We start from the raw sequence: 285,708 nt of genomic DNA on the forward strand, positions 1-285,708 counted from the left end.
CAGGCCCAGCACCTGAAACTGCAGATTCTGCTGGGAAGGGAGGCTCCGGGAGGCAGAGGGCAGCCGCCCAGTCCAGCGGCCTCGCCTCTTATTCCCCTACATTATGGGATCCATCTGTCCCCGCCACAGGAAGGCCTAGGAGAGTGCCCGCAGTCAAGTCTTGATGACCCTGTGGTCACAGGGGAGCTGCCCACCTACTTGTGTTATGAACTAAAATAGTTCAAAGGAGGTGTGCACGGGGTGTGCTCGGTTGGTTGCCTGTGCAGGTCTGGGTGCTCGGCTGGGCCCCCTGCGAAGGGAGCTGATGAAGGAGGTCTTCCAGCCGTGGGCCGAGCTACTGGCCTTGCAGTCAGCGGCCCCACATAGCCCACTGCCACCAGGGTCTCTGTGGCTCGTGGTGGAACTAGGATCAATACTGGCTAGGCCGAATGTTTGAACCCTAAAAATTATAGTTAGGCCCACCTGGGGGGCAGCTCCTGGGTTTGGAGGCCTGGTGGGAGGTCACCACAGAGGTTCCCCAAGCTGCCCACACAATCCTTCCTTCTCAGGAATGCGCGTGGACAAATGGTGTTTCGTTCCTCACGTCTTCTTGTAAACGGGGAACCCGAGTCCTTGAAGAAGGATTTTCCCAAGTTCACTGTGCCTCGGCCATGGGTGGGGTGTGGATGCCTCCGAGGGCCTCAGTTTGGTCCATCTTCAAGTGCAGCCCCCAAAGGAGAGAGGGATGTCCTAACCCCTCTATTGGTAAGCGACCCTGTCAGGACAGGGTCACTAAGTTGAAGAGCCCTGCTGGCCCAATGGGTTATACTCTGGGCATCTCACCACACAAGATCAGCAGTTCAAGACCTTGAGTCTCGGCTTTCCATTCCTGTAAACAGGTAAGGTCTTGGAAACCTTGCCCTGTTGGATTGCTAAGCGTCGGAACCAACTTGATGGCAGTGGGTTTACCATCAGGTTAGCGTGAGGTCCTGCCGGAGTGGCTGGGTCTTCGTAAAGGAAGAGGGGATTCTGGAGACAGGCTGCAAGCATGCTCTGATGCTGCAGCAGCAACTGTGGGTCCCATGGGTCCACCAGTGCAGGGAGGGGGGTGGGGACAGTGTCCCAGAGCACAGCAGCCTCCAAGCCACCAGGCTGCAAATTGCTGCCCTTATGAGCCACCCCAGTTTGGGGATATTGTGGCAACAGCCCCTGGACATGCCCATTCTCATCAACAGCAAATTTTGAACCACACAAAAAGAAACCTGGCCACACCCCCCACCCCCAGAAGCAGCCACCCCGCGTTTCCTGCTGTCCTAGGTGTGTCTCCGTGCTTAGCATGTGAGACCTGCAATGTGTAGTACTGCCTTGTGTCATTTCACGAGCACGTCGCTTGGCACCACACGCTCTTTATAAGTCACGCCCATTGGCTGCTGTGTCCCGCGCCTTCCCCGTCCCTCACATTGAGACAGCTGGGATCAGAGCAGGCCGTGGGAGCTCCCCCAGGGGATGCCCTGTTCCCAGGTGCTGTTCCTCAACATCTCAACAGGCTCAAGTCTTTCACATTAACCATAAAGACTTCTCTGACACCCCAGCCCTTGCTCCTCTCCTTCCAATGGCTCATCCATCCACTCACAGCCACCATGTCCCCAACTCCTCACCCGAGGCTGGCCTCACAGAGCTTAGTCCTGCCCTCTGTGGCCGATGCATCTAAGTCATGGGATAGCTGTGTGAGCATTTGATGCATGCCCCTGCCAGCTGCCAGCTTCCCGGCCTCAGAGGTGGGTGTCAGTTCACCCTGTGCCCCAGGCTAACACAGCCTGGACCTAGGAGCACCAAAGCCAGGGGTCTTGGAAATGGGCCTGAAGGCAGGGCACCCTGGGAATAGGGAAGGATCCCACATGATAAGCGCGTGGACATGCTGTCTATTGCAGCCTGCCTGACCAGCTGACTCTGTCCACAGCTGTCCACCAGGAAGCCCACTCACAAAGGCCATCCATCACCTCTGTGTGGCTAAGGCAGGTAGCTGGGTGAGGGCCAGATGACCCAGTAAGCAAGGTAAGCATATGCCCAGGGCATTCATAATACAAGGCACCAGGGGTCCAAAGCGGAGACCCAAAGACGTCAAGAACAAGGAGGAGCCAGCGTCACACAGGGAAAGAGCTAGTAGGAGCTCAATGACAGACACCAGCTGCAGTGGAGTGAGATTCACACAGGGTCACAGGCGCCCACAGGGTGCACACTGTGAGGGTCCTGCCTCTCCAACATCTGCCTCCCACTGTCCCCTCCCTTATCATTGAGACTCCTGATTGGGGTGGACTTCTTGGTCATAATCTGGTTTGGGGTCATAACAAATGAGAGTAGAGTACGGGCAATGGAACTCTTGCTACACTGGATTCAGCAGATGGGTTGTTGGACGCAATTTGGCCCCCACAACCTCGTTTTCAATTGTCTTCAGCTTCAACTTGAGCTTGCATATGCGCAATCGAGGCATGTGGTGGGTGGTGGTCTGTTCCCTAGTCTGCACCAGCCTGGTTTCGGCTGCTGATGCTGAGCTCCTCCACCATTAGTTTGATTCCTGGGTAGTCCACCTGGGGAGGTCCGTGTGACTGGTCGCCACCCGCAATGAAGTCATTCACGTGCTGCCATCGAGTCGATTCTGACTCACATTCACGCCATAGCAAAGGGCAGAACTGTCCCCGTGTGTTTCTGAGACGGTAACCATTCATGGGAGTAGAAAGTCCTGTCTTTCTCCAGCTGACAGACTAATGGCTTTGAACTGCTGGTCTTGCGGTTAGCAGCCCAGCGCATAACCACTGCACCACTGGGGTTCCCGAAGAAGCTGTTGGCCTTTGCAGAGTCTACCATGGGATCCCCAGCTCTGTTTCTCTGTGGTCAGCGATGGAAAGACCTCAAGTGGTTCCCAGGGCCTGTTCCCTCCACACCAGAGTCCACTCCCCAGTTTCCACTGACTGAGGGACTTAAGTGCTTCCTGCGTGGATGGGTGTGGACAGAGCCAGCCAGCCAGCCACGCGGTGACAGTGACAGACAGCCCCTCTGCATGCCCCGCTGAGCTGCTTTTGACCCTCGAGTGCTCTTCCCCCTGCTCTTTCTGGTCAACCACCACTAATTTTTGTAGCTCAGCTTAAAAGTCCCTTCTAGGAAGCCTTCCCAGCACATCGGCTCTGGGGTGCAGTTATCCTGTGTGTCCACACTGCCCTGGACATCACCGTACACACTGAGTTACGAGGGTCAGCTTACGAGCTCACAGGAGGATGGCCATAGCTCCCTGTGTGAATGTACTGCAAGGCTGGTGTAACAGCTGCCATAAGCTGGGGAGGGGGTGTTGATGGGGTTACTCCATAAACTGGGGGTCACCGTTTTGGAGTCTGGAAGTCCAAAGTCAGGGTATCAGCCTTGCTGCTCCCTTCCAAGGGCCCCGAAGAAGGGTGTCCCAGGTCTCTCCCAGCTGCTGGGATGGACACCAACGTTCGGGTTTCCTTGGTCCATGAAGGTATTGACTCAATCCCGGCCGCCTTCTACACATGATCGACCTTCCCTGTGTCTGTGTGCCTCTCCTGTCTTCTCGGGCAGGATCCAGGCCACCCTGTGCCAGCCACACTGGTGTCACCCGCAGAGACCCTCTCTCTGAAGTGGGGGGTCACAGGTACAGGGGGTCAGGACTTCAATGGGCCGTGGTGACAACAGCTCCATTCACAGCACTTCGTGAAGCAGACACTCTGACCTCGGCGTCTGCCTCCAGGGCAGTGCTGGGGCTCACAGGTTGTCACAGCATTGGAGCGTGTGTGTGTGTGTGTGTGTGTGTGTGTGTGTGTGTGTTTGAGCTTGTTAGGTACCTGATTATTGCTCTTAAAACCCATTGTTGTTGAGTTGATTCTGACTCAGAGTGACCCTATAGTGCAGGGTGGAACGGCCCCATTGGCTCTCCAAGGCTCTGAGCTTTATGGAATCAGATGGCTGCTGATCTTTCAGTTCGCAGACTAGCACTGAACTGGGCACCACCAAGGCTCTGCTTGGCCCCTCGCCCTGCGGGCCTCACATCTAGTGTTTCCGTAATGCAGATGACCCTCTGCTGCTCATCGATCGTTGTGCTCTGAGTTTCCTCCAAGGTCAATAGCTTTCTGCAGGGAGCGGCTGGTTCAGAGGGCAGGGACATCTTTCTGTGCCCTGGCAGATTCTGCCGGGACCAGACCCAGAGTGGCACTAGCAATTTGGCAGACTGCTGCTATTTTAGCAAACGAATCCTTCCTCCCTTTCTAAGTCTCTTCCTGTCGGAAGCCACACAAAAAGCTATTTTTACCACGGAGCTGTAAACCTCGCCATTCTCCGAGGGGAAAGTCGGGTGTCTGTGGGGAACTGTCTGTCAGCCCCACTCTCTTGCCTCATTCTGGGTCACCCAGAGAAGCAATTTCACATCAGGTCCCAAATGAAGCCGTGGGTTCATGAGAAGGAGGGTGCGCACACACACGCACATGCATGTACACACCCCTCCCTCCATTTGGTGGCTGGCTCAGCTTTCCAGCACGGCTAAAACAGGAATGTCACAGGGTGGCTTTCGTAAACAGGAAGGTCTTCTCTCTGAATCCAGGGGCCCTGCGCTTAGGAAAGGCTTTTTCTCACTGTCAGCCCTCGGTGGGAAGGTCCTTGTGTCCTCTCGACATCTTGTGCTTGGCAGTCCTTGGAGACCTCCAGGTGCCTTGGCGTCCATCTTTGCCTGGGTCTAGGGGGTTCTCGGCACAGGGACCCCAGATCCAACGGACATGATCTGCTGCTGACTCTTCTTTCTCGGCGATAGTCAAGGCCCCATCCTTTTGGCTCTCTTCTCTCTCCTATCACCTTTGTAAGGGAAACAGCGCCGCAGGCCACAGCCCAGGGAAAGCGTCCCGTACATCCCATCGGTGCCGTGACCTGAGTGAGCGTGTTGCATCTACCCTGGTGCTGTGCCATCAGCATCGCACACATCACCTGTCTTCTTTTCTCATAGTTGTTAGGTGCCACCGAGTCAGTTCAACCCATAGCGACCCCATGCACAACAGAATGAAACATCGTATGGTCCTGCGCCATCTTCACAATCGTTCCTATGCCTGAGCCCGGTGTTGCAGCCAGAGTGTCCATCCATCTCGTTTAAGGACCTTCCTGTTTCCACTGCCCCTCCACTCTACCAAGCATGTCCTTCTCCAGGGACTGGTCTGTCCTGATACTATACCAAAGTATATGTCTTGCCATCCTTGCCTCTAAGGAGCACTCTGGCTATACTTTTTTTTTTCCGTGCCTCTTCTTTCTTTTTTTTATTTAATCATTTTATTGGGGGCTCATACAACTCTTATCACAATCCATACATTCATTCTGTCGAGCACATTTGTGCATTTGTTGCCCTCATCAGTCTCAAAACATTTGCTTTCTACTTGAGCCCTTGGTATCAGCTCCTCATTTTTACCCCTCCCTCCCCGCTCCCCCTTCCCTTATGAACCCTTGATAATTTATAAATTATTATTTTATCATATCTTACACTGTCCAATGTCTCTCTTCACCCACTTTTCTGTTGTCTATCCCCCAGAGAAGAGGTTATATGTAGATCCTTGTAATCAGTTCCCCCTTTCTAGCCCACCTTCTCTCCACCCTCCTGGTATCACCACTCTCACCACTGGTCCTGAAGGGATAATCTGCCCTGGATTCCCTGTTTCCAGTTCCTAACTGTACCAGTGTACATTCTCCGGTCTAGCCAGATTCATAAGGTAGAATTGGGATCATGATAGAGGGGTGGAGGAGGCATTTAGGAACTAGAGAAAAGTTATATGCCTCATCATTGCTACCCTGCACCCTGACTGGCTCATCTCTTCCCCGCGACCCTTCTGTAAGAGGCTGTCCAAGTCTGGCAATACTTCTAAGACAGATCAGTTTGTCCTTTTGGCAGTTGATGTGTGTTAGTCCCGGTTGAATAGAGAAACAAATTCATTGGCACTCAAGAGAGAACTTTATATCAAAGAGCAATTGTATATTAAGCAAACATCCCAACCCAGTCCAGATCAAGTCCATAAGTCCGATATCAGCCCATATGTCTGATACCAATCTATAAATTCCTCTCCAGACTCATGCAACACATGCAATGGTGCCAAATGCAGGAAAATAACAGGCCAGTGGGTGGAAAATCTTGTGGATCCAGCAGCGGTGGAAGCATCTCCATACTGGCATGGGTCTCCACATGGCTCCTCCAACTCCAGGGCTCTGGCTCCATCAGCACAGCTCCATGTGGCTTGTCAGCAGGAAGATGAAGCAGAGAGAGTGTGTGTGTCCCACCTCCAGGAAGGAAGACAGGAGTTCCCAGAATCCTCAGGAGAAGGTGATGCCCACAGGGAGACCACATTGGCTATGACCTGATTGGCAGGCTAAACTCCAGCCCTGTGTTCAAGTTGACAGGAGAGGATGTAACTGCCACACCATGGTACTCTCAGTATTCTTCTGCAGCATCATAATTCAAATGCATCGACTCTGCTCCAGTCTTGCTTGTTCAGTGTCCAACTTTCACAGGTGCAGGAGGCCGTGGAGAACGCCAGGGCTCGGGCCAGGCACACCTCACTCCTCACAGCATCATCCTTGCTCTTCGGCATTCTACAGGGGTCTTGGGCAGCAGACTGACCTCATGCAACATACCCTGTGGTCTCGATTGCTGCTTCCATGAGCATTAATTGTGATCCAAGCAAGACAAAACCCTTGACAACGTCAACCTTTTCTACATTTATCATGAGGGAATGCCAGTCCTCTTTCACATACCCCAATCCTATGGCAAGACTTGACTCCTCACGTACTTTGGACATGTTGTCAGGTGGGACCAGTCCCTGGAGAAGGACATCATGCTTGGTGGTGTGGAGGGATGGTGAAAAGGATCAAGGAGATGGGTGGACATAGTGGCTGCCTCGATGGGCTCAGACATAAGAACAATTGTGAGCATGGCGCACGACTGGGGGCGTTTCCTTCTGTTGTGCACGGGGTCACCATGCGTCTGAACGACTCGAAAGACCTCACAGCAACAAGGACAACAGGCTAGATCCGTTTTGGAGCCCATGACCTAGGCCATGGTCCTGCCCTGCAGACACTGGATGTTAGCCAGCTCTCTGATTCTGAGTGGCGGCCACCTGGCTGGGACTTCAGGTCTATCTTCCAGGCCCGTGGGGAGGGCACCTCTGCTCCCTTAGCTTTGGATGGCTCCGCACTCCTAGCCCAAGTGAGTGGGGACCCCATTCTGTTGGCCCAGCAGGCTCTTTTTTTCAGTCCCTGGGACCCGGCAGCCCGTGAGCCACAGACTAGGGCCGAGGACTAGGCCCCGTGCCCCTGGAACCCGGGAGTCAAGTTGATGAAGGTCTGACTCTGGAACTTCCAAGGTTGTGGCCCTTGAGATGCAGTTCTTACTATGACCTTTCTAACCGTTATCCTTGTATGTGGTGTATGCTAATGTCTGGCCTCTATGCCTGTGGTTTGGGGCGGTTCTACCCTAGGTCTCACAGGGTCGCTAGGTATTGCCATTGACTCAGTGGCAATGAGGTTGGAGTTTTTGTTTACTTGTTTGCTTGCTTCGGGTTACAATGCCATTTATGGAGGGAATTCTCTTGGAGGGATTAAGGTGGGGTGTATCCTGGGTCGCCTCCATACTACAGGATGGGACTTAAGTCACCACCCTTGTGCCCCTTGGGGGTATGGCCTGCTGAAAGACCCAAACCACACCTCCCTCAAAGCCACTCCTCTGTGTCTAAGAGCCTCCTGGGACACACAGAGCCCCCAGACTCTGAGAAGAAGAACTGCTGGTAGAGCTGAGGGAGTGAGGCCGAGACCAGAGGCACCCGAGCCTGCAACCCGGAGACCATGAGACAGAGCAAAGGTGCAGCTCCGAGACTCAGAGACTAAATGACCTTCACCCACTTTCAAGTTTTAAACTTGGAGACACCAGATCGTTATTAAGGCAGAAGCAATGGCCTTGGGCAGGTGACTGCTACCTGAAATGACCTGGGGGGTGTGCTTTAGCAGCAAATCCTTTCTTCGGATCAGATCTTACAGAAAAGCCCGCGCTAAAGCAGCGGGTGTCAGAAGGAGCCCACCCTGCCCCGGAGCCTTCTCCCTGGTGCCACCCCAGGGCACCTCCAGCTGTCCCAGCAGCTTTCTGGATTCAGTGTGGCCCCCACACCTGAATCCAACACTGGGGGAACCCAAAGCGAGAGCAGAGCTCTGGCCAAGTCCGCCAGTGAGTGTGGGCTCCCAGCGCATCTGCCCCGAGTCTCCATTGCCCAGAGTCTCACCCAGCCCTGAGCCCAGCAGTTCTCAGGGAGGGCTCAGCACGGCCAACAGTGGAAGCTGGGGTGGGGGCGCACCCTGCCATCAGTGTGGTCTTAGGGTTCAATCCAATTGAAACGCAGTGCCATCGAGTCAGTTCTAATGCACAGCAACCCCATAGGCCAGAGTGGAGCTGCCACTGTGGGTTTGGAGACTGTTTACGGGAGTAGAAAGCCTCGTCTTTCTCCCACAGAGCGGCTGCATCAGAAGATGGAATGGATAAACAGAGTCACAGGAGCGCAAAGAACAAGTTGGCACCCCACCATTTCAAGCGGCAGTAGTAGATGATCAAGAACCAACGGTAGTGAAAGAAGTAATCCGAGCCACCCGGAGCCAAAGCAAAACCAAATCTCAGATGGATTCTGGCTCCTCGCGACCCCTCAGGGCAGGGCAGACCTGCCTCTGTGGGTTTCTAAAGCTAACCCTTTATAGGAGTGGAAAGTCTCATCTCTCCCCCATAGAGCAGCTGGTGGTTTTGAACCGCTGGCCTGGCTCCCCTGTCACCAGCGTTTCTGCTCACTGCTGGCGAGTGGGTTCCAGCTCTTCGAACCCCTGCAGGATGGAGTACCACGGCTCCATACTTCCTCCAGGGCGCAGACCGCCTCGTCATTCGCCCTTGGTGTGGCTGATGGCTTTGAACTTCTGACCTCAGCAGAGTGCTTTCTCAGCGGGCCACCTGGGCTCCTTGCAGCAGTGCTGCCTCGTCGTCGTTGTCTTAGACAGTCAGCCATGCTGTCATGGTCCTGAACTGAAACGAGACCGCGACCATCTTATTTATAGTTGTCCCGTCACCCTGCAATTACCGCGCTGGCATCGCTGTCTGAGCCTGGGGGTTCCGCTCCCCTCATTGTACGAGGTCTGTGGGACTGCCATTCCATGCAGGTTTTCACTCCCCGCCCCCGCCCCCCCCCCCCGCCCCCCCTAGCAGTATGTCTTAAAGCTTCGTTATTTTGTTTCTCACTTTTATTCCTCAGCATTTCTTTCTTTTGTCCTGCGGTGCTTTTTTGGCTGACTTGAATGCCTCATTCGTTGATTTGCATTCCTTGCTACAAATCGGGTCGGGGGGTGGGGCAAACAGGTGCTGGACTGTCAGCCTAAAGGGGCACCATTTGAACCCCCTAGAGGTGACTCAGAAGAACCACCTGGGAACCGAACTCCGAAAGGTCCAGACAAGAATACCCCCCACCCCACCCCACCCCCCGAGAGATGGGAGTTCTACTCGGCAGCCCGTGAGGTCGCCCAGAGTCAGAACTGCAGACGGAACTGCCTTCCTGTTTCATATACAAACATTCAAAATTGGTAAGGGAAGAAATGCAGCCAGATTGTTCCTGAGACGTGAGGATGGCGACACTTTACCTCACCTACTTTGGACATGTCGTCAGGAGACACCAGCCCCTGGAGCAGGACATCTTGCTTGGTAAAGCGGAGGGGCAGCCAAGAAGAGGAAGACTCGGACAAGACGGCTGACCCAGCGACGGCACCGGTGGGCTCCGAAGTAAGGCATACTGTGAGGGTGGCATGGGACTGGGTAGTGGTTCCTTCTGATGTGCACCGGGTTGGAACTGACTAGCTGGCACCTAACCACACGACAGCAGCGTGATTTGAGAAGACCTCTTGTGTACCGACTCAACAGTGGGTGGGGATTTCCATCTCTCCGTTCCTTGGCTGTTACAAAGAACGCTGCCAAGAACACCCATCAATGTGTTTGAGCATGGATGCATGTTTTCACTACATGTGTTTTCTTGTGTGTATACAGACAAAGGGTCCCTGGTGGTGCTGTGGGTTACATGTGGGGTCACTAACTGAAAGGCTGGGAGGAAAGATGAGCCTGGAAAGATTTACAGGCTGAGAGACTCTGCAGGGTCCGTGGGAGTTGGAATCAACAGCAATGTATGAGGATTCCAATTTCTCCGCGTTCTTGTCAGCACTTGATATTAGCTGCCTTTTTTTCTCACAGTCATTCTAGGGTGAGATGGAATCTCATGGTGGCTCTGATTTGCCTTTCCCTCCAAGGCTAGCGGTGTTGAGATCTCTTTCTGGGCCATTTGTAGAGCTTAGGTGGAGAAATGTTATGTTGGGCTGGGTTCTCTGAAGAAGCACAAACAGTAATGCTTCTATATGAATATATGCAGATAGATCAAGGAAATGACTCACAGTTGGTTGTTGACATGGGCAAGTTCCAAGCCCATGGGTCAGATATCAGGCTGGAGGATTCTCCTGATTATCAGGGGCTCTTACGCCCAAGACCCCAGTCAAACGGCAGGCTTCTGGCTGCAAAGGCAAGTGAATAAAAGGTCAATAGGTGAGATGGCAGGCAAGGACAACTCCCAGGATTGGCAGGGATACTACAGATCACTGACTCAAGTCCAAAGAACCAGACATCAGGTGATAAACCAGATGCAGGTTCCAGATACAGCAAAGAACACGCAAGCTTTCCCACAGTGTCCACTTATATTGAAAGCAGGCCACACCCCCGAGGAAATTTTGTTTTCAATTGATTGGCTGCTCATAGTAGAATCTCATCATGGAGATTGTGGTAGTTACATAATTTCATGTCCTGATAAATAAGTCTAGGGGTGGAGTCTATCCTGTCAGTCAGGTCCCTGCCTGATGATGCCTCCTTGTGGCATGGCCTTCTCATGAGGATTCTGGGAATGTCCTGTCCGTCTGTCTTCATCTTTCTGTGACAAGCCATGTGGAGACTTGCTGAGCCCTGTGGGAGCCACTCTCTCTCTGCTTCACCTTCCTATTGAAGAGCCACACTCAGAGAGCTGGAGAAGCCAGCACTGAGATGTTTCCACACCGACATTGGATCCACAAGACTTTCCACCCACTGGCCTGTGATCTTCCTACATTTGACATCATTGCATGTATTTAAAGAGGAATTTATGGACTAGTATCAGACATAGGGGCTAATATTGGACTTACGGACTTCACTGGGCTGGGATGTTTTCTCAATATATAATTGATCTTTGATATAGACCTCTCTCTTACACGCATATGAGTGTCTCTGTCAACCCGGACTAGTCAACCCGGACTAACACAGAAGTAATTATATTAGACACCATCAGGGGGGATCACTCCCTCTTCACCGCCCAAGGCAGCCAAGTTGACACAAAACCTTAGCAATCTCAAATGTCTATTCATAGCCTTTGCCCATTGCTTATTGAGATTGTGTAGCGTCCTCTCACTGAACTATAAGAGATATCTCGGATACAAGTGTCTCATCCAATATACAGCTTGTGACTATTTTCTCTCATTCCGTGGGGTTTCCTTCCACTTTCTTGCTGGCACGGTTTGCAGCCCACAAGTTTAAATGTTGCTGGCCCCCAGTTTATTGATGTTTAACATTTTGTCCCTTTGCCATGTCTAAGGAGACTTTGTTGAACTTCACATCAGGAAGATTTGCTCCTGTGTCTGAGTGGTTAATGTGTTCAGCTGCTGACTGAAAGATCGGAGGTTGGAGTTGGCCCCAAGTTGCCTTAGGACCAAGTCTGGCAATTCCCTTCTTGTTGTTGTTAGGTGCCATTGAGTCGGTTCTGACCCATTGCGACCTTATGGCCCTACGCACGGCAGAACGAAACACTGCCTGGCCCTACGGCATCATCACAGTTGTCCCTGTGCTTGAGTCCCTGGTCGCAGCCACTGTGCCTATTCATCTCGTCCAGGCCCTTCCTCTTTCACCGCCCCTCTATTTTACCAAGCAGGATGTCCTTCTTTAGGGACTCGTCTCTCCTGACAATGTGTCCAAACAATGTAAGATGAAGTCTCACCATCCTTGCTTCTGCGTAGCACTCTGGCCATACTTCTTCCAAGACAGATTGTTTGTCCGTTTAGCAGTTCATGGCACTTTCAATATTCTCCAGCAGTACAACCCAAATTCATCCATTTTTCCTCAGTCTTCTTTATTCAATGTCCAACTTTCACATATATATGAGGCCCTTGAAAAAAATCAGGGCCTGGGTCAGGAGCACCTTAGTCCTCAAAGTAACAACCTTGTTTTTCATCGCTCTACTGGAGGTGCTAAGTGGCAAATTAGCACAATACAACTCATCTTTAGATTTCTTGACTGCTGCTTCCATGAGCATTGACTGTGGATCCAAGAAAGACAAAGTCTTTGAAAACGTCAGCCTTTTCTCCAGGTATCATGATGTTCCCTATCGGTCCAGTCGTGAGGTTTGGGGTCTTCTTTACATTAGTCATGATCTGTGCTGAAGGCTGCATCCTTGCTCTTCATCGGCAAGTGCTTCAAGTCCTCCTCACTTTCAGCAGCAAGGTTGCTTGCTTAGCGTAGGCTAAGCATAGCGTAGGCTGTAAATAAGCCTTCCTCCAATCCCGATGCCATATTCTTCAACATATAATCCAGCTTCTCTGATTTTCTGCCCAGCGTAAAAAGTGAATTAGTATGGTGAGAGGGTACAACCCGGAGGCACCCCTTCCTGATCTTAGACCACGCAGTGTCCCCTTGTTCTGTTCACACAGCTGCCCCCTGATCCACACACAAGTCCCTCATGAGCACAGCCTAGGGTCCTGGAATTCCCTTTCTTCTCGGGTGCATCCCTGGTGTGTTATGATCCACACAGTCGAACGCCTTTGTGCAGTCTATAAAACAAACGTAAACCTCTTTCTGGTATTCTCTGATCTTCAGTCAAGGTCCATCTGACATCAGCAATGATATCGCCCATTCCACATCCTCTTCTGAATCCGGCCTGCGCCTCCGAAGCTCCCTGTCACTGTACTGCTAGGACCGTTGTTGGATGATCCACAGTAAACAGCGACTCGCACGTGATATCGATGATATTGTTCTATAACGTGAGCATCCTGCTGGATCGCCTTTCTTTGGAATGGGCACAAATATGAGTGTCTTCCCGCCGGTTGAGTTTTTCAGTTTCAGGTATGTTGAGTGTATGATGTGCTTTGGGTTTTCTAATTTTAGGTCTTTTGCACATTTCATTATAATATTTGACTTTGTATTCGTGAACTGCCCTTTGAAGTTTTCTACTCAGCTCTTTGACTTCATCACTTCATCACTTCCATTTGCCTTAGCTACTCTATGATTAAGAGCAAGTTCTGACATCCACTTTGATTTTTTTTTCTTTCCACTTTTTAATGAACTTTTGCTTTCTTCATGAATGATGTGGTTTGTTGTTTTTTTAAATAATGTTCCTGATGTCCTCCCATAGTTCAGTAAGTTTTGTCATTAGTTTTCAATGCATCAAATCTATTCTTGAGATGTTCTCAAAATTCAGGTGGGAAAGACTTACGACTGTATTTTCACTCTCATCCACCTGTTTTAATTTTCTTCAGCTTTATCCTTAACTTACATATGAGCACTTGATGGTCTGATCCACAGTCAGGCCCTGACCTGCTTTTAGCTGCTCATATCAAGCTTCTCCATCATCTTTTCCCAGGGTACAATTCTCACTCTCCACGGGAGACCCCAGTTCCAGTCCCGGCCAGGAACCTCACGTGCCTAGTCTCTCAGTGCAGGCTTGCATGCTGCTTCGTTGCTGAACAACTTTAACATCTCCATTGCTTATTATTCCCTTTAGACCCAACCCCCAAACCCACCATCACGTTGAGCCAATTCAGATTCTTAATCACTGCCACCAACTCACAGTGACCCTGGAGGGCAGAGTAGAGTGCCCCTTGTAGGTTTCTGAGAGGTAACTCTTCATGGATACAGAAAACCCTGTCTTTAGGGGGAGGCGGGGGAAAGGAAGTGGGTGTTAACAAACCCAGGAACAAGGGAACAACAAGTGATCCAAAATCAGTGGCAAGGAGGGTGTAGGAGGTCTGGCAGGGCTGGATCAAGGACAATGTAACCGAGAGGAATTCCTGAAACCCAAATGAAGGCTGAACATGATAGTGGGACAAGAGGAAAGTACAAAGAAATAGAGGAAAGAAATAGGAGGCAACGGGAAATTATAGAGAGCTAAATGCAGACATATTCAGATGTAAATCTATTTATATACAATGAGGGGGAAATGGATCTATGTACATATATTTATAGGCTTAATAGTAAGGAAACAGATGGACGGTGGGCCCCTAATCAAGTACTCCCTCAACACAAGAACACTTTGTTCTAACAATTTGGCAGTCTGAGATGCTCACCTTCCTGGAACGATCACTGAAGACAACGGGTGCAAAGCAAATGTAGTGAAGAAAGCTGATGGTGCCCGGCTATCAAAAGATATAGTGTCTGGGGTCTTAAAGGCTTGAAGATAAACAGGTGGCCATCTAGCAGAGAAACAACAAAGCCCCATGGAAGAAACACACCAGCCTATGAGATCACGAGGTGTCAAAGGGATCAGGCATCAAAGACCAAAAAAGTCATAGCATTGTGAATGAAAGGGAGTGTGGAGTGTGGACCCAGGGCCCATCTGTGGGCAATTGGACATCCACTAGCAGAAGGGCCGCAGGGAGGAGACGTGCCAGTCAGGGTGCAATGTAGCAATGATGAAACACACAACTTTTCTCTAGTTCTTTAATGCTTCCTCCTCCCACCCCCCTGCATGATCCCAATTCTACCTTACAAATCCAGCTGGACCAGAGGATGTACACTGGCACTGATAGGAACTGGAAACACAGGGAATCCAGGACAGATGAACCCCTCAGGACCAGTGGTGAGAGTGGCGATACGGAGAGGGTGGAGAGAAGGTGAGGGAGAAAGGGGGAACAGATTACAAGGATCTATATATAACCCCCTCCCTGGGTGATGGACAGCAGAGAAGTGGATGAAGGGAGACTTCGGACAGTGTAAGATATGTCAAAATAATAATAATTTATAAATTATAAAGTGTTCATGGGGTGGAGGGAACGGGGAGGGAGGGGGAAAATGGGGAGCTGATACCAAGAGCTCAAATAGAAAGCAAATGTTTTGAGAATGATGAGGGCAACAAATGTGCTCGACACAATGGATGTATGTATGGATTGTGATAAGAGTTGTATGAGCCCCAATAAAATTACTTTTTTTAAAAAAAAGAAAAGAAACCCCTTTCTCCCATGGAGTAACTGGTGATTTTGAACTTCTGACCCTGCAGTTAGCAACCCAATGTGAACGCCTGGGGTTCCTATTCTGATTCATAGCTTTCTGAGAACGTAAATCTTCACCAGAGCAGACAGCCTCCCCTTTCTTCTGTAGAGCAGCTGGTGGGTTTGAACCACCACCCTTATGGTTAGCAACCCCACAGCACTACAAGGGCCCCTTTCTCTTGACGTGATTCACCTGTTTGCATGACAGAGGCAGAGCGTCTGTGGTGACTGAGAAAGCTTACGGAACAGGACCTGGTGTGTCCTTAATTAAGGGGTGTGAGATGACGGCGGGTGTCGGGGGTTTCCAGCCAGCATTGAGGCTCGCGGAGATTTAGGGAGCGTGGGGATTTTAAGAGGAAATCTGGACGACCTGCTTTGTGCTACGTGATGGCACTGTGATTGATTGCCGGCAGGGGAGGGGCCACATGCCACAGGGCTCTCCAGAGGCGATACCTGGTCCCAGTTCTGCTTGCTCCAAAAGACCAGGGTCAGGCCTCGGTGACCTCGGCCTAAAGGATGCCAGGAGCGCTTGTGCCCAAGGGCCCGAGCCAGGTAAGAGTCCTCTTCGGGCCACTGCACACCTGTGGGTGCTCCCTCTGCGGTCTTGTGTTGCTGGAGGGAGCGGAATGCTCCAATGGCTCCCGGCGCCCCGCCCACCAATGCCACGCCCCAGCGAGCCTACCCTTCTCCTCAGGCCCCGCCTCTCGGGGCCCCGCCCACCGACCCGGACCCCACCCCTCGCGATCCCCCGCTCAGCCCCGCGCCTTTTGTGTGGAGCTTCGCCGCTGCGCGCTCACGCACCCCTCAGCGCGTGCGCGCAGGTTTGGGGGGCGGGGCCCGCGCTCGGACACGTGCGCGCGCGCTCGCCCGCCGTCCCCGGCGCGTGGGCTGAGGTCCGCCCGCGCGCCCTCCGCGGACCCCGCGAACGCCCCTCCTCCCGCGGCGGGGCCGGCACGCGCGCACTCCGCCCGGGCACGCGCGCCCCCCAAGATGGCAGGGGCCGGGGCCCGGCTGTCAGGCGCCGCCGCTGCAGCCCGGCCCCGCGGCTAGCAGCCCGGACGCCGCCCGAGAAGATGCGCCCCCGCTGCCGCCCGCAGCCCAGCGACACGCGGAGCCGCCGCGCCCGGGCCCGGCTGCCCCACTAACGCCCGCGCCCGCCTCCCGCCCGGCCGCGACCATGAGGTGAGCCCCGCCGCCGGCGCGCCCGGCCCGCCCGGCCCAGTCAGGCCGACGGCCTCGTGGGGCGCATGGGGGTGCTGGGGGACGCGGCCTGGCAGCTCGCGTGGCGCGCTCTCCGCCAGGGCGGATGCGCATGGACAGGGGACCCTCCCCCCACCTTTCCGCAGGTGTGGCCGCGCCAGGGCGGGAGTCTGGGACCCGCCGGCCCGAAGCCCCCACCCCAGCCCTCGCTCTGGGGGTGTTGAGCGCCTCCTCTTCGGTTCAGAAGGTGCCCCATTTCGGCCTTCCCCGGAAGGAGGCTCTGGCGAGCACCACCTCCCCACTGCTCACCCCTCCTCCCGCTTTCCGGGCTCCTTATCCTTTCTTCTGGCACCTTGGTCAAAAGCACAGCCCCCAGCTCAGACAAGGTCCCCCTGAATGTCTGATCCAGCCAGACAGCACTGCCTGTGGGGGTATCCGGCCTGGGGGGAGGGATACCCGTGCCAGCCCCCAGCGCCCCCATCCTCATCTCTGCGCCCTGTGCTGACAACCCCTCCCGAGTTCTGCAGTCACCCCCACCCCTGGGCTCGCTGGTTTCGGTGTAATTTTACCTTCTGCGTCGCATGTCCTGAAAAGGACCGTGTTTACTGGTTCTTTCTGCCTGCCTGGGAACTTTACGCAGAAGAATGGGAGCTAGACTGGGATTCCTTTGTGTCTGGCTTCGTCCCTTCAAGATGTCTTTCACATCTCTTGCATTCTTCTGTAAGGGTGGTTTGTGGGTTTTCTCGATGGTGGCCTATTGTTTGACTGCAGCAGTATCCTGTTCTTGTCTTGGCAGACTTTTGGGGTGTCTCTAGCTTTGGGCTATTAAAAACAGTTAGGAATGGTCTCTGATGCCTCCTGATGCCTGCCTTTCCGTTCTGTGTTAATCCAGCAGTGGACTGTCTGGATCAGAAGGTATGCCTTATCTTCAGCTCTAGTTAAAATAACACCCAGTTTGCAAAGAGGTTGTACCTCCTTTGCGGGCCATGGGCAAGTGCCCGAGTGGTCCTGTTCCTCCACGTCCTCATCAACACCTGATGCTGTCGGCCTCCTTCATGTCAGCCCCTCTGGTGCCTGTGGAGAGGTATCTACCTGCCTGTGACCAATCCTGTTGTGGTTTCAGGGTGCAGTTTCCTGTTGCCTAATGAAGAGGTGTATCTTTTCTTGTTTGTTTGCTTTGTTTTATGAGGTGCCTGTGCAAACTTCTTGCCTCGTTTTCTCTGGGGGCTTACCTGCTTTTTTATTTTCTCCCTGTTTTTGTTTTTGCACTCATTTGTGGAAATTCTAACCTGAAGTCAAGAAGATGGTTTCCCGTTCCTGTAGCATTTTCTATAAAAGTCCTCATTTGGACGTTCACACGAGGATTGACAACCCACGTGGAACTGATTTCTGTGGAAGGTGTAAGCTCAGAGTCAAAGTTCAGGACTCAGCTGGCTAACCCACCACTCAGCCAGCGGGCCAGCCAGCGCACCATGGTGGCTTCCATGTCACTGTCAGGCTGGAAGCTGTGCCATCAGTATTTCAACTACCAGCAGAGTCACCAGGGGCGGGCTGGTTTCAGGAGAGCGTCCAGACTCCCATGGGCTAGGAACAAGGAAGAGGCAGCCCTCATCTGAGGGCCTAAGCGCTAAAGCCTAATGGACAGCAGCACAGCACTGCCTGATCGTGCTGTTGCCCGTCTGCCAATCAGTTCTGACTCGCAGCCCCCAGCGTTCATGAGGGTTTCAGTGTCTGACAAAGTGTGGATGCTCTCCATAAGGCTTTTGGTGTTAATTCCTCTGAAGTGGACAACCTGTTCCTTCTTTGTAGTCCGTTCTTAAATCTACAAGGTTCACTGAAACCCGTCCACTCCGGGTGGCCCCGCTGACATTAGAAAACACAGCGGCACAGCGTCCAGCATCCCAGCAAGACACATGGCACCGCAGTCCCACACACTGCCGGGCAAGTGGTGGTGTCTGGTAACAGCGCCGGAAAAGGAGCCCCTCAGATCAGCAGGCTCAAGGTCAGACACGTGGCAGGCTGGTGCCACGCTTGGCTGTTTCGTCTGTTGAACATTGGGTTGCTCCTAACCACACAACACAGGGATATCCGGGAGGTCCAGCACCATTTACTGAAAGAGTGTCATGTCCACAGAGGTCACAGTGTCACACCTGCGGCTCTTCCTCTGGACCTGAACAACACTCCCTGGTTCCCTTTCTTGCAGGTCTGTGCTTGACCTTTTGTTGCTTGACCCTTAGTTTGCCTGTATGTTTCTGAAGAACAGCTTTACTGAGCTACAGTTCGTGTAATATAAAATTCACTCTTGTGAAATGTACAAGTCGGTGGTCTTTGCCGTGTTCAGAGTTGGACAGTTCTTGCCCCATCTAACCTTTGCACATTTTCAACCTTCAGTAGTTACAGAATTCTTGGTTTGCTCCCCGCCCCCTAGTATTTGTGGCCTGTAACTCATACAGAGAAAAGCAGATACCTGGAGATGTATAGCTCATCTCATTAGAATTAGAATTCTTGGTTTGCATTTCTCTCTCTTCTTTTTTTTTTTTTATCCCAGTCCTTCAAACATACCTCATTATCTTCTGACCTAGATTGTTTCGGTTAAGAAGTCACCTGCCGATCTGTTGTTCCTTTGAAAATAACTGCATTGTTTTCTGGGGTTTTCAACATGTCTTCCTTGAAACCAAGCATACTGGTCAGATAGAAGAGGCTGGGGGAACTCCCAAGACTGTCCCATAGTCGCCTTTCAGGCCTGGAGCTGAATTCACCCTGTGTCAGAATGACCAGCCGTTTAAGATCAGAAGGGCAGTGTTCATGCCAGGACAGAGTACAGAGGGCTAGGAAAGAAGAATGGGAACAGGAGCCATGGGAAGGAAGTGGGGTAAGTGAGGGCGCATTGTGGGGATTGCGATGGACGAGTTGAAATGAAATGGGATGAATTATTAGATGTAAGACTGATGGTCTGCAAACCTTCACCCAATTCGCAGTAAAAAAGTTTTTATTTTTAATGTTCTCTCTCTGGTTTCCAGTCATTTTTCTATGCTGCCCGGTATTTCTGTTTATTTATTTACCAGGATTGGACCTGTGGCTCCCTGTCTTTCATTAGTTTGGGATGCTCTCCGTCTTCAGTGCTGCAAATATTGTTCTGGTCCAACCTCGCTCACGTTTACCTCTGGGACTGCGTTCCTATGTGCCAGCTCTTCTCAGTCTGTCTCTGTGTCTTCTAACCATTCTGTTGTTTTCCATCTTTTTATCCTTCTGGTTTTTTTGTTTTTGTTGTATTTTTAATCCTGTGCATGTGCTCCTCGTTTGTCTTCCAGTCTATTAATTAATTCTTCCCCACCTGTGGCCCAGGTTTGGTGTAGCGGGTTATTCGTTGCGCTGCTGACCACAAGGAGGTTCCAAACCACCAGCTGATCCATGAAAGAAAGATGCGAATGTCTGTTCCTGTACAGATTCCCAGTCTGGGGAAACCTACAGGGACCGTTCTGCTTTGTCCTGTGGGGTTGCTATGAATTGGAATGAAGTTGATGGCAGTGAGTTATTTGTATGTTTTTGGATCTTTTAACTCCCACTTAGTTCTCTCTTTTTTCTTTTTAGTATTTCTGCTAACGTGATCAGTCTTGCCTTTGTCTCCTTTGAGGTGTTAAGCACAATTATCTTCAGGCCCGACCCTGGCAGTGTCTGAATTGCCCCTATGCAGCCCCCAGTACCTGTCTGCTCCTGCTGAGTGCCATTCACGTCAGTCTGCCTCCTTACATGCCTGGTGACTCATTTAATTGTGTGGTGGACACCATATCTCCCAGACTGTTTGTAGGAATTGTCTGAGACCTGAGATGATGCTCCCTCTGGCAGAGGGCCCACTCAGCGTGCTTCTGCTGGGCAAATAAAGTAAAACCCAAACCACTGCCATGGGGTTAGTACGGACCCTAACAGTCCTCCAGGACAGGGTAGAACTGCCCCGGTGTGCATCTCTGAGACTGTAGCTGTTTACGGGAGCCAAAAGCCCCATCTTTCTTCCACAGAATGGCCGGCCTATCAGATCGCAGCCCAACCCAGGGCTCCTGCCATCAGGGCGCCTGCCAGGCAAATGGGGGCATTTTAATCTGGGGCCCTTTCAGTCTGCTCTCGGGACTGAGAAGTTCCCACCGTGAGCTGCCTCCTCGAGAGCTCGTGCCTATTCAGGTCCACTTTATTCCGAGGGCTCAGGTTATTGCCCGCCCCTTCACCCCGACCCTAACCCCAAGCCACTGTGTGTCCCTTTGTACAGTGGGGAGAGTCCCCTTCATACAGAACTGGCGAGTAATCCACTTAGAAATCCACTTAAGGAGCCACCCACTGCCAGCCAGTCAATTCTGACCTATAGCGACCAATTCGGATAGAGCAGGCGCGGTGGGCTTCAGCTTGTAAACCCTTACAGGGCGCAGAAAGCCTCCTCTCTGCCCCGGCGAGTGCCCGGTGGTTGCCAACAGTGGAACTCCCTGTGCCCATTTAGGGAAATGGCGCCAAGCCCAGAGCTCTCCTCCAGGCCTCCCCCAGGTGCCTTTGGCTGGAGGGTGGTTCTGGTTGGTTTAGTCTGTGATAGCCGGGCAGTTAGGCCACCAGGTTATGGGCACCGGAAAGAACAGTAAGGCCTCATTTCCCAGGAGGCTTCAAAGAGTTCCTGGGAAAATTCTACTCTGTGCCCGCTCCTCTGGCCAGGAACTCTCTGAACCCCCTCCTGCTGTGTTCTTTTGATGGCTTTGATCAAGTTCATTGTAGAAGGACCTGGTGGATTCCTTTTACTAGGTGACTGATTTGCCCCAGTGGACATTGAGGGGGAGGGATGCAGAGATCAGAGGCAGGGAGGGTGGAGGGAATGGGGGAGGGCAGGGAGGTGCCGCTCTCATTTTTATGTTTATCTCTTCCTCCTGGCTTCTCGCCCTTCACTGGACTTGAAGAAGTACTATCCTCTGAAACGGAACCTTTAATATTTCAAAAAAAACAATGGCATCACTGCACAGTCAGTTCACACTCTTTGGAGTCAGAAAACGGGGGACCCGGGGCTGTGGAAACGCAGGCGCTAAAACAGTCCCCACAAACGAGTCACGCAGGGCTTCCTTTTGTTGGTTGCTCCGTTTTTTAATGCAGTTGTTTGTTTTTTTAAGCCTTACGGACAGTTTAGCACAGCTCTGTGGTGCAGACTGTTGATAGTTAAACATTATATTGACATGTGCTTCCAGCCCTCAGCTTTCCCAAATGGTCTTAACTGCGTTCAGGGGATCTGTAAGCGGCGAGCGTGTCTTCCTGCCTCTTTGTCATCTTGGTACAATTTGGATATTGATGGACGGTTTGGCTTCTTCCACCCTCTCTGTCATCCCGGTGCAATCTGGGTATTGAAGGACAGTTTGCTTCAATGATGAAAGGGCTGGGGCTGCTGGGTTTGTGGGGGTTTTTATTCTGCATTTTAGAATGAGCATAGCATATCATTCCTCAGGTAGATCATCTGCACAGTATAGAGATGCAGCCCCTGTCGGAAGTCTAAACTGTCCCCTCCACGCCGCTGCCCCATCTAGTGGGCCCCAGAAAAGCAAACAAACTGGCAAGCTGGAGAAACATTCGGTAAGCCAAACTGAAGACCTGACTGAGGCACACCGTGCCCACATGTTTGGGCAAGGACACACAGGCAGCCCTGTCACCCACGGTCTGCACCAGCTGCCACTGTGGGGCCACATCATTGCTAAATCTGGTGAATGAGGGAGGGGGGGGGAAGACATTCCTCCACATGTCCTAGGACGGCCTGCAAAAGAAATAGATCCGTGATCACCTTTTCACGAAGATGGTGCCGAAGGCAAAGAAGGAAGCTCCTGCCCCTCCCAAAACGGAAGCCAAAGCAAAGGCTTTAAAAGCCAAGAAGGCCGTGCTGAAAGGCGTCCACAGTCACAAAAAAAAGAAGATCCGCACGTCACCCACCTTCCGGCGGCCCAAGACCTTGAGACTAAGATGGCAGCCCAAATACCCTCGGAAGAGCGCCCCCAGGAGAAATAAGCTGGACCATTATGCCATCATCAAGTTCCCCTTGACTACAGAGTCTGCCATGAAGAAGAGCGAAGATAACAACACACTTGTGTTCATTGTGGATGTCAAAGCCAACAAACACCAGATCAAACAGGCTGTGAAGAAGCTCTATGACATTGACGTAGCCAAGGTCAACACCTTGATCAGGCCTGACGGGGAGAAGAAGGCATATGTTCGACTGGCTCCTGACTATGATGCTTTAGATGTTGCCAACAAAATTGGAACCATCTAAAGTGAGCCCAGCTGGCTAATGCTAAATATAAACTTTTTCAATATATACTCTTCTTGTCTTTGTCTTGTGTTCCGAGTGGGCTCCGGAGGAGCCTTGTAACAGCACACCTAGCTGCAGGGCTTGGGGGTGACTGTCATCCTTATTGCAGGGGTTGGCAAACTGTATTGCATGAGCCATGTGGCTCTGAGGGAAAATGGAAAAAAATAAAATTGAAAATTTTCTATTAAAGTTACTGACATAATGATTTAAAAAAAAATAGATCCGTGATCAGGAGTGGGAGGGTGTCTCGTGTGTGCGTGTGCATACGTGCGTGTGCATGTGCGTGCCTGAGCGCTCCAGGCTCCCTCTGCCCTGTGCGCGGCACACCAGGCTTGCCTCGGGGACGGCGTTCACCAGAACACCATCCCTCTTCAGGTCGTTTGCACTTTTACTGGTTTTGTGGTTTTGTTTGTATTAAGTTTCCAGTTTGTTTTACTTATTAATTCTTACATCACCGTAAGAAATTAAAACTGAGTTTTACCTTTGTACTTGTATAAACTCCCTGAAACCAAACCCACTTGATGGTGTGTGTGTGTGTGTACATTTGCATATATATGTATATATACATGTATATGAAATCAACATTGGTTCACACACATACACACCCACCACACAATTCCCTTGAAAAGGAATCTGTTTTATAAGTTGGCTGCTAGCCTCAAGGTCGGCAGTTCAAAACCACCAGCCACTCCAAGGGAGAAGGATGAGGCTTTCTACATCCATAAAGAACCACAGTCTCAGGATCTACAGGGGCAGTTCTGCCCTGTCCTAGAGGGTCACTGTGAGTCAGCCACCACTCAGTGGCAGTGAGTTTGCTTGTTGGTGTTTTACGACAGTTGGAGAAAGCTTGCAGTAGAATAAATATAAGTTTGATGAAGAGGCAGCTTACAATTTAGCAAATCCAGAATGAGGTTAAGTTAGAGAAACACTCTTCAAGCTGAGGTGAAAGCAGGCCTGAGAAGGGAACTGGCAGCAGTAAAGAGAGAATGCTTTGCCCACACAGAGAGAGCCCTGGTGGCATAGTGGTTACTCATTGGGCTGCTAACCCCGGGGTCAGCAGTTCAAACCCACCAGCCACTCCTTGGGAGAAAGATGAGACTCTCTACTCCCATCAAGAGTTACAGGGCACACAGGGCAGTTCTACTTTGTCCTATAGGGTCACTATGAGCTTCAGTCAACTCGATAGCAATGAGTTTGGTTTGGTTTTGTTAATATTAATAAACATAGTGTTCCCCCCCCAAAAAAAAAGAGTTACAGGGCAGTTCTAGAGGGTCGCTAGGGGTTGGGGTTCTAATCCTCCAGCCGCTCCTTGGGAGAAAGATAGGCCATCTACTTCTGCAAAGATGACAGCCTCCGGGACCCTGGAGCAGTTCCACCTCGTCCTGTAGGGCCCTGGGGACAGCACGCAGCAGCAGTATTTCAGTCTTCAGCATCTCGTGGTTGTAAACAGTGCCGATAAATAGCTCTGCACCGACATCTTCAGGTGCATCTTTGATAACTTCTTTGTCACGATTCAGCAGAAGGGTTTCCGTATTGCCAGAGCCATAACTATCAATCAGCTGCCAGAATGTCCATTTTCAACCGAGAAAAAGAAAAAAGACAAAGCTAATAAAAGGAAGTTTAATACTTGTCTTAACTTTAACCCCCTTCCAACAAAATGTAAAAGAGGGCCTAAAAGAAATTGAAACAGTGAAGTAAGGGAGGGTGACACACACACACACACACACACACACACACACTCCTTATTCATTCAGTGTCCGGCGTTCACATACAGAGAAGGCGAATATGACATTGAGAAAGGATGATAGGAGAAGAATTGATGCATTTGAATTACAGTGCTGGTGAGGAACGTCGGAAGTACCATGGACTGCCCAGAGCCCCCCACCAATCTGTCTTACAATAAGTACAGCCAGAATGTTCCTTAGAAGCAAGTATGGAGAAACTGTGTCTCATCTACTTTGGACATGTTTATCCAGAGAGACCAGCTCCTGAAAAAGGACATTGTGCTTGGTAAAGTGGAGGGACAGAGAAAAAGAGGAAGACCTTCTACAAGGACCAAATGGTGCTTTGGACAGGGGATCTCTCTGTAACTTGGAACGGACTCAACAGGACCTAACAACAACAACCAAATTAAACACACACCCCTGCTGGGGCTAACTCCTGGACTACTAACTCAAAGTCAGTGGTTCACACTCACCCGCCACACTGCAGGAGAAACATGAGATTGTCTTTTCCTGTAAAGAGAAACAACCGTGAAAACCTTGCACAGGGTCAGATGCACCAGGTTTGGGGAGGGAGGGGAGCTAAGAGTGGTGTAGTTCCACCAGATCACCAGTGGAGGGAGCCATGTTCCTGCGTCATCTACTGGTGTGTGAAGGTGCTTTGTCTTCAGGACTGGAGGAGCGGCGTCCCTCTACCGTGATGTTTGAAGTTAAAATGACCTTGTTAACTTTCTGAGTCTGGCTGCAGCTTGAGCTTTAGGGCCAGGCCGCCAGTATCCGGCCCTTTTAGCAACTAAACGACGCTGAGGAGTTGACCCCCTCTTTGTGAGCCTTCATTTTCCTCCAGGATCCATGGGGTTAACCCCGCCCCCTGTGTGGGGGTGAAATGGGACTGTATGCAAGTTCTCAGCTTGTGATGTTCCATGGAAGTTGACCCTGTGGGTTAAGCATGGCGAGGTCGGCCATCAGCTCAATCATGCTCGACAGTCTTGGAAGGGCTATGGGGCAGATCTGCTCTGTCCTACAGGGTCGCTGTGACTGGGAACCGATTTGGCACCAGTAGGGATTTCAGTAGGTGCCCTCTTCATACCCAGCAGCTTCCCTATGGGAGAAATAGGAGACTGCCTGCCCCCGTACAGATTGACAGAGACAAAGAAGACCCATGATGAGATGGACTGGCACAGTGGCTGTGGCTGAGGCCCAGACGTGGCAAGGATTGTGAGGATGGTGCAGGGTTGGATGGTGCAGGACCGGGCAGTGTTTCTGGTGAACCGATGTGATGACCCCTCACCACAATGACCAGTCTGGCTGAGGACCCTTCCATCGTTTCCCTCCTGTGATTCTGCTTCATGATAAGTGTTCTTGTCAACCTTATAAAGACAGGGACTCTCTCTGTTCATCTCTGTTAGATTCCTAGAGCCCAGCTTGGGGCCACAAGAAAGCCTGCGGCCCCTGATCTTCCACAGCCAAGACGCCAAGCCCTCCTCTCCTTCAGCAAGCAAGAGCTTGTCCTGTGCACATCGTGGGCGGTTTATGAGCCTTCCCCCAATCCCCATGATGCACTTTCCCACGGAGTCCAGTCCCTCAGACTGCTTGCTGAGCACACCGATTGAACAAGCATGGGGAAGTGGGGCGTGAGAGGTTGAACGCACCCAGCACACACCCTACCTGATTGAAACCCCCGCTATCCCTGGCTCTATTCAAATGACTGTCTCCTGGGCCATGCAGGCGACCAAACCTTCTGGCTTCCCCACTCTTGGCAATGTTTCCGTGGTTGTTAGGAACCGCACCGTTGAGCCCCTTCCACAGTCAACGGAGCACAAGCTGACAGCCTTCTGGGCTCCCCTGCGTCTAGCCCAGGTCCACCCGGCAGCAGCAAACGATCTGTCCAAAGTGTCCAAGATCAAAGGTGTCCGTTTGAGGACAGGTGTGATAGCAAGGGATTAGGTTAACTGGGCACTCTCGGGCCAGGGCAGGGGCAGAGCTTAACCTGTTACTTGCATTGAAGCCTGGTGAGACCTCCTGGTGCATCAATCTTGCATCCTTTTTGGCTCTTCACCTTCTGCTAGAGCTGGGCCTTGCGTCTGGTCCTATGACCTCCTGTCTTGTCCCGGGAGCTGTCAGTGGACCACAGCTGGTGGATTTGCTCGGCTGATGTCACACCTCAGTCTGTGCCCTCCACTGACTCCGATTCGTCCTCCTGCTACATCTTCCATCAGCGTCCATGTTAGGAGAAGCCCGATTGGAACAAAATTGGACTTAACCTACTTGTACAACTGTGTGCACCATAGCAGTCTCTTTCTTTAGACACACATGTAAGCATCAGTGGTCTTGCTTCTCAAGGGAACCTAACACAGCTGGGGTACAAGTGACCCGAGCCCTGGTGGCCCAGGCACTTCGGGCGCACAGGTGATGGCTGACCAGTTCATGGGGAAGACCAGAGAAGAATGTATGCACTTGAACTATGGTGCTGGGGAAGAATATTGAAATTACCATGCACTGTCAGAAGCACCAACAAATCTTGTCTCAGAAGAAGTTCAGCCACAGTCTCCTTGAAAACGAGGATGGTGAGACTCTGTCTCATGTACTTTGGACCTGTTCTAAGAGGGTCGCTCTCTGGCACAGCACACCATGCTTGGTAAAGTGGAGGGACGACAAAAGAAGAGGAGGACACTCAAGGAGATGGGTGGACGCAGTGACGGTGGCCATTAGGAGGCCGAACCCACTCCGTGGTGCCTGACTACAGGCTGTGCTTGTCCCTTGGTAGATGCTTAGTGAACATTGGCGTCAGCATCGTACCTATCATGGAGGCTGCCCCGTGGCCTTCAGTCGAGCTGTGCCTTAGCCCTTCTAAGTACAGCCCTCAGGCAGCCACCCCAAGGGATAGACGCTGACTTCCAAGGTGAATGCGGTTCCAGTGTGTCCTTACTGAATTAACCTATCGCCAGGGCAATGGCGCTTTAGTCCTTAGTCCAGGCTCCACCGAGAGATGACCTGCTGGATGCCGTGTGGGATCCATGTTCCCCTGTTCTTGGCAAGGCCATCGTCTGTCTAACTCCCATAGTCCCTTGTGTGGCGGTTACATATCTGTTAACTTGAGCGAAGGAGTGGAGTCTAGCCTGTCAATCAGGTCATCGCCAATGAGGCCTCTGTGTGGGCACAGCCTTCTCCTGAGGATTCTGGGGACTCCCGTCTTCCTCCCTGGAGACGGGACACACATTCTCCCTGCGAGGCATTCCTGTTGACAAGCCACATGAAGCTACACTGATGGGAGGAGCCATGTGGAGACCCCTGCCAGCTCTGAGATGCTTCCACTGCCACTGGATCCACAAGACTTTCTACCCACTGGCCTGTGATCTTCCTGCCTTCAGCATCATTGTATGTTGTGTGAGTCTGACAAGGAATTTATAAACTGGTATCAAACATGGGCTAACATGGGACATACGGACTTGATCTGGAGTGAACTGAGATGTTTACCTATTATACAATTACTCTTTGATAAAAAGATCTTATACACATTGGATTCCCAAACTTTCATGGGTGTAGCTACCACTGAGCGAGGGAAGGGCTGTGTGCGTGTGTGTGCGTGTCTGTATGTGTGTGTGTGAGAGAGAGAGAGAGGAATGCAGGCCTCAGGCCCCATGAAATCTACCACACGGGGTGATGGCTGCCCCAAACCCCTTGGACGCAGGCCACTCTCGGGCAGTGTGACTTCCCAGGACAGGATCCCTCTTGCACTGGAGAGCAAAGAGAAAACATGACAGTGCAAATAGACATCGCAGAACACACCCCGTCTTCATCACTTCTTCACGTACCACTCAGTGATGCCGTGACTGTCTTCATTCTCCCACTGCCCTCCTCATTTTGGGGGTTCTTCGGCCCGGAAGAAACATCCCCTTGCAAGACCCTTGAGTGTCCACAGGAAACCCAGCCGATGCACCTGAGCACAGAGGTTCAGCGCCCTCACAGTGCCAGCAGCCTGGAAGTCCATCCTCTCCCCTGAGGGCCAGGTTTCGGGTCAGTGGATCTGGGGCAAGGTGTGGTTGGCTGACTGGTTGGTTTTAATCTGCATGTTGTTTCACTGTGCATCCAGGGATGGAAAATACTGAGTTGGCCCTGAGGTCCTGAACCACACCTGGAAGCAGTAAATCATGGTGGGCCAGCCCTTCCAAGGGGAGGGGCTTTGTTCAGGGTGTGGGTGGATCAGGCATAAGCCAGCTGCAAGGTAACTGCAGTCATGTTGGGATCATCTCAGGCCCTGGCTAGATTAAGGGGCCTAGGGCTGCATGTAGAGGAACCCTGGTGGTGTAGTGGTTTAAGTTGGCCTGCTAACCACAAGGTCAGCGGTTCGAAACCACCAGCCACTCCTAGGGAAAACAAGGAGGCTTTCTACTCCTGTAAACAGTTCCAGCCTGGGAAACTCATAGGCACAGTTCTACTGTATGCTATGGGGTCTCTGTCAGTCAAAATTGAATTGGTGGCAATGAGTTCTTGAGTTTGGGGGTTGCATGTGCCTCAGACTGACCTGCTTGCCAGACGCATCTCCCAAAGCCCCACAGTTACCAGTCGAGTTTTATACACAGTGACTGGCACTCAATTCAGTCTCCAGGAATATGGGAACAAACACAAGACTGGACCAAAACCCAGGAGCACCCAAACACGACAGGTACCAACTGAAAACCAAGCCCACCACCATCGAGTCAATTCTGACCCATAGCGACCTCACTGGATGGGGTAGTAGGGCCCCTCGGGGTTCCCCAGGCTGTGAGTCTCAGTGGGAGCAGACTGCCACATCCTCCTCTCATGGAATGAATAGAGGGTTTGAACCACCGACCTTTTGGTTTGCAGCCCAGAGGTGCCGGGGTACTGAAGTCACCAGACTTGGAACGTAAAGAAACGTGGTGTGTGCTCACCACGCTGTGTTGTGTTGTGCCCGTGCTCGCCAGGAACCCTGGTGGTCACATGGGTTAAGAACCCGGCTGCTAACTACAAGTTTGGGGGTTCAAACCCCTTAGCTGCTCTGTGGGTGAAAGCTGAATCTGTCTAAAGAATCACAGCCTTGAACCCCCATGGGGCAATTCTGCTTGGACAAGAGTGTCCCTGTGAGCCGAGGGCAGTGAGTGAGTGATGGCCATCTCTCCTTAGAGAATGCCTCAGACAAGGACTGCTGACTGCCACTTGGCCTGGTGTGTGTAATGCCACTTGCCACGGGTGCAGTGTCTTTGTTAAGTCCCTGTGTTAGTCCGGGTAGACTAGAGAAACAAATTCATGGCTTGCATTTGTGTGTAAAACAGTTTTATATCTAAGAGTAATTGTACATTAAGAAAACATCCCAGCCCAGTCCAGATCAAGTCCATAATTCTGATATTAGTCCATACGTCCGATACCAATCTCTAAAGTCCTCTTTAGACTCACAAAACACATGCAGTGATGCAGAATGCAGGAAGATCACAGGCGAGTGGGTGAAAAGTCTTGTGGATCCAGTGGCGTTGTAGCATCTCAACGCTGGCAGGGGTTTCCACGTGGCTTCTTCAGCTCCCAGGACTCTGGTTGCGTCAGGGTAGGTCCATGTGGCTTCTCCTCAGAGATGTCTCACAGGGAGTCAGCAAGGAGAGTGTCTCCTACCTCCAAGGAGGAATTATAGGAGTTCCCAGAATCCTCAGGAGAAGGCCATGCCCACCCAGAGGCCTCATTGGCTATGCAATGATTGACAGGCTAGACTCTAGCCCTTCACTCCCAATCATCTCAAATTGACAAACGATTATATAGCCAGCATAGTCACCTTGAGACATTACCAAACTCACTGTCACGAGTTGATTCCAATTCATGGAGACCTTGGTGGGAGAGAGATTAGGCTCTCTACTCCCATCACGAGTTACAGTCTCAGAAACCAACAGGGACAGTTCTGCCCTGTCCTAGAGGGTTGCCATAGCAATCATGGCTTTTAGAATTTAGAGCTGGAAGAACCCCCCTTCCTCCCCTGGAGATCAATATTTGACCTCACACTTTTTATCAAAAAAGAATTTTATTCGCATATAATTCACATAAGATACAATTCATACTCAACAACTCTGCTCACTGCCATCGAGTCAATGCTGACTCATAGCAACCCCCTGTGGGTTCCCAATACTGCAGCTGTTGACGGCAGTGGAAAGCCTTGTCTTTCACCTGCAGAACTGCTGGTGGTTTTGAACTGCTGACCATGCGGATCACGGCCCAACTCGTAACCACTACTCCACAATTCAATGGTTCAACACAGTAAGAAGAGTTGTCCTGTTATCACGACAATCACTGCTAGAGCATGTTCTTTCTTGTGCTCGTTGTTTGCTTCCAGTTTTCCTCCAACCTCCCCTGCCGTGTCCCTAGGTACATATTAACCCAGTTATTCTCTCTTTAGAGTTACCTATCCTGGGTTTCATATGCAGAAACAACACCAACAGTGACAAAATAAAACAGAAAAGCCTCCATAGAAGAAGAGAGAGCAGAAACTATTAAAAACTAGAACAAATCTACGATGGGTCAAAGGGAGGTCGAATGATAAGGTGCTGCCTGTTAACCTCCCTGCACCTGCCATAATCAACTACAGTGCACCCTGCCGGACGGCAAGGCTCTCCACAGCCCTGGACTATCAGAGGAGATTAACCAGAGGCGTAATCCACATGGGAACCCTGCACATTGATTTTGGGCTTCCACTGTCATCCATAGCCTTCTGCAAAACGGGTGTACACAATTTAATTTCTGACACCCTTCCCTCCTCTGGATTTGGATCTTGAAGAGAAATGTCTACTGGTGATGGTTTAGCTAAGCACAGGTGAATCTTACTTACACAGAAGCACCAAGCTCAATTCTGCCAACACAGTTTCAGTAGATGCAAATGATTTATTCAAAGCACAGACCCCTTTCGTACTATGAATGCGTGCCTGTTGGTGTGGGTGCCTTCAGGTGCCATCCTCGGGCTTGACTCAGAGTGACCCTGCATGCAATACGGCGAAGACTGCCCAGCCCTGTGCCCAGCCCTGTGCCATGCTCACAGTTGGCTGTGTGCGTGACCATTGTTGCAGTCACCACCAGTGCATCTCCTTGAGGGGCTCCTGTTTATTGTTGCTGTTCTTGTTGACCCTCGACTTTACCAGACATGATGTCCTTTCTCTAGGGACTCGTCCCTCCTCAGGACCTGTCCCCAGCACGTGAGACCAAGTCAGGCGCGTCCACTGGCACTCTTCCCTTGTACCAGCTGAGATGTCTAACTGAGCAGCGCAGGGTCCTGCTTATAAGACTCCCTTTCCTTGGAGAGAGGAAAACGCTCTTTTAATTTGTGTCACTGTGCAAAATAGAACTGTAAGCAACAGACTGAGTCAGATAGAGAGGTGGCGTCCCAAGGGGGAGGAGTGGCTCTCGAGAGGAAACCAGCTGGTCCCAGCATGAGAGAAAAGAGGGGTATGCGTCACTGTCCAAGTCCACGGGCAATGAGGCAGCGTGACTGTGAGTGGCACAGATAGGTGGTAATTCACCCCGTGTTTACTGAGTTCATATACTGATTCCTGGGCCAGTAGAAGGCATGGTTTTGTGTGCATGTAGATCACTCTCGAGGAGAACAGGGAACAGCTACCCCAAGCTCAGCTTATCTAACGTGGTCATTGATTTTCCAACAAAGATGCCAAGACCATTCAATGGGAGAAGACCAGTCTTTTCAACAGATGCACTGAGGCAACTGTGTACCAGAGTGTGAACTTGGTTCCCTACCTCATCCCATCTACAAAAGCTAACTCAGGATGGATCTGAACCCTGAGTGTAGCGCTAACACTAGAAAACTTTGAGTGGGGAGTATCAGTGTAAATATTTGTGACCTTGGTGCCTTAGAAATGTCACTCAAAGCAGAAGCCCCCAAAGGGGGGGAAATTGAACTTCATTAAAATGTGGAACCCTTGTGCTACAAGCAATGCCCTCAATAAAGTGACAAGACAACCTAGAGAATGGGGGGGGGGGGGAGTACTTGCAAAGCGTCGTTCTGCACGTGATTGGATCTAGCGTATAGAGGGACTTTTAAACAGGCACATAATTCCAATTCCCTGGCCATTCAACTCACGACCATGGCGGTGATGCCGACTCACAGGAACCTTGTAGGTCAGGCCAGAACTGCCCCTGCGGGTTTCCAAGACTAACTCTGCAGGCGTAGAGAGCCTTGTTGCTCTCCCTTGGTGTGGCTGGTGGGGTTCAAACTGCTTGCCTTTTGGTTAGCAGCCCAATGTGTAGCTACTTCATCACTAGACCTGCTTCCACCGGTCGTTAGAAAGAAGTAGTAGGTGAAGGCCCCTGTGAGCTGGTGCGTCTTCACACCCACTAGGATGGCCATGCTTAATGAAAGGACTGGTGATGGTGTTGAGAGATTGTCAGGCTCAGGCATCACTGCTGAGGAAGGAAAATGGAGCCGTGGCTTTGAACATCAGCTTGGCAGTTCCTCTGAATGTCCAGCAGAGAATTTTCTTGGGACCCAATCCTGGCCCTCCGAGCATTTACCTGAGAGAAAGGAAGACATCCACCCGCACCCAGATGTGTCCGGGGACTGTCACAGCAGCAGTATGCATCGTGGCTGACTCCTGGGGACAGCCTTAATGGCTGCCAACAGAGAAGGTGGAGAGACCAAGGGTGCGCTATATGGCATGATGGTGAAACGGAGCAGGGGGGACGAGGGAGGGGAAAAAAAGAGGAACTGATAGTTTTGAAAATAACGGTGGTACTGGACACGTCCCCTTACAGAGGGATCTTGGGGAGGAGACGAGCCAGTCAGGATGCAGTGTAGCAACGATGAAACCTACAACTTTCCTCTAGTTCCTAAATGCTTCCTCCTGCCCCCCCCCCTCACACACACTATCATGATCCCAATTCTACCTTACAAATCTGACTAGACCAGAGGATGTACACTGGTACACATAGGAACTGGAAGCCCAGGGAATCCAGGGAAGATGATCCCTTCAGGACCAGGGAAGTGAGTGGCGATACTGGGAGGGTGGAGGGAGGGTAGGTTGGAAAGGAGGAACAAACAAGGATCTACATGTGACCTCCTCCCTGGGGAATGGACAACAGAAAAGTGGGTGAAGGGAGATGTCGGACAAGGCAAGAGATGACAAAATAATAATTTGTAAATTATCAAGGGTTCATGAGACGGGGGAGCTGGGAGAGAAGAAAAATGAGGAGCTGATGCCAGGGGCTTAGGTGGAGAGCAAATGTTTTGAGAATGATGAGGGCAATGAGTGTACAAATGTGCTTTACACAATTGATGTATGTATGGATCGTGGTAAGAGTTGTATGAACCCCTAATAAAAACGATTTTAAAAAGAAAAGAATGGTGGCAACATGCATGGGAATGTGCTTGATACAATTGATGTGTGGATTGTTATAAGAGCTATAGGAGCCCCCAATAAAACGATTTCTAAAAAAACAAGAAGTTGCAACTGTTGCAATCAAACAAAATGAAACACAAGGTTTGGGGAAGGAAACAAGGAAAGGGAAAGGAGCCAGGTGTGATTCTGCAGTGGTGGCTCTTCTCGGTCTTAACAGAAAAGTGGGCGAACAGAGACATCGGGCAATGTAAGAGATGAAAAAATAATAATCTATAAATTATCAGGGATTCGTGAGGGAGGGAGGAAGGGGAAAAAATGAGCTGATCTGATACCAAGGGCTCGAGTAGAAAGCAAATGTTTTGAGAATGAGGATGGCAACAATGTACAAATGTGCTTGACACCATAAATGGTTGGATAGATGGTGATGAGTTGTAGGAGCCCCCAATAAAATGATTTTTAAAAAAAGAAGTCACTTAACCTTGTCTTCGAACAAGCAGTCATCTAAGCAAGGCGTCCACATGGAAGCAGCACACCGGCAGTGGGATCCAGGGATCGGATATCATCCAAATCTGAAGGTGAGGATGGCCTCAGCTCTGCATTTGTGAGCATCTGGTTTGCAGAAAGCTGTGGTGTCGGCAGAAACCCCAAATCCATGTGCAAGATTAAGCCTCCGGTGGATGCCCTCTGACCAGAGTCCAGGGAGGCGAACAGCCTTGTATCAGACAGAGGGCACTGGATAGGGGGGGATGGCAGATGCAGTTAAGTTAAAATATGACCCTGACCATTCGATCACCCTGTTGACCTCTACTAAAGTGGTTTCTGGTCTTAATATTTGCTGCTTTCTTTCTGATTGAGATCTTTCTGTGTTTTGTCTGGCCGTTGTTTTTGTTTGCTTGCTTCCTGTTAGTGTTTTGTATGCGACGCTGAATATGAAATCCAGGTAGTTCTATACAGAGAGTCACCTGATTGGTAACTGCCTAGGGGCATTACAGGGGAGGGTGGAGGGAAAGGGGGAGCACATATCAAGCATGAGAAGAAAATGTTCTGAAATGGATTGTGGTGATGACTGTACCCCTCTTCTTCATAGGACTGAGCGATTTTGTTGCACAAGGTGTGAGGCATATGCCAAGGACACTAATAAAATATGGAAATAAGAGAAGCCCACCCAGAAGGCCTCGCCTGTGTGAGTCCATGTCCAGGAAGTAGACAGGCTCACAGTGGGCAGATGCAGATTGGTGGTTGCTCAGGCCCGGTGGGGACCGGGCAGGCAGGGGGCACAGTGGTGGTGGGAGACAGGGTGATGAAATGTTCTGAAGGTAGATGGTGGAATGATCGCACAACACTGGGGAAATAGGAAGAACCAGGTCTGACCACAGCCTCATAGACCGCGGGATGAAACAACACCCCACCCCCGCTGTCACTATTAAGTGGTAACCCGTTGTTACAGTCACCGCATCAGTCAGTCCACCTCCTAAAGTATCCTCATTCCACTGTGCATTGTTTCTACCCCTTAAATATTGCTACATGGTTCAGCCTCTAATATGAGTTCCTGCTCTCTTCCTAAACTTCCGGGGTAAGTGGCACCCTGGGTAAAGTACCTGCCCGCCGTGTCTGTGCGGGTCTGGCTCGCCTGTTTTTCTCACCCTGGGAAGCCCCTTCTCTCGTGCACTTTTTCACCTGCGACGTTGCGCACGTTGGATGCGGCAGTTGCGGGGTGCTTTCCAGTTGGTTCCGACAATGAAGGCCCACTGTGCCCTGTGCCCCCTCATAGTCGTTGCTATGCTGGAGCCCATGGGTGCCGTCCCCTGGCCAGCTCAGGCGCTCTGCCTCACACAGCACGGTCTGCTTCCGATGTTTCCTTGCAGTGGCCACACAGAACTCACTGACAAATATCTGTGACTAAGGGGTTTATTAAGGAGTTAGGAGGTTCCAGTGCAGGTGGACATGCTCAGGATAGAGTTGTGCAACCGGTGCCTGTTACAGTGATCTCTCAGGACTGCTAATGCATGCCCTAAGGACACGCCACGGAGCTGTAAGCCTCAGCACAAAGACATTCAGCTCAAGTTCTATGGGTCAGCATGAGCTCCTACAATTAAGTGCCCAGAGGCACCCTACTCCACAAGCCAGCCTCCTGCTCCAAAGCACTCAGCTTTACTTGCTCTGTGGCCTGGGAAGTCCACTGCTCTGTCTCATGCTCTGGCTCTTGTTCTGCTGCTGTGCCTCTGGGCGGGAACCTCAGAGTCCAGAGGACTCCACTCCTGGCTCTTACTGGTAGTGAGATCCCACCCCTTCCTTCCCGCAGAATCCTTTCAGGGTCTTCTCCCACCCATAACCACCAGGAAAAGGTCATTTGGTGGGAGTTATACATTCAGTAACTCACTGCCCCCCGAGAACTCCGTCTCATGAGAGTCTTCCTCTCTTGCTGACCCTCCGCTTTTCCCAGCATGTTGGGACACCTCCCGGTTGCCATCTCCCTCCCACTTTCCTGCCCGGCTCTGCTTCACCTTCTGTCCTGGGACCCTGTGTGGCACACCCACAGGTGTGCACTGAGGGCTGCTGTAGGGCTGCGCCTGGTCTGTGCCTGTCTGTGACCCCCGACCCTCGCCCAAGGCTTATTCCCTTGTGGGTTCTCGGTAGACGTCGATGGATGTAAGCACAGCCACAGGAAGAGTGAGAGGGTGGCATGAGGCAGACTGATGAAGCCTGGAGCCAAGTTCAGATGCCACAGAGCAAAGCATCCTGGAAGATCCCCCCACCCCCCACAGGATGTCGTGCTGGGGGAGGCTGAGTCACAAAGGATTGACTAGAAGGCGCACACACAGTATCTCTACTAGGAGTTACAAAGTATCACTACTTAGGGTTACAGTTTATACACATGTGAAACCCTGTCTGTGACCAGGGGAAGATGTCAGACAAGTTCTCTCGGAAATACACCTTTATCATTAGGGTGCTTTCAGAGAGTGAAAGAGGAAAAAGGGTCCTATTCAAACAATGGGTTTTGAGGGGCAGTTCTACCCTGTCCTGTAGGGCTGCCATGAGTCGGCATCGACTGGATGAGTCTGGACAGAAACTGATGACCGCTCCCTCCCCGGTGGCAGGGGGATACAAACCACCAAGCTCTTCATTAGCAGCTACTGCTCAGCCACTGGGCCACCAGGGCCTTGTGTACATAGACCGCCATTCCCATTTTATAGTTCAGGAACTCGGAGCTCAGAGAACAAGAGAGCTGAGCCCTGGACAGCGGAAGCATTGTTTGGGTTCCAATAGTGCCCTCGTCCAAACAAGCTCCTGAGCATATCTTTATCCCGGTTTTCCAGCCACTAGAGGCCTCAGTGAGCCCATCAGGAGCCCTGATGGTGTAGCGACTTATGTGTTGGGCTGCCAACCACAAGGCCAGCAGTTTGAGGCCATCAGTTATCCACTCCTCAAGAGAAAGGCTTCTGCCCCCTAAAGAGTTACAGTCTGGGAAACCCACCAGGGCAGTTTTACCCTATAGAGTTACTCTGAGTCGGCATTGACTTGATGGCAGTGAATTCGCTTTGGAACAATTCCATTCATCTAGTCAAGTTGGAAAGGCCTGACGCTCTACCCTGTGTGGACTTTTGGGTTATAACAACAAATAGCGCTTTTCATATCATAAAGCCTACTCCTGACCCCGCACCTCTCTCTACACACACACACACACACACACACACACACACACACACACCCCACCTCCGTCTGAGGCCATCTGTCTTCAGTGGCGCAGACAGCCTGCTCTTTCTCCAGAGGGCCAGCTGGTGGGCTTGACCTGCCAACCTTGTACTTAGCAGCCCAGTCTTTTCCCTACAGCACCAGCAGGCCTCGCCTCTTGCTCTGTGTGTCTGATGTGTCCTCCACGGTGTTGTTGCTTCCTGTGTTGCTGATGCCTGGCTAAGCATCAGCTAAAGACCCACTCTATTTATCGAACAACCAGCTGCTGGCTGCAGTGGCTGGCAAAACATTCTTCTCTCTTGGCCAGCAGGCTCTAGTTTGTCAGTTTGTCAGGCCAACGCCACTTGTAGGACCACACATGTATCACATTGCTTCCTGGCACCTCCTGCTCAGCTCATGCCACGGGGTTTCTGCATCCAGCAACTGGCCTGGTGCCTGGCCCAGTGAGTCTGTGGGGAATGAGTTAATGACTTTTCCAGCTTCTTTGCAAGGGGAGCGAACCCTTCATCTGGAATATTTTCTGCCGTCGAGCTTGGGGTCAAGTGAGTCTGGATCCCCCTGGACTCCAGCCCTTCACTGTAGTTCCTGAACCACTCTCTCCCTCTCTCATTTGAAGTCATACACAGTGTACACTTCATCACCGAGTAAGACTTTTAAGAGTAGGAAGACGCAAGAAAAATGGACAACGTGCTCCCTCCCATAACATCCAGAGATTAAATAAGAAGAAAGCAAACCAAACCCAACCCATGGTGGCCCCGTCGATTCCACCTCATGGTAACCCTCCCTGAGGGCAGAGTGGAGTGGAACTGCTCGGCTGGCTTCCCTCTGGATCCCAACGGCCTCCAGCTGGCAGGTGGGTCCGCAGCACTGTGCTTGACCTGCTGGTCACCGGACTCTTTCATCAGCGATGGTGGCTGTGCACTTGCTGTAACACCCCCTAGCATCCCTCTGCATGTGTGCTTCTTACATACTTGGTAGTAACCTGGAGCTTGCCCGTAAACATCAGGGTTACTAGCACATGTGTTGTGACACAGTCTTCCACAGTAATCCCTCTATCCCCATCCCCACCCCCAGAGATTTGTGTGGAAATCTTCACACTCAGGAAATGATCCCGTCAATTCCCATGTACCTGCGGTGATGCCCTGGGCTGACTCTGGCCTCTCTCCATCCAGCAAGCCATCTTATTGCTGCTGTTGTTGGCAGCTCTCTAATAATAGTTTACTCGCGGAGGAAGCACACCAACCTGTGTGATGATGAGGTGTTGATGGGATCAGGTATCAGGCACCAGAAAACCCCAAACAAACAACCATTTCTATGAGAACAAAGGGTCGGAGTGGAGACCCAAAGCCCATCTGTAGGCAATTGGACATCCCCTCAGAGAAGGGTCACAAGGAAGGGACAAGCCAGCCAGGGTGCAGTATGTCACCGACAAAGCATACAGTATTCCTCTAGTTCTTTAATGCTTCCTCCCCCGCACCTCACCCCCACGATCATGTCCCCAGTTCAGCCTTACAAATCTGGCTAGACCAGATCATGTTCACTGGTACATATGAGAGCTCTGGACACACAGAATCCAGGACAGATAAACCCAGCAGGAATAATAATGGGAGTAGCAATATCATAAGGGTAGGGGGAAGGTGGGGGGAGAAAAGGGGAACCAATCCCAATGATCGACATATAATCACACACCCCCTGAGATAAACAATAGAAATGTGGGTGAAGGGAGGCAGCATATAGTATAAATATGAAAATTACAATAATTTATAAATTATCGAGAATTCGTGTGGGTGTGGGGGAGGGAGGGGCAAAAAACAGGATCTGATACCAAGGGCTCAAGTAGAAAGAAAATGTTTTGGAAATGATGTTGGCAACACATGTACACCTGTGCTTGATATAATTGCTGTGTGGATTGTTATAAGAGCTGTAAGACACCCCCCCAGTTAAATGATTTATTAAAATTAAAAATAATAATATTTTACTGAGTGGATGTATGTAGATGACTAAGCCTGTCCTCATTCTTAGGCATGTAGATGATTTTCCATTTGTGGGCCACACTGATAATACACATTCCTATCAATGTATATAATTGTTTCTTTACATTTCTAGAAGTAAATTTGGTAAGAGAAACTAAAAACAATAATAACAAGGGAAAAAATAAAAACCCCACCTCACTGCCATTGAGCCGATGCTGACCCTCTAGGACCCCTGTGGGTTTCTGAGACTGTCACTCTGCAGGAGCAGAAAACCCCGTCTTTCTTCCTCAGAGTGGCTGCTGGTGGTTCTGAACTGCTGCCTTTGCATTTCGCAGCCCCATTCAGAACCACGACACCAGTTCAAAAGCTCCCGTTGGCTAACAGAGCGTAGTCCCTGCAGCAGCTTCCCACATGCCCCACGTGTGTGCACAGAGGTGGCGCTGCCAGGCTATCATGGTGTGCACTGCACACACGGGGGTGAGTCAAGACATATCGCCACCATTCCCAGCACGCCTGATCAAACAAAGGTGCCACAGTGTGAAGCCGTTGTTTCTCCACATCGCCTCCATCGAGGTCCCACACTTCTCAGGGGGGCGTGTCCCTCCCCTGAGGACTCTGAGCGCCTCAGTTGCCATCCATCAGAACGGCTGTTTGGGCATCCTCAGGGGTCTCAAATTGTGCTCCTTTCACAGTCTTCTTAGTTTGGGGGACAAGCAGATCAGGAGGGGCCAGACCAGGGCTGTCGGGTGGCTGGGGGGGGGGGGTTTACCAGCGGGATTCTGCTGCCCTTGAAGGAGGGGCGTGAGCTGAACTCCTCTTTGCTTCAGCTGTTTCTCACCGAGGTTTTCCATTTCCTTAAAACTTCCTCGTGAGTCCTTGTGGCTGTCCTTTATCCTTCAAGAAAGTCTATCAAGGTGATTCCTTTGGAGTATCCAACAAGTAGCCCCCTATCTTTCTGAGCTGCCCCTCCCTGCTTTGAAGCTCAGTTGGCTCAGTGGGTCCCCTCAAAGCTACTGTTTCCATAGCCCCCCCCCCTTTTGTGGGAAGCTTCACCATTGTGTTACCAGAGTTTTAGGATATCTCATTTCCAAACCACCCTCCCCCCCACCTGCATATTCCCAAGATTAAGTGATTATCAAAACCATCTCCAAATGAACATTGTCAGAGCATATCAAGTCTTCCCAAAGGGGACATTCCAGAAAAACCGTCTCCTTCCTTGGTTCATGTTCCCCTTTTTCTGTAAAGGAGCCCTGGTGGAGTCGTGGTTACACATTGTGCTGAGATCCGCATGGTCGGCAGGTCAAAGCCACCAGCAGCTTTGAGGGAGAAAGACTGGGCTTTCTGCTCCTGTAAACAGTTACAGTCTCGGAAACCCACAGGGGCGCCGTGAGTCCACCACACTGACTCTATGGCAGCAAGAAGCCAGCACTAACAGTCTGTCCTGGAAGTAGATGTAGGGGCTTAGGGAGGGCAACCACCAGCAAGCAGTAGGTGTTGACAGCACGAAATAAGGCCAGAGACAAACATGAAAGGACAAGGGCAGGCCAGCAGACTGACAAACAAGCCTGGACCGGCTTGGGAATGCCTCTTCCTTCCACTCAGGCTAGAAACCCCACTGCCCAGTGCCTAGGCGCTGGCGAGGGAAGCCAGTGCATCAGAGAGCCAGAGAGACACGCTGAGCCATCAGGCCTGTGGAAACCCCTAGGCTGCCCTCTTCTTGATCGGTGGTTACTGTGGAGTCGCAGCGTTTCTCTGCCAGGGAATTGTCCCATGGGTCTCTGCGTGAGCCTGGGAGGAGGGCAATCTCCTTGTGAACTCCGTCAAAGGAAGACGATGGGGCGTCTTTCTGGACAGTTCCAGAACGTACCTCCTCAGGCTTCTCAGGTAATGCTGTAATAATTCACCACGGACCACATTTCCCCGGACACCGGTGCCCAGTTGAAGGTGCTAAGCCTGTGTGCATCTCCCCATTGCCTGTGGTGTGTGGTGCATGACAAAAGGGGGCGCCGGGAAGCTGACAGGCTTGCCTCCCAGACAGTGCTTCTGGAGGAAGAGGAAGAGGCTCATACTCCACCTGGACGAGCACCTTCGCCTCCATGAGGGGCTGGGACAGGATGGTGAGACGAGCCCAGGAGCTTCTGCCTGGCCGGGGGGTTGGGGGCGTCCTCCCTGTTGGCGCTTGTGAGTGGACCTTCAAGAGTTTTTTATTTTTCAATTTCTTTCCTAAATGTTTATTTTTAGTAGGTTACTGTTTTTGTGCTGTAGTTGCAAGCAATCATCTGAAGGTCACGCTCACTTTCTGTGCTGGCGGGCGGGGAGGGGGCCGATTTAATTCCTATGTGAACTCTGTGAAAAAGGGATTCCATGTGGATGTTGAGTTCAGAAGTCCAGCGTGGCAGGAAGGCGGAGCGGCATGCTCACAGGCTGTCAGTGGTAAGGGAAAGGACAGCAGCAGCAGTAGGGGCTTGGTTGAGCGGGTCTTACTTGCCGGGTGCTATCCCAAACGCTCACCAGCCATGAGCATGAACGCACTTCATCTTGACAGCGAGTCAACAGTCAAGCGTGCTAGTACTCCTCCTGTCTCAGGTGAGGAGCCTGAAGCCAGGCACCTCAGGGACCCCACAGATCCAAAACTGGGAGCCATCACCCTGGGCCCACCAGGAATCCCCAGGTTAGACCCTCCCGTTACTCTGCATTCAGGTCTCTGAGACGCAGACCTCCTCTGTGCACCTGCTAGACCTCCCCAGGTCAGTTCTCTCCCGACGTCTCTTTAAAAAGTCACCTGCCAGGATTTGTCTGGGCTGAAGGTAGGGCTCTTTGGGTGCTTCTCTGTGACCGACTGAAAAATCCGGCCGCCCATGGAGAATCCCAAGTGTGGAGGGCGTTCCGAAGCCTGAAGGACAGGGTCTTGTGAAGCGGAGTCATCGCAATTCACTTCCTGTGGCTCAGCTGCTATTCCTGGAGGTGCGGCTCCAGGGGGGAGAGCCGGGGGTTGAGGTTTCACGGACACAGCCGGGCGTAGATGGTCGTTGGTGCTCAGGACCCGTGGCCAGGATGCTAGGCTCCGGTCCTGGGAGAGGAATGCATTGGGGCCGGGAGGGCCTGGGGAGAGGGTGAGGACAAGGACAGGACGAGTTTGGGGAGGCAGGTAGGGATTAGGACAGGTGCTTACTCTTTTACTGGAAGAACAACTCTGGTCAGACAAAGAAAACGGCTTCCCTTATCACATTCGAGTGGGTAGGGAGTATTCAAGGGCTCCCTGGGGGCCTGAGGGATTCTGGGAGTTTCCGCTGGAGCATGCTCTGTCTCCACAAGATGGCATCTCATGGCAGAGGCCACAAGATGGTGCTGCATCTCAGGATCTGAGGCAGCATCTGTGTGTGAAAGTCTTGCGACACTACAGCAGGCCTGGCTCCAGGAGCTTTTTTGCCTGAACTCTGGTCCCACTCAAAGTCGATCGTTTAAGGGAATTACTGTCTCCTGATCCTCCGGTCGAACCGCCTCTATCTGAGCTCCCCTTACCCTGGCTCAGTGGCCTCTTGTGAGGATGACAGTCACCCATTAAATAAAGAAGACTGAAGCAGAATCGGTGCATTTAAATTCTTGCACCGGCCAAGACTATTGAAAACACCACCGACTGCCAAAAGGACAAACAAATCTGCCTCGGAAGAAGTACAGCCAGAGCGCGCCTGAGAGGCAAGGATGGCGAGACTGTCTCACATGCTTTGGGCATGTTGTCAGGAGGGACCAATCCCTGGAGGAGGCCATCATGTTTGGTAAAGAAGAGGCAGACCCTCGGGTGATGGATGGACGCGGTGGCTGCCACAATGGGCCCGGCATAGGGACACTTGCGTGGCTGGCACAGGTCAGGAACTACACGGTGGCATCTAACAGCCTGGCTCAGTAGTAGAGTCTAGGGAAGGTGAAGGGTGGGGTTAGGATCAGAAGGCCCTGGGGAAAGGGCTGGGAATGGGGTGGCAGATCCGTTACCCGGAGGCAGGTAACGAATCCATCGAAGGAGCTGTGCTAGTGTGGCAGCGAAGTCCTTGCTGCAAACTGAGAAGCAGCTGATTGCAGCTTCACTTGCAGGCATACAGGGACTTCATCTCTTCCTGGCAACACTCCTAAGGTTCAATAAATTATTTTCTCTCTCTCACCCTCCCCCCCAGTAGGTTTATTAACTAATACAGGTTGAATGGTGGTGGTCCGATTCTAAAGACCATCTCAGTTTAGTTGATTCGAGCCAAGAGGCTAGGAAAGAAACTAGTCCATAAACAAACAAACAAGCAAACGACACCTCCACCGTGCACGGGAGCTCTGACGACATAAGCATCACTGCTTCCCAGGGCCAGGATGGTTGGTAGGTGCCATCCAGTTGGGTCTGCCTAATAGCAGCCCAGTGTACCACAGAAGGAAACGAGGTGCTCGGTCCTGTGCCAGCCTCCCCTTGCTCGGATGTGTGAGCCCATGGTGGCAGCCGCTGCGCCAGTCCATCTCGCAGAAAGGTTTCCTGTTCCTCGACAAGGAAACCGAGGTTCAGAGAAGTAACTTTCCCACTGCCTCCCATTTGTCAGTGCCCACCAGAGGCTGGATTTCTCCCTGGTGTTTTCAGCGCAGCCTGGACTTCCTGCAATACCATCCGCTGGAGCAGGGAAAACTGGCATGGTGCCAATGGAAAAAACTAGCCTTTATCAAATGTCTGCCAACTTATTCTCTCACATAGCCCACGTGTGGCCTTCTAGGAGCCCCGCAGGCGCAGCAGTTAAGCACAGTGCCAACAGCCGAAGCGTCCGTGGCTGAAAAATGCCAGCCTTCATGCAGGTGAAGGGTGTGGCAGTTGGCTTTTACAAAGATGACACCCTTGGGACCCTGTAGGAGAAAGTTCGTGTGTCAGTTCAGGTGGATTAGAGAAACAAATTCATAGAGACACTTACATGTGTTTAAGAAAGAGCTTTATATACAAGAGCAGTTGACTACTGAGAAAACATCCCAGCCCAGTCCAGATCAAGTCCTTAAGTCTGATATTATGTCCAATATGTCCGATACCAATCATAAAGGCCTCTTCAGACTCACAAAACACATGCAATGACGCCGAATGCAGGAAGATCACGGGCCAGTGGGTAGGTGACTTGTGGATCTGGTAGCATTGTAAGCATCTCAGCGCTGGCAGGCATCTTCACGTGGCTTCTCCAGCTCCCAGGGTTCTGGCTGTATCAGGGTAGCTTCATGTGGCTTCTTGTCTGAAATGTCTCACAGGGAGTGAGCAGAGAGAGTGTGTCTCCCGCCCCCAAGGAGGAAATACAAGAGTTCCCAGAATCCTCTGGGAGAAGGCCATGCCCACCCAGAGGCCTCATTGGCTATATCCTGATTGACAGGCTAGACTCCACCCCTACACTCTTACTCCTCAAATTAATACAGAGTATGTAACTAGCAGCCCAGTTCTGCTCTGTGCTCTAGGGCTGCGTGGAGTTGGAATGGTCTCGGTGACAGGTTTGGAATCTTGTAGTCTTAAGAAGCTGGAAACATCAAAAGAATGCCCAGAATCACTTTGCCAACCAGAATTGGTCAGTGTCCAATTGGTCAGCTTCAGGAGGTAACATAATAAGGAGCTGATGGTATTGAAGGCAGAAGTCCAGGCTTCTCTGAAAACGGGAAAACCAAGCCTCCAGGCATTGAGATGTCACGGCAATGTTTGTTAAACCAAATGGGTGCGACGCTGGAAGAGCTCACCTGTTTATTAGTCCAAGAAATCTGCAAGGTAACTGCTTAGCCAGCCGCCCAGCAGAGATCCATAGCTGCGTCTGTTCCAAAGACGGTGACCCGGCAGAATGTGGAAATTATCCAACAGGATCATTCAGATTACCCACCAATAAGAATGATCGAAGTTGATTCAACAACGATTGTAGCAATCCATCGACAGAGCTGCCAGGAATTCAAGCTGGCTTCAGAAGAGGGCGTCGTGGAATGAGGGATGTCATTGGCGATGCCAGCTGGATCTTGGCCCACAGCAGAGAATAGCAGAAAGCTGTTGACTAGTGTTTCATTGACTGTGTTAAGGCATTCCACTGTGTGCATCCTCACAAACTGTGGATACCTTGAGAAGAACGGGAATTCCAGAACACTTCTTTGTACTCATGGGGAATGTATACATAGACCAAGAGGCAGTTGTTCAAACAGAACAAGGGGACCCTGCCTGGTTGAAGATTGGGGAAGGTGTGTGTTAGGGCTGCATCTTTCTGCCAGGCTTTTTAAGGCTGCGTGCTGAGTAGACAATTCGAGAAGCCAGACTAAACGGAGAAGGATGGCATCAGGGCTGGAGGGAGGCTTATTCATAAACCTTGGAACACAGATGACACGACGTGCCTGCTCAAAGTGGGGAGGACTTGAAGCTCTTGCTGATGAAGATCCAAACTCAGAGCCTTCAGTATGGATCACTCCTCCATACAAAGAACACAAAGATCCTCCTCACCCTGGATGAGAGGCATCGTGATAAATGGAAAGAAGATTAAGGTGTCACATACTTCCTTTTCTTTAGATCCACAGTGGCGTGGTAGGGAAGCACCAGTCGAGAGCTCACACCCACACTGCCTTAGGCAGATCTGCTGCACAAGACCTCTTACAACAGCGTCACTCTGAAGGTATGCCTGACCCAAGCCATGGCATTCTCGATCTCATGCGTGGGAAAGCTAGATAATGAATAGGGATGGCCAGAGGAGAATGAATGCCTTTGACTTCGGTGCTGGGGACGGATACTGAATGTACTGTGGACCGCCAGGAGAACAAACAGCCGTTGGAGGAAGAAGTGCAGCAACACTGTTCTTTAGAAAGGAGCTGGTGAGACTTTCTCACGGGTTTTGGAGTGTTATCAGGGTGGACCAGTACCAGCTGTCAAGCGGGGTCAAATAAAACCCCAAACCCACCCCACGGCCCTCCGCTGATTTTGATGGGTAGCGATCATAGGTTTTCTGAGGCATTGAATCTCCACGGCAGCAGACAGACTCGTTTTCCAATCTCGTGACCAGCAGTCCCAGGATGACGTGCCTGGGCCACTAGGGCTAAACACCAGAGGGTCTGTGCAGAGGAGCCAGACCCTCCACACCAGGATGGACACCGGGCCTGAAACGGTGGGCGCAAACAGCAATGATGGTGAGGCTGGCGCAGGCCTGAGCAGAGTTCTGTCCTGCTGTGCACAGTCGCTAAGCACAGAACTGAGTAGACGGCCCCCAAGGACCACAACAGTATGAAGTCGGTTTGAACCAATTTTAGAGATGAGGAAACAGGTCAGGCATTCAGCGTAAGTTGCTGAGAGTTGGCATCTAGGTAGTGAGCATGCTGATCATGAAATCTAGCTCCAGTTGGCACCAACGCTCAGAGGACAGCACTGGGCGCCCCTCTCTCCCTCGCTCCACCAGGTTTGAATTGCTGAGCAAGCTCCAGGTCTTGGTTCTGCCCGTGGGTCTGACACTTGGGATCCTACCTGCCATGTGATGTGGGTGCTGTTGGAATCCAAGAAGGTATTTGTGCTGTACAGGTGTTATATCCGTGTGCTGGGAGGATCCCTGGATAGGGTGTAAAAATCTTACTGATGGATTGTAAAAATTCAGCAATGGAAAGAAATACAAATCACCCAGTGTTTCCTCGAGATGAGCATACTGTATCCGGAAGGCCTGAGAGTCTGCACCTTCTTGGACCTCCATCTACTCCCAGGTGTGCACCCGGACAGCTGCTTAGTACCGGACTGAATGCATGAATTTGTTGTCCACGCCTTCAGCCCCGTAGTCCTCGCTCTGTCCCTGGAAGGGCTTTCTTGGCAGTGGCCCACCTGGCAGGGTGACACTGGAGCAGCTGCACCGTCCCTGCAGAAAGAGCGTTGTCGGCCCCATTCCTGGCATGTTCGCTTGCACTGGGAAGAATTCTGCCGACATAACCCAATTTCATCTTTTTTTTTTTAATCATTTCTCGTACAACTCTTATCACAGTCCATACATACATCCATTGTGTGTCAAATACATTTGTACATTTGTTGCCCTCATCATTCTCAAAACATTTGCTAGTTGAGCCCTTGGTATCAGCTCCTCGTTTCCATCCCCCTCCGTCACTGTTCCCCCTCTCCCTCATGAGCCCTTGATAATTTATAAATTATTACTCTGTCATATCTTCCACTGTCCGATGTCTCCCTTCACCCACTTTTCTGTTATCTGTCCCCCAGGGAGGAGGTTATATGTAGATCCTTATAATCGGTTCCCCGTTTCTATCCCACCTTCCCTCCACTCTCCAGTATTGCCACTCTCACCGCTGGTCCTGAAGGGATCATCTACCCTGAATTCCCTGTGTTTCTGGTTCCTATCTGTACTAGTGTACATCCTCTGGTCTAGCCAGATTTGTAAGGTAGAATTGAGATCATGATAGGTTGGGGGTGGGGGGCAGGAAGCATTTAAGAACTAGAGGAAAGTTGTATGTTTCATCGTTGCTACATCACACCCTGACTGGCTCATCTCCTCCCCACGACCCTTCTGTAAGGGGATGTCCAGTTGTCTACAGATGAGCCTTGGGTCCCCAATCTATCTTTTTTTTTCCCCAGGCTATCTTTTCTAGATAGAACTGCAGAGATAATAATATGCACCCAAAAAACCAAGACAGAGCAAAACAAAGTGACAAAAGAAAACAAAACGACAACAAAAAACCAATGATAAATAAATAAAACTTTTTAAAAAAAGAAAAACCTGTAAATCGTTCAAGGTCTGTTTGTTGACCTCTAGGAGTGTCCTCCAGTCGAGTCTGATGGGGTGCTTTGCCCTGACCCCAAAGGGCACTCCCTCGGTGCCTCTCTGCTCTGCTCCCCCTGCTGCTCTGCCGCATGACCTTGGTGTTTTGCCATGGTGAATTTCATCTTCTTATGAGGTCTCTATGCAGCCACAGACTCATTGAGCCCACAAGCATCCACTGGCTGGTTCTCCAGACCAGACCCTGAGAGAGGGGCAAGGAGGGGGCAATGCCCTGCTCTCTGGAGTCGTGCACTTCTTGGGATGGCTCTCAGTCCTTGGGTTAGGAGCTTTCCCGGCTTTGCTCTCTGTCGTTGGTCATCAGAGAACCAGAACAGATGAGTTGTGAGAAAGGTAGTCTCCCAAACCATCCCCAGTCCATCTGCTTGTCTAATTTTCTTTCCCTCCATCTTACTGACTTATGATTCCCAGACCATACATAATAGGTGGTTTAGACAAATTAAAAGGAGTTACGCAGTCATCACCACAATTTTAGAATCTTTCCTTCATTCTTATACCCATTATTAACTTCTTACCTCCCCACAACCTCCCCTTCCACAACCCCTAGACACTACTAATCCATGTATTCTCTCTGTAGATTTACCTATCCTGCATTCCATATAGAGAATCACATAGAAACCACTCTCCGGCAACAAGTACACAATAAAACACAGAAAGACTTTGATCCAAGAGGAAGTGGAAGTAATAAAAACCAGAACAAATTTAAGATGAGTAAAAAGGCAGAACAAATTATAAGATGTTAAATTATAACCCAACTTCTTCAGTCTTAGGTTAAGCCCTGCTTCTTAGAGGCAAAGATGGCTAGACTTAGTCTCATGTGCTTTAGACATGTTGTCGGGAGAGACCAGCCCCTGGAGAAGGGCATCATGCTAGGTAAAGTAGAGAGCGTTTCCCAAAACAGGAAGGGCCTTGACAATTTGGATCGACACAGTGGCAGCCACAACGTACTCAGACATGTTTAAACCATTGTGGGAGGGTGCAGGATCGGACAGTGTTTCGCTCTGCGGTACTCTGGGTTGCTACGAGCTGGAAGCAACCTGATTGCACCTAACAACAACGATTTCAGCCTTAATGTACTTTGATGCACTTGGTCTGATAGCAAGGTTATCCATATCACTGTCCAAGGTCAAAGGGGGTTCTCCCAAGGCTTCATCCACCTGAGATTGCTGCCACTGAATGTGGGGCTTTCGCTTTCATCCATAGCCTCTGCACACCAGGTGCTTAGAATTTAAGGTCCAGTACCATTCTCTCCTCCAGTCTTGGCTTTTATTAATACAATCCTTGGCTCACACAGACTGGCGTGCTTCTTCCATGTGAACTTAGCTGTCACCTCAGTTACATGGCTGCTTGTTTGACGGCAAGCATTTAGGACCCCAGATGCTATTCTTCCCATCAGTTTCTATCTTGCCCACTCCTACCAGCTGAGCCCAAACCCCATCGTCTCTTACCTGGATCACCTAGCTTCTGATGCAGTGCTTCTCAACCTTCCTAATGCCGTGACCCTTTCATATAGCTCCTCATGTTGTGGTGACCCCCCAACCATAAAATTATTTTCATTGCTACTTCATCAGTGTAATTTTGCTACTGTTATAAATCGGGTAGTCCCTGTGAAAGGGTCATTCCATCCCCAAAGAGGTCATGACCCACAGGCTGAGAACCGCTCTTCTCATGGGTCTCCCGCTTCCATGTTCTCTCTCGCTCTCATTTTTCTGAGCTATTCTTAATCATTAACTACTGGACATGATTCCAAAAAACTTTTTCCCCTAAATTATGGCTACATACTCTCTGTCTCTTTTTGGGGAAGGGGGTAATAGCCTGATGGAGACATCATTACAGATTACACAGCTCATCCCTTTAAAATATATACTAGTTCGTTGTCTTTGTTCACTCACGGGGTTTTGCGTGGATGGTCACCGACCAGTTTGGCACCCTCTCTTTACCTCCATAAGAAGCCAGTGTCCCAAGAGAAGCAGCCACCTCCCGGGGTCCCATTCCCCGCCCTGCAGCTCCAGCCACCTGTAACTTACTTTCCGTCGACTGATTAGTCTTTTCTGGACATTCTATATGCATGGAGCCACGCTGTTGAACCATCGTGTCTGGGCTTGCTTGGTTCATGTCGTTAACATGCTGTTTTCAGGTTTATCATGTCAGAACACACACCAGCACTACATGCCTATCAAAAGCTTGTTTGTTTGTTTGAATTTGGAGCTGACATTAGAACAGTAGAAATTTCCCAGAAGAGCACACGGGGCTTGCCTGAGGCGAACAGTCAGTCGAGGCGAGGAGAGCAATCCAGCCAGCAGGTGAAGTCGGCTCCAGCAGGCTCCGGCCCCACTGTGCACCAGGCCTGGGTGTACGCCAGTGTCAATGGGCAAAATCGCAGTCAGATGCATCCAACACAGCCTCTGCCTTTCCCGCCATCTCACATACCCAGCCCAGCAACCGTAATCATGGCCTCATGTTGGGGGGCCACTGCCACCCTCGCTTCTGAGGCTTTCCTTCATCGGTGACAGTCTCGCACCTCCGAGCGATGGTACCCCCTTTCCTTCGCCTTCCTGTGCCTGGGAACTACTGGTAACGGCCTCTCTGCACCTGCCTCTTACAGCGGTTCCTGATAGTAGAAACCATACCCTACCGGTCCTTTTTTGACCCTTTCACCATTTTCTCTGCCGCCCCCACAAGCTTGTGATAGTAAATTAAGTGGGTGTACACCTCAGATCATGGTTTTCACATTTAACCATGTAAACACGTATCCCACCGTCCACTGACTTGCCCTGCCTGCCCTCCCTTTTGGTCCCATTCCCCCCTTGTAGAAATTATCTTCCCCATCCCCCAAGTTGACCCCCATCTACTGCTTCCCCTTCCTCACCCTTGCCCTCCCACCCCAGGTAATCATCAAACCCTGTCTCTTTCAACAGGAAAAACTCTGATGGATGTATTTTTCACGACAGTGGTCTGATAGGATGCCTGCCCTTTGGGAATTGACTGTCGTCCCGTAGCGTCATGTCCTCCGTGTCATGAGGCCTTGCCCAGTTTCATCACCATTCATTAACCATGTGCAGTGACTCCTTGTGTGCACAGGTCGCAGTGTATGGACCCAGGCTTCCGCTGCCAGGCCTCTCCGTGGTTTCCATGGTGCTGCGGTGAACACGGGTGTTCACGCTGTGCCCTGTATACCTGTATCACCCCATCCTTCTAACAGCGCCTCGTTCCTTTACCAGTGAAACTCTCCAGTGGCCCCTGGTGCAGTCCTCTGCTCCCTCCTTTCCTTCTCTGCTCCAACCACTCCTATCCCCCCCCCCCCCCACCGTGGGTCTTTGACTTTATCATCGCCTCAACCTGCAATGACGGATTGATCTCCAGTGTCACCTCATGGTACTACTTCATGCCAGTCACACCTCCAAGTTAATGTTTCCTCCTGAGCAAGGGCCTTTCCTATTTGGGTTGAACTGCCGACCCTCCGAGTAACAAGTGGGTCCTTGACCAGGCACTCCTAGGGCTCCTTCATTCTGAGCTTCCTGTTGTGGGACGGACGCCCGACTTACCCAGAACTGCTTGGCCTTCTACTCCCATCAAGAGATAGGGTCTTGAAAACCCAGATAGGCAGCTCTCCCCTGTCCTGTAGGGTCACTGAGAGATGCCATCGACTCATAGACAGTGAGTTTGGTTTGGTTTGGTTTGGTTTGGTTTGGTTTGGTTTGGTTTGGTTTGGTTTGGGGAGTGTGAGAGATGAGTGGTCGGGCTGGTCCATCTTCAGCAAACAGGAGCAAAGAGTCAGGTGGTTACTAAGTGGTAAGGGACAGGACAGTCACGGGTGCTCAGGCACCCGGGGCATGCGACGTGGGGACCAGGTGAATGACGAAGGATGGGGACAAGCTGCTGGAGGGCAGAAAACTCCTGGGCAGTGTTCGAGAAAGAGAGTTAACCCAATTGCACTCGGTCAATAGGAACCCGGAGAGAGGGGATAAAATGCTTGCAGAAGGGCTGGGAGGCCCCATGTACCCTAATTGTCTCGAGGCTTGGGCACCTGATTTCGCAAAATCAAACAATAAAGGCCTCTCTCGCTAAAGCGAGTACAGACTGCATTTCTTGAGCGTCTGTCCTTCAAAATCCTGTGATGGTTCATTAAAAACTCATGGGATGAGGCCTTCTGCCTCAGACCCCTCTCTTGAGACCCATGGGGTCCGGCCCAGGTCAGGGGTGTATATTGATCTGCTAGTTACCAAGGGGAAGGGTTTCGATGGCGTTTCTCACAGTAGCGCTCACATTTGACATTTCCTATCAATCCAACAGGATACTTTGTTTTGTTTTAGTGAGTGGGATGGTTCATTCAACTCCAATAGAAGAACATTCTGTAGACTGAATTCTTCTCCCCCAAGACCTGAGCTGCGCCTAAGACTGTGCTGTGCTTCCCAGGCTTAGAATGCAGGGTCCCTGCCAGTGACACCATTTCCAGATGGAACTTGGAGATGCGGTGGTGGTGGTGGTGGTGGTGGTGGTGGTGGTGGTGGTGGTGGTGGTGGTGGTGGTGGTGGTGGTTTGGCAGTGTCGAGTCAGCCCAAACGCCTGACAGCCCTGCAAACAACAGAACGAAACTGCCTGGTCCTGCGCAGTCTTCACAATGGTTATGTCTGAGCCCATTGTTGCAGCCTCTGTGTCCCTCTGTCTTGGTGAGGACCTTCCTCTTTTCCCCACCCTTCTGCCTCACTAGCATGATGTCCTTCTTCAGGGACTGGCCTCTCCTGAGAGCAATGTCCCAAATACATAAGGTGACAGACGTCTTCCCTTCCTGGCCTCTAAGGAGCGTTCTGCCTGTACGTCTTCTAAGACAGATCTGCTTAATTCTTCCTGTCATCCGCGGGACTTTCACTCTCCTTTGCCGGCAGCGTAATTCACACGCGTCCGTCTCTCTGGCATCTTCCTCATTCCTTGCCCTGCACGTGCATGTAAGGCCATTGAAAAGACCAAGGCTCAAGACCCCTAGGTGGCTCGACCTGCCAGCTCTAAGGTTGAGTGCCTGGCTGAAGGGCTGGGGGCTGGCACCCCACCTGCGGCTTTGGGGGAATAGGACCTGCACACCTTCTGTAGAAAGCATAGTTCCAAAAACCCGTGGTGCAATCCTGTGCTGTCACAGGGGTCGCTGTGAGTTGAAAATGGTCTGGTTGGCACACAACCACGGGTTTGCCCTGGGCCACTCTCCTAAAGGTCATCGTTTGACACTTCCCAGGGTCCTGGAACTGCACAGCGCTGGACATATGAGGAGCCTGGATTTGCGTAGCTAGCTTGCTGTTGTCACTCACCTGGGCCAGTCAGTATTACTTCTGGGGTTCCAGGTCATATCTCCTCGGGTTCATTCCAAACCAAACATGCTCAAACCTGTCTCTGTGATCAGCGGGTGGCCGCAGGGAAGTTCTCTCGGCAGTACGCTCATCTTAGTTTTGGGGGATCCCAGAGGTGTTGTTATAGATTTTCCTCTAAGATCACAGGGTGATTGATTGTGTGGGCTGCTTATTTTATTTTCAAAGTCGTTTGTTCTGTTTTCTTCTTTCCTTGTGGGACCAGGTGCTCTCCATGGTTTCTTCAGCGACCATGTATGAACTGTATTTGGGGGGGGGGGGGCGGCGGGGGTTTCCCCTACACCCACGTGACCGCATTTCTGCCATTGAACTTCCCCTCCTGCCCCTGATCACCCTCCAAGACTGCACGTTTGGTGTGAAGAGCAGTGCTTGACTTTCTGTGATAGTGGCCCCCACACAACCTGTGTCCCTTTGTAACTCACTCCAGCAGCATGGTGTCCTCCAGGTTCACTCGGATCGCGTGTTTCGCAGATTCCTCGCCCTCCATCCTGAGGGCGCCCAGTGTTGCACTGTGTACATGCATCCACCCTTCCAGGCATCCACAGCGGAGCGAAGATGGTTTGCACCCTTTTGCTTTTGCGCGCCTTGCTGTGATGAGCACAGCCCCTCCGTTCCCATCACAGCTCCGAGGCTTATGTCCCGGTTAGAGGGACTGCCTCATCTTGGGGCATCTCTAACTTTCTGAGAAAGCGCCCTGCCACTTCCCCCTGGGTTGCAACAGCTGGTAGCCCTGCCAGCAGGGTGTAAGAGGTCCCTGGTCTCCACGCCCTCACACTCTCACCAGCATGTGTTTTGCTGTTGGTTTGTTTGGGGACTTGGCTCCGTGCTGGGTGAAATGGTCTCTTCCTGTTTGAGTCCCGTCCCTGGAACTGCTAACAACCTGCTGCACATCTTCATTCATGTGTTGGCCGTCCTTGTCGTTAAGGTTGTTCTCTGTATGTTCAACAGATACATTCCTTGGCATGCATACGTCATCTAGCCTGTGCTGGTTTCTTTTTACACTTCCGATGCATGCCAGGACAAGTGTGTAATTTTTAGGGGGTTCTGGGAATGAAGTCTGCCTTCTGCGGTGTGTCCTCTCAGCTTTGTGTGATGGTTGTTTCATGCCGTGTTTCAACCCCAAAACCAAACCACCTAAACTCACTGCCAGGGGGCCTCTTCCGCCTCCAGGGTTCTCACGACACTGGATCTTTGCGGGAGCAGATGGCCACCTCTTCTTCCTGTGGAACGGCGGCCTGGTGGGATCAGTCCAGCACCTCACCCACAGTGCCTCGAGGGCTCCTGGCACCCAGTGTGACAAACCAAAAACTCCCTGCCAGCGAGGCAGTCCCGACTCATAGGGACCTGAGGATTTCCCAGGCAGTGTGTCTTTTCAAAGAGCAGACTACCTCATCTTTCTTTCTGGGAGCATCGGGTGGGTTTGAACAGCCAACCTTGCAATGTTGTTGTTAGGTGCACTGAGTTCTAACGCATGGTGACCCTGTGGGCCACAAAACAAAACGCTGCACAGCCCTGCCCCCTCCTCACACCGGTGCAGCTACTGTGCCAGCCCATCTTGCTGAGGGCTTGCCTTTTCCCACCGCCCCTCTCCTTGACCAGGCCTGATGTCTTTGCAACAGCAGCCACAAATGTAGTAAAAATTAAGTAAAAAACCAAACCACTGCCACGGAATCCATTCCAAGTCTGAGCGGCACTGGATTGGGTTTTGGAAACGGCACATCTGTACAGGACCAGGCAGCCTTATCGTTCTCCTGCGGGATGGCTGGCAGATTTGAACTGCTGGCCTTGTGGTTAGCGGCCCAGTGCCTAGCCCACAGTGCCACCAGAGCTCCTGTGCCATGGGTGGTGGTTGCTGTTAGGTACGGTAGGGTCATTTCCAGCGCATGGCAATCCTAAGTACAGCACAAGGAAACTGTGCCTGGCCCCATGCTGGCCCCAACATTGTTGCCATGTCCAGTCCCATCCTCAAGGATCTTGCTCTTTTGTGCTGCCCCTCTACCTTACTAAGCATGATACCCTTCTCCAGGGGCTGGTCTCTTAGCAAACATGCCCAACGTCTGTAAGGCAGAGTTTCACCACCCTTGCTTCTAAGGAGCACTCTGGCTCGACTTCTTCCATGAGAGATTTGTCTTTTTGGTAGCTCTTGGTACTTTCAATATTCTTCTCCGGCACCACCATAATTCAAGCACATCTTTCTTGTTAGAATGGGAAATGGAGACCCAGGATAGGAACAGGTTCTTTTGTCGGTCATTGGAGAGAGTCGGTGTGCTTCACTGGGCCTTGTTCCTCCATGGTTACAGATGCTGGAAAGGTGGGTGGTTGGCTAGGTGGATGGGTAAACAGGTAGGTGGATGGATAGATGGCTAGTTAGGTGCATGGATAGCTACGTGGAAGGATGGATAGGTGGTTGATGGACAGGTTGATCGATGGATAGGTGGATTGATGGGCAGGGTAATGGATGGGCAGGGAGATGGATAGCTAGTTAGGTGGATGGATGGCTAAGTGGGTGAATGGACAGATGCATGTATAGCTAGGTGGTAGATGGACAGGACAAGGAACCGCAGGGCACAAGTACTCTGTTTCCCTAGAGAATGGAAGTGGTTCCCCTGGAGTAGGCAGGCACTTTGGGGTGGGGCGGAGGGTGGTGGGGGCAGGACTCACAGGATAGGATAGCAGCCCAGTGAGGAGCTGTCCCATGAGAGAGTTGAGAGGGTGAGTGAGAGCCCCGTGCTCAGAGAACTGAAGGAGCCAGTTGCAGCCTGGGGTTTGTAAGATGCGACTCTTTGCGCCCGGGGGGACTTCACCAGTTCCAAGCCTCGGCGCTTGCTGCCCTGTCAGGGTTCTTCCCAGACCCTGCCAGCACGGTCTAGACGGGTGCTAACAGGGGTGGGGCATTCCTGCACCAGCGTGGACAATGATGCCCCCCTTGTCTCCATGACTTTGCCGTGAAAAGGCCCATCTGCCCAGAAGCACCTTTGTGTGGGCCCCTTGGCAACCACCCCTTCCTCTGGGATGTGGAACAAGGACAAAGAGGGCCTCCTACAAACCTTCTAGAGCAACCCTGCATTGCCGGGCTCTGTTCCAGAGAACCCCTGCCATCCCCGCCCTCCAGCATCCTAGGATATGTGGGGGAGGCAGAGGGGATGTTACCTGTGCCCCTGGCAGCGTCCTACCCTGTGGACAGGTCTGGGTGGGAGCAGGCCAAGGACAGTGGGAGGGACTGGGGTTAGTGAGCAAGGAAAACCTGGCCCAGGTGGGCTGCACATCTGAGGATCCGTGTGTATCTGGCTGGATGTTGGGGCTGTGAGAATTTTGGAGAAAGGGAGAGTCAGAGGATTAGGTTGTGACCTCCTTCTGTGGACATCAAACTAACCAGGTCTCAAATCAGAGGGAAGGTGGTCAGGGATTGGGGGCTGGTAGAAAAACTGCTTTGGCAGAATTTTCCAGAGGGGACTGAAGAAGGGAGACAGGACAGACTGAGGCCGTGGGGGCCAGACAGAAGGACCTTTGAGAGACCCTGGGGATGAGGGGCAGTCAGGTGCATGCGGGGGAGACAAAGAAGCAAGGGGACTCAGGGGTTCACACCTGAGATCTGCCCCTTGGAGTCACCAAGATCCGCAGCCCAAATACCAAGAGATCCCCCAGCCAGCCCGGCCCACAGGCCTTCCTCACAGGTCAGAAGTCTCGCTCCTACTCCCTTCTCTGGACTACTGACCTGCAATGACCAGGGTTGTGGTCCTTCGAGGAGCTGAGGGGCACTCAGTAAAGGAGTCACCACATACAGGAGGTACGGGCCAGGAGACATGCAAGGCCACGCCATTGGTGGCCATCTGTGTGTGTACAGTGTGTGCATGTCCAAGGTCATGGTATTCGTGAGTGTGTGTGTGACTAAGGTCCCGCTGTTCATGTCTGCACGTGCGCGACCAAGGTCATAGTGTTCATGGGTGTGTGTGTGTGTGTTCGAGGTCTTGGTATTCATAGTTGGGTATGTGTGTATGGGTATGTCCAGGGTCATGCTATTCATGTGTGTGTGCATTCAAGGTCGTGCTAGTCATGCTTGTATGTCCAAGGTCATAGTACTTGTGGTGGGGTGGGGGTGGGGTGTTGGAGCACATGCACAAACGGTGGCACCAGGACTGCAAAGCCACTGGCAACAATGGAGGGGGGCGGGGTCGGAGTGACTGTAAGACCCCAAGTCAGATCCACTTCCCCCCCTTGTCCAGTGGCCCTGCCTGGTCATTCCCAGCCGCGGGCAGATGAGGTAATGAGGCAGACACAATGGCACAGGTTGCCTCCTGCCTTTCAGCCTTCCGGAAACCTTCCCCTGCCCCCCAGCCCACAGAGTCCTGGTGAGGGGGGGGGGTGGAGGTGGGCGTGTGGCCCCGTGGCCCCGCGCTGAAGTGCCGGCCCCCCTCGCACACATCATCCACCGCGCGGGGTGATCACATGGTCTCCTCCCTGCCTCCGCGCGTCAGCAGCTGGCGGAGCTGGAGCCGCAGGCCGGTCCGTCCGCAGGAAACCAACCACTTCGCAATCTTGGGGCGGGGGGAGCCCCGCCTCTTCTCCGCACCTCGCACCCGCCAAAGGACGAGCTCAATGGTTGTCCTGCGCACCCCAAAGGCTGCCTCCCCACACGAGCAGCCTGCCCCTCGCTAGGTCATGTTTGCATTTGAAGAATTCAGGTAGGTCGGGGGCTGTACAGCCCCAGCGTTTTGTTCTCTCTGGGTTCTTTTTTTTTCTCTTTCTTTTTTTCTGCTGTGTAATGACAGCCCAGGCCTTGGCTGCCTGGCACTGCAGTGGGGGTACTCCCTCGCCTTTGGTGTGGCCATTCCCGGTGGTGGGAGGGGGGCAGGGGCCCCAGCTGTAGGGTGCTGAAGGCATGGGCCATTGCTTTGCTCCTGGGCAGATGCCGGGAGGGGTGGGGGGTGCCCACCTGTGCGGTGTGCAGCCCGGGATCCAGGGCACCGACTTGTTCAGCCAGGAGGTTTCTCCTGCAGTCCTTTGTTTTTCTTCCTTTGTCATCAAACTCACGGAGCCCACTGCCCTTTGTAAAATAAGGTCATCATCCTGAGAGTGCCCGTCACTGCTGTGGCCGCGAGGGATCCCGCAGGGCTCTCTGCAGTGTCAGGCCCGTGCCCCTGGCCAGCTTTCTGCAGGGCTGTGTGCCGGGGAGAGTCCTGCGGGCGTGTTTCGTGAGCCGGCAAGCTCTCCAGCTGCTGCAATTGTTAACGCTCCAAGTGAGGAGAGCCTTTTGTGCATCCCAGTCCTTGCCATTCTTCCTTGGCTTCTCCAGGCATCTGTCCCTGGGGGTGCATTCAGGGAGGGGTGGGCCCACAGAGAGTTTCTGGGAAAGGAGGCAGTGGGAGGCTGCTAGGATTGTTCTCACCCTGATTGCCACCCCAATGCAATGCACGTGAGTGTGATGCGCGCGCGCGTGTGTGTGTGTGTGTGTGGTGTGTGTTCCTGACCTCTGACGGCATCTCATTTTTCAAATGGAGTTTCTCTGTATTCTTGAGCTGAGCTGAACCCTCACACCCACAGGCTTGTGCGACACCTCGTGCCTCCCTTTCTCTCCCCTCCACATGCTAGCTCCGTAGGTGTGATGGTTGTAATGCAGTAACCACCCTTTCTGATCTCTGGGCAGACTTGGGGCCCTGACCAGCTATCAGGGCAGGGGAGGACACCACAGGGCGATGGTGGAGTGCCGTTGGTCCCCGCCCTCACCTGGGGGAACCGCCCTTTGTTCCCAGGCCTCCACGTGGCCTCTAAGTGAGCAAGCCTGTGAGAGACAGCTTCTTCCCATGTGGCAGCCTGGCCCAGTAAATCAGGGCCCATGCCCTCCCGTAGTGACCGTCCGGGGAGGCAATGAACAGTAATTGGTTTATTGGCTAATGCAGTAGACAGGCCCCTCGGGAATGAATCAGGGGGCCTGGGTTCTAATCCCAGAAAAGCTTCTGTCAGTGTTGGATGGGACTATGTACAGGTGGGAGTTCCACGTGGGATGGTTAGCGTTTATTCCAGAGCAAATCCACCTTCACTGTACCCCCTCAGAGGGCTCGTGGAGAGTCGAGGAGGGAGCATATGCATGAGGAGGGCTTCAGAACATTTTTGGGGTAATTCCATGATCTTTCAGACTGCTGTTCCACAGTCTCTTAGAAGCCCCTTCATGTGCACAAGCTCAACCCCATTGCAAGAGCCGAGAGTCGGGGCTGTGGGGGATAGAGGCCATTGACCAAGTCAACGGGAAGAGGCCCGTGATGGTGGCTGGTGGCAGAGATGTGTTTCACGTCAGCTCTTGGGTTCTGCTTCAGCTGGCTGGAGGGGTGATGCTGAGACTGGCTGGGTTTGAGGCTGTAGCTTGGTACCAGGTACATACTTCCTTCCCTGTATGCATGGTGACCCAGGGTGAGGCAGGTAGGGGCCATGTTGGCAGCAGCCCTGCACCAAGAGCTCCTGGGAGGAAGCTGGCTAACACTTGCATCCCTGGGCTGCCCTCCTGGGCTTCGTGAGGCAGTGCACCTGGGGGAGAGCCTGAGAATCTGCATTTCTCACAAGCTCCCAGGTGATCCTGATGCTGCAGGCCTGAGGACCAGGCTCTGTGAAGCATGGGCTTCACAAAGCTCCGCACAATTTGGCCACCATTGAGGCAGGACATGAAAGGCCAAGGCAGGATGGAGATACAGGATCAGGAATAAGCAGTTCAAGGTGCAGGCCAGGCAGGCAGGGGCCAGAGCCAGGTAAGCTGGAACCTTGGGAGAGGTAGTCAGATGCTGCAGCAATGCCTCCTCCCCCTCCTCCTCCGCTTGGGAATATCTGACCGCAGGCTCCAAGCCCTGAAGTTCATGCCATCGAGCCAGGTCTGACTCATAGCAAGCCTATAGGCCAGGGTAGAACAGCCCCTGTGGGTTTCTGAGAGCATAGCTCTTGATGGGAGTGGAAGCAAAACTCATCTTTCTCTGAGGAGTGGCTGGTGGTTTGCCACTGTGCCTCCCAGGCTTGTGACTGAGCCGGAGAAAGGAGGGTTGGGAAGAGAATCCAAGGATTTGCATTGTAAACCCAGGCTCCTAGGGCGCTTGCTCTTTCTCTGGCTGCCTGGGAGAATGGATTCCTGGTGCCTGCCACGGAAATCTGCACAGCTGTCCAAGAAGGGAGGTCGTGGGCATGGCATTGGCTCTCTGGAGCATGGCTCAAATTCACGGCCATCAAGTCAGTGCTGACTCATAGCGACCCTTGAAGGGGGAGGGGGTGTGTCCCCCAGACTCTAACTGTTCTCCTGAAGGGCTACTGGTAGTTTCGAACTGCCAACCACGTGAATGGTAGCCCAACACATCACCACTGCACCGCCGTGGCTCCATAGAATCCCTCTCATGACTCACCCGTGTGTGTGGACCTCTTCCGTCTTGGTGGGTCGGCCCTCCTGCCAATGCACCCTGACCCTGAAGTACTCGGGCCACACTCCCTGCAGAGAGGACTCCAGATTGACACAGAGGTGTCTGTCCACACGGCTTTCCTCCCTACAGACTCTGCATCTCTGGAGCGCTTTCCTGACCCGGTTCTTGTGGTCACTGCGTGTCCACAGTTCCTAACTGAGACTGCCGTCAGGTCGTTGTGGGCGGGAACAGACTCGATGGCACCAAGCCAGCACCAACGAAGGCCTAAAGGAGCCGTGCACGCTACCCACCTGACCAGGATCCAACAGGGCAGAAAAGCGCTCGGCTGAGAAGCCACCTGGACCACTGGTTTTGAGGCTGAAAAAGCGGACAGCTGGTCTCCTGAGAAAACTGGAAGGTCCTCCACCTGTGTGCCTGCGTGCAGGAGACCTATCCCATTTTATAAGAACCCAGGGCCCGCACTCCCTACATCAGTGGTTCTCAACCTTCCTAATGCCACGACCCTGTAATACATTTCCTCATGTGGTGGTGACCCCCAACCATAAAATTATTTTTGTTGCTAATTTATAACTCAGATTTTGCTACTGTTGTGAGTCAGGTGACCACTGTGAAGGGTCATTCAACCCCCCAAATGGGTCGGAACCCACCGGTTGAGAGCAGCTGCTCCAGATGGGCATGATGAGCGGGGCTTGGGTGACAGGAGCCAGAGAGCCTGGGCCAGCCCCTGCCAGCAGGCTAGGGGATGTGTTAGCTGCTGTTGGTGCCAGGACTATTGTTCAAACACTAGGCAAGCTGTCGCCGAAGGCTGTTGTGTAGACAGACACACATCACTTGGGTCTCTGCTCCCTTGGACAGAATGTGTGCTGAGGGTCTGTGGACTCAGTAGACATGTTTCCGCTCCTTCAGGCGCCAACTAGCACCTCCTCTGTGTGGATTCAAATTTATATACCCTATCTTAGGAAATGTTATGAGTTTACTGCTGTTTTTAAAAAACAACAACCAGAAAAACAGTGGTGTTTGGGGTGGGGTGCCTTGACATTTAGACCCATGAAGAGCCAAACCAAGTATCGGGACCATGTCTTTCTTATTTCTGGGGCTCTGCAACTCCTTGGAGAAGGACCTTTTTAGGTACATCTGGGTGTCACGCTAGGAGTCCTGGTGGTATAGGGGTTACTTGTTGAGCTGCTATTCAGAAGGTCAGCAGTTCAAAACCACCAGCCACTCTGAGGGAGAAAGATGGGGCTTTCGTCTGCTGTGAAGAGTTACAGTCTGTCCTGCAGGGCTTCTGTGAGCTGGCATGGACTTGACTGCAGTGAATTTTGGGTTTGGTGTGTCACATGTCGGGAGGAAGTAGGTCTCAGGTGAGCAGGAGAGGGAGCCTGGGCAGGAAGGCCCGGCGATCGGAGCATGGACTCCCCACAATGGACTAGACACTGCTGGCTGCTTGGATTCGGATAACTTTAGCTCAAGGAGCCCCGTGGTTAAGTACGTGTCTACTAACCCAATGGTTGGCAGTTTGAACCTCGCCTCCATCAGTGGGAGTGTGAGAAATGCCTAGTGATCTGCTTCTGTAAAGATTACAGCCTCAAAGAATGTACAGATGGGCTTTACACGATTGATGTATGTATGGATTGTGATAAGAGTTGAATGAGCCCCTAATAAAATGCTAAAAAAAAAAATCACAGCCTTGGGACCCTGTGGGGCCCTTCCGCTCCGCTGGTGTGAGGTGGAATGGACTCAAGGCAGCAAGGTCACTTTAACTCACGTACAAAAAAAAAGAAAGAACAGAAACCAAACCCACTGCCATCAAGTTGATTCTGACTTATGGTGACTCAATGTAGGGTTTTCAAGACTATACATCTTCATGGGAGCCTGCAGCCTCATCTTTCTCCCGAGGAGCGGCTGATAGGTTTGAACCATCAACCTGGGGTTAGCAGCCCAGTGCTCTCACAGCACCACCAGGACTCCTTTTAAGCCACACCTCACAGCTGTTGAGTCAGTTCCGACTCACAGCGACCCTACAGAACAGGATCGAACTGTTCTGAGACAGTAACTCTTTACGGGAATAGGAAGCCTCGTCTTTTTCCCAAGGAGCAGCTGGTGGTTTCAGATTTGCCAACCCTGTGGTTATTGGCCCAACTGGTAACCACAGAGGCTCAGAGCACATGGGTTTGGGGCTTTCGCTGTCACCCAGAGCCGCCTGCAAACGGAGTGTACCGTCTATTATTCTTAAAAATACTTTTATCCATGGCTGTGTCCCCAGGGAGGAGCCCGGTGGCATTAGACAGCGACCCTCAAGGTCGGCAGTTCAAACCCACCAGCCACTCCTGGAGAATGATGAGGCTCCCTGCTTCCATATAGAGTAACAGCCCATATGTCAGGGTTAGCGGGCAGGGGCAGGAATGGAGGGTGGGGTCAGGACTGGACGGTGGGGTCAAGACAGTAAAAATAAAAATATAATATATATATATATATTTTTTTTTTTTTTTAAGATTCCCAGCCCTGGTGAGCCTGTGTCGAGTTAGTTACTGTGCGTCGGAGTTGACTTGCTAGAGATGGGTTTTGCTCTCTGTTGTGTTTGAGGTTTGTGTTTTGTCTTGTGCACGAAGGTGTCTTGCTTCTCTCGAGCAGCTGTGACAGAGATCCCGCACGGGGTGGCTTGACGTGGGTTTGTTCACAGTGGAGAAGGTCATAAGTCCGAATGAGCGCTGCCTGTTCTAGGGAAGGCTTTCTCTCCCCCGTCTCTTGAGCATATGCATCCTGGGTCCGTGGGGAGCACCAGGTGTCTGGGTGTCTGCTTTCCTCCACAACTGCTCTGCTTCTTGGTTTAACCTCTTTCATCTCTCAAAGACTGACTCAAGATACACCCTACTCTAATGCTGCCTCATTTGCATAATAAAGACCACCCATTCCCAAATCCCATTATAACCCCACTGCCCCCTGAGTTAAATCCAACTCATAACCACCCTTTCTGAGGCTGTACATGTTCCCTGGAGCAGACAGCGTCACCTCGCTTCCAGAGTGGCTGGTGGGTTTGAACTGCTGACCATGCAGTGAGCAGCCCAGCACCTAATCTCCTGAGCCACCAGGCTATCTTAACCACAGACATAGAGGTAAAGATTCACAGTACATACCTACAAAACCAACAAACTAAACTCACTGCCGTTGAGTTCTGCCCCCAACCCATGGCTTTCTGACTGAAACTCTGCAGGAGCAGAGAGCCTTGTCTTTCTCCTGTGGAGTTGCTGGTGGTTTCGGACTGCTGGCCTTGTGCTTAGCAGCCCAGTGCGGCATATGTTCGGTCCATAACAGTGAGCATCTAACAAATAATTACCTGTTAGGCGGATGAAGGAACGGAGAGCAGGGGCTTGGCAAGGTTAAGACGCTTGCCTGAGATCACCCAGCTGTTAGGAGAGGGTTTCGGTCTGTCAGTCTCCCTTCCCTGCCATCTTGGGAACTGATGTCATGCCCTGGAGGCAGCACAACTCTCTGCGCCTGTCCTGTGAGCCCAGGTTGTCCCCAGAGCCCAGCACGTGGTGCACACCCTGTGTTTGTTGGGGGGCGGGAGAGAATGGGCAGAGGGTCCTCCAAGGTAGAAGGGACCGAGTCATCCCGGGTTCCCGGGTCATCCCAGGTAGGACTCAGGGCACTGTGATGGCACTGTGCGGGTGCCCCCACCCCCTCTCTGAGGTCACCTTTTCACTGTGTCAGCGCTAGGAGGCTTATTCGATGTCTGATTACATTCCCCTGAACTGAAGAAGTCATATCCCTCACTGTGAGGATCAGCACGGGGACTAGCTTTCACTCCAGCCAGCTCAGATCCTGGACTGTCCCTGGGCATTCCTGGGAGGTGAGCCCATCTGCCCAGCCCTCTGTCCACATCAGCACAAGTCCAGAAGGGAGACAAGGCCACTCAGGGTCACAGTAGGCCCAGATGCCCAAGCCTGTGTAGTGACTAGGTGACCATGGGGCACCTGGCTGGGGAGAATGGGCGGGATGGGGAGCCATGAGAGAAGACAGACAGATGTCCCTGACTTGATAGCTTCCCCTGATGCCATCAGACTCGCCACACACACGCAGGGCTATTTTGGGAAACATCGTCTGGAAGTTAGGATGGTACTCTAACACATGACCCAGTGCGTGCTGCAGGCACTCCGAGGCCCTGGCTCAGAACCCAGTGCTGCCTTGGTTCTGTTTTCACAGGATACATTTATGCGCCCTGCAAGTTGCTTTCCTACCCTGGGCGTTGGCCCCTGGCTTCCAGTGCTGCCAGGGTGTGGGGGGCTTGCCCCCTGAAAGCAGTACCTCCCTGTGCCCGGTGCTCTGTGCTCCTGACGAGGAGGCCAGGGGAGAGGAGCCAGTGAGGTGCTACTCTTAACCACGGTCCTTGGAGCCCAGCAAGGCTTGGAGGGCAGGGGATGCACTGCAAGGCCACGGGCCAGGCTGTCGCTGAAAGAGAAGGGAGGGATCTACAGGAGGGAGAAGTGAAATCGAGGCGCGGGGGAAGGGTGCGCTGTTGGAGGGGGTGATGAGTGCTGTCCACCGTGGACTGCACAGTTGATGAGCTGAAATGTTACCTCCCCCCATTTACAATGACAAAATTCATTACAACAAACTGTACTTGCTTTGCTCCTTGTGGGCCCAGTGGTCTCGCGTATTGACGATGAAGCAACACGAACAAAAGGAAGAGGGGAGACTTCAAGTGGACACATCCATTGTCTCCAGGACTGGGGCCCAAATCCAGGGCCATCAAGTCCATTCTGACGCGTCCCCAAGAAGAGCCCAGGTGCCTCATCCTTCTTATGCACCAAGATCCAGTGCTTGCTGGATGCTTGCGGCTGCCATGTCGAGCTGAGCCCCATCCGCAAATGAAGGTGCTGAAGGCTTTCCTCCCCCTCTGTCCTGATGGCCGAGGAGGCTCTTCCTCGATCACATTTTGAGTGCCTTCCAGCCCGAGGGGCTCCTTGTCTCTGACAGTGTCTTGCTTCTGTCCCCATCAGGATGGATGATGTTTTGATGCTCTCTATAAGGCTTACCGTGGCTGATTCGTCTGAAGTGGACAGCCGATTGCCTCCTTCATAGATTGTTCTTAGCCTGGAAGCTCTGCTGAAAACTGTCCACTTTGGGTGGCCCTGCTGGCATATGCAAACTGGTGACATAGCTTCCAGCATCACAGCAACACACAAGCCACCACAGGATGGCCAATGGACAGACAAGGGGTGGGGCTCCCACTGGCTCTCATGGACAGTGTTGCTTTGACTCTTGGTTTACAAATAGTTGTGTGAATCACTGCCGAAATATTGTCCCCAGCAGCAGCCCGGTTGGCATTCTCACCTGCAGTATTCGAGGGTCCCCATTGCTCTAAAGCCCCTCAAATTCATGCTCATTTTCCATTGTCATCAGTATCCCGGTCATGTTGTTAGGTGCCATTACGTCTCAGGCCCGTGCCAGCTTCACAACTGTTCTTGAGCCTGAGCCCATTGTTGCTGCCACGGTGTCAGTCCATCTTATTGAGGGCCTGGCTCTCCTTCACTGCCCTCAGCTTCACTGAGCACAATGTCCTTCTCCAGAGACTGGTCTCTCCTGACAGCATGTCCAAAGTCTGTAAGAAGAAATCTCTCAACTTGCCCCTAAGGAGCACTCTGGGTGTACTTCTTCCAAGACAGCTTGGTCTGGCCTTTTAGCAATACTTCCGGCATGCTCCAGCTGCATCATTCACATGCATCGATTCGTGTTCCGACTTCCCGATTCAATGCCCACCTTTCATAAACAGATGAGGCAATTATGGTCATCTGCATCTCATCTTGATTTGATTGGCGGTTCCCTAATGACTGATGAGGTTGAGCATTTCCATATGTGTACCCCAATCCTCTGTTTCTGACACAGAGTTGTCAGCCTGTTTCCTGAGACAGGTCTGCCACACGCTGATTCAGCAACTTCTGCAGCAGCACCCAGAGTTGGGGTGTGAACCCACGACCTGCTGACGCTGGAATCTGTGCCTTTGGAGAACCTGCCCATAGAAGAAGCTTCAGTGGTGACCAAGTCCTGTGGGCAGTTGTTTGAGAAAAATCGTGGCCACTCACCCGCAGACTTGGGGCGTGACAAAACCTCGTTGCTCTGAGCAGTCTTGTGGGGCTATCCCTGCGTACCCTGGTGCAGCTCATGAAATAGCCTTTTGTCTCCCAAGATTTTGCTCTCGGTTAAAGAGCCCTGATGGCAAAGTGGGTTAGGCATTGGGCTGCTACCCACAAAGTCAGCAGTTCGAAGCCACCAGCAGGAGAAAGATGAGGCTTTCTATTCCCATAAACAGTTACAGCCTCGGACACCCTCCGGGGCAGTTCTACCCTGTCCTGCAGGGTCACTGGATGTTGGCATCGACTCACTGGTAGTGAGTCTGAACATTTAGTTTGTGCCCTAGCCAACGCTGCGGTGGCCAGAGGAGAGTTCAGACTGGGGGTTAGGGGAGAAGGTCTAATGGTTGCCTGATTTCTTTCCAACCTCCTCCAGGCATGGGGAGGGACAACTCCCTGTCCGTAAGCTAGCAACCTCACATTACTAAGAAGACTGGTTCAACAGAAGAGAAGCTCAGACAGTGTGAAGGTGAAGAGAGTCCATTTCCCCCACCCCTACCAGCCAGGAGATGGATACCAGATGGTGGCAGTGGCCCATAGGACACCCACACACACCCTCGCACAGAAGGGGTCACACTGACCTACAGGGTGCTAAGGACAATGCTGTAGGACAGCCGGTCTCAACCAGGGGGTCAAACGCCCCTTTCACAGGGGTCGCAAGACCATATTTCCAATGGTCTTAGGACCGAGACACAGCTCCTCTATCCATCTCCAGGCAGGTCCGCCCACATGCAGATACGCCCACGCACGGGGTCACCACCACATGAGGAACTGTATTAAAGGGTCGCAACATTAGGAAGTTGGAGAACCACTGCTGTTGGAGAACTTGGCCTTGGCTGAGTGAAGGGGGCAAGTGTAGCCCTTGTCAACCTTGAGAACACTGCCTTATGGTGATTTTTTAAAAACATTTTATTAGGGACTCATACAACTCTTATCACAATCCATACATATACATCAATTGTATAAAGCACATCTGTACATTTTTTTGCCCTAATCATTTTCTTTTTTTTCTTTTCTTTTTTTATATTTTATTAGGGGCTCATACAACTCTTATCACAATCCACACATATACATACATCAATTGTATAAAGCACATCTGTACATTCTTTGCCCTAATCACTCTCAAAGCATTTGCTCTCCACTTAAGCCCTCTGCATCAGGTCCTCTTTTTTTTTTTTCCCTCCCTTCCCGCTTCCCCCTCCCTCATGAGCCCTTGGTAATCCACAGATTGTTATTTTGTCATATCTTGTCCTATCCGGAGTCTCCCTCACCCCTTTTTCTGCCGTCCATCTCCCAGGGAGGAGGTCATATGTGGATCCTTATAATCAGTTCCCCCTTTTCAACCCACTCACCCTCCACTCTCCCAGCATCGCCCCTCACACCCTTGGTCCTGAATATGGTGATTTTTTTTTATGCCTCTTTCCCCTACACATCAGTGAATTGCATCTCCTTCCCAGAGAGCCGTGAGTTCATGAGCCTCTGTGCCAACGATCCTTAGAATTGTCCTTGGAGAGAAGCGCTGGCCTGGCCCCTGTGTGGGAAGAGGTGCAGCCAGAGTGCCCCTGAGAGGTGAGAGATGGTGAGACTTCATCTCACCCACTTTGGAGAGACCAGTCCCTGGAGAAGGACCTCCTGCTTGGTAAAGCAGAGGGGCAGCAAAAGAGAGGAAGGCCCCGGACAAGATGGAGGGACACAGCGCCTCCCACCGTGGGGTCACCCAGAGCAACCACTGGGACGCTGGCCGGGACCGGGCTCGGTTTCCTTCTGCTGCGCGTGGGGTTACGGGAGTCGGAACTGACTTGAAGGCACCGAAGAACAGCTGGTAACCCTGCTGGCCCCTCGTGTTTCTCTGACAAGCGCGTGTCCTGCCTTCCAAAGCTCTCTTCCTAATAGGGAGAAAGACGAGGCTTTCTGCTCCCATAAAGAGCTATGGTCTCGAGAAGCCCGAGGGGCCGTGAGTCAGAAGGTGCCACTCTCCAGAGTTGCTTGCCTGGCTGCAGGAGAGCGTTTGTACAGAGAGGGGACCCGTCTGCTTGAGCTGATGATTGGCTGAGTTGCTTATTTGTTGAGCGTCTGAAGCAGAGTTGGTGTTTCGTACTAAAGATACTTCGCCTTGCATGTTTTGGACAGGACTTCCGGCGAGCCCAGTCCTTGGTAAGAGGCCGCCATGCTGGTGACGTAGCAGGCAGATGAATAAGAGGAAGCTTCTCAGCGAGGTGGATTGCCCCTGGCTGCCCCCTGGGCTCGTGTGGTGAGGCTGGCGCAGGACCCGCACGTCGCGTTCTGTCCGCCTGAGAGTCCCTGTGGTTGGCAGCTGACCGCGGACACCTCACCACCACCGGGTAGCATGCAGTCCCTGAGCCTCGCACTGGATGGCACGTGGGTGACATGGGCTCTCCTCAGAGTCACAGCTGCACTGAGACAGCACCCCTCAGTCCACAGGCAAGGGCCAGAAGACTGGAAGGAACCCCAGAACAAGTTCAGTCCCCCACCGGACTCCCCACTAGCGCTTGCTCCACACTTCCACCACACCGTCTGTACGGGTCGCGGGCTGGCCCCTCAGTGGCTACCTCAGCCCACATCCTTGAGAGCTGACGTGGCCCCAGCTCAGAGGTAGGCCCGCACAGCATCGAGGGCCGCCCTGCTAGCATGGAACAGAGTTGGGCCAAGTTATTGCGCGCACTGTGTGTGTGTGAGTGTGTGTGAAGCATTCAGTTTTTTAAAACGGATTCATTCACAGTCACTGCAGTTCCCCTGAGCCCAGCCTAAGGGAGCAGACTCAGCCAGCTGCCTCCCTCATAGCAGTCTGTGCTGGGCACACTCAGAGTCGCCTGCCTGGCTGCAGGAGAGTGTTTGTACGTAGAGAGGAACCATCTGCTTGAGCGCTCTCTCTACTCGAGGGGCAGTGGTGCCCAGAGAGGGCCGGTGATGAGAGGACACTCCCCGACTGCAGCACGCACCCCCAATGGACTGCCCGAGGTCAGGGTGTCCCAGGTTCTGCTGGCCCTTCCCCCGTTCCCCAGCATCGTTCCCATCCACACGGAAATGCCCTTTCAGTAGAAACGACTGTTCTGCCTCTAGGAGCTAAAGGGGATTTGAGGAGCAAATCATTAAGTCCTGCCTCTGGTAACCAGCTTTGTCATCCTGGGGGACACTCCTCCCCACCTTTGTTTGTTGTTGTTGTTGTTGTTTGATGCCCTTGGCTCCATCTCATAATAACCCCATACACTACAGGACCAAGCCCTGCTTGGTCCTCACAGCCGCTCCACTGGAGAAAGATGAGGCTTTCTGCTCCCATAGATTTAGAGCCTCAGAAACACACAGGGCAGTTCTATGCCCTGGCAGTTACTATGAGTCAGAATCAACTCGATGGTTGGGAGCTTGGTTTTGTTTTTGTCCTGTTTGTGTTTATGCTGTTGAGCTGGTTTTGACTCACAGGACTCTGTGTGCAGCACTGCCTGGTCCTGTGCTGTCCTTGGAATTGTGATGTTCAAGCCTCTTGTGGTAGCCCCTGTGCCAAGCTCTCCTATTGAGGGCTTCCTCTTGTTTTTAACCGACGTTCCACGTTACCAAGCATGACGTCCTTTTCCGGGGACGGGTCTCATAGAAAACAAGCCCCAAGTAAGCGAAATGAAGTCTCTCCATCCTCGCTTCTCAGGAGCCTATGGGCTGAGCCAGTGGTGTTTGTTTTCCGTGTGTGTGTGTGTGTGTGTGTGTGTGTGTGTGGTGGTTGGTTGAGAAGCTGATGAATCCTTGGGGTGCTCTGAGGCCATTACGGGTACCTGTGACCTTTAGTCATTCTGACAGTTACTACCACCTCACCACACCCATCTGATGCTCAGGAAAGCCAGGCTCCCGTGGGTCACCCAGAACTGCTCAGAGCAGAAGCAGAAGCCTTAGAAGAGGCATGTTTTGCTGGCTTGGATTTCTTTCCCATCTTGTGTTGAAATGTCATACTCTAGCGTTCCTTTTCTGTTAGCGACTTCAGGCACAATGACCCGCAAAGACAGAGAACCCACTAGGGAAAGCAGAAAACCCATGGGGGTAGACGATGGGCACAAGAAAGAGGTCCTGGGATAGTTATGCTTCACTGGGCACAAGGTTGAACGTTGCCAAGCAATAGAAATCCTGGCCTAAGTTGCAAACCCACTGCCCACAAGTCCACTCGGACGCATCTCAGTGCTGTGGGGCCACCCTAACAGCCATGCAAAGGGAGGATCGCAGGGAGGCATTCCACCCAGTCTCCTACCTGAAGCAGATGCCCATTTACAGGTCCGATGGGCTGGGTGGCCTGTGGCCACCAAAACCATTGTCCCCGTAGCGCCCTCAACTGGCAGAAGCTTGCCTCCTGCATCTCTGCGCCGCCGGCGTCACCCAGAGCCTGGGTCTCTCTTTGCAGTGAGTTTGCCCTCCCTGACCTCTGCAGCCAGACCAGCCCGTTTCCCTCCACCAGCCTCGTAGGCGATGGTCTCTATATGCCTCGTCCTCTTAGCCCCGCCTCAGAATGCTTCCAGCTATCTTGTGCCGCCCAGGGCCATTCTCGTGATTTCCTGTGTGGACCACTCCGCTGTGGGGTAGAGACTCCATGGCCTGTATCACAGTGTAAGGAAGGACACCATGTGTCTAGTGCAGGGCCTCTGAAGTCGCTCTATCAGACATGCCTTGTATGTGGGCCAGATGACGCGAGGAGAGCTTGGACACTTGGGGAGGAGGAGACCATTCATGAGTAGAGCTTTCTTGGGTCGCTTCCCCCAAGGCATTCTCTGAGTAGGCTTCTGTTTTGTCCCGACCTTGTCGCCCTCTCTCCTGAACCACGTCCTCACTGTCACTCCGTAGTGGTCTTGCCGCCTCCAGACACCTGAAGTTCCTGGAAGAGGAATGCGCCGGGCTGTCCTCTGTCCCTCCACTCACTCGTGCTAGTGAGTCTGGGTGTAGAAGGTGCACATGGAATCTTTTGCCTCCAACTTGCTGATAGTGCTCGTGGGCCAGAGTCTCCGCCATCTGCTGAGAGGCCCCTCCTCACTGGGTTATGACGGAAACGAATTCCGAGATAGAATGTGCTTAGGCTGGAGCTTGCAGCTTAATAAATGTCAGCTGTTGTTATTTTGCAGCAAGTGCTTATTGAATACTTCCTGTGGGCTGGGTTCTCTGTGGGAATACAATGATGAGTAATTCGCACTCCCCCTGGGCAGAGATGAGATCAAGGACTTACTGCTAATATTATGAGCTATGATAACGACCTGGGGATTGTGTGTTCCTGAAGTCCGGAATGAAACATCCGTGGTTAGGCGAGGGGGATATTTGGGAAGTGCTTGAAAATGCTCCAGGAAGGGAAGAAGGAGGGAGTACGGCAGCATCTCATCTGGGGAGGGGGCTGTGATGGGTGTGTTCAAGTCTCCCCTGGTGGGAGCCCTAGTTCTGGGAAAGTAGAGTAAGCCCACTCCCCAGTCTCACCCACTGGAAGCGGCTACAAGACCTGCACGCCACGCAGGGGACTCCGGCGGAGATTTCTGCAGTCAGTGGTAGCAGATGTTTACCTTCCCCTCTCGGATTGTTTGCATAGTTGTTGGTGGTGGTAGGGGGCTCTGGCTCACAGAGACCCTGTGCCCCGCAGAAGGAAACACAGCCCAGCCCTACAGCATCCTCACAATTGCTGTTGTGTCGGACCCTATCATTGCGGCCACTGGGTCATCCGTCTCCTTGAAAGTCGTCTTCTTTATCACTGGTTCTCCATTTGATGAAGCGTGATGTCCTTCTCCAGGGACCGCTCTCTTCTGCTCAGACCGAGCTTTCTATTCCAGTAAGAGTTCCAGTCTCAGAAACCCACGGGGTCGCTCAGCGCATCAACCCGATGGCAGGGAGGCTTTTTGGTCCCTTCTGACAACATGTCCGAAGTACGGGAGCCGAAGTCTCACCACCCTCTCTTCTAAGAAGCATATTCTGGATGTACTTCTCCAAAGATAGATTTGCTTTGTAGGTTCCATATTCTTAACCAACTCTGCAATTCATTTGCGTGTCTTCTTCCTTTGAAGCTCTACGGGTGTGAAGCACACACAGTTATGCACTGACACAGTCTTGCTGTGCTTTAACTTAAAATAATAGTAGAATCCATAGCACTTTTGCAGTGTTTCACTTTTTAATTTTATTAGGAACTCCACATTAATTCATGATGCACCAAATATGAAGTGTTGATGTTGGCTTTCTTGTGCATGGCTAATGTTGGTTTCCAAATTGCACTCTTCTACAAAGCCTGACGCGAATAATAGAATAAGGGGCCAACCAGCCATCCAAATAAACAAAGACTTCTGAGGAACACAGAACTTCAATAATTTGAACGATGGAAAATAGTTGCTCATTATGACGTTCCTTGGATTTCTAGCAAGCCAGCAATGTGACCCGCTTCTGTGAATGCTTTTTGAGAAATATTGGATGGGGCTAGACCCTTCAGAAGCCTTCAAAGAGTCAACATACAGCTCGAGGAATGACAACTCCTATGTCAAGTCCATGGGCTCTAGGATATGACTTGATGCCAAATAGTCTGTTGCAACGCCCGTGTTCTGTCTTCAGAGGCCTCTTTAGGCCGGCGTGTGTCTGCTTCACTGATCTCTCTGTACGCTCTAGCAATCTGGAATAACCTGAGGACCGCCGCCCGGATGAGAGCCTTCCTGCATGGTGTTTCTGACTAATGCAATGGCTTTCTTCCATAATCTCAAAATCCCACTGCCAGCCCCTAACCACTTGCTTGAGCACATCTGGTTCGAAAATGTTTTATATTTCCCGTCTGCACCGGGAGGCCCTTTGCTTTCTTCTTCTCTTTTTCAAGAACAGCTGTGTGGAGATAAAATTCACGTACCATACGACTCAGCCATTCGATGGCCACACATCGGTGGTTTTCAGAACATTCACCGAATTGTACGGCCATAGTCCATTTTAGGACTTTTCACCGGCCCCAAATTAACCCTTGTGCCCATTAGCAGTCACTCCTCTTGTCACCACCCCCCTCCACCCCCTGCCCCTCTTCCACAGTCCCAAGCAAACACTAATCTACTCCTGCACCTGCCAGGTGAATGGACTTGGGGAATGTTTGACCTCTTTCTCCTAGGGGACGCTCATCCACCTGCAACAAGGACATTCAGTTGCCCATCTTTTCTTCCCTCTCTTCCAGGCATGGCTGGTTTTAATCCACTTCCACCCACAAGGGACACCCAATTGCTGGACAGAAAAATTGTACATTTCCCCCAGTTGGAACACTGCCTTATCTTTGGAGAGAAGAGCTCAGACGAGAGGGGAGGGGCTTGAACTTACCTTCTGTCGGAATTTTCCAACTTGAAACATGTGTAATGGATTGTGGTGACAGCTGTCCAACTGTGCATGTACTGAGGGCGGATTTGTATCGACAGGACATTGAAGCCACAGGCTCCCAAATCTATTTGGCTTTTTGGTGGGTGCAGTCAAGTTGGCTTGAGCTCACACTGCGGCCCTCTGTGCAACATCCTCACAATTGATAGGATGTTTGAGCCCATTGTTGGAGCCACTGTGTCAGCTCATCTTGTCAAGGGCCTTCCTCCTTTTCGCTGACCCTTTGCAGTACCAAGCATGACGTCCTTCTCCAGGGACTGGTCTCTCCTGACAACACATCCAAAGTACGTGAGATGAAGTCTCCCGGAGATCCTTGCCTATGAGGAGCATTCTGACTGTACTTCTTCCAAGACAGATCCGTTTGTTCTTTTGCGAGTTCATGGTGCTTTCAGTGTTCTTCGCCAGCATCACAATCCAAATGCAGCAGTTCTGCTGCCATCTTCTTTATTCCGTGGCCAACGTTCACAGCATATAAGGCAACTGACAGTGGCTGGGGTCAGGAAGGAGTCCCTTAGTCCTCAAAGTAACGTCCTTGCTTTTCAACACTGTAAAGAGGTCTTGGGCAGCGGATTGACCCTTCCTTTGATCACTTGACCGCTCATTGGACCAGTTGTGAGGATTTCTTATTTTCTTGACATTGGATTGCAATCCATACTGAAGGCTTCAATCCTTGATCTTTATCAACAAGTGCTTCAAGTCTTCAGCAGGCAAGGCGTGTCACCTGTTATGTCTCAGATTGTTAATAAGCCTTCCTGCTGTACTGATGTCGTGTCCTTCTTCATAAAATCTAGCTTCTCTGATTATTTGCTCAGCATACAAGTTGAACTAGTGAGAGGATACACAGCCTGAGGCGCACCTGTCTTCATTTTTAACTATGCATCACTCCCTTGTGCTCTTCACACAACTGCCTCTTGGTCCCTGCACAGGTTCCGCATGAGCACAATGAGTGTTCTGGAATTCCCAGGCTTCTCAAGGTTATCCGTAGTCCATCCTGGTCCACACAGTCGAATGCGTTTACATAGTCAACAAAACATAAGGAAATGTCTTTCTGGTGCTCTCTGTTTGAGCCAATATCCACCTGACATCAGCAGTGATATCCCATGTTCCATGTCCTTTTCTGAATCCGACCTGAACCTGTGGCAGTTTCCTGTCACTGCTGCAACCGTTGTTGAATGAGCATCAGTAAAGCGTTACTTGCATCTCATATAAGCGATACTGCGCTATAAGCTGCACATTCTGCTGGGTCACCTGCCTTTGCAATGGGTACAGATATGGATCTCTTGCAGTCAGCTGACAAGTAGCTGCCTTCCAAGTTTTCTGGCATTGAAGAATGAGTGCTCCCAGTACTTCACCAGCTTGTCGAAGTTTTCCGTTGGTATTCCTTCCATTCCTGCAGCCTGTTTCTGGCTCTTGCCTTCAGTGCAGCTGTGGCTTCTTTCCTCAGTGTGTTGGTTCCTGCTTATATGCTACCTCTTGAAGTGGTTGAATGTAGACTAGTTCTTTTTGATACCGTGGTTGTGTCTTCTTTCCATAGAATCTTCCAGTACTGCAACTTGAGGCCTGTTTTGTTTTTGTTTTTAGTTATTTCAATTTAAGATATGCTGGGTGTTTTCGTCATTTTTGGTTTTCTAAGTCTTTGCCTATTTTGTCCTAGTATTTTACTTTGTCTTTTTGAGCTGGCTTTTGAAATTTTCTGTTCAGCTTTTGAGCAGAATATCTTCCATTTGTCTTAGCTACACAAGGATATGAGCAAGTTTCACATGGTTTCTGTCATCGGTGTTCAGTGCTGTGAGTCTGTTCTAGCGGCGTTCTCATCAGTCAGGTGGAACATACACATGGCCACATTTTTGCTCTCATAGACTTGTAATTTTCTTCAGCTTTGACCTTAACTTACATATGTGGTCTGTTCCACAGTTGACCCTGGCGTCTCCGTCTGCTCTTCTCACTTTTAGCAACTCCAATTTGCCTAGATTCGTGCTCATACATTCCAAGTTCCAATCATTAATAGATATTTGCGGATGTTTCTTCCTATTTTGTGTTGTGCCCCATCAGCCAATGAAGGACCCACAGGCTTTCCTCCATCCACGTCCACTCTACTCTGAGGAGGCAGCTCTTCCTCAGTTGTATTTTAAGTGTCTTCTGACACAAGGGGCTCGTCTCTGGCACGATTGTTATACAAGCATTATTATTTCGGCATTTCCTAGTCAAAGACCTTTTTTATCCCTAAACATCTCGCCAAAGAAGGCCCAGTTGTTTTGTAGTCCCTAAAGATGTAGTGCCCTGGCTTTCTTAGGTCACACAGAGAGTTCTGCTGCTCCGTCTCTTCGGAAGAGTGAGTCTCTTTTAGACCGTGTAGCTCCCGGATTGTTTTTTCACCCAGTCTGCTGTCTGTCGGTCGAGGTCCAGGCACAAGAAAACGCCTCTTTCAGTTCATGTCAAAGCTGCTGTTCTTTTTTTTTTTCTTTTAAAAAAACATTTTATTGGGGGCTCATACAATTCTTACCACAATACATGCATACATACATGCATTGTGTCAAGCACATTTGTACATTTGTTGCCATCATCATTCTTAAAACATTTGCTTTCTACTTGAGCCCTTGGTATCAGCTCCTCCTCTTTTTTCCCCTCCCCAACCTTCCCACCCTCGTGAACCTTTGATGATTTATAAATTATTTTTGTTTTCATATTTTACACCCTCCGCTCTTTCCCTTCACCCATGTTCCTGTTGTTCATCCCTTCGTGGGGAGGGGGTGGTGTACGTCAGTCGTTGTGATCAGTTCCCCCTTTCTTCCCCCACCTTCCCCCTACCTTCATGGTATCGCTACTCTCAGTATTGTTCCTGAGAGGTTTATCTGTGTGCCGAGAGCTCTATCTGTAGCAGCGTACGTACATGCTCCAGTCTAACCAGATTTGTAAGCTAGAACTGGGGTCATCATAGGGATGGGGAGGAAGCACTAAAGGACTAGAGGAATTTTGTGTGTTTTGTTGGTGCTACACTGCACCCTGGCCGGCTCCTCCCTTCCTTGTGACCCTTCTGTGAGGGGATGTCCAATTGTCTACAGATGGGCTTTGGGTCTCCACTCCAACACCCTTCGTTTGCATCAAAATGGTTGTTTGTTTGGGGTCTTCTGAGAACTGACCCCTTTGACACCTTGTGATCACACGGGTTGGTGTGCTTCTTCCATGTGGGCTTTTTTGCTTCCCTGCTATATGGTTGCTTGTTTAACTTCAAGCCTTTAAGTCCCCAGACACTATATCTTGTAATATCCGGGCACCGTCCTCCTCACTAAATTGCCTCTCAGGTGCCAACAGATACCAGTCTGCTTTTCTAACCTTTTCTGTTGCCCCAGTCTGATGGACAAGGGGCCCTGTGCATAGTGGTTAAAGCAGCCAGCTGCTGACAGTTCAAGCCCACCAGTCACTTCCTGACAGAATGCTGCGACCGTCTGCCCCTGTGAACATTTACCGCCTAGGAAGCTCTACAAGGTCACCATGAGTCAGAATCTACTCCACTCCAACAGCTTTCTGCTAGGTTGACCATGATTGATGGAGAGGTCAGTAACGCGCTCGCAGCCCAGGCTTATTAGTAGTAAGGGCAGTCTGATTGGACAGACCAGGAAGCCAGGCCCAACAGGGGAGAAGTGAATGCCCAAGGAGATAAGCCAGAGCCCATGTCATGGAGATGATTCTGACCCACAGTGACCTACAGCACAAAGGAGAACTGTGCCCTCCACACTCTATAGGAACAGACCGCCTCCACTTTCGCCCTCGGTGTGACTGGTGGGTTCAAGCACTGGCCTTGGGGTTGGCCGCTCCATGCACAGCCCACTGTGCCACCCGAGTTTTTCCAAGGATGTGCAGCATATCAGTAAAGCAAAGGCTGCAATGCATGTCTCATGCCACCTTGGCTAGGCATCTTCTCACCTGTCTGGTTCCTTCGCATGATGTGACGTGTCTTCTTAAAGTTCAGTGTTGTGGCTGAAAGAATAAGAATACGCCAAAGGTTCAGCCTTCTCTTGTTACTCATCTTTAGTGAAGCCAGTTTTTAAAAGGGGGCGCAGTAACATTTGTGAAAGAGAGGAAATTAGATGAAAGATACTGTCTTCTAATAAAAGAGGTTTACACTCCGGCTACCATCTTCAGGAAGTGCCCAGAAAATGAGCAAGTGCCCTTGGAGACTTAATCAACTTCATCAGCTCCTTCTCTGGCTGGGACAAAGGCATTGGTCGTGTACGGATTCTGCTGACACAAACAACTAGGAAACCGAGCAACATATATGCAGCAATTGTTTTCAAACACTAGCTAGGCCGCATAGGACTGGTCCTTGAGAGAACACACACACAGAAAACACACACAGAGAGAGAAAATATACACACACATGGGTAAACCACACATGGCTCTGCCTGCTGTCACATGGTCTGCACAGAGAGAGGGAGTGTAAGGGAGAGGTGAGGAAGTAGAGTCTGCAGCTACCAGCAGCTGGAACAGCTGGACGCGAGGACGGGGAACCAGAGAAAGGGCAAGGGCAGCAGAGGCCTGAGCAGGGATGGATTCGGTGTGGGTTGTTGGTGGAGGACTAAGCGAGTGTGTTTGGGGTCAGACTCTCCATGAGGGCTGGCTGAGGTTGCCTGCTGTGTGGCTGAGCTAAACCATGATTCTGCTCACGTCCATTCCGACAGGGCTTCCGGGACTGTACCTCTTTCCTGGATCAGACAGCCTCCTGTTTCATCCTCACAGGTCATTGTGCCCTCGCTCTGCTGCACTGAGAGGGCTTGAAGAAAGAGGCTGTACTGAGCACCTCGGTTACTCATTTGGGACCCAGAATGGCTGTGCCTTAGGAGTAAGGGTCATGTCTTTGACCAAGGGCTGTACTGCAGGATCCGGACAGCACCCACAAAACTGGCCTATCTTTTAGAATAAGTGGAATATTCTGAAAGGGAGAAAACATAATCCAGTCTCTCTATAAAATATCCTTCACAATGCCAGACATATAATCGTAAGAGTAAAAAGGCGTGACTCTTGACTTGAGTCAAGAGTCAGAAAATGCAGCCTCTGCTTAAGAATAAAAGCAAGCAGCAGACCCTTCGATGACCCTGAAGTTCAAATTGCCAGGCAAGTATTTTAAAGCAACGATTACAACTATATAAATATGTTCAAGGGTTTGAAGGGGAGAAAAATGGATCACATGAACAAACAGATAGAGGACCTCAACAGATAAATGGCCAATTTTTTAACCAAATGAAAATTCTAATGCAAGAAATGAAATTTAGAAAATCACTAAATGAGTTGGTTTGAAAGTGGATTGGTGTGTTAGTGTGGATTGACTAGAGAAAAAAATTCATAGACACTCGTGTATAAGAAAGAGCTTTATATAAAAGAGCAATTGTAGCTTGAGAAAACATCCCAACCCAGTCCAGATCAAGTGCATAAGTCCGGCATTAGCCCATATGTCCGATACCAGTCTATAAATTCCTCTTCAGACTCACGCAACACATGCAATGACACCGAATGAAAGAAGATCACTGGCCAGTGGGTGGGAAATATTGTGGATCCAGTGGCGTTGGAAGCGTCTCAGCACTGGCGTGGGTCTCTGTGGCTCCTCCAGCTCTGGGGCACTGGCTCCATCAGCGTAGCTCCATGTGGCTTGTCAACAGGATCGTTTCACAGGGAGAGTGTGTGTCCTGTCTCCGGGGAGGAAGACAGGAGTTCCCAGAAGCCTCAGGAGAAGGCCTAATTGACAGGCTGGACTCTACCCTTTTGTTTAAGTTGACAGGGGATGATGTAAATGCCACAATCAGAGATGGCAGAAAAGGGATTATGGACTTGGAGGCAGTTGAAGACAGCCGTGGGGTAAATGAAGAGGGTGGCCTTATTTGTCACTGGAGACTCAGAAAGTGACTTCAAGAGTGATGTCAAAATAGAGACAATTTTTAGATAAAAGGAAATGTGTTGGCAAAAGGACCGCTATACAAGAAGTACTTTTTTCTCTTTAAGCTGAAAAAGAAAGAAAGAAAGAAACGCTATCCAGAAACGTGAATCTTCATGAAGGAATAGAGAGTACTGGGAAGGATAGGTATATGGATGAATTTCAAAGCTTTTGCTTCATCTCTGCTACACACACACACACACACACACACACAACACCATGGCTTTTAAAAACAAACATTATAACATTACATTATGGATTTATAGTTAGGGGCATACCGTAATTGAGGAGCCCTGGTGGTGCCTTGCTTACAGTGCTTGACTACAAACCAAAAGGTTCAGCCCCCCCCCCCCACCACCACCCCCACCCACCCCCTAAGCACTTTTGGGAAGAAAGCTGCAGTCCTCTGCTTCTGTGAAGATGCAGCTTTGGAAACACTCTAAGACAGTTCTAGAATATCCTGTACCGACCGATGAGTCACACCTGACTCCACCACAGTGGGTGTGTAAAGTTCTTATATTTCCCATAGTGCAAGAGTTTAATTATCTTGTAGAAAGTTGAAAATATATGTTGTGATCTCCAGAGAAATCTTCCCAAAAATGAAGCGTTATGGCTGCAAAAAGCAATGGATAAAATTGAATTCCAGAAAGTATATTTAGTTCATCGAAAAGAAGGCAGGAAACGAGGAAAGAACAACCAGAGACAGGTGGGACAAACAGGAAACAAATCTTAACATGGCGGGCCAATAGCCACCTGTGTGTTAGGCTAGAGAAACAAATCCAGAGACACTCATATTGGTGTGAGAGTTTTATATCCAAGAGTAATTGTATATTAAGAATATTCCTGGCCTAGTCCAGATCAAGTTTGCCATTAACCCATATACTGGATACAAGCCCATAAATTCTTCTACAGACTCACACAGCACATGCAATGATGCCAAAAGCAGAAAGATCACAGGCCAGTGGGTGAAAAGTCTTGTGGAAGCATCTCAGCACTGGCGTGGCTCTCCATGTGGCTCCTCCAGCTCCGGGGCTCCAGCTGCCATCAACGTGGCTCCATGTGGCTTGTCAACAGGAATGTGAAGCAGAGAGAGGGTGTATCCTGCCTCCAGGGAGGAAGACAGGAGTTCCCAGAAAACTCAGAAGGCCATACCACACAGAGGCCTCATTGGCTGTGACCTGATTGACAGGCTAGACTCCACCCTTCCTTCATGTTGACAGGAGATGATGTAACTGCCACATCACCCATATCAATAATTACATTAAATGTATATGAATGAATTATTCCAATTTAAAGGTCAGACTGGATGAAAAACAGCAAACTTCAGCCATTTCCTATCTACAGAAGACCAATGACGCAGGTAAGTTGAAAGTGAAAGAACATGAAATGGGCCCCTTCAAGGACACCCAGTTGCTCCAGGTGCCTGTGACCGTCGGACAATGATTCAGGAAGACTGAAGAGGAATTGATGTGTTTGAATGGCGGTGTTGGAGAAGAAGAGTCAAAGTACCGTGGACTGCCTGAAGAACCAACTAGTCCACCTTGGAAGAAGTACAGCCAGAGTGCTCCTTAGAAGCAAGAATGGTGAGACTTGGTCTCCCTTCCTTTGGACGTGTTCTCAGGAGAAACCAGTCCCTGGAGAACATCATACTGGGTAAAGTAACGGGACAGCGAAAAAGGAATGCCTTTGGCAAGATGGATTGATACAGTGAGCGCAACAATAGGAACAATTGTGAGGCTGGTGCAGGACTAGGCGGTGTCTCATTGTGTGGTGCATGGGGGCTCTATGGGTTGGGACTGTCTCGATGGCATCTAACGACAACAAGGACATCACAACTCAAGTCCCTGGGCCCTAGAAATATGTTACCTTACATGCCAAAAGAGGCTTTGCAGGTGCAATTAAAGTGATAGACCTTGAAATGAGGCGGTTATCTTGGATGATCCAGGTCGAATCACATGAGCCCTTAAAAATGGAGAGCACTTTCCATCTTTGGTGGAAAAGAGATGACAGAACAGAAGTAGGGTCAGAGCGATCCATGTTGCTAGCTTCGAAGATGGAAGAAGAGGGCCACAAGCCAAGGAGCCTGAGTGGCCCGCTAGAATTAATGGGAAACCAGTAGAGGATGGGATATAGTAGACTCTGTCAAGAGATGACGACGTTTCACACTGATAAAAGGTTGCACTGATCAGGAAGATACAAGAGGCCTTCACGCGGTCCATGGAAACAGAGACAGTGGGATTCCCCCCCGCCCCCACGCACACTTTTTGAAGCCCCCACCCTTGTAGCAGCCATGATTTGCATACACCTCACAAGAGCTATAAAAAAAATGAAGTTAAAATGGACAGAAGAGAAGTAGACAAATCCACCATCACAGTGGAAGATTCTGAGCCCTTTCCGCCCCCCTGCAGAGGACAATTGAATAAGAAACCAACAGAGAACTCTGTGCAGACCTGGGCAAGCGGAGCATCACTTTCACCCACCTGGGTCTCACTGGTGTCTTGAGAGCACTCCGCCCAGCGTGGGTTCTTCTTCTGTCCCCTTGCGTCCCGGCCAGTCACCGCCATAGAGCGTATGTTGCACCATAAAACATGCGTCATTTCCCTTAACACGTGTGGGATCTTACTGGAACAACAAAAGAAAAATCCTAAGCGCATTCCCCAAGCACAGCAGGATGTGATTGGAAGGCAACTAATGCTGAGATACATAGGCAAACACCAAATGTTCGGAACTGCAAGAAAACTGCTTGTTAAATCCTCTCTGGGTGGAAGGAGACATGGCAGAGAAATGGAAAACATTTTGAACGAAACCCACAGCCTATCAGAATATCCGGTTGGCGCCTAAAACCAGCTATCGCTTCAGAGGGCTTTCTTTTGAAAGGTGTTTTCATCAAGCAACATGCTTCTAGCTCTTCAGTTAGCTCTGGTTTCTGTCTGCCTCGTGCTCTGTGCAGTTCTTTCTCGCTGCACCAACAAGAAAGTTCCAATACACCTCTCCTGAAAGTGTTAAAGAACAAAGACGGCGCTCTGAGGACTAAGGTGGATCTGGCCCAGGCCACGATAGTCTGAGTCACCTCATATGCATGGGAGAGCTGGACGGCACATCCAGAAACCTGGAGAAGCATGGATGCATTTGAAAAGGAGCACTGACGATGGATAGTGAACATAACATGGGCCGGAAGAATGAACAGATCTGTCTTGAAAGAAATGTAGACAGACTTCATCTCACATACTTGGGGTATGTCATTAGGAGGAACCAGTCCCCAGAGAAGGACATCATGCTTGATAAAGTAGAGGGTCAGCAAAGAGAGAGAGAGACCCTCGATGAGATCGATTGACACAGTGGTTGCAACAATGGGATCAAACGCAGCAATGATTCTGAAGACGGCGCAGGACCAAGCAGTGTTTTATTCGCTTGTCTGTAGGATCGCTATGGTTTGCGATGAGACTGATGGCCCCCACAACACCACAGACCGCTAACAGCTTGGTGTCCCTCTTCCTAATCTGCAAACTCCCTCCAGGCCTATACCTGCCACTCTTCTCTTTTCTGCCTCAGGTGTCTAGCACTGAGCTTGACCCTCAGTGGGATCTCAGTAAACTGAATGCAAGGTGAGGGATGATCTGATCTCCATGAGAACCCAGTGGAAAGAGGCAAAAATGAGGCTCATTGCCCCCATTTCGTAGCTGAGAAAACCTCAGGCTCACTTGACAAGTAAGTGACCCGTGCCAGGTCTCTGGGGCCACCCTGACCTCCTCCTTCTTGGGCCTCCTTGGCTGACCGAAATGTCCTCGTGCAAGAAAAGTGTCTCCCCAGCAGAAGTGCAGGTTTTCTACCCGAGTCAAATAACAAGTCGCTTGGCGACCCCGTGCCATTCTTGGCCAGCAGCACACTGTCACACAGGCTTGTTTTCTCTGGAGGGCCCCCAAAGGCACTCTCCTATTCGTGAAGCGTTTCAGCCTGGACAGGGCTGTACAGCGAGGTAATGGTGCAGCCGGGGTCACCACCTGGCTGGTTGCAGGAAGCTGCCTGGGCTTGAGGCTTGAGGTTTTTCAGCCATGGAGGGTCCAGGCCTGCGTAGTGGCGCGCAGCCTCCCACGCTGCAGGGGGCCCCTGCACCCTCAGCTTCTTGTTTCTCTATTTTCTACCTAGGTTTCGGTTTTTGACTCGGATCTGTTTCCCGTTTGTCTCTGGTTCGGCTTCCTTTTCCTGTTTGGTTTGCAGAGGAGTCTGACACCCCCTCTCACCCCTCTTGTGCTGTCTTCAGAGGGTCTGCTACCTCTGAGCCACTTGGCCTCTGTGCAAGAGCAGGATTCACTTTCCAGGCACCCTGGGCTGACGCCTTCCCGCCAGACCATGGGGTGAGTGCTGGGCCTGGGAGAGGGGACAGAGGGATGTCCAGGGGAAGCCCATGTCTCCATGGCTGATAGAGGTGAAACACCCTACCCTATGATTCTCCTGGGAAAATCAAGGATGGGCAAGGGATCTAACCTCGACCACATGGCATGGCTGCACCCTCTCACGAGCCTGTGTTCTGGCTCCGGGTGCACTTGACCTGGCCCCCTCTTGATGAGTCCACAACAGCCTGGGGTAGGTTGCTTTCTGTCCTTGGGGCATGGGAGGTAGAGAGGGGAGAGGGGGTTCCCACTTGCAATAGTAACTTCATGGGTGACAGTAGTGGGAACCCTGGATTTTTTACGGGAGACACTCGTGGCCTCGGGCTGCCGGTCCTGTTGAGCACGTCTGTAACCACCTGCAGATCCAGAATCCACCCTCCTGACTTCTGGGACCCCTTCTCAAGGTGAGGTGGCCCTGGACATGACTGTCCCCTGGAAGTGGAAGTGGTCGGACAGGGACCTGTCCTCGATTCACTGCAGATGGCTGTGTGTCCTAGCACACAAAGATGACCCCTCATCTTCCGAATCACTACCCCCATTCCCTTATTTAGCTCTTTGACTAGCCCTGCAGTGAGGTGGGGGAGGAGCCCAGCGGGGAGCTGAGGATAAGGAGGGTAGAGGGGACCTTGCCCCAAGGTCACGAGGGCAAGAGCTGGGCCTAGAGCCCACCCAGAGCAGCCCCTGCAGGGGAAGCCTCCGACTGCACATGATCTGTGTATGTGAACACTGCTTTTCCCGGCTCTATCTGGACGGGAGGAGCCCCAGGGGAGTAGTGGTTGCACATTGGGCAGCTAACCACAAGGTCACCGATTCAGAACCGCGACCCACTCTGTAGGAGAAAGACGAGGCTGTCCATTCCCACAAAGACCTGCAGTTGGTTCAGAAGCCCCCAGGGGCAGCTGCCGTGCCCCATAGATCGCTATGAGTCGGCATCGACTCGGTGGCAGGAGTTTTCGTTTCCTTATCGGTAGGGGACCCAAGTGCCCACAGCAACTCAAAAGGTTCCATAGGAATGCTTGGAGGTGGGGGGGGGGAGAGTCGGTGAGGTGGGGAGGGGGCAATCTGAAATGAGAGTGAGGCCGGCCGTGCAGCCAGTGGATTGTTTCAGTGTGTGTTTGGCACCATGTATTCTCAGTCACAACCAAATGGACGTTTGTGTTTCACTCCTGTGGCAGTGGGTAAAAGGTGGCCAGTGTGCCTTCTGCCCAGCAGGCCCAGCCTCCCCACAGAGCTGGTGGGTTCCTTCGGTCTGGACGCCACGGCCCAACCCGGCTAGGAAGGCAGTGCTGGTCTTGACTCCTGCTCCCCCACATCCGGTCCCACGGCTTTCTGCACCTCTCCTTGAGCTTTCCGTGGTCTGTGGGTTTCCATGTGGCTTGACACAGGGCAGGGCCCAGAGGACCAGTCCCCAGCCACACAAAGCACAATGCCAACAGACAATGGGTGGAGTGGGGTGGGGGAGCAAGGCCATTTCATAAGGCCTTCTGAAATCACAGACACCTTGACAGGGCCCCCCAAGGCCACCCACAGGAGATCGTGCGTGTCGGTGAAGCTCCAGCTGTCACACCTCAGCATCTGTCCCCTGTGTTTTCCTCAGGCTGACAGAGGAAGGAAAGGTGCTTGGTGGCGGTGATGATGAAAACTGGATCATCTAGACTAGCCCCACCCGGAAGCAGGGCCAGACATGCCAAAATGTGTGAATCTGAGGACCGACCCAGGGAAGCTCAAATTCCCGGGCCCCTCCCCTCCCTATGAGTCGATCTCAGCCCACAGTGACCCTAGAGGACAGAGTAGAACCACCTCCTCGTAAGGTTTCCAAGACGGAAATCTTTTTGTATTTTTTAAAATCATTTTATTGGGGGCTCGTACAACTTTTCTCTCAATCCATTGTGTCGAGCAATCCATCCATTGTGTCGAGCACATCTGTACATCTGTATATCTGTTGCCATCATCATTCTCAAAATATTTTCGTTCTACTTGAGCCCTTGGTATCAGCTCCTAATATTCCCCCTCCTATAAATTATTATTATTTTTCATGTCTTAACAATGTCTCCCTTCACCCACTTTCCTGTTGTCCTTCCCCCAGGGAGGGGCTTGTAAGTAGATCACTGTGGTTGGTTGCCCCTTTCTCCCCCACCTTCCCTTCCCCTCCTGGTATGGCTACTCTCAATATTGGTACTGAGGGGTTTAATCTGTCCTGGAGTCCCTGTGTCCAGCTCTTATCTGTACCAGTGTACATCCTCTGGTCTGACTGGATTTTTATGGTAGAATTGGGGTCATGATAGTGGGGGGAGGGGGGCGGGGAAGCATTCAAGAACTAGAGGAAAGTTGTATGTTTCATCAGTGCTGCATCGCACCCTGACTGGCTTGTCTCCTCCCCATGACCTTCTGTAAGAGGATGTCCAGCTGCAAGGCGGAAATCCTTATGCAGGCAGACAGCCTCGTCTTTCTCCTGTAGAGCAGCCGGTGGGTTTAAACCACTGACTTTTCTGTTCGCAGCCAAGTTCTGGAGCACCAGGCCGTGAGGGCTCTTACGGTTTCCTGTTGTCCTGCCAAACTCAGAAACCAAACTCCTTGCCATCGAGTCGGTATCAGCTCGTCATGACTTGAAAGGACAGCGTAGATCTGCCCAAAGCTGTCTTTACGGAAGTCAAAAGCCTCATCATTCTCCTGTGTTGTCTTACAGCAGCCATAGAATCTGTAGCGTTGGAGCAGTGGTGGCGAGGGGGTTACGCTTTGGGTTGCTAACCACAAGGTCAGCAGTTCAAAGCCACCAGCTGTTCTTATGGGAGAAAGACAAGGCTTTCTACTCTCATAAACAGCTATTTAAACCATCTTGGAAATGCTGTTTGACTCTGCCCTATAGGGTCACTGTGAGTCAGACTTGAAGGCAGTGAGCTTGGTCTTTTGGGGGCACGTGCCGGGATGTGACACCTTGGCTTCTGTGGAACCTGGGTATCTATGTATGGCAAGGGTGCCAAGGGTCTTCCAATCCACCCGTCAGGGGACATTTGCTGAGCACTTTCTATGGGGGCACCAGAGCCCATGACCGTGCACAGCGCTGTCACTGTCTGCTTCGTTCGACCCTCACCAGTCCTGAAGGGAAGCCGGTGTGGGTGGTGCAGGGTCCATTTCAGAGAGGACAGAAACGGAGGCAGAGGGGAGTCTGGACGTGGCCAGATGCAGAGCCAGGCAGCGGTGTGTCCAAGGTCTGAAGGCATGTCTCTGAGCGCAGACATTGCCCTCAGGGGCGTGGAGTGGAAGACAGCGCTCCTCCATGAAATGGGGTGGGGGGGGGGTAATGTGCTGGAAAGTGTTGCAGCAGCGGGCTTATATGGGAAGGGCAGCCGAGCTGAGAGGTTGTCGTGGTCAGGGGCCTGGAGGCTGGTGCACTGGACAGGTCTCAGTGGAGTTTATAGATGAAGATAAACCAGGAAGAACAGTCTGGTGCTCTGTTTTCAAAAACCAGCCCCCGAAATCCCCATGCATCCATCCAGCAATCTGCAGCCCATCCTAGGAAGCACCCAGGACTGGGCGGCGTTTCATGCTACTGCGACTCACTGCGCCACTGGGCTCCTTCCTGGCAACAGAGAGGGGAAAGAGAGCAGCTTTCCTATGTGGAATGTGTGTGCCCGGCACTAGGCCCTGCACATGAGATGCCTTATCCTCATCCTCTTAGGTGCGAAGATGGGCCCATTTCACAGGTAGGAAAGCAAAGGTTCAGTAGACATTTGGTGACTTGTTTCAGTTTGCACCAGTGTTGCTTGGCAGCCAGGTTGAAGCCAGGTGTCTCCTACCTTTAAAAATGGAGTCCTTATTGGTCTCTGGGGAAAAAGAGAAAGGAGGCAACTGAGAGAAGGTGCTTGATGACAGGCCTCACTGTGTTCTCAAAGCACAGCCTCATCCACATTGAGACCCCAAGAACTAGATGGTGCCCGGCTACCACTGCTCACCATTCTGGGCAGACCGTGATCCAATGGGTGGGAAATTATGAAACAGGACCTTAAGTTCCTTTTTTTTCCCCAAAGGAAACTAGAGTTAACTACGCCTGTTGAGATTGGAGGACATCTTGAGATGATCACCCCGGGTTACTATTTAAACCTGGAACAGAAACTGTCCCAAGTTCACCCTTTCCCAAAGTAGCAAGACTGGCTTACCAAATAAAGACTCTCACCCAGGAGTACCACTCTGCTTTCAAGATTCATAGACCCTGAGACCAAATGATCGACCATGGCCATGAAGCGCTAAGGAGCAGTTGAGGGACCAAGGAAAGTTATTGTTCGGTGCCATTGACTCAGTCCCTACTTAGAGCAACTGAACGCACAGCTGAACCAAGCATTGCCTGGCTCTGCAGCATCCTCTCTGTCATGTCTGCACCCATTGTTGCAGCCACAATTGTAGCACATCTTCCTGACAGTCTTCCTCTTATTTGTAGGCCTGCTTCACCCAAGGTGACGTCCTTATCCAGAGACAGGTCTCTCCTGATAGTACCTCCAAAGTACACGAGACAAAGTCTCCCCAGCCTCATTTCTAAGGAGTTGTCTGGGTGTGCTTTGTCCAAGACAGATTCACTTGCCCCTTCTGACTGTCCCCAGTACCTCTGGTCGTCTTGGCCAGCACCGTCACACAAATGCATCGATTCCTCTGCAAGCTTCCTTAGTCATTGTCCAACTTCCACTTAGGCCTTTGAGGGGATTGAAAACACCCTGGCTCAGGTCAGGCGTGCCTCAGGTTTCCAAGGGACAGCCGTGTTCTTCAACCCTTTAAAGAGCTCTTGGGCAGTAGCTTTGTCCGGTGCAATACATAGTCCAATTTATTGATGGCTGCTTCCATGAGTGTGGACAGTGGATCCAAGAAAAATGAAAGCCTTGAAAACTTTTATTTTTTCCTCCATTTATAATGATGGTATCAAGTAGTCTGGTTGTGAGGATTTGGGTCTTCTTGACATTGAGTTATAATCCAGAGTGAAGGCGGCAGTCCTTGATCTTCATCAGCAAGCGCTTCGGGATGCCCTTCCATTCCGCATATTGCATCATTTAGTAGTTCTCTCATATCCAAAAAAATCTTAATTCACTGCCATCGAGTCAAGTTTGACTCCTAGCGACCCTAGAGGGCAGGGTAGAATTGTGAGTTTCTGAGACTGTTACTCGTGTGTGTAGGATTCATTGGGACACAACCCACACATACAATTCAATAGTTCAGTCACATCCATAAGTGTTGCACAGTGATAACCCCAATCAGTTTTAGAACAGTTCTTCCTTCATGTACCCCTTGTTGTTAGACCCTCATTTTCCCCCAGGTTCCCCTGCTGTACCCCAAAGAGCCCTTAATCCAATGACTATCTCTATAAATTCACCCACCCTGGATTTCATAGACCGAAAAACATAGAAAAATACAAAACAAAGAGTCAAAAGCTACCAGCAATAACCAAACAGGGAAAAAACCCCAGTTGGGAAGAAGAAAACATTAAGAAAATATTTAAAACTAGAGCAAGCTTAAAAATGGGTCAAAAGGGAAATCAAACAAGAAGGTACTAGATTTTAACCAAGTTACCTCTGTCGCCATCCACGTCTAATGAGTGAGTGGATAGCAAAGTTATTCCCATCCCTGGTCTCTGTCCAGAGAGAACTTGCTGAACTTCGTCCACATGAATTTCCCTATACTTTTATTATTGTTATTATTATAACAGCTAGTACTTTTAGCTGTGTTGAAATGGTGATCAAGTCATGTTATGTTTTAGCCGTTCAAATCAGTTGTCACATGTTAATGTCTCATTGACCTGATTATCGGCACACACTCACGTAGTCAGGATCGAAGTATGACATCTGCAACTTACTTTGAGACAGTTCTGGGGTCACGGAGCATGGGGCAATCTGGAGGCAGATCTGTGTGGGGGTGGAAATTCTCCAAAGCAGACATTGGAGGGCAAAGAACTTCAGAGGAGTTGGCGGTTTTCAGCTTGGCTCAGAAAGCCTTGCAGTCAAGTTTCAGGTTCTGCCATGCGGCAGCTGGGGGACACTGGGCGGGTCACTTTCCTTCTCCAGACCTAGTGCGCCATCTGGAAGGGCCTTTCAGTATGTGTTTCACTTCTGACAAGGCTGTGGCTCCAGCCCCGGAGTGACAGGATGCATGGTGACATCGTGGTGTGGCTCCTGAATTTCCCTTGGATGCGTGTGGTGACGTGGACAGAACCGCTCCACCTACACTCCCACCACCGGGCAGAGCTCACTCCCTCCTCAGGATGCCTCGCTTCTTCATGGGCACATACCTTGATCCCTGTGGGCAGACTAACAGTGCTTTCCTCCTGCACCCACGGTGCCTTGCTCGCCCCCGCACTAGTTAGGGACACAGATGTGCATGCACACGGGCTGTCCATGTGAAGATGGGGCATGTCTCCAGGCTGGAAGGCCGAGGCTCTTCCAGTACGTGTTGTTAGGTGCCGCGGACCTATTCCGGCTCAAAGGGGCCTGTGTGCACTGCCCTGCGTGCCCTACCCTGCGCCCCCGCTCACAACTGGTATGTCTGAGCCCCTTGTTGCAGCCACTGCGCCAGTCCATGTTATCGAGGGCCTCCCTGTTTTCCACTGCCCCTCCACGATGCCCTTCTCCTGTCTCGCCATCCTACCTAAGGAGCATTCTGGCTGTCGTCTCCCAAGGCAGATGTGCTTGTTCTTTGGGGAGCTCGCAGCACCTTTGTTACTCTTCTCCGGCACTGTCAGCCAGTGGTCGGCACTGGGAGAAGCGAGGGTTTGCTTCCGGGAGGCAGTGAACGAGGAAGCCCAGGTGGCCAAGTGAGTGACGGCCCCTGACTTTGCCCACACGCACAAACGCCGCACCCTTCCAAAACCCCCAGGAGACGCAGGAACCTGGTGCCAGTCAAACAAGGCAAACGCAAAAGCAAGCTCTTACGTCCTGAGCAGTCGTTCCAGTTCCCAGAATGTTTGTTTGTTTGTTTGTTCGTTCATTCGGCCAGTGAAACAGCCCCCTGGCCCCTTGGTTCTAGTGAGTGTAGAAAAGCCAGTGACCTGGAAGACGAAAGCCAGCTTGGTGACCAGCGCCCCAGGTGGAGGTGAGGGCCACAGGAGGCATTCCTTTTAGGGAAAGGTCTGGACAGGAGGCCTGTGTCAAGTTGGGTCCTTCCAGATGGGCACACTGCAGCCTGAAGACAGCCCCCTCTCTAGCCCCGCCCCCACCTGGTCAGGCCCCTTCCTGTTCTCCGGACTCCGTCTGTGGACCTGGGGCCTTGTTGGCTTTCTCCGTGTGAAGAAATGACAGTGGCCCAGGAGCCCGCATGGCCCAGAGGCCGTGTCATACTGACTGACCTGACTCTTCCCTCGTCCAAGGTGCCCTCTTCTGGGTGCTGCTTCTCCTGAGGGTCTTGGCTGGTCTTCCACAGACTTCAAAGACAGCCCAGAAACACCAGTGCCCTCATTTTGCAGCGCGGTCACTTGACTAGTGGAGCTCTGAGCCTCCTCAGGGTCCTCCTCATGCCCCACGCTGGCTCAGTGATGACCCTGGGTGGGCCTGGCTCTCTGGAACACCTCTGGCCCCTAGCTGGTACCAGCCGGCCACCCTGTCTCTTTCATGACACATGGGGAGGCAAGTGGCCAGGAAGGGACGATATAAGTGAGAGCCCTGTCACCAAGCTTAGGAGGTTCGATGGATGAGCGGTTGGGTCCATCTGTGGGATCGGGTGATCCGAGGGCCTTGATGCCTGTGGGGACAGCTTGAGTGGAGGGTGGTGAGAGCTCTGAGTCACAGGAAGAGAGAAGGAGCCGAGTGTCGAGGGAATGGGACACTGGCCTGGCGGTGTCCCTGGTGTGGATGGAGTGGCCCTTCGTGCCCCGTCCACAGAGATGGAGGGAGAACTGTAGGGTGAGTGGATGAGAGGGATGCTGTGGGGAGACACAGATGTTGAGGAGACAGCCCTGGTGCTGGACATGCCCCTCACCCAGCTCAGGAACCTGACCTCCGCGGGACTTTGGAGCACGAAGGACTGTTTGGTGGTGAACACAGGATGCACTAGGAGGGCCCAGCGAAGGCCTGCCGAGCCCAGTGCAGCCTTGGAGAAAGGCTTCCTGCAGGAGGCCAGCGGGGTACTGGGAGAACTGTGTGGGAAAAGCATTCTAGGCAGAGGGAACCACATGAGCTACAGCAGAGAGACCTGCCCACCCAACCCCCCAAAAGCAGAATCTGTCAAGGGACCCAGAAGTCTAGGGGTGCTGAGTCAGCTCTGGGCATGTGGGCAAGGAAGAGATGCCAGGGCCCAACCCTTCCATGAAGCGCATTCACGTTTTCAGCACGGTTGGTACTGTGGACCAAGCGCTCTCGCGGTCACCCTAGGGGGAGGCACAAGGACCACCCATTTCACTGGGAAGGACACAGAGGAACAGGGAAGGGAAGTCCTTTGTGAATAGTCATGTGCCAAGGAAGCAGCAGGCTTCCCAGCGGGAGAGGAGGCGCCACCTCTGGGAGAGCCAGGGGACGCAGCCTCTGCCCACAGGAGCCAGTCCCTCTGGCCAGTCCCTGAGGGCCACCTTCAGAAGTACCAGATAGTCTGGACATCAGCCCCATGCACGGCAGCCCCATGCCACCCCCCACCCCCCGGAGCAGGAGGTCCCCTCACTGCCTGGCTTTTGTGAGACAGACTGGGAAGCTCTACAGCCATTTTGCCCACGAGAAGAAAGGGAGCCGGGTTGTCATGGGGTACCCCCACCCCTAGGCACCCACCTGTGGCTACAACCTGCACTGGGCACAGCAGGCCCTGCCTTCAGAGGGCTCCTGCACTCCTGTGGGGCAGGCTGTGGCCGGGAGGAAACAGCTAGCTGCTCAGGACCGGGCAGGGATGGGCTCGGGTTGTGCGGTCCGAGTGGGAGATTTTGCCACATTTTGGGGTCCTGCTTTCATCTCCACTGAACCTCCCGAGGGCAGCCCTGCGACACACATACACCACCCCCATTTGCTGTGGGCCTGCTGTGTGTACATCACCCATGGGTGTTGTAAGGCCCTAGGAAGCATCCTGGCAGGCATGACAGGGTAGAGAGGGCTCCCAGGTGGGAAGGCCAAGGTGGTTGCCTGCGCCAGGCCCCAAGTAAGCCTGGTGGGGTGAGCCCAAGCCACCTGCTCACTCTCCTGCTGCCTGGGGTCTGCCCCGCAGAACCTCTTCTGTGTGTTTCCACCTCCAACCACATTGTTGATTTTGACCTCCGGTCCAGGAGGAGCCATGCCAGGTCCCAGGGTGTGAGCTCTTGGCCTCCCTCCCAGTGGCACATGAGAGATGGATCCCCGACACAGCTGTGCCCCAGGGCCAGGCGCATTGGTGCCTTTTCCAGGGAGAGATTTCCACAGCTATTCAGAGGCCGTCAGGAGGCTCTGGTATAAAGCTGCTGAACCCAATCCCAGACATTTCCCTCCTCCCCCATTCCCCCGCTCCGACTTGTCTGAGGGGACTTGGAGATCACATCAGCCTGTCTCCAGGCAAGGAGGGGATGGGGCCAGGCGGCCTTGCTCCTCAGAACTCGTCCCGACGAGAGCCCAGCCTGAATCTAGGTCACCGGTTCTTTCCCACACACCCCCTGGAAGAGAATCACAGACTAAGACCGCTTCCAAGACCCACAGATACCTGTACAAGGGCCAAAGCACGGCACACATTGGAATGTTTTTTCTAGATACGCCTTCTCCTGGGAGGAACCTGGATGTACCCACTGCTCAGAGCAGCCAGGAAAGTCCTGGCACCACCTGGAGCAACCAAACAGCAGGTTAGGGCTGATTGTATACACACACACACACACACACCTGGTTGTTCTGATGCTCTGGAAGAGTGTTACCAGGAGGAGGGGCAGGAGGAAGTTCCTATTTGGAAAGGGGTGAGTGTTTGGTGATGATACTTGGCGACAGTGACGGGAGACGGTTGTTGGTTTGATCCCCCTTGAGGCAGCTTGGAAGGCAAGACAGGGAGCTGAATGGACTCGACGCTAACTGACAAGGACAAAGTTGGCCACATGAAAAATGCTGACTTGTCAAATGTTGCTTCGTAAGCTTCCCGCAACACCACACAACACAACGCCTGCACACATACTGCCGTACTCACACAACATAACACAAACCCAACACACACCCAACCCAACACACAGCATACACGCAACACCTACACATACGCAACACCTACACATACCCAACCCCACAAACTACCCAGCATGCACAACACAACAGAAACACAATACACACAATAAACCCACTGAAAACAGCACACAAGGGAACGCCTACACACAACACACACAAGATAGCGCAAGCACAATACAACAAACCCACAGCACACAACACAAACACCACAATGCATACACACAAATGCCCACACACAACACTACCACACACCACACATGCATGCGCTCGCACACCTGCAGCCTGTGAGAGGGCAGGTCTTTTTGCCCCCCCTCACTGTGGCCTGGCTGCCCCTGCAGCACTACACCAGTAAGACCTGATGCATGGCCTGCTAGAGAGGAGGGAGGAAGCTGTGTTTTGGTTCAAAGTTTTCAAATTCAGTAGCAACAAGAATTTTGTGTCTTCTCCCCCACTGCCCCCGACCCCGCACAAATCATTCACACTGAGAACGCGTCTTCCGATCTACAAGGATCACTGTCGGTCTGTGCCAATGAGAACGGGCACAGCGGGACGTGTTCGGGCCTGGTGCCATGGGAAGCGACTGAGAGGGCAGTGGCGTTCAGAGGCAGGCCTGGGCTGGAGAGCAGTTTGAGATTATTGGAAACAAAACAGAGCCCAGATGGGTGAACATATATCTAAAGTCAGAGAGATGCAAGTTTGCTTCCTCTGCATCGGGGACTGCGGCACTGGCAGGGGATACGCAGGGGCAGCAAGTAGTTGTTCACAGGAAACAACAATGCCCAGTGGTTTTCTGCCAACCACAGTCTGGTTTGAACCTGGGGTGCTAACGGCAGCAGCGCGGGAAACTGTGGCGTAACCATGATAAGAGCCAGTGATAGGTAGGCGGGCATCTTCGAGGGGCAGGCCCTGGGAAAGCCAGGGCTGGTGGATGGGGAGGCCGAGCTCCACGCTGGACCCAGCAGGCCAACCCAAGCGCTGCTGCCATCTCCTGTCCTCAACTGCTAGAGAGCCAGGGAGAAGTAGCCTTTGTGTACATGAGGCCCGCAGGACCACTGGTCAGCAAGTGTGGTCAGTGCCCTCCCACCCACTATCTTCGCAATTGTGCCCACCCCCGGGAGCTGGGCTCAGCTCCCTCAGGCTGAATAACGGGCCTGTCTCCTCAATGGTCCATATGGAGTGCCTGGCTCTCTCCCTGCCCCGACAGCATCTGGCACATCCCTGCTGTCCCCAGGTGACCTGTGGTACGAGGAAGGGGCCAAATGAACCCTGTAACTCTACCTTTGGTCAGTTTGCATTGCGATAGAATGATGGTAAGACCAAAGGTCCGCTTGATGTGAGAGCCTCGTGAATTTACATTTGACTTCCCAAGACCAGGGCCCCACTAGTGAAGAAGGGAGGGAGGGAGGGAGTAAATTCTGCACAGTATTCTCTTTGAAGATACATTGTTTCCGCTCTCAAACGCAGCAGCAGGAAGGAAGGGCAGCGCCTCTCCTTAAACGTCTGCTTTCTCCTCCATGCCTGTTTCCCTCGCCATTGATTTCCCTTTCAGTAGCTCTTGAGCAATTGGTGAATGACAAAATAAGACAATGTATCCTTCTAAAAAAAACCCAGCGCCCTGTGAATTTGCCCTGGTGCTCGTGCCTGCAAACCTTCCCAGAGCCCTCAATGCCAGACCTGCACGTAACCCAGGCCGCTGAACTCCCCCCGCCCCAAGCAGAGATCAGCACAAGATTGAGACCCACACTGGATGGCCATGTTAGGCTCTGACTCAGGGTGGCCCTGTACACAACAGAACAGGACACTGCCCGGTCCTGCACAATCCTCACAGTTGTTAGGGTTGAGCCCACTCCACTGCCTCATCCCCACTCCTTTTACCAAGCCTGGTAATCCTCCCCAGGGGACTGGTCCCTCCGGATAACAAGTCCACAGACCGTGAGACGAGGTCTCGCCACCCTGGTTTCTAAGGAGTATTCTGATTGGGTGTTTTCCAAGACAGGTTCGCTTATTCCTCAGGTGGTTCATGATATTTTCCAGACCCGTCGCCAGCACCGTAACACGCGCATGCCCAGCCTTCTGCAGTCCTCCTTGTTCTCGTCAAGCTCTGCCACGCAGACATGGGTAGGAATTCCCTCAGCGTGAAATGAGGACGATGTGCACAGAACAACTGTCAGGTGCTAACAGGGGTGGCCCCCTCATCCGGGACGTCCTCCGGTTGAGACGAGCCCCACTTGGCACCATCCCGTTGTTCTCGTGTTTTGATTGTGTCGCTGGGTCATCGGTGCTGTGTGTTCCAACAGGGACTGCAGACGTGCTGATGTCTCCACATCTGTGTGTTTTCATGTCACGCCCCTAACCGCCAAAACAGCGAAGGGCCCTGACTAGGCAACCGTTGTAAAAACCGGCGCATAGTCACTGGAACAGAACCCCGTCTGTCATGAGCCAGGGACTGCCACGGTCTGCACTCTGGCTCATCCATGTCTCCAAGTAACTCAGGCTTCAGCGTCTGCAACCCGCCAGCTTGGAAGTTACCAAGGACCTCCGTTTTACATCCCAGCAAGAGGGGCCAGTGCAGGGCAGAGATAAGGGGTCCTTTGCAAATATTTTGTCTCCCTGTTTTCTTAAAACAGGTATAAACCAAAATCCCAGAGCAATCCAGTCGATTCCAACTGCCCCCATCCCCCGACCCATGTAGGGGACCCGAGGCTGCCAGCCTTCTCGGGAGCAGACAGTCTCGACTTTCTCCCAGAGTGCGGCTTCTGGGTTCAAACCGCCGGCCTTTCTGGGAGCAGCCTTACATGATAGAGTCAGCTGAACACAATGCCTTTCTCCTAGCTCCTCAGTCCCATCAGGGTGATTATCCATACGCTACAATCATGACTCCTGGACCTAAAAGGCTCCCCAGTGGCACAGTGGTGATGCACTGGGCTACGATCCCCGAGGTCTGCAGCTTGAAGCCACCAGCCGCTGCACAGGAGAGAGAGGGGCTTTCTGTTCCCGAACGCAGTCACCCTGTTGGAAATTCTCAGGGGCATGCTCCTTAGAGCGTGAGCTTCCAAAACTGCAGCTTTCGATGGGAGTAGAAAACACCGCCTTTCTGCCGAGGAGAGAGGCTGATGGTTTTGAACCGCTGACGTGTCCAATGTGAATGCCACCCAATATGCCACCAGGGCTCCTCCCACTGGAGACTGAGGGAGGGGCAAAGGTTGGGGATTGTTCGATGGGCCTGTAACTAGCCGGTGATCTCCACTGGGCTGCCCTGCATGGGCTCTGTTTGTCTGTCCTCCTCTGAGCCGGCGAGCTTGCTGGGTTAAGGCCTCCACAAAGCCCACAGGCCTGCCACCTTCATCCTGATCTCTGTGATGTGATTGCTGGCGTGCTGTTCTTAGAAGGCCACCTACCCAGGTTTGCTGTGCGTTTTCGTGGGGCGGAAGGGTCTTCCTGCCACACGGGGCTGTGGCCCTCTGCTCACGTCATCCGTGGAGCCCTCTGAGGGGGGTGTTAGCAAGATGAGCCCCGTCACTCCTCTGGAATCAAACAGAACCGGCACCGATGCCCAGGCTGCTGACTGGGCCTCCTGTGGGCCCTTGTCTGGCTCTACTCAAGTTTCTGCCACGCGGTTCTCGACCAACAGAGCCCTGGCGGTGGCGTGTTTATGAGCTGGGATGCAATCCCCAAGGTCCAAAGTTCAGAACCACCATCTGTTCCCCAAGGAGAAAGGTGGGACTGGAACAGTTAGGTACAGTCTCGAAAACCCACGGGGGCAGTGAGTTCTACCGTGTCCCAAAGGGGGGCTTTAAGTCGGTGTCACCCCGATGGCAGGGAGTCTGGGTCTGATTCCCAACAACAAAATGGGCAGAGTGACTCCTTCATCAGATGGGAAACAGGGATGCTGTGCGTTGTCTTACTGGACACGGTGCCCAGACGTTGCAGACGGTGGACTAGGAGTCCCACCCCACCCCCGTCTTTGCCCCGAGAGCGAAGCTGAGTTACCCCAAGCTGCAGAAGCTCTGCTCCTTCTCCAGGCCCTGGGGCGTGAGCACACACCGCCCACAGGGCAGCCCTGCCAGCGGCCTCCCAGGAATCAGCCTTGTAAGCCCTGCCCCTATCGCTGGGGTCCCACTGGGAATCGGGATGTATTTGTCATGTGGTGCGGCCGTGAGCGGTGCCCATGGACAGTACGAGGTTTTTAAAAAAGCCGTTTGAAACCACGAGTCGCTCCAAGGGAGCAGGACGAGGGAGGAAGTTGTGGAGCCGGGCGCGGGGGAAGGTGGGAAACTCACAGGTGTCCTCTGGTCAGTCGCAGCTGGCCTGCGTGAGAAACCTGGCGGGCGGCCATGCCCCGAGCTGAGGCTCATGTTTCCTCTTTCCTCTCCTGCTTGCTCCGCAGTGAACAGAGTATCTGCCAAGCTCGGGCCTCTGTGATGGTCTACGATGACAGCAGTAAGAAATGGGTGCCCATCAAACCCGGCCAGCAGGGCTTCAGCCGCATCAACATCTACCACAACACTGCCAGCAACACCTTCAGAGTCGTGGGCGTCAAGCTACAGGATCAGCAGGTGCGTGCCGGGGCTTCGGAGGGAACTCAGGCGGGCTGCACTCACGTACCCGCACACACTGCCCTCGAGTCCATGCTGACTCACGGCGACCCTATAGGACACGGTAGAACTAACTGCCCCTGTGCGTTCCCGAGACTGGGGCTCTTTGCGGGAATAGCAAGCCCGGCCTGCTCCCTTGGAGCGACTGGTGGTTTCAAACTGCTCACCTGGTGGTTAGCAGTCCAACATGGCACCACAACGCCCCCAGGGCTCCTCCTGCACACAGAGCGAAAAGAGATCAGAAACAAGCAGGCATCCAGATGTGGATGGAGTCAGAGGATCTGAGTTCGAATCCTGATGAGAGCCCTGAGTAGGAATGAGACTTCTGGTCTGCAGCTTCCCCTAGAGCAGCAAGCACGCCCTGCTGCCTCACGGGGTTGTCGTCAGAATAGAGCAAGAGCTGCGGGAACAGTTTCCAAACAACTTAGTGTGCTGGTCTCAGTCTACACCTCCAAATCCCCAGGTGATGGCCCTGGGGAGAATGTTGGTCCATCTGCCCATGGGCCCTCTGGAAGGACTGTCAAACTGGACATGAGGACTTCTAGGCTGCGGACTTCCCTGATAGTACACCCTGAAAAAAGCAGATGAGACATCTGGCCCACACCTGTGAGACTAGGAGACAACAGCTGCGCCCAATTCTGCCAGGCATAGACGTCCACACACAACTGAGGCAGAATCGTGTGGTATGACCAGAAGAAGGGGTTGTCTGGCTGAGCCACAGTGACCTCGGGAAGCCCTTTAGGGAGTGTCTCGGCGAATGGCAAGGACCCTTTTTAACCATAAGTTTAGCGGGCATGTGGTTTCAGACCTCCTCAAACGGTAGCTTCTGGGCCCTGTGCTGGTCAAGCCTGGGCTCCTTGGAGACGCAGCACCAGGGGCCGCTATTGCTGCGCGAATCCGCGTGTTAGCAATTAGAAAAGAGGAGTGGGACTCCAGGCTCTGCTGTCCACGGAGCGGTGCTGGTGGAATGGGTTGCTGCTCTGCGAAAATGACCCCTACTGGGCTTCAGACTCTTGTGGCAAATAAGGGATGTCTCATCAGGACCCTGGACGGAGCGCGTGGTCTGAACACCAACCCCCGGCGCCTCCAAAGACAAGCGGGCACAGGTTTCCTTCCCAGTCGGCGTGGACTACAAGGGCAAACATTGGGAGAGAGACCATGTGTTGGTGTCTTTCCCTTGTAAGCAAGCCCTGACGGGAGGAAGGGGTTTCTAGAAGCCCCTAGAAGCTGGCTTCCCGGTCTCCCAAGGCACTGGTTCTAGACCTGCCTTTCAGAAAAACTGGCTGCACCTTGCAGAATACGCCATCTCCTGAGAGTCCTGGTGGCATAGTGGTGAAGCCGTGGGGTGCCCACCAGCAGGTCAGCAGATGGAAACCAGCGGCCCCTCTAAGGGAGAAAGACGAGGCTTCCTACTCCCGTAGAGAGTAACAGCCCAGGAGACCCACAGGGGCAGGTCTGCACTGCCCTGTAGAGTGGCTATGAGTCGGAGTAGACTCAATGGAAGTGAGTATGGCTAGGGATTTTGGTTTTAGCCCCAATGACAATCAACCAGAGCCACCTCGTGGATGTCCAGAATGCCGCAGGGGTGACCATACCTGCGCCAGGATAAACCTGCACTTTGCCTGAGGGACCCTCGCCACCCACCGCCTCCTTTAAAGGAAGCCACCTTTTGAGCCATAATAAATCCATGTGGATTCTGATGGAGAGGTCTTCTTGAGTCGGCTGAAGAATTGAGACCACAGCCTCCCAGCAGGGACTGCATATTCAAGAGACAGGATACATGTATTTTATCTCTCCTCTCATGCCCCTCACACACACATGCGCACACACACACACACACGCACACACACACATAAACACAACCCCTCAGATGGGTGGGGATATGAGCTGGGAGCATAAAAGAGAATTTACATTAGGGAGGAAGGGTGGCAGAACATCTGGTCTGTAATGACCTACACGGGTCTGTTTCCATCTCAGGAGACCTTGGTGGCAAAGTGGGAACCCGTTGGGCTGTGATCTGCAAGGTCAGCAGTTTGAAACCAGCAGACGCACCATGGGGGAAAGGGAGAGAGGTGGGGCCTTCTACTCTCATAAAGAGTTACAGCCTCGGAAACTCACAGGGGTGGTCTGCCCTGTCCTATGGGGCTCTGTGAGCCGGCATCGGCTCGATGGCAGTGAATGGAGTTTTCCAGTGTGGTGCTGTTGGGTAAGCATTGGACTCTGAACCAACCACACGGTCAGCAGTTCAAAGCCGCTCCATGGGAGAAAAATGAGGCTGCCTGCTCCCATGAAGATCTACAGCCTCAGAAAGTCTACAGGGTGACTTTTGAGTTGGATCCGACTGGGTGACATGGATAAACTACACAGTCCAACATTTTAAGGCCAAAATTATTGACTTTGCAGCCGAGAGGGGATGGTTCATTGCACATGGGGGTTGTATAATGTACCTGAAAGTTTCTGGAGGACCCTACTGTCTCTTTCAGTCTCCCAGTAATCCCTCACCGACGGGACTGTAGGGATGACCATCTTCCTAATGACTGACAGATACTTCTACAGCCAGGTGATCCTTGTGAAGAAAAAAAAATGACAGACGAGATGTTATCATGAGCCAAAGTCTAGCCTGAGTCTCTGAGGCGTCCTGGTGGTGTGGCTGGTTACGAGTGGGGTTGCTAACCTCAAGATCACCAGGTCTAGCCCCCCGGTCCGTCCAAGGGAGAAAGAGCAGGCCATCTACTCCCAGAAAGAGTTACAGCCTCAGAAACCTTGGGGAGCAGCGCTGCTCTGCCCTCCAGGGCCATTGTGAGTCGGCCTCAACTCTGTGACAGTGAGTTTTGAGGGGCTTGACCTGTATCTCTAAAACAAGTAAAGGTATCACTTGGGTGACTAAGGTGTGCCGAACTCAAGCAGCGGTCTCTGGAAATAATTTCATATGCAAATGAAAGCTGATCCTTTTATTTCTAAGAAAACCGACAAAGGATTGTTGTATGTGAATGGTGTTGTTGGCAACGCACAGTGACTTCTGTGGAGTGTTGGAAGCATAAGGGGCCCTGGTGGAGGAGTGGGGTACACGGTGGGCTGCTCACAACAAGATCAGCAGTTTGAGCCCACCCACCACACTGAAGGAGAAAGAGGTGGTGGTCTACTCCCATAAAGATCTACAGCCTCAGAAACCACCCACCCCCCAGGATTGCTTTGAGCTAGAATTAACTAATGGCAATGGTGTTTGTTGTTGTTTATTTGGCCAGAAGGAAGAACAAATCAGTCTTAGGAAAAAATCCAATCAAAACATTCCTTAGAAGCAAGGATAGCAAGACTTCACTCATGTTGCTGATTTGGGCGAGACCAATCTCTACAGGGAAGACATCCTGTTGGGTTAAGGAAGGGGTCAGTGGAAATGGAAGGAAACCTCCCCACCCCACCCCCGGGACAGACCCAGCAAGCTCTGCAATGGACTCAACACAGACCAGCGTTCAAGAAGATATTACCGTGAGTCCGAGCCAGCAAAAACCCGAATCGCCCCTAGAGGACAAAACCATGCAGAGATTTTTAGTTGAGAGTGAGTTGTAGCCCCGAGAACTGGCAGTAAGTTCTCAGGCTGGCTGAGCAGCACTCCAGTGTGTAGAAGGAGGAAGGGCCGAGCCTGAATGCCAGTAACCAGGATGTCTAAGGAGAAGAACGGCTACCAGTCTGGAAGCACGTGCATCTGTGGACAACCAACTAAGAGACGTTTCCCGGACAGGAGGACTATAGGAGGCCGACCTGGGCACATCTCTGAAGGGCTGGCAGGTGGGCGAGAACAGAGTGAGGAAACCCGTCGGCAGTGCAGTTACTCACCATGGTTCTTCTGGCCGTAGTCTGCAACTCCCTCCAAAGGACTGGGTGGGAGCTTGTAAATGAGGTATGAAGGGCTTTCGAGGGGAGAGTGGCCATTGGCTGGTCCACTGGTATAAAGGGAACCACCTCGGAAGCAGGAACAGAGAGCCTCATGAGCATGGTGGGCGGGGCATTTAAAAAGAAAGGCACAATCTTAACCGTCAACGCATCACACATCTTCAAAACTGATAAAGCAAGAACACACATTCCAAAAAAGAAAAACAGGCAAATTCAGAAGCACATTTGGAAGATCAACTTTACTCCTAAATAGTTACTGACAAAACAAAGAGAAAGTGGCAAAGCCAGTCCTCTCAGGGGCACATGGGACATTGACCACATCAAATGACATGCAGGGCCATAAACCAAGCCTTCGAGGATCAAAACAGGTCAGAATCATAACAGAACATGTTCTTTGGCCAACAACTTAAAAACTGAACACACTGCCATCAAGTCCGTTCCACCTCATAGGGACTCGATAGGACAGAGCAGAACAGCACCCGGGGGGTTCCGAAACTAACTCGTGATGGGAGTGGAAAGCCTCATCTTTCTCCCTCAGGGCTGCTGGTAGTTTCAAAGTGATGATCTTGCGGGTTTTTTTGTAGGCCACGATGTCCCCAGGGCTCCTTTGAGAGCTTAAATCGGTAACATAAAGATAACTGAAAATTTCCAATATAACTGAAAATTTCCAACCACTTGACAATTAAGCTGTGTGTTACTAAAGAAGACATGGGCAAAATAAAATCACAACTGCAAGCTAGCAAAGATGTTGACATGAGCAATAGTGGGAATACAACATAGCAAAACGGGTGGGATGTAGCTGAGACAGACGATAAGAGGCAATGTGCTTCTGTCAGTGCATATGTTTGAAAAATGAATGACTGCGAGCCCGAGCTCGAATTCTTTTCTCAAGGAACCAGACAGAACAGGAGCAAATTAAATTCAATCAAAGGAGGAGGGAGAAAATATAAACAAGAACAAAATCCAGTAAAATCGAAAGCAGATTACTCAATAAAGAAAAGCAGCAAAGCCAAGCAGGGATCCTTTGGAAACTCCAATGACTCAACATCAACTCCTAGTAAGAATGGCCAAAGGTGGTCTGGGTGGTGCAAACAATTGTACACTCAATTTCCAGCCAAAAGGTTGACAGTGAAGTTACCCAGTGACACCTTGGGGGGTCTGTGTGTGTGTGTGTGTCTGGGGCGGGGGGGGGGGGTGCCTGGAGATCTGCTTCCAAAAAGTGGCAACTTTGAAAGCCCTTCAGAGCTATTCTACTCTCTACACGTGTGATGGCCATGAGTCAGAAGCAAGTCACAACAAACCATCATACGGACAAGAATGATCAAGCCACACCAATGACCAGTGTCAGGAATGAGAATGAGCGCATCGCTACTGATCCTATAGAGACAGTAGCGGGGGACCTGAGGACAGTGCATTTGGTGACTTGGATGAAATCGACAATTTCTTTCAAAAGTGACACAGAAAAAATAGAAACTCTTGAGTAGTACTATTAGGGGGCTTCAAAAAGTTCATGAGGAAAAAAAAATCCATCAATCTCAATTCCCTTTTCCTACAAACTTTTGGAAAGCTCCTCTTTTATCTATTAAAAAAAGCAAATCCATAATTATAAGCCTTTTTACAAAGGAAACTCTAGGCCCAGATTGCTTTACTAGTGAATTCTTCGTAAAAGTTAAGGGTGAAACAATAGCCACCTTACACAAACCCTTTGCAAAGACTACAGAAATGAGAGCGACATGAACTGAGACTTGTTTCTATTGAACAATGGTGTAGTCATTTAATACCCAAAATTAACTGATTAAAACTATGGATATATTGTAAGGAAAATTCTGACTAGAGAGATTTATTTCAGGAATGTAAAGTTGTTTTAACAGAATATAGGCCAGATATATATATTTGTATTTCCCCACCCCCACCCCGACACACACACACACACACACACAGGGGCCCTGGTAGCATAGTGGTTACACTTTGGGCTGTTACCCAAAAGGTCAGCCGTTTGAAACCACCTGCTGCTCCACAAAGAAAGATGGGGCTTTCTACTACCACAAAGAGTGTTAGAAACTCACAGGACCAGTTCTATCTAACCTGTCCTCTAGGGTCACAATGCATTGGCATCGCCTTGAAGGCAGTGAGTTTGCATTGGTTTACACACACACACACACACACACACACACACACACACGGAAATGGTATTTGGTAAAATACAGTGCCTCTCCATGATTAAAAGCTGAGCGGAAACTCGAAATAAGAAGTAATTACCCTATTGAGGTCAAGGATATCCACAGACAAATAGCAAAAGTAAAACCAAAGCTAATGTCATGCTTCCTCCACTGAGCTTGGAACAAGACACACATTCAACGTTACTGCTTTGATTTACAATTTAGAAAGAGCGAAGTCATCTTTAATCCACTTGTAACTTGATCAAAGTGTATCTAGAAAATCTGGAAGAACGACAAATGGTGAGAAAGTCTACGTGAATGTGGCACAGCCACTGGAAACAACGTCAACTGACAACAAGCACACACACTGTTTCTGTGCCAAGACCCCTGGAAGACAGCGACCAGACCACCGACAAGAAGAGATCCTTATCGGTGCCCATTCCCAGGGAAGATTGCCCATCAGAGTGTAGTAACTACCGAGCAACGGCACGCACATTACGTACAAGACAAAATTTTGCCAGCGATCATTTAAAAACAGTTGCAGCAGTACACCAAGGAGCTGCCATCTACTGGAGCTGGATGCTGAAGAGGACAGCATCACCACGTCACGTATCTTGACTGAAAGCAGAGAGGACCAGGAAGATGCTTGCTTGTATGTTATGAGACAAAGGTGTTTGTGGAGATAATTTTTTCTAAATGATGGACAATACGGTGAAGAATGAGACTTCCGGAAAGCATTATTTTGCTCATGCACAATGCAAGAGACAGACCAAGATGCCATTGTTGGAAAATGAACAAGGGACCACTGCCTGGTTCAGAATCAGGAAGATGTGCCCCAGCGTTATAGCCTTCGACAGAACGTAAGTGTGTGTGCTGAGCCAGCAGAAGATGAACTAAAAGGAAGAACATGACATTAGGATTGAAGGAAGACAAATGAGCAGCATATGGTAAGCAGATGACACGACCTTGCTCGCTGAAAGCAAGGAGGACCTGCAGCATGGACCGCTGACTGCCAAAGACTCCGGCCTTCAATATGGGTTACGCCCCATCATAATTACAACAAAAATCCTCACGATTGGACTGATATCAACATCACAGTCCACAGACAAAAGATTGAAATAGTCAAGGATTTTGTTTTTCCTTGGGTCCATAGTTAGCACCCATGGAGACAGCAGTCAGGAAATCAAGTGACGTGTTGCAACAAAGCAGCTGTCAAAGGCCTAACGTGTCAGAGAGAGAAGAGGTGTTACGTGCCCCGGACCCACTTTCAATCACTCGTGTGCATGCTAAGGCTGGACAGCGGATCAGGCATAAAGAAGACGAGAAGAACTAGTGCTTTTGCATTTGGATGTGGGAGAAGAGTATTGAATGTACAACAAGAGGGGCTTCATAAAATTCATGGAAACTTTTCCAGTATCTTTAAATTCAATTTTTTGGTGAACTTTTTGAAGTCACCTGTGTTAGGCTTGTTGCTCTAGAGCAGCAAAAATAGTGACACTTCTATGTGTGTAGACAGAAGGAAATGTATATCAAGAAAATGGTTCACACAGTTCTAGGAGCAGGTAAACCCAGTCCAGTTTTAAGTGTGGGGGTCAGATGTTAATCTGGAAGCCAGCTGCAGGAGCAGAGGAATGCAGGATCAGACGGGAGCGGTGGGCAAGTCTAAGGCCAGCAGACCAGGCTTGAGACTAGGAAATGACTAACTCCCATGTTAGAAGTTCAGATTGCAGGCTACTGACTACTGATGACTCCCAGACTCACCGGGCAATATGGCACGGTGTGTTAGTCCAGGTAGACTAGAGAAATCCAGAGACACTCATATATGTAGAATAGAGAACTATATTAAGACAATATCCCAGTCTAGACCAGATCAAGTCCATAAGACCAATATTGACCCATATGTCCGATACCTGTCTATACATTCCTCTTTAGATTCACAAAACACATGCAATGATACCGAATGCAGGAAGATCACAGACTAGTGGGTGGAAAGTCTTGTGGATCCAGTGGCAGTGGAAGCATCTCGGCACTGGAGTGGGTCTCCATGTGGCTCCTCCAGCTCCAGGGCTCTGGTTCCATCAGCAAAGCTCCATCTGACCTGATATCAGGAATATCTTGGAGCAGTGTGTGTCCTACCTCCAGGGAGGAAGACAGGAGTTCCCAGAATCCTCAGGAGAAGGCCATGCCCACACAGAGGCCTCATTGACTGACCCAATTGACAGGCTAGACTCCCCTTCACAAGTTGACAGATGATATAACTACCACACGGGGTGCTGGCCCAAGTCCAAAGAGCTTGGAGGTGGACCAGCCAGTTGCAGGACCTGGACCCAGCAAGAATCAAGCAAACTTTCCATCGCTTCTCTTTCTCTTAGAAGTAAGCCACACACACCCCTCCCCCCAAGGCAACATGAAAGATAGAATGTGAACACAGCTCTCCTGGTAAGGATTTACGAGGCCAAACCGTGACTCTTACCTCCTTCCTTCCTTTCAGTCTCTATGCCCCTCCTAGTCAAAGGAGCCCTGGTGGTTCTGGCAGATAAGTGTTGGACTGCTAACTGGGTCGGGAGTTCAAGGCCACCACTGCTGCATGGGAGGCAGCTCCACTGTCTGCTCCCCTCTGTCTCCTGGCTTTGTCCCTGCCAGTCTGCGACTGTTTGCTGGTGAATTCATCGTTAAGATCGGTGCATTTGTGGGGGCCACCTCCCGAGGGCTATGGGGACATAACTAACTGAGCTGGAAGAGCTAGCAGTCTAGGTAGCATACGTGTGCTCCAGTGAGCCGTAGTCACCCCAGGAGGTCTGTAAGGCCATGATTTGGGCCCCTATTTTGTCATTGGGGCAACTGAGCCTTGGAAGGTGGACTGATAGCCACTGAGACTCAGGGCTGGGCCAGGACCTGGGGACCGGACTCCAGCTTGGGGCTTCTCGTGGGACCAGTGTAGGCAAGGTGCACGGACTGGTTTTCAGACCCTCTCTGTCCAACAAAGCTGCCAGGTCCCGTGTTCTACTTCTGCTCATTGGGCCTGAACCCTTGGCCCCGGGGGTTGGGGGTGTGTGCAGCCCCCTTGTCCCAGCATACTTCTTCACCGCTGTATCTCTTTACGTGCCTTCCCCCACTCCCAGGTTGTGATCAATTATTCAATCGTGAAAGGACTGAAGTACAACCAGGCCACACCAACCTTCCACCAGTGGCGAGACGCCCGCCAGGTCTACGGCTTAAACTTTGCGAGCAAGGAGGAGGCCACCACGTTCTCCAACGCCATGCTCTTCGCTCTGAATGTCATGAACTCCCAGGAAGGAGGTGAGCTGGGCCTGGCACAGGACGTCCCAGGTGCTGCTGCCCTGCGCCGTGTCACTCGGGCCCCCAGACAGTCCTGCTGCCTGACTCCCTAGCTGTAAAGAGAGGTTGGTGGTTTTCAGCGGGGGGAGGGGGGGGTGTTTCTGGCCTCTCGTGGAGCCACACATTGAGATTTGGCAGAGGTGGGAGCTGGAGCAAGCAACGATTGACTTTAACCTGTGCTGAGTACTAGCTGAGTGCCAGGAACCAGCCGCCTAGCTAGATGGAGCCCATTAGGGAGTGAATTATAGGCCTTCCCCGCAGGCAGACCATAAATAACTGACTGTGATGGGGCCAGGTGCAGTCTCTAACCAGGCTGGTAGGGGCTGTAGGAGGCCCTTCCGGATACACAGAGAAATAAAGAACTGCCCAGCTGCCAAGGACGCCCTCAGCGCCAGCGGGGACATTGGAGATAGTCTACAGCGGGTGAGGCAACCACATGGAAGAGGCCAGGTGGGCATCCCAGGCATGGAGGTACATGCTAGGCACATTGGCAGAAGGGCGCGTGGCAGCACGTGCCATGTTCTGGGGTGGCATGTGCCAGGGGCACCTCCTCTTACGGAGTGGGTGGAAATGAATGCAGAAGTGTCCTAGAGCTGGAGGCGGCTCTTAGCAACCTTGATCTATGGCAGTGGTAGGGTCTAGCCAGCACTTTATGAGCAAGACCATTAAGGCCAAGAAACAGGATCCAGAAGACTTCTGGAGGGAATTCACAGCAGCTCCTGGAGGTGGGGCAGCTTTGGCTTTCCAGGTGGGAGCATCCTGACTGCCTAGCTCGGTCCTGCCTCACTGCCTCCCTGCCTTGGGGATGCGGTAGTGGGTGTGGGTACTCAGCAGAGAGCCAGACTTGGGGACACCACAGGCGGGCATCCTGGGCCAATGGCCTTCCATCTCGGAATTCTTGGGCACATGCTCTTGTTTTCTGTCTGCTAATCTGAGAGCAAGGCTGTAAAACATTCCTGGGACCCCTGGCAGCAGCCAATAATCAATAAGCGTGTTTGTTAATGGGCATGGCCTCCGCCAATGCTGGGGGGTGGCAGGGTGCCGGGACACTGTGGCTGTGACTTGTCTGTTGGGCTAGAGAATGAGTTCTCAGTACGTCTGCCTCTCCTGCCCCTCAAAGGCCCCTGTTTTGTGGGCTTCGTGTGAAGCCTGGCAGGCCAGCCCTACAAAGCTTCCTTACCATGTTCTATGGTGTGACCACAAGTCCTGCCCACACTGCACAGGCACCTGCAGCGTTAGACCGTGTTTTCCCACCAAGAGCTGTGGGCTTCATGTTAAAGCAAGCTGAGCCTGGAGCTCCTGACCTTCACTTACCTCCTCTGCACCCAGGATGTGAAGGGTTAATTCATCCCGACCACCAACTTTTGCAGATCAACTGCTGAGATCCCACTGGGTTAATCCCACCTCATACTGACCCTATAGGACAGAGTAGAATTGCCCTTGTGAGACTGTAGCGCTACAGAAACAGAAAGCCCCGTCTTTCTCCCAAGGGCCAGCTGATGGTTTCAAACTGCTGACCTTGTGGTTAGCAGTCCGTTGTGTAACCAGGATGCCACAAGGGCTCCAATAATCGCTACCGATTCTTGCTGTTACCTTCCGCTGCAGAATCACAAGTTGGTCTGTGGACCCCACAGCCTGGTTTTCAGGTTACACCACTGTGGCCCATTTTGAGGGGAAACCTATCTGCCTCCAGAGGCTCGGGCAGATTCATCCCACCCCCAGGACCCCTAAGGGTTGCGTGGATGTATCTTTTCCTTACAGGGTGGGATGTCACCCAATGGTCTAGGGGCTAGAGGCCGGATTTGGAGCTTCCACCGAGTGGGACTCGCTCCCCGCCTGCTTCCACAAGGTGTGACCTGGGAGTGGGTGAAAGTGGGTGCGCAGCTATGAACACCACAGCCTGCAGCCTGGTGTTGTCCCGTGGTGTCCTGAGCACCTGTGCCCCAGGACAGCTTCCATTACGGTGTGAATCCAGCCCTACCGGGGGCCGTGGGTGGCTGCGTCTCTCAAGCTGCACTCTTGGAGAGCTACGACCATAGGATTGTGTGCAGGCAGGCAGGTGAGTTTCCTCCTCAATGCCGCCCTGTCCCACTGTGAACGCCCTGATGTGTGCTGGCCCAGCCTGCTGCCCACGGGGCCACAAAGCCCTTGGACCTTGTCCAGGACCCAGGTGCCCCTCTCACACTTACCTTTGTCTGCCTACAGCCACATGGGCCAACTGGCCACCAGGTGTAGAGTTGTTTTCTATCACATCCCCTGGGCCTCTGGGAAGTAAGACAGCAGATGAGGTGCAGAAGCACCTACTGGGAAGCAGCTAGATCTTCACTCTGCGCCCATGTGACCTTGGAACAATAAACCCTACTTTATAGGGTTGTTAAGGAGCCCCAGTGGTGTAGCGGTTACCTGTTGGTCTGCTAACCACAAGTTCAGCTGTTCAAAACCACCAGCCACTCCTCGGGAGAAAGACGGAGCTTTCTATTCCTGCAAACAGTTACAGTTCTTAGAAACTCACCGGGGCAGTTTTACCCGTCCTTTAGGGTCGCTAGGAGTCTGCATAACTCAATGGCAGTGGGTTGGGTCATAGGGTCATTAAGAAAATGCGATTGGAAAGGTTTGTCTTCATGATAAGAGCCCAGGTGATACTGACTCATCTTTCCCTTTGTGTCTTGTTTAGTTTGGCTGTCTTGTCAGCACTTCAGATTCTGTTTATAAAATTGGAATCTCAATACCCCGCCCCTTTTTTTGAGAGAGAGAATCGGAGGGTGCCTGGAAGCCAAATCTTCATGTCCTACCCAACAGCGTGTTGTGTCCCGTGGTAGACTGCTGGTTCGTGAGACTCCCCTGGGCCTGCTCGGCTGATGCCTTCAGATGAGCCTGTGTGTCAAGGGGTCTTGCTTAGAATCTGCACCCCCACCCCCGCCCCTTGTGTACAAACGGGCCAGAGATGAACTCTTAACAAGGGTCTTCTAGACCTGGCAGAACCGAGCTGTTTGGACACCAGATCAGATGGCAGAGTGGGTTACTTAGGCCTTGGGCTGCTAACCACAAGGGTAGCAGTTCAAAACCACTAGCAGCTCTGCAGGAGAAAGATGAGGCTTTCCACTCCCACAAAGAGTCATTGCCTTAGAGACCCACAAGGACAATTCCCTTCTGCCCACTAGAGTGGCAGTGAATTTGAAGTGTTGTCATGATTGTTCATACAAGGAGACCTGGTGGCTCCGTGACTCAGGGCTTGGCTGCTCCCTGAAAGGTCTGTGCCTGGCACCCCCAACCGCTCCACAGGAGAAATATCTGACCGTCTGTGACTGATCCAGCCTTGGGATCCACACGGGGCTGGTCTGCCCTATCCAGCAGGAGTTCGCTTCCCTCTGAAGCATGTTCCCATGCCAGGCCTTGCTACATTCTCACCGCTCCCAGTCAACGCCCATGTCCAGGAGAGGAAGACTCCAACCATTGGGGCCCTGGGTGGCACTCACCCCTCTAGCCTGTGCAGTGGTGGTGGGGAACAGACTGGGGACCTGTTTCTGTGTCCTTTCCTTCCTGCCCGTTGACCCAGCACAGCCCCAGCCAGCCTGGCCGCCCAGCCTGGTGTTCACTGCCTGTCCACTAGCCAGGGAAGTGCTGTAGGCCCCTGATAGGCTGCTCCTGGCCTCGGCCCCCAACTCACACAGCCTCTTTCTTCTGGCGGCAGCAATGCGCTCAGAACGCTCCACTTTCAACTTCAGGCCTTGCCTAGGAAAGCGAGAGCCAGCACGTCAGACCTTAAAGAAAAGATATAAAATGTCAAGTCCTCATGGAACCAGTGCTCTTGATTTCCTGAGGGGAGGGAGAGGGGAAATCAAAGCCAGCTGACGGGGAGAGGGTGCAGAGTCAGCTGGGGGGCTAGTGAGCCCGTTTAAGGCTCAGTTCAGGAATGGCTTTTGTGGTGGGGACCAACCACTGGGTCCCTGGGTCACTGGGACTTGTTTTCACAGAAACCAACACCTGGTCCTTGTGCCTTGGGCCCCTCCTGCCAGGTTTTCCCTAGGAGAGGGGAAGTTTCAGGGGCTGAGGGGACTCTGTCAGCCTCTGTGGTAGATCCTGGCTGTGAGGGGCTCTCTGTGTGCTCTGCTGGTCCCTGGGGCTCACAGAGCTCAGCTAGGCCATTTCTGGGTGCTGTGTCTGCATAACAATGATACATAGGTATTCAGGCCATTTCTGGGTGCTGTGTCTGCATAACAATGATACATAGGTGGTCAGTCCATTTCTGGGTGCTGTGTCTGCATAACAATGATACATAGGTATTCAGGCCATTTCTGGGTGCTGTGTCTGCATAACAATGATACATAGGTGGTCAGTCCATTTCTGGGTGCTGTGTCTGCATAACAATGATACATAGGTGGTCAGTCCATTTCTGGGTGCTGTGTCTGCATAACAATGATACATAGGTGGCCAGGCCATTTCTGGGTGCTGTGTTTGCATAACAATGATACATAGGTATTCAGGCCATTTCTGGGTGCTGTGTCTCAATAGCAGTGATACATAGGTGGCCAGGCCATTTCTGGGTGCTGTGTCTCAATAACAATGATACATAGGTGACCAGGCCATTTCTGGGTGCTGTGTCTCAATAACAATGATACATAGGTGGCCAGGCCATTTCTGGGTGCTGTGTCTCAATAACAATGATACATAGATGTTCTTTTCAAAGACTATTATTGTTGCAGCTTAGTGCTTCCTAGTTGACTTCTACCCATAATGACCTGTTGCACAAGGGAATGGAACACTACCCAGCCCTGTGCTGTCACCACTGGGTTTGGGTGTAGCCACCGAGTCAGCCCGTCTCCTTGTGAGTCTTCCTCTTCTGCACTGGCTCCCTGCTGGACCTCCTGACGTCATCCCCAAGGCAGAGATGCAGGCCCAGCAGCCTTGTCTCACGTGCTGAATGCCCTGCACCACACTGCCCTCCCAACAGTCCGTGGGCCCAGCGCTCTCGGACAGCACGTCTTCTTGCAGTCTTCCGTACTCCCTGCTCAGGGTCACGTGCACGTGCGGCGAAGGAAGACCCCATGGTTGGGTCTAGTGCACGTGGATCCTCAGGGTGACATCCCGGCTTTTGGGGAGTGAAGGGAAGAGGGGTCATTTTTGCTTTTGCTTCTGGGGAAAGGTGGGTGTTTTTCCACACAGTGGTGGGCGATGCCGTCTTTTTGGAATAGTTCCATTTGGAGTGGTGTAAAGTCTCCACCCGTTCACCCGTGTCTGCGCATCCGCCCACCCCGCCCCCACCCAGGTATGTCCCTTTGACCAAAACAACAGAAGGAAGCAACAAACCCACTGCCACGGGGTCAGTTGACAGCTAATGGCCACCCCACACAGGGGTTCCGACTGTACACCTCTGAAGAAGCAGAGAGCCTCAGCTCCTTCCTTAGGATCAGCTGTGGGGGGAGTTGAAGGGCGGCCTTTAGGTTAGCAGTCCAGCGTGTCCCCAATAACTCCCCCGGGGCTCCTTGGCAGCAAAGGGGTCTCCCCTTTATTTCCAAGCTGATGTCACAGAGTAAGGTCCCCACTTTCTAAAGAAAGAGTCCCTGCCATCGAGTTAATGCCGACTCGCCGCGACCCCATAGGGCAGGGTAGGCTGCCCCTGGGGGTTCCCAAGACTGCAACTCTTTACGGGAGCAGAAAGCCTCATCTTTTGCCTCACAGCAGCTGGGGTCTGACCTGCTGCCCTTGTGGTTAGCCACCCAACACATAAGCACGACGCCACCAGGGCTGCCACGTGTGCCCATCCACATGGCCACAGAACACCAGCCCCATTCTTCCCACATTCCCTGTGCTGTCCTCGCCGTGCCTGAACTACGCTGGCCGATGGTCCCCAAGCACAGCCAGGGTGGCCACGGGGCACCATGTCGTGGGTCGAGTGCACAGCCACACATGGCGCACCGCCAGGAAGGAGTTAGAGGAGCAGAGCACCTGTGGGTGGCTGAGTCAGAAGGGGCCTGGTGGCCATGGGTCTGAGCATCTCTCCCAGCTGGCCACCTTCCACCACATCTGCAACGCCTCTGGCTTTCGTGTGAACCATCTGGGCAGCGTGCCTCCTACTCAGAGCAGCAGCTGCACCCCAGCTTCAGGTCTCGGAGTCTCCTGTCACCTCTTAACGGGGCAACCACCCCAGGGAAAGTGAATTGTTCGTTTGCTGTAAGGAAAATGGTACAGGTCCCCCCCTCCCCCGCCGATCCTGTCCTACGAAGCTGCCATGGCCTCCTTGTCCCCTCCGTGTCCGAATCTGTGCGCAGCCTGTTGTCCTATTCTCATGCCACCTACCCAGGCCCTTCCCCCACCCCTCCCCCTGTTGCCCAGCTCCTGCTCACCCCTGGGGCAGGGCCTGTCCAGCCCCCTGAGGGGCAACTCCCTGCATGCCAATGGGCTTTGATGCTGCCTCCCACATACCAGGGGTTGCCAGTATTGTGCACAGGCCAGTGGGAATTCAGAGAGCGGCCACTTTCTTGGGGCCCCCAAAGCCAGTTCAGGGTCAACTGGGTTCAGGATGCTTCACCCAGGAGACCTGGGTGAAGCCAGCCCACGGGCTATGAGGAGTGCAGTGACACAGGGCAGGACCTCGGGGTCCCTGGCCCCCAACTCACTGTCTCTCTCAGAGAGGTGTGGCTGGGTCCTGCTCGCTCCCCCTGCCCAGCTCCACTCCCTGCTGGTGTTTGGGCCTCTTTACTCCTTGTGCTCCCGCCACGCTGTACCCCGTTTGTGCCCACCTGTCAGTGCACCGGGCCCACAGGCCTCCCTACACACACACACACACACACACACACAAGCAGACATACACGTACACACAGCACATACACACATAATATACATCAACATACAACCTGCAAACAGCACATGTCACGCACACACTACACACTGCGCACATACTATGCATGTACATACCTGTGCACACACACTTTCGAGCACACGTTATGCACACTACACAACACATACACATGCACACACTATACCCACAACACACATACTACACATGCACACACACAACAATACATGAATACACATACACACACAGCACACACTCTGCCTGTGCCTGATGTTCTGGTCTAGACTGTGAGCTCCTTGAGGGCAGACCCCGGGGATTCGCCTCCATCTCCATGCCCGGGACAGCCTTCCTGCCCGCCACCCACCAGCCACCGGAGACCGACACCTCTCCAGCCGGCAACCTGGGCTCAAGGTGAGGGGTGCTGTCTGTGATTGAGGGACATGGTACATGGAACTGTCTCACACAGAAATCGCACCCGTCTCCTTGGCCTGCCTAGCAACACCCCGGCACTGGAGCACGCCTTCCCCGGGCGCAGCAACCACCAGGAGCTCCGGACGTCCTGCCGGGCAGACTCAGCCGCTTCACCTGGATGCCAGGGTCAGCCTCTGTCAAACGGGTTCCGATACCCACCTCCCAGGGTTGTCGTGAAGTTAGCCTGGGGGCGGGGGGGTCGTCCTCGACTGCTTTGGAGAGGAGTGACAACACCCACCTCCTGTGCGGTGCCAGGGAGCCCTGGTGGCGGCGTGCGTGGGTTGTGCATTGGGCTGCCAACCACAAGGTCAGCAGTTCGAAACCACCAGTCCCAATGCAGAAGAAAGATAAGGCTTTCTACTCCTGTAAAGAGTCACCTCCTCAGAAACCCATTCTCTTCTGCCCTGTGGGGTCGCTGTGCGTCGGCATGGACTCACTGGCCATGAGTTTGGGCTTTGATTTTCTGAGTGGTGATGCCGGTAGCCACATCTGGGGCCAGGCTGCTTGGGTTGGGGGTGGCCTACAAGGTGGGGGAAGGTGGGATGAGTGTAAGGAGCAGTAGGGTGGTGGCCTGCAGTGCTTGGGGGGGCCCCAGGTAAGGCTCTGCCTGGCCTTTGAGCTCCCGCTGACCAGGACCAGGGCCCCAGCACTCTCCAGCGAGGTCTAGAACAAGGTGCTGTCTTGCTTATACAGCGCAGTCCAAGGAAAGGCCCGCCCGGCCCAGCCCCCAGCTCTATGAGGAGAAATCTGTGGACTCTTAGCTTTGCACACGCAGGCTCCCTCAGGGCTCCCCACCTCCCCCTTTTCAATCTCTTTCACTCCTTATTGTGACTACTCTGCAGAGCATGGGGCCTCTTCATTCTAGTCTACGCATGCTTAGCTCTTAGTCGTACTCCCGCTCCCCCACCAGCAGAGGCGCTCGCTGATCCCGCCTCCTCCCTGAGATCCCTATCTCTCCAGTCTCCCTTCTGGGCCCTCTCCTGAGACAACTGCTGCCCTTTGGACTGGGGGGGGGGGGGTGAGCTGTTCAAAGGAAGGTGCCCCTCCCTGGTGGTGGTGGTGAAGTTGTATGTACCCTGTGTGCTGGTTAACTGAAAGTGGGCCATGGGGGCAAGTTCCACTCCAGTCGTGAAGGGTATCGAAAGGGCCTCACCAGTCTCTATCTGACTACATCAGTGGTGCTCAACCTGTGGGTCGAGACCCCTTTGGGGGTCAAATGACCCTTTCACAGGGGTCACCTAAGCCCATCAGAAAACACATATTTCCCATGGTCTTAGGAACTGAGACACTGCTCCTCTATCCGTCTCCAGGCGGGTCCGCCCACATGCAGATATGCCCACACACGAGTACCCGGCGTGAAGACCGTTACCCATGCTACACCATGCTTCAAGTCAAAATTTCATTTATCTGTCGTTAGAAAGAAATATTTCACAAGATATACCATATATACTCGAATATAAGATAACCCAAGGATAAGCCGAGGTACCTAATTATTACCTGGGAAACCAGAAAAACTGATTGACTCGAGTATAAGCCTAGGGTGGAAAATACAGACGCTATTGGTGAGTTTCAATAATCACAGCAAATGAAAACAAAATTACTAACAATTGAGATATCAGTGGGGTAATGTATTTAAATATTTATTTTAAATAAAAAACAAATAAAAGGACAAGTCATTTAACATTAGTAAACCAGCACAGTAAGTGGAAAATAGGTTCAACAAACAATAAGGTATCAACAATGATACCTTAAGAGTACTATTCCCTGAGCTCAATCAGCAACCAAGCTAAGATGTAAAAAGTTAAAATCCTTCAAAACTGGATTCATCATCATCATCCGTATCCCAATGCAGAGCTTCAGCTGGTGTGAGGTCATCATAGATGCTGTACTCACTGAGATCGCCGTCATCACCATCACTGCTGTCATTTTCATACAAAGTGCAGTCTTCACTGCCATCCACAGCATTACTAATACTACATTTCTGGAAGGCACGTCACACCATGTCTTCTGTAATGTCTCCCATGCATCTCGAACCCACTTTGCTATGAACTCTATGTCAGGCTTCATGAGATTTCCTCCTTTTCTTAGTCGGGCTTGACCAGATGACATCCATTCATGCTACATCCTTCACACACGGTCTTTAAAAGGCTTATTCAAAGATACATCCAGAGGCTGCAGTACAGATGTAAGGCCACCTGGAAAAACGGCTAAAGTAACTGTACTAGATTTTGCCATTTTTTTTTTATGGCATCCGATAGGTGGGTTCTGAATATATCCCAAACAAGTAACGATGGCTTTTTCTTTAAGGCTGTTCCAAATTTCTTCCAGCCATTTTTTTGTTCTGTCTTCATCCATCCAGCCTTTAACATGTGCACACTCAGTAATTCTTGGTGGGAAACTGATCTTTTTAGGCAAGGTCTTTCTTTTAAAAATAATGACAGGACGCAGCTTACTTCCATTAGCCAAATATGATAAAACAACTGTAAAGTTGTTTTTTTTTTTTCATTTCCTGTGGTTTTGAGGAAAAAAATTTTTTCTCCCAGTTCTGCCAAAAGTCGTGGCAGTTTCATCCATATTCCCAATATCTTCCAGGTCATAATTATAAATCCTTCTTTGTTTTATTATAAATGACTGGAATGCCATAATTTTTTCTTCAAGGTCTTGTGGCAATTTCTGGGAAATCTTTGTTCTTTGTCTCATAGTAGGCCAAACCTATTCATGGAGCGAGTGCACCATCCTGCTGACGCAGCAAATTTTTCAATACCTGGTGCTTTATATTTGTCATCCTTAGCCATTTGTAGAGCACATATGCAGATTCCCATGCGTGTTACGCAGTAACCATTTTGACGCCACTCCATAATCCGTTTATGCAATTCACTCTCTAGAGCCCCATAAAAAGACTTTAAACCACGATGATCTTTTTTAGCCTTTGGAATCTGTTCCAAGTTAGCTTTCATTTTCCACCACTCCCTCACTTCCTTTTTGTCAACACAGAATTCCCTACTTGCAATACTGTTATTGCTCTCTTTTGCTCTTGACACAACCTTCATTTTGAAACCAGCCTCACATGACCCGCGTTTTTGTTTTGATTCAAGAGTATCCATTTCTAATAGGATAAAATAACAACGACTTTGAAAAAGAACTTTTATGGTAATGCCCCCCACACACACACACAAAGTGTTAGCCGGGAGGAGGTTGGGAGTCCGTGCAGGCAGGGGATGCAGGATGTGAATTAACACAGAGACCAGAGGGGAGAGACGGAGCGCAGCCACAGACAACATCCTTACCAGTTCAGCTGCCAGAGTAAGTGAATCACTACGGGTGCTTCTGCGAATTGGAGCCGTCCACGTCATAGGATGGCTCTAATTGGTTAGATGTGAGTAAATAAACATTCAAAGCCCTGCAGTGTCAGTGGAGCTTTGAATGAACAGCAGAGAAATGCTCTGACTGTTCTGCTGTAGTGACCATAGCCTTCCTGCCCCGCAGCCTCCCCAGAGCATGGGGCTCTGCTTTGGGTCACCAGGGTGTGGCTGACCGAGCTATGCAGCCAGCCCTGGCCTCAGTCCAGCATAGTACCACTCAGATGGGTGACTGCCACCTCTGGAATGGGGGTTGTGGACCAGTAATGACAGTTGCTTGACTTGGGTGACGTGCAGGGTGCCGCCCCCGGCCAATGAGACAGGCGAGGCCCACACAGCTTGGGCCAGGCAGTGGGACAGAGGGCAGTCACAGGTGCAGATGGGTCCCTGTGATGATGCCTGGATAGGCTTCAGTGAGGGGTCTCCGCAGCCGGGACAGGGCGTGTGTGTGTGTCTGCACGTGCCTGAGTCATAGGCCGGAGGGACCTCAGGCACAGAGGCAGAAGAGAAGGGGCAGCACCCCGCTGAAAGGATGCTGCAGCTCAGTTGGGGGCCAGGCCTCAGAGAGTCGGTACCCACCAGATGCCATCCCTCCCGAAGCCTGGGCTTCAAGGTCACCTAGAGACTGCTCCGTCATCCCCTGATGGCATGGCAGCCTTTGTCGCTCTGCCAGCATCCACACAGGTGTGTGTTCTGCACCTGGGCTGGGCACACCTGTGGGGGCGTCAGGAGAGGACATTGTGATGCCCCACACCCAAGAGACACCAGTGCCTCACTTGCCACTTCACAGACCCCACCCTCCCCCAGAGCCCCTGTGGCAGTGAGCTTCTCGCCCCACATAGGGCACCCAATTCAGGGTTCACAGTAAAGAGTAGAGTAGGGCAGGACTGAACCTGGCACGAAGGCAGGCAGGCCCCCCAGCAGTGTCATCCCTCTGTTGCTCCCCTCCATCTGAGCAGAGCTCTGGAGACAAATGCTTGCTGAAGAACCGAGGGGTTTCCAGTCTCTGTCTGAAGGGCCCAGGTCTGAGCTGGGGTGTGGGGTTGGGGTAGCTAGCCCCCACAATTAATCATGGGTTCAGTAAGCTCTATTGTACAGTTGAAATTGTATGTATAGGTTATAGTAAAGTCATAGGGAATAAGAAGAGAGTAACATGAAGGAGTCAGACACATTTCATAGTAGCATGCTCACCTCCTGGATGGCCATGATCTTAGCAGCCATTTTCCGCACACAGCGCAGGCCAAGAGGGCAGGAGACAGAGTGATTTATTGCTAACCAAGGGTTATATATCTTTAGGGGTATGCGTGCCTCCTAATTACAGGTAAAGACATACGTCACAGGAAGGGGTTGTACAATAGGCAATACGAGCAGTAGGAGGGGGATATGCAATGGGCTAGGGGGTGTACATGTAATAGGAAGGGGAGGGACTAGGGGTATACATGGGACAAGATGGGCGGGTCCTAGACTCATGATGGCAGCCTAACCTTGGTCACCCTTGAGTGGGCTTGACCTCCCTGGGCTCCTTCAGGGAAACAATCTACTACTATCATTATCAGAAGGGAGTGGGCCATACTTAGGGTGGGACAGACTGTACAGTCTAATTGCTCTAGATGGCTGATCGTGCTTAGGAAGAATGACCTCCCAAGTGTAGTCATTTACCATGTGTAGCAAGCAGCTAGATTTGGCATATATTTGGGGGAAACAACTTGGGAGAAATCACTCCATTTCCCACAGTGTGGCAGCACCTGGAGAAGGTGCTTTGCTGGGGCTTCTGTCTCACCGGTCTTCCTGAGGTGGGAGTGATGGGAGACCCCCCCAAGTTCAAAGAGCACTGACCATGGGGTGTCAAACCTCCCTCCCAGAGGACTGGTTACAGTTTCACTGTAAGTTTTTTCCCCAAACCCCACGAAACCCACAACCCCTGCCGTCGGATCACTTCCTACTGCTAACGACCCTGTAGAGGGTGTCTGAAGCTGTGAATCTTTATGGGAGCAGACAGCCTCATCTTTCTCCCAAAGAGAAGCTGGTGGGTTTGAACCACTGACCTTGTGGTAAGTAGCCCAGTGCCTAACTCATACCGCTACCAGGCCCGACTCTCCCCACATACACTGCTTTTGGACAAAGCAGCAGCCCATTTCCAGCTGATCGCCCAGTTCAGGATTGAGCCAGATCTCTGGACAGCATGTTAGATCTCTCTGGGCATAGCTATACCTTGGTCCTTGGCTCCGCGCGAGAAAGAATTCATGCCGAAGCCTGGTTTCTGATCCAAGTGAGTTTTATGAATGTTGGAAGCAGTTTCAGGTTTACACAGGGATCCTCCCAAACGTGCAGCCTCCCTGGAAGCTGCTCGCAGCGTCATGCAAAGTCCCCCGGTCAACTCCGGGCTCCTGCCTTTTCAATGATTCTGCGGAGAAGTGTGGTGGACGACCCCTGGTCGACCCCATTGGCTGAATTGAGTTCACCTGGCCTAGGTGGGCCAATCCAGGTACAGCGTCCACCCATGTGTACCTGGCAGGAAACCTGAACCTCTAAGCATGTGCAATATGCCACCCCTTTGTTTCCGTTGCTGTCCTCCGGCAGCCCCAAGACTTGAAGGCACTGCGCACTCAGGATACCTGGAGTGACGGGGCCCTGGTACATTTTGGGCACTCGGGATGCAGTGCCTGCCCCTGTTACCACCATCATCATTGTCATGAGCCCCTCTCCCCAATCTGGTTCAGCTCCTGCTAGTAGAAAGGCCAAGTCCAAGAGGGGGAAATGATGGGATCAAGCCACAAAGCCCATGGGGCTCAGGAACTTGCCTTTGGTGGAGCATGTGAGCAGGGGGAGAGTACAGCCTGTGCAAGGGGAAGGGATGCAGGTGCTGGGCCCAGGCCTCTGCAGTCAGTCTCAGGTGTTCCCATAAAAAGGCATGTTGTGCAGGTTAACACTCTGCTCCAGGGACTTGTGCCTGGGGAGCTGGTAGGCTGGTCGTGGAGGGCAGGGTATATACAGCTCTGGACCATGAGGCAGGGCTGCCCATGGGCAGGGAGGTGGGCTGATCCTGCAGGCAGGCAAGCAGAGAGAGGGGCAGGGCAGGGGTGAGCTGTGTGGATGGGAATGGAGCAGCCAAGTGCACACCAGAGAAGGCCTGGAGAGGCCAGTTCAGGTGAACAGCCAGCCAACCCCTGCCCCACTCACTCACTCAGCCACAGGGCTGAGGACCACTAGGGGGGAGGCCTCTGAGGGTGGCCCAAGCAGGCAAGGCCCTCTGGGGGTCCTCCTCCCAGGAAGCGCACCTGCTGGAGTCAGGTAGACGGGAGTCCTGATAGGTCAGCGGGAAGCTCATGAAAGATTAAGCGGCACAGCCCCTTTGACGGCTGGGCAGCATATCAGTTTCCCACTGCAGGAGCTGGGCAGCCCAGGGGGAAGAGGTAAGTGGCCAGGATGCGGGAGGCACGGCCCCCAGAGCCTGCCGAGGGAGCCGGGCCCGTAATGGTCAGCAGGGAGTGGACCTTCCACTGTTTCTGCTTCTGCCACTGTGACTGCACCGTGCTTTGCAGAGTCAACTGTAGGTGACAGCCCTTCCCCCTCTGCTTCCTGAGACCCCACCCTCACCCCACCCCAGGCCTCCCCTTCCCCTCCAACTGCTCCTGAGGACAGGAGTCCTGAACCTACCCTGGAGGTCTCAAAGAGGTGGTGAGGTAGAAGACTCGGCAGGGGTGGTTGGTGGGGGGTGGGGAGGAGTGTCACCAGGAGACTGAAGCGCCCCAGTCCCAGGTGTACACGGCTTCCAAGACCCCCAGCTCTCCGTCTGCGCAGCAGGCTACCGGACCGTGGGTATCCAGGCAGATGCATCCCCCAAAATGCAGCGGCTTCCTCAGTGGTTCGGGTGGGGGAGCAGTCTGACAGCACAGCATCTGCTGGAAATGCTGGTCCCGGCCCAGGTCCTAAATGAGTTCCCAACTGGAGGAGAAAAAGGCTGCATGAGGAGCTGGCTGGTTGAGGGCCGGTGTGTGTGTGGGGGGGGGGGGCGGGGGGTGAGGGGCTCTGTCCTGGAAGGAGGGGAGGCCACAGTTCCCACCTGACTGTGGGAATATCGCTGCCCTTCCTCCCAGGGTCTGGGTTCCCGCTATGCAGGGAGAGTACCCGGGGTACAGAAAGCCAACGCTCACCCAATCCAGGCCTCCTGCTGGCTGGGCCCGGGGCAGAAAGGGGTCTCCAGATGGTGCTGGATGGCGCTGGGCACTCCGAGCTTCCCACCATGTGGCCTGGGGCCATTATTACCCACCCCTTGCCTGTCAGCCCCCACTTTATCCCAGGGAGGATGTGGGGGCACTCAGGAGCCCTGGTAGCCTAGTGGTTACAAGTTGGGCTGCTAACCACAAGGTCAGCATTGTGAAATCACCAGTCACTCCAAGGGAGAGAGACAGGCTATGAAGAGGGAGTTACAGTCTCAGAAATCCACGGGAGCCGTTCTCTTCTGTCCTATGGGGCCACTGTGAACTTGAATGGACTTGATGGCAGAGAGAGAGAGGGGGGTGGCTGGGGGCCTGTTGTAGGGCTTAGTTAGTGATATGCCCCTGCACCTGATGTGAGTACGATGAGGCAGAACCAACTCCCAGGAGCCTAACTCCACCATGAAGGCCAGACTCCTGGCAGCCAGTTAGCCTAGGGAAGGAAGGGTCAGCCCATCCATCACCCAGCAAGCAGGGGTGCAGTTAGGAATGAGCCCAAAGCCCAGAGGGGTGTGCTGTGGCAGGCAGAGCCATGTCCCCCAGACCACCGTCCCGCCTGGGGGCCCAGCCCTGCCACCAGCCCCAGGTGCCTTTGGCGAGGTGGCCACAGCAGGGCCTCACCAGATGAGAGGCACGCCCAGGCGGACAGGAAGAGGTACACTGGGAAAGCTGCCCCCATCATTCCTGAATGGAGGCGCTTTCCAGAAGAAAGAGTAGAGAGGTGGCTGGGGGGGGGCAAAGGGGGAGGGGATGTGGACGAGCTTGGGACCGTGCCCGGCGGGGACCAGGTGGCTGTCATCTGCCAGCCAGAAATCCCATCAAGCGTCACCAAGCGGGCACTGGATCCTTTGTCACCAGCTCCTCGGGCTCTCGGGTTTCATCTTCTCAGGAGGACCTGCCTGGACGCCCAGCCAGAGCTGGCCCAGCCCCTACGCCAAGCATGACCCCCAACTCCCACACCAACATTAATGGTGGGCTGGAGGCCTTTCTCAGGAGGGGGTGTTGCTGGAGTGCTGTCTGCCCCCCACCCCACTAAGCCCACCAAGGTGGGTACATGTAGCCCTGGGCTGCTGGCTGCTTGCTCCTGTGGACAGTGGAAGGCCACAGAGAGGGTGAATAGAGCCAGGGTCTCCCTCAGCTAGAGTTAGCTGGTCCCTTCGGCCACAAGCAGAGCCAGCTCCAGTTGTGGCTCCATCCTCACCCAGCAGGGAGGGGCTCCCCAAAGCACTGGTCACTGAAAGGCAGAGCTCCAGCTAGGGCCCAGGCTGCCTGTCACACAGGCCATCTATAAGGACTTACCGATGGCCAGTCCCTTTGCAGCAGACTGGAGACCATGGAGGAGCAGGACAGCCGGGGCGGGGTGCCCTGGAAGACGGTGCCAAAGGGAGTGTGTCCATGGCTCTCAGACACCCAGAGACCACGGGCATCACTTGACAGACCACCCTGCAGGTGTCTCCGGGGGAAGTGCCCAAGGCATGAACCCTGAAATCCAGCTCCTTGTCTTGGGCAAGGGTCCCTCGTGAGCACACATGGATGACCCTCTGCCGGGCAGTGGGTGCTGAAAGAACTCAGCCAGGGTCCTCCCTCAGGCCTTCTCCCCTTCCTGCCCTGTGGGGTCTGGGGTTAGCTTCTGCCCCCTCCACAGACTCTCCTCCCCAGAGGTGAAGGTCATGATTGCATAACTACAGCTGGGATTGCCTCCAGGGCCCTCCGCTCCTGGCCTTCGCCTGCCAGGGAACCCTGCTGCCACAGAAGTTAGCCCTCGGCTGCCAGCCCCCAGCAGCCACTGTACAGGAGAAAACACCTGGACGCCAATGCTCATAAGATGGCAGACCCTCCACCTTGGCCTCCAGACGGGCTATAGGTCACCCAGCTTCAGTGCTCCCCTGCCACGTGGCTGTCCGTGGTGGTTATGTTGTCCAGCCTCCGCTCACACTCCAGCTCCCATGTGGCCCCTGCAACAGCGAGAGGACGATGTAACTTAGGCAGTCAGTGTCTGCAGGGGGCACCATACAGGCACCTGGCTGCCGCACAGCGGGCTTCCAGCTCACGGCACTCCTGCCCTCTGTGCCTGGAGGACCTGCCCAGACCAGGTCCCAGCACTGACCACAGGGCCCCCATCAGCTGGCTCAGCTTCAGCAAGTGTGTGCTGCGTGTCCGCCGTGTGGTGGACAAGGGTTTCTCCAGGGATGGGCCGCAGCGCACCAAGGGCTTGTGGCCAGCAGAGGCCCGGGAGGTACTCAGGGCAGTTCCTGCAGACTCCCCTCAGTCAGTGGTTCTGAATGACTGTGGCCCCCTACCACGTGCATCTGCAGGAGTAGGGCCATCAGCAGCTCTGGCAGCTCCTCCTGTCTCTTGAGAAGGTTGTATCGTGCATGTGCTTCAGTGTAAGCACACTCCTCTCTGGAGCATCTACTCGGCTCCTTGTCTCCCGAGGAAAAGCTGCTCTCGTGGCCCCTCCCGGAAGCACCCTAGGCCGCTCCCGGCCTCCTCGGCCACCCTCCTCCTCCCTGGTGTGCTCTCAGCCAGGCTTATGGTGGGGGCCTGACCCCACTGGGCTCTCCCCCCACCACCCCCAAGGGTAAATAAAAGCCCTGCCTTGGTGCTCCTGGGTGCTGCATGGAACTTAGCAGTCCAGCTGGGGGAGAGGTATCTGGGGACCAGGGACCCTCAGCACTTCCCCAGGAAGCTCACAGACCAGACACCCGGGGGCCCCAGGGTGTCCCAGGAGACCCACCCTTCCCCCAGCCTGCTCGAAGCATACTGCCCTGCAGACCTATAACCAACCACCTGCTCCCAGCCGGGAATGAGACATGCGCCTGGAGTTCCCAGTATGTGACCCCTTGCTCTGCTGGGCATGAGGTCCATGGTTCAAACCCACCCGCTGCTTCCTGGGGGAAAGACGAGGCTACCTGCTCCCGTAAAGATGTACAGCCTTGGACCCCCTGAGAGCAGGTGCAGTCTGCCCTGCAGGGACACTGTGATCAGAGTGGACTTGACGGCAGGGGAGTGGGTTACGTAGGGGATGGGGGCAGTGATCAGCCAGGGTGCTCTGTCACAGCAGTTCTCTCGCCCCCACTCCCTGGTCATGGGGACAGTGCAAGGTACAGGCCGACGGGGGACAGACTTCATTTTGACCTCAGCGGGACTTGTCTGAGGAGAGCGGGAGCAGCTTAGGGTCCCCCAGTGGTGGTCCAGGCTCCGCCTCTGGGCAAGAGCAACTGCCAGACTGGACAAACGTGCTGACCCCGAGGCCCACATCAGAGCCAAAGCCCACCAGCATCTGCGAGGCCCCTACCACTTGCCTGGCACACCTCACAGGTCATAGTGCCTGTGTGCTAGGGTGTGAGGGGGCAAGCTGAGGACGGCAGAGAGCAGAGCCCAAACCCCAAGCCAGTATCCACTCCCAGCCACCCCGCTGACAGAGTAGGACACTTCCCCCACCCCCCCACCCCCGCAGAGGGTCTCCAGGGCGGAAGTCTTTACAGAGTCAGATGGCCTCTTTACAGAGTCAGATGGCCACATCTTTCTCCCAGGTTTGAACCATTGACCTCTCAGCTGCCGAGCACTTGATCACTACACCACCAGGGGTCCCTGCGGAGGAGAAGGGACCCCATAAAGTGGACAGGGAGGTACATTTTTATGAGCACAGCCCAGGTCGTCATGGCCCCTGTCTTCATGTCTGCCGCACACCATGCAATCAGGGACTGGGACTCGGCCAGCTCCACTCAGAGCCCATGTCCTGCCCAAAGTCCATGCCCCAGTCTGGCTCCATCGCACCCACCCTTCACCAAACATGTGTCCTGTCCATCCTGGCCATTGTGAGACCTCCATCCTCTTGATGTCTCCTGTGAGCCAGACCCAGCCCCGGGTGGAGGGTGAGGCCGAGACGTCCAGTGCCTGCCAGGCAGCCAAGAGTTCCAGGGGTGTGGGTGGAGAAGGAGGGCAGGCTTCTTGGAAGAGGTGGCCCAGGGGAGGGTGGCACAAATGTGTGAAGGCAAGCGGGTGCCAAGGGGTCACTGCCAAGGCCTGAGACCCACTGGAGGCACTGTTGCTGGGTGTGTTGGGGGGGGGGGTTGGGGTAGAAGTGGACAGTCAGGGGTCTGATGGTGGGCTGGGTGTGGCTGGCCAGGACGTAAAGTAGAGATAAACAGCAGAGGGAGTGGGGTGGGCTGCATGTGGACAGAGAAAGTGGGTCAAGGTTGATGGTGGAAGGGGTAGAGGTAGCCTATGTGTGGCCAGTGGGAGGGCAGGGATGGGCTGAGTGTGGACAGTGGGAGTTAGTGGAAATAAGGAGGGGTGGGGAAGAGAGATGAGCTGGGGGAGTGGTGGACAAGAGCCATGGTCAGGAGCAGGTGTTGCCACCATGCCACGGGAATGGAGAGGTCTGGCTGCATTCTTGGCAGGAGCAGGTGACTAGGTGGGAGGGGGGGCCGCCGGGCATCTGATTATTCAGGGTTCAGGGAAGCTGCCTGCCTAGGGAAGGCCACCGGCAATGAAGTTCCCCACAAGGGCTGTCCCGCTTCCCCCCAGGACTGGATAAGCCCCCAACCAGGGAGATAGGAGGAACCCCTAACCTTCCTGGCCCCCGTCTGCTCTGAGACAAAGGGTGGGACCCTGTAACGGCGATGTTGTCCGGGTTGGTCACTTTAAGAAGGGTGGAAGGCCTCTCACCCCAGCTGCCAGGCCAAAGTGCTATGAGGTGACCCCCACGCTCAGGAGGAATGAAACAACCATGGACATGGGGCATGGACTGTGTGCCCTGAGCTGGCTGCCATGGAATGGGGGTGGCTAGTGGAGGGTGGCAACAGTGGCAGTGACCCAGGCAAGGGCAGCCCAGCAGATGCACACTTCCCAGCCGCCACAGGCCTCAGGAACCCTCAGGCCAGAGGGAGGGGACTGGCCAGAATCCTCTGCTAAGGTGCTGGGCCAGGTCAGGGCAAGGGGCATGGCGAGGTCAGAATCCAAGGTTTAGAGCAGGGGTGGGTAAGTTTCTTCTGCCAAGGGCCATTTGATATTTATAACAGCATTCTCAGTCAAGCATTTAATGCGAGCTCTCCCCTCATGGGATGGCCGGAACCACTTCTCTTTGGTGAGGCATGTGCTGTTAGCTGATGTGGGTGATTTCTTCAGTGTTTATGCATTAGGTTACTGCTGATCACAAAGTCAGCAGTTCGAAGCCACCAGCTGCTCCACGGGAGGAAGGGGCAGTTCTACCCTGTCCTATAGGGTCACTGAGTCAGAATTGACTCAATAGCAGATATATGCCCGGGGGTAGCCAAAAACAACAGGATTTTTTTTTTCAACTCTACGTATTTAAATCTATTATTTATTTATTTATTTTGACAAAACAACCCAATCACCTTCAAAGTACTGTCCATTAGACTTACTGCCCATTACACTTAATACATTTGTCAAATCTGCGATTCCATTCATGGATACATCTTTCAAGCTCATCTGCTGGGATGGCTGACAGCACCTCCCTCATTTTATTCCTTCGCCTCGTCCACGTTGTCAAATCGCTGTCCTCTCATGTCCCTCTTCATAACAGAAACAGAGAAGTCACATGGAGTGAGGTCAGGTGAGTAAGGTGTGTGGGGCAAGAGAAGCATGTTTTTTCTTGCCAAAAACTACTGCACTGAGATGGCTGCGTGAGCACATGCATTGTCGTGGTGGCAGAGCCAGTCCTCCATGTGCCACAGATCAGGCCTTTTTGTCACACACTTTTATGCAATCTTTTCAGAACCTCTAAATTGAAAGCTGTTTAAAACAGTCTGACCTGATGGAACGAACTCCAAATGCGCGATCCCCCAGCACATCAAAAGAACAAATGAACATCATCTTGATTTTGATTTTGATTTCACAGAGCTTTGGGGGATGGCGGGGCGGGGCAGGGTGACAATGGCCTCTTCCACTGGCTTGATTGATGTTTGCTTTCGGAGTCATAAGAATAGTGCCATGTCTCCTCACCAGTAATGACCTTGAAAAAAAAGTCTAGGTAGCCTCGGAGCTGTTATTTCAAAGAACGGCATATTTCCACTCGACGGTCTTTTTCATGGTCTTCAGAACCTGAGGCACAAATTTCTCAGCCACTCTTCTCAGTCCCAAATCTTCCGTTAAAATTCGCTAAACCGAGCTCCAGGATAGTCCAGATAACTTCCCCATCTCTTCAATGGTCTGTCTTCTGTCTTTGAGCACAAGTGCATGGATTTTGTCGACATTTTCATCCATTCAGGAAGCTAACAGACATCCAGAGCAAGATTTGTCATCAATCAACATCTCACCTTTTTTGAAACAAGAAAACCACTCGTACACCTGAGTTGTTCCCACAGCGCTGTCCTTGGAAGCTGTGTTCCACATCACAGCAGTTTCTGCAGCATTTTCCCCTGAGCAGGAAACAAAATTTCACAGCCACATTCTGTTCTCTTAAATCAGCCATCACAAAAAAACGAGGTTCAAGCGAAACTGCCTTTATGAATAAATTCACTGTGACCAGAAAGAACCTTCCCAGGCGATGCCACGGGGTGCGCTACCTCAGAGCGAGTTGCTCAATGCTCACCTATTGGGAAAAAATGCATGCTATGGAAGCTCCGCTGGGAGCTTTGGGTCGGGGGGAGGTGTTACCCCCTCGTATGTGTATATATTTACATCTACCCACAGGCCTGATGTTCCCCATACCTGGTTTAGAGGGTTGAAGGCAGCCCAAATGAGGGGGCCAGGAAGCAGGTGGGGGTTGGGGAGGAAAGATCCAGAGGGCTGGTTTCTAAGCTGTGAGGATGTGGTCGTGAGCGTGGGTCCAGGGGGAGAGCCAGGAGCAGGACGAGACCAAGAGGTGTGCATGGGAGAGATGACGGCACCGTTACAGGGCATCTGTCCGTGTCCCGGCACTCCTCTGCTGACCTCTGTGCCCCTCTGTCCACAGGCCCCTCCACCCAGCGGCCGGTGCAGAATGGCCCCTCTCCGGATGAGATGGATATCCCCAGAAGGTAACACACCTGGCTGGTCAGCCCATGGCCAGGGTCCCTTGGCAAGCAGGATACCCAGCAGCCAAGGTGCAAAGGGCTGGGGCTGTGGGGGAGGTGCGGGAGAGTGGGGGCAGAACCAGAAAAATGGGAGCAAACACGCCCTCTGCCGGAAGTCGGGACCAGGAAGGACTGAGAGAGAGAGAGAGAGAGAGAGAGAATGTGTGTGTGCACGCACGCGCGCAGGGGGGTGTTAGGGGGCAGCTCGCAGCGTTGCATCCTGTGGTTACCCAGCAGGCACCCGAGGACTACAGAGAGGTGCTTTCATTCACACAACCCGACCCTTGTGCATCCATCCCCCGAGGGTCTGTCCTGAGCCCGGGCCCACCTGCTCCGAGCCTGGAGCAGCTTTCTCCTCCATCCTGTCCCTAGTGTACTGGGCAGGTGGCATGGCCGTTCACGTCTCAGCTGAGGACACTCTGGGACCTGCAGCTCCTCTCGTGGCAGTGCCATCATCACCGTGGGCCAGCCCGTGAGCAGCTGTCCCCTGGGACATGGGTGAAGGACCCGGGGCTGTGGCCTTGCAGGGACAGAGGAAGCAAGCAGTGGTGGGGCTGTAGGGCCGGGGGAGGTGGAGGCCATACAAGGCCACATCGCCAGAAAGTGGACACCAGAAATCAAGCCGCTTGCTATCTGCAGGACAGCTCCCTACCCCTTCTAGGGAGACTGGCATTGCCAGTCTTTTCTGACCCCTATTCTAGAAAGGGGGAACGTGGCTTCAGTGTTCTGTGGATCTGAAGACACTGTCTCCTGCCTGCAGCCCTGCTCTGGTGACATCTCTCCAGACTAGCTCTCCCCTCCGGCTTCACTCCCAACAACCCAGAACCTGAAGGCCTCAGTTTCCCCATCCCCCCTGATGAGCTCACAGATGGAGCTCTACTTTTTCCAGAGGCTGCAGCTTCCAGGGGTCCACTCTGATCACCCACACTTGTGTGCTGGTTCCTAGGCATCCTGAGAGTTGCACAGAGGACGAGGCTCTGCTATGTCTTGTCTCAGCCTCTGTCCCTCTCCCTAAACCCCCTGCCATAGGGCAGTTCCAACTCACAGCGACCCTGCAGGACAGACTAGAACTGCCCCCTAGGATTTCTGAGGCTGTAAACCTCCACAGTAGCAGACAGCCTCCTCTTTCTCCCTCCGAGCAGCTGTTGGGGTTTGAACTGGCTACCTTCTAGTTAGCAATCCAATGCTTAGCCCAGTGTTTCCCTTCTCTAACCCTTCAAGGTTGTACTACTGTCGGTGCCTCAGGTGAGCCCATTGGGGCTCTTCACAGCAGCCAGGGAATTATAAGCAGGCCCAGGACTGGCCTTGCCAGGCCTCAGGCCACCTCAGCCCAGAGCAGGGCACCCACTGAGCTGAGCTGCAAGTGTCCAGTGTCAGACGGGAGTCTCTCAGCTGGCCCAGCAACCACCCTAACTCAGTCACAGGGCCCTCCTGTCCCCAGTAGCTTGCAGGCTGCCCACTGACAGGCTCCTGGTGGTCAGGCTGTGAACTGCAAGCATTCCTAGTTGAGAAGGCAGGGGTGGCCCCAGGGCAGCAATGGGCAGTGTGTGGTTGTCCCCAGAACCTGGGGAGCTGGGACTGCCTCAGGGCTCACACAGAGTGAGTGAGCGAGTGACTGCCGGCATGGAGCTCCCCCTGTCACACAGACAGTGTCACCAGTCTGATCCAACATTGGCATCAGCTAGGGTGACCAGAGCATGGGGTGCCAAGTCAGCTTGCTCCCCAGAGCCGCGGAAACAGAGCATGGACCCCAAATCTACAATGGCCCCCTATGCCTTGGTGGTCCCAGGAGTCACTGAGCATACATATACTGCAGACATCCGAGAAACAGCAACCATCCACAGCAGTCATCTCTGTTGCCCCCAGCACCCTCTCCCCCAAGGCTCAGAGTGGCCCCACCAGCTGACACCCGCATCATCCCTGAGCAGGGCAGCTGCTTCCCCTCTTGCTCCTGCACCCCAGCCCCCAGACTCCGTGGGCTTCTTTGCAGGTGAGGTCCCGAAGCCCTTAGTGTCAGCCGAGGTGTGGCTGGCTTTGCACTCGGTGAACCACGAGACACTGCAGGCATGGGGCCTGGCATCCCTCTCCTGCTCCAGCACTAGCCAGCTGCCTGTGGCCATGACCTTGGCCAGGTATACTGAGAACCCGTGTGCCTGGGGCCAGGTCTGCTGAGGCCACGGCCCTACAAAGCCTGGCGCCCGAGAGGCCTGGGAAAGTTTGGTCACATTCGCAAGTGAAATCAAGCCGGGCTTCTGGCGTTCAGCGCCTGCTCTGAGAGCCAGATGAGCACCAGGGATGCTGCTGGCACTCAGCTGAACACCTTGCACGGGTCACACCCCCTCTTCCCTCCTCACGGGGCCGTAGGGGGTCCCCTAACCCCACCAGCCGAAGTGGGCCGAACAGGCCGCTTCAGGGTCACCCTGGCTGGGTGTGCAGGGGGGCTCACAGACTGAAACCCGACTCTGCGCTGGGCTGGGAACAGAGCGGCATTGTGCACGGCCCGGGAAGTCTGACAAGCCCGGCTGCTGTTCTTCACAGACAAGTGATGGAGCAGCAGCAGCAGCGTCAGGAGTCTCTGGAGAGACGGGCCTCTGCCCCAGGTGAGCACCCCGGGCCCCTCCCCCACTGACCACCCCCCCCCGGGCCAGCACTCCTGCCCAGTGCATGTGCCGTGCTAGGGGCTCGAGATGGACAAGACAGACCACTCGCCCTGCCCCCCAAGGAGCTAAGTGTCCTGTGAAGAAGACAGAGGGAACTGACACCCGCCCTGTCACAGAGTACACTGTGACGCAGCCACGTGCAGGGCACCCAAGGCCCGTGGGAGGGTGGACTTCACAGAGGGCTTGGCCAGGCTCCTTGGCACCACTTGGGGAGCACAGCCCGGGTCAGCGGGAAGAGGGCTCGGGAAACAAGAGGCCCTGGATACCAAGCTTTCTAACAGACCTGGGCCCACCTCCCACCCTCTCCCCTAATCCTCTCACGCGCCTGTGAAATGAACAGGTAACTTATCCTACTTCACGGAGGAGGAAGCTGAGCCACAGCGGGCGCAGGTGCCTAGCGTGAGAATGCTCACCTCAGCACCAAGCCCCCTCGGCACACCTGCCCCACCGTACCCCTCAGCCATCACTGCCAGCTCCTGCGGTGCCTCACACCCCTGCTGACCTCCCCCCACCTGTGCTGCCCAGGCTCCTCTGCTCCCCTCACACATGCTCGGCCCACCCCAGGAAGCCTTCCAGGTGGCACCCCATGCCAGCTCTCATCAGCACTTATAACCGTCACCTTTTTGCAGCCACTGTGGGAGGAGCCCTGGTGGTGCAGGGGTGACATGTTGGACTACTAACCTCAAGGTCAGAGATTCAAACCCACCAGCCGCTCCAAGGGAGCAAGACAAGGCTTTCAGCCCGGAAGCCCACCGCAGGCGTTGCACCCTGCACTGGGGAGTCGCTGTGCATAGGCATCGACTCGATGGCAGCAGCTGGCCAGCACCTGGCCACATGGGAGCTCTGTCCCTGATGGGCAAGTGGACAGTGGACGTGTCCCCTTTGTGGTCCCAGCGCCTAGCCACATGGCTCTGTCCCTTACGGAAGGAGGGTAACTAACTGAACAAGAGATGAAGGAAGACCGGATCCGCCACCCTCCAGGGGCCCTGCCCCTCAGCTCCCTGGCATGTGCCATGGCCCAGTGAACACGTGGCTCGTAGTTGCCTACTACAGCCCCCAAGGTCAGCCCTGGTTCACGGGGACAGGGTGACCGTGCCTTTGGCGATGAGGCACCGTCTGCGTCACCAGAGCTGGTGAGAAGCCGCTGAGTCAAGCACCCCCACCAAGGGGTGGCTGCACACACACCCCCTCCTCCCCCCACTTACACATGTGCGCCAGGGTGGCCTTGCCCAGGGACCCCACACATAGCCAGGTGGGGTCCTGGCCAGGCCCAGAGCTGACCTGCCCCCTATTCTTCCAGGGCCCATCCTCCCACCGGGGCACCCCTCATCGGCAACCAGCGCACCCCTCTCCTGTAGCGGGCCTCCACCCCCGCCTCCACCACCTGTCCCTCCCCCACCCACGGGGACCACCCCTCCGCCCCCGCCCCCACTGCCAGCAGGAGGCGCCCAGGGGGCCAGTCACGACGAGAGCTCCGTGTCTGGACTGGCCGCCGCCCTGGCCGGGGCCAAGCTGCGGAGAGTCCCGAGGGTAAGCAGGCCGGGTGGGGTTGGCATAGGGTCAAACCCTCCCCCCATCTGGGACCAGCTCTGTGAGGCAGCCTGGCCACTCTGTGGTGCCCAGGAGGGCACATGCTGCCTTAGGTGGAGGTGGCTGTGGACCCTCAGGTCCCTCCAGCGGGTGGGCCAGTGGGGGGTGCGGGAAGGGCGAGTGCAGAGCCATCTCAGGTCTCCTACAAGTCCCTCCTCTCAACCGTGTCCTGGAGACTGTCCCCTAAGCCAGGGTCCTTCCCGAACCCTGGGCCCCACCTCAGCCTGATGTCCCTTCCCCAACACTGCCACAGCCAGTCCTTCTGCCAGCTGCTGACCTTGTCTTCTGGACGCTGGTCTTCATGCCTGTGAACCCGGAAATTTGACTCAACAACCCCACCCAGTCCTTTCCCCTGGCTGCTAATTTAGATTCAGATCCACATACACACTCATGGATGTACATGCACACACGTGCGTACATGTGCACATTCTGTATACATGTACTTGCCACATACGTACACCCACGTACATGCTCATGTGTGTCCACACATTTCAGGTGCACATACTCATGGATACACATGCACACGTGTGCATGCATGTGTATTGCTGTGTACATGTACCTGCCACATACAGCCGTGTACATGCTCATGCGTGTACACAGATTCACACAGAGATGGACACCCGTTCACACACGTGTCAGGTGCATGTACTCACTCATGGACACACATCTACACTCAGATTCACACAACCTTCCTCTCCACCACACACTCCCTGCACCCCCTGTCCTCCCCAAAGTCCCGAGGCTAAAACAGCACCTCCTTTCCCTTCAGCCAGAAGATGCGTCTGGAGGCTCCAGTCCCAGCGGGACCTCCAAGACAGACCCCAACCGGGCAAGCAGTGGGGGTGGCGGAGGAGGCCTCATGGAGGAGATGAACAAGCTGCTGGCCAAGAGGTGGGTGTCCCCTGCCCTCATCCTGGGGCTCCTTCCTGGTCCCCTGACTTCAGCCACAAAGACACTGATCCTTACGCATGCCCCCTACTTGAGGGGGTTGGGGTCAGGCATGAAAGACAGCAACAACCCCCCGCCCCCAGCCTCTGTTGAGTAAGCAGTGTCTTGGGCGTGAGGCAGGGTTGCTGCATGACCAGGTCCTGATTGAGGGGACTGGGTCCCAGCGCTGGGGCTCCCCACAAGCTCTGCGGTCAGTCTGTGATGAAGGGAACCAGCCCTGTGGGTCATCCGGGGAACACAGGGAAAGCTTTCTGACACAGGAGGCCCCCTGAGGAGACAGCCCCATCCAAGTCCCAGGTGGCCTCTGGGGCTCTGGCTGTGTCTCCGCCCACATGGGGGCATGCCCACAGTGGCTCCTGCTGGGTCCTCCCCTCACGAGCTATATAACTTTCTGTTGGCCCCAGGAAACCTGAGCAGGTGGATCAGGCACACTACCTTTCCTGCAAAGCCTGGGCCTTGTCTTTTGTTGTGGCCTGGCAACAGGAAGCAGCAGTGTCTGATTACCTGGCCCAAGTAGCCAGGAGCCTCACCCTGCCTAGCACACCCCACCAGCCCCATTGACCCTCCCCAGCCTACTCTCACCCCGCCCCCTCCCCAAGACCCTCTGCTGCCTGGGCTTTATCCCCTTCCATCCAGGCAGCAAGAGGGGCCCCAGGGTGGGAGGCTCGTCCTTCTGAGCCCCCCAAGGGGGTGCATAGAAAGCTGTGAGGAGCAAGGACGTTTGTCACCGCCCCACCCTCTCCTGCAGCCTGCACTGGACCAGGACAGCAGGCCAGTGCCTGAGCCTCTATTGCCAGGCAGCCCCCGGGGCCACGCAGAGGTGGACAGCTCCATGTGCTTGGCCGGGGGGGGGTGGGGGGGGTGAGGAGGCGGGGAAACTCTGGGCTGAGGAGGAGGAGGGTGTCCCTGCAGAGTGAAAGCACAGGGTGAGTGAGGTGGGCAGCAGGTGAGGTGTCCCTTGTGTTGACAGCAGGGGATGCTGGGAGAAGGAACAAGTGAGGTTGTAAGAGCCCTTGTGCACACAGAGGCCTTCAGCCCCGTCGCAGAGCACCTCAGTGACTCGGGGGATCCCGTGGCACAGGAATCTCCTAGAGCTCACCAACCCCCCGCCAGTGAGTTCCCAGTAACAGCCCTGCCTGGGACGGCTCAGCAGCCAAGGGCATTTGTTTCTCTCTGAGAGAACGGGAAGAGGAGACGCCCCAGGGCAGGAGGACAAGCCGCCAACCGCAAGCCACACTTGGATGAGGTTTTACGGAGGATTAGCTCTGGAAGGGGGGGCCGGCAGGGTGTCCCCGAGAGGCGCTCTGCCAGCTGTCAATCAGCGGCGAGTCCAAGAGGGTTGGTAATGGCCCTGAGAAAGCAGCGTCCCAGACCTTGCCACCAGTGCACCCCTCGTTAGTGTCCACGGAGCAGCATGGCCTGGTCAGGGTTGGGTGTTTCCGACATGAGCTGGCTGCTGGCGGGGCTGCACGGAGCTGGGAGAAGAGGCCTGGGGGTAGCCTGTTGGGACACTGGCTGTCTAGGAAGAGATAATGACATCTAGTCCACTGGCCTTGGAAATCCACCTCCCGACCCCACCCACACCAAAAAAAACACCCCAGAGAAATCTCCCTGCCAGCGAGTCAATGCTGGCTCATGGTGAACCCTACAGGACAGGGTGGAACTGCCCCTGTGGGCTTCTAAGACGGTCTCTCTTTATGGGAGTAGAAAGGCGGGTGCTGGTGCTGGTGACTTTAAACTGCTGACCATGTGGATCACAGCCCAAAGCAACCCTGCCCCACCAGGGCTCCTCCAGAAGCACAGAGAGGAGAAAGAAGTCCGTTGTGAGATGAAAGGTGGCCGTGGCCGTGGCCGTGACTCGGGAGCTGGAAGGAGGGGGGAAGCTTAGCTAGGCCTCCGGAGTTAGGGAGGACTTGTGGGTGTTGAGAATGACCCCAACCTTCCAGGAGGAGCAAGTAAGTCATCCCGCTCTGGAGGTGGGAAGGCTGAGAGAGGAGGCCCTTGGTGGGGGCCCTGTGGCTTATGCCCTCACCACACAGCAGGCTGTTACGCCCCCACTGGGCAGCACACTCCAGAAGTTTGCAAGAGCATGCACTGCGGGGGTCTCACAGAGCTTAAAGCCTCCCCCATAAAACAGGCTTGTGTCAGGATGGGGCGTGGGGCAATACAGAAGTTCTGTTTGCATAGATTTGGGAATTACCAGGGCTTCGGCCATGGGGGGCGAGGGGGTGCCCTTGCGGTGTTCCCTCCCTGCTGTTGAGGCGGCTCCAGCCATCCTGACCCAGTGACCACCCAGAAAGAGTCACGCCTGTGGCCGCTGTGTCGGCCTCCTCGCTGAGGGTCTTCCTGCTGTCGCTGACCCTCCCCTTGACCGAGCAGAGACCAGTCCCTCCAGAGACAGCCTGTGTACGTCCGTGAGACCCGGCCCCACCACCCTGGCTCCCAGACGGGCAGCCAACTTTCCCTTGGTGTGTTTTCAGGGCAGGGCGAGGAGGGTGTCCTCCTGGTTGACTGCCTGACTGCCGAGCGTCCGTCGGGGCAGTTGGGAGCTGCCCTTCTCTGGGAGTTTCCCGGTTCTTGTGGCGTTGGGGTCAGGCATTGGGCTGCTCACCACAAGGTCGGCAGTTTGAGACCAGCCGTTCCTGGGGAGATCGGGGAGGCTTTCTACTCCAGAAGCGAGGCCCTGTCTCAGAAACCCACAGGGGCAGTTCCACCCTCCCTGCAGGGTCACTGTGAGGCGGCATCGACTCCAGGGTGGGGGTTGTTTGGTTTGGGGTGTTGCAGAGTGCGAGGTCACAGAGGAAGCGTTCCTTCCCAGCCCACAAGGCCGGTGGGAGCTGCTCCCCACCCCCTCCACCAGCCAGGCTGTGGACGGACAACTCCCTTCACAGACGTCACCCAGAGAGGCCCCACCCTGGCCCTCACTGCCTGGCCGTGGGCATCCTTGAAGCCAAGGGACTCTTTGGCCAGGCCTGGGGCGCACACTCTGTGTGGGTGCAGAGGCCTGTCCAGTGGGACCCTGGACAAGGTGCCTTCTTACTGTGAGAAAAGGGACCCTGGTGCCTACCCACGTCACAGTGTCCCCTGAGGGCCTGCGGGCTGGCATGGGGTTGGCTTCCTGCCTCGTTCTGAAACCTCACCGTACGGCCACTCTCCTCTACCACTCCCCATGTGCAGGAGGAAAGCAGCTTCCCAGACAGACAAGCCGGCTGACAGAAAGGAAGACGAGAGCCAAACAGTAAGGCACCCCCCCACACCCCATGACTCCCCGCTGAGGTGCTCCTGCTTGGCCTGGGCTAGGGGTTGGGGGGGAGATACCCATCCCAAAGGCACCTTCCCGGGCAGGGGGTGAGGGCATTTTCCCAAGGGGGGCCTGACTGGGCAGCGGGGACGAGCTGGGAGACCAACCCCCACCTTTTCCTTTCCTTTCCAAATGGTTTTTTTCCCAAAGATCTGGTCCTCCTGAGCTACAGGGGGCAGGCAGGTGGCCTAGGTGGCAGACAAAGGACAGTACTCCTGGGCAGCCCTGCTGACCTCCTCTGTGGGTCCCCCACTGGGCTGCGTGGTGCCCACGCCCAAACCTTGAAATGGCAGCTCCATCTGCCTGGAGCCCCCATGAGCCCAGCTAACCCCCCTGGAGACCAGGGCTCCTCTGCCAGGCCCCACTCCCTAAGGAGGCAGGCGCCCGGGAACCCGTCTCCTTCTCTGAGCTCCCTCTGTAGCCACACCTGAGTCCAGGAGGGCAGGCCCTGGCTCCCCATTGCCCAGAGTCCTCCCGCTCCCCTGCCATGCTTTTTGGAATGGCAGAGGCTGGCACAGCAGGTGGCTACACAGTCCTGGCACTGTGGCCTGGTGTCTGCCAGCGGCCCTGGGCCCTGCTGGATCTCAGCTTCTCAGCCCAGCACTGACCCCACACAGCCAGCTCTGCCTAGAGGAAGACGAGAGCATGTCCACCCTTGGGGCTTCAGGAAGAGAGGCTGCTGACCCCACAGCAGAGGGGGCTGGGGTGGGGGGGGGGTGCTGTTCTCTCTTCATCTTAGCACTATCCCTAGCTACATGACCAGCCAGGAGTCCCCATCCATACCCACAGCTGGCCTCTGAGGAGGGCAGGCCTGCTCCGACAGCCTCATGAGCATTGAGGGTGCTGGCTGCGGGTGACCCGAGGGAGCAGCTCAGGGTGCTCAGGGCGGCGGCCAGGTTATGCTTCCATGAGCCACTTCTGTCCAAACAGGTGGGGGACAGGAAGACCATGGGCATCAGAATAGCCTCCTTGACAGCTTCCCTAGCAGGCATGCCCACCCTCCGCCCCCATGGCAGTCCATGAGAGGGGCCACTGCACACCCCACTCACATTGCCAGGATATGGGCTCAGGAGCCGCACCCACTGGGCCAACCCCCTTGCATGTCGCCCACGCCAGCCCCACATAGCCTTGATGCGGGAGCAGGGCAGGGGCGCAAGGCCCCCCAGTCTGGGCGTGAGGAGGGCGACAGGCCCTGGGGGTTCCCAGTGAGTGCTGCTCACTGTAACACTGCCCAGTAGGGGAGGAGTGGGGTCTAAGGACACCAGGTCTCCCCGCCCTCCCATCTGCCCATAGGTGGCATCAGGCCCCACGGAGAGACGCTGCTTCTCTGACACTCACTGACTCGCCAGTGTGGAAACCCCAGGCTGGTCCCAAGTCCCAGCCTTGCTGCGCTGACAGTGGAAGAGCCATCTGTGTTAGTCCAGGCTGACAAGAGACACAATTCATAGACACTCGTGTGTGTGTCGTAGAGAACTTCATATCCAAGAGCAGCTGAATCTTGAGAATGCATCCCAGCCCAGTCCAAATCAAGTCCACAAGTCCAGTAATAGCCCATATGCCCAATACCCATCCATAAAGTCTTCCAAAGACTCATAAAACACGTGCAATGATGCCTTGTCCAGGAAGAGCACAGGCCGGAGGGTGGAAAGTCTTGCGGATTCGGTGGCGGCGGAAGCATCTCAGCACTGGCGTGTGTGGGTCTCCACGTGACTCCTCCAGCTCCCGGGCTCTGGCTGCATCAGCACAGCTCCATGTGGCTTCTTAGCAGGAATGTCTCTTAGGGAGTGTGTCTCTGCCCCGCCTCCAGCAAGCTATTTAGCTAAGGAGCTAGCACCGCCAAATGAGATCATCAAACTGCGACCTGACTGACAGGCTAGACTCCACCCCTTCACTCTTAAGTCTCAAGCGGACACCCGATCATGTAACTACCACACCCTCTTTCTTCCCTTTCCAGGAAGACCCCAGCCCCTCGCCGTCCCCAGGCACCCGCACAGCTGGCCAGCCCTCGAATGCCTCAGGTAAAGGGTTCGGCCTGCTTTGACAGGCAGCAGAGAGCCCTGGGAGGATGGCGGGGCTCTCCACACCCATGGCGGGAAGTGCTAGAGCAGTGGTTCTCCACCTGTGGGTCTCGACCCACCTTGGGGGTCGAATGACCCTCTCACAGGGGTCGCCTAAGACCATCGGAAAACACACATTTCACAATATATAATTGCATATTGTTTTGTAATTAATCACTATGCTTTTATTATGTTCAATCTGTAACAATGAAAAGACATCCTGCCTATCAGATATTTACATGACGATTCCTAACAGTAGCAAAATGACAGTGATGAAGTAGCAACAAAAATAATTTTATGGTTGGGGGGTCACCACCACATGAGGAACCGTATTAAAGGGTCGCAGCATTAGGAAGGTTGAGAAGCACTGCTCTAGAGAGAACTAGGTCCTGTGTCCCCCAGGGGGCTGCCGCTGCTCCACAGCTTGCCAGACAGATTCCCTGGCCCAGCCCCAGGTCTGGCCTGGCATCACTTATCCAGTAGCAGACAATGACGAAGGCCAGGGCTCTCACCAGGAATGCCAGCTGCTGGCTGGTTACACAGCTGGCTGGTCAGTCTCCCACCATCAGAAACCGCCCCACACCTGCTCAGGTTCCTCCCTGGCCATTGGGGACAGGGTTGGGGACAGTGATCCACTGAGTCAGAGCTGTGGGTTGGAACTCTAACTGCTGATGGGAGTACAAAGCCCAGTCTTTCTCCCACGGAGCTGCTGGTGGTTTTGCACTGCCGACTGTGGAGATCCCAGCCCGGCACTTAACCACTACACCTCAGGCTCTGGCTCCAGGGTCCCTTTTGCATGATAGAGGGAGGCTGGCTGGCCGTCTGCTCCTGCCAGACCTCGTGCCCGAGCTAGCTCCATTGCTGGAGGTCCAGGTGTTTTCTTTCCTGCTCAGGAAAGGGGCTCTATGTGGTCACGGCTCGGCTCAAGGTCACACCCTGGAGCCTGGAGGCCAAACCTCGGCCCAGAGCGTGGTGCGAATCACCTGGCCCTGCCGAGGTCAGAGTCTCAGGCTGGGCCCAGGGTTTTCAGCTTTTCCTCAGCCGCCACGGACTGTCACCTGCCTCTCCACTCGTCCTGCAAGGTCTGCCAATTCCATCCAGTTCAACAACTCTGTTATTGTCGGTGTTGGGTCTGACTCATAGGGACCCAGTGCCAGCCTTACAGTCCTGTGTTTGGACCCATTGTTGCAGCCCCTGGGTCAACCCATCTCCTCGAGAGCCTCCCTCTCTGTCGCTGCCCTCCACTTGACCAAGCATGATGTCCTTCTCCAGGGACTCTTCTCTCCCGACGACACGTGCAAAGTACCACCCAGTCTCGCCATCTTCACTTCTTTGTTTCTTTGAGTTTTTTTTAAATAGATCTTTTTATTGGGGGCTCTAACAACTCTTAGAGTAATCCACACATCCATTGTGTCCAGTACATATGTTGCCATCATCCTTTTTGAACCATTTCTTTCTACCTGAGCCCTTGGTATCGGCTCCCTTTCACCCCTCCCCTCCTCGTGACCCTTCGGCAAATGATAATTATATTTCCATGTCTGACACCCTCCGCTGGCTCCATCGTCACTTCGAAGGAATATGCTGGCTGTGCTTTTTCCGAGGCAGACCTGTTGGTGCTTTGGGCAGCCCTTAGTACTTTCAGCATTCTCCACCGCTCCATCTCTCAGGTGCTTCCCTTCTTCCACCTGCCCTCGTCACCATCCAGCTCCGTGCGTGGGTGCCACTGAAACCGCCATGGAGTGGGTGCAGCACCCCTTTGTCCTCAGAGCAGCCCTGTGCCCTTTCACTAAGGACTTGCCCCATGCACAACACCATCAGGTACCCTGGCCGCCGCTTCCAAGGACGCTGGCTGCGTATCCAAGTCAAACGAAGTCCTTCCGACTTCTAACATCTCTTTCCGTCTGTTGTGACAGCGTCTGTTAATCCAGAGGTGAGCGTCCTTGCTTGCCTGACACCGAGGTTGACGCCCATGACAGATGCTGCCGTCTTGTGTCTCCATCAGGAAGAGCGTCCAGTCCCCTTTGCTTTCAGCAAATGAGGCGGTGTCCACCGCATCGCATGGGCTGTCAGGGAGCCTTCCTCCAGCCCTGAGGGGCCCCCTTCCTCACACTGTCCTGCTTCCCGGGTGATTGGCTCAGCGTATACCCTGAGTGTCCACTGGGCAGTCGTCCCTTGTTCTGTTCGTGTGACTGCCCTGTGGTCCGTGTTCCTCGGGGACACAGTGATGTGTTTTTGAAATGTGCGCCTGACACCAGCAAGGGCACCCCTTGTTCCACGTCCTCTTCGGGATCCGGCCTGGACCTCCGGCAGCTCGCTCCCTTTCCGTGCACTGCTGCAACTGCCTCTGGGGGGCCTTCGGCGGAATTTCACTTACTTGCCGGGGGCATCGGAGATGGCGTTCTGTAATTTGGGCATTAGAGCATTGCCTTGCTTCGGGATGGGTACAAACAGGGCTCTCTTCCAGTCAGTCAGCCAAGTAGCTGCCTTCCCTATTGTCCGGCACAGACGAGCGGGTCTGTGTGCTCTTGTCAGCCTGTTGAAAGGCATCCGTTGGGATTCCGTGGACTCGTAGAGCCTGGCGTGTGGCTGACGCCGCCAGTGCTGCTTGGACTTCTTCCTTCAACCCCTTTGGGTCTCGATCACGCGCTGCCTCTTGAGACGACTGAACACCAGCCGGTGCATTTGGCACAGCGGCTCGGCATGCCCTCCATCCATCTCCTTTGGAAGCAACCTGCATCCTCTAGTGTGTTACCCAGAGGCCCGCTGGTCTCGCCACTCGGGGCTGGGACGGCTCCTCCTCAGCAGGTGTGCTGAGCATGCGCTCCCTCCTGGCGCTCTGACTCAGGGCTGCACGGTTCATGAACACGCACTCCTTGGTCTTCTTCTCAAATTGTCTTGTGCAATTTCAACACATCCACTGACTCCACGGCCACTTGCGCCCCGTCCTGCCGACAACCAGCAGCACTGGTTAAACAGAAGGCAAACAAGGAAGCCAGCATGAGGCCCCGGCAGACAAAGGGCTAGCTGACCATGTCTGGGGCTGACATATGGCCAGCAGCAGCAGGCCCACAGGGAGCCCGGGGTCCCAAAGAAAATGGGGTGCAGACTGTCCTGAGTGTCAGCTGGGGTGCTTCTCACTCTCCTCCGTGAGAGGGCCTCTTGCCACCGGCAGAAGCCACACTCATGAGGGCCCTGGACCATCAGGCTCATGTTCTGAGGGAGTGGAACCAGAGGGTGGGTCCTGCCCAGTCGGGGCGAGCAAACGTGGAAGCAGGAGTGAGCTCAGCACAATGCCATCCTGCCTGACGGTGTTGGGGTCCGGGCTGCCCCTTCGCCCTGACAGAGGCTGGCCGGAAGCCCTGGGAGCGCAGCAACTCTGTGGAGAAGCCGGTATCTTCGTTGCTGTCCAGGTGAGCCGCCTGGGAACCAGGTGGGCCCAGCGGGCAGGTGGGCGCTACCCCGACTCACCTGTCTGCTTCGTTCCCTTGCCCTAGAACCCCGTCCGTGGCCAAGAGCCCCGAAGCTAAGGGCCCCCTCCAGTCACAGCCTCACCCTAGGTACTGACAACCCTCTGCCCATGTGTCCCCTACCCACCCAGGGCGCCTTTATTCCTCGCCCCACTACTAACATCCCCTTGTCCTGCCCCCCCCCCCCCGGTCTCGTCATTAACAAAGTGCTGAAGAGGGGTATGTCCTCTCCTATCTCTGGGGGGCAGGAGCCAGGAGCACTCTGCAGTCACGTGGCCTAGCTCTTGGGGCCAGGGGCAGGGTGGCCAGCGGCCTGGGAGCAGAGAGAGATGGGAGGCTTTCCAAGCCTTCACGTCCCGGTCACCACCTGTCCTCTGGGTCAGGTAAGGACAGGTTTGCCTCCTCAGGAAGCCTGCCCTGCCTGCAGACATACCAGCCATGCTACCTACACTTGGACGTGGGTGACAACAGGGTAAAGTGTTTGGAATTGAAGTTGTCCCCACATCCAAGACAAATAGCCACACATGTCCATCAGCCAAGTATTGTCTTGAGCCTGTCAAGAACTGACACAGAGCAGGTGACCTTTGACCCTGGCCCCAGGACTGACAGGACGGGAGGTGGGAGGTGAAGCTTAGGCCTGCAGGTTCAGGGACACAGGAGGGGCCCCGGCCACCAGGCCACCACCACATAGACAGACAGCCAAGGGCTGCCTCCTGGGTGATGTGCGAAGAAGACCTGGAGCCGACGGGAAGGTGGGTAGCACTGGCTTGGGACTTAGCCCACAGAGCAGCCGACCGACCGGGCTGGAAGTGGCAGGGGTGAGGATGTTGTTTGGAGAGGGGTGGGGGGAGTTTGGATTCTGTATATGAGGAGCCACCATGAGCTTGAGGACAGGGTTCTGGAAGGAGGCTGGCAAGGCCTCGCTTGCTGCCCCTGCCCCTTCAAACTAGAGATGAGGCTGTCTGTCTCCTCCCCAGAGGATGCTTGGGAGACAGTGGAACAGCCCTTCCCCACAGCATATTTGTAGGGCTTGCATGTACAAGTGGGGAAACTGAGGCCCAGGGAGGGTAAGGTGTGGGGCTGCTGCCACAACACGTCCGCTGGCCCTGGTCCCTCCAGACTCAGCCAGAACCAAGCAGGCCATCTGGTGAACTAACTCATCCAGTGGGGAAGATGCACGTGGGCAGGACAGAACAGGGGCCTGCCCTCTGAAGTCAGCCTGCCAGGCTCGGGAGTTGCTCAGGTCCGGGAAGTTGAGCCATGGAGCATCTGCAGGGCACTGGCTGAGCTGCTGCCAACACAAGGGAGGTGTGCAGTGTTCTCACAGTGCCCAACCCCCAAGTTCTGGGGGGCATTGGAATCCCAGCCTGGTGGAGATTGGCAGTGGAGGCCAGTAGAAAAGTGAGCATATCCGTGGCTGAGAGGACCTTCAGAAAGCCACAGAGGGGGGCAGTGAGACCGGGTGCACCAGCACCCCCGACCCCAGCCATCAATCCTCAGCAAGGGGCACCACCCACCGTACCGGCCTCCCCACAGGATGAAGCCAGCCGGGAGCGTGAATGACATGGCCCTGGATGCCTTCGACTTCGACCGGATGAAGCAGGTGGGTGGTGCCCCTCATCTTCCCGGGGCCAGTGTGGCCACCAAGGAGCTGGAGTGGAGCCTGCCCCTTGGCTCCCAGGCATCGTCCTCCTTCCCCCAGCTCAGGGAGGGAAGCCTCCAAGGGCCCCGGGGCTGCCTGAGGGTGAGCTCCAGGCCCATCATGCCCCGTCACTGCCTTGGTGGCTCTGTCCTCCCTCAGGAGATCCTGGAAGAGGTGGTCAGAGAGCTGCACAGAGTGAAGGAGGAGATCATCGAGGGTGAGTGGGGGCAAGGGAGGAGGAGGTGATGGAGGGGGTGGGGGCAGTCACCAGGGTGGGCACAGGATGGGGTCAGAAGAGGCAGATGGCTGGGCCACCAGAGAAGGGGCACCTGTCCCTTGGGCTGCAGGATACAGGACAGAGCCAGGGGGCAGTGGGGGGAAAGTGGAGGCTGTGTCTTGTGACTGCATTCTTTGTCGCCCCTCCTCCATGTGCTAGTTGGGGAAACTGAGGCTCTGTGGGTTTCAGGGTGCATGGGCGCCAGGACCCAAACCCATAAAAACCAGACTACAGCCAGCCACTTCCGACTTCCCGGCCGCCGCCCCACCTTCCCCACAGAAGCATCCCGCCAAGCCTCTCCCCCTTGGAGCGGCCGGTTCCACAGTGGCTGTGACTGCGAAAGCACCACCCTTTGCCCTGGGAGGGGCAAACACTCCTCATGGCGGGGACGCTGAGGAATTCCATCTGAAAAGTCTGGGGGAGTCTGGGGAGCCGTGGGCTAGCACATGTCCCGTAGCCGTGCCCGGCAGGTGCAGTGGGCCCATCGTTGTGAGCAGTTGTGGTGGCTGAGCGACCTGCTTGGCTCCCAGCGGGACCAGAGGCTTCACCACCAAGCTCCCCATAAAGCGCCCCTGAATGACCTCAGCAGAGTCAGTACCGAGCCCCTGCCAGGGCCTTCTTGTCCCAGGCACGCCCATCCTTCCGTCCGAGCCCTGGTGCAGGTGCTCAGATCTGGAGCCAGAGGAAGGGGAAGGACCACCCCTCGGGCCGCCAGCATCACCCAGGCAGAGTCAGGGACCTGCCCAGCTGTCCCGGGGCGGGACAGTCACAGCCTGCCCAAGCTCCTGTCCACCCAGTTGCTTTGGAAGGCTGGGAGATAGGGAATTTATGGGTAAAACTGGGAGCCCCAGGCCGACTATGGGGAGTTCTGCCTCCTGGCTGACACCCACCCAGGGGGCCTCTCTTCTGACCTCCGGGACCAAGCCTTCTGCAGTGGGGATGGCAGGGGGAGGGGGCGGTGCTGGAACAGACAGCTGCTGTGGGGGAAAGCTGGGCCCACCGCTCAGCTCAGAACCTGTGCCAGGCCTATAGCTTGCCAGTAAAGGGGATCACAGAGGGCCCCGACCAGGCAGGGCTCCTGGCAGGAAAAACCTGGGAGAGGAAGGGGCACCTATTGGACCACACCTACATTAAGGTTCCCCATCGGAACACACAACTCACGTGTCTTTGACCTCAGGCAAGATGTCATCTGTCCCCGCCCGGCAGGGTCTGTTGGGGGCACAGGAAGCAGGTGGGAACCGCCCCTGCCCTGTCCTGCTCCTGAGGCCCCTCTTGTCCTGTCCTGCCCGCAGCCATCAGGCAAGAGCTGAGTGGAATCAGCACCACCTAGCCAGCCCGCCGCCACCGGAACAGGAGCAGCCCCTCCTGAGAGTGGTCCACAGCGAGGGCCAGTGCGATTCCTGGGTTTGGTTTGGTTTGGTTTTCCTTTTTTTAGATTCTACCTGACAGCACCCACCGGCCTCCTCATCTCTTTTGTATTTTATATTTGCTTATTTAAATGTCCGTTTGTCCGGCCCCTCCAGCGAAGCCCCCTGTCATTCGCCATCAGATGGCAGCCCCTCGAAGGCGCTCCGCCCGGGTGCCGCCCTTCCCCTGCAGGAGCATCCCTGCGGGTGTCTGTGTCCACATGGGTAATAAACTGTCCACTGCCCACTGGCCGCTGCTGCTCATGTTCCTCCACACTACACTGGCGCCGGGGGCCTGGGCGGGGGGGCCCGAAGCAGCCTCAGAGGTGGGACTCCAGGCAGAAGGGGACTGGTGGGCTGTCTGCCTGGATAGGCTCCCACTGTGCCCCTCCACCTGCCGGGACCCGCCCCCCTCCTGCCACCCGAGACCACGCAGTGGCCAGCGTCAGCTGTGGGAGGCCTTGGGACCATCTCTTCACGGCCACTGAACCTGTTCCCAGTCCAGGCTGATGTCCTCCGACACCTAAGGTGGGGGTGTCAGGGTCAAGTTCACTCCATGACTACGCTTACCGGTAGGGCAGCACTTTGGCCCCGAAGCCCCAGCCTGACCTACCTGCTGTGTGCACAAGGAGGGACTGGGCTCAAAGTCCTCCGGAAGTTGCCAGTCAGTCCTACAGGCCCAGCGGGCTAAACCACCTCGGGACAGCAGTACCTGGCACTGGGAGGCACCTGGCACTTGACTGGGAAGCAGCACCTGGCTTAGCAACCTCACACCCACCCCTAGGTCCCCTGACGCCGCCTCAGGCCAGGGCCCTTGGGCTCCCCGCTGTCGCCTCACATGTTCATCCACCGGACCTGTGGTACCTGTGCCATGAGAAGCCTATCACAACCGCACCACGGCGGGGTCTGAGCTGCTGGACCCCAGCCATAAGTCTTCCGTCCATCCGTCCACTGAGGTCAGGGACAGCCAGGCTGGGAATGAGGGGTGCCCTGCTTTCCACTCGGGCTCATATTCAAAACTTGGGGCGAGCATGCACATGCAAGCCTGTGAGCAGCGATCCCTACCCCCAAGGCAGAAGCAGAGGACACCAGTATGTGGAGCAGATGCAAAGACACACGTTTGGGGACCTGAGAGCCAGGCCACGCCATAGCACAGTCCCAAGGCTGTGAGAGCAAGCACTGAATTTAATGTAAGACACTGAACAGAGGCCTGGGAGCCTGTGGGGCCGGGACCCCAAGGAAAAAGTCCAGCAGGTCATGGAAATGGCAATGGTCAGCCAAGCATGGGGGGCCAGCCTCATCCTGGACAGCAGGGTCACACACTGCCCCTGGACAAGAGACTGGAGCATCAGCCAAAAGTACTGGGACAAAATGCAGCCAGACCAGTTCTGAGGTGCTAGGCACAGGTGGGGCCTGCTGACCCCGTGGCTGCACCATCACAGGCCGCTGTCTGCCAGCTTGTACACCCGCTTCACCCTGGCGTAGGGTCCCAGCGAGTCCTCAAACACGAAGTCCCAGAGGACCTTCACCCAGGAGTGGTGCTGCGGCAGGTGGTCGTAGTACTCGGGGGCTATCTTCCGCACCTGCAGCAGAGCGGGCAACCGTCAGTGGTTCTTCCGGGTCTGGCCCCCTTGGCCTCCCACCCAGTGCTCCTCAGCTCTGGTGGAGGAGACTTGGGCCTGCTGATCCCAGGGTCACGGGAGGGCACCAATAGTTCTCCCCAGCCTGCCCAAGAGGTTGGTGGGGTCCCACAACTGAGGTGCCACTGACGAGCCCTTTGGGCCCCTGCAGAGCAGAGGACAGGCTTGGTGCCTGCCACGCCGAGGCCGAGCCGGGAAATCTCTGCTGGCAGTTAGCTACATGTACACATAGGGCACATTCACCAACATGCTAATGCATATACACATGGTAAACTCACGTGCAAGCAGGTGTCAGTCACCTGCATATATGCACATGGACACACCAACATGTGTACATGTGACTAACGTGTTAGCACATGGGCAGACAAGCGAATGCCTGTAAAACATGTGCATGTGGGGCACACTCAGACATGCTAATATGTACGAACATTAGTGCACATGTGCATACACACTTGCATGCATGTGCAAAGTGTACACACATGGATATACTCACTACCATGCTAACACTTGCAAGCAGGTGGGCACATCAAGTACCTACATGTACATATGGGGCATGCCAATATATTAGTGCATGCATGCACAAGCCATGAGCATATGGGTATCTGTGCACACACACAAATTGTGTGCACAGGGTATATTCACAGACATGCTAACATGCACACAATAGTACATGCATGGGCAAACATGAACAACAGCATGTGTGTATACATGTGTATGAATGGGGCATGCCAACTCTTGCATGCATAGTACACATGCAAGCAGATGAACACAGGCAGCTACACCTGTGCACACAAAATGAGTGCACATGGGGTATACTCACCAACATGCTAGCACATCAATGTGAACATGTTCACACACATGTGCCTCACACACTTGAGCAGGGCCAGGCATAGCCCCATACTGCATGTCCATACTCCTGGGGGCCCTCCCTGCCTCACACACCCATCCCTATCCCCTACATAGCAGCCACCATGGCCTCTTAACTGGCTGGACACTGGCAAACTGACAAGTCTGGATGCCTGGGCCCCTCCCGCTTCCTCTGCAGAAATTCTACAGCCCCCTCCCCAGGAGCTTGGGTCTGCCCTGTCCTCAGCCACCTCAAACAGCTCTGCAGCCAGTGTTGGCTAAGGCCACCTCCACACCTGGCCTGACAAGATGGGGCTGAACACAGGGCACTCTGCTCACCTAGGACACAGTAAGCATTGAGCAGGGACCCAGCCCCCGAGTGGCCAGGCGTCCCCCCACCTCGGCCTCAGAGCCCAGAGTCATCCCAGAGCCACCCCATAAGCCCCCGGTGGTGCCCACCCTGGCACGTACCAGAGGCAGGTTGCAGCCAGGGATGCTGGGGAAGTCGTGGTGCTCCATGTGGTAGCCCACGTTGAAGGCGATGCAGTTGAGCGGCCCGTAGTAGGAGTAGGTCTCGTAGCCCTTGTAAAACATGTAGTGCTCGGCCACAAAGTGGCCCGAGATGGGGTGCAGGCCCAGGCCCAGCAGTGTGCTGGCCAGCAGGTAGACCATGGGCTTGAGCCCCCAGAGGGAGAAGATGGCAGCGTTGGTGATCAGCTGCACCAGGGCATTGAGCACCTCCATGCCGGTTATGGCCTTGGGGTTCACGCAGAGTGGCCGCAGCGAATAAAACAGTGGCTGTAGGGCCAGCCAGAGCAGCTTGCCTGCCGGGTGGCTGAAGAGCCAGCCCTCCAGGCGGGTGGGCACGTCCACGTCGAGCCCGTCACCACCCAGGTAGCGGTGGTGGTCTACGTGGTACTTCTTGAAGGAGGCCGAGTAGGGCATGCCGATGGGCAGGTTGGCAAAGATGGCAAACCAGCGGTTGTAGGCTGGGTGGCTGGTGCCGAAGGCGGTGTTGTGGGAGATGTCGTGGATGGCCAGTGTCAGTGAGTGGTTCACGCAGCCGCCAATGACGTAGGCCCAGAAGAAGAGCCAGCGCCAGGCCAGGCCCTGCACCAGGTAGCAGGCCAGCAGCTGTGCCAGCACCAGACCAGTCACCTTCCATTTGATGTGTGGGTCCGGCCGCATCAGCGTCTTGATGGCTGGGTACTTGGCTGTGGGTGAGAGCAGAGGGAAAGAGTGAGTGGGCGCCAGCCCCCAGCTGGATGCTGTGACCCCTCTCCTTCCAGCTTCTGTTTCCTCGACTCTGCTTCCTTCCCTCCCCATCCTTCCTTCCTCCCAGGACTCCTCCAAGCCCCCAAGCAATGACAGGGACTGGAATTGCCCCCGCCCCACCTCCACCACCCTGCTCCCAGCAGCCCCACTTGTCCCAAGAAATACAGCCCCTTAGAAGTGAGGACCTGGTCAGGAGGGACTGACCAGTACCTGGAGAAGGACATTGTGCTTGGTTGGTGGCAAAAATGAGGAAGACCTTCAACTAGAGGGGTCAGTGTTTCCCACAGTGGGTGGGAATGGCCCTCCCCGGGGGCTGCAGAAGCAGAGACCCACCCGTTGTCCTGGGTAGAGGGCAGAGCTAAAGTACACAGTCTCTCCTTGCCACGGGGCCCTGGGTTGCTTTCTGTTTCTGATTTTCTGAAGAAGCTCGTAGGTCAAGTGAGTCTGGGGCCTGTGAGATGGGGCGTGCAGTGGACGCAGCAATGAGCCCGGACCTGGCAGTGAGCACTGCTCCTGCCCCACCGTCGAGGCTTCAGGGGCTCACCAGTGCTCACAGCTGAGGAGCAGTGTATGGTGTGTGTGTGTGTGTGTGTGTGTGTGTGTGTGTGTGTGTGTGTGTGTGTGATACCAGGTACTGGCAGAGACCATGTGTGTGTGTGTGTGAGAGAGAGATACCAGGTACTGGCAGAGACCGTGTGTGTGTGCACGTGTGTGTGTGTGTGTGTGTGAGAGAGAGAGAGATACCAGGTACTGGCAGAGACCGTGTGTGTGTGTAAGAGATAACCAGATACTGGCAGAGACTGTGTGTGTGTGTGTGTGTGTGTGTGTGTGTGTGTGTGTGTGTGTGTGTGTGTGTGAGATACCAGATACTGGCAGAGACTGTGTGTGTGTGAGAGAGAGAGATACCAGGTACTGGCAGAGACTCTGTGTGTGTGTGTGTGTGTGTGTGTGTGTGACATACCAGGTACTGGCAGAGACCGTGTGTGTGTGTGTGTGTGTGTGTGTGTGTGTGTGTGTGTGTGTGAGAGAGAGAGAGAGAGAGAGAGAGAGATATACCAGGTACTGGCAGAGACAAAGTGTGTGTGTATGTGTGTGTACTAGGTACTGGCAGAGACCAAGTGCAGACCCTGGCAGGACTCCGAGGGTGGGGGACCGCCAGGAGGGCTCTCGCTTTGTTGCAAGTGTCCCGGTTCTGCAGAGAGCCGCGGTCTGCAGGAGCACGGTGAGACCGTGACGGCTGCAGGAAACTGTGCTTTCTGAATTTTGTTTCGCAGCAAAGGGACAAGCCAGGAAGGAGTGGCTTCCTGGGCTGAGAGACGACCCTCCCTGCAGGGAGGAGGCCTGGGTAGGATGGGCAGGGCAGGGCCACTGGGCGCTGGGACCACAGGACACTGGCAGGGATAGGCAGTGGTCCTTTTTAGAACCCTCTGTGGCTACTTGGTGGGAAGAGACGAAGGTGGCAGCAGGTTTGGGCTGGTGGGCGAGGTGGGGGTGGGGCGTGGTCTCAGATCTCAGGATAAGAGCCCACAGCCCTCCAGAGAAGGAGCCAGCACCATCATGTACAGCTAAGGACACTGAGGCCAGGGCACCCTGGTTGGTCAGCACTGGTGGCCAGGGTCAGCAGCTTCCCTGTTCTGCCTGCCAAGCCCCTCTCCAGTGCCACCAGGGAAGGGGTCAGCCAGACAGAGGTGGGGTCAGCTCAGGTTCCTTGGCAGAGACACGGGGGGCAGAGGAGGGAGTAGCCAGCCGGAGGCCCCCACTAGCCAAACCCTTCACCACCTCTTTGCCCCAGGCTCCACAAGTGGGAAGACGGAGGCGCGGGGCAGGCCTGCCCAGGACAAAGGTGGCTGGCCTGGCCTGCAGGTGCATCCCAACCTCTCCAGGGATGTCCTTGGCTGGGGGAGGCCCTACCCTCTGCCAAGATACCAATGACGCCTCTCCAGAGATGCCCTGCCTGCCTGTCCACCCATTTCTGCACACGCCCTGCCTGGCTCCAGGGCTCACTTAGGGGACCTTGCTGGAAAGCAGGTGGTGACTCGAGTGTCCCACAGAGGACCCGGCTCGTTGAAGATGGTCGTCTGCAGGTATGGGAAGAGAAGGGAGCAAATGGAGATGCTGCCCCAAGAATGGCTGACTCCAACGTGGACCTTCCTGCCCAGCTTCCCAGTACAAGCAGGGCCTCAGGCCAGCTGGCCCCGCCTGGGATCTGGGCCAGGGCTCTGATAGCCCCTTTCTGAGCCTCAGTTTCTCCAGCGGGCATGGCATCTCTTGCCTCACGGAGTATTCGTCCCCAGAAGTGACACAGCCCATGACTGGTGAGAGAGACAGGTCCCTTATCCTGCAAAGGCCCCAGCGACCCCTCCACCTCAGGTCCAGGGTGTGAATCCCAGCTGTTCCACACCCCACACTACCCCGAGGTCAGGGCTGAGTGCCCACGTACCACCCTCCAGCAGGTGGCAGATCTGGGGCACCCACAGTCCGGTGTGTGCAAGGGCACCTGCAGCTGGGCGCAGCCACCGCCACCAGGTCCTACACACACTCTCCGCCCGAGCCTCAGACCCCAAAGTCCTGTCCCAGGACTCAAGCCAAGGACATCCCCAGAGAGGCAGGCAGGGAACTCTTGGAGAAGCAGAACATCAGAGAGCTGTGGGCCCACCCGCAGACCCTCAGGGGCCTGGAGTCTGGAAAAGAGGCATTCGGGTGCGAGCTAGGGTGCAGGGTTCCGATCCTGACTCCAGCTCGGTTCAGCACTGTGGACGGGACCCCGGGAGGCTTAGAGAGAGGGCCTGGAGCCATGATCCCTGAGCAGGCGCCCCAGGGGCGTAGCCAGTGGAGACCAGGTCTAAGGGAGCTGCAGCGTGCTGTGTCAACTGCTCCCCAGGGCGAGGTGTTAGAACCATGACGGTGGACAGGAAGGCGGGTAATCAGGGTGATTAATTGTTATCCTCCCGGCCCTGCCCTTGTTGCCTAAAGAACCACCCTGGAGCTGGAAGGAGACCTGGGGACTCCGGGCCGCTCTCGGAGGGCAGGATGGCGGATAGGCACTATAAGCCATGAGAGAGGGCCCTTTTCACGATGGCCAATGGTGGTTACCATGGCAGAAGGACTCCCACAGATGCCAGGTGTCTCCACGGTGGCAGCTTGCCTGCTACTGCGATGGTGGAATCTAGGCCCACCGGAACTCAAATCCCAGTAGGGTGACCCAGGCGCGGGCAGGTTTCTGGCAAAGAGTAGGAAGCAAGGCCTAGTGCTCTTCTGAACGATCCGCCCTGTGGGTCCTATGGGATCAAACTGATCACAGCAGGTTGAAATGCTGGCGAGGGACCCAGAGGGGGCCACCAGCGGATGGTTCTGGCAAGGGGCGGGGGAAGCAATGAGAGAAGGGGGCGAGGGGAACTCCCAGCTCAATGAACCCCACCCATGTCGCTCGACTGCCTGTGGAGAGGTTGATGGGTTGGTCCGGCCCCCACCACAACAACTGAACAAGACTGAAAGCATGCTTCTACAGGTCTGTGACTGTCGTCTGAGCCCAGCTGACCGACAGGGTGATCCTTCCAAAGTGACTTAGCGGGCCCTCACCTCAGTTTCCCCTTCTGAGAAAAATGGCGTTTGGGCGAGGTCATCTCTGTCTTCCGGCTCAAGCAAGCAGTTAAAAAAGTCACCCCTCCCCCCTGTCACAGCAGAACAGGTGGGGCCTCCCCTTGGGTGGGGTCGGGGGCACAGACGATAGGACTGCGGTCACCGTGGAGCCCCGAACACGGGGCACTCAGAAATGGCCCGGGACCGGGCACCATGCTGCTCTGTGGGCACGAAAATCAAGCCAGAAAGCTCGCTGCCATCGGGGGGATTCGACTGCCGTGTACAGGACCGCGCAGAGCTGCCCTCTGAGGGTTAGGATTGAGGCTGCAAACCTTCACAGGGGCAGACAGCCTCAGCCTTCTCGCCAGAGTAGCTATTAGGTTTGAACTGCTGACCTTGAGGGGAGCTTCCCGGTGCCTAACATGCGCCACCGGGGCACTTGCTGCAGCGGGGTGGGGTGGGCGTCACTCCTGAGCCGACTCAGTCTCTGATTTGGGCGTTATTCGGGGTCTGGGGAAGACACTTGCTTACCAGCTGGCTGTCAGATGTGGACATGCTAAGGGTTTACTCAGAGACCCGTGCATCGGCAGGGCAGAAGAGGGTGGCAAAGCGGAAGGTCCATGTGAGGCCGGCAAGGAGGTCTGGGTGATGGAGGAGGGGACCCCTTTCCCAGAATGCAGCGGTCCTGGGAAGCCGGACTTGCCCCCCTGGAGCCTCCGGAGACCCACGTCGGACCTGGGACCTCAGAATGGGTTCGGGCCGCCAAGTCTGTGGTTGTCATTACAGTGGAAGAGGAAGAGCCAGGATGTCCCCACCTGGCCCCAGCCAGCCCCGCACCCCCCCTCCCCCAGACCAGCACGGCCCCCCTCCAGGAGAGAGCTCCTGGAGGCCAGGACTGCAGATGGGAAAGCCAAGTGCTGGCTGGAGTCTGCCCCAGGGGGCCAGGTGAGTTGGGGGGGTGGGTTGGAGAGTGGGGAACACAAGGTAAAGGAGGGCAAGGAAGGACCTGCCTGCAGCCCCAGCACGACCAGAGACTTGAATGCAAAGCCCAGGCTTTGCATAGCCCACACCCAGTGCCCAGCCCAGCCTCCCCCTCAGCTCCCGGGCCTGGGAGTGTCCCTCCGAGGCCAGCAGCTTAGCTGTCCTTATTAGGGTGGTGGCCCTCTGCTTCCCCTTGGAGGGAAGCCAAAGCCAGGAACAGTGACAGGTAAGCACCAGCAAGGCCAGTTGGGAACCAGCCTACGGCTCTTGGCTTTGGGTCAGAAGACAGGGCAATCATGTACCTAGCAGACCAGAGCAGTGACTGCCTGCCCCCTGCAGTCTTGGTCCCTGGGCCTCAGTTTCCCCATCTTCCCTGTGTGGTAGGAGGCAGCAAAGGGAAGTACATGACATGCCTGCTGCCTTTCCCTCAGGGAGCCCCTGCCCTGCCGTCCTTGGCCTGGCATTCCTCAGACCCAGCTTCCCTCTCTGGCCACCACCCTCAGCCATCACAGGGCCCTTCCCCTGCATACCAGCAAGGAAAGCCCCACTCAGAACTCAGCTCACCCCACCCACTGCCCTGCCCCTCTGCCAGGCTCTAGGGCCACCATGCAGCCAGCCCTGCCAGCGGTCCTGTCCCTTCTGAGCCCTCGGGGTGGGCTCCAGCTTTGCTCCATGTCAGAGAATGGCCTGGGTTCCTGCCCCACGTCCTCTCGGTCATGCCAAGTCCTGGCCTGGCCCCCTGGCTGAAGTGAGGTGACTGGGGCAGGCCCTGAGGGCAGGGCCCACCCAGGACCCATGCCGGACAGTCATCTGAACTAAGACGGAATGCCACCCACTGCAAGTCCCCCTGTCCAGAGGTGACACAGGAAGGAAGGAGGGCTGTGAGGTCAGGGGCAGGTCCCGGGTCCCAGTCCCATCAGGGAGGCTGGGTCCCGCAGTAGGTGGGGCTGGTATGTCCCCATGTGGGTGTCTGACACACGCTTACTCTCCGGGCAGCACCAGCCTGTCCAGGGCTGACTAGCTGTATTTTAAAGGTTTGGAAACAGGCTCTGCCAAAGATGAAGCCATCCCCTTCGTTTCTGCAGCCCACCCCCAAAGAACACTGACTGCCTGCGGGGGGACAGGGTGCCCAGGACAGTCAGGGTCTGCGTATGGCTCAGCCACAAGGTCCAAGGGAGGGAGGGAGGAGGCTATCTGCTCCCATGAGGAGTGTCAATGGCAGTGGGTGGGGTTGGAGCCCTGGGAGCTGGGTGTTGTGAATTGTGTGCACTCCCTCCTCTCCCTGTGGCTTCTCACTCCAGAGTTGCTGGCTTCAGGGTCAGGGGACCCAGCCTGGAGGCCACAGCCATGGAGATCTCCACATGAGCCCTGGAGGGCGGGGAGGAGGGTGAGGAAGAGTTGGCACACAGAGGGGGTGGCAGCAGCTCAGTCGGGGCTGCTTGGCCACAGCGTGTTGCCAACAACCCCCTCCCTCGGCAGACATTCCCACTGAGGACCCAGGTACAGGGCCCGAGGGCAGCTGGGCCACAGACACAGTCACCCTCACCAGCCTGGGCTCCGTGGGTCCTAGACTGTGCACAGCAAACCTCTGAGCCCCGTTGCTGGGCTTGCCTCCCCCTCAGGGCTGGCAGAAGAGGCTCCCAGGACACCAGGCTCCCTCCCCGCAGCTGCTGGCAGCCCAGCCCTGCCCTGTGCCCACTGAGTAGTGGTCGAGTCAAGTCTCCAGCGGGGCTCCCAGCCACACGTCTCCCTCGGATTCCTCTGCTCCCTCGGGCGCTGGCCCTGGCCCCCAGACTGGGACTGGGCATACTCGTCCCTTTCCCACCCGCTTCAGTAGTCTGTTCAGACTTACGGCAGCCCTGTAGAGCCCTGCGGAGCCGCCCCTGCAGGTCACCGAGGCTGCCCATCTTTACAGGGGTCAGAAAGCTTCATTGTTCTCCCACGGAGCAGCTGGTGGGTTTGAACCACGGACCTTCCAGTTAGCCGCACCATACTTTAAGCCCTGCTCCACCTAGGGGTGGAGGCAGTGTCCCCCTGGGGAACATCAGGGAAAGGAGGTGGCCCTTGCCACCCCGCCATGCAGGCACTGCCCACACCTCAAGCACTCCACCCACGTGCCCACCCACAGCTGCTCACCCTGCTGGCTAGCCATGAAGATCCTCTGGGTGGATAATGCCACAGGGCCTGGCCACAGCCCCCACCACTAGGGATCAGGTGCCCAACCTCCCTTTTCCTTGAGTCCCCCCCACACCCCGCCACAGCCTTGTAACCCTACGTCTGGCAACCACCTCCCCACAAAGACACCCAAAGCCTCTTAATCCCTTCCTTCCCCAAAGTTGTTTGTCCAACCGAGGCCCTAATCCTAGATAAACCACGACCCACAGCCCCTCTTTCTGATCCTCCCTGTCTGAAGCAGAAGACATGTCCCTCTCCGCCTTGCCTGGTTGGTGGGGGGGGTGCTCGGTAGTGGGGTAAGGAGGGGTCAGCTCCCTTAGAGTGCCTTCAGGAGGCCTGGCACGCCACCTCCTCGCCTGCCTCTTGATAGACCTGCTTTTCTTCCTGTGGACAAATATTGACTGAAGGGCCGTGAAGAGCTCAGGCTGGACCCACGAACCAGCAGGAGGGGCTCCCAGCAGTTGGGGAAAGGTCCAAAGACGAAGTACAAGTGTGTCCAGGACCCAGGGGACAGACACGCGTGAAAATCTTGTGACATTATGAGCTGACACTCAAAAGATAGACGATTTTAATATGCTAAGCCAGGGACAGCTAGGGTGGGAATGGGGAGTGACTTGGTGGGGTCATAAGGGACCATGTGGGAGTGATGGAAATGTTCTCAAGTGGATTCTAGGGATGGTTTTTTACCACCCAAACCAAAACCCCCAACCCGCTGTCATCAATACCACTGGCTCTTGACCATCTCCCACCTCTGGAAACGGCCTTCCCTGCCATCGGTGCTGACAGGACAGAGTAGATCTGTCCCCGCGGGTTTCCAAGGCTGTCAGTCTGAGGGGGTGCAGACAGCCTCATCGTCTTCCCTCAGAGCCGCTGGTGGGATGGAAGCAAGGGCAATGTGTAACCCACGTGCGCACTGACCCTGCGTACTCCTTCCCTCTTTGGACGCTCCCTGCATCGCTCAGGATCTGGCCCGCGCTCACTCACTTCACTGTCAGTTCCCTATGGGCCCGGGGTTTCCTGGGCTGTAACCTTTACAGGGGTAGCCGCCATATCTTTCTCCTGAGGGGCAGCCGGCGGTCTTAAACGGCTGACCTTCCTGGCTATCAAAAGCTATATGATATCATAATCATAGCTCAATCAAATACGCCTTTTATTATCTGAAAGTGAACAAAACAAACCACAAAGTTCACGGGGAAAATCCACTGCCTTTTAATCCCATTTTTCTGTAAACCCTTTGAAGTCCCCTGCTAGAAGGGCTCATATTAAAACCCTTACATCACGCAAGAAAAACAAATACTCCGGTGACAGAATGAGCCGAGAACATGAACACACCGTTCACCAAAGGACGGTGAAGTTCAGCAAGGGATCCGGCTAGAAAGACCCCCGGAAATGGACGAGCTTCCAAGACTCGCCAAAACCTATGTACAGATGTGCTTGATGCAATGCATGTGTGGGTGGTTATGAGAGCTGGAAGACCCCCAATAAAATTATCCTTAAAAATGTACCTGGCCAAGATTAAGCCACCAGGTGGGCACGGGGCTAGCAAATCCCAGTCCTCCCCACCACCACCCTGGCAGGGAGGGTGGGGGCACAACTAGGCAGCAAGGTGTATTGCAATGTTTGTCTGGAGAGGGCAGAAGCCTTGTAGAGGTGTCTGTCCCCTGGTGGGGTCGCTCACTGCTCAGCTATCAAGCCCGGAGCCGCTGGGTGCCAGACGCTGTGACCCCTCCTGAGGGCGAGAGTAAACTGGGTCAACTCAACAATTGTAGGAAAAAAACTTAAGGGCAGGGAGCAGGGGGGCTGGCGTGTGTATCGCTTCCCAACGCCAAGCTCAGTGTCACACACTGGACCTAGAGCTCGGCCATGACAGAAAAAAGTGGACGCCACCGGAACTGGCCAAGGTGATAAATCACTGTGGGGCTGGCAGAGGCTGGAGAGCACCGTGACTGCTGAAAGGACAAACCGACCCATCGCGGCAGAAGTGCAGCCAGAGTGCTCCTGCGAGGGGTGGCGGACAGACTTTGGACGTGCTGTCAGGAGAGACATGGTGCCCGGGAGAGTGGAGGGGCAGCGAGGGGCGGGGGGCCCTGGAGATGGGTTGGCGCAGCGGCTGCCTCCGTGGGCTCAGGCACGGGGACAGCTGTGAAGGTGGCACAGGACCCCAGGCGGTGCTGCATGCTGTCGTCGCTATGGGTTGCAATGGGTCGGAGCTGACTCGCTGGCACCAGGCGACAGCAACACCAACCCTGGCTTTTTGTTCCCCAGGGAGGGCCCATTGCAGAAACGCTGGCCCGAGGGGGCGAGGTCTCTAATGGGCTTGGGTGTGGGCGTGTGAGAAGGGCGTTGCCAGAGAGCGTTTCTCAGCAAAGGACACTTAAGGTAAGTCCTGAAGAAACGCTGGCGTCCAGGTCCAGGGCATGAAAACCCAAGCTCACTGCCATGGGTGGGTCCCACGCCTGGGGACCGCGGAGAGGGTGTCCAAGACCATGTCTTTGCCGAATAACAGGGAGGGAGCAGCATCTGCACAAGCTTCCAGATGGGGAGAGGGTGGCGCCTTCCACGAAACAGCTGGGAGGCGAAAGGTGAGGAGAAAGCACTGGCTGTCCCTGCGGGCAGGTTAGGACCCGGCTCCCAGCCGTGGAGACCCTTGGAGAATCTGAGCAGGGAGGACGAGGTCAGCGCTGGACAGTCCCGTCCCAGTAACCCCGTCTCCTGTCCAGTGCACCAGCCGCTCCCTCCCCGCCCAGCACCCCGGTCCTTGTCTTTCCTTAGCGAGTGACTTCTCTGCTCTTTCCAGGTGAATCCTGTGGGCATCGCCTACCAAAGGCCCCTGCACTTGGTGGAAAACAGTTGCCATCAGCTCAGCTCCACTCGGGGTGGTCCCGGGGCTAGCAGAGCCGAGACCGACAGGGTTTCCAAGGCTGCAGTGGTTATGTGCCAGGCAGCTCTCCTCAATGTCAGCAGAAAGACCAGGCTTTCTTGTCCCGCAAAGAGTTACAGTCTCAAAAACGCACAGGACCACTTCCGGAGTGCCACAGAAAGAGGCACTCTGTCCGGTCTTGCACCATCCATCCCTACAGGGCTATGCTGGTGCAGTGCCTGCCACAGCGCATCCTGCTGGCAGAGTGGATGTGTGGTGGCAATGAGGTCTCAGCAGGGAGGTGCCCAGGGTGGTGGGTGGCATCCCAGGACTCAGAGAAGGCTCTCTAAAGAGAGAAAAGGGGCCCTGGAGCTCACCCACCAACCAGAAGACTTCCTGGAGAGGGTGGTGTGGAGGGACTGGGTTGATTTCAACTCACGGAGGCCCTGTGGGGTGTTTCTGAGATGTGAAACCTTTACAGGAGCAGACAGCCTCAGCCTTATCTCTTGGAGAGGCTGGTGGCCTTGAACTGCTGACTCTGCCTGGAGCAGCCCAATGCTTAGCCCACTGCACCACCTGGGCTCCTTCTGGTGCCACCTAAATCCCAAGCGTGGCCACTCCGAGGGCTCCCCGTCCTGGCCAGAGATGAGACGGCTCAGGCGGAGAAAGCCCCATTTCGGCCAGACCTTTCGCTTGGGAAGATAACTGCGAGCGTTGTTTTTGGCTGGTTTCTGTGTTTGCTTTAAGCATCGGGAAGGTGAGTGTCAACCTGGAGGCAAACAAGTCTCTTGGTGTCATTTTTCCAACAACAGCTTCCTGTCGCTGTGCCATGGGGGGGGGGGTGTCATTGTCACAGCCCTCCCACTTCCACATCCCGCTCTTTCACATCCATGCACCGCTCTCTCACTCAAAACTCCGCGGCCACCATGTTGATGCAGACGCACCGTGAACCGGAGGGTAGAGGAGAGCGGCCCGGTGGGTTTGGATGGAGTAGAACTACCCTGTGGGCTTCCAAGACTCTTTACAGCAGCAGACACCCATATGCTTCTTCGGAGCAGCCGGGGGATTCAAACCACCTACCTTTCCACTAGTGCCACCAGGCCCCCTTTCCTAGTGCCACCTAAACTCTCCTGTGTGCTGGGACACCAAAATCTGTGTGCTTGCTTCAGCTTCCTGCGATACTTCAGGTGGTCTGGGACAGAACCTAAAGCATCCCCGAGCTCCGCCTGTCCCCACGCTGGCCAGTCAGAGTCCTTCCCGGCAGGCAGATCAAGACACCACTCTTTTCCCTTTTGATCTCATAGCTGGAGGGCCCTGCCACCACCCCGGGGCAGGAGGGCCAGCCAATTGGCAGACCATCGCTGGGCCCTGGACGAGCAGAGAGGGTGTCCCTGTGAGCACCCACACCCTACCCCTGGACCAACTCTCTGGCTGGGTGACAACAGCGCCCACAAACCCCCCTGAAGCTTGAGCAGTTCCGTGGGAGCCTGCCACCCGCCACCAACTTCCTAAGCAAACAGTCTGCCTGCCGGCTTCCTGTCTTTGTTGTCCTTTGATTATTTGAATGTTTTCACCATGGTCGTGCCCCAGTCTCATAATTAAAAAAAACAAAGTCACAGAGCTCTGTGGCTTTGAAAGCCAAGTCCATAGGCCACAGCTCATTCCCTGGGCACACCTGGCTTAGTCTCTGCTAGGGCCCACCCTGACCCTCCCAGGTCAGGGAACCTGGGAGATGTGTCACAGGGTCTGCAGTGGGACCATGTTTTTCTAGAACCCTGAGCCCAGGAAGCCCTTTCTGCCCAGCCAGGACTGGCCTTGGACTGTAGCCCCACCTGCCCAGCATCTGGAGCCAGGACTCTACACGCACTTGCCAGGCTGTGACGCCATCCATGATTAGGATCTTGAGTGTGACCCACTGGTTTCCAGGGCATTTGTATGGGTGAGTGGCCACCTGGGTGTGGAACATTCTGGAACAGGTAGGCATCAGCTCAGAAGGCCCCAGGCTGTGGGGCTCTGGGCAAGTCACTTCCTGAGCCCAATGTAGTACTGCTTCTGAAAATCAAAACTGGTGGGTACCTGGGACATTCTCTCAGCATCCAGGGACACCCCAGGTCCTAGGGAAAGGGAGTCACCCCTACCCCCCAGCCCCAATCGTTTTTCGCCTAGGTGAGGTATCAGGGTTCCTAATGCGCTCTACCGCTGACTTGAAAAGCTGGGGGTTCGATCCTCCCACCCACCTCTCCCAGCACTGCACAAGAAAGACCTGGCTATTGACTTGAGAAAACCAGGTGGCCCGGGGGCGCAGCCTCACTCTGCTACACAGGGCCACACAGCGTGACCATGCATCCTGGCTGAATTATCAGCACCAGGAGCAGGAACTTGGTTACAACATTTTCATGTGTCCTCATTTGCACAACGGCTGGGCCGGCCGGGAAGGACTGCAACTCGGCCTGCTGAATTCATCTACGCCTCCCTCTGCTTCTGTCTGTGCACTCGTCCAGGGTGCCATGGAGGATCAGTGGATGCGGGCAAGGTTCCCAGCCAGGAAGATAGCACTGAGCGGAATTCTGCAGCCTGCTCAAGCGCGGGAGTGGTGGGGGGGCGGGGACAGGAGAAGTGTGAGAGGAAACCCCAAGAAAGACCCTCACAGGGTCAGAGCAGCCAGGCAGGCTTCCTGAAGGTGGCGGCTTTGAAGCCAGCAACCGGAGCACAGCTGAGGAAGCGAGTGAGCAGGGAGGAAGGACTTGGAAGGGCATCCAGGCTGGAAAAGGTGTTGCAAATGGCCAGAGAGAATGAGTCCCTCACCAAGAGAGGAGTGGGTGTGGGGCCCGCGGGGGGTTCCAGTACTCCCGGAGAGCCAGCCCGAGTGGCCCATGCTGCCCTGCCTCCAAGTGGCCCAGTCCCTCCACACCACCCTCTCCAGGAAGTCTTCTGGTTGGTGGGTGAGCTCCAGGGCCCTTTTTCTCTCTTTAGAGTGCCTTCTCTGAGTCTTGGGATGCCACCCGCCACCCTGGGCACCTCCCTGCTGAGACCTCATTGCCACCACATTCACTCTGCCAGCAGGATGCACTGTGCCCCTTGGACAGACTGGACCGGCGAGGCTGCCTCCCAGAGAGCCTGGGTCTCACAGGGGGCTCTGGGATAGGGCCAGGTGCCTGGTCCCTGCGCTGTGCCTTCCTTAGGGACCAGGATGCTGGCTGGAGTGTCTCCCCACCCCCAGCCAGTGAGTCCTGCCAGGAGAAACCCAGGATCAGCCCAGGGGGTAGTGGAGGGGACCCCTGGCTCCAGCCTTCTCCTGTGACCACTTCCAGGAAGGACCACCTCTTTGGACAACGTCCTATGGACCTGCTATCGGGACCAGTTCCTGGAGAAGGACTTGATGCTTGGAACAGCAGAGGGTCAGAGAGAGCAAAGAGGACCCCCCAAGAGGCAGATGAAGGACTCGGCGGCTGCAGGCATGGCACCAGCATAGCCCTGTAGGGATGGATGGTGCAAGACCGGACAGAGTGCAAGACGGGGCAGAGGGCTTCCTTCTGTGGCACTCCAGGCTCTCGTGCTTCAGAACCAACTCCATGGCTCCAACAGCCACCTCACAGGAGAAGCCCAGAGTCAACCCTGCCCCGCGGTCCAGCCCTGGCCGGGCCCGGGACAGTGGCAGCCACCACTAAATACACTCCAGGCATGAGAGATGCACGCACCAGCCAAAAGGAAATGTTTTGGAAATGTTGGTGGCAACATCTGGACAAGTGTGCTCAAAACAATCATATGATGGATTGCTATAAGATTTGTGAGAGCCCCCAATAAAAATGATTACTAGAAAAAGAAAGAGACGCAGGCGCACGGGCGAAACGTTCTCATCATCTTGGGCGGGGCAAAAGACCAGCAAAGGGGAAAACTCACGAGAAAGGGCACTCAATCTGACTGAATTTACAAGTTTTTACCAAGCACGACCCCGGTGAGGACAAAAGCAATTCATAAAAAGGGGTGGGAATAGGGCGGGATACTTGCGCCAAAAACAGCATTGAAAAACTCCACCAGCAGGGAGGGGCTCACACAGTAACAGGCAAAGCATCAACACACAGAATCAACCCCAACAGCCCTTTGAAGCCGGGCAAAGCCAGTCACCAAATGCGTGAAGTAGCATTGTGTCATCAGGTGGACTGCAGAGAAGAGGTTTGCGGGACAACGACAAGGGCGGGTGGTGGCTACGGCACAGGATAATCTGGAGAGTGACCACAGGGGCATGACTGGCCGACTGGGAGCAAGGTGAGCAGAATGTGTGTCCGACAAATGCTCTAATGAGCAGCCGGCGAGACCTGCCCTCATTGGCCTGGCCCGCGCCCCCGGGGTGTCCCTTGAACAAAGAGGCTCCGCACCTGGCGTTTGCAAGCTGAGTCTGGAGTTTGGACCCGAGGCGCCAGCCGCGGGAGCGGCGTTCCTCCTGTAGTCCCATGGCATGGCACCAGCGTCCCACACACCCTGGGGACGCAAGGGGTTGCGGCGGGTCCTGCCGTGCTCCCGGCGAACGCGGCGCACATTCCCGGTGCAGCCGGCGCGGCATGCCCCAGCTGAGGCTCACCCTGTCTCCCGGAGCCCCCCATCCCCGCTCACGCAGTCTCGGGTGGCCCCAGCCTGGGATCGGACTTGCCCTGTCCCCGCCCCAGAGTCTCTCATCCGCAGGTGGCTCGGTCCCCGCAGGTGGCTCGGTCCCCGCCAGCCTGGCGACCCAATCCGGCTCACCCAGCATCTCCTTGCGCCTCTGCGTGTGCGGCTGGTCCGTGTAGACCCACTCGAAGTCGACTCGGCCCGCTCGGTTGCCCATGCTGGGTGGCTCGGAAGCCAGTCCGCGGCTCTGCACCTGCCACCGCGGGTGTCTCCAGTCTAGTTCAGGGCGCGCAGGCGGGGCCGGGGCGGGGCTACCCCTGGACATTCTCTGCCCCAGATGGAAATAGGCGAGAGTGCACCCTGGCAGCAGCTTCTCCACCGGCCAGTCAGGCTACCTGTACACGGGGTCCCACTGCCACCTGCAGGCGGCTTGAGGCCAGCAGTCCCTAAGAGGATGCAGGTAGACAGAAAGATCTTTGGAAAGGTGGGCTGCAGCACTTTCTCCCTCACCTGCCCCCTTTCCTTCTGCTCTCCTTTCCCCAAAGGATCACAGAGGACAGGTAATGATGTATGACAACTGCTTCCCCTGCCCGTACCACAGGGTGAGTCAGCCCCATCCCTGCCTACCAGGAACGACGGGATCGTGTGGGGACTTAGACCTGGAAGTGACTAATGTGACTCAGGGTGATGGATGCCAGGACACAGCCAAGTTTCACCAGAAGGGATTTTTGTTATGGGTTTTGAAGAGTGTGTAGGAGTTCACCAAAATGCAGAAGGGGGTGGTCTGGATAGTGTAGGAAACAACAAGGACAAAGGCTCAGAGGAGTGAGAGCAGGAGCCAGGCTTTCTTGGAATGGAGAGTTTGGCTCTGGGGGTAGAGATCCAGGGCTCCCCATCCTCATCTCTCAATGGTGCCCTTCTTTTCCTCCTCCTCCTCTACCTCCTCCTCCTCCTCCTCCTCCTCCTCCTCCTCCTCCTCCTCCTTGGAGATTGTGCACCTGAGGACAGCAGCTCCCCAGGCAGCAGCTTGAGATACCTCCAAGCAGGCCCTGGGCCAAGCAAGACTCCAGGTGTGGTATTCGTAGCCTGTGCTCTCAATCCAGAGCCAAAAGCAGCCCCGGGCATGACTCTGGGGAGAAGGCCAACTCCTACACAGGAGCCAGCCAAGAGAACACTAGTGAGAAGAAATGCTTGTTCCTTGCCCAACAGGGAGACGCAGTGCCAAGCGTGGGGTCACCACCCCACTCCTGGCATCTCCCAAGGGGGTCACCTGGCCCAGCTTGTATGCAGAGGTTGTGAGATGGTCCACGTTCTTCCAAGCCAGAAGTGCCCTCAGAGGTCATCCTGCCAGCCACCGCCTCACAGATGGGGAAACTGAGGCAGGGTCACAGAGCAGGCAACAGCAGAGGGACCCCCCTCCCTGACCTTTGACTCAAAAGCCCCCCCTCCCGCACCAGAATGTCTTCATCTCTGTTGAGCTTGGTCAGTCCTGTGCTGCTAAAGCTTGAACCCGCCCCCTGGGACAAGACCAAGCTTGCCAGTTCCCTCTGCCCCCGGGCAGCAGCCAGAACACTGCACTCAGGCGATGCCAAGAACACAGCCTGGCCAGTGAAACCAGTCCAGTGGCCCCACTGTACCCACAAAAACATGGAGCGAAAAAAAGTTCGGGCCAAGGACACACCAGAAGACAGGAGCTGGGGCAGAGAGAGGTCCCCAAGTCCAGTGCTGCAGTGGCATCATCCCAGGGTGCCCGGGGTCCTACCGTGAAAAATAAATTCGGTTTTATGATGGTCACCCTGAGTGCTCTCATCCTGCCCAATAAATAACCCACTGCCCTCACGTCTGTTCTGCCTCACAGTGAGTCACAGCGAGGTGGGACATACGCCAACCACTCACCTTCCCGTTCGCCCTCCAGCGGGGCCAATGTGAACAATAGAGGGATCCAGGTGTGGGTGGGGAGGGAGCGCAGTGTGCCACCTTTGGGGTCTGTCTATAACCTTCAAAGTTTTCCAGAAAGAAGGTGAATTCTAAGCGTGCCCACACATCTGTGTGTGTATAGGGGGTGGGTTGCAGCCAGCAAAGCACTAAAACGTGTCTTGTGAATCAGAAGCAAAGACCCCCATGTAGCCAGCCGCTGGGGCCCCCTCCCCTCTCCCCTGGACAGGGCAGCAGTCAGGAGGTTTGCAGGATCAATGAGACCCTGAGTCAGGGTCCATGGATCAGAGTGTACAGTGTCTGTTGATTCGAAGGGGGAGCAGGGAGCACCCACACGCAGAAATCTTAGCCTCTATGGGTGGGAACCCCAGTAGAAAGAAAGCCCTCTTGGCCCCACATTTGTAAGAAACAGGCCAGAATGCATTCTAGCCTGCCCCACCCAGCCTGCCCCAAAATCCACCGAGCCAAGGGGCTGTGACCCGGTGTCCGCAAACAGAGGAGAACACGGAGGTGCTGGAGAACCAGAATCAAACGGTGCTAACAACCAGGTCAGGGCCTTCTAAGAGCCACGAAACAGCTTCACTCAAAAGAACGAATAAACTCGAGGTGGGCAGTTTTTAAAATGTGCGTCAAACGGCGATGAAGAATGAGCCCAAGCTGGAATGGAGCATGCGGACGCGATAGAGAGGCCAGGTTCAAAGTCCCTGTCATCCAGCGTAGGGAGGCAGGACGGAGAACATGGAAAGAGGGTGACGCCTCGCCCCACCTGCCTTATTTTCTTCCTGACGTCCTCTCTCCCTGACTGACATGATAATTACGATTTAATTATACACCATTATGGCTAACCCCACGTGTAGTATGTATTTATTTGCTTATTTACTACCTATTCCCACCACTATAATATCTTGTTCTCTTGTCTTTTTATCGACCTCCTCCCTCACCACTAGACCAAAAAGCACAAGGAGGGGTAGGGGAGGGAGGAGGGGATAGCCAACAAACCCGGGCCAAATAAGAGATCTAACATCGATGGCCAGGATGGCGTAGAATGCCTGGGGGGGGGGGAGATTCTATCAAGGGCTGAATCCGACCTGAGCCTCTGGGAGTATGGCTTGAACTGTTTTTAAAATGTGCCCATCCTAAAACACGTGACCCAATAGAATGCTCAAATGATAAAACATTATCACTGACATCGCATGCCTGCTGCTGGCCATCACTGCTGGTGTCCAAGGGATCTGTTGGATGACGTGCAGTGAATAATAAGCACAAAAGCAACACAGAGCAAAACAACAACAAAAACCCAATGACAAACATAAAATAAAAGCCTCAAGGAAGTTCAAAGCAGAGAGATCAATCTTCTCCCTTTTCAACAAATGCTGCTGGAACGACCCATATGCCACCCCCCAAGCATAAAATAGCAACAGTGAAATAAGTACCTTTTCAAAGGTAGCATGGTTCTAGTCAAAGTACAGTCAAAGTAGACAGCCCAGGTAGAAACGCACATGTGAGAGTCAGCGGGTAATGCAGTGGATTAACTGTGGGACGGGAACCCGCTAGCCACTCTTGGAGGCAAAAGATGTAGCAATCTGGTTCCACAAAGATTTCCCACCTTGGACTCTTTGTGATCTGGTCTCCCAAACAACACGGTCGAGAGCCTGCCTGGTGCCCATGAGCATGTCCAACCCCTGTTACATAGCTCCGCAGCAGCCAGTTTGTCAAGGTGGGGGGACAAGGAGGAGACCATCCAGTTGCTACCGCACAACATTGTGCTCAGGTCACCCCAAATGAACAGACATGCCTGCAAGAGTGATAGGCAACCTTACTAGCCCAGTGGCTCTCGACCTTCCTCCTGCCACGACCCTTTCACACAGCTCCTCATGTTGTGGTGACCCCCAACCATAACATTATTTTCGGTACTACTTCATCACTGTCATTTTGCTACTGTGATGAATCGTCATGTAGATATGTGGTAGGCAGGATGTATTTTCATTGTTACAAATTGAACATAATTAAAGCATCGTGATTCATCACAAAAATAGTATGTATGCTATATTGTGAAATATTTATTTATAATGACAAATAAATGAAAATTGATCTTGAAGCATGGTGTAGCATGGGTAACAGTCTTCACGCCAGGTGCACATAGGTGGGCGTGTATGCATATGGGCGGACCCGCCTGGAAATGGATAGAGAAGCGGTGTCTAGGTTCCTAAGACCATCAGAAATATGTGTTTTCCCATGGTCTTAGGTGACCCCTGTGAAAGGGTCATTCAACTCCAAAAGGGTCAAGACCCACTGGTTGAGAACCGCTGTACTAGAAGGTCAAGTCCAGATGGGGGCAAGAGTAGGTGTGGCTGGAGAGAAGGCAAGCACCCTTCTGTTGGCAGGTTGAAGGGGAGGAGCAACTTCTTGTTTGGGGAAGAAGAAAAAAGCTTAACAATACAGACATAAAACCCAAAGGGAGAATATGCCTGGCACTATGTTCTTAATTGGACACTTTTGACCAAGTTTCTATCCAGCCCTTGGTGATCCAGACAGATGGGACTCTAGGCTTTGTCCCACACCATCCTCTGGGGCCCACTCTGTGAACTGGTGTTCCCCTCTTGCTCACCTGTAGCAGATTTGGACTTAAGGTTGAAACAACCTCAGGTGAGCGAAGCAGGTGACGGCTCTCCCGGTACTCATCGGTGGTCAGTGGCCTTCCATTCGGTAGCCCAGGGCTACCATCTAGTTACTGTGTTCCTGGCCTCCTTGCGCTCTAACGGCACGCGTTGATCATGTAGGCACGGCTCTGCCTTTGGAAAGGGGCTGTATGGAAAGTTTACTGCTATCACCAACCCCCAGGGTTTGTCTAAACAGTGTCCAGTCACTTGAGAGTTAATCAGTCCAAGTCAACAATTAACGTATGTTTGTCTGAAGCAGGCCCATACATGTACAATTTCCTTGTCTCAACAGTGTTTCAAATCCTATACCACTGGCTAAAATTAGTGACACTCTCAGTAGAATCACCTTATGCCCCAGGGAGAGGATTTATAATGTTCTCCATCATAAAATGATCATAGTGTCTCTAAAGTGAACCAGAGATATGTATAAACCATATATAAATAAATTTTGGGTTCACATTTCATTCTAGCCCTAACCTAAGAACAATTATTTCTTCTTCATATTCCATGCTAGCCCAGATAAGTATGGTGAAGAAATCAAGTGGAACCGGCTGTCAGAAAGAACAGGATCCAGGGAATCAACAAAGTTCACATGGAAGAAACACACTATCCTGTGTGATCAAGGATTGCAAATAGTAAAATCTAATTGTGAATGAGGGAACTGTATCAGAGCTTAACTTGTGAACATTTGGTTTGCAGAAGGCTATGGATGACGGTGGCAGACATAGTTAGGTTAAAACCTTATCATTTGATCTATTTTTCAGTGTTTTATGTGTTCTGCTTTCTTTTTGATCGAGGTTTTTCTGTTTTGGCTGCTCATGGCTGTTGGGATTTGTTTGTTTTTGTTGGTTTGCTTCCTGCCTGTGTTTCATATGATTTTCTAGATATGAAATCCAGGACAGGTGAAACTATAGAGACTGAATGGATTGACAGTTGCCCAGGGGCATGGCAGGGCAGGATGAGCAGAGCAACAAGGAAGGGGAGAAGGAAATGTTCTGAAATTGATTGTGGTGATATGATGATTGCCCAGCTGCGCGTGTTCTGATTGAGTGATTAAATTGTAGGATATGTGAAGTATATGCCAACAAAACTATTTTAAAAAGAAGACCAAGAAAAATTTTTTTACTACCTTGGGAACCCAGACAGGACAGTTCTATTTTATCTGTAGGGTCAGTGTGAGTCATAATTCACTCAACAACAGTAGGTGTGGGTGACATATATGTACCTCGCACACACACATAAACTAACCAAGACAAAGTTTACACACAATGAACTTTAAATAGATCATAGACCTAAATGTAAAATGCAAAACGAAAACTTCTTAGAGAAAAAAATCAAACCGGCCTTGGGATTGGTGATAACTTTATAAATACAACACAGGCAAGGGCTCAAGTAGAAAGCAACTGTTTTGAGAATGTTGAAGGCAACAAATGTACAAATGTGCTTGACACAATGGATGGATGTGTGGATGATGATAAGAGTTGTACGAGCCCCCAATAAAATGATTTATTAAAAAAATGTAACACAGGCAACCCAATCGAAGGGAGGGAGACAAGTTGATCTATTTAAAATGAAACTGTTTTGCTTTGTAAAGGACTCAGACAGGGCCTGTCCACGAGGGGACCTGCATCCAAAGTACAAGTATGTGGTGGGGGTGGGTGTTCAGGGCGAGCTGTTATCGAGGAGTTCAGGAAGGAAGAAAATGTTTTGAAAATGATTTTGGTAGCAATTATACAAAACCGCTTGGCGTGATTGAACTATGGGATGGTATGCTGCTAAGATTCGCTCCTAATAAAAATGTCTTTAAAACATTAAAATATATAAATGGTAAAGTAAAAAAATATATAGTACAAATGTAAAAGAATTCTTTAACATCGACAATATGAAAGCAATCCTATTAAATAACGACCAGCAATCTGAACAGACCCCTATAAAAGAAGATATACAGATGGAAAATAACCAAATGAAGTGAGGCCCACACACCTTAGACCAATGAACACTTTGAGGTGTTTTGAAAGGGTAGCATTTCCCAAAGACAAAGTCCAGAAGGGTCAGGCGAGAAGGGGGAAGGGAGGTCAATGAGGAGGTCAGTGATGACACACTGTGGGGACCGTGAGAGTGAAGACGAAACAAAATATGTCAAATCGTTGAATGTGAAGCGGATGATCTGCTCTGCAAGCCTTCACGCAGGTTACAACAACAACAACAAAACCCTGAAACTAGGAAACATCCAAAATCCTTTGTCATCAGGGACTCGCAGGGACTCAGGTACCACCGCACACCTGCTGTGTGTTAGGAGCTGTCCAGCCAATGCAGTGGGCCTGTGTTTGAGCCCCGCATTGCAGTCACGGCCACGATCCATTCCGGTCAAGGACTTCCTCTTTCTCACTGACCTACATTACCAAGTGCACTAAGCAGAGAAACAAATTCAGGGACACTCATATATGTCTGAGAAAGAACCTTATATCAAAGAGTAGTTGTATATTCAGAAAACATCCCACCCAGTCCAGATCAAGTTCATAAGTCCGATATTAACCCGTAAGTCCAATATTAGTCCGTAAATCTCTCTTTAGACTCAGAGCCATATGCAACGATGCAGAATGCAGGAAGATCACAGGTGGGTGGGTGAAAAATCTTGTGGATCCAATGGTGGTGGAAGCATCACAGGCCTGGGGCAAGTCTCTCTCTGCCACATGGCTCACTCAACTTGTCAACAGGAAGCTGAAGACAGAGAGAGGAAATTCCCAGAATCCTCATGATAAGGCCACACCCACAAGGAACCATCATTAGGTTGGGACATGATTGATAGGCTAGACTCCACCCCTTCACTCATAATGCCATCAAGTTGACGTGAGATGATGTAACTAGCACACCAAGCATGATGTTCTTTTCCAGGGACTGGTGTCTCCTCATAACATGTCCATAGTACATTGGACAAAATCTGACCTGCCTCACTTCTAAGGAGCATTATGGCTGTCCTGTTTGCTTCTCTGGCAGTCAATCTGTGATACTTTCCACATGGCTATTACAAGGGCAGAGATTTGGAATGCCAATTCTGCCTACTACAGGCCAAGGCGTGGAGTAACAGGAACTCTCGTAGACTGCTGGGAGGAATGCAAAATGGTGCCGCCGCTGTACAGGACAGTTCCCCACAACACTCAACCTAGCGTTCCCATAGGATGCAGCCCAGGTATTTACCCAATCGACTCATAGGCTCTGCCCACAATAAACACCTGTCTGCATTTGAGGCTTTCCGTGGTCATCCCAACCTGGCATCCTCCAAGATGTCCAGCCATAGGTGAATTGCTCAACGGTGGGATACATGCAGTGAAATATTATTTAGCAGTCAAAAGAAATGGCCTATCAACTACAAAAAAGAGTTGGGTGAATATAAAAGTGATCTTGCTAGGTGAAAGAAACGTATCTGAAAAAGGGACATTCCATTCATGTAACTTTCCATTCATGTAGGACTCCATTCATGTAACTTTCTGGAAAAGGACAAAATAAATTGCAAATAGAGCCAGGATTGCCAGGGGTCCTGGATAAGGAAAGGGTGGTGGTGGAAGACACAGGTCATTTTTTTTTTTAAGGGAGGTGTGATGGCTCTGTGACAACCTGGCTCTGCCAGGATTCTCGGTGGTTTGGCTGTTAGTATCTGGTAAATTCTCCTGGTGTGACCTAAGTGTGTAATCAACTCAAAGATGGGGTTGGTGTGGGGAGAAAAGCCGCCTCCTTACTCAGGTCACAGCCCTGCTGCAATTGAAGAGAAATTTCTTCACAGGTGCTTCATACTCCTATTTAAGCAGACCCCATCAGAAGTCTTGGCTACTCTTTCTGGTCTGAATCCTGCATGTGTCTCATCGATCTCTGGTTCTTTGAACTTGAGCCAAAGACTCACCTCCATATTGCTGCCAACCTTGGGAGCGATCAGTGGCCTGTCCGCAATTCACCAATTTTGAATCCATTGGACTCTGCAGCCAAGAACATGCTGTGCTGACCTTGAACTCAGTCACTTCTGGCCCACAGACTTGAACCGAACCTGCTTCCATAACTGTGTGAGCCACGGTTTCTTGATACCCTTTCCTTTCTTTCTATTTATAAACGTCACTGGTTTTGCTTCTCTAGAGAATCCAGCTAACATCGGAGGTGACAGCACTCTGGAGGACACGATAATAGTGACTATAAGACATCAACAAGAGCGTCAACCTTAGCGTGCATTCCATTGTAAGCGCTGTTTAGGAGAGTGAAGGAATCCCATAAAGGAATGAAGGACAGTGACACAGGAATCTGAACGTATTGCAAGGATATGGGACAACGTCACTGGAGGGTTGGGGGTGGAGCATGCTGGCCCAAGGAACTTTGGCAGCATGGAGTCCGGCACATAAACACTGTATTCGAGTTGACAGATGTATTTCCCACGGAAGTGTAGACGAACTGCTCCAGAACCACCATACGTGTCGAATGGAATTGGATAATTAAGCCAATGTATGGCCGACGATGGGGAGCGGGCTTTTTTTTTTTTTTTTTTTTTTGCGGGATTGGGGGTGTTGCAGAGAAGCAAGGAAAAGAGGATAAACGATTTGTGTGGGGATGGACTCGAGTTGCTGACATATCATCAGCTCTTCTTTGCCTTGTGATACACACCGATGGTGACATATTGGAGTAGCCGCAGATACGGGCATCAACATGACTAGCAGATGGGTGCCATTGAGTTGGTTTGGATTCACAGTGACTCTGTGCTTCATGACACGCCATCCAGTCCCGTGCCATCCCCACCGCTGTAGGGATGTGTGAGCCTTTATTGCAGCCACCTTGTGGATCCGTCTCCTTGAAGGTCTTCCTCGAGCTTGCTGTCCTTCCATTCCCGAGCAGGATTCCGTGTCTGGGAGCCGGTCTCTCCTGATAACAAAGTCTGTGAGACGGCTTCACATCCTAAGGAGCATTCTGGCTGTACTGCTTCCGAGACCTCTCTGTTGGTGTCACATGGGACACCCTGAGCTGCCAGGCCAGGAGAGGGCAGTTTGCAGAGGCAGAAAACTCAGGTACAGAAAGTCGGAGACACTGAGCAGCCCAAACGTGCGACCCAAAAGATAAGCCAAGACTTAACCAAAGATGAATAAGTCTGAGTTATTGAATGTAAAACGGATTATCTACTTGGTAAACCCTCGCCCATTTACCATATGAAGTGAAATAGCTAGAAGATAGATAGATAGATAGATAGATAGATAGATAGATAGATAGATAGATGATAGGGCAGCGGCGAGGTGGGCGCAGGACTTGGGGATGTCGCATCCCCGTGCGCATGGGGCCACTCATGCTGAACCGACGCGGTCGCAGCGAATCACAAAGACAGCTGTCTTTAGCAAAGGCAGCCGCCACTGCTGTGGGCGCAAATACATGACAGCCGCTAGGAAGTCTTGAAATTTAGAAGTCTTTATTCAGCTAGCTGGGCTACAGAGAAACTAAAGCTGTTTCCCCTCCTAGAAGCCCAGGGTGGACTGCTCAGTCCATCTTTGAAGGCCAAAAACTCCTTTACCACCTGTCTAGGATTCAAGCAAGCATGAACGGAAGCAGCAAGCAACATGAATGGATTCATTGTAACTTTCAGAAGAGCAAGCAAGATAAAAATCTTGGTTAGCAATAAAACGGAGCTCCTGCCGGGGCTCCGCCCCACCTCACCTCAGCCCACGCTGTGCGGGGACCTGGCTGGTAAGGTCATGGCCATCCAGGAGAGAGAGGTACAATTTTGCTGAAGATCATCCAACAATGGTTGCAGAAGCACTTTGACTGGAGTGGTCCAGACTGGATTCAGAAGAGGCCACGGAACAAAAAGTATCATTGTGACGTCAGATGGATTGTGGCTAAAGGCAGAGAATACCAGAGAGACGACACGTGCTAAATCCCACATTGTGAAGGGTCACAATAATGTATGTGCATTTGAGTGTATGTTTTATATAAATTCATATTTATATTACCCAAAAAAAGAAGAGCAAGCATGCATTACAAGGTACATTCCTTAAAAGAAAAGAAACAGTAGCAAAATTGATGATAACATCCTGGTTTCATTAAAGAACAATCCTAAAATTGAGTACAACATCCTCGTTATCATGTAAAGATCAACCACACCATTCAGATTATAACATCAAAAGGAACGATATTGAAAAATAATTAAAACAAACCATATATTGAAGAATAGTCTAAACGAATTGTAGTGTCCTGAACCTGGGAACATGGGAGTGCATTCTAAAATTAACCACCAGCAGAGACTCTCCCACAAGGGGAGGGAGAGCAGGCAGGTCAACCAGCAGTCAGCTTCCTGGGATGGGAGGGAGGAAGGGGCAAGTTAGTTCGCAGCTGACAGAAAGGGAGTTTCCTTGGCTCGCCAGCCTCAGCAGCGCCTCTCTCCTGTGGGATCTCTGATGGGCTCAAACCATCAGTCTTTAGCTTAGCAGCTGAGCACTTAACCCCTGCACCACCCAGGCTTCTTGGTACAGGGTGTACGAAAAAGTAAAGGCATTGCCGTTGAGACAGGTCTGACTCATAGCGACCTACATAGAGCTTCCCAAGCTGTAACATGTTATAGGTCTGAATAGACTGAGGACTTGCATTGGTCAAATATTGAACGATGCAGGTAGCATCAACAGAAGATGGAAGGAACACAGAGTCACTAGTCACAAAAATGAGATAAAAGAGCTAGTCCACAGCCCACCATGTCAGGAGGCAGCATGTGAGCAAGAACTCGTGGTGCTGAAGGAAGGAGTTCGGTATGCACTGAGAGCATCAGTCAAAAACAAGGCTCCAGGGATTTGTGGAATGCCCACATGGAAGAGGCACATAGCCTCTGTGACCCAGACATTGCAAATAATAAACCCCAAGTCAGAAGGAAGGAAGGGGATCAGAGCTTCAATGGTGAACCCCCATTTTGCAGAAGGCTGTGAGTGACAGTGGAAGGGCACAATCCAGGGCAGGGTTCAAACTTTTTAACTATTCTTATTTAATGTCGTCTTGGAAATCTTAGCCAGAGCCATAAGCCATCAAAAACATTTTAAAGGTATGCACATTGGCATGGAAGAAAAAAGTATAATTTCTTTCAGATGATATAATTTTATATACAGTACACCCTAAAGATTCCATTTAAAAATTCTGAAACTAATGGGAAAATTTGTCAACATATAAAAAATCAGTTGAATTATTTATACCAAATAAGAGGATTCTGAAAGGGAAATTAAAAGAACAAAATACCATTTACAGTAACTACCCGAGAGACAAAATACTTGTGGATAAGTCCTACCAGAGAAACAAGAGTTACAACTAGAAAATTATATAACGCCGCTCCAGGAAACCAACATATCTCAGACAAGTGGGTCCATCCCCGGACTGTAGGACCCCTTGAGGCTCCTTCGGGACCTGCTTCGCCACGCTGCTGCCCTACGGACCTCTGCTGCGCTTCCACATCTCATTTTCCTCCAGTTGCCACCCCACCTTGCCACATCTGCTGCCTGCAGGACAACTCTGCTGCTCTTGCACCTCCTGCCAGCTACATAGCTGTCTGTCTATTTACTTGACTTTGGACCAGTGGCCTGGCATGAGTTGGAAGGACTTCCAGTATATCAACTGCCCCATGAAAGTGAGTTGAACTGAGCCTTCTGTACTGCTGGGTGGACGAATTAGCTGCTGTATTCCTTCTCCCTACATAAACCTATCCTGTTACAGAGATACAATCCTAAGTGTCCTTGTTTGTTTCTCTAGAGAACTCTGCCTAACACAATTTATAGTTTTGCAGATCAGCTACTTAAACCTTTTCCAGAAGATGCCGGATTAAAAACTACTAAAATTGTTTTTTAATGATTCCTCCCCCAACCAACTATCATGATCCCAATTCTACCTTACAAATCCGGCTAGACCCGAGGACGTACACTGCTACAGGTCAGAGCTGGAAACACAGGGAACCCCGGACAGATAAACCCCTCAGGACCAATAATGAAAGATATGACAAAATAATAACTTATAAATTATCAAGGGTTCGTGAGGGGGAGGGGGGAAGGGGGAGCGGGGAGGGAGGGAAAAATGAGGACCTGATGCCAGGGGCTAGGGTGGAGAGCAAATGTTTTGAGAATGATGAAGGCAATGAATGTACAAATGTGCTTTACATAATTGATGTATGTATGGATTGTGATAGGAGGTATATGAGTCCCTAATAAAATGATTTAAAAAAAAGAAAAAGAAAGTAGAGATATAGGAGAGTAAGGAGAAGGTGGGTGGGGGGAAAGGAAGGGGGAACCAATCACAATGATCGACGCATAATCCCCCACCCACCGGGAGGTGAACAACAGAAATATGGGTAAAGGGAGACAGCGGTCGGTGTAAGACATGAAAACAATAGGTGGGGGAGGGAAAAAAGAGGAGCTGATACCAAGGGCTCAAATAGAAAGTAATGTTTAGAAAAAGATGATGGTAACATATGTACAAATATGCTTGAAACAATGGATGTAGGGAATGTTATAAGAGCTACCAATAAAGTGATTTAAATAAATAAAAATAAAGAGGTCTTGTGCAGCAGATTGACCCAATGCAAGAAGTCATTTCAATGGGACTGAATGAAGACATACCAACAGAAGGCCCTTCCACCTGACAGCGCAAGGAGAGTCTCTGAGAGGACAGCAGGAGCATTCCCAGGAGGGACTTACCTCATAAGGACAAACTATGATCATGATAAATGGGGAACCATATCCATTTTGGGTAGATGCTGTAGCTGCTCTGGCTTCGTCAAACGTATCCCTTCTCCCTCCAGTGGACGTTCAGGCTGTGTCCCTCTTCTCGCTATTGTGACCAGTGCTACCGTGAGCATGGGGGTACTGTATCTGCTAGTGCTGGGCTCTTTATTTATTGAGGGTTTAAAGCAAGCAGAGGGTTTGCTGAGCCATAAGGCATCTCTAGTCTTCATTGGAAGCACCCACCACTCTCCACAGTGAGCGTGCTGTTTCACAGCAGTGTACAAGGTTCCAATCTCTCCAGCATTTGTTCTGTTCTGTTCTGTGTTATGTTGCTTTTGAACTTTTCTATCAATGCCGGGTAAGACAGTATCTCAGCATTATTTTGATTTGCATCTTTTGAATGGCTAGTGATTGTGAGCATTTCTCCATATGCTCGTTGGTCACCTGGATGTCTCCTTTAGTGAACTGTGTTTATATCCTCTACCCATTTTTCAATTGAATTATTTGTTTCTTTCTTGTTAAGCTATTAAGTTTCCTATAGATTTCAGAGATTAGCCCCTTGTTGATTTATGGCATTGACTTTGTTTCCCACCGACTGTGGATTTTCTTTTGAATTTTTTTATTAGTTGGGCTTTTATATATATAACATATCATTTCCTATTTCAATCACATCAATTAGAATTGTACAATTGCTGTTTCCAAACATTCTTTTTCTACATGGACTTTTTGACATCTTCTCCCCTTTGCCCCATCACCACCACTGTGCACCCTGAACCTCAGAACCCCTTATTCTAATTGCTGTCCCTATAGGTTCATCAATCCTGGGTTTCATACACTGGAAAAATCATATAACACAGCTTCAAGGGAGTGACCTCCATTGACATAACACTTCTGAGATACACTCTACTATGAATGAACAAAAATCAAACAAAACAAGACAAACCAAAAATACAGAAAAGGTTGGAAACCAGATCAGGTCTAGCAGGCATCGTGGCGGGTGGGGGGGTCGGTCTGAAAAAGTTCAATGGGGTCTTTTGACTTCATCACATAAATGTTTTACTTTTTGGAAATCCTTGCCATCTGTTTTGTCTTCTGCTGTGTGTTTTTCATTGTATTTAGTAGTGTGCTTATGCCATGTATTCTGGACTCAAAGTTCGACTTAATTTCTTCACCAATGATCTTTATAGTTCTAGGTTGACATTCAGGTCTTTAATCCATCTTGAGTTCTGTTTTTATACTGGGTGAAGTATGGGTCCTCTTTCATCCTCCTGAAGAAATATATCCTATTTTTCCAGCACGGCTATCCCTTTCTTGTTTACGGTAATATTTATCAGTCTTTGGTCAAAAATTAGTTGTCTGTGGGTGAATTGATTCATTTCTGGGATCTCTAGTCTACTCCATTGCACCAATACCAGACAGTCCTGACTACTGTGGCTGCGTAGTAACTTTTTTCCTCTTTCGTAGCAACTTTTAAGATCAGGAAGTGAAAAACCTCTTACCTTGTTCATCTTCTTGACTAGTGCTTTGCTTATCTTGGTCTCTTCCTTCCCATGTAAAGTTGATGATTATCGTTTCCATCTCTTTAAAGAATGATGCTGGAATCTGGATCAGAATTGAATTATGATCACAGATCGCCTTGAGTATTATTGACATTTTGTTCCTGTCCGTGGACCTATTAGATCCTTCCATTTATGTAGGTCTTTTTTGTTTTTATAGTCGTGTTTTGTAGTTTTCTTTGTACATATCTTCTATTTCCCTGACTAGATTCCTTCCTGAGTGTCTCCCCTTTGGGGTGGCTCTGGCAAATGGTGTCATTTTCTTAATTTCCTTTCCAGAGCTTTCTTCATTAAGATAGAGGTGTCTGATTGACTTTTGTATGTTGATCTTGTACCCTGCCATTTTATGGAATCTTTCAATTAGTTCCGATCATTTTCTTGTGGAGTTGGGGTTTCTATATATTATCTGTAAATAGAGTTTTACTTCTTTGCCAAGGTGTATGCCTTTGATTACTTTTTGTTATCTACTAGCTCTGGCTAAGACTTCCAGCACAATATTGAATAGAGTGGTGATAAAGGGCCACCTTTATCTAGCTCCGGTTTACAAGGGGGATGGGTCAGTGATTCTTCATGAAGCCAGATGTTGGCGGTTCTCTTTGAGTAGCATTATGTTGAAGAATTTTCCTTCTACTCCTATTTTATGGAGTGCTTAGATCAGTAATGGATGTTGGATTTGTCAAATGTCTTTTCTGCATCAACTGATATGATCATTTCATTACTTTGCTTTATTATGTAGTAGATTACACTGATTGTTTTCCTAATGTTGAATCGTTCTTGCATATCTGCCATGAATCTCACTGGGTCATGAGATAGTGTTTTAAAATATTTTCTTGAATTATGTGGGCTAGGACTTTGTTGAGAATTTTTGCATGTGTGCAGCTTTGGACATGTTGTCAGGAGAGACCAGTCCCTGGAGAAGGATATCGGAACGGGTGTTTTAGGCCAAGTTGACTAGAGAAACAAATCCAGGGACACTCATATATGTATAACAAAGAGCTTTGTGCCATGAAGTAATTATATATCAAGCAAGCATTCCAGCACAATCCAACCCAAGTTCATAAGTCTGATACTAGTCCATAAATCCATTTTCAGACTCATTCAGCCACGTGCCATCATACAGAATGCAGGAAGATCACAGGCCGGTGGGTGCAGAGTCCTGTGGATCCAAGTGGGGAAATGGGGAGGGCTCCGGCAGCTCTCAGCGTCCCTGGCAGAGTCGCAGCAGGCAGGAAGGCAGAGGGGGAGAGAAAGACATTCCCCAGAGTCCTCTTTATAAGAAGGCCACACCCCAAGGAAGTGCTACCGGGCTGTGGCCTGATTGACAGGTGGCATTCCACACCTACACTTCCACACCTCTTCAAGTTGAAATAAAAATCATCAAACTACCACAACTGGGCAATGTTTCCTTCTGATGTACCCGGGGTCACTACGCCCGAGAAGCAAGCTAACAGCAGGAGCGCGGGTCTGTCGTCTCCAATCCACTCGCGGCTTTGCCTCCTTTAGGTATTATGCCCACTTCATAAAAGGAACTCGGACGCTTGCCACTTACATCTATACCCTGTAGTCGTTGGAGAAGATTGGTGTCAACCCTTCTGCGAATGTTGGATCAAATCCCTAGTGAAGCTGTCCTGGGCTTTTGTTGTTCTGGGAGGTTGGTTCATGACCTGATCCATTTCTTCTTTTGTTTGGGGTCGTTGAGATTTCCTACATGGGTCTGTGCTCGTTGGGGTAGGTGGCGTCTAGAAATGTGTCCCTTCCTTGTAGGTTTTCAAATGTGTTAGCACACAGCCCTTCATAGCACTGTTGCTAAGTGGTTGCTGCAGTTGGTCTCATGACGGCGCCCTTTGGGTTTACATGCTCTTTTTCCCCTTTGTCGAGTTTGCCACTGGTTTGTCAACGCTGTTAATATTTTCAAAACCAACTTCTTGTCTTGTTGATTCTTTATACTGTTTAAATGTTTTCTGATTCAGTTATTTCCACTCTAATCTTTATTATTTCTTTTCTTCTGGTAGCTGAAAGTTTATTTTGTTACTCTAGTTCTAGTTGTTGAAGGTGTGAGGTTAAGGGGTTATCTTTGATTCTTTCTTATTGAGTTAGTTTATTGTGCCAACCTGGCTGATAAACACATGGAGGTTAATTAAAGGGTGGAGAGATTAATGGCTCAGTGAGCCTCAACTTTCTAGTTCTCAGGTCTCTTGCTTTCTGATGGTCAGACTAGGGGGGTGGAGCTGCCTTAACCAGTTCACTGCTTCAGCTGGCAGGGCTTACTTCCTGCAAGACATCCCTGAGGAGAAGTCACATGGACCTACCCCGATGCAGCCCTGGGTACTGGAGCACCCGTGTGGAGACCCCTGCCAGCGCTGAGATATTTACACATGCACTGACTCAGTTTTCCTCCCGCAGTCGGCATCATTGCATCTGTTTTGTAAGATGGAGGAGGATTTTGTGGATTGGTGTGGGACATATGGGTTCATGGGTTAATGTGGGACTTGTGGGCTTGGGCAGCACTGGGTTGAGATGTTTTCTTGATGTGCACTTACCCTTTATATAAAACTCTCTCTTCTACATGAGTTTCTGTGGATTTGCTTCTCTGAAGGACCCAGACTGACACACCTATCTTTCTGTGTGTGTGTGTATTGCTATAAATTTCCCTCTGAGTGCTGTTTTTCCCAGGGTCCCAGAGGTTTGACTATGTTGTGTTTTTGTCCTCATTTGCATCAATGAAATTTTCAATTAGTTTTTAAGGAGGATGTTGTTCCATTTCCATATATATATATTTGATATTTCCCCTTTATCTTCCTATTATTGCTGATTGCTTGTTCTATAGCATTTTAATCGTAACATCTCAATGTGTTAAACTTTACTAAGGCTTGTTTTGTGTCCTGACATATAACCTATTCTGTAGAATATTCTATGTGCACTGGAAAACGTGTATATTGTCTTGTTAGGTGGAGTGCTTTGTTGATGTTTGAGAGGTCAGGTTGATTAATTCTGTTGTTTGGTTCTTCTGTGCCTTTATCCTAATTGTCTTGTTCTTCCTCAAGTTATATTGAAGTATTTTCTATTTCTCTCTTTAATTCTATCAACGTTTGATTAATGCATTTTGAGTAACTTCCATTAGGTACATAGATATTTATCATGGTTATGTTTTTTTGTTCAATTTTTCCCTTAATTATTTTTTTCAAATCATTTTATCGGGGGCTCTTACAGCTCTTATCACAATCCATACATACATCCATTGCATCAAGCACATTTGCACGTTTCCATCATCATTTTCAAAACATTTTTTCTACTTGAGCCCTTGGTATCCGCTCCTCATTTCCCCCCTCCACCATCCTCCCTCCCTCATGTACCTTTGATAATTAATTTTTTTTTTATGTCTTACACTGACCACTGTCTCCCTTAACCCACTTTTCTGTTGTCCATCCCCCTGGGAGGGAGTTATATGTAGATCATTGCGATCAGTTTCCCTTTTCTCCCCCCACCTTCGCCTTCCTCTCCTGGTATCACTACTCTCATTATTGGTCCTGAGGGGTTTATCTGTCCTGGATTCCCTGTGTTTCCAGCTCTTATCTTTATCAGTGTACGTGTTACCAGAGTCTAGCCAGATTTGTAAGGTAGAATTGAGGTCATGATAGTGGGAGGGGGGAAGCATTAAAGAACTAGAGGAAAGTTGTATGACTTTCCTTGTGACCCTTCTGTCTGATGCCATAGACACTTCAGATCACACAGGCTGGTGTGATTCTTCCATGTGGACTTTGTTACTTCTCAGCTAGATGGCCACATGTTTATCTTTAAGCCTTAAGGCCCCAGATGCTATATCTTGTCATAGCTGGGCACCACCATCTTTCTTCACCACATCTGCTTATGCACGCATTTTTTCTTCAGCAATCATGTTGGGAAGGTGAGCATCACAGAATGCCAGGTTATTAGAACAAAGTGTTCTTGCATTGAGGGAGTACTTTAGTAGAGGCCCAATGTCTGTCTGCTACCTTAATACTTAACATATAAATATATATATACATAGATCTATTTCCCTATCATATATATGCCCGTATTTAGATCTCTACAAATGTCCTTTGCATCCTAGTTCTTTCTTCTATTTCATTTCACTTTCCTCTTGTACCACTATCATGTTTGACCTTCATTAGGGTTTTAGTAATTCCTCTCAACTACATTGCCCTTGATTAAGCCCCACCAGGCATCCTACGCCCCCCTCGCCATAGATTTTAGATCCCTTGTTGTTCCCTTGTCCCTGGGTGGATTGACATTCCCCTTCCTTTCCTCCACGCCCCTCTCCCGTGTAAACCCAGATTGTTTCCTCCTCCAGATTGTTTATCCCGCCTAGCTTATCTAGATAGATATGCAGAGACAACAATAAGCACAAAAACTAGACAAAGCAAAACAAGACAACAAAAAATGACAGAAAAAGAAAAACCTATAAATAGGCGCCTGGAACTTGTTTTTTAATCTATTCTGCTGTTCTTTACATCTTGAATCTGCAGTTAATCTGTTTACATTCAGTGTCCTTATTGATAGGTATGAGTTTATTGCTGTGTTTTGGCTGTGGGGTATGTGTGTGTCTGTGTGTGTGTGTGTCTGCGTGTGCGTGTCTGTGTGTGTATCTGTGTGTGTGGTGTGTGTGTGTGGTGTGTGTGTGTGGTGTGTGTGTGTGTGTGTGGGTGGGTGGGTGGGTGTGTATCTGTGTGTGTGTGTATCTGTGTGTGTGTGGTGTGTGTGTGTGTATGTGTGGTGTGTGTGGTGTGTGTGTGGTGTGTGTATCTGTGTGTGTGTCTGTGTGTGTGTGTCTGTGTGTATCTGTGTGTGTGTCTGTGTGTGTGTGTGGTGTGTGTGTGGTTTGTGTGGTGTGTGTGTGTGTGTGTGGTGTGTGTGTGTGTGTGGGTGTGTGTGGGTATGTGTCTGTGCGTGTGTGTGGTGGGTGTGTGTGTGGGTGGGTGTGTGTGTGTGTGTGTGGTGTGTGTGTGTGTGTGGGTGTGTGTGGGTATGTGTCTGTGCGTGTGTGTGGTGGGTGTGTGTGTGGGTGGGTGTGGGTGTGTGTGTGGGTGTGTGTGTGTGTGTGTGGGTGTGTGTGTGTGTGTGGTGTGTGTGTGTGGGTGTGGGTGTGTGTGGGTATGTGTCTGTGCGTGTGTGTGTGGTGTGTGTGTGTGGTGTGTGTGTGGTGTGTGTGTGTGGTGTGTGTGTGTGTGTGGTGTGTGTGTGTGTGTGGTGTGTGTGTGTGTGTGGTGTGTGTGTGTGTGTGGTGTGGGTGTGTGGGTATGTGTCTGCGTGTGTGGGGTGTGTGTGTGTGTGCATGTGGGGTGTGTGTGTGTGTGTGTGTGTGTGGTGTCATTGGTTTCTTTATTTCTTGTAAATCTCTGTGATGAGTTGGTTTTGTCTGTGGGTTTTCTTGTCTTTCTCTCTCTCTCTCTCTGGTGTCATTTTACCGTTTACTAGGTCTTTGTGATTTCTCTCTTTTTTATTTTGATGAGTTTTTTATTTTTCATTGAGGTTATTGGTTTTATTATTTTCTTCCCAAGCTAAAACAGTCTTTCTCACTTGAAAATTACCTGGCTTACTCTCCATTCAAATCCCTTCTTCTACACTGGTTCCTCTATCTGCTTGGTGACTGCCTGCATTGCAGAGTTATAGCTCTGGCTCCCTATGTCCAGTCTTGTAAGCTAGTTGTACTTTGAGGACTGCTTTCAGTGGGCTGATTTCTGGGTCTTGGTGTCTTGCATGCTGATCTCAGATTAGTGTCTGCAGTTGGTGTTCTCTGTCCAAAGAACACTCTCTAGTGTTTTCTGTAAGATTGGTCTTGTTTTTACAGATTTCTTTAATTTCTCCTCATATGGAAATGCTTGGGACTGATTTTGACATAGTGCCGCTTTAGCATTCCATCATACTCTGAGAGCCACTATTTGTTTGATTTTAATTAAGAGAAGGATTCCAATTAGAGCACTGACCTGGTTACATGCTCAGTTGCTAACCAAAGTGCTGGCTGTGCAAACCCCCCCGGGCAAGAGCAAGAGCTGGCATCTGCTTCCATGAAGATGGCTGTTTTGGAAGTCCTGTGGGGCAGTGAGACTCCATCCATAGTTTTGCTAGGAGTCAGACCAACTTGACGGAAAGGGATACAGAATTTGGGGAGTTACTTGGGATAATAAACAATTTACTGAGTATAAATAAAAATTTATGAAGTCTCTTATTTTTCTCAATCCCCCATACGAACTTAAAACCTTTCCAATTTAAGAATAAATCAAAATTATTACAATACATTGATGATCTTATCTTCAAATTCCCAGAAAGCCTCCACTGAGTGATAATATGATTTTTATCAAGTATCTGACCACCAGGAGACAAAGTTTCCAAAGAAAAACTACAGTCTGAACATCTGATTAAATATCTAGAACATGTGATTTCTGTGGAAAGTACTTCTATTGACTTCAAATAAGAGGACACACATGAATTGTGTCCCACCCCAAAAAAATGTGTCGATGTGGCTGGGGCATGATTCTCAGTGCTTTGACAGCTATGTTATGAGCCCCCCAAGATGTAATGTGATATAATAAACCAATCACTTGCAAGAGAATGAAGGATGAGATACAGCACCCTTAATGCCATCCCACCCATGATCGGATGTAAGGGGTGTCTCTAGTGACAGGAGGCCTGCAAACCCTTTTACCGAACAAGAGGAAACAAGGTGAGAAAACTATTCAAAAATAGAGGTTCAAACGACCACCAAACAAAAACAGGAATCGGACCATAGGTTTTGGACAGAGATCCCTGCACTGGGAACCTCCTAGATCCCGGAGAAGGTTGGTGCAAAGGTACATGGAGATCGCCAAGCACTGCCAGGCCTACAGATGCAAAACAGAAAGAGAAACAAGGCTTGTCCTCCTAAACTAAGAGCCAATAGAGTTAAAGCCGTCCTCCAGAGCAGCGGGTCTCCACCTTCCTCAGGCCGCGACCCTTTCACACAGCTCCTCATGGGGTGGTGACCCCCAACCAGAAAATTATTTTCGTTGCTACTTCATCACTGTCATTTTGCTACTGTTATGAATCAGCCGACCCCTGTGAAAGGGTTCTTTGACACCCCCCAAAGGGGTCCCGACCCACAGGTTGAGAACCGCTGCTCTAGAGCTAGCACCGTGAATTAGGGCTTGTAAGTGGATGGTTTAACAAAAGGAGTCTTAGTCTCACTGAAACGGTGAAGCAATAAAATTACACTTGTTACAATCATCCACTTGCGGCATTTCTATTCTATAACATTTCTGTGTAGGAATCCTGGTGGTGTAGTGGTTACGTGTGGCACTGCTAATCACAAGGTTAGTTGATCGAAACCATGAGGCACTCCACTGGGGAAAGATGAGGTTTTCTCCTCCTGTGAAGAGTTTCGGTTTCAGAAACCCACAGAGACAGTCACTCTGTCCTCACGATCCCTTGTGAGTCAGCATCACCTGGATGGCAGGGAGTTTGTGGGGATTTTGTTCTAATGTTTCTGTTATAGCTGCCATGCATTTATAGCTTGAAATTAAAGATTCTGTTTCCATGTTGGTTTTTCGGTGTAGAATTGTGTTTGGAAACCGTTCCATCCTCATGACTTTCTTGTCAGAATTATGGGCATTCTCTAGCACGTTTGGACCTCTGAGTCCAGTCTTCCTAAGAACTTTGTTATGTGCGGTGAAGGGTTGAACATTTGAGTGTGTGGTGTATTTATGTGACATTAAATAGTGAATTGGTGGGACTGAAGATGTAACAGCTTCTCAGCATTTCAAGATAATGGTACTTGGTAACATTTTTTTGTCTCCAAACTTAAAGCTAGAATGTCACAATGAGAAGAATGGCACCTACATGTCATTTTAGGATTTGGGTAGGTGCATTAAGAACTGGGTACAAGTTGTTCATACTATCTCTGTACTCATCTCAAAACAACCAATAAGATCCTAAACACAGAAGAAAAAATGGGCCATATGTAAATTCAGGCAGAAGCTGAAGAAAATGAACAAGCCTCCTAGAGCCAAAATACCACCTTGAGTGTGTCCCACTGTGTTAGACAAGGGTCTCTAGAGAAACAAAACCAGGACACTCATAATTTTATATATATTTATACAGATAGATAGATAGATAGATAACATAAGCAACAAACAATTAATCTATAGAGCCGTACAAATGACAGTGCAGTTCACTTCCGTGAGACAGCTCATACACTGGCAGTCCTTCAAGTCTTGAGGGCTGCCGGGTAGTCCTCTGTAGAGCAACTCAGGCTATCTGGCCACAGGCAGCAAACAACTAGGCAGGTCACCAACAGTCACCCAGAAGACAGAGTCCGACAGTCCTCAGCTCATAGATGTATATTCCAGTAGCGTGGCGAAGCAGGTCTTGAAAGAACCTCAAGTTACAGTGACACAGTCCACGGGATAGGTGTCCCACAGCTAGCGTAGCTTGCAAATGGAGGCACAGAACAAGCAAGGCAGCCGCACATTGGTCCGATGGTCAAAGAGCGAGAGACAGAGAGGCGAGGCTCGCCGAGCCATTTATCTCAAAACTTCAACTAATCTCACGTGTTCATTGACTAGGTTGGCACAACAAGCCTACCTATCACACCACCTGAATTTCGAGAAAACCTCGAGACAAAATTTGACACTTTAAACACTAAGGACAGACCTGAGGAGCTATGGGATGGCATCAAGAGTATAATCATAAAGAAAGCAGAATGTCATTTAAAAGACAAGAAAGTAGTAAAATATTACAATAGATGTCAGAAGAAATTTTAACACTTGCTTATAAACCATACGGTAGCTCAGGCAAATGGAAGAAATGACCAAGACAAAGAGCTGGCCACATGGAAGAAGCAACCGAGCCTGTGTGGTCACGAGATGTCAAAGGGACCAGGTACGAGGCATGAAAGAACAAAAAGTCATACCATTGTGAATGAGGGGGAGTGCAGATTGGGGACCCAGAGAAACAGCAGTGACAAAGATCTGCTCAAAGCGACATTCAACAATTGCATTCAACACCCTCTATAATAATTTCTTTTTCCTCTTCCTTTTCCTCCTCCTCCTCCTCCTCTTCCTCTCCTTCTTCTACTCTTCTTCTTCCTCCTCCTCCGTCTCCTCTTCCTCTCCTTCTTCTACTCTTCTTCTTCCTCCTCCTCCGTCTCCTCCTCCAGCTCCTTCTTTTCCTCCTCCTCCTCCTTTTAAAACCCTTTGTTGGTTACCAAATAGCATCAGTTCTTAGTCACATTCTATATTAATCATTAAAGGAATAATAAGTTTTTCCCTGAAATATTTGAATAAGCAAATGTGGCGAAGAAAGCTGATGGTGCCCGGCTATCAAAAGATATAGCATCTGGAGTCTTAAAGACTTAAAGGTGAACAAGCTCACACAAGCAACAAAGCCAACATGGAAGAAGCACACCAGCCTGTGTGACCATGAGGTGTCAAAGGGATCAGGTATCAGGCATCAAAGAACTAAAAATCATATCATTGTGAATGAGGAGGAGTGCAGATTGGGGACCCAAAGCCCATCTGTAGGCAAATGGACACCCCCTTACAGAAGGGTCATGGGGAGGAGATGAGCCAGTCAGGGTGTGATATAGCAATGATGAAACACAGACCTTTCCCCTAGTCCTTAAATGCTTTCCCCCATCCCCAAAACTATCATGATCCCAATTCTACCTTACCAATCTGGCTAGGCCAGAGGATGTACACTGGTACAGATAGGAAGTGGAAACACAGGGAATCCAGGACAGTTGATCCCTTCAGGAATCGTGGTGAGTGTCGATACCGGGAGGGTGGAGGAAAGGTGAGGTAGAAAGAGGAAACCAATTACAAGGATCTACATACAACCCCCTCCCTGGGAGACAGAAAACAGAAAAGTGGGTGAAGGGAGACGTTGGACAGTGTAAGATATGACAAAATAATTTAAAAATTCTAAATTATCAAGGGTTCATGAGGGAGTGGGGAAGGGGGAGCGGGGAGGGAGAGGGGAGAAATAAGGAGCTGATACCAAGGGCTCAAGTAGAAAACAAATGTTTTGAGAATGATGAGGGCAACAAATGTACAAATGTGCTTGACACACTGGAAGGATGGATGGATTGTGAGGAGAGTTGTACGAGCCCCCAATAAAATGTGCAAAGACCGAGAGTTAGAAAACCAAAAGAAAGAACATGTTCATTAGATCTTACACTGAAAGAACTCCAGGAAAAAAATCAAGCCTTAGTTTGCAATATTAAGAAATTCTATGGATACAATACTGACTGATGCAGGAAACGTCAAAAGAAGAGGGACGCTCTGGGCTGGCCAAGTGAGGCCCTGCGCCCCTCTGCCCCACCCCCGCAGAGTCTGCTGGCGGGGAGGATGTGTGCATTTTGTAAACAAACACCTTTGCTCTTGGGCAATAACAAAGAAGATGGAGAGAATACACAGTCATTGCATCAAAATGACTAGTAAACATGCAAGAGGGCATACACAACCAGCGGCCCTGCGTGTACCAGCAGCCCTGCGTGTACCAGCGGCCCTGCGTGTACCAACGGCCCTGCGTGTACCAGCGGCCCTGCGTGTACCAGCGGCCCTGCGTGTACCAACGGCACTGCGTGTACCAACGGCACTGCGTGTACCAACGGCCCTGCGTGTACCAACGGCCCTGCGTGTACCAACGGCCCTGCGTGTACCATCGGCCCTGCGTGTACCAACGGCCCTGCGTGTACCAATGGCACTGTGTGTACCAACGGCACTCTGTGTACCAATGGAACTGCATATACCAATGGTACTGTATAGACCAACGGCACTGTGTGTACCAACGGCACTCTGTGTACCAATGGAACTGCATATACCAATGGTACTGTATATACCAACGGCACTGTGTGTACCAACGGCCCTGCGTGTACCAACGGCCCTGCGTGTACCAACGGCCCTGTGTGTACCAACGGCACTGTGTGTACCAACGGCCCTGTGTGTACCAACGGCCCTGTGTGTACCAACGGCACTGTGTGTACCAATGGTACTGTGTGTACCAACGGCCCTGTATATACCAATGGTACTGTATATACCAACGGCACTGTGTACACCAACGGCACTGTGTACACCAACGGCACTGTGTACACCAACGGCACTGTATGTACCAACGGCACTGTGTGTACCAACGGCACTGTGTGTACCAACGGCACTGTGTGTACCAACGGCACTGTGTATACCAATGGCGCTGAAGGGAGAACTCAAAGCTTGGTGATTTATAAAAAACAAAAACACTTTTCTATGTCTTACACCAACCGCTGTCTCCCTTCACCCCCTTTCCTGGTGTCCATCCCCCTGGGAAGGGGTTATATGTATGTCACTGTGATCTGTTCCCTCTTTCACCCCCCACCTTTCCATTACTTTCCTACAGACAATGTAGGAAATATTTTCTATATAAAAGAGAGCTTGTGCTTATCCTCCTCGTATCTCTACTCTCATGATCAGTCCTGAGGGGTTTATTGTCCTGGACTACCTGTGCTGAGAGCTCTGATCCGTACCCGTGTACATGCTCTGGTCTCGTCAGATCTGTAAAGTAGAATTGAGGTCATGAGAGTGTGGTGGGGGAGGGGGAGCGGAGAGGAAGAAATAAAGAACCAGAGGAACGTTGTATGTGTCATCAGTTCTACACTGCACCCTGACTGGTTTCTCTCCTCCCCGCGACAGAACATGTCCAGTTGTCTACAGATGGGCTTTGGGCCTCCATTCCATGCTCCCTCTCACTCATATTGATAAGAATTTTTTGTCCTGGCTCAAAAGCAACAAAGCCCTCATGGAAGAAGTACGCCAGCCTTTGTGACCTCGTGGTGTCGAAGGGACCAGGTATCAGGCATCAAAGAACAAAGGCACCTGGCCATCTGTAGGCACCTGGACATCTGTAGGCACCTGGCCATCTGTAGGCACCTGGACATCTGTAGGCACCTGGCCATCTGTAGGCACCTGGCCATCTGTAGGCACCTGGACATCTGTAGGCACCTGGACATCTGTAGGCACCTGGACATCTGTAGGCACCTGGACGTCTGTAGGCACCTGGACATCTGTAGGCACCTGGACATCCCCTTACAGAAGGCTAGGGGGGAGGAGATGAGTCAGTCAGGGTGCAGTGTAGCAACGATGAAACATACAACTTTCCTCTAGTTCCTAAATGCTTCCCCTGGATCCCAACCACTATCATGATCCCAATTCTACCTTACAAATCCGGCTAGACCAGAGGATACACACTGGTACAGATAGGAACCGGAAACACAGGGAATCCAGGATGGATGATCCCTTCAGGAACAGTGAGTGGTGAGTGTGTCGATACCAGGAGGGTGGAGGGAAGGTGGGGTAGAAAGGGTGAACCCATTACAAGGATCTACATATAACCCCCTCCCTGGGGGACAGACAACAGAAAAGTGGGTGAAGGGAGATATCAGAGAGTGTAAGGTATGACAAAACAAATGTACAAATGTGCTTGACATACAATGGATGGATGTATGGATTGTGGTAAATGTTAAGAGCCCCCAATAAAATTATATATTAATAATAATTTTTTAATGATTTGACCCAACATGTTTATCTAGCATCTGTATACCTCTACAGTAATTACTCTTGTATGCAAAGAATTGGTGTGTGCATGTGTGTCTTTGGGAACATTTTGTTTCCTATCCTGGAGTGCAATTGTCTTAGCTCCCCTCCTCCCTGTGCTTTCTTTGTCCGTTGCTCTTTCTGACCTAAGCTTCCTGCCTTCTGAACTTTGTCCTTGGACAAATGCTGCCCTTTTGATCTCAAATGATTTTTTTCTTGTTTTGGAAGTGGGGGGCTGATCTGTTTTGTTTTAATCATTTTACTGGGGCACTTATAGCTCTTATCACAATCCATCCATCCATCCATTGTGTCAAGCGCATTTGTATATATGTTGACCTCATCATTTTCAAAACATTTACTTTCTACTTAAGCCCTAGATATCACCTCGTTTCCCCCTCTCTCACCCTCCCTCCCTCACGATCCTTTTATAATTCATCATTTTTTTCCTGTCTTACACCGACCACTATCTCCCTTCAACCACTTTTCTATTGTCCATCCCCTGGGCAGGGGTTAGTATATGTTGATCATTGTGATCAGTTCCCCTTTCTACCCCGCACCTTTCCCTTCCCCTCCTGATATCGCTACTCTCATTATTGGTCCTAAGGGGTTTATCTGTCCTGTGCTGAGAGCTCTGATCTGTACCAGTGCACATGCTCTGGTCTAGACAGATTTGTAAGGTAGAATTGGGATCATGATAGTGGGGGGTTGGGGAAAGCATTAAAGAACTAGAGGAAATTTGTATGTTTCATCAGTGCTATACTATATCCTGACCGACTTCTCTCTTCCTTGTGGCCCTTCTGTAAGGGGACGTCCAATTGTCTACAGTTGGGTTTCGGGTCTCCACTCCGCACTCCCCCTCATTCACATTGATAGGATTTTTAGTTCTGGGTCTTTGATGCCTGATACCTGATCCCATAGATACCTCATGATCACACAGGCTGGTGTGCTTCTTCCATGTGGACTTTGTTGTTTCTCAGTTAGATGGCCACTTGTTTTTCTTCAAGCCTTTATGGTCCTAGACACTATATCTTTTGATAGCTAGGCACCATCAGCTTTCTTTAGCACATTTGCTTATGTCCCCATTTTGTCTTCATTGATTATGTCAGGAAGGTGAACATCACAGAATGCCAGGTTATTAGAACAAAGTGTCCTTGCATTGTCCTATACTTTAATATAGGTCCACTGTCTGTCTGCTACCTTAATACTTAACATATAAATATATGTACATAGATCTATTTCCCTATCATATATATATATATTTAAATATGCACATGCCTGTATTTAGACCTCTGTAAATGTCCTTTGCCTCCTAGATCTTTCCTCTATTTCCTTTTACTTTCCTCTTGTCCCACTACCATGTTCAGCCTTTGTTCAGGTTTCAGTAATTCCTCTCAGCTACTTCCCTTGATCAAGCCTTACCTGGCATCCCATGCCCTCCTCACCATCCATTTTAGATCACCTGTTGTTTGTTCCCTTGCCTCTCGGTTGGTTGACACCCTCCTTACTTCCCCCTATCTACCCCTTTTCTGTGTCCCCCCAGAACCGAACCGTCGGTAATGTTGTTTTCTCCTCCCAATTGTTTACCCCATCTATCTTACCTAGATAGACATGCAGACAACAATAAACACAAAAAGAAGACAAATGAAAACAAACAACAACAAGAACCAAAGACAAAAAAAAGTCTATCTATAGTTCCAGGCCTGTTTGTTGACCTTTAAGAGTGTTTTCCGGTTGAGTCTGATGGGGTACCATGCCCTGGCCCCAAAGTCTATTTTTGGTGTTCCCCAGGGACTTCATGCTCTGCTCCCCTTGCTGCTCTGTTGCACACCCTTAGTGTTTCACCCCGGTGTAGTGTGGTCAGATGGGGCACAAGTCCCACACTGTGTGTTCAGTCCGTGAAAATGTAGTGTCTCGTGGTGGTTCTGGCCCGATGGGCTTCACTGTGCATTGGCTGATCTGACTCGGAAAAAGAATGCATACCTCCTTCGTGCTATTTTTCACCTTATCGGCCTGCCTACGTGTGTTGTGGGCTCAGGCCCAGCCCAGAGGAGTGACCAGCTGCATAATATCAAAGGTTGAAGCAGAGGCTAGCCAACCAGCAAGGGTCATCTCTCTCTCTCTCTCTCTCTCTCTCTCTCTCTCTCTCTCTCTCTCTCTCTCTCTCTCTCTCTCTCTCTCTCTTGTTTTTTAGGAGTTTGAGTTTTGTTCCATATTCTATCTTGAACCTTTTAATATGATCCCTTTCAGATCCGAGAGTAGTGGTCACCGGACTCTATCTAGTTCTTCCAGTTTCAGAGTCGTGGAGGCTGAAATTGACATAGATCTTTCTGGACTGTTTCCACGTGTCTGTGAATTTCTGACTAGTGATACGTGCTTGGTGGCATCTTGCCCTGCCAGTAAGCTTCCGGTCAAAGTGCTCGACTCTCTCTCGGCAGATCCAGACCAGGCCCTGTCATCAAGAGGCCCCCAGAGACACCCCAAAAACAAGCCTGTGAAAAGGCACTCAACTCTTGTTCCCTGGGTTGGCTCCCACACCACCTCAACCCCGTCTCCTTTCTGTCTGTGGCACTTCTCGCCTTTGATGCCATGTCCAGCCGCTTCATTTGCTTCTGAGCTTTGACCAGATTTTCTTTGATATTCCTAATCCCCCCAAAGTCTCTTTAAGACAACATAAGCTTTTACTAGCAGGCACCTTAAAACTCTCCCATTCCCTACCCATTAGCTAATTCCAAACCACTTCTACATCTTCTGTATCTAAAGCTTAGAGGTCACACACACACCCCCTGCCCGCCCCCCCCCCCCCGTTCCAATATCGCGTTCTGTCTTAGTTAGCTGGTTTTGCTGTCGCAGAAACCCCACAGGTGGGGGCCTTTAACAGCCACATTCCTTCTCTCAGAGTTCAGGAAGCCACACGTCCAAGAGCACCGGCTCTACGGGGTAGCTTGTACTCTGACTCTGCGGAAAGGTCTTTGTCTCCTTTCAACACCTGCGGACCCAGAATCCTTTGGACCGCTTCAGGAGTCTTGGCAGCAGTCTGCCTCTGGGTCTAGGAGACTCCACGCCCATTCCTCTGTCTCAGAGGCACTGAGCTTCCCGTCTTCTCGCCTCACTTGGCTCTCCTTTTAGCTGCATCCCACTGACTCGCCTGCTGTATCACATCAGGGTGGTGACCTGGGTGAGAGGGTTGCATCCTCCCCTGGTCCCTTTGTCACCGATGGCCTGGAGACATCGGATCACCCTTCAGGGAATGCTTGTCTCATCACAGAACTTCGAATTACACCATTACAGAATTGCCAAGCCACTGGGAATCCTGGTCCAACCACATACTCTGGGGAAACACAATTCAACTTATGACCATGGAAGTGAGTCATGTTGAGCTTCCCAGACACTCGCTGCCCACTACCTTCCTGGTTAAACCTGTTGTCAGGACAAGTGCTTACACCAGGTCCTTGCAAGACTAATTTTCAAAACAGCAGATGCCTGCTGATTAGAAAGACAAAAGTTTGAAATATTTATAGCCTTTCAGCTGAACCCTCTGGGTCTCATGATAAACTTGTGGCTCACTGCATAGAGCCCTGTCACCACCCATCTATATAAAAATTGCCTGTAAGTTCCGGATATGTCTGTTCAAGCTCACAGGAGCTCACGGTGGTCTGCTGGTATGGGGCCCAGGTCTAACTGTTGTGTCCCTCAATACGTCTCCATGGCTGAGCTGTGACAGAGCAGCAGAGTTTTTATTGTGTGGCTCTGGTGAGCCCCCAGGAGGCAGCCCGGTCTCTGAGCAGCCCTGCCAGGTAAACTAAGGTTGGGCCCTGGAAAGTGGACTTCAGGAAGAGTTTACTCCAGGAAGTAGGAAAAGGAGAGCATGACTAACATTTTTGCTGTTGTGTGGGGGTGTCATATCAAGTCTAACTAGTGGTGCCACAATGTATCATAGAACAAAGCACTTCTGGTCCTGGTCCATGCTCACAATAATCAGCTTGTTTGAGTCTGGCATTGTGTCCTGTGCCAAGGCAGCTCACCCAGCGCCGCCCTCGCCCTCCCTGGCTCCTGCTTCACTAAACAGAACAGCTTCCTCCAGCAATGGCCTCTCCTAAGGAACTGTCCACTGGCCGATTTAGGGAAGCGGATCGCCAGGGCCCTTCTTCCTAGTCTGTCTAATAATCTAAAAGCTCTGCTGAAACCTGTCCACTACGGGTGACCCTCCGGAAAGGTGGTTTGTTACAAAGAACTAGGTTTGACCTTTTGTTAGCTTTCTCAGGTGGGAAACCCCTCAGTTCTTGACTTCTCAGGAGAAAGAAGTCACGCCGAAGCCTGCTTTGTGATCCAAGTGGGTTTTTATAAAGGACGGATGAAGTTTCAGGTTTTACAGTCACTGAACATGGGCAACCTTGTGGGACTGCGCACTCATAAGGGGTGGCCTGACGACAGGGACATGGGGGACACCGCCAAGCAGAAGGGCGAAGCAGCAGCAGCAGAGGCAGGTGGGTCTCGAGGTCCAGGTATTTGAGGCCTTTGGCTGGAAGGTGTGGTCGAAGGTATTGGTTGACCCCATTGGCTGAATTATGGGCCCAGTTTGGGCTGCCCAAGTGTACTGCCCACCTGACTCCGGCCTGAATTGGTGCATGCCCAGTAGTCTTTATGGCTGGCTAAGGACTTGCCTGATTCTCTTCCAACCTCCTGTAGCGGGCCTTTGGGCATGGAGAGGGACAGCCCTCTGGTCCCCTTTTCTCACTACCTAACACTTTTGTCTCTCCTTTCTGAAAGTAGCTCTTATGTTTCCAGCCTTCAAGGGGGTTTTATTTTACAAAACAGCCAGATATAACCGGGAGTCATGTGCAAATGAGCACTCCTTCCTTCTCACCTTTGTAACAGGCCACCCACAGGAAAGCCACTTTGTGCAAACACCCCCCCCCCCCAGGTGTGAATTAGGCTTTGGGCTTTAGAAAAGACTAAGAGAGAGCTCTGACTGTCCCTGAGCTATGCTGTTAAGTGGACCACACAGCGCACATGTTTTTTTAACTCACTAAACTAAGCACCCCTGGCCTGGAAGGAGTCCTGAAGGCCTAGTGGATTACGAGTTGAGCTACTTACCACAAGGTCAGCAGTTTGAGCCCATCAGTCGCTCCATGGGAGAAAGATGAGGCTGTGTACTCCAGTCAAACCGGGCAGCCTCAGAACCCCACTCAGGGAGTTCCACCCTGCCTTCTGGGGTGGCTGTGAGTTAGGATGGACTTGATGGCAGTGGGTTTGAGACCCAGGCTGGGCAGATCTGAAGGAGGCCTCAACAAGACAGGGCAGGGAGGTGGTGGGGCCTTGCTTGTCACACTAAGGTGACCAGACCTCCCGCTTTGGGTGGGACAGTCCCGATTTCGAACAATTTGTCCCACGTCCCACAGCGTTTTAAAAAAGTCCTGATTTTTGTAAATAATGCACGACAAGCTAGGGAACGGTGGGAGAACGGGAGGGGGCTACACGGTTTTCGGCTGCCAGGTGGCTATTTCGCCAGAATATGAGTTTTATATTATTTTTGTTAATTTTATCATGTTAAACTTTAATAATATCAAATAATTGTTGAGAACTGATTATTGAGAACTGCTTATCAAAGTTCGCATTGCTGATCAGTTCTTAGAATTCGACCACCATTGTTTGGACTTAATGAACAGTGGCATTTTTTGGCAACGACGAGAACATTTCGTAACTGTCTCTCAGACGATACACATCGTACTGTGTGCTAGTGCTAGTTACACAAGTGATGTCAACAAATCAGCTATTCAGATCATTTAGGTTATTTATTTATTTATTTCATAAATACATAAATTTTCTTGAATTTAGCAGACAGTACAGTACTCTCATTATTTATATTTTATAGTGGCGGCAAAAAGTCTAGCTCTGGCCTTGAAAGTGACACAACTTACATTACAGAAAATTCAGAGAAAAAAATAAGACAAGTTAGTACTGTTATTATTTAGAAAGAAATATAGGATTAAAATTAAAATAATTGTTACTTTATAACAATTTAATTTATAAACTAACAATAAAATATGTTCATGTAATTATGTACCTACTTGCTGTGTTTTATATAATTTTAATATAATTTAAACTTTTTTTTAGATTTTTAACATAATGAGTAAGAAAAGAGGATGCAAATTCAACGATGAGCTAAGAAGTGAATTTCCTTTTATTAAAAAAACCAAAAGTGATTACATGGTAAAATGTGAGAAATGTAATGGTGAATTTTCTATTTCACACGGCAGGAAGAATGATATTTCAAAGCTCTTGGAGACACAGAAACAAAAAAGATATTTAAATACTGCTGCATCTTCCTCCAAAGTACAGGAATTTTTTTGGAAAACAACTTATGGAGATGAAGAAAAGAAATTAGCATTAGCAGAAGACTTATGTCTTTTCATGCTATCAAACACAATCATTCCTTCAGAACTATGGCCTGTACATCACAAGTTGTCAAAAAGTTAATCAACAAAAAATTTGCCTGTGCTAGAACAAAATCCGAGGCAATTGTGTGTAACGTGCTTTCCCCGTATGCATTTTCAGAATTAAAAAATCTAGAAAAATTAATTTTATATCCATATATTCTGACATATCTAACCATAAGGATATAAAGTTATTTCCAACCATTATTAGATTTTTTGAATTGGAAGCTGGAATAAAATTTAGAATTTTAGATTTTGTTTCTGTGCCTGGCAAAACTTCTGAAATAATTTTCAGTTCCATTATTAATATTTTGGAAAAAACAATTTAAAACATAAAATGATTGCATATTGTGCAGACAACACTAACGCAAATTTTGGAGAAAAAGCGAGAAAAGGTACAAATAATATATTTTATAAATTAAACAAAAACCTTAATCAAAACATTATTGGTGTTGGTTGTGCAGCGCACATAATACTTATATAATGGCATTCAAACAGCCGCTGATTTGTTGCCCGTAGATGTGGAAAATATTGTTATTAAAATATATTATTATTTCTATATACACACTGTGCACCTTGAAATGCTTAAAGAATTTTGTGAAACTGCGGAAGTCGAATATCGGAAAATACTCGGATACAGTAAAACGCGCTGGTTATCTCTTTTGCCATCTGTCGAAAGAATTTTGAAAATATATGATCCTTAGAAATCCTACTTTATATCACAGGGTAAATGTCCTAGAATTTTAGAAGAGTTTTTTGAAAAAGAATCTTAAAAAATTTGGCTAGAGTTTGAACACAATCAAGCAGCTCTTTTTCAAAATGATATAAAACTTATTGAAGGTGACAAAATTTTGGTAATCGAAGTAGCAAATGAAGTTAATAATTTAAAATTTCAGTGTCAAGAGCGGTTAGAAAATCATTTTCTTCTGTTAACTATCCATAATAATACAAGCCAGCTAGAAGAACAAGGTGCAATAAATCGTGCAGATATCATGAATCATGTTAAAAAGTTCTGTAGTAACGGCATAGATTATTTAGAAGAGTGGATGGTACATTACAATGATATTGAATATTTTCATTGGGTTACATTAAAAAAAGAACTTAATTGGAATGATGTGCAAAAAATCATTCAATCATATTACTCAAAATGTCCCACATAGTAATATTTCTGAAAATGATCTTTTTAATGAGGTATCATTTTCTTAAAAATATATTGATAAGGAAAAGGTTAAATCTTGGGCATCAGCAAAAATCACAACAGAGAACAAATGGTTCGAAATATTTCATCATTTTGAAACAAACCATGTTCCATACAATAATGCACTAAAAATTGTGGAATATGTGCTGTCCTTACCAGAAACTAATGCTGCGACTGAGCGCGGTTTTTCTATGGTAAATAAAGTGTGGATGTCAGAAAAATCACAATTAAATGTTGAGACTTCAAAAGCCATTTTATGTGTGAAATATAATTTAACAAATTCTTGTGAAAATTTTCATGACCTTTTAAACAACAGCAATCTACTTTTAAAAAATCACTCAAATGAGAAATATGCCAAAGCATAAAATAAAACTATACATCATTTTAATGTATTATATTTCTAAATTGTACTTATGTTGAAATTAAATATATATATGATAATATTATTTTTGCATTCTATGAAAATTTTTGTTGCTCCAATGGTGTCCCGCTTTACCAATGCTAAAATCTGGTCACCTTACACATAACTGCCTCTCTGCGCCCCTCACCTGTGGTGCATGATGCCGTATGCAGAAGAGTGGCCCATCCCTTCACACCCTGCGTGCACGCTCTGCTCCTTTTGTGAAATCACAGCTTCGCCCCGACTGCTGCTAATGCTCTGGGGGCCGCAGCTGTGTCCAGGGTCTTGTCATATTCAGGGAGGACTGTGGTTCGCTAGCGAGACCTTCTTTGCACTTAGCAATTGGAAACCAACGGTGAACCCCTCACAGGGGACATGGGTTCCAGCCTCAGAGCAGCACCCAAGCCACCAGAGGGACCAAAGGTCAGACCGATGGGCGAAAAATAGTTCAACGAACCTTCCTGCTGACTCAGCCACCGTGGAGACCTGGGTGGCTGGACACACTTGGCCCAGGCTGTCTCCCTGCTCCTGGTGGCAGTTGCCAACCCCCATTCACTGCCTCATGGTACCCCATCCCCCACCTGACCCCGGAAGGAATTTATGAGGCACCTGGGAAGGGACTGGCAGGTGGCTGGTATCCCCAAAAGGTCAAGTACATGGGGGAGGGGGGAGCGCGTGCATAGGGAGCCCTAAAGCGGAGGCCTTCCACCTGCTCCAACGGGATGCTCAGAACTCCCCTGTACCCCCACAAAGGGAGTATGCAAAGAACGATGGCTGTTTCCAAGGGACTCCGACTTGTGGGGAGCCCAGCACCTGGTGAGGAACCGTGCTGCCGAGGGCTCACAATGGCTGGTTCGGGGGGAGACACAGCCCAGGCATCTCTGGGAGAACTCAAATCTCCAAGTGTTTGGTTAGCAGCCGAGCGTGTTAACGGCTTGTACTGCCCAGGGCTCCTGGTGTCGAACAAGCCTCTGTGAAGGATTCTGCGGATGGGTGGGTGCATGGCAGCCAGTCACTGCCCCTTGCAGGTTCCTGTTGCCTGGAATGCCTGCTCATTGGCCTGGCCTCAGAAGCCTCTGCAGGGCAGCCATGAGTTGGCACCTCCTCAGTGGCAGTGTGTTTGGTTTTCAGGCTTGGTAGTCCTTGGTGTGCTTCCCCAGATTCCCTAGCCCCCTCCTCTGGATATCATCCCCCCTGGCCAGTGCAGGTTGGTTTATTCTGGGTCAGTACCAGCTTAGAACACGTGTGTTACACACACCCTTTACCCCCTCACGAAGGAGCCTCAGTTTCCCATCTGTGAAAAGAGTGCTGGGGACAGCTAGTGCACCTCGTCTTTGGATCTCTTCACTGCTGCCTCCATAAGCAAGGACACAATCTTTGACAACTTCAATTTTTTTCTGCATCCATCCTGACATTACCTAGTGGTCCCGTTGTGAGAATGATGAAGGTTCACCACTGCTGCAGGGCCCTCAGGAACCTGCCCCCTGGTGGCCTCTCGGAGGAAATGTGAGTGGGGGAGATTTCTACTGGAAGTTTTGGGCACAGGTGAGGTGGAAGGGATGTCTCCTGCTAGGGGCCCCCCACCACCTAGTTCCACCTTAGTATCTGGCCCAGGATGTGTCAAGAGGAGCTTAGGGACAGCAGCTTCAAGCTGCTGCTGGGGACAATCATCAATAGGTGGGGACAGGCCACACCACAAACCCCAATGCTCAGCAAAGTCATTTCCTGAGCTTTCCTGGTCTCCACTATCAACTTCTTCTCCAAGGGATCTAAGCAGCCAAAGGACCAAGTCCCCTCAGCAAAGGCTCACTGTGAACTGACCCCCCCCAAAGGAGGGGAACAGTGTTCTTGCTCTTAGGTGCCAACAAGTCCACTACGACCCATAGCGACACGATGCACGACTGAATAAAACACTGCGCTGTCCTGCACCACCCTTACAATTGCTTCCATCCAGAGCCCATTGTTACTGAGCCACTGTGTCCATCCGTCTCCTTAAGGGCCTTCCTCAGCTCACTGCCCCTCCACTCTACCAGCCTGATGCCCTTCTCTTGGATGGTCTCTCCTGATAACCTGTTCACAGTATGGAACATGAAGTCTCTCCGCCCTTGCCTCTCAGGAGCACTCTGGCCTTACTACTTCTTCCCAGACAGATCAGATTGTCCTTTGAGCAGTCCACGGCACTTCCAGTATTCTTTCCCCGCATCACAAAGCAAAAGCATCGATCCTGCCACGGTCTTCCTTGTTCAGTGTTTGGCTTTCATACGTATACGAGGCCATGGAAAGTGCCCTGGCTTTGGTTAGGGGCACCTTAGTCCTTGAAGTAACAGCCTTGCTTTCCAAGACTCTAAAGAGGTCTTGTGATTGACCTAATGCGCCTCGTCTTCTGATCTCGTGACTGCTGCTTTCGTAAGCATTGATCAAGGACAAAGAAAGATAAGATCCTTGACAGCTTCGATATTTTTCTCCATCCATCATGATGTTACCTACTGGTCCAGTTGTGGGGATTTGGCTCTTCCTTACATTGCGGTGTAATCCCTGATCTTCACCAGTGAGAGCGTCAAGTCCCCCTCATGTTCAGTAAGCAAGGTTGAGCTATCTGCAGATCACAGGTTGTTAATAAGCCTTCCTCCAATCCTGGTGTCACATTATTCTTCATAAAATCCAGTTCCTCTGATGATGTTCTCAGCATGCAGGTTGAGTAAGTCCGGTGCGAGGCTACAACCCGGACGCACACCTTTCATGGCGCACTCCCTCGTTGCTTTCACACACTGCCCCTTGATCCACGTGCCAGCTCCTCGTGAGCACACCCCTGCTCTTCGCCAAGTTATCCAGAGTCCGTTATCCACGCAGTCAAGAAGCTTTGCTTACTCAATGAAACCAAAGTGAACATCTTTCTGGAATTCTCTCCTTTGAGCCAAGATCCAGCTGACCTCAGCAACGACATCCCTTGTTCCCAGACCTCTTCTGACTCTGGCCTGAATTTCTGGTAGTTTCGTGTTCATGTACTGCTGCAGTCGCTGTTGGAAGATCTTCAGCACAATTTTAGTTGCGTGCAATAGCAATGGTATTGTTCTATAGTTTGAGCGTTCTGTTGGGTCACCTTTCTTTGGAATGGCTACAAATATGGATCTCTGCCAGTCAGTTGGCCAAGTAGCTGTCTTCCAAATTTCCTGGCGCAGATGAGTGTACCCAGTGCTTCTTCAGCTTGCTGAAACATTTCTATTGGTTTCCTTAGGTGGTTTGAGAGTGCTTAAGAACGTAATGCTCCAGGCAGCTATTTTTATTGTATTCTATTACTATCATGATTACTTTAGGCAGACATTTTTATAAGTTAAGCTAAACAGCTACCTGGATTTTTTTTTCAGTTTAAGAGAGATAATATCAGGGTAAAAGGTTCAACAGGGTAACCCAATCTTCATGGTTCCAGGAAGTATATGAGATTTCGAATTCTGCTCTGAATCTCCCCCCTCCCCGCCCCCCTCGCATCAGGGCTCTTCTATGGAATCTTTGGTCCAAATGTATACATTATAGCAGCCCGGCATCATCTGGCCTCGTGGCGAAGGAGGTTGTTGGGGACGCTCCATAAACCATAACTCACCACCATCCAGTCAACTCTTACTGATCCCCTTCTCCCATTTCTAACTCTGCTTCTTGCTCTGCTCTTCCAGAAGAGTGACCAGTTCTGTCTCTGGTCCCTTTTGAGATCTCAAAAGATTAGATTAGACAAAGGGAAGAAAGATAAATGCCACAGAACCTAGGACTTCCAGGCTGGAGAAGTTGAATCAAAGATTTTGCCCCAGAGCAGAGATAGAGAGAGAGACATCCCCCTAGAGCAGTGGTTCTGAACCTGTGGGTCACGACCCTTTTGGCAGGTCCACCCACATGCAGATACGCCCACCTACGAGTACCTGGCGTGAAGACTGTTAGCCTGCTACACCATGTTTCAAGACAAAATTTCATTTATTTGTCATCAGAAATAAATATTTCACAATATGTAATTACATATTGTTTTGTGATCTATCACTATGTTCAATTTGAAACAATGATATTTTGCATATCAGATCTTTACATTACGACTCAAAACAGTAGCAAAATGACAGTGATGAAGTAGCAATGAAAATAATTTTATGGTTGGGGGTCACCCCAACATGGGGAACTGTGTTAAAGGGCCGTGGCATTAGGAAGGTTGAGAACCGCTGCCCTGGAGCGCATGGACTAAGTAGAGTAACTTAGGCGAACTGCATCTTATAAGGGGGATTTTTTTTCATTCCTTTTCTTAATCACATCAATGATCTACTTGGACTCCTAACCCCCTGAACTGTGAGAAGATAAACTGCTCTTCATCACGGGCACCTACTTGTGCTCTTCTTGCAGCCCAAAGGCACTCATCACGCAATGCCATCAAGTCCCTTCCATCTCATAGGACCCCACAGGACAAAGCAGAACTGCCCCTCTGGGTTTCCAAGACTGCAGTCAGCGCAGAAACCCTCATCTTATTCCCGCTGAGGGCTTCGTGGTTTTGAACTGCCGATCACCCAGTTAGCAGCCCAACTCGTAACTCGCTAAAGCACTATACATTTTTTAACTCCCTCACGTTGATCTTGGGACAGAAAGGAAATCACAGTCGGAAATTCAGTTCCTAGAAAACACGCAATAGCAAAAGCGCTGCGTAGCTGAACCTAAGGGACGCAGCCAAAGCAGAATTCAGAGGGAAGTTCATAGCTTTACATACTTCCATTCAGGAAGATGGATGAAAATTCACCCAGAGACCAACAGGGCTCAGGGCAGGAAGTGGTGGGAGAGAAGGGTGAAGAGAAACTGTAAACACAGAGAGGAAGTGGGGAGAGGGCTGCCCACAGTGGGCACTGCAGCCAATCTCACATAACAAAAGGGAATGAGCTGTTGCATGGGAAACCAATCTGCTGGGTCAACTTTCATTCAAATCACAATGAAAAAAAAAACTCTGGGGTTTTGGGGTGTGTGTGTGTGTGTGTGTGTGTGTGTGTGTGTGTGAAACAATGAACTAGAAAAGAGAAAAATGCAATTCTAAATCTAAAAAGTAGATCCTTGGTGCAATTAATAAAAGGTACCAAGTCTAAAAATACACCTGGAACCCAAGCGCATTCAATATAGTGAGAAAAATCCTCCTTACAAAATGCAGTTAGCCTAAGGTCCTTTACTTACTGCAGCCTCTAGGGAACTTTATAACTTGCTACGCTGGTCACGTACGGGACAACGGGGAGGATGGGACAGGACCAGGCAGTGTGTTTCCGTCTGGTGCAGTGTGTGTCCCTGAGGTTGCTATGGGTCAAAACCAATTCGATGGCACGAACAACCACATGACTGCTCAAAAGCAGACAGGCTGGGCGCAGACATCAGCTAAAAGGGCCAGACAACGCTGCGAGTCTACTGTTATTCACCTCTGGGTGATGAAAAGCGAGGCCTCATCATCTAATCGACCAATGAAGACATCCTGAGACTGGTCTAAGTTCATGAACCTTATTGTTCTGTTTGCGTGCTCCCGGTCAACAGCAGTTTCTCATGGTTACCCTGAACCTGAGTTAATACTTCTATACCTGTCTCCCCAAAGTGTAAATTCCACGGCCAAAGGGATCTATTCTGCCTGGATTCTGGTCTCGAACAGGGCACCACAGAGACTGTCTGATGTGCTCTGTCGCAGTCTTCTGGCCGGCACACCTTCTCATTAAAAACTTCGCTTTCTTCTTGCGACTCGGAGTGGGGGCATTGGCTGCCAAGGCAAACCAGTCAAGTTCAAGTTCACATCCTGGTTTGTGACAACACATGCCCTAGCTCCCATGTGCTCAGTGTTGGCCTGCCTCACAGCCTCCCTCTGCCCAGACCTTGTGTACTTCCTCATATGTGGTACTGTGGCACACATGATTTTTGCATGGATCCCATATCATTTGCTGCTCAAGTACGTGGGGCTCACAGTGTTCCCCAGGCTGGGATCTTTATAGGAGCAGATGTACAGGTCTTTCTGGAGCCTCTTGTGGGTATGAACTGCCAACCACCCACTTAGCAGCAAAGCACCACCAAGACTGCTTCATGGGTTGAGTGCCGAGTGCAAATGGCTCCCACTTGGACAGATTCTAAGGAGCGCACTGTCCCGACAGCACGGACAGTTTGAGGGGATTCAAGGAGCCATTGGTCTGATTAGGGACCAGCAGTGCAGGTGGGGGGAGTTAGGGGGTTTGCCGATGGTCAAGTGAGGGTGGGTGTACGGCGATGGCCTCGCCAAGTCCAGGAAAAGAGGAGGCCGTATCGTCAGCTCAATGGGCCCCTTATGAGTTGGATAGGAGTCCCCTCCCAGGCACTGCCCTTCGGGAGAAACACACCAAAAGAGGACTCGGGGCTGGGCCAAGAAAGTTCCCCGGAGGTCCCTAGGTTGGCATGGAGAAGGACAGGGAAGGAGGCAAGTGGTCACCCCAATCACCTCAGCACTCTGCTCTGCCACCACCCCTATCCACTGTGGGAAAGCAGGGCGGACAGCTGACCACACAGGAACTGTCATTTGGGGTGGATGCCAATCGTCCTGAGCAAGCTCTGCCAGCGTCCGCTTATAGAAAGGGGCATTTGGCCCAAGGTACAATCAGGAAGTGCTAACCACCTAGACTTGGTGGTACAACGGATTGAGCCTTGGGTTGTTTATTGTGGGATGGCCAGGTGGAACCCAACAGCCACTCGGGGTGAAGGGTGGGGGTGGGGATAAGATGGGATCATTTCTCTGTCCTGTAAGTGTGTGTGTGGGGTCAGAACTCACCGGATGGCACTGGCTTTAGTGGTTCTCAAACTGTGGGTCCAGACCTCCTTGGGGGTAGAACGACCCTTTCACAGGGGTCGCCCAATTCATAATAGTTGCAAAATAACAGCAATGAAGTAGCCACAAAAATAATTTTATGGTTGGGGGTCACCACAAAATGAGGAACTTCATTGAAGCTGCAGCTCAGGGAGAGGGACATGTCTGATCAGAGCACACACGGGAGCAAATGAAAGGGGAGGAAGAGAGAGTGGAGCACATCCTGGCCCACAAGCCTTGAAGACAGTATTCCACTCAGAGCAGCCAATCCACAGAGAAGACCATATGGCCAGCCCCACTCTGAGACACGACATCCCTCACTAAACCATAACCCTACAGGGGACAACACCAGAGACACAGTGTGGGAATTGTGCCTGATCTGATCCCACCACACTGAGGCAAAACACTAAGGGCATGCAACAGAACAGCAAGGGAATGGAGCGGTGAGGTCCCCAGGGAATGCTGAAGGTGGACTTTGGGGCCAGGGCTTGGCACTAATCAGACTTGACCAAAAGCATTCTTAAAGGCCAACAAACAGTCCTTGAACTAACCACAGGCTTTTCTCCTTTGTTGTTGTTGGGGTTTTTTGTTATTGGCTTGTTGTTGTTGTTTTGTTTTCTTTTGTTACTTTGTTTTGCTTTGTTTTGTTTTTGCGCATGTTATTATTTCCACAGGTCTGTCTAAATAAGATAGGCTGGATGAACAATCTGGAGGAGAAAACAATGGGACCTACAGTTCCAGGGGGACATGGGAGAACGGGAGGTGGGGGGGAGGAAGTGGTGTTAACAAACCCAGGGACAAGGGAACAACAAGTGATCCAAATTGGTGGTGAGAAGGGCGTAGGAGGCCTGGTAGGGCGTGATCAAGGGTAATGTAACCGAGAGGAATTACTGAAACCCAAATGAAGGCTGAGCATAATAGTGGGACAAGAGGAAAGTAAAAGGAAATAAGAGGAAAGAACTAGGAGGCAAAGGGCATTTATAGAGGTCTAAATAAAGGCATGAACATATATAAATATATTTACATATGAGGATGGGGAAATAGATCTATGTCCATATATTTAAAGGTTTAGTATTAAGGTAGCAGATGGACATTGGGCCTCCACTCAAGTACTCCCTCAATGCAAGGGCACTTTATTCTATTAAACTGGCATTCCATGATGCTCACCTTCCTGACACAATTGCTGAAGACAAATGTGTGCATAAGCAAATATGGTGAACAAAGCTGATGGCGCCTGGCTATCAAAAGATATAGCATCTGGGGTCTTAAAGGCTTGAAGGTAAACAAGCGGCCATCTAGCTCAGAAGCAACAAAGCCCACATGGAAGAAGCACACCAGCCTGTGCAATCACGAGGTACTGAAGAGCTCAGTTATCAGACATCGAAGAACAAAAAATGAAATCATTGTGAATGAGGGGGAGTCTAGATTGGAAACCCAAGACCCATCTGTAGACAACTGGACACCCCCTTACAGAAGGGCCGCTGGGAGGGGATAAGCCAGTCAGGGTGCAGTGTAGAAACAATGAAATATACAGCTTTCCTCTGGTTCCTAAATGCTCCCCCCACCACCACTACCACTCCAATATCATGATCCCAATTCCACCTTACAAATCTGGCTAGACCAGAGGATGTACATTGGTACAGATAGGAACCGGAAACACAGGGAATCCAGGGCAGATGATCCCTTCAGGACCAGTGGTGAGAGTGGTGATACCAGGTGGGTAGAAGGAGGGTGGGTTGGAAAGGGGGAACCGATGACAAGGATCTACATATAACCTCCTCCCTGGGGGACGGACAACAGAAAAGTGGGTGAAGGGAGACGTCAGACAGTGTAAGATATGACAAAATAATTTATAAACTATCGAGGGTTCATGAGGGAGGGGGAGAGAGGAGGAAGTGGGAAAAATAAGGAGCTGATGCCAGGGGCTTAAGTGGAGAGCAAGCGTTTTGAGAACGATGAGGGCAACGAATGTGCAAATGTCCTTTACACAATTGACATATGTATGGATTGTGATGAGTTGTATGAGTCCCTAATAAAAATGACTTTTTAAAAAAAAGGAAAAAAAGTGAACTGTCTTAAAGGGTCGCGGCGTTAGGAAGGTGGAGAACCAGCCTGTCCGGTGTCACATCAGCGAGCCTCTGGGCAGCGTCGCGCCCCCCCTTCCCCCCCCCCCCCTCCGGTCGCCCCTGCCCGCGCAGCGCCAGGAGGGAGGCTGGCAGCCGCCCAGCTCAGGCCGCTGCCCGGTCACCGCCAGTGCGGGGATTGACTGCCCTGCGGTCAGGTGCCCCGTCTGGACCAATCAGTGAGCAGGGCGGAGCCAAACCTGCGCGTCCCCTTGCCTTTCCGCGGGTTGTGGGCGGGCGTTAGGGTACGTCTCTGCCACGCCCCCTCCGGGCTCCGCTGCCTCCAGGTTGCAGAGGTGGTTCGTGCACCCGGAATCCAGAATCGTGGCGCCCGGCCAAGGAGGTTCCCAAATCCCCTAGTGGCTCTTTGGGGACAGACACAAATCCTCGCTGTGCTCTGAGCCCGGCCCTGCCCCGACCACCTCCCTTTCCATTCCCCTCTGATCCCCCAGCCCCCACCTCTCCTTCTCGAGTCCCCTAATCGCCGCTCGCTCCCCTTTCTCTTTCTAGCTCCCCACTCCCTGCCGACTCTTCAGCTTACAGTCTCTTCTCGACACCCCCGCCCCGCTTTCTGCCGCCTGGCTTCTCCCCATTGGCCCCGCGTTCACCTGCGCTGGGCTGCCAACTGCTTGTCTGCGCCAAGGTGGCGTGTCCGGAGGAAGGTCAGGGACACAGCAGTGTCCTGGGAATAGAGAGCAGGTGAAGGCTGAGGATTTCCCACCCTCGTGCCCAGCATCAGCCTGGGGCAGTCCCAGAAGGGGGTCACTGGACCCCCTCTGACCAGGAGTCTGATGAGGCTCTGACTCTGCTCTGGTCCCTCCCCCAAATGGGTCACGGCCAGGCCCCCTGGATGCTGTTGGTGCAACCTGCTGAGCCTGGCGGTGCTGGAGAGGGGAGAACAGTGTGTACCTGGGGCAGTTCCAGCTTCCCCTGCTCCCCAGGCAGCTTCCACTCCAGTCCCTGCTTGCAGCATCACTGTGGGCATTGGGGGTCCTGCTGGGCCAAGGAGCTAAAGCCTAGAGGTCACCCTGAGATCTGAGAGGGACAGGGGTCGGAGAGCAGCTTGGTGGGCCCTGAGAAGGCCTCTTCATCCCCAGACCACAGACCAGCCCCATGCTGCGCTTGGCAGCCAGTGCTGTGGGGCCTAGTCACAGAATGGCAAGTCCCTCTCTGGGCCTCTGTCCCTGGCCTACCATCTCCTTCCCAGGCCTTCCTGTGACCCCTGGCATTTCTCTGCACCAGTCAGCTGATGTTTGACTTGCCCAGGCCGCCAGGACACTCGGGATTTGTGCTGAGGAGGAAGACAATGACTGCCAGGGAGGCAGGCTGCCCACTGCGACAGCCTTCCCTGGTGGGGTCCCTATGAGGAGGGGCATAGGTTGCACCCCTTGCCACCAACCGCAGGGACTGAGGCAGGGGCATGGTAGGGGGCGGGACAGCCATGGTAGTGGGGCACCAGAGTTGGTGTCACCGTCACCCAGTGCAGTCACCACCATCATCACGACCCCTGCCAATGGAGTATAACTCGGCAGGTGGAAGTACCTGCCATTGAGCAGAGAGGAAGGTCTCTAGGTTGGCCAGTGGAAGAGATTCAGGGAGCAGGCCCAGGAGGAGTTGTGGGGAGCTTTGGAGGACAGGGCTGGAGGAGGGTGATACCAACCCTCTTAGCAGCATGACTGTGGTGTCCAGAACAGGCCGGGGCCATGGGCACATGTCCCTCAGGACGTCCACTGCAGGGTGGCATTGTGGTGCCCACTCTACAGAAAAGGAAGCTGAGACTCCCAAGCGGGAACGTACGAGAAGTTGGTCTCTCCACAGAGAAGTGGGGACCCAGGATTTGAGGCCATGTCTGCCTGTGGGACCCCAGAGCAGTTGCTCTGTCACGGTCAGGAGCCCCACTTGCTGGGGAGGCACGCTGCACGTGGACATGTAGGCCCGATCTGACAGTGTCGGATCTAGGTGTCCCTTCTAGGAAGTCCTTGTGCAGAGGACCTGGTGGCTAGGTGCCATCCGGTCAGGTCTACTCAGAGATCCTGTGAGAGCAACGGAATGAAACACCGTCCGGTCCTAGGCCCCCCCCGCCCCGCCCCCTACAATTGATGTTAAGTTTAAACCCATTGTTACCGCCACTTGTCAGTCCATCTTGGGAGACCTTCCTCTTCTTCGCTGCCGCTCTGCTCTACCAGGTATGATGCCCGTCCAAAGACTGGTCTCTCCTGACAATCTGTCCAAGGTAAATGAGACAGTCTTGTCGCCCCTGCTGGTCAGGAACATGCTGGCTGTACTTCTTCCGGGACAGGTCTGTTTGGTTTTTGTTTTTTTTGACAGCACACCAGTACTTTCAATATGCTTTTCCAGCACCTTAATTCAGACGCATCCCTTCTTCTTTGGTCTTCCTTGTTCAGTGTCCCGCTTTCACACGCACATGAGGCGATTGAACAGACCATGGCCTTACAGGGAGGGTGGGCTGGAAAGGGGGAACCGATTTCAAGGATCTCCATGTGACCTCCTCCCTGGGCGACGGACAACAGAAAAGTGGGTGAAGGGAGATGTCGGACAGGGCAAGAGATGACAAAATAATTATTTATAAATTGTCAAGGGTTCATGAGGGAGAGGGGAGTGGGGAGGGAGAGGAAAAAACGAGGAGCTGATGCCAGGGGCTTAGGTGGAGAGTAAATGTTTTGAGAATGAGGGCAATGAATGTACAGATGCGCTTTACACAATCGATGTGTGTATGGATTGTGATAACAGTTGTATGAGCCCCTAATAAAATGATTTTTTTAAAGTTAAAAAAGAAAGAAAGAAAGAAAAGACCATGGCCTGCGGTCAGGTGCCCCTTAGTCCTCGGAGTGGCATCCTTGCTCGTCAACATTTTAAAGCAGGCCAGTTCGGCAGATTGACCCAATGCAAGGCGTCATTTGATCTCTTGAACATTGATCGTGAATCCAAGCAAGACGAAATCCTCCGAAACCTCACCTTCTTCTCCATTTATCCGGATGTTCCCCATTGGACCAGTAGCAAAGATTTTGGTTTTCAAAAAAAAAAAAAAAGATTTTGGTTGTCTTTCTCTCTTTAAAAAAAAACATTTTATTTGGGGCTCTTACATTTCTTGTTACAATCCATATATCAATTGTATCCAAAATATTTGTACAGCTATTGCCATCAATCTTTTCTATACATTGACTTTTCCATCGAGCCCCTGGGATCAGCTCCTCCTTTTTTTATCCCCCTCCCTCCCCACCCCAGCCCTCGTGGACCCTTGATAGATTATAGATGGTTATTATTTTTAAATCTCTCACTGACCGCTCTCTCCATTCCCCTCTGCTTTCTGCTGTTCTTCCCTGGATAGGGGTGTGTGGTTCTGTGCCATTCATTGTGATCGGTACCCCCTCACTCGCCACCTCTCCCCCTCTCCCCCTGCCCTTTTGCTACCGCTGTTCCCATTCCTGTTCCCGAGTCCCGTGTGTCGTGAGTTTTAGCTCTTGCCTATACCTATGGCCATGTTTCTATCTAGTCCAGTGTGGGAAGCAGGGCCGGGGTCATGATAGTGGGGTGGGGGGATGAGGAAGCCTCAAGGGATCAGAGGCATACTGCGTGATCCATCGGTGCTCTGCGGCATCTTCATTGACTCATACTCTCCCTGTGACCCTTTGTGGGGGGATAGTCCATTATCCACAGATGAGTTTTGGGTCTCTGCTCCAATCCCCCTCCCCACAACAAACATCAAACAGACAAAAATGCATTGATGATTTTGGTTTTCTTTATACTGAGTCGTAATCCATACCGAGGCTGAAATCCTAGATGGTCATCAGCAAGCCCTTCAAGGACAGGGAAAATCATGACCAAAGACTGCACACAACCTACCGTCCACCAGGGGGCAAGGCTGAGCAGCGGGCCCTCGCTGCCCAGTCCTACGGAGCAGGGCGGGGCTCTAGGGGGTGGAAGAGGAACTGATTTTCCGGATTTATCTTTTTAGATGGAAAAGTGAGCGCCCCAGCGGTCAGTGTGGAAACAGCAAGAGGGAAGACGGAGAGCAGAAGGCCAGTGGTGGTATCCTGAGTGCACTGAGAAGATGGGTATGGGGGTGTCTCTTTTGAGGAGTCCCCACTTCCCTGGCCTTTGGTCACCTCTGACACCAACACCTTACTTGGAAGCAGCCCCAGCTCACCTCAGACTCCCTCTCCTCCATACTCCATCACCCAGGCAGGAGTCCTGAGGGCCCCTTCCGTTTTCCAAGGGTCGCCACAAACGCTTCCAGCCGGGACTTTCCTGCTGGTGCAGGTCAGAGGTTCCCAAACTTATTTGTTCTACTGCCCCCTTTTCGAGGGGGAAAAATATTACTCTGTGCCCGCCGGGCCACTAAAAACTGTTGTACTCTATCTCCAAACCCAGGATAAAGTGTGGATGTCTGCCTCTGAAGCCCCCCTGGGGTCTTAGTTCTCCAGTGTGAGCCCTGGCGGCGTAGTGGATTGCCCATTAGACTGCTCATTGCAAGGTCAGCAGTTCCAAACCACCAGCTGCTCAGCCGGGGGAAAGATGAGGCTTCCGCTGGTAGAGTCACGGTCTCAGAAACCCACAGGGGCAGTTCTGCCCTGTCCTGTAGAGTCGGAAGAAAGGTGATGGCAGTGAGCACTGGCGTCCCACTGGTGCAGCTCCCGCAGGCTCCCACTCCCAGCCACCCTGCGGACGGCAGGAACCCTGTCTGGTCCGGAGAACCCGTCACAGTTGACACGTCTGAGCCTAGAAAGGTGACTGCCCAGAATGAACCGCTTCTCAGCCGCTGCCATTGACAGCACTTCAAGCAAGACATTGCTGAATCGAATTCAAACCAAACCAAACTGAGAGCTCCCAGAACACTCAACCTGGCTTCAGGAGAGGACATGGAATAAGAGAGATGGTTGCTGACTTCAGATGGATCTCAGCTGAGAGCAGAGGATCCCAGAAAGAGGTTTACTAGTGTGTCCTTGACTACACAAAGGCATTCAACTGTGGGCGTCATAACAAACGATGGATAGCCTGGAAGAGAATGTGCTCACGCAGAACGTGTACAGGGGTCAAGAGGTGGCTGTGCGAACCAAACAAGGGGATACTGCATGGTTTAAGATCAGGAAAGGGGTGCTTCAGCGTTTCACAGTCATGCTGTACACACTGCATCTGTGCGCTGAGACTCGTCGGAGAAGCTGAAAAGTATGAAGCAGAGTGTGGCGTCAGGATTGGAGGAAGGCTCATTCACGACCTGCGGCTGACCTTGTGACAGAGCAGAGGAGCGGCTCAGAGGCCGTGAGGCAGAGCGGCAGGCAGGCTTGCTGCCCACGGAGGAAGGGGCCAGCGCCCGGTGGCTGAGAGGCTGAGGACCACAGAGAGACACTTGGCAGCTGGCTGAGGAGCGGTGTGACTGTGCATTCAGATGCTGGCTCTTGGTGGCTTGTTAGTGCCCCTCCTAAGTCCCCATCACTGTGAGTGTCTTCTGTGAGTTGTGTGTGGCCATGGCGATGGCTTGTGGAGCCCCGGAGAAAACGGGAGTGCTGCAGGAAGCACGGCTGGTGTGAGAGGAGGGCAAGGCAGCAGGGAGGACGGGGACACGTCTGACCGCGTCTCTCGGCAGCCGGCCTTGGGCGGATGTGGAGCTGGATTCTCCTCCCTGGTGCAGCCAGAGGAGGTCAGGTGTGGCCCTGTGCTGTTGTCACATGTTCATACTCGTTTCTTCTCACCCTTATCAATCACACATCGCATGCAGTTGGGCTAGCATGCTTAAGAAAGACTTACAGGCCACCAAAAGTCACACGACACCATGAGTGCCTACAAGAAGAATTCTCGAGGACCTAAGCCTTCTAACTGACTGCTCCTTATCAACTGCATCCAAGGACTGGGGTTGGAGGGATCACGCTGGCTCCAAGCAGCTTTCCAATAGTCATTCACATCCCACATTCCTGCTGAACCCTCGGGAACCATCAAAACACACCATAATTAACGTGCAGCAAGCCCGACTTGTTAAACGAGGCTGGCTCACGTGGAAAAGGGCTGCAGTCTTGCCCGTGGCCCACTGCTAAGGGGACTCGCAGTATCAGTGCTTGAGTCAGGTGCGCCTTAGTCATCAATGAAACGCTTTCGCGTTTAACCCTTTACAAAGGGGACTTTTTGCAGTAGAGGGGAAGAAGCCCTAGTGGGGCTATGCAATGGCAAGGTCAGCACTTTGAAGCCACCAGCCGCTCCTCAGGAGAAAAAACAAGATTTCCTTCTCCCTTAAAGAGTTACATACAGTCTCAGAAACCCAGAGGGGCAGTTCCGTCCTGTCCTGTGGGGTCGCTGTGAGTCAGCATCAAATGGACGGCAGGGGATTAATGAGTTTGGCAGCAAACAGCAAACTGACAGATGGATGGTGGACAACACACAGGGCAATGTTTATTGTATAAAACGTAGAACACACACACACACACACACACACACAGAGCAATGGCAGGGACCTCGGGAGATGGACAGAGGGGAAGCTGTGTTCCCACACAGGTGTTTGTGATGCTTTGTTGAGTTACCATTCACATGCAAAATGCACCCTTGCACACTGTGCGGCTCACTGATTTTTAGTGTATTTCGAGTCGCACAGCCATCACCACTATCTAAGTTTAGAAAATGCTCAGCATCCCAAGAAGAAACCTCACAGGCGTAAGCAGTCCCTGGCCACTCTCTGCCCGCCCCCCGCCCGAGCTTTCCGTCTCTACAGAGATGCTTATTGGAGATATTTCACGGACATGGAGTCCTACGGCGCTTCACTTGAGTACCCAGCGCCTCGCGCTTAGCACTATGGACTCGGGACGTGTCCGCAGTGCAACATTTATCAGAAAGCGGTCCTCCTCCTAGCCACACGGTCTTCTATTGGAGCTATGCGCTGTTCAAAAAGATAGCCATGTTCTTGTGATGCGGTATCAGGAGGGTGACATGTATGCATTGCTCAAGAACCTCGGGAGACAAGATATTTTTCCTTGCTGCGTCTTAAGGTGCTCGGTAACCGGATCTGCTCCCTAAGTGACGGTTATGTGCATGATATTTAGAGAGGAATAGATGGAGAGGTAGATAAATAGCTATAGATAGATCAATAAATTGTCAAGGGTTGAATTGTGTGTCCATCAAAAATGCTGTGTCAGCTTGGCTGGGCCACGATTCTCAGTGGTTTGGCAGTTACTTGCTGATGTGTGGCAGTTCCGTGATGATCCCCCGTGATACAATCTGGTAAGAAGCCAATAAGAAAGTTGAGAGTGGGATGCAACCCCGTTAATTCCATCACAACCTCGAGTTGTAAGCAGAGCTCTCCTGGGGTGTGGCTTGCCACACCTTTTGTCTTAGAAGTGATAAGAGGAGGGAGGCACCAGGAGAGTGAGGGGCCGCTGTGCCCACAAAAGGTGAGCCAGAAGCTGAGCATGTGCTGGGGATGCAGGCCCCCTGCTCTGGGAAACTCCTAAATTGAAAAAGAAAACAAACAAAAATCAGCTCACTGCCATTGAGTCGATTCTGACTCATGGCAACCCGATAGGGCAGGGCAGAACTGTTCCTGTGGGTTTCAGAAACTGTAACTCTTTCCATCAGTCTCCCAAGGAGAAATCGGAGATTTCCAGTGGCAGACTTTGCAGTTAGCAGCCCACTGGGTATACCACAACCTGTAGCCCTCCTAGACCCAGGGATACTGGTACCAAGATGCATGATGGTCTCCAGGGAATGCTGCCCACAGATGGTGAAAGCAGACATCTTCCTTTGGAGCTGACTGGGTGAGAGAATCCCCCACTAGCCTCCTAAACTGTGAGAGAATAAATTTCTGTTTCCTAAAGGCAACCCCTCACGACATTTCTGCTGTAACAGCACTGATAACTAAGACATAAATCCGAAACAGAATCACCGCCAGCATTTCGATGTACCATAGATCCTCGAGTAGAAGCCGGCCCGAATATCCGCCGAGGCAACTAGTTTTACCACATAAACGGCATTTAAAATGTGCTGGAAAACTGGGCTTATACTTGAGTATATACGGCATATCTGTTTCATCCTCTTTCTGGGCATACACTCTTGCACGTTTGGAATCACGTTGTTGCCGTGCTGTTTGATAATCAACCTACTGTGGTCAGAGCCGTGGACGGCACCATCTCTGTAATTGTGGATTGTCAAGTCACCTTCTCCTGGGCGGCAGCTCTACCTCTGCTATGTAACTCGCCTCCCTCCTGGAGGGCATTGCGGCGCTTCTGAGTGGCGAGACTGCGAAAGAGCTCAAGTAGAAAGAGGATGTTTGGAAATGATGATGGCGACATATGTACAAATGTGCTTGACACACTGGATGAATGTCTGGATTGTGGTGAGAGATGTGAGAGCCCCCAGTAAAAGCATTAAAAAAACAAAACCCACTGCCATCGAGTCATTTTGACTCTGAGACTGTGAGTCAGACAGCGCCTCTTTCTCCTGCAGTCACTGTGGGGTCTTGACCGCTGACCTCTCAGTCAGCAGCTCAACGCCCAACCCACGGCCAGCCTTGGACCTGGTGGACTGCATTCCAGGCAGATGTCACCAAGACTGAGCAAAAACAGGGTGCAGACAGGAGAACGAAGCCTCCCACGGGCCTTCAGAAAGTATGCAGCGATAAAGGGATTCCCCCACGAACCTTTTGAAGCCCTCGTATGTATTGGGTATCCATGATTTTAACCCCACACGCTTCTTTTACTGATTGATTTTCATGTTCTTTGTTGTTGTGGGGGTAGCGGTGGTTAATTTTATTCTCTTTTGTCATTGAGGATAAATACAACAAAACATAGACCAATTCAACCGTGCCAACATGTCCCACTGGTGACACTGGTTACATTCCTGGGTGGTGTCATTGTTCTCGCCGTCCTTTGCCGAGTGGCTCCTCCCGTAGGAACATACATTCACTGTCCCCTGAGGTGCCTGTCTAACCTCTGGAGGTGGTGTTGGCACTTTCATTCCATGAACAGTTTTAGAAAGCGCAGAGCGTTCGAGGCAGACGTTCTTTACTAGTTACACTGCTGTGATTTGGGTGTAAAGTGACTTCATGGAGTATTTTTGGTTAAAGGTTTAAAGATGATCTCAGGGCAGTAGTTTTCAAGAGTTTATCCAGACATCATGGTGCCAGGAAGTTTGGAGTCTATTAGAATTTGAAATTCTGTCCTACATGTCCGCCCTTTTGATCAGGATTCCTCTGTGGGATCTTGGATCAAAATGTTCAGTAGTGGCAGCTGGGCACCATCTAGTTTTTCTGGTCTCATGGCGAAGGAGACTGTAGTTCATAGAGGTATCGAGCCACACATTCCGTTTCTTCCTCCTCTTCCCGACTCTCCTTCTTTAGGTTGTGTCGCTCCAGCTGAATAGGAGCCCATTGTTGTGCCTCGGGTGACTTTGTGCATGCTTTTGAAACTCCAGGCCCTCTATAATGACCTGGGAGGTAGAACAGAACCTCCTCACACTAGGCCACACTAGGCCAGTGAACTGGGGTGTCCCATGAAACCAGGACCCTAAGTCTCCAAACCAAGAAACCACATTCCAGGTTTGGGCTTGAAACAGTTTTGGCAGCTCCTCTTTGCTGTTGTCCTGAAGGTTTCTATGGCACCACTTTTTGCCGATTAAGCGTTTTTCAGGTGCACACCTTTTTCTAGTAAAGGGTTCGGCTTCTTATTGAACATGCTGCAAAAAGGCATCAGTCAAAACAAAACAAAAACACACCCAATGCCCATGTCATCATTGGACTCTTCCGGTTCTTCTTTGCTTGTACTTTCTTCTCAGCTGGCAGTGGTGATGGAGGGGCGGACCACCCTGCCCAACGAGCTGCAGGTGGAGCTTTCCGGGCTGGTCTTGACCAGGGCTTTTGCAAACAAGGCAAGTCAGTAAGGCTCAACATGCACACTGAATGTCTTGGTGACGGCACAGATCTTAGCCTGTGGGACGGTCACCTCGTTGTGCAGGATGAGAGCCGAGGCGATGCAGGTGAGCTCTGAGGCCAAGGCCACGGTGTGGAGAGCTGGACTGTGTGGAGCGGTGGCTAGTCTCACCCATCCTTGGCCTCAGCTTCTTCCAAACCGAGCACGGTAACAGCAGCTGGGGAAAGGGTCTGGTGTGCCCTTTATCGACAGGAATTATAGCAGTCGGAACACTGCAACCCTGCCCGTAATCCATCACAATTCACCTATCCGTACCTTTGCCTTGTCTTGTCTTTTTAAATCTATATACGAGGTCATACAATAGGTGTTCTTTGGACACCCTGGGAGACAGAGCAGTTGCCAAGGCACATGGACCCACCCTGATGCAACCAGACCTCTGAAGCCGGAGAAGCCACGTGGAGACCCCTGCCAGCGCTGAGATGTTTCCAATGCCACTGGATCCAAAGACTTTCCACCCCCTGGCCTCTGATCTACATTCAGCATCATTGCATGTGTTTTGTGAATCTGAAGAGGACTTTATAGATTGGCATCGAACATGTAGGTTAATATCAGACTTATGGACTTGATCTGATCTGGGATGTTTTCTCAATGCTTAATTACCCTTTATATAAAACTCTCATATAGAATCTGTTCTTTGGTGGTTGATTGATTTCACATCATGCTGAGCGTAGTCTTCTAGACCCAACTGCATTGTAGCAAGGTGCCAAGGCTCGGTTTCTCCGCTGGCAGAGTGACAGGCCATGAACCACAGTGCCCGTGAGCCACCCTCCGTCCATCCATCTGTCGGTTGCCCGGCATTCCGCTTGTTCCCATCTTTCAGCCACTATGAAGAGTGCTCTGTGGGGGTTGGTGAAGAACGCTCCTTGTCGGTCCCGGCTTTCAAATCGTTTGGGGATATATTGGGGGATGGAACTGCTGGTAGTTCTACCATCACGTGGGTCAGGGAAGAGGAAGGCGCCAATGGTATCGATGGTGGCCGCCGTGGCGGCGGCTGCAATGGGCTCCAACATTAACAAGTGTGAGGACGGAGCAAGACGTGGCCACACTGCGTTCTGTTGCCCAAGGGGCTTCTAGGAGTTGAAACCGACTGGAGGCAACTAACAACAAAATAGTAGTTCTCTTTTTCGTCTCTTGAGGAATCCCCCCCCCCCCCAACCAACCGGACAATTTCCATTCCCAGCAGCATGGCTAAGGGCGCCTTTCTCCACATTCTCACCGACATTTGCTGTTCTCTAAGTTAGTTGTTTTCGGTTTTTAAATCTCAGCCATCCTGGGGGCGTAGAATCCTCTCCTGTGGTTTTGATTCCAATCCTGCTAATGGTACTGAGCAGCTGCCCACGTGTCTCGTGGCCATTCGGAAGGCCTCGTCAGTGGCGTGTCTCCTGAAGCCCTTTGCCTTGGTTATTTGGTTCTTGAAGATATTCTCCCAAGGAGTAGCCGGTGCTTGCTTTTTGGGTAAAGGCTTTGACGAGCCAAGTGTCTCGTTTTAATGGAGCCCCGTGTGTTCAGTTTGTCTTGTGCTGTTTGTGCTTTTGTTACTGTATTGAGATCATCCGTTGTTGAAAGCTAAGGCTGCTCCTGCTCATTCTCCTAATCAAGGTATAGTTTTAACTGGCACATTTGGGTCGTTAATCCATTTTGAATTTGTTTGCATGTATGGTATGAAGGGTGGACCATTTCCCTTTTTCCCTGCATGTGGAAAGCCAATTTCCCCAGTACCAGTCATTGACGAGAGCCCACTGCCCCAATAAGGTGCCCTTTGTGAAAAAGCAATTGCGTGTGGCTGCGTGGTCTCTCGGTTCTGTTCCACTGGTCTGGCTGGGGAATGCTGCAGTCCTGGTGGCAGTGTGTACACGCTGTGCTGCTAACCCCACGGCCAGCAGTTTGAAACCACCAGCGAGCTGCTCCGCAGGAAGACAGGGCTTTCTACTCCCATAAAGTTACAGTCGCAGAAACCCACAGGGACCGTTAGTTCCACGCGGCCCTATCGCGTCCGAGTCAGGATCAACTCAAGGGCTGTGGGTCTGTTGGCATCGTGTGATGTCGCCCATGCGTCCCCTGCTGTTCCACACCAGGCTGTTCTGATGACCGTAGCTGCCAACACTGCTCGAGCTACTTGGGCCTTTGTCAACCCAAGTAACATTGAGGCTTAGTTCGCCTATTTCTGTCAAGAAAGCTAATGGGATTTTCACTGTGATTGTCCTGAATCTATAGATTGCTTAGTCTGGTATTGGCATCTTAATATGATTTCTACCAATCCATGAATATATAACCTCCCCTCCCCACAACCCATTTATTCAAGGTCTTTCACCTCTGGACAGTTTAATATTTCTCACGTGTAAGTCCATCAGGGCTGGGTTAGATTTATTTCTATCACTTTATCCCCTAAACACTGTTGTAAATGGAACCATTCCTCTGCTGCCCTTTTCTCATGGTCACTAAAGCCCTCTCTCAGCTATCAGCTGTTTCTTATGGCCTTCGGGGGAGTTTCTATATATAGGTGAACCCCCCCCAGGAGATCTACAATGGCCTTCTTCCTCCCTCTACCCCAAAATAGGTCTCCAATGACCGATTTTTCAGAGGGAATCTTCAAGGGGCCTTTGGGTGGGCTTGAACCCTTAGCCTTTAGGTGAGCAGACAAGCCCATGAGTGGTTTGCACCATCCATCCCGGCACGCCACGGCCACAAGGTATGTGTGTTTTCTCGGATTTTAACTGGGGTTCTTAAAACCAAGCTCCACTCCAATCTAGCACCCGCCTGAGCCCCGCTGCGCAGGGAGAGCGTTCTCTGCGAACCCCAGCTGGGCCACCCCGGCACAGCCAGGCTGTCTGGCTGCTGGGCTTGGCTCCAGGAAACTAACTGTACAGCTGCATCACTGTCCTCGGCCCTCTGGGTTCCAGCGCGTGGCTTCTCTCACGGCCGCTGCTCAGTCACACGCCGATGGCAGCTTCCAGCTTCAGGTGTCTGTCTGCACTCGGCCCAAAAGAATTCCAGGAAGAGGGGCTTCTGAAGTACACACACACACACACACACACACACACACACACACCATACAGACAGTCACCTGCTCCCTGCAGTGTTGCTGGCTGTGGCAAACTTGGAAGCTCCCCAGATGTCCAGCTCCCAGACGCTGGCCAGTGCAGGGTGGCCCGCCGGTCCTTGGGAAAGCAGTGACTGACAGCAAGGGCAGAAGCGTGTGTCTGTGCTCAGCTCTGGAAGAGCCGGACCCAGGGTGCATGTCTGAGAGGGCTGCCCTGCCTGAGGCTGAGGTCTCTGTTAGGGAGACCCAAGAAGTCACCAGGAGTGGTCACTCCGGAGAGGCAAGCGGGAGGTGGCAGACAAGGCCTTTTCACGGATGCCCTGGCTACCCGGACACTTTTGCATCATGTGAATACATAGCCTATCTTGTCAGTTTTTTTCCTTTAATTTGCTAATTATTCTTTTCTTTTTTAAAGAAAACAGGATGACATGCTTTTCAGACCAGTTTTTAACTCCACGCTGGGTCTCCGACCAGCGGCCCCTGGCTCTGCTATGCAGAGACACCTTTCCAGTCTCAGACCAGTGGGAGCCCTGGAAATACACCCCCGTCCCCCCTGCCCCATGTGCTCACCACACTGTCATTTCTGAAGCACCCAGTTGTCCAGTTTCACCTCGGTCTTTCTTCCTGCCCAATCACTGGGCCCTCACACGAGTGACCTTCAGATGCCCCCGAGCAGCCGCCTCATCTTCAAATGTGTTTCACTTCCCCAGCCTCTCTGGTGGTGGTTTCCCAACGGCCAAGGCCCCCAGTGCCTTCCTGTTCCCTCCCACCCTGTCCTACATACAGTGAAGTCCCCCCAGCCAGCCAGCACCACCTCCAGGAAGCTTCCCTCCAAGCCTACCCCCCCCCCCCCCGTAGCATTGGTTACAGGCTCCAGAAGGCAGGGTCCACCAGCACCCATTCAACAACTCAACCCCTGACCCCTACCTGGCCAATGCCGGCTCCCAGGGGAAAAGTGGTTTGGTTTGTGTGATGGCTAAGCCATCAACACACTAACGCGTTCCAAAGAAGTGCCCCTTCCAAGGGCACTGGATGGTCCTCCTGCATGGTCATCACTCAGCAACTTGACTTCTGGACAGACCCCTGGGGCCCCGGGACTCCCTGGAGAGCTGCCTCCAGCTGTTTACCACCTTTGAGGTCAGGGGGAAAGCCACCCTCAGGTGCCTCACCTGTGTACCAAGTGCCTGGAGAATTACCTGCTGGATGGTATGCAAGCCTCAGGGTGCCAAGCCCAGGCCTGGGCCACAGCACGCCCGAGCCAGTGCTGTTGCTCAGGCAGAGCCAGAGCTCAGGGGGCCCGAGGCAGCTTGGGAGGAGGAGCCTACCAGCTCAGGGAACCTGCCGGCCACTCATTTGCTCTTGCACACAATCACTCATTCTTTTTTTCAAAACTTTTAAATCATTTTATTGGGGGCTCATACAATGATCACAATCCATACATACATCCATTGTGTCAAACACATATGTACATTTGTTGCCATCATCATTCTAAAAAATTTGCCTTCTGCTTTGGCTGCTCATTTTCTCCCTCCCTCCCCAGTTCCCCCCCCCCCCTCCCAATCACTCATTCTACAAACACCCACTGCGCCCTGGAGACCTGCAGGTGTTGCTACCTTAGCCTGGCTTGGTGCATCCAAGAGCCAGGCCCGGACACAGGCCGAGGGACAGGTATGCTCTGCGCAGAACTGGAGGGGTCCTAGGGAGGAGGCTGAGTGGGGGGGGGGAGCGGGGCGAGGTGAGGTATGATTCAGAGCAGCTTCCCTTAGAAATAGACCACCCCTTGCTCAGGCTGCTTGGCACCCCTCACCCCTTCCTCTCTGCGACTGCTCTGCGGGAGAGGCCGGGCCGGCTGCTCCTTTCAAGATGGGGCAGCTCAGGAAACCCGGCTGGGCTGAAGTCGGAGTCCACCTCAGAGCACCCAGCGACACCACCATCTGAAGCAGGGTCAATGAGGAGAACATGGGGGACACCTGCATCCTTATCTCCATCCCTGCTCAGAGCACAGAAGTCCTGGTGGTGCAGTGGTTAAGGGTCAGTAGATTGAAACCATGTGGGAAAGCCGAGGTTCTCTACTCCAGTGAAGGGCTAGTCTTGGAAACCCACCGGGACGATCGTGGCCTGGCCTGTCGAGTCGGAAAGGCCTTGGTAGCGGTGAGTTTGGTTTGGTTTTCTACCAGTGAGGCAGGGCAGTGCCAGCAGCCCCAGGCCTGTCCCTGACGGGCGCTCCGGAGAGTGGCGAGATGGTTCTTGCTGTTCTGTGCATCGCTGCTGTAGTCAGGGCGAAGCTCTGCAGTTTCGCCGTATTTTGTGTGTGAAATAAAAGACACCCTGTAGTACGAAAGTTTACTCATCCCACTCATTGCATTTCTATACCGCCAGCCCTCGTGACCCCTTATTTCTATAAAGGTACTATTTTGACACGTGGTTTGTAGGCTTCCCGTCGGCCTCCACCATGAGAGGCTTAGAAAGCCGAGCTGTCTGTCTGAGAGGGCAGGGTTGTGGGAGGCTGTGTCCTCTTAGGCAGGGGCTGATGGGTGTGTGACGGGGGGGGGGAACGGGGAGGGGTGCATTGAGCAATCTAAAAGGAGGAGCAGGGGTCTGCATGTTTCCCATGCCTGGGACAAGAGCCCCAGATACACTGGCCAGCCCTTCTGTCGCTAATGAGCCCACTCCAAGCCCTGCCCAGAGCTGCCATGTTCACACCTGCAAGGACTTGCAGTATCCTACCCCTGCTGCTCTCGCCTCTCTCATGACCGAGCTGCAGATGTCAAGGCCAGGGACCATGAGGACGTGGTCTTCAGGGCCACCTGCCTCCCCCATGCTCTGACAGGTGGCCTCATGGGGGCTTGGAACCTCCTGGACCCAGAAGCCAGGGAGAGCACTGTGCCACCAGAGATGGCAAGAAGTGGCAGCAAAGATGGTGGCAGCAAAATCAGGAGATGGTGCAGCAGCTTCCTGGCCTTACGTTGCAGTGGGCCAACCCCTAGGAGCAAGAGCGCTGAGCACCTTTGGGCCACAACTTCTGGTGGGGTGCCCCCAGGTACTTACTAGTGGAGCTAAAGAGGTTTCTAACGCTTGCCAAAGCAGGGCAGAGACTCACGGGCCAGAGAGGCCTGTCTGGGCTCGTGACTGAGAAGAGGCTGTCCTAATGGAAGAACTGTATCCCCGAGTCGCTCTGGATCCAGAATCTGTTACTTTTCCAGTAACCCTCTTCACTGTGATTATGGTCCCGGAGGTCCGTGTGGCCAAGGCAACCAGTGTCACCATTGAACCTGGCAGAGAAATGTAGTGCACCACGCGGAAGGGATGGCTGGTGTCAGTTAGGGTCAAGAGTTGGATAAGGAGGTGTGAAAAAACACCGTTATCCTTCGCTGAGTTTTGGAAAAAGCCCTCTAGTACAGGCCTGCTGACTTGGACACTCAAATGAGCAGAGAATATTCTAGTCTCAGAAAACCCGGGGTCGCAGGAGGGAGGCGGGCTTCCTGGAGGAGGTGGCCTCAGCTGCAGGAGAAGTCTAGTCTGGCAGCCTCCTGTAGCTACCTTCGGCCTCACACCAGCTGAGCGGGGCCTGGAGGAAGGGGAGGCCAGCCCCACAGTTAGACCGGAACCTAGGGAATTTGGGTATTCATAGAGGATGGTGGGGCCTTGCCAGAGATGTGTGTGTCCAGAGCAGGGGGCGGGACATGTTCTGGGTCAGGAGAAAGTTGGGATCAAGGTGGAGCTTTGATGAGAGCATTCCATGAGGAGGAAGTGCCAGGCAGGGTCCCCTTGGGGGTGCTGTGAAGGCTCAGGGGGAGGCGGTGTGGTCTGGGAGGTAAGGGTAGTACTGAGATTCACTCAAGAGCCAAAGTTTTCCCTGGGGAAAACCCCAGGCCTGGATGGCTTCTCCTTGGAGTTCTAGAAGCATTCAGGAAAGAGCATAGGAAAGGAGGGGGCAGCCCAACTTATTCTGTTAGGCCATCAGCCGAGATGTGGTCAAAACCAACAGGAAGAGCTCAGGGTCTCCTCCCCGAGGAAAAATTGCCATCAAACCCGGTGCCTGTAAGGAACAGGAGCCAGCAACATTTCCTAAGAGCATCACACTGGTGTGCCAGGCTGCTCCTGGGCCTGCAAGCTCACCAGCCCAGGAGCAGCCGGCATGCGCTCTCAATTCAATGGGATAGGAGACACCCCACAGCCTCAATCTGACTGTAGATCAAGGCCAGTGTCCGCCCACTCCTGGGAGCACAGCTTAGCAAACAGGCTGGGAGGGGCCTTCCCTGCCCTGATGAAGGGTGACCAAACAGACCCCAAAACAAGCATGCTACAGATAAGGGAAGCAGGGAGACACGGGGACATCCCCCTTCAGAAAGAGACCACCAGCAAGATGGTACCTCTTGTCACTCCCAGCAGGGCGGTAAGGCAAGAAAGCAGAGGGGGATAAGGGTTAGAAAGGAACCAAACCAGCATTATGTAGGGATGACCCAAACTCCAACACACTGCCATTAAGTGAATGTGACTCTTAGACAGCTCCACAGGACAGGGCAGACCCGCCACCGTGGATTCCCAAAACGGTAATTCTTTACAGGACTAGAAAGTCTTAACTTTCTCCCAGAGAGACAAGCAAACCCACCCCACCCCACTGCCATGGGGTTAATGCTGATGCATCGCCAGCCCCTGTGGGTTTCCAGAACCAACGGTTGACGGGCGTAGAAGGTTCAGTCTTTCTCCCGTGAGCTACTGGTGTCTCAAACTGCTGGCCTTCACTCCACAGCAGTGGGCTTTTTGCTTTGCCCTGTGCATGTCGCCACACCCCTGTGAGAGCTGAACTGGACAATCTTGTACTAGCAGTTATGAAAAGGCCCCTCTGTTTTGGCCTAACTGTCCCCCTGGACACGATCCAAAGGAGCAAACACAAGATAGTCATCACCAAGTTACTTGTGAAGTCGAAGACCAGAAAAACCAACACAAAAAGTAAACTCAGGCTCTGGCGGTGGCTCTGCGCCCTGGACTTGCCTCCCCACGGGGAGGGAGCTCTGCCTGGTCCCCGGCTCTCGGCCTCTCACAGCCCTTCTTTGGTGGGGTAGGCTCCAAGAAAGGGGTGTGTGTGGGGTGTGTGTGTCCACACCAGGGCAGCGCTCTGCTCCTCTCCATCTTCTAAAAGAGAATGTGTGGGCCGGAAGTCAATCACCAGGCCTTGCTTCCCAGGTGCCTCTGGGTAGACTCCAACCACCTACCTCGTGCTGGGCATTTGCCTGCAATGTGCCACTAGGGACGCTGCTTCTGCACCAAAATCCCAAGCGCCGGACCCAGTGCCATGGGGCGCACATGGACAGCAGCGTAGAGCTGCCCCACAGGGGTTCTCTCCTAAGCGGTCATCTACAGAGAAGCAGTCTGCCACATCTTCCTCCCAACAGCTGGCCTTCTGGTTGGCACCCGAGCGCTGTGACCACCGCCACGTGGTCCATTCGATCTCAGACCTTCTGGCACAGGGTAGAACTACCCTTGCGGATTTCCAAGACGGTCCATCTGTACGGGAGCAGACAGCCTTCTCTCTCTCTCTTGGAGTGGCTGGTGTGTGTGAGGGGTGATCAGTCAATTCCGGGTGACTCCTCCAGAGGCGGTCTAGGCTAGGCCACTATCCTTGGTACCCTTGAAGCCACACCCTGACCACCTCCCATGTCTGTCCTCAGCCTCCCCAGCCACTGCTGCACCATCAGCCAGCCCTTGCCCCTTCAAGGACCGCTGTGACTTCAAGTCAACCCCACGGCAGCCAGTGCATTGGTTTACCGTTTTTTAAAAATCATTTTATTAGGGGCTCATACAACTCTCATCACAATCCATACATACACCAATTGTGTAAAGCACATTTGTACAGTTGTTGCCCTCGTCATTCTCAAAACATTTGCTCTCCACTTAAGCCCCTCGCATCAGCTCATTTCCCCACCTCTCCCCGCTACCCCCTCCCTCATAACCCTTGATAATTTATAAATTATTGTCATATCTTACACTGTCTGATGTCTCCCTTCACCCACTTTTCTGTTGTCCGTCCCCCAGGGAGGTTATACGTAGATCTTTGTAATTGGTTCCCCCTTTCCAACCCACCCTCCCAGTATTGCCACTCTCACCACTGGTCCTGAAGGGATCATCCATCCTGGATTCCCTGTGTTTCCAGTTCCTATCTGTACCATTATACATCCTCTGGTCTAGCCAGATTTGTAAGGTAGAATTGGGATCATGATGGGGGGGGGCAAGGAGGAGGGAGGAAGGATTTAGGAACTAGAAGATAGCTGTATGTTTCATTGTTGCTACATTGTACCCTGACTGGCTAGTCTCCCCCCCACCCCACCCTCTACACACACACACCTTTTCTTTTTAAATCTCTGTGCATGCTGATTGCCCGGACTTTCTCCCGAGGGGATACTGAGTGGGGTCCACCCTCAGCTTCTGGATTTGCCAGGGAGTGCTTAAGCAGTGTGCCACCAGGGCTCCTTCGGCTTCTCTTGGTGACACCTAGCACTGGTTCGAAGCTGGAGGCTGAGCTCACCGCCCAACCCCATACTGGCCGTGTGGCCATGGCCCGGTGGCCTGGATGGGGTCAGCAGGCTGAGGAGACATGAATGCCTGAGCTGGGTGCCCAGGCTCCGGGGAGGGCGGGAAGGGCTTGTCTGGCATGCTGCAGGCACACCACTGGACCACTCAGGGTGCCTTGGGCATGCTCCTCAGGGCGGGGATGGTGATGCCTGCACAACACGAAGTCAGAACAAGCCCCTCTCTGCTTGGTTTCCACGCGGACCGTTTCTCTCCATGACAGCAGTGGCTCAGGAGCGGTCCCCAGCAGAACCTTCTTGGGGTGGCTGATGCGGTTCACAGGGCTGCCACACAGCAGACATGCAGTCCAGCAGCTGGGCGCTCAGCATGACAGGCCGGGCCACTCCTCTCCGGCCCCCGGCCTTGCCCCTTGGCCGGAGCTCAGGAATGGGAGTTCTCCTGCTGACAGGAGTGGCGATGCCACCAAAGCAGCAAACCAGCTCACTCAGTGCCGGGAGGTCGGCTTGGTCCCCACCACCCGCTGGGCAGAGGAGAATGTCCCCTCCCTGGGTTTCCAAAGTGGAAACAGATGCCTCAGCTTTCCCCTGGTGAGTTCGAACCACTGACCTTGACCTTGCAGTTTGCTATTGAGCGCTCAACCGCGGTGTCACCAGGACGCCTTCCCACGAATATCACAGTTTAGAGAACCCCATGAGGCTGAGTCCTAAGAACCGCTCATCAACAAATCAACATCAGGCCAGATGCACTGTGGCCCGAGGCTGTGTCTTTCTGGGAGATGCCAGCCTCATCGGGCTCCCTCCGAGTGCTGCGGAGGAGCCCACTGCACCTCCAGGGCTGCTAAACCTCAGTACCAAAAAGATCCACGCCCACCGCCATGGGCTTGTTCCCACTCAGCTCAGCACTTAACCCCTGCACCACCAGGGCTCCTGGACACTACGAAAACAAAAAAACTCACCGCCATCGCGTCGATCCCACTCCGCCCAACGCTCAAACACTGCGCCACCAGGCCCTGTACAACAGTCATTCCAACTCCCGACCGCTGAGTCAGTACTGACTCTTAACGACCCTCCGGGGCAGGTTAGAGCTGCCCCTGTGGGTTTCCCAGCTCACAGCCAAAGACACAGCCGCTATGGCATCGGGGGCCCCTTGACCAACAATACCAAATAAAAACAAAAACTTCAGTGACCCCGGAGATTTCCGTGGCAGGAGTCGAAAACTGGTCTTGTCCCCTCAGCGCTGCTGTTAGCTTCAAGCTGGGGCCACTCTGATTGCAGCCCAGCCACTCCTCCACGGGGGGTTTCTTTGTGCAACAATAGAAGCAATCAATTAGACAAAAGGACTACCCTAACAGGCTGCTCCATACCGGTTAAGGACCTGGAGGCCCAGGGCTCTGAAGCCCTGACCCAGCAGGTTGCCCAGCCCTGGGGCAAGTTAAAGCCCCAAGCCAGTGGTCCTGCAGCTTCCTCTTCTGCCAGCTGGGCCATCGGCTCCCTGTGTCTTTATCACAAAAGCAAAGGTCATTTGGGATCAGACAGGCTGGGAAGGATCCTCCATCCTGCCCTCATCTGGAGATCCCCAGGTGGCACTGACTATGTCCAGGCTGATTGGGACTTCCAGCCTTTGAATGCCTGTGTGTCTGTTTTGCCCATGAGGTTAACTGAGAAACCTGTCCTGTTGGGGCTGGGACACCTACACCCCAATCTACAGCCAGCCAAGAACTCAAAAGCCAATCGCACTGCCAAGAAGTTGCTTCCAACTCATGGCAGCCCTATGGGACAGGACGGAACTGCCACTGAGTTTCAGAGACTGCAAATCTTGACAAGAGAAGAAAGCCCATCTTTCTCCCTCGTGGCAGCTGGTGGCTTCCACCCTCAACTCACTAACCGTCCAATCCATACCCACTAGGCCACCAGGGATCCCTAGGGCTAACTAAACAGTCTCTTAATTCTACCCAGCAAATCAGTGCAAGACTTGGAGCTTGGTCAGTGTAAGCCGGCCCCCACTGCCACCAATTCTAACTCAGAGTGACACTGTAGGGCAGAGCAGCATTGATTGCTCCCTAGGATTTCTGAAACTAAATCGTTACAAGATCAGACAGCCTCATCTTTCTCCCAAGGAGCAGCTGGTGGGTTCAAACTGCTGCCCTTCCACATCACAGCAACCCAACATGGAAACAAACCACTGTGCCACGAAGGCCCAGGCCCAGGCATGGGTGGTGAGGAAGCTGCAGGTGGAGTTGAAAGTGAGAAGTGGGGATACCAATTCGTTTGTTGTACCTGGTTCCCTGGGCCCTGGGGCGGCACACAAGGCTCGGCTGCTAAGTAGAGCTGGCTGATTGTCTACGGAGAGTGCCACTAGGCCCTGGAGGACTCCACTCCATTTACACTAAGCACAGGAGACAGATCGTGGTTCCGGAGGCTGCTGCCCCGCCTGTCGTGAGTGCTGCCTCAGCCGTCACCGGTGGGGGTGACCTTTGTGCTCAGATCTCACACACGCTCAGGATCCTAGAGCCAAGTTTCAGCTCGAATTCTTTCTGCCCCTGCCTCACGACATGTCAATATGGGAGTGGAGCTGTGCCCCATCGCGCCTCCAGGGGCTGCTTCTTGAGGCCACTGGTGGCCCTCCTCCCGGGGGACCTCTGCCCCATAGCAGCAGTGCTGACTACACGTGCGCCTTCAAGATCCTTCCGCGGGGCTCACCTATTAGCATAAATGTGCCCGTGGTGTTCTGGGTGGGCTTTTAAAATTACAAGTGGACCCTGCTTTCTGAATTTCCAGCTTCTCACGTCAGTTGGTAGCATCCCTGAGTGCTCCCTTTAGTGGCCACAATACTGTTCCACATGCCGGCTACCCTCCTCCTCTCTGGCGTCCCTTAGCTCCCGCTGGAAAGCAGTTCTCGGCCAGTGGGGCTGCCAGCTCCGAGGGGATGTGGAGTTCCTATTTGGATAGTTGCTCATTTTGTGTCCCAAGCAGACCTCCACCTTGGGGAGATGGCAATTTGGTGGGGAAGCAGTATCCCCTATGGGAAAACTTTTCCGGAGGAAAGGCCAGGAGGGACCGGCTGGTTCGGTTGAGGGAAGGAAGAGGTGCTGGTGTGAGGCCCTCAGGGCTGAAGAGCTGACCTAAGGCAGCAGGCCTGGTGGCAGGTGGTCACTGCAGAATCAGCACCCAGGATGAGCCAGCAGAGGAGCTCCAGCCCCCCCACCCAACACCCAACCCACCCCAAACCATACTAAACCTGCCCCAAGGCATCTTTCAATGCAAATTCCTCCCATTTCTTCCACCTTCAAGGAGAGAGGCTCCCGCCAGCTTGCTGAATGCTGGGCTTGGCCACGTGGCGGTACCGAGGACTCTGTGAACTGATGGAGTCGCTTTGTTGTCTTCTGTGTAGTTCACTGGGGGGAACTGAGGGGATACGTCCAACACCTCACAGTAAATGCAAGCCAGGTAGATGCCTCTGGATTGTGCTGCTGGAGACCAACACGGAGGACACCTCGGATTGTCACGTCCATCTCTGCGAAGTCAGGGAACCCTCAGAACCGCGGTTCTCAACCGTGGGCTGCGACCCCTTTGGGGGTCAAACAACCCTCTCACAGGGTCGCCCAGTTCCTAACTGTAGCAAAATTGCAGTTTAGGAAGGAGCAACAAAAATAATGTTATGGTTGGGGGTCACCACAACATGAGGAACTGTATGAAAGGGTCGCCTTAGAACTTGGTTTCATGTACTGGGGAAATGTCATCTGGTGGATCCGTCCCTGGAGAAGAGGCCATCGTTCAAGGGGAAACAGAGGGTCAGTGACAAAGAGGAAGACCTTCCACGAGCTGACTGGGCACCACGCGTGCAAGAACGGGCTCACCCAGAGCAGCGATTGTGAGCGCGGCCCAGCAGGTCCCCGAGTCAGAACCACCTTCTCGCACCTAACGACAGACACACAGGAATACAGCTGTGGGGACGGTCCCCAGGAGACGCTGTTAACTGGAGAGAATACAGGTGGGGGGAAGCTGAAGAGATTCGAGAACCGACTCCTTATGAAGGACAGATAGGGGTCCTCAAACTTTGTAAACAGGGGGCCAGTTCACTGTCCCTCAGACCCGCTGGAGGGCTGGACTATACTTAAAAAAAAAAAACTATGAACAAATTCCTATGCACACTACACATATCTTATTTTGAAGTAAAAAACAAAACCGGGCAAAAGCACCCGGTGCTCCGGATAAATGTCCTTGGCGGGCCGCATGTGGCCCTCGGGCTGTAGTTTCAAGACCCCTGAGACATAGGTAGATAGAGAACGCGGATTCTTTTAACTACTTCACTACCACCAGGTGTTTGTTTACACGGGAAACCACCTTCTGGCCCGTTTCCCCTTCTCCAGGGAAAGACAGCATTTGGATGGACACAGAGCCGCACAAAGGAAACCGGCATCCTCCAGCTTCTCCGTGTATTCTCGTTGTTTGTTCCGACTCTAAAACACACGTTTCTTTATGACACAGAAAGAAAGTGGAAGATTACCTACAACGGTCGTTCCTGGAAGCAAGCCCTGTTTATGTCTTGACATCTGTATTTTCCAATTCTTTCCTCGCCCCCAATATTCAGATCATATTACATACAAAACAGCCTTCAATTTCGCTTACTCTTTTACATGGCATTTTCCATGTTATTAAAATTGTTTACATGGACAACACCCAAACCGCCTGGCCTCTTGTTTCACGGAGCGCATTACAGAGGGCAATCGATGAGTGACCTGACCTTCGTGGAGTTGTAAGGAATCTTGGAAGCCTTAACTCGCTGCTGGACGGGCTCCCTGCCATCAGGCGCTCATTTAGTAAGTTTTACACCCGGGGTGGGGGTATGGAGCTGAGTCTGCAAAGGTGGAGAGATGTGTGCGAACCCATCTACAGCCCTCTCATCCTCTTGCACCATACAGCACCACTCCTTGCTAACCACGGGGATAGGGGGCAGTTATCCCGGCAGGAAATGGTCTTTTAGAAGGGGCCCTGCTTTGTAGTGGTGGGGGTTGTAAGGGGTTTGAGGTGTAGCAAAGAATTGAAGTGCCCGCCCACTCCTGAGGGGGCCGGATGGGAGACTGTGGGCTTCACACCGGCCCAGCTTTCCCAGGGCTCCCTGAGCACTCTCCCCCTCTCTTGAATAGGCTTTCGGGAAAGGATAGCACTTCCGTGAAGCTCGGGGCAAACGACACTCTCTTTGCTTCACATTACAGACCAGATCCCAAACTGGCCATGTTTTCGTTGTTTGGAATGAATTTTCTACGTTTTTATCTAATCTCGCAATCGTGGAAATTTATCTCACCACAAAATCTTCAGGACAAGCAAGCTAGGCGTCCAAGTTTGCAGGGAGCATGGTTATTGTGAGACTGACGAGTCGCCCTGCTCCTCCCTACCCTTCACCGAACATTTAGGGTGTCCTGGGCCCTGAGTGCTCAGAACCATGGAAAGGAGCTACAGACGTGTCGCCCCACCGCTGTCCTGTGTGCGTGCGCGCGCGCGTCCCATCTCGTCGCAAGGGGTGGATCTAACGGACTTCTTTCCCCAAAGGCTAATTCCGGGGCCCGAGCCTTGACTCAGCTCCTCCAGCCCAGCTCTTCTCCTCCCTTGTTTCTGGGCACAGCTGTCTTCCTCCTCCATGCCTGCTCCCGTGTCCAATCTCCTCTTCTTGCAGCCCCAAACTCACGGTTGGCAGCCTCAGGTAGAAAGGCTCTGATGGCTGCGATCCAGTCCTAACAGCTCCAGCCCAGTAACTCTATGCAAGTAATGACAAAGAGCTGGCCACAGGCGGGAGTGAGGGCGAGCGTGTGCGCCGAGGGAACGGAGAGCGGGAGGAAGTCCTGTGGACCGGGGCCCAGGGAGCGGTGGGTGAGCACTACCCCCAGGGTGCCTCGGTCTAGGTCTGGAAGGAGAGGTCTGTGGATACGTGGAGGGTGCTCCGGAAGACGCAGAGGCATGGTGATAGAGGATCTGTCCCAGGAGATGTCTGTGAGGCTGGCACCGGGGAGGGGGGGTGGCAGGGGCGGCACGGTGGGAGAAACACAATCAAAGATGAGGATTTATTTAGCTCTTATTACACGTCAAGAGGGAATCACACATCATTTCAACCCAAACTTCACAAAAACCCCAACAGCAATACTCTTTCCTTCCAGGTGGTGAAACTGGTTCCGAGAGATTAAAAGATTCACCTAGCATCCATGGTCCACTAGTGGGTGGTGCAAACATTCAAATCCAGGTCGGCCCGATGTTACCTGTATTCCTTCTGTCCTAACTGGCTTCCTGTGGGCCGGATGCAGTCACTGCGTGGCTAGCCCTGGGCTGGGCCTTGTTTTCTCGAGGCTCAAGAGGTGAGCGACTCACTGTGCCCACCTCAAAAGTGGCGTCTGGGAAGGAGAGCAGGATCAGACAATGGAGAATCACCTGGACCACAGCTGCAGACCCGCTTCCCAGGGGAGCGCCAAGAAAGAGGGGCCCAGCTCGGGCTGCCTGGGCAAACAGACGCAGGTGACCAGCTCCACCTGAAAGCGACTGTGAATCTCTGCGCTCAGAGGGATGGAAACCGTACTGCAGACTTGGCAAATCTCTTTAACAGCAAATGGCTAACTGGCCAGCACGTGGCTCCTCCTCTCTGCTAACGCCCCACGTGGGTGCACGACCTTCCAGTAACCACGTGCTGCCAGGTGCCAGGTGGAAGATGGCCAGGGCAAAAGTGAAGGTGAGGGAGGTGGCACGCAGGGCCACTCCCTGCTCTGAGAACAACGTCTGCTTCCCAGGCTGGGCAGCTGTCTCTCGTAACTGTGGAGACCTACCTGCTCCGGAGCTGGCACTGCTGCGCAGGTTTCACAGCTGGGGAAATTAACGGTCACCAGGTGACGAGGTGCTTCTGGGGGAGGGTGACAGTTGATAGACTAGACAGCAGGGCTGGGACCTGGAGCTGCGTTTTATGGCTCCAGAGTCTGCCCTTTCCAGAACCCACTTTGCTGCCTCGCTAAGCCCGGTGACAGCTGGCCCTTTCCAAGTCCTGGAGCCCTGCAACCACGTCCCATCTTCAGCCCCCGTTACAGTGGGTACTCAGAACGGAGATCAGCCAGCAGGGTCAGTGGAAGATTTACAGAGGCTAAACACAGCTTTTTTATAGCCTCGGTGCTGTTGGCTTACCTTCCATACTTGAAAATTTATCCTGATCTAATTTAAAATATTTCCTTTCCACACAAAAATCAGCATTCAAAGAAAGAGACAGAGGGGGCGGGAGTTGAGTGAGGGAGAAAGGGAGGGGGAGGGGGGAGAGAGTGCAAGCGGACGCACAAGCTTGGTTGACTGTCAGACAGTGGACTGGGCACCCCACATTCTGGCCAGTGGCCTAGCAGGTTTAACATTCTCAAGCCTCAGCTGAAGCATCCTTCCTGAGGTGGCTGCGAGGTCAGGCCCTCCTGTTCCCTGTTCTCCACTTCTAACAAAACACACTGCCATCTATTCAATTCTGACGCATTGCGACCCTCTAGGACAGGATCCAACTGCCCCTGTGGGTGTCCGTGACCATACTTCTGGGAGTAGGAAAACACTCTCCCTGCCATCAAATCCATGCTGACTCCCAGTGCCCCCCTGTGGGCTTCCCAGACTGTAACCGTGGATGGGAGTAGAAAGCCCAGTCTTTCTCCCTTGGAGCAACTGGTAGTTTTGACCTGCTGTGTGATGAGAAGCCCAACTCCTAACCACTGTCCTCCACCTCAGGCGGTCAGGTGGTCCAGCAGCTCCCAGTGGGACTTTCTCAATATCTTTTGGGGTGTTACAGCTGGGCTCACCCAATCCCCCTGAGGTGCTACTCTAACCAACGGCACACCTGGCTGGGAAACGGCATACTACTCACTCCCCCAGGGTAGGTGCTGCGAAGAGTCACCTGTCTCCCAGACCACCACCCCTTCCACTCCACCCTGCAGCCTCACCGGCATATGAGTCAGCTCCTTGCATCTTTGATCTCCAGGAGGTATGGCTACCAAAATAATCAGGGATTGGTAAATGAACTTTCCACTCCTTCTGCTCGAGGCAGAGGGAAACAGCGAAGAGTTTATTACTACAGATTTTTAACTTTCCTTATGTTTATGGAGGACCCTTGGTGGGACAATGCTTAAAGACTTGAAGGTAAACAAGCGGCCATCCAGCTCAGAAGCAACAAAGCCCACATGGAAGAAGCACACCAGCCTGTGTGATCACGAGGTGTCGAGGAGATGACGTATCAGACATCAAAGAACAAAAATCCTATCATTGAGAATGAGGAGCAGTGCGGAGTGGGGACCCAGAGCCCATCTGTAGGCAACTGGACATCCCCTTATGGAAGAGTTATGGGGAGGAGACTAGCCAGTCAGGGTGCAGTGTAGCAACGATGAAACATACAACTTTTCTCTAGTTCTTAAACCCCCACTATCATAAGCCCAATTCTACCGTACAAATACGGCTAGACCAGAAGATGTACACTGATACAGATAGGAACTGGAACTGGAAACACAGGGACTCCAGGACAGATGAACCCCTCAGGACCAGTGGTGACAGTGGTGATACGGAGGGGGGGGAAGGAAGGTAAGGTAGAAAAGGGGGAACCCGATTACAAGGATTTACATATAACCTCCTCTCTGGGGACACACAACAGAAAAGTGGGTAAAGGGAGATGGCAGTGTAAGATAAAACAATAACTTATAAATGATCGAGGGTTCATGAGGAGGGAGGGGGCAAGGAGGGAGGGGGAAAAAGAGCTGATACCAGGGGCTCAAGCAGAAAGCAAATGTTTTGAGAATGATGAGGCAACGAATGTACAAATGTGCTTGACACAGTGGATTTATGTATGGATTGTGTACAGCCCCCTATAAAACGATTTAAAAAATACTGTATCTTAGGTAATCTGTCCTTTAGGTGCCATCTTTACTTTAAAGAAGTGTCTTGCAACAGATTTGTCTAATGCTGTATCTTGTTGGATCCACGAGTGCTACCTCCATGGCATCAACTGTGAAGTCAAATGAAAACCTGCATGTCGGTCTTTTCTCCCCCGGTCAAAGCTACCATTAATGTCCACACTGTTGAAGAAACCTCTTTTTTGGATGGATATGAATGTCTTTCCTTCAGTCTTCCAGATAGCTGTCTTCCAACTTGGGGGCATAAATGAGCAAGTGCTTCAAGCGTTACTCATTTGTTGAAACATCTCAGTTGGTATTCCATCAATTCCTGGAGCCGAGTATTTCTGTCAGTGTCTCCAGTGCAGCTTGGACGTCTTCCTTCAGCATCATGGACTATTCTGCTACCTCCTGCAAGGGCTGAATGTCGACCAATTCTTTTTGGTCCCCTGACTGTGGGTATCCCCTTCCATCTTCTGTGGATGCTCCCTCAGTTGTTCAACATATTGCTCACAGAATCTCTCACTGTTGGACCACGGCTTGAATTCTTCCTTTAGCTCTTTTAGCTCGAGAGACGCCGTGCAGGCTCTTTCTTCCCTCTGGGTTTTCTAACGCCACATCTTTGTACATGTCAATCCGATATTCTCAAGTTCCCTTCAAAATCTGTTCACCTTTTTAACTTCACTATTTGTTTCAGAGCAGATTTCACAATCTCTTCTGATACTCGTTTTGGTCTGTTGTATTAATTTTTTAATGACCTTTTGCTTTCTTAAAGAAGCCCTACTAGTGTAGCGGGCTACAAGTGGGGCTGCAAGGTCAGGAATTGGAATCTACCAGTCCCTGTGAGAGGGGAAAGATGAGGCTGTCTGCTCCAGTAAAGACTTACAGTCTTAGAAACCCAATGGGGCAGCTCTACTCTGACGTATAAGTTTACCGTGATTCAGCAATGACTTGATGACAGTGAAATTGCTTTGCCCCTTCCTGCACGATGTCCTCGATCGCATCCCCCAAACCCTCTGGCCTTCAGTCATCAGTGTTCAGGGTGTCAAACCCATATTCAAGAAGGTCTCTGAACTCAGGTGGGATATGCTCAAGGTTATACTTGACTCTCAAGCTTCTTCTAATTTTCTTCAACTTCACTTTGAATTTGTATAAGAACAATTAATGGTCACTTCTCAGTTGGCCTCTGGCCTTGTTCTAATGATATTAATTTTTTTTATACTGAACTTCTTTATAGTCTTTCTATAGATGTAGATTTAATTCCTGTGCATCCCATTTGGCAAAGCCCACATGTATAAATTAAAAAGACAAACTCAAAGCCACTGACTCGATTCAAAATCATAGGGACTCTCCAGGACAGAGTAGAACTGCCCCTGTGGGTTTCCTATCGTGATTAAATATGGGGACAAAAAGCCTCATCCTTCTCCCAAGGAATACATGGTGGATTCAAACTGCTGACCTTACAGTTAGTCCAATACGCAATCCACTACACCACCAGGGCTTCCTGGTCCACAAGTACAGTCATTGTTAATAAAATTGAAACCGTCCCCAAGAATTTATTTCAGAGGACAGCACTGAATCTGCAGCTCCGGGAGAGGGACCTGTCTGATCAGAGCACACGGGAGCAAATGAAGGGGGAGGATGAGAGAGTGGAGCACATCCTGGCCCACCAAGCCCTGAGGACGATATTCCCACTCCACAAAGACAATGTGGCTGGCCCCACCATGAGACATGATGTCCCTTACTGACCTATAGGAAACACTGGAGACACAGTGTGGGAATTGTGCCTGATCTGGTCCCACCACACCACACCAAGGCAAAACACTAAGGGTGTGGAAAAGAATAGCAAGAGGAACAGAACAAGGAAGTCCCCAGGGAATACCAAAAATAGACCTTGGGGCCAGGGCTTGGAGCCCCATCAGACTTCACCGGAAATCATTCCTAAAGGCCAACAAAGTCCTTGAACTAACTACAAGCTTTTCTTTCTGTGTTTGTTTTGTTTTCTGTCTTTGGCTTGTTGTTTTATTCTGTTGCTTGGTTTTGCTCTGTCTTGTTTTTGTGCATGTTATTATCTCTGCAGGTCTGTCTAAATAAGATAGGCTAGATTAACAATCTGGAGGAGAAAACAATGGGATCAACATTTCGGGGTGGGGGGGCATGGGAAAGGAGAAGGTGGTGGGAAAGGTAGTGGTAACAAACCCAGGGACAGGGGAACAAGTGATCCAAATCGGTGGTGAGGAGGGTATAGGAGGCCTGGTAGGGCATGATCAAGGGTAATATAACTGAGAGGAATTACTGAAACCCAAAGGAAGGCTGAGCATGATAGTGGGACAAGAGGAAAGTCAAAGGAAATAGAGGAAAGAGCCAGGAGGCAAAGGGCATTTATAGAGGCCTAAATAAAGACATGTACATATGTAAATATATTTATATACAAGGATGTAGAAATAAATCTGTGTGCATGTACATATAGGTTTAGTATTAAGGCAGCAGATGGACATTGGACCTCCACTCAAGCACTCCTTAATACAAGAATACTTTGTTCCATTAAACTGGTATTTCATGATGCTCACCTGACACAACCACTGAAGACAAAGCGGGTGCATGGGCAAATGTGAAGAAAACTGATGCCTGGTTATCAAAAGATATAGTGTCTGCGGTCTTAAAAGGTTTGAAGGTAAACAAGCAGCCATCTATCTCAGAAGCAACAAAGCCCACATGGAAGAAGCACACCAGCCTGTGCAATCACGAGGTGCCGAAGGGATCAGTTATCAGGCAACAAAGAACAAAAAAATCGTATCATTGTGTGCTCACCTCCCCATACAATCGCTGAAGACAAATGGGTGCATAAGCAAATGTGGTGAAGAAAGCTGATGGTGCCCAGCTATCAAAAGATATAGTGTCTGGGGTCTTTAAAAGGCTTGAAGGTAAACAAGCGTCCATCTAGCTCAGATGCAACAACGCCCACATGGAAGAAGCACACCAGCCTGTGCGATCACGAGGTGTCGAAGGGATCAGGTATCAGGCATCATCAGAACACAAAATTACATAATAGTGAATGTCGGGGGGAGTGCAGAATGGAGACCCAAAGCTTATTTGTAGGCCACTGGACATCCCTTATAGAAGGGTCTCGGGGAGAAGACGAGCCAGTCAGGGTGCAATGCAACAACGATGAAACACACAACTTTCCTCTAGTTCCTAAATGCTTCTTCCTCCCCCACTATCATGATCCCAATACTACCTTACGAATCTGGCTAGACCAAAGGATATATACTGGTACAGATAGGAACTGAAAGCACAGGGAATCCAGAGTGGATGATCCCTTCAGGACCAGTGGTGTGAGTGGCGGTACTGGGAGAGTAGAAGAAGGGTGGGTTGGAAAGGGGGAACCGATGACAAGGATCTACATGTGACTTCCTCCATGGGAGACTGACAACGGAGAAGTGGGTGAAGGGAGACGTCAGACAATGTAAGATATGACAAAATAATAATTTATAAATTATCAAAGATTCATGAGGGAGGGGGGAATGGAAAGGGAGGGGGAAAATGAGAAGCTGATGCCAGGGCCTAAGTGGAGAGCAAATGTTTTGAGAATGATGAGGGCAATAAATGAACAAATGTGCTTTACACAACTGATGTATGTATAGACTGTGATAAGAGATGTATGCGCCCCTAATAAAATGATTTTTAAAAAATTGAAACTGTGTGCCTGCTTGCTATTCCTAAGGTTTTTTACAGGATGCATTTCTTAGAAGCAAATTCAACAGTCTTGCTTCCTAGCCTATCCTGGTCTGAAAGCTCTGTTGAAACCTGTCCACTAAGAAAGGACTTGCTGGTATTGGGAATATTGGTGGTACAGCTTCCAGCATCATCACAAGATACAAGCCACCACAGTACATCAAGCTGACATACAATAAAAGGTGGTAATTATAACCCTAGCGCACACACCCCAAATCACTGTCAAGTGGCTCTGACTCAGAGTGACCCTGTAAAGCAGCGTAGAGCTGCCCCAAAGGGTGCCCAAGACTGTGACCTTTATGGAAGCAGACTGCCTCATCCTTCTCCACAGGAGTGGCAGGGGGCCTTGAGCCATCAACTTTGTGGTTGTACCACTAGGAGTCCCATGGTCTGAGGTCAGGGAAACCCTGCATGGCTGGACCTGGAGCAGGGTCCTGCCACCCCAACTTCACAGCTGACTGCAAGGCAAGAAGCTCAAGCTTGGTCTGCAGCCTTGTCATCGCCTTGCAAGGAGACCTAAAGCTAAGGAGCCTCTCTCAGCTTCTGAACCTGAACTAGAGGTTTTGCTCATCTCGAAACAGCCCTGGTGGCGTAGTGGTCACACATTGGGCTGCTAACCACAAGGCAGCAGTTTGAAACCACCAGGCAGGTGCTCCAGGGAGAAAGGCAGGAGCTTTCTATCCCTGCACATAATGACCGTCTCAGAAACCCACAGGAGCAGCGCTCCCGTCCTATAGGGTCGCTGAGTCAGAATCAATTGGACAGCAATGAGTCTGTAATTGACACAGCACCACTCATGACTTGAGGCACCATGTATACTTGTATATACACCGAGTCACCCAGAACATTTTTAATGCAGTTTTTGTGATAAAATTAGGTGCCTTGGCTGATATTCGGGTCAGCTTATAATCCAGTATATCCGGTAACTTCAAGAGGTAGCCCTAAGAACCAACCAGAAGGTAATTCCATGAGGCAGCTGAAGCCGTTTGTGCTACAGGAAACTGCTCACATCCATTCCAATCTCTTAAGAAAAGATGGGATTAAATTAACCGACAGCCTCTCGGGAAAAGTAAGCGAGAAGATTCTCAGAACGGGACAGGGGAAGAGGTCCTGGCAGCCTTTACCTCATACCCATTCTTCCTGCTCCTGCCCTGGGCCCTCCCCACACACACCCGCCACCCCTTTCCTAAGCCACAAGAACAGAGGTGTCCCCAAAGGAACCGCTCGGCAGAGCCAGAGGCAGGGAGTCGTCCAAGGGGTTGTCAGCTATTGGTGTGCATCTGTCCAGAGCCTCGCAGCAGGTTTGTCACCACAGCTCCTCAGCCATTAGGTAGATGCCAGAAAACTTTGCACATAGTCTGTTTCTTGCATTATTTTCTTAATTGTTGGCATGCGATTGATTCCCCTGGAGGCTTTGTAGAAAGTTTGCACTGTTGCAAAAACAAAACCCACACTGCATTTCCCATGCCAGGCATGGTGCTAGAGGCAGCCCCAGCCACCAGCCCTGGCCCCACTGCTGAAGTACAGAACCACTCAAAGATCAGAGCTGGGCCAGCTCAGCTAAATGACCCTCACTGGTCTTGTGGTCAAAACCAAAGGAATTCATTCTGCCCCAACGCTGACAGTTTAAAACCACGGTCCTGAGGGAGGTGGCAAGGCTGTCTGGTCCTCAACTTTTACAAAGCCTTGGAAACCCCCTCCAGGGTCGCGCTGAGTTAGAATCCACCGATGGCAATGGGCTAAACCCAACAGAAATGGTCCTTACCCTGAGAGGCCAGCAGTTCTGAAGTCGCAATCTAACTTGTCCCGTCAATGGACTTTGCCTTCAGCCGACCAAAGCCAATGCAGCACGAGGTCCCTGTGTGCCTCATGCTCAGTGTCCAGAGCTAAAGATGGGAAGCCGAGCACACCTTCTGGCACAGAAAACGGAATGGCTGCCTCACACAAGTCATGGGTTCTGGGGGGCCCCAATGCTCTTTCTGGGCTAGGATCAAGTTCAGGGGAGCCCCACGGCTTTCTCACCTTCCACCGTTCCTGGCAACTTTCAAACCTCTAGCTTACTCCACTTGGTGGCAAACATCTACAGATGTAAGAGTCAGCAGAGAGGCTGCCATCGGTACTTCCTCTGAACTATTACTAAAGAAAGGGGACCCAACAGAATGTACAAAGTATAGAACTAGCAGCGACAGATCATGCAAGTTAGACGCTGAAAATCATCTAACAATGGTCGCAGCAGAACACTGGCAGGGTCCTGCCACAAGTGCAGGCTGGAAGAGGACTTAGAACAAGGCCTATCATTACTGTCGCCAGGTAGATCTTGGCTGAAGCAGAGCACACCAGAGCTCACTTGTTTTATTGACTCTGAAAATGTATGTGACTGTATGGATCTTAAACTTTGGGTAGCCTACATCACTTCATGGTGCTCACGTGGAACATTTTATATATATATATATGGATCAACAGGCAGCTGTGCTAACAAGGAAATGCTGCATGGTTTCAAATCAGGAAAGGTGTGCTTTAGGGTTGTATACCCTCCCTGTATTTAGCCCGTCTATATGCTGAGCAAATCATCAGATAAACTGGATTATACGAAGCAGAATGCGGTATCAGGATTGGAGGAAGACTCATTAACAATGTTCGAGATGCAGATGACACCACCCTGCTTGCTGAAAGTGAGAAGTGCTTGTTGGAGCACTTGCTGATGAAGATGCTGGATTGCAGCCTTCAGCATGGACTACAACTCCAAGTCAAGAACATCAAAATCCTCACAACTGGACCAGGAATCAAGATCATGATCAACGGAAAAGATTGAAATGGTGAAGGATCTCATCTAATGGAAGCAGCAGTCAAGAGATCAAAAGACATATGGCATTGGATATAACGCTGAGGACAAGGTGTTGCCTGACCCGAGCTAGGATATTTTCAATCGCCTCAACCGCACGTTGAAATTGGACACTGAATAAGACCTAGGAAGAACTGATGCATTTGAATCACAGTGCTGGCAAAAAACAAAACAACCCTGGAAAGTACCATGGACTACTAAAGGAACAAACAAATCTGTCTTCGAAGCAGTACAACCAGAATGCTCCTCAAAAGCCAGACTGGCAAGACTTGGTCTCATGTACTCTGGACCTGTTATCAGGAGACCAGTCCCTGGAGAAAGACAGCACGCATGGAAAAGTAGAGGAGCAACTGAATAGAAAAAGGTCCTGGACAAGATGGATTGGCAGCGGTTGCAACAATGGCATCACTCATAGGCGCAATTGTGTAGATGGCACAGGAACAGAGTGTGTTGTGTTTGGTTGTACAGACAGGGTCGGTACAAATCAAAATCGCCTGGAGGGCACCTAACAACATTCCTAAATTTCTCTTGCCATTGGTGGTGGCAGTGAAGGGGAAGGACCAACTGCCTATGCGGACATTTCCCATCAACTAGTAGAGCTCAGAGAGTGCAATGAGGGGGAGCCCATCACAAGGTTGGATAGATAGCCCAACTGCCAGGGGGATGAATAACAGAAATGTGGGTGAAGGGAGACAACAGACAATGTAAGACACCCAATAACAATAATATATAATTGATCAAGGATTCACAAGGGTGGAAGGGTGAGAGAGGAGGAGAAAAAAGAGGAGCTGATACCAAGGACTCAAGTAGAAAGAAAATGTATCGGAAATGTTGGTGGCAACATTATGTACAAGTGTGGATACAATTGAATGATGGATTGTTGGAAGATTTGTAAGAGCCACCCCCAAAAAATGATTTTTAAAAATCCTTAAGCCAAGTTAAAACTCTGATTTTCATTTGTGAAATAGTTACGCACAACTTCTAACCCAAGATGACTTTATCCAACAGACTTAACTGCCAAATGTGTGTGGGTGCTACGCTCCAAGGAGAATTATTCAGGTTTTGAAATTGCTCCTAGTCAAAGAGGAAACTATCATTCCACCCCCCACACACTATTACCCAGAAAAAATCAAGTCCAATGTCACTTAGGGAAAAAGGCGAGCTTAAAATAGTAGGATAAAGTCAGCTTTCAAAGTGAAAGTTTTCTCCCCGCTCTCAGTAAGACAAGACACCTGCTTGTTCTCACAAGTTGTACCTAGATGGATGTGTCACAGCTTAGAATCATCACTGGGTTTCAAGTGCAGAGCGGTTTTTTTTTTTTACTATTCCAAGAGAGCCAGCAGGTTGAAAATATCCATGTTCCCCAAAGTCACCTGGGTGTGAAATCAGTCCCAGGAGCACAACAAAGAAATGCCTTTCCCGTTTTTTCACCATCTTCTTAAAAAACGAGCCAGCCTTTTATTTGCATAGCTCTAAATGAGCTGTCAGGTCGTCCACAAGGCTGGGTAAGGACAAAACAGCGTCGCAAGTAATACAGCTATTCAGGAGGGTTTAACTTGCTAACTCGTGGTGGGAGCGAAAACTAAGCTCTGATGCAGGTAAAATGGGGGAGGGGTGGGGGAACATGTGGGACAGACTGGCGCGGACATGGGGCAACTGTGAAAGTGCGCGTGGGGAAGGCAGGGTGGGGTGCAGGGCGGCGGAGAAAGTGAAGCTCGGCAATTTTAGGAAGCTATAAATAGCCGAGCTGCCCGACGGGTGCTACAAGATCGACTGGGAAACAGGCACCCAACGGCTGGGTCTCAGGTTTCCGCGGGTCACAAAAGGATAACGGACATCTCCCAACGGTGGACCTGGGGCTTCGCGCGCCGCTTCCGCCGACCCCGCAGCCCCCGCCCTCGGGCGCTGACGACCCGGCCCCCGCGCGCCAAGCGTGCCCCGCGGCCCGGGCGCGGCAAGCGAGGGCGGACATTTTGCTGGGCTGCCCGCTCGCCCGCCTTTGTCCGCTGGGCCGTGCACACTCACCCCGCCGCCATCGCTCGCCTGGAGCCGAGAGCAAGCGCTGCTCGCCGCAAGAAAGGAAGCACAGGCGTGTCGCGTCAAAGCTGACTTTATTGAGGCGGCCGTTCGGCTGCACGGCCCCGGAGCCGTCCCGAGCCGCGGCCGCCCCCGGGACTCTCTCGTCCTTCCCCTCGCTACCGGCCTTCCCGCGTCCGGGCCGCGCGGACCGCTCACCGGCTCCCGATTCGAGGGCAGCGGCGGCGGCCGTCTCCCGAGTGCATCCCCGGCCTGAGACGGCGGCTTCTGAGGCTGCTGCCCGGGAGAGGGCGGGAGCGGCGCGATTCCGGGCGGCAGGCGGCGACGGCGCGCGCTGACGTCACGCGCCGCGGGCCAGCCAGTGCGCGCGAGGAGCGCCCCGCCCCTGCCCCAATCCGGGAGGCACCCGGGCGGTAGGCGGGGCCGCGGCCGCGCGATTGGTTGCGGGCGAGTGGCAGCGGGGCGGGGCGAGCCGTGCCGAGCGCGGAAGTCTCGCGAGGCCGAGCCCGAGCTGAGTGTGGCGGCGGCGGCGGCGAGATCTGGGGTCGGGGTGAGGAGTTGGTATTTGTGTGGAAGGAGGCGGAGGCGCAGGAGGAAGGGGGAAGCGGAGCGCCGGCCCGAGGGCGGGAGGAGGCGCGGCCAGGGCGGGCGGCCGAGGCGCGGCGAGGCGGGGAGCGGGCCGAGGCGCGGCCGAGCGAGCGCGGGGCGCACCGAGGCGAGGGAGGCGGGGAGCCCCGCCGCCGCGCCCGCCCCTTCCCCCGCCGCCCGCCCCCTCTCCCCCCGCCCGCTCGCCGCCTTCCTCCCTCTGCCTGCCTTCCCCGCGGCCGGCCGCCTCCTCGCGCAGCCCGGAGCCGAGGCCGCCGCGGCCGTGGCGGCGGAGCCCGCAGCCATGGCCTCGGGCGACACCCTCTACATCGCCACGGACGGCTCGGAGATGCCGGCCGAGATCGTGGAGCTGCATGAGATCGAGGTGGAGACCATCCCGGTGGAGACGATCGAGACCACGGTGGTGGGCGAGGAGGACGACGACGACGAGGACGAGGACGGGGGCGACCACGGCGGCGGGGGCGGCCACGGGCACGCCGGGCACCACCACCACCACCACCATCACCACCACCACCACCACCACCCGCCCATGATCGCGCTGCAGCCGCTCGTCACCGACGACCCGAGCCAGGTGCACCACCACCAGGAGGTGATCCTGGTGCAGACGCGCGAGGAGGTGGTGGGCGGCGACGACTCGGACGGGCTGCGCGCCGAGGACGGCTTCGAGGACCAGATCCTGATCCCGGTGCCCGCGCCGGCCGGCGGCGACGACGACTACATCGAGCAGACGCTGGTCACCGTGGCGGCGGCCGGCAAGAGCGGCGGCGGCGGTGGCTCCTCGTCGGGCGGCGGCCGCGTCAAGAAGGGCGGCGGCAAGAAGAGCGGCAAGAAGAGTTACCTGGGCGGCGGGGCCGGGGCGGCGGGCGGCGGCGGCAGCGACCCGGGCAACAAGAAGTGGGAGCAGAAGCAGGTGCAGATCAAGACCCTGGAGGGCGAGTTCTCCGTCACCATGTGGTCGTCAGGTGAGCGCCGGCCGCCCGCCCGGGGCCCGGGATGTTTTTGTTTTGAAGGGAAGCCATGTTTTATGTGTGTGATGGGCGCCGCCATCTTCTTCGCAGGGCAAGTATGGCGGCCCCGAAAGATGGCGGGCCTGTGCGGCGGCGGGGGCGGCGGGCCGGGCCGAAGATGGCGCCGGCGGCGGGGGGGGCGCCGGGTAGGCCGCAATGGCGTAGTTTCGCCGCGAGGGGAGGCGGGCGGGGGCGCGGGAGGGAGGGGCCGCGCGCGCGGCCGCCGCCCGCCTCGTTCGCATTGTCCGGCCCGGCCCCGCGCCGGGCGCCGAGGGGGTGCGGGGCGCCGGGCCGGGCCGGGCGGGTGTGGTGCGGCCGGCGGGGCCCGGGGCCGCGCCGCCTGCCGTTCCTCCGCCGCCCGCTGGGGGCGCCCGCCGCCCTTCCTCCTCCCCCTCCCCTGCGTCCACCAACCGCCGGGGGGAGGGGCGCCGCGCGCGCGCGCGCGGCCACGCTCCCCGGCGGAGGCGCGTCCGCGGGGCGGGGCGGGGCGGACGGCCGTTGGGCCTGTCACCGGCGCGCTCCCGCGCCCCGCGCGGCCCCCGCGCCCTCGGGGTTTTGGGTGAGGCGGGGGTCTTCCACCGAGCGCCCGGCTCCCCCGACCCACGCCGGCGGCCTCTTCCGGGGTGGGGAGCGGGCCTCGCCCGGGAGAGGAGCCTGGGGAAAGCGCTCGGCGCAGCGCCTGAGCTGCTTCCGCTTTCTGTGAGGGCGCCGCCGGCCCCCTCGTGTCGCTGTCGGGGTCTGGCTGGCGCCACCGAAGCCCGGCGCTTGTGTCCAGCGCCCCGGTCAATGGAGAGTGTAGAGCCCCTGCCCGCCTCAATGCCCCCAAGTTATTTCTGAGAAATTCGGAATTGGACGAAGCTTCAGAAAAGAGTGGCTCCTGAGGTAGCTCCAGTAGTGGAGTGTTTGACAGTTCGAAACCACCGGCCGCTCTGCGGAAGGCGAAGCCTTCTGTGCTCCCGGAAAGAGTTAGAGCCTGGGACATCCACTGGGACAGTACCGCCCTGCCCCTTAGGGTCGCTATGAGTCGGCATCCTCTCGGTGGCACGGGGTTTGGTCTGGGGCTGAATACTCAGAGGGTAGCGTTCCACGGAATGAATGAAACGGAAGGACTGCCGTAAGGCTGGCTGGCCTGGTTGCCCGGGGAAGCCCCAGTGGGGCTGAAGGGAGTGCTTGGGCCCATGACTCAGCCCGGCAGCTGCAGCCGGTGCCAAAACTCACCGCCAGGAGCACAGGCGTGAGGCCGGGGTTGCTGTCAGTAACTTGAGTGCAGGAGGTTCCGTGAGGCCTTGGTGCGGAAGAGTCATCCAAAGACACTTTGTTGGTAGCTCAGGATGATTGATGGCAGCGATCATGGGCAAAAAACTGTAGTTTTCCAGGGTTGGCCTAGGATGAGGGAGGCCCGGGGTTGGTGAGGGTGCCTGTGCTGAATTCAGGAGATTGTTGGAAATTGGCTGTTTAAAGACTCCTTTGACTTGAAATAGACTTTCTCCTGGTGCTGACATTACTGGTCTTAGGGAACATGTTTTGCATCTTCTACTTACTGTGTGCTCTTGGCAGTTCTGTACCACACTGCTACCCATCTTGACACCCTCAGCTCAGGCCTTGCTTGGTGATTCAGTCTGTGTGAGGGACTGGACCCGGGAGAGTTCATCAACGTTTTCAGCCATTCAAGTCCCTGTACAAGCGACTGGTCCCAGGATTGCTCACTTTGAGGTAGTTTTCATGCCAGTTCTTTCTGAGACATTGAGGTGTCGAGCACATTGTATGGAGGGCTGTACAGGCTTGGAGATAGTGGGGTAGCTCATTTCTTCAGACATATTTTGTGATGAGCTGTCCATTGTGCTCATTGTTTGAAATTCCCGCCAAAGAGAGGCTAAATAGTTTTGGATGATGACTTATGTCCCAAGTTCAGATGCAGAAAAAAGTCACATCTTCAGAACTGAATAACACCAGGTTGACTAACAAGTGAAGAAATCAAAGTGGTTCATTGATTAAACCAACCACATTTATGTGTGTTCTGCTATAGGTAATGGGGGAGGGGTGTGCGACTTTTGCAGACTTTCATTTGGTCCTGGGCTGCACCATCCTTTGAGTGACACAGTCCCTCCTTGGATGGGTCTCAGCTGTGGGTCCACTTGTACCAAAGCCCCAAACTTAGTTCCCTGGAGGCTTGAGTTCCTAGTTAGCATCCGTGGTAAAAAGAAATGACAGAAACAAAAGGTTACCAGGAAGGAGCCAGGATATTTGACTTTATAGTTTCCTAGCTGCAGTGATTATGAGTTAGGCAAAATAACCAGCTCATTGGGGGAAAGATGGGGCTTTCTGTTCCGTCAACAGTCTGAGAAACTCACAGGAGCAGTTCTTCCTTATCCTATAGGATTGTCATGAGTCATTAGGACTCGATGGCAGTGAGTTTTGTTTGTATAGGGAGAGCCCTGGTGGTGCTATGGGTTAAGTGTTAGCCTGATAGTCCTATTCACTGTAGCTTGTCAGGAAGATGAGTCTGCTCCTATAGGGTGTCCACATGAGCAGTGTATTGTATATATGTTATTCATAACTGTTACATAGGGCTTGCTGCTTACTGTACAGCGCTTGTTATAAACGAAACCATTGAACCATTGTCAGTGGTTTAAGTAGTGAACTTGATTCCATTTTGAGTGCTATTGGAAGGCCTGGAGCTGCTGCCTTGGCTTGGTGTAGTTAGAAGAGGGGGGCTTTCGCACTTGCTGCTGATATTTTTATTGCCTTCTGTTAGACTGCCTAGATATGCTTTCCTTCAAATTGACCAAAACACCTGGAAAACCATTGGTAGTAAGACTAGTAAATTGAAAAAAATGCTTTAAACATGTCGTTATTTTTAGTTTGGTAGATAGGAGAATTTGTGTTCATCCAAAACGTATTCCACCTGACCTCTGCCATTCCTGGGGGTTTGTCATCTCCTTTTTTACTGTCATGATGGACTTCCAAATGACTTCAGACAACACAGTGGGGTCACCATAAGTTGAGTCAGCTTGATGACAGCTGTTTTGGGGGGGTTTTGGTCACTTAGTCAATGACTAGGCTTGTTAATTTGTTGTCCTGTTGGTGCTGTGTGTTAGTTGGGATTCCAGAAGTTAGGACACCAATATTCCAGAAGCCAGGGTCACTCTGTGGTGGAGAGGTTTCAATGCTAGGCTCAGACTTAGGAAAACGGACCCGGCGATGTACTGCTAGAAAGTTGCCGGTGAAAGCCTATGACTGGCAGAGGAATGCTGTCAGAGACAGTGCTGGGGTACTCAGTATGTCCTTCACATGGGGTGGACCTCAGTTATGTGGGTAATGGAGTAAGACTTTCAGGAGCATCCATCCATTAATGATTAGAATGTGGAATGTACAAAAAGCTTAAGCAAATCTGAAGTTGTCCAGTGGACTGGTATTGGCCATAAGAGTATTGCTCTACTGTGCCGGGAATGAAAAGTTAAAGAGGAATGAATTACAATACTGTGGTAGGAAAGTGCACACCTACAAAGAAGATTCATTAATAAGACATTCACATTTACATAACAACCACCGGTGCCTGAGATGAAGAAATTAAATTTGTTTAACCACCTTCTACAGTCAGAAATGGACCAAACATACAATCAAGGTGCATTGTTAACCACTGATGATTAGAATGTGCAAGTTGGAAACTGGAGTTCGAAACACCACCACAGATCCCAGTACCGAATTTTGTATGACCTCTCCAATGGCGATATCTTTTTCCACCAATATAAATGTCAATGATATACATGGACCTTACTAGTTGGAACACACAAAAATCAAATCAACTCTGTGGAAAGAGATGCTGGGGCCAGCTGCTTCGATTGCTCATGTCAATTTGAGTAAAGACGAGCAAAAAACAAGTCCACACAAGACAGTAACACCTGGAGTATATCTCACCTGATTTTAGAAACCATCTCAGAATAGATTTGACATTGAGTCTGAATGAAGAAAGACAAAGTGAGTTATGGGATGATATAAAAAATATGTGGAAGAAACCAAAGAAAAGGTCATTTGAAAGACCAAAATAAGTGTTACGACATCTTCTAAAACTTCGATCTTGAAATGATGACTTAAAATAACTGAACAGAAGATGTCAAAGGGCAGCTGAAGAAGAGTATTACAATGAAATATGCAAAGAACAAAAACACACTTAGCATTTCTCAAGCTGACCTGAATCAAGAATGTAAAACTGATGATCTGCTCTATAAACACTCACCTAGTAAAGTTTTTAAAATAAAAGTAATAAATTATGGCATTAAAGAATTCCCAAATGTGCTTTACACAATTGATGTATGTATGGATTGTAATAAGAGTTGTATGGGCCCCTAATAAAATGATTTTTAAAAAGAAAGAAAATAATTATGACAATATCTGTGTACAAATAAACTTGATACAAAATTGATGTATGGATTGTTGTAAGAGCCCCCAATAAAATGATCTTATAATTAAAGAAAGAAATCCTAGCTTTACTGAGAGAGCATTGTCAAAAAATAATGGCTCCAGGGAGTGACAGACGACTAAAGATGCTTTAACACTAGAAGGTCTTCCTTGTTTCTCTATGCCTCCCTGGGGGACACTGGAATGATCCAGGGGGACTGCAAAAGCAGATACCTATACTTTATCATCTTTGTTTATAGACCAAGTTTTTAATTGTCAATGGGACCCTAAGTAATTTCTTTTCCCATAAAATGGGGCAGTAGACCAAGTAAGTTGGGGAATCTGTGGTCTATATAGAGAAATCTGGAAGATCCTATCTGGGAAGCTAACTGAAAGAGCTTCGTGTTTTCCCATTCTCAAAAAAGGTTATCCAAGAAGAGGTGAATTAACATATCGCAGGAAAAGTGATTTTTTTTTAAGAAAAGAATAAAAATGGTTGCATCACTACACCGAAAGGGAACTGCCAGAAATTTGGGCAGGATTAAGAATAAGATGTGGAACAAGAGGTTTCGTTGCTATACCTGGTGGATCTTGACTGATCCACAGACAGTTGACTTGTGGGTGTCATAACAAACTCTGGATAAAATTTCAAAGAATGGGAATTCCCAGAGCATTTCATTGTGGGCATGTTCAAGAGGCCGTCATTTGAACAGAACCTAGACTATTGCTTGGCTTATCAGTCAAGGAAAAGGCTGTGTCTTTTCATCATACTTATTTGATCAGTTTTATGAGCAAATAATTCAAAAATCTAAACTTTGACGAAAAACATCAGGATTAGAGGAAGCCTCATTAACCTGCAATCAGGCTCGCTTCCTGAAAGCATAGAGAACTTGCAGCACTTACTGATGAGGATCAAAGAATACAGGCTTCAGTGTGGAGTGCAACTCAATATTGAGGAAACAAATACAACTCGTCCAATATGCAACAACATGGTAAACAGAAGAAATGGAAGTTGTCAAGGAGTTTATTTCACTTGGATCCACTATCAGTGCCCATGGAAGCATCGGTCTGAAATGTCATCTTGATTGGGCAAATCTGCAAAAGACCCCTTAAAATGTTAAAAGCAGAGACGTCTCTGAGCACGGAGGTGGCCCCAACACGAGGCAGAGTCTTCAGTTGCATCATACTCAAGTTAAACCCGGACAATGAATGTGGAAGATCACAGAAGAATGTATACATTAGAATTATGGTGTTGGCAAGGGATAGTAAGTTTTCCTTGGACAGCTCAAAGAGGGAACAAATCAGCCCCGAGAACGTGACGCTAGAACACTACATAGAAGCAGGATGGTGAGACTCCTCGTGTGCTCTGACCATGTTATCTGAGGGGCTTGTCCCTGGAGAGGGCCCTCGTGTTTAAAGTCGACAAAAAAAAGAGGGAGACTGGGTGAGTTGGAGTGGCACGGTGGCTGCAGTAGTGGACAGGTGCAAGCATAGCAGTGGTGCAGGACAGCAGCCTTGCTCTTTGTTTGAAAGTACACAGGCTTTTCCAAGGCGTCTGGGATGGATAGATTCAGGCCTGCAACCCCTTTAAAAAATAGCAGTCGAGTGTGGGGGACCTTTCTCCAACCCAGGGTCTTGCCATGAGTCAGTTAACTTATAGGTCACTGGAGAGATAGGTGGGGGGAGACAGGCAATAAACATAGATCCTCAAAGATCCCAAGCAAGCGGCCTGCACAGCCAGTTGTGCCATACAACCTGATTCCTGTTCTTGAACGTAGAGAGCCCACGGTCCTGATGAACCAATGGAGCAGCCAGGGACTTGGCTATTCCTTTTCCTTCCTGCCAAGGAAGCTCTGATGGCTTGGTGGTTAATGCATTGGGCAGCTAACTGGAGGGTCAGCAATTTGAAACTACCAGCCACTTCTCAGGAGAAAGATGAGGCTTTCTGCTCCTGTAAAGAGTTGCAGTCCTAGAAACCTACAGGGGCAGTTTGATGGGGTGGCTATGAAGTCAGAAATCGACTCGATGGCAGGGAGTTTGGTTTTTTAGGTTACCAGCGAACTCCCTTCTCCATACACTCACTTTTTCCTGGACTCGACCAATATAGGATCCTTTCAGTGCTAGTTACACCTATTTTCACCCTAGATTAATATGTGATGAATGTCATTGTTAGTAGCATATTTCAGAGAATGTATGAATGTTAACAAAATTTGTTTTATGAATCTTCATGAATTTTATGTCTTTCAACATGGAATTAAAGCTTTATGTTACTGAGTGGAAGTCTGTGTTTTGCATTTTCTGCTTTTCCTTTAACTGCTACTTCCCTCTGAAAAAGATACTGATAACAGTTCACAAATAATGCTTGTTACAATATCGTGGCATACCATGGTATTGTAAGAACACGCACAGCTTGGAGCAGCAGTGGATGTTAGTGGGTGCAGTTGTCAACCTCTGATTAGAAGCAGCATTATAACAGTGACATTCCTGACCCACAAGTCTGTTCAGCCACCCTGCTGTTGTGTCCATTCCCACCGCCTAACAGCCAAGCGCACTGCCTTCATGTCAATTCTGACTCACAGTGCTCCATTAGGACTGAAGAGACCTGCTCCAGGGGGGAGTTTCGGTGTCTAATGTTGATGGAAACGGATTGCCACTTCTTTCATTTACAGGGTGCTGGAGGTTTCACACAGCTAACCTTCCAGTAATCTACCCAGTGCTTAACCACTGTGCCACCAAGGCTCCCTGGAGCACATTGCCCACTCACTGAGGCCCACTGCCACAACCCTAGTAGGACAGGGCAGAACTGTGCTTGTAGGACTCTGTAGAAAACTTCATCTGGTAGATTCAAACTGATAACCTAGGAACTCATCTCAACCCATCGTGCCACCAGGACTCCTTGGTGTGTGTCACTCCCTGGGGTGCTGTCCTCTGCCCTCTAGTGGCAACAGAAAGAAATCTTTCAAGAATTGGTCAGTTTTTCTGTCCTCCCATGAGGTGTGGGTGAATGGGTTCTGACCCATATATCAAGGTGAAACACTGCCTTGTCTTGGGCTGTCCCTTTATTGATAGCTGTCACTTTGGAAAAAAGCTAACTTTCTGAAGAGTTAGACAAAAGCTGTGCCAGATTCTTAGCAATGAGGTATGATCTTTTTTAAGAGAAATTATTTCTTTGCTTTTCAAGTCAGTAAGGTCAGCTTGCTTTGTGCTTGGAAACTTGGGGTCCTTATTGGTGCAGTTGGTTAAACGCCCAGGTGCTGACCAAAGGTCAGTGCTTCCAACCCCATCTAGCAAACAGTCCGGCAGCTCTGGGGAAGAAGGACCCTGGCAACCTGCTACTCTGAAGACTCACAGCCCAAATGAGAAGGGGGAGGGGAAGAGGAGGGAAGGAAGGGGGCGCGTACCAATTCTTCCAGGGGGAAGAACAACAGGAACCAGAGGGGAATGGAGACCGTTCGGTGTGAGATGAAAATAAAAATTTATAATCCATCAAGGGGCCATGAAGGGGGGCAGGGAGGAAGAGCTGATACCAAGGGCTTAAGAGTAAATGTCTAGAAAAGAATGATGGCCAATATATGTATAGATATGTCTTAAACAATTGTTGTATGGATTGTAATAGTTTTAAGAGCCCCCCTAATAAAATGATCTTTTAATTAGAAAAAGTCACAACGCAGAAAACCCTTGGGTGGAGTGCCTTTGCCTCCAGGGGTTGCTGTGAGTTGATCTGATTTGAGTCGATACTTAAGATTTTTGTCCTGTCCTATAGGGTGGTGGCGCTGAGCCGGCATGGACACAGTACTGGGAGGTGTTTTTTTTTTTTTTTTTTTTTTTTTGCTTAACTCCTCTAAGATGCTCTTACACATCAGAGGTTTTGTTTCTAGGGTTGGCTAGCTGCAGTCTCTTCTCCTAACCCCACAGTCCTTTCCTACAGATTCAAAACCTCTTTTCAAATGTACAGTCCCTGCCAGGGACAGAAGATCCAGTCAGCAAGGTAAGCCTAGGCTTCCTTGTACTTGCTTACTAATCTCGTGAATCATTTTCACATGTTTTTTTCACCACCCAAACCCACTGCACTTGGGTCGAGTCCAACCCATAGAGACTGTGGAAAGGGTTTCCAGAGGACAATACCTCTTTGGGGAAGCACATCCAGCCTTATCTTTCTCAGTTGGTGGGTTTGAACCTTAAGGATAGTCGCCCAGTGACAAACCCACAGCGTTTTTAGGGCCCCCTTTTTTAAAACAGATATGGTGAAGCCTATTTGAAGTTGTTGAGTTGCTATTCAATTCGCTGCTTATCTTGTGTACTTGGTAGTCCACCCTGATCCGAGATGGCCATTTGATTTTCTCGGCGCTTTCTTCCTGCTGCCTGTGGGAAAAGAAAGCTAAAGTGATCTTTCATTTAAAAAAAAGAAAAGCGAGATTTTGAATGGAATATTTACCAGTAAGGTATATTCTCTTGTTACTGGATTGACATTTTAAAGTTGACGTCTGAAACAGATGTGAGGATAGCATGAGCTCTACTGGTGGCCGGGCTATCTGGGCCATCTTAGAGGAGGACTGAGGCCACAACCCCAGAGGGCCGAAATCTGGAACTGGTGGGTCCTGTTATTTTGAGCTCTGTGGGCATTCGTTGCAATATGCTTGGTGGTTTCTGAGAATCATTTTAAGTGGCTGCTTGGAATTTCCTCTGTAGAGGCACTGATCAAAGCTTCTGGGCCCAGTTGTGTCTTCGAATTTCTGGCCTTTGAAGGCGCCCTGGTGGTGGAGTGGGTTAGATATCAAGTTGCAGTACCTGAAAGCCCTCCATTGGCTCCAGGAAAGAAAGGTGTGGCAGTCGGCTTCCATGAGGACTTACAAACTTTGGGAAAGCTGTAGGTAGAGTAGTTCTGTTCTGCCCTCTATAGGGTGGTGATGCTTTCGGGGGCAGTGGGATCTGTAGGAGTTCCTCTAGAGCCAGCTCAATATAGCAAAGAAAAAGGAATTCTTACACATTCCTGCATGAAAATAGAAAGCCATATATTTACTGGGTGTCTCAGAACAAAGTTTTGCCATTTCCCCAGTGTGCCATCAGGCAGGATTGCGTTCTGTTCTTAGTGACTCCTGCTTATCCCAGCCCCATGGTTTCAGGTGGAATCAGCCTGGATGTGATGGAAATGGGCTGAGTGGTGGGCTCTCTCTCTTGTGCGAATTAAAGTTAGTCAAATGCAAAAACTGGGAACCAGCGGGGGTGGGGTGGCAGCCGGCTGCCAATATCACACTCTTGGAAATACTCCTGAGACTTTCTAAGCTGCTAACCTGAACTTGACTCTCCCGGTTTCTGAACATCCCAAATTTTTTAGAGAGAACAGCTGTACTGTGTTCATGTGCTTCCCAAATTAACAATTTATTTTTAACTTGCTGATAACTGGCTTACAGTTTTTAGTAACATGGGTACATGTGGTGTCTGTATTGCGTTCAAACTTGAAGATTTGGGGTTGGGAGTTGGGTGACAGCCTGCTGTTCATGCAGTTAGTTTCAGCTGGTCTGTTGTCATCCCCTCCAGAGTGCCTCTGCTTATCCCACTTCCTCCCTGCCTTGCTGGTCTCTAGCCCTCCTTTCCTAACCCTCTGCCCTTTGTCCTAGGGTCAGTAACTGCCGCCCTTTAGATCTTAAATGGTTGGCTGTTCTGACAAGGGGGAGGGGGAGGCTCCCTTCCAGACTAGAGTGATCAAGGGCCATTAGTGTGACACAGCGAAAACATCACTGGATTTGCTTCTGGAGATTGTCAAACACGGTGCACTCCTGGAAATTTTTAATACTCCGATTAGATGACTTTATTCCCTCTTTAAAATTCCTCAAACATCCCATTACAGCCAATAAAATCTAAACTCCCACTTGGTCCTAGTGCTAGCCCCCCTACGCCTTAGCGGCCCTTGACCTCCTGGCCCCCTGCCCACTCTGCCTGCTGACTCCGTTGGCCCTCCTCCAACTTGTTCCACTTGTTCCTATTGCCATTTTCTGTCCCCAGAGACTGCACTACTCTGACTCCAGGGGTTCATTCACGTGCCTGATATCTCATTATTCAGTGTCTGCTCCAAAAGCCCTGCCTGCCAAGTTTATCCAGATTCACCCCCCCCCCCCCACATCCCTCTGTTCTAGTTTTCTAGTCTTGCTCCCTCTAGTGATGCGCGCTCCCCCGCCCCCCCCCCTGCTTGTGTGTGACGTCCCTCATTTCTCTCAAGTGTATTTATCGCTACCCACCACCTGGACTAGAGTGAGTGAGGTGGTGCTGTTGTGAGAGGGACTTAAAGCCCACAGACCCAACGCCCATCCTCTGGCCCATTTCTCCACAGGTGGAAAGGAGGTAGGGTTACGGGTGCTCTGGAGAGGAGGGTAGAGAGAAGGGAGTTGTTTTAGAAAAGTCAAGAACTAAGTTTGGAATTAAGCTCATTTTCCCCATCCTCCCACCTGCTGCTCTTTTGCTCTCTCCTGAACTTTGCTTTTTCTGAGGTTTGTTTGTTGGCTTGAGAGAGGAAGTGCTTGCTGGCAGGTGGAAGGTACCAGGATAAGCTTTGAACCTGCTGTCTAGTCCTGAGTCCCAATCATCAAGCTCCATCCCCTCAGCAGAGGCCTGGGTCCAGGTGGCATTGACGAATAGATCTAGTCATCTTGCCAGAGATAGCCTTCAGTGGCCAACCTTTGTCAAGTCAAGCAACATGAGTTGGAGGACGTGGAGCGACCAAGCACAGTCTGGGCATCAGGGAATGAGGCTGGCATTAGTGGGCAAGGGAAGCTAGCCGGAGCACAGAAAAGGGAGCTGAGATGGGGTCTCTGTTTCCTGGCTTTCAGGGTGAACAGGTAGTGTGACACCTTTACCTTTGCTGGGGTAGGACACACACTCCTAAGGAAATCAAGATCAGTCTTAGGACTGAACTAGGAAGCTGCGGGCATGAGGCCTGACTGCTGACTGACCACAAGACCAGACCGGCTTACACAGCCAGAGACTTAAAGTGCAGCCTAATGAAGATGGATAATGACATACTGTGTTACTGACATGCTTATGAATCTTACACACATGCTCGAGGCACAGTAGGTTAAGCATTGGGTTGCTAACCATGGAGCTGATACTTCGAGCCCACTTGGCAGGCTGCTCCTGTAAAGATCACACGTCTCTCTGTCTTGGGAGTCACAGAGTGGGTCAGCTCAGTGACAGTGAAAGTTTTGGTTTTATATGCTTACTAGGAGCACTGTGGCACTGTGGGTTAGGAATTGGACTGCTGACCTCAAGGTTGGTGGCTCAAATCCAAGTTGTGACTTGTTTGTGCCCATAAAGTTTCGTTGTCTCAGAAGCCTTATAGAGCAGTGGTTCTCAACCTTCCTAATGCCGCGACCCTTTACCTCATGTGGGTGACCCCCAACCATACAATTATTTTCATTGCTACTTCATAACTGTAATTTTGATGCTGTTGTGAATCAATATAAATATCTAATATGCAGGACGTATTTTCATTGTTACAAATTGAATATAATTAAACATAATTAAAGCATAGTGATTAATCACAAAACAATATATAATTATATATTGTAAAATATGCATCTTCCGATGGTCCTAGGCAACCACTGTGAAAGGGTCGTTGGATCCCCACAGGTTGAGAATCGCCCTGCTATAGATGGTTCAGAGGCGTCGGGATCAACAATATGTATCGTATGATCAAGTGTGGCTGTTCTGAATGGGTGTCACAAGTTCATAGGGAAATTCCATTGTCTCTACATTCCATTTCCCGTGAGCCTTTTGCCAGCCCCTTTGTGTGAGTGAGTTGGCATTTGATGTACAGGCAAAGCTTCCAGTTGGTGGTGGTTGTATATGATTAATGTACGCAAACAAAAGGGGGGACTTTGTAAGTTGCGCTGCTAACAAAAAGGTTGGCAATTCAAGCCCACTAGCCGCTCTGCAGGAGCTGTGGCAGTTTGTCCCCAAGGGTCGTTTTGAGTTGGAATCTATAACTGTCAGGGGCCAGGTTGTGCTGTCTGAAGCCCCAAATTTGTTCTGACGACAACCAGAGACAAATACACACACTGGCATCTCATGTACACCAGTTAAACTCCCAGGGCGGCCTGGGTTTCCCAGCTCTCAGCTTCTGCCTATGACAGGGCGCTGCTCACTGTGTCTCCCTGTCGCTCCCACCTGTGATGGCCCCCAGAGAGCTCCTTCTCTTGGCAGGCCTCCACCTCACCTGGGAGCTGACACTATCAACTTGTATGTCTGTGGCCTTCGAACTCCTCCAGCTCCCCTCCAGTTTAGCATGAAGTGTGTGTGCACGGGTGGGGTGGGGTGGGGTGGGGGGAGTGCCACTCCTGTATTCCCCAGCTGCGGTGGCATGGAATGTTACGGAGGGTTTCAGCTGTGTAAGATAGATGATACTGTCAGTTCCTGATAAATGAAGAAACTGAGATTCAGAGTTGGGTCTGGGTGGCAGGGACAAAGGGACCCAAAAGTAAAACGATCTTGATCTGACCTTGGGTGAAAGGGCTTTACTTTGGTGGTGAGAGAAGGACAGGAAGGAGCCATCTGGTGGGCAGGTGGAAGGAAGCAGCTGGGGCGCTTTGTGTGGACCTGCCTTTCCTTGAGTTGCTAGGTGGAGCTTCACTTCGATGGTTTTGCATCTCCTTGCTTTGCCTCTCAAACAACCATGGGAGGGACACTGAGGCGGGTCCCATCAATGGAACGGAATCACTTGAGAGACTGGGACTGTTTACCTTTTGAATAGTGCCATATGCAAAAATAGAGCGTGTTTGAAGACTTGAACAAGTTGGTTGTCCTGCTACAATAACTCAAGAATGCATGCCACCCTGGGGCAGTGTTGGCTAGTTTGCCATTGGCCTATGCCTGGCCGGTCCTGCATTCAGGCAAGCATGCTGGTGAGTACTGGACCCACTTGATAGTGACCCTGGAGGAGAGTGTAGCACTGCCCCTGTGGGTTTCTGCGACTAGAGCTTTTCCAGAGCAGAACGTTTCCTTTTTCTCCTGTGAAGCAGCTGGTGGTATGTTTGAACTACTGGCTTTTGTTAGTGACCCCTAACCCACGCCACTACCAGGGCTCCTTTACAGCAACACCTATGCTCAGCTCTTGTTAAGAGAGGCATTCTGGGGTTTGGATTTAACTTGTGCCCAGGTGTGTTCTGGTCATCATAATCATAAACCGCATAGTTGTTTCACCGGCACACTCAGTCTGCGCTGGCAACCCTCTTGAAACAGTAAGCAGGTGTCTTACTCAGTGAACTGCGCTGCCTCGTGCAATTTCTTCAGGATGGGGTCTTGGAGCAGAGCACCAGGCTTGTTCTCCCTGGAGCAGTTAGCTCTTGGGCCTCAGATGCTAGCCTTTCCATGCACTTCCAGTGCTGAGAGATTCCAGCATCAAGTAGATTCTTTATTGAACAGGTACTGTCCCACCATTCTTCTCCCCAACAAGTCACCTTTGACTTATGACACCCTTATAGAAGATGGTAGGACCCCTTTGGGTTTCTGAGGCTATCTTTATCACACAGTGGCTGATGGGTTTGAACCTCTGACCTTGTGATTAGCAAGCAGCCCAATGTGTAGTTCACACATTGAGGCTGTGTCTCACTGCTCAGGAGACCAGTGGTTTGGATATCTGCCAGGAGCTTCTGGGGAGAGATTTCTCAGGGACTCTGATTCCTGCCTCAGTCTGCTGGCTTCTGTTCCTAACGGACCTTTTCTGTCTTTAGTGTAATTGATTTTAAACCACCCTACTCTGGACCTCGTATTAATATAAGAAACCACTTTCTACGAGGATTCTAGCTGCAGGCATTATAAACTCCCTACTATAGAATACCTATGAGTAAATACTGTTAGTCTTTTCTATGCATATTGTGGGGGGCTGAAGTAATCTGATGCATAAGGGTTGCTTAAGTCCTGCCCTCAAGGAAACCCCAGCGAGAGGGGTGAGTATACTCCCTTCTTGAAGCCTGAGTTTCCCCTAATTGCAGGGCCCCTGTCAGTGGAGACCAAGCAGTGAGATACGGGAGTGGGTTGGTTGGTCAGTAGCACCTGCTCTGAGTAATTCTGAAAGAAAAGGCTTGTGGACCTCTGGGGTCCTTATTTTACCTTGTATACAAGTGTGCTTCTCCCCAAGGCTTTCAGTAGCACACAAATGAAAGAAATGGATAAAGCCTTTCATTTGTACAGTTACCTTTTTTAAATAAGGGGGGAAAGTCATGCATACATTTGGTCTATAATGTAACGAACTTTTTTTTTTTTTAAGAACAGTTTCCATTTTTCCTTTCAGGTTTGTTTTCCTTCAGCTTCTAGGCTTTACATAGGCTTTGGAGGAGGTCGTGGAGCAGCACCTGCAGGTCTAAATTGAGATGGGGAGGAGGGAGTTCAGTCCTTCCAGGCTTCACGTGAACCAGTTCCTAACCACCTTGCTGTGAATGGCACAACTCACACAATCATGTAGCTTTATGTGACGCTTGGGGCACATATACGTCAAAGACACTTGCTTCGGAAAGGTCTCTAACGGCTGCAGCTTCTACTGTGTGCCTTATTACGAACTTCTTAATGGCCTTGTCTTTGGATACGCAACAGGGGCAGTCCATGCAGTGGATGGGCTGCACGCAGCTGAGCACGATTGGGAGAGGATGTTGCTTTGTGGTTAGTCAGCTTGTTGATGTGTGCTGTGGTCGTGTAACTGAGTAGAACTGCCCCATAGGGTTTCCTTGGCTGTCATCTGCACTCTGGTAACCATTGGACTGCATGGTCTGTGGTTCAAGCCAACGAGCCGCTCCACAGGAAACAGATGAGGTTGTGTGCTTCTGCAAAGTCTAGGCTTGGAAACCCTGGGTGGGTTCACGATTAGTTAGAATGGATTCAACAGCAGAGGAAGATTTGAACCACCAGCCTTTCAGTTAGTATCCACTGCATCCCTGGGGCTCCCTATTTCTGTTTCGGAGACTTATACCTTTCCATTGTGTTTGGTAAAAACATCTGAAGTTTGTCCTTTCCCAAAAGGAGGCAAAATAGTCCAGGGTGGGATGCCCTGCTCTTGGTGAAAGCCCGGTAGCCAGGTGTCCTTGTTTGTGGTTTCTTCTGACGAAGCATCAGCTGCTGCTGTCACTTCTCTAGCCATCTTCTTCCAAACTGGGGGGTCCCTTTTCTCTCTGAGTCTCTTCACTTGCATTGTCTTGATGCCTGCTTCATGCCTGTGCCCTGGCCCTTCAGGAGTTCTCCAAATTAACTTCCAGGTAAAATACACTGTGATTAAAGGAGCCCTGGTGATATCATGGTTACTTGTTGGGCTGCTAATTTCAAGGTCATCAGTTCAAAACCACTCACTGCTCCCCAGGAGAAAGATGGGCCTATAAAGACTATGGGCTATTCACCTATGAAGACTTAGAACCCATAGAGACAGTTCTACCCCAACGCATAGGGTCCCATAGCATTGGAATCGACCCAATGGCAGTGAGTTTGGAATGGCCAACTGCTAACAGGAAATGTACATACATGTTAGGATATTCCGGGTTGTGGTTTTACAGTTCAGACCCCTCCCAAAAGACTTCTTCTTTCTCTAAATACTGAGATCTCCCTGGTTTGGGTTTGGGGGCCCTTTATCTACAAACCTTATCTCCCAGCCCCTCTCGTATCCAGTTGCCTCCTTGCGGTCTACATTGCATGTCATTTTCACAGAAAACTCTAGGCCTCTGCCAATCATCTCCCCTCCCATTTCTATCAGCCACAGTTAAGCCAGTGGACAATTTAGACTTCATCTCTGTTGCCCCACTTTTCCCCATTCTCGGGCTAATCTGCCCCTCGCTGCCATGAGTCAATTCCAATGCCTAAGGACTGTACAGGACGGTAGAACTACCCCTGTAGGTTTCAGAGACTAATTCTTTAAGGGAGTAGAAAGCCCCGTCTTTTTCCCTTAGCCATGCTTCTTTCTCCTGCCAAATAAATCCTTAACCTGCTTGAAAATGTTGCCTTATTTGGTAGCAAGCCGTGTTGTTCCTTAATCTCACTGTCAGCGATTGTTTCTTGTTTCAGGTTTTTAAAATATATCCACTAGAGTTTTATCCTGTTTTCTCTTAAGTAAAATCCTGTCACACAGCCCAGTGGTCGGCAAGCGTGCTGTAGATGGCCAGAGTTGAGATTTCAGGTTCTGTGGGCTCTGCTGTCGTTGCTGCAGTGGTTCAGTTCTGCTATGCAAAATATCCAGCCATAGACAAGCAAACGAATTTGACTTTGTCCAGATAGTCGACTTACAATTATGGAGCTAGCAGGTGGTTGTAGGCGCTGGTAGAAGCCATGAAATCTCTGTTGGCGTGTATGGTGGTGTGCTGTCATTGAGGTCCCATGTGTCAGAGTAGAAATGCCCCTAAGCATTCCCCAGCTGAAATCTTTTAAGAGGGCCAACGACTGGGTCTTTTTCCCGTGGACCTGCTGGCGAACCACCAAGCTTTTTAAGTGGTAGGCGCGCACGTAACCTTTACGCCACCTGCTCAACGGACCGCTTCCTTCGGTGTTGGGTGCTCAATCCTCGATCCCTCTTGACCGCTCTATGAGTTCTTGACTTTTTCAAATGCTGGTACTGAGTCTTGTGTAGTTTCTCTCTTAGTAATGGAAGTGCCACGAGAGCACAGAGTTTGATTTGGGCTGGCAGTAACTCCGGGGGCCTAGAACTCACAATGAGTGCCTGTTGAACTAAACGGAGAACAGTTCACCTGGGACAACTTTCTGGCTGTGTGAACTCAGCCTGCCTCGTGCCCCAGCAGCCGCTTGCTCAGAGCACCAGTGACTCAGCTTTGCTGGCAGCCTTGCATCAGGAATATGAAGTGTCAGTGGAGATACAGCGGGTCCCTGGTGTTTCTATAACACTTGGAGGTTCTGGTGTCACAGAGGTCTAGGTTGGAGGGTGAAGGGAGGTCACAAGGGACAAACGGCCCTGAGAAAGTGTCTGATTACAGTGGAGCCCAGTTTCATGGCTGATTGGTGAACATGCCTGGCTGCTTTTAGGCTTCTTCATCTGTCTTTGAATAGGTGTGCTTCATCTCTGAATGAATCACCTTGGACATTTTATTTCTGATACCCTTTCTTGTTCCAAATAGTTGAGCACCAAGACCTTGCTCAAGTCTACCATTTACAGCAAGTCACTTGACACACACACACACACACACACACCACCAATACCACCATCTACCCACCCACCACCCATTCCTGGGCTATCTTTGAGATTTTGTGGGTCCTCACTTTGGCCCGCTCCACAGGGAGTGATTGTGAGAATCGGTGATGTGCATCACAAAGGAACTGTCTGTGTGCTGTTAAATAGCCACTGAAATATTAGCGGCTACGCTGGGTCCTTATAATGAGGACAACGTACCCTTGGTTGAAGCTGCGGGAATTTTACCTGTAAGTGCCCGGGGAGACGGCCCTGGCGCACACAGACCATCCTGTGTATAAGATGAAGCTGCCTAATCCTGGCCATCCTCATTACACTTGAGCCCATTGTTTCACTCACGGTGTCTGTCAGTCCATCTTGTTGGGGAGTCTTCCACTTTTCCCTTGACCTTCCTGCAGGGACTTGTCCCCGCCTCCTGGTAGCATGTCAGAAGTATGTGAGGTAAAGTGTCACCATCCTTGCTTGGAGCATTCTGCCTGTACTTCCTCCACGAAGTCGTTGTTGCAGAATTCTCTCCTGTGATCTCTGGATCCTTGAGATCACCACCACCATCTTTTCCAACCCCCTCCCCCCCTTTTGTTGCCAGCCTTTGAAAGCTTTGCTCCATCCACATTCTGAAGGTCAGCTCTGGATGCTCATTGGGCTGCTGACTCCAAGGTTGACAATTGAAACTCTAGCCATTCTCGGGGAGAGAAAGCTAACCCTCGCTGCTCAATTACAGCCTCGGAAGCCCTAAGGAGCAGTTCTACTCTGCCCTCTAGGCTCACTGGCTTTAAAGTTGAGTGTGTGTGCGCTCCTCTAGAGGCGGCGCTTCCCCAATGGTATTTTGAGTGATGAGTCTGAGGGGCTCATTTCATGGCACTGTTGTGTTTGAAGCTCTTCCAAGGTGTTGACCTTTTTAATGTATGGGATAAGATCACCAGGTCCTTCCTAGTCTGTCTTAGCCTGGAAGCTCTGCTGAAAGGGCCACCACTTGTGCTCCCGCTGGTTTTAAAATCGGGTGGCATCGCTTCCAGCACAACACACAGGCTGCAGAGTGGCAGGCTAGAAGGAGAGGAGGTGAGCGGTGCTGGTCCTTGCTGAGGGCGATTGGCTGCAGTGTTATAGACCTGAGCCAAACCTCCTCTCTGGGGCTTCCCTGCATTCTTAAAGCCGTAAAGTCTAGGGAGAAACGACATATGGTGGCTTTTGCCCTATGTAAAGGGCTGGGGCCGAGGGGGAGGGTGGTGCAGATTGTGGACTAGAGGCTAGCTAATGGCTGAAGGCTGTAAAACTTTACTGGGGTTGAGTTGAGAGCTAACAGGAAACATGTGCGGTGGGTAAGAAGCAGAACTCAGGTGTGGAGGTGGGGACAGAAAGGCCGCTGAAGCCAGCCCAGTAGAGTTTGGGGGCAGGGGGTAGGGAACGACTGGCATGAAGGTCCCCGGGTTTGACTTGGACGTTCGTGGTCACCTTCCGGGAAGAAGGTGGGTGAGGAAGTTGAGGTAGAAGCTACCAGTCACTGTTCGCAGCTGCTTGGGCAAGCCGTCTGCTGCGATTTGAAGTGCCTCTGCCCATGTATGCGTTGCTCCTCGGCTAAGACAATCCATCTCCTGCCCATTTCAGATGAAAAAAAAGATCTTGACCATGAGACTGTGGTTGAGGAGCAGATCATTGGGGAAAACTCCCCTCCTGACTACTCGGAGTACATGACGGGAAAGAAGCTCCCACCCGGAGGGATTCCCGGCATCGACCTCTCGGACCCCAAACAGCTGGCAGAATTTGCCAGGTAAGAACGCTCTAGTAGCCGGGGAAGGAGGGAGGGCTCCGGGCGGGGGGCCAGTGGCCTGCGTCACAGAGTGGTTTGTGGCCCCTCTAGGGAGATGCCTGGTTGGTTTATTTTGGGTGTAACTGGTAATCCCAGGAGAAATGGCATGGCACACAATAAGCTGAAGCAGACATTCTTTATTTGCTGCCTTAATTGGCAAGCTTTCTGAATAAATTAGGCATTTTCACCTGGACTCGTGCTTGTGGCCTCTGGGTACATTTTAAAGGGAAGGAGACGGCAGTGACTGCCTTCGGTGCTGGACCCCTCTGGCAGACCAGAGGAAGGTGGTCATAGCTTCCACTTTCAGCCTGGCAGCGGTCGTGCACCAGGGCTGCATTAGGGGGTGCTGACGTGGCATGGCGAGTTCAGATCCTGGTGCATGGGACCCCAAGGCTGGCCAGGCTGTGTGGTCTGGTGAACCGGTTGGTGAGAGGGTTGGGAGTATGTTCTTCCCTGTAGAAAGGGGTGCAGCCCTGCCCCACTCTGCCTGTGACAACAAATAGGTTTGCAAATCAGAGGTTAGGTTTGTCGTCTCCCCACCCCCTTGAATCTGAGGTGTGTAATCACTGAGGACAGATTTTCTTACAGGTTGAGCCAAGTCCTGTGCCACACTCACTCTACTTTTCCTGTGTTCTGGCACCTGATTCTGGGCACTCGGGACAGAATTCCAAGGATACAAATGGAACAGGAGGGAATGAATGTTTGATTGTGGTTGGCCTCAAGGAGAGCTCTGTGTCCCCGGTGGGCCTGGGGTGGGAACCCCGAGAGCCCCGTAGGAAAGCAGGGAGTCTGCTATCACCTACTGCCGTTGGGTCCCTGCTGACCCAGAGACTACAGGACAGAGGAGCCTCTGTCCTCCTTTCCTCCTGGAGAACAGCTGGTGGGTTTGAATGGCCCATCTCCTGGGAGCAACCAAGCCCCTCACCACTGTGCCTCCCCCAAGGCCACTGCCATTGAGGCAATTCCAACTCATAGGGACCCTTCCCAGCGTTTGAAAATCACCATTGCAGCAGACAGCGGGATCTTTGTTCTGCAGAGCGGAGCGGGATTCCTTTTGTGGTCAACAGACCATGCACATTCAGGAAGACTATGGAGTTGACTTCACTTCCTGGGTGGTGGGGAGAGGGTATAGTTTCAGGTTCCAGGAGCCAGTGTTTGGTTTTGTTGTTGTTAGGTTTGTTGAGTCAGATGTGACTCCTAGAAATCCTGTGCCTACAATAAAAAGACCCTGCCTGGCCCTGCACCTCCGCGGTCATTGTCATGCGTGAGCTCATTGTAGCAGCCAAGGTTCAGTCCGTCTCAAGCTTCTTCCTCTTTTTTTGCTGAACCAGTTACTGGTTTTAGGTGGTACCGGAAGACCCAAGTTTGGGAAGTAAGTTGGGAGAAGACTCGTCTGATGAGGGTGGCTAATTCCTTGGAAGTGGGGGAAGTTTATGGAAAGAAAAGACCTCCGTATAAAAACCCCTGGATGTAGAGGAGGAGGAAGAGCCAGGGCGCGAGTGGAAAGAAGGGTGGTGCAGAAGAGTAGCAGGTGACCTGAAGCAGGCCACCTGCATACAAGCAGGAGGCCCAGAGAAGGAAGAATCGGCTCCCAGATAGGTGTGTGACGTGTTTGAAGAAAGGGGGGACGACTCCTGTGTGAGGTAGCAGTGGTAGGAGTAGAGGTGGCCCCTGGCATTGCTGGGGCAGCCGGGCTAAGCAAGTGTCCCTCCGAAAACACAGGCGTCTTACCTCAGGGCACAAGTCACTGTTGTGGAATGGCGGCCTCTGCTTGTTTCCGGGGGGTTGGGGTGGGCCTTGTGGCTCTGGATCAGGACTGCCTTCATTCCCAGGCACTGCGGGGCCGGTGGCTGGAAGTCATCTGCAAAATATCAGAATGCCAAGGATGAAGAACGCTTAAGTTTTCAGGCTGAAAGGACGGGAAAAGAGTGATAGACATGAATGAAACTTTTCTGTAGCAGTGCCAGCGGGAGTCAAAAAGTTCTTAGAGAAATGGAATTAAGAGATTTTTTGAAGCCCTCCATAGACCATTAGAAGACATTAGAGTAATCTGGGATGGTTTTCTGAGGAAATTTTAACTGTGAGCATGTGGTTGCTTCTTTAACCCTCATAACTGCCAGAAGTAAAGGTAAAAACAATAATTTCAGATACCCAGCAATGAACTTCAGCATTTCCTGTACCCTTTCCAAAGAGTTACTTGGGGTGTGGGGTGTCGTAAGTTAATGCGGCCTCATGGAACATAATTCCTTATTTGATGTGTTACACTTCTGAACTCTGTGCTTTTAGCTATAATCCCAGTGTGAGGGTGTTCTCTGCTATGCTAATGGCCAAAATTAAGTTTCTTAATTTAAGAGAGGGTGTGAACCAAGTCATAGCGGGACTGTGGTCGGCTGATAGTCAAAATCCATAGCTTGGAGACATTTGTCTTAAGTATAAGGACCATCTTGGAAGCAAACTGAAACCCAAGACCTATCAGAAGAGATGCACATGGCTGAGATCCTGTCAGAAGTCGTGGAGACAGATAGAACAGAGGAGTGGCACTGTGACTGTGAGGCAAGAGTGGTGGGTGAGCTTCCTGGGCAGAGGCCAAGGGATCCGTGGCTGAAAGACTGAAGACCAGAGAGAGAGACTGCCGTCGGCCAGTGATCATGTCCTTAGTGTGTACTGATCTGACATAAGGTATCCTATTAATGTCTCTACTAATTCCTCAGAATTTTTTTTGTGGCCATTGCAACAAATTCTTGAACCTGCCATGGGGAGGAAAGAAAGCTGGGACAGAAGTGGGTCTGAGTTCCTGCCTCCTGGCAGAAGGGAAGCCCAATGAGGCTCCCTGCAGTGCTTTCCTGCAGGGTGAGACTCCAACATGGTCCTCATTCAGAGGAAGACTCCCTGAAGCCTGCAGTGGAAGGTGACCAAGAAGACAGTCACTCGAGGACAGGCTGAAAAAGAAACCAATATAGAAGCGGAGAGGAGCCTGTGGTCAGTGTGAGGACTCTGCCCAGAGCCCACCTCAGTCTGTCTGCAGGAGGATAAGCAAGGAGCTAGACGGTCTTGCCGGCGTGGGCGTTGCTGTGGTGGGGAGAGAGGAGAAGCTCTCCAGAGAGCATCATGTGCGCATGTGAACCGACTAGGAAAGTCTCCTCTTGGTACCAAAACTCTGTTGGACCTGGGGAGCAACCAGTGTGACGACGGTGGCACATTGTTTATCAACGGGACACAGTTACACATCTACCTGGTGGGATTTTTCCCCTGGGTAACCCACCATTGTAGGCTTTGATTTTGTACACAGAACAGAATGGCATCTTGGGGTCTGGGAAGGCAGGCCTGGATAGTCTGTATGTGCTTCTGGTATAGGCTGCAGAGCCTGGCTCTCCACGTTTTGAGAATGTGGCTCATCGTTGAGTAGGACCTTCCTGGCTACCTGGGACTCCAAAAACTGAAGGCAAAGGTCAAGTTTCATTAAGCTCCACCAAATTCCTTCGTCTCGGCTGGTAGGGTGCTGGACTGGACTTGACACAGACCAGCATGCAGACTGCTCTCGTGCCTGCTGGGGTGACTGGGGTTTGTCTTAATGTCTTTCTAGTAGTACAGCAAGGAGTAGCACCTGGCAAGTCATTTTTCCTGGATAATTCTGCAAACTGAGTTTAGGTGGGATCATTTTTTGTATCCAGCCTGCCCTGAGACCTGCAGGTGACTGGAGTGGGGACTAGTGGAAGGAAAGTGGCTTAGAACGTGATGTGCCACTCACATGTGCATGCACACTGTCAGGTCTTCCTCATAGCCTGACACATGAGGGGGGCTTCAAAGGTTTGGGGGAAACGGAAGACCCCAAATTCGTTGATCAAACAGGTGTCCTTTGTGTGAGGAAACATTCTGTGTGCAAATAAGAGGAGGTTGACCGTGTTTCACATGGTGTCTGTCTTGTCCCAGGAGCTTCTGTTGCCCCGCCCCAGCAAAGTCGAGGGTTGGGTCTAGACGTAGCTCTTCAAGCTAGCTTTGCAGGGTGAGACTGATTTTCCCGGAAGAACTCAATGAGACCTGTGGTAGTCAGATATTACATTAACTAGACACTCCTGGCTAGAGGTGAGGTTTAGCCTGTCAACCAAGCGGTAGCTTGATGCCTTCTTGGGGGGTGTGGCTTCATGTAAACATGAGAGGAGCTAAGAACCTCCTCACTTACTCTCACACTCTCACTTTCCCTCTCCTTCTCTCTCCTCCTCCACCTTCCTCCCTGCTGGGACCCTACTTTCAGGGGTGACCCCATGAGGGCTGCTTATGCTGAGAGCTGTCTTTCTACTGACCTTGGATCCACGTGCGTGCCTGCCCTCACTGGCCTGTGATCTTCCTGCTTCACCTTTCTCTGTCACTGGCCTGCAGTGATGTGAATCTGAAGAGGGATTAGTGGACTCATCGGACTTAGGGACTTGAGTTGGGCTGGGCTGGGATGCCTTCTTGATCTGAAATTATTTCTTGATAGAAACCTCTTTACCATACCTGTAAGAGTGTCATTGGGTTTGTTTCTCTGGTCAATCCGGCCTAACACATTGTAATGCCCGGCTGAAATTGTACCAGGAAGTTCCCTCAGGGTTTGCTTCTGTTATTCCCTCCACCTAGGCCAGAAGGGGGTATTCTAGAACCAGAGCCTGGATCCAGGAAGCAGGTGGGGGTACTGGGTTTCTGCCTGAGCACCGTGAGGCCCAAGTGACAGAGTGTTTGTGCGCCTGAACCTTCTGAGTTGTTAGCACAACTGGCATAAGATATTTTAAGGTCTCGTTCATTTTTAGCTAGACCCATTTAACACATAGCCAGTGATAATAATAGCTACCAGTCCGCACATGGTTGCTGTCCATGTTTCTTATCGAGCTCTCGGTTCTAATGGAGGGAGCAGGGAGCATGGTGTCTTTCTACAGAGGAAGGAACCAGACTGAGGAATTTGCTCAAGGTCACCCAGCTCTAGTAAGAGGTGTCTTTGCTGTGAGTTCAGAAGACCTACATGTAGTGTCACAGCCAGTAGGCCTTGGGTCTTACTACTTCGGGGTAGTTGGGAGGATCACCATTAGTCTTGTCTTCATTCACAAAACTGCCAGTCACAGCACGCTTTTCCCTACCACCGGTGTTTGCATCCCTATATTGCCGCCTGGAGTGGCTGGATGGATGGAGCCTTCGGCTGAAACTAAACTCAACTGCCATGGAGACCATGCCTACTCATAGGGACCCTAAAGGGACAGAGTAGAGCTGCCCCTGTGGGTTTCCACGCCTGTAACTCTTTCCAGGAGTAGAAAGCCTCATCTTTCTCCCTCAGAGCAGTAGTGGTTTCGAACTGCTGACCTTGCAGTTAGCAACTCACTAGGTTATCATGTCACTAGGGCTCTGCATCCCCCTCCCTTAGATCCTCTGACAGGGGCCTGTCCAGACGAATTCTAAACGCTGCTGGTCAGAGAAGAGATGGTTCTAATTAAAAACCCACCCAAGTCGAGTGTGTGGTACCCGGCCAGCACACTATGCTATTACTTTTGTACGTGTCTGAACATTTCCATGAGAGTGATTTTTTTTTAAAGAGAATAAAGTCCCAGGAATAAATCTGAGTGAACATACTTCAGTTTATGAAGTGTAATTTGAGTGCACACAGTCAAAACCGCCCTCTCCCTCTTGGCCTATGCCAAGGTCAGGCACTCTGCAGCCCTCTCCTAGCCAGGAGAGAGGGAGAGGGAGAGGGGAGGAAGAAAGAAAAAAAACCTCCCCCAAAACTTGAGAAGAGGGCAGGAAGGGTAGGGATGGGAAAATATTGCCTGCCCCCAGGACCCTGAGGAAGAGAAAACAACAAATACTATTGTTTTTCAAATGGTGATCCAACCACCAGGTGGCGCACTGGGAGCATACTCCCTGTCCTACCTAATCCTTGAACTCTGCTCTGGTACTTAGAATGATGAAAGGTAGTTCAGAGCACTGTCCACAAGGAGGGCTGGGAAATGTTTGCAGCTGATGTAGTGACACTCCAGTTCAAGGGAAAATAGGTGTCTCCAGGGTTGGGGTGGGGAAGGTGCCAGAGAGAACATAGTCTCCTGGGATGTAGAGATCGTAAATAAGTGGTGTCGTTGTCGGGGATAAACTCCCTGGAAGTGAGATACAGGGACCAGGCGCATGGTTTCACTTGTACTCCTCCAGGGGAAGGGAAGTTTAATGTTTCTTCGAGGTCGGGTGTTACCAAGTAAGGTACGCCACGTGGTCGTTTTCCCCTAGAATAAAGGTAGAAAAGGAAAGGCTATTGTTCAGGTTTCTGCCAGCGTCATGGTGACGTGAGTGACCGTCACAATCAGAGAGTGGTGGTGTGTGGCCTGCCGGCAGGGCAGTGTAAAACTAAGGACATTGGCCATTTGTTTTCTGGGGGTGCTTCATTTCTCACTCTGGCCTTACTCAGATCTCAGGGAAGATTTGCAGGGAGTTTTAACAAAGGAACAAAGGACCACAAGGGTGGTTCAGTGGGAATGCCAGGTAGATAGATAAGTCACCAGTAGTAATTCCACAGGGGCTCCTGGCACCCAAGCCACCAGGACTTGGGGTTATACTTGGAAGATCCAAACTCTGAACCAGAAATTTTCCCTTTAAAAATGAATGCTCTTTTTTTAAAAAAGCACTAATTTCCCTCTCTCCCTAACCCCCTGCCCCGCCTCCACCAAAACACTTTACTGTGTTCAAGAGTTACCAATGCAGAGAGCACTCCCCCCGTGCCCTTAGGGTGCCCTTCTCAGACCAGTGTTCACACTCGGGCATGTTGAGGATAAGTCCAGAAGTATTGCTGCGAGGATTCCAGGTCACCCTGTGCACAGGTTTATGCCAAAGAAGACATGCAGCATGTCTCTGTGATAAGCCGTGACCTCAGGAGAGTGCCTGCAGAAAAGAGCCCGCCAAATCAGTGGCTCCCAAGGGGGTCTGCTCCAGGTAGAGAGGTCAGCCCAGAAGATTAAGGCAACGTTTTGGGGGAGATTCCAAAGGACTCATCCTGCTAGGTTTTCTCCAAGGACAGAGTGTGATTCAGGGGCATCTTAGGAAGAAGTTGAAGGAAAATGGAACTCTGCACTGGTGAGGGAAGGACCACAAAGGTGCTTTGAGAAAAGTTTTCCCTTCATGACAACGAACTCTTCATTGTTTCAGGGCTGCATGCTCTTGTACAAGGCTATTCTTGAGATGTTTCTGTGGATTCGCAATAATATTTATTGACTTAGCTTCATATAACAATGCTTAGGTTTTTGGTTTGGTTTGTGTGTGTGTGTGTGTGTGTGTGTGTGATCATTTTACATCCATCGTGTCAAGCACATTTGTACATTTGTTGCCATCATCATTCTCAAAACATTTTCCTTCTACTTGAGCCCTTGGTATCAGCTCATTTTTTCCCTCCCTCCCTTTCCCTTGATAATTTATACTTTTTTCCCCCATGTCTTACACTGACAACTGTCTCCCTTCACCCACTTTTCTGTTTTCCAGCCCCCAGGGAAGGGGTTATATGTAGATCATTGGAATCATGATGGGGGTCGGGGAGGAAGCATTAAAGAACTAGAGGAAAGTTGTATGACTCATTAGTGCTACACTGCACCCTGACTGGCTTGTCTCCTTCCCACGACCCTTCTCGAAGGAGATGTCCTGTTGTCTACAGATGGGCTCCCCTCCGAACTCCCCCTCATTCACAATGATACGATTTTTTTTGTTCTGGGTCTTTGATGCTGATAACTGATCCCATTGACACTTCATGATCACACAGGCTGATGTGCTTCTTCCATGTGGGCTTTGTTGCTTCTGAGCTAGATGGCCACTTGTTTATCTTCAAGTCTTTAAGACCCCAGATGCTATATCTTTTGATAGCCGGGCACCATCAGATTTTTTCACCACATTTCAGCAATTGTGTCATGTTGGGAAGGTGAGCATCATGGAATGCCAGTTTAATAGAGCAAAGTGATCTTACATTGAGGGGGTACTTGAGTAGAGACCCAATGTCCATCTGCTACCTTAATACTAAACCTATAAATATATGCACATAGATCTATTTTGGGGTTGTTAGTTTTTTTTTAAAGAACATTTTACTCTGGGGCCTCTTTAAAGTTCTTCTAATAATTGTATCAAGCACATTTGTACATATGTTGCCATCATTATTTTCTAAACAGTTACTTCCTGATTGAGCCCTTGGTATCAACTCCTTTTTTTCTCTCCCACCCTCGTGACCCCTTAATAAATTATTATTTTCGTATCTTATACTGATCACTGTCTCCCTCCCCCCCAGTTTCTGTTGTTCACCCCCCCTTGGGTAAGTGGGGGTGGGGTGTTACGTGTTGATCATTGGGAGCCATCCTTAGTTTGAAGGCAAGCTGTCCTGAATCTTGTTTTCTACTGGCATATCTTGGGTTTGAACAGCTGCCTCGCTCTAGCTGGGAGACTGGTTGGTGCTTGTCGGGGCTTTGCTCCCCTGGGTGTTCTAAAGGGCCTTGAAGAAAGGCAGCCAGTTGCACTGGCATCTTGGAGGAGGACCCCCAGCCTTGTCGGGAAAGCGGGAACAACCCCTGGGTTCTGAGCATCAGTGGTCTCGGCCAGCCTCCTGCCCCCTTCACGTGGGATCTTCATCTGGGTCCTGATAAGGGAAACCAGGAGGAGCAGTTTGAGTTATGCCACTTGTGTCTACCCGCTCCTACAAATCTTTCTCTTTTCTTTTCTCAATAAGAATGAAGCCAAGAAAAATTAAAGAAGATGATGCTCCGAGAACAATAGCTTGCCCTCACAAAGTAAGTAACGCTGGGTAAAAATGTTGGGTCAACTGCTGGTGAAGCTTTAGGAGACTTCTGGGGAATTTGCGATTTTTCTTTTTCCATCTTCATGCTGGAGATGAAGCTGGGGACTGTACAGTCTTCAGTTTCTCAAGTCCAGAGACGACCTTGTGCCATGGAATGTGTGTGTGGTTCTGCCAAGGCCACTTCAACATCAGCGCTGTTGGATGCAATCCCTGCAGGCCACTGGGTTTCCCCCACCGCTGTGCCAGTCGGTCTTGCCCGCAGGCCATTATGGTGCTGCTGATTTGTTAACAATGCTTTCCTTCGTGAGTTTCATAATGTTCCCTGGTAATTGTATGTTACTATCCAGGTACCTAACTGTTTTTAAACATGGCTTTCGTCTCTGAATGAGAAGGCTAAGCCTCCAGGAGACGCTGAGGTCCCGATGGGATAGGGTCGCCCTCCGGCTTTGCTGGGAGAGTAAAGCCTTGCCCGGGTGCCGAGAACATGACAGGAATGGAGGCTTCTCAGCTTGGGAGGGGGGTGACCTCCATGCTGTCTCCTGCTGAGGGTACCCCTTCATGGTCTCCTGGTCCTTGGTGCTGTTTAGTGTTCTGCGGGGCACCCAGGCCTGTGCATTTGAAAACAGTTGGGCGGCTGCCACAGTTGCCATCTAGTCGGTATGTCCCCTTCCAGCTGGCTTGTTTGGATCCCATTTTCCAAGTGGAAAGACCACCTCAAGGTCCAGGTGAAAAGCCACTTGTTGCCTGGCTGCTCGTGCACCGTTGGTGGTTGCCTCTGCACACCTTGTCCTGTTGCCTTGCCCCTCCGTCACTGGGCGACGACAGACCAGGCGGAGGCCAGGCTTCTCTTGAGCAGCACATCTGCCTCGGGGATCCTTGGCCTGCTGTCACCTCGGAGTGTACATTCACTAAGGTGGCTTTTCCAGCTCTTGGTGGTTTTGTGTTCAATCTGTGGCCACTTCTGTACTGCCGTGCTGTGGGACGGGAAGACAACGGGCACTGAGAAGACCTACTGGGCCTTGGGGGTTGCCCGCCTAGATCAGTGAGGGTTGTCTTGGGGCTGGGCCTGCGTGGGTGGCCTGCTGGGGGAGCCACTGAGCCTCTCTGTGTTTCCAGGGCTGCACGAAGATGTTCAGGGACAACTCAGCCATGAGGAAGCACCTGCACACCCACGGCCCCCGCGTCCACGTCTGTGCCGAGTGCGGCAAGGCTTTTGTCGAGAGCTCAAAGCTCAAACGACATCAACTGGTTCATACTGGAGAGAAGCCCTTTCAGGTAGAGTTGGCATCTTCTCCGGGGACCCCAGGAGCCCTCGTGCGGTCTTTGAGGGGCTGGGAGGTCACAGAGTGGGATGTACCCAGCAGCAGCTTGGTCCTGACAGCTGTAGTGCTGTCACTGAGGCCTGGGGCATGTCTGTCTATCTGTGTGTAGTTTGTAGTTGATAAACCCCAAAAATGCCCACTGCATTCAGGCCCGTTCCAGCTCACAGGAAGGAAGGCGGCCCCTATGGGGCCGGACAGAGTCGAGCTGCTCCAGAGGGTCTCTGCAGAAGTCAACAGTCCCCTTTCTCCCAAGGAGCGGCTGTTGAGTTTGCAGCCCAGTACTTAGACCATTGCTCCTTCACTCAACTTCCTTTTAATGATGGGTTACTGCGCGGATTTTACTCTCTGAGCGTAGAGAGAAGAAGGGGGTGTTTTGCCTTGTTTATTAGAAGCCCAGAAAGAAACAACTGACCAAGCTCATGATGCCCTAGTAATTAAATCTGAGGTTGCTCTTCTGGGTGGTCCATGCCCCAAACGCCTTCAGTGATAGTGTTAGGACCCCACTCACAACCCTCCCCCTACCCAGCACACACTTTCATTTGGGAAGATTGCTGTCACTTGTCCCACGGCCCTCAGTTGGATCCAAGCCCTTGGTTGTGGGTGGACTCTGGGTTTGGGGAGAGGCTGGGCCGTGTCTCTTGGCTCTCCCCCAGCTGCACAGGTTGATCTCTGGTCTCTCTCGACAGTGCACGTTCGAAGGCTGTGGGAAGCGTTTTTCACTGGACTTCAATTTGCGCACGCACGTGCGGATCCACACGGGAGACAGGCCCTATGTGTGCCCCTTCGATGGTTGTAACAAGAAGTTTGCTCAGTCGACTAACCTGAAATCTCACATCTTAACACACGCTAAGGCCAAAAACAACCAGTGAGACACCGCGAGAAGGAAGCGCCTTCTCAGCCCCAGAACCTCTTCCAGAAGTGACTGGAAGACACGCACCTCTCCTTTGTATATTGTTTCTAGGAAAGAATTTTAAAAATGAATCCTTCACACCTAAGGGACATGTTTTGATAAAGTAGTAAAAATTTAAAAAACACAAACTTTATTAAGATGACATTGCTAAGATACTCTATCTTGCTCTGTAATCTCGTTTCAAAAACACGGTGTTTTTGTAAAGTGTGGTCCCAGCAGGAGGACAATTCATGAACTTCGCATCAAAAGACAATTCTTTATACGACAGTGCTAAAAACGGGACTTCTTTTCACATTCTTATAAATATGGAGCTCACCTGTTGCTTACAATTTTTTTAATTTTGTATTTTCCAAGTGTGCATATTGTACACTTTTTGGGGATATGCTTAGTAATGCTATGTGTGATTTTTCTGGAGGTTGATAACTTTGCTTGCAGTAGATTTTCTTTAAAAGAATGGGCAGTTACATGCATACTTCAAAAGTATTTTCCTGTACAAAAAAAAAAGTTATATAGGTTTTGTTTGCTATCTTAATTTTGGTTGTATTCTTTGATGTTAACACATTTTGTATAATTGTATCGTATAGCTGTATTGAATCATGTAGTATCCAATATTAGATGTGATTTAATAGTGTTAATCAATTGAAACCCATTTTAGTCACCTTTTTTTTCCTCTCCAAAAAATACTGCCAGATGCTGACGTTGCGCGTGCTCCCTTTGCCTGTTGAGTTACAGAACGTGGTGCTCGGTTGTAGAGTGCACTGTACCTTGACCACCGGATGTGTGCACCGTGTCACGGGGAGGGCGACAATTAAACGGCGGTCCTACAGACGGGAATGGCAGAACGAGCTCTGTAAGCACAGTCTTGTTGTCTTCTGTTGTCCAGAATAATCCTAATTCTTGAGCCTCCCAGAAATTGGAAGCTAAATAAAGCAACTCAAGTTTCCTTTCCTTCGCTCTCAGTTAGGGTGATTTGTGGCTAAAGCGATGCTCGGGTTTTGCCTACTTCCCACATGTCCTGAAAGACAGGAAGAGAGTAGGTAGGAGCTACCTCAGAGCCCCCAACCCCCACCAAGCCCGCTGGGGACTTTATTTAGCCCCTCATGGTGGGACCCACGTGCAGTCTTCAGGTAAGGTGCTGACCCACGTTGGCGCCAGCAGGGGGAGCGAGGGGGCCTTCTCTGTGATCAGGCTGTCCTGGGCGGGACTTGCTGGCTGCAGAATCTCTGTCCCCTCTGCCTAGCAGGGTGCTGGGACATTCATTGCTACAGGTTGGCGAGGTGATTTTGTTATCTGTCCTGACTTATTGGCCTCTTTTACCTGAGATGACATGTTTTTGAGTTTTCCTTAGAGTCTGATATCACTCGTTGAGGCGATTTTTGGGAAACAAACTGCTCCCCCACACAGCAGAATCCCATCTGACCCCATGCCAACCCGCCGCATGCCAGAGCCTGGGGGACTGGGCCAATGCAGTGTCCCACCCACCATCGGTCAATGTTTCTGCATCACTTCTGCCTGCCGGGAGGGTTGGTGGCCCTGTGGCTCTGCGGAGTTTTGAAGTGCCTTCTGAATCACACATGAAAAATGTCATTTGAGACCCCTTTTTGTATCCATCAGAATCTTGTCATCCGTCAAGGAGGTGGGTGGACCTGAGTTAACTGGAATCCTCCCCCCCCCCCCCCAACATACACACACACGCACCCCGCACCTGCCCCTTGCTGTCCAGACAAGCCAAGCTTTACTACACCCAGCTGTCCTTAGGGACATAGGCTCATCCAAGGGCTTATGTGACAGCCAAGCTGACCCATGCTGAGGGCCGACTCAGCGGCAGTGACCCACCCCAGGAGCCCTTGGAAGGGCTGAGAGCCGCTCCACCCACTCCCTGCCGACACCAGGCTCCTGTTTGGGCTCGGCCCCTCTCCCTCTGTGCCTTGCTCCCTGGGGGAGGCCTTTGGCCATCTCTTCCCCCCTCCTGTCTGAGGGGAATGGTCACACTGCAGAGTTCTGGCTGTACTGGTTCCTTGGACACAGTACTCGGTCTACCACAGTGTAGGGTGCTGTCAGGCAAGCAGTGGGCTCAAATGCAGGGCTAGTTCTCCAGGGGGGTGACATAAACTCTTCTGGATGGTGGTTAGAATGCGTAAATTTTGCTAAAAATGTAATTTATTACCATTTAAAATCGTGTTCCAACAGTGAGTTTGTTGTCTAATGCCGTGGGCCTCTTAACATCTGAGCGGACGGAAATGCCTCTGTGGCATCAGGCAGACACAGACTCCAGAGGGTACGTTTACACTTAACAAAATGTTGTTTTCTATTTTTGAATTTCTCCTCCCTGCCCCGCCCTTTGGTAGTGGGGCTGGGGGGACATATTTGTATAAACAGCTGTCACCCCTGGGTGACATTTATTTTCCCAGGGTGACACAGACTTCATGCTGTTGATCTCATATGGTGTTTGTGTGCTTTGCCTAAACTTGAGGCCCGAGGATTTGAGGAAAATCAAGCTGTCTTCCAATTTGGTTATTGGGGACACGGCCTTTCACATGCCCCTCCCACTGCTGTCAGTCACTGTGGGTCACCATGAAGGAAGATGTGTGATGGCTCCCCTCAATTTCTCAGTTGGTTGACCAGAGTCGCTATGCTTGGCAGGGAGAGGGGCCCGTGTGGCTGTCCTGCTGGCCCCCATTTGCCCACTGAGCAAGCTTTATACTCGGATTTACCTCAGGTGAGACTCCAATCTGAACCACCTGCCCTTTAGAATCAGTCTTTGCATTGGCAGCCTGGAGAAGCCCACCCAGTGCTCCTGTCCCTGCAGACGCAGGCCAGGCGCCCAGCTGCCTCCCATGGCCTCCGGCTCCTGTGTGGGGATCAGGGTGGCTTCAGGAGTCCCGTTCACTCCGTTTTCCTCCTTTTGACATCTGCTGGCCCACGGCCCCTGTGTCCTGGCCCACTCGCTGGGGCTTCCTTCCTCCCAGCCATGGAAACGCGCCCCTGGCTAGTCACTGGATGGGCTTGACCTGGCCTTTGCTCCAGCCCCACAGGCCCTGGTGGGAGGGAGGGAGCGACCACCCCAAGAGATTCGAAGCTGCACACCCTGAGCAGGGTGGGGCCTACGGCCTGCAGGTTCACTCTGCCATGCTCAAACCTTACCGGGCCCAAGTCACCCAAAATGACTTCGCTTTTTCCTTAAGCCTTCACTTCTTTCTCGCCTTTGCTGTGTCTGGGGGGAGGGCGTGTTGGGTCATGCACCCTTCAGAGAGGGTGGCCTTGCCTGTGCTCTTGCCTGAGCTTGCCACCCCTTGCCCACTCCCCTGGTAAAAGCTGGAAAGGGGGTCTCCAAGATTGATCCATGGGGGTGATGATGACAGAGGAGATGACTTCCTAGCAGCCCCTGGCTATGGAGGCCCCTGCTTGTCTGAAGAACAGTGGTTGATTTTCCTCAAATTGCTCTTCCTGAACAACGCAGACAGGCCATAAGCAAGCACACTAGGGGACTGCAGAAGGTGGTCGGGGTTGCCGTTGCTGGGCTGTGTTCTCTAGGCTGTGAGATGTTGGGGTGGGGCTCAAGGTGGGGAGAAGAGCATCAGTACCAAACGGCCTTTTCTTCAGGAGGGGCCGTCCTAACACCTCTGAGGCCCTGCTGTTCCAAGTGCCGACTGGTCACAGGAAGTCCACCCGCTGGCCACGTGTGTGTTCCCTGAGCCTCACGTCTCATGTACATCTTTTTCTTTAGCGTTCTTTGCCATTTCTAGAACTGTCCTTGGTTTTTCCTTAGCTCATAGGTCATAGACACAGAAATATTATATAGTATTTACGGCATCCGCATCAGATGGCTTTGCATCCTGGAAAACATTTAACAATAACTCCGCGTTTGAAGCACCGCGCATGTGTAACATGGCTCTATAAACGAATAAACGCATACTCTTGTTAAAGCTTTCCAATGCCTCTGGCTCTCATTTGTTCCTTGGGCCTCTGAGCACTCCCACGCCCAGGTTCTAGCACCCCTTCAACCGGGGGTTGCTCCTGGCACCTAATGCCAGCCTGAAGCACCCAGGCAGAAGGGCCTTGATGGATGGAAACACCAGGTCAGGCTGTTTCGTTGCTTCCTGAATGCAGCACCCAGTTCTGCCAAATGCAGCCCCTGCACTTGGGTCACATCCCCAAGGTTGGCCATGGGGGTCCACGGTCCAAGAGAAGAGCATCGTTCCTGGGAAGAGAGATGTCGAAGCATCCACGAAGCTGAGGCCACCTCATGGATGGCCACCGCCCACCCCTTCTCTGTGCAGCTGACGGTGGCTCTTTGCAGATGTGGCTTCCCTGGGCTGCTGGGAGACAGGCCATGCTGGACAGATTGCAGCGTGAGTGGTGGGCATCTGCTGGAAAGGTCTCAAGGGCCCCAAGATGAAAATGACACAGATGTCCACAGGCTGTGCCCCACTTTTGGCATCCTAGACTGCCCTGCCGCCACTTCTGTAAAGGTTTGAGCTTGTCACCCCGCACCCTTTGCAGAAAGGCCCAAACCTGTTAATGGGACAGAGCCATTGGTCTGTCCACACCATGGTTTCCTTGAGCAACCAACCCCCCCATCCCACCCCTCAGTCCTCGGCACCATCCCCTGCTCTGGCTGTGCTGCCTGACCTCCCTCTCGCCGCTTCCCCAGTGGAGCGGCAGTAAAAGTAAACCGAGGCAGCACGGGGGGGGGGGCGGGTGTGAGGTGTCTGCCTGCCAGGAAGTGCCTGACCCCCATGGGTGGCCTGTGTACCCCAATTGTGCCAGGAACTTGTAGCCAGGCCATCAGCTGGGCCAGTCTGATGGTCTAAAAAGCTGCCAGCATGCCTTGAGACCCCTTTATGTTTTAGAGGCATGTCCCATCAAAGGCTGATAACCAGGCCTGCTGGGGCGCTTGTGAACGGACTTATAGCATCCTGCCCAGGGAGCCTCCGGCGGCAGGGTGCGGCTGACCACTAGAGGGTGCTGTGCACCACATGCAGCCTGAACCCCCAGAGGAGAAATAGCATTCTTAGCTTCCTATACTTCTGCCCTGAGGCCATCGGGGCTGACTGCTCTCTGGACTGGAGAGCACTGGGCAGCCACACAGTGGGGCTGGAAAGGCTTGGAGCACTGATGACCTGAGCCCATTAGCTGCCCTGGCCACTTCTCTGTTCTCCCTGTTCATAGAGGGCTTGTGTGCACTGGGACCAGAAAAGGTACCCTTTGTGGACAGAGAGGGGTGGGGGCAGGATCTGCTTACTACTAACCTCCGGCACCCCTACCCCATCTAGGGACAGAGCCTCACAGCCTCTAAGGAAGATCCAGCAGGGAACAACGACTCAAGATTGTGACAGTAGAAGCAGGTGTGGGAAAGGGTGTGTCAGGGGTCCCAGGTAGAAGCAGCGGCTGGATATAGAGCGGTTTTAGTATGTCTGACCAGCAGGAGGGCTGTGGGGAGAGGTGGCTGCACCTCTAGGCTGCATCTGCTGCTGCTCAGTCACTCCTGTCAAGGAGCTAGCACAGGCCCCTCCCCACCATCATTGTATTTCCATGCGTAGTCCTGCTGCAGCGCCTCTCCTGCTGTCCCTGCAGACCTACCCACCCCTGCACTAGAGCCGGGTTTTGTACCCCCTGCAATGCTCCCTGCTTCTCTTGGCCCCAGCACTTCAGCTATACTTGCTTTTTTTTTTTTTTTTTTAAACAATTTATTGGGGCTGATACAATTCTTTTCACAGTTCATACATATACATACATCAATTGTATAAAGCACATCTGTACAGTCTTTGCCCTAATCATTTTATACTTGCTTCTTGATGTAGTCTTCCCTCCTGGCTTCTAGCCGTCCCCTCCCTACCGCCCCCAGCACCCCCCCACCCCCCGAGGGAGCAGAACAGTCAACCTCAGCCAGGCAGGAGTAAGGCAGGGGGTCATGCTGGCTTCAGTACCTTAGACACATGTCTGTCTCTGTCCCCCCACTGCAAAATGGGGTGCCTGTTGTTGAGGGTCGGTCTAAGCAATGTTTCCCAAGATGGGGGATACAATACAGCTCTGGGGGTGCTGGGCCAATCCAGGGAGGTGGCCTGCTGAAGCAGAGACATTATCCAGGA

General features: G+C 52.0%; 3 protein-coding genes across 4 annotated transcripts; 2 read left to right on the forward strand and 1 right to left on the reverse strand.

The window, feature by feature from the left end:
• Window positions 1–16,232: 16,232 nt before the first annotated feature.
• On the forward strand, window positions 16,233–148,504 carry EVL (Enah/Vasp-like). Of its 2 annotated transcripts, XM_075530790.1 has the most exons (14): window positions 16,233–16,536; window positions 99,448–99,616; window positions 108,828–109,005; window positions 130,810–130,873; window positions 133,448–133,509; window positions 134,870–135,099; window positions 135,929–136,050; window positions 139,285–139,345; window positions 141,363–141,426; window positions 144,809–144,875; window positions 144,960–145,022; window positions 146,469–146,535; window positions 146,734–146,791; window positions 148,144–148,504. In XM_075530790.1, the coding sequence occupies exons 1-14, from the start codon at window positions 16,532–16,534 to the stop codon at window positions 148,179–148,181; spliced, it is 1,248 nt and encodes a 415-aa protein (XP_075386905.1). In that variant the 5' UTR covers window positions 16,233–16,531; the 3' UTR covers window positions 148,182–148,504. The 2 variants fall into 2 exon arrangements, with proteins under 2 accessions (XP_075386905.1, XP_075386907.1); XM_075530792.1 differs by lacking the exon at window positions 144,960–145,022 and having other exon boundaries at window positions 16,234–16,536.
• Window positions 148,505–149,693: 1,189 nt separating this feature from the next.
• On the reverse strand, window positions 149,694–166,435 carry DEGS2 (delta 4-desaturase, sphingolipid 2). Its single transcript, XM_075531897.1, has 3 exons — window positions 166,354–166,435; window positions 151,215–151,957; window positions 149,694–149,840 (listed from the first exon to the last, which is right to left on the reverse strand). Exons 1-3 carry the CDS (start codon window positions 166,433–166,435, stop codon window positions 149,694–149,696), a joined length of 972 nt encoding a protein of 323 aa, XP_075388012.1.
• An 81,726-nt stretch (window positions 166,436–248,161) lies between these two features.
• On the forward strand, window positions 248,162–283,546 carry YY1 (YY1 transcription factor). The gene is made up of 5 exons (XM_075532116.1): window positions 248,162–249,193; window positions 268,407–268,569; window positions 277,316–277,376; window positions 278,501–278,659; window positions 279,393–283,546. The coding sequence occupies exons 1-5, from the start codon at window positions 248,515–248,517 to the stop codon at window positions 279,573–279,575; spliced, it is 1,245 nt and encodes a 414-aa protein (XP_075388231.1). The 5' UTR covers window positions 248,162–248,514; the 3' UTR covers window positions 279,576–283,546.
• The last annotated feature ends 2,162 nt before the right edge of the window (window positions 283,547–285,708 follow it).

Source organism: Tenrec ecaudatus, chromosome 14 (assembly GCF_050624435.1).
Source record: "Tenrec ecaudatus isolate mTenEca1 chromosome 14, mTenEca1.hap1, whole genome shotgun sequence".
Classification (NCBI taxonomy): domain Eukaryota; kingdom Metazoa; phylum Chordata; class Mammalia; order Afrosoricida; family Tenrecidae; genus Tenrec; species Tenrec ecaudatus.

What these genes read in the sequence shown, in the direction of transcription:
- EVL (XM_075530790.1), top strand. An exon ending in AGGAAGACGAGAGCCAAACA is followed by an intron (nt 139,346 to 141,362) that starts GTAAGGCACCCC and finishes TTCCCTTTCCAG; the next exon opens with GAAGACCCCAGCCCCTCGCC. An exon ending in CCAGCCCTCGAATGCCTCAG is followed by an intron (nt 141,427 to 144,808) that starts GTAAAGGGTTCG and finishes TCGCCCTGACAG; the next exon opens with AGGCTGGCCGGAAGCCCTGG.
- YY1 (XM_075532116.1), top strand. Translation starts at nt 248,515, where the DNA reads ATGGCCTCGGGCGACACCCTCTACATCGCCACGGACGGCTCGGAGATG. An exon ending in CGTCACCATGTGGTCGTCAG is followed by an intron (nt 249,194 to 268,406) that starts GTGAGCGCCGGC and finishes TGCCCATTTCAG; the next exon opens with ATGAAAAAAAAGATCTTGAC. An exon ending in CAATAGCTTGCCCTCACAAA is followed by an intron (nt 277,377 to 278,500) that starts GTAAGTAACGCT and finishes CTGTGTTTCCAG; the next exon opens with GGCTGCACGAAGATGTTCAG.
- DEGS2 (XM_075531897.1), bottom strand. Translation starts at nt 166,435, where the DNA reads ATGGGCAACCGAGCGGGCCGAGTCGACTTCGAGTGGGTCTACACGGAC. An exon ending in GAGGCGCAAGGAGATGCTGG is followed by an intron (nt 151,958 to 166,353) that starts GTGAGCCGGATT and finishes TCTCACCCACAG; the next exon opens with CCAAGTACCCAGCCATCAAG. An exon ending in CTGGCTGCAACCTGCCTCTG is followed by an intron (nt 149,841 to 151,214) that starts GTACGTGCCAGG and finishes GCTCTGCTGCAG; the next exon opens with GTGCGGAAGATAGCCCCCGA.